Source organism: Theobroma cacao, chromosome 7, assembly GCF_053813885.1.
Source record: "Theobroma cacao isolate CCN51 chromosome 7, ASM5381388v1, whole genome shotgun sequence".
In the NCBI taxonomy this organism is placed as follows: Eukaryota; Viridiplantae; Streptophyta; class Magnoliopsida; order Malvales; family Malvaceae; genus Theobroma; species Theobroma cacao.
The window spans coordinates 25,988-297,116 of record NC_142645.1 but is presented as its reverse complement, the minus strand read 5'-3'; the positions used below and the strand labels follow the sequence as shown (position 1 = coordinate 297,116).

The 271,129-nt window shown below is 36.4% G+C and overlaps 41 protein-coding genes, 1 non-coding gene and 3 pseudogenes across 77 annotated transcripts in view; 31 read left to right on the top strand and 14 right to left on the bottom strand.

The window, feature by feature from the left end:
* Positions 1-1,292: 1,292 nt before the first annotated feature.
* On the top strand, positions 1,293-5,052 carry LOC18593200 (putative galactinol--sucrose galactosyltransferase 1). Its single transcript, XM_088808064.1, has 12 exons — positions 1,293-1,492; positions 1,603-1,862; positions 1,951-2,041; positions 2,163-2,211; positions 2,306-2,397; positions 2,478-2,585; positions 2,662-3,207; positions 3,290-3,431; positions 3,510-3,577; positions 3,677-3,811; positions 3,902-4,119; positions 4,253-5,052. Exons 1-12 carry the CDS (start codon positions 1,293-1,295, stop codon positions 4,627-4,629), a joined length of 2,286 nt encoding a protein of 761 aa, XP_088664190.1. The 3' UTR covers positions 4,630-5,052.
* A 244-nt stretch (positions 5,053-5,296) lies between these two features.
* Positions 5,297-12,490, top strand: LOC18593199 (receptor like protein 27-like). 3 transcript variants are annotated; one of them, XR_016027431.1, is made up of 10 exons: positions 5,297-6,009; positions 6,091-6,234; positions 6,699-6,842; positions 7,535-7,606; positions 7,975-8,064; positions 8,646-8,789; positions 9,739-9,810; positions 10,284-11,563; positions 11,652-11,744; positions 12,263-12,490. XR_016027431.1 is itself a non-coding variant. In XM_088808063.1 (9 exons), exons 1-8 carry the CDS (start codon positions 5,382-5,384, stop codon positions 11,543-11,545), a joined length of 2,556 nt encoding a protein of 851 aa, XP_088664189.1. In that variant the 5' UTR covers positions 5,297-5,381; the 3' UTR covers positions 11,546-11,563; positions 11,652-11,945. The 3 variants fall into 3 exon arrangements, 1 of the variants encoding a protein (XP_088664189.1); XR_016027430.1 differs by lacking the exon at positions 12,263-12,490 and adding an exon at positions 11,842-11,945; XM_088808063.1 differs by lacking the exon at positions 12,263-12,490 and having other exon boundaries at positions 11,652-11,945.
* A 1,673-nt stretch (positions 12,491-14,163) lies between these two features.
* Positions 14,164-19,303, top strand: LOC148761359 (uncharacterized; annotated as a pseudogene). The gene is made up of 5 exons (XR_016027368.1): positions 14,164-14,831; positions 14,913-15,056; positions 15,520-15,626; positions 17,241-17,349; positions 18,057-19,303. The product of XR_016027368.1 is annotated as an uncharacterized LOC148761359 (transcript).
* A 2,236-nt stretch (positions 19,304-21,539) lies between these two features.
* Positions 21,540-23,188, top strand: LOC148761358 (receptor-like protein 33; annotated as a pseudogene).
* A 9,175-nt stretch (positions 23,189-32,363) lies between these two features.
* On the top strand, positions 32,364-35,966 carry LOC148761357 (receptor-like protein 33). Its single transcript, XM_088807836.1, has 5 exons — positions 32,364-33,028; positions 33,114-33,332; positions 33,704-33,775; positions 34,327-35,606; positions 35,696-35,966. The coding sequence occupies exons 1-4, from the start codon at positions 32,401-32,403 to the stop codon at positions 35,586-35,588; spliced, it is 2,181 nt and encodes a 726-aa protein (XP_088663962.1). The 5' UTR covers positions 32,364-32,400; the 3' UTR covers positions 35,589-35,606; positions 35,696-35,966.
* Positions 35,967-38,232: 2,266 nt separating this feature from the next.
* LOC18593195 (uncharacterized) lies at positions 38,233-38,812 on the top strand. The gene is made up of 2 exons (XM_018124952.2): positions 38,233-38,452; positions 38,545-38,812. Exons 1-2 carry the CDS (start codon positions 38,326-38,328, stop codon positions 38,712-38,714), a joined length of 297 nt encoding a protein of 98 aa, XP_017980441.2. The 5' UTR covers positions 38,233-38,325; the 3' UTR covers positions 38,715-38,812.
* Positions 38,813-41,575: 2,763 nt separating this feature from the next.
* On the top strand, positions 41,576-43,295 carry LOC108662685 (receptor-like protein 9DC3 pseudogene; annotated as a pseudogene). The gene is made up of 2 exons (XR_016027332.1): positions 41,576-43,025; positions 43,120-43,295. The product of XR_016027332.1 is annotated as a receptor-like protein 9DC3 pseudogene (transcript).
* A 5,505-nt stretch (positions 43,296-48,800) lies between these two features.
* Positions 48,801-60,721, top strand: LOC108662684 (uncharacterized). Its single transcript, XM_088808353.1, has 7 exons — positions 48,801-49,286; positions 49,368-49,586; positions 51,886-52,029; positions 57,662-57,805; positions 58,483-58,554; positions 59,435-60,375; positions 60,466-60,721. The coding sequence occupies exons 1-6, from the start codon at positions 48,920-48,922 to the stop codon at positions 60,355-60,357; spliced, it is 1,869 nt and encodes a 622-aa protein (XP_088664479.1). The 5' UTR covers positions 48,801-48,919; the 3' UTR covers positions 60,358-60,375; positions 60,466-60,721.
* A 3,174-nt stretch (positions 60,722-63,895) lies between these two features.
* Positions 63,896-68,421, top strand: LOC18593193 (putative galactinol--sucrose galactosyltransferase 1). The gene is made up of 12 exons (XM_007020296.3): positions 63,896-64,462; positions 64,753-65,003; positions 65,093-65,183; positions 65,371-65,419; positions 65,531-65,622; positions 65,706-65,813; positions 65,910-66,455; positions 66,553-66,694; positions 66,783-66,850; positions 66,931-67,065; positions 67,174-67,391; positions 67,520-68,421. Exons 1-12 carry the CDS (start codon positions 64,269-64,271, stop codon positions 67,894-67,896), a joined length of 2,271 nt encoding a protein of 756 aa, XP_007020358.3. The 5' UTR covers positions 63,896-64,268; the 3' UTR covers positions 67,897-68,421.
* A 150-nt stretch (positions 68,422-68,571) lies between these two features.
* On the top strand, positions 68,572-72,993 carry COX15 (cytochrome c oxidase 15). Its single transcript, XM_018124769.2, has 7 exons — positions 68,572-69,119; positions 69,831-70,126; positions 70,304-70,529; positions 70,619-70,864; positions 70,972-71,082; positions 71,455-71,586; positions 71,716-72,993. The coding sequence occupies exons 1-7, from the start codon at positions 68,931-68,933 to the stop codon at positions 71,887-71,889; spliced, it is 1,374 nt and encodes a 457-aa protein (XP_017980258.2). The 5' UTR covers positions 68,572-68,930; the 3' UTR covers positions 71,890-72,993.
* LOC18593192 (glycine-rich protein / oleosin) lies at positions 72,364-72,783 on the top strand. The gene has a single exon (XM_007020295.3). The coding sequence runs from the start codon at positions 72,364-72,366 to the stop codon at positions 72,781-72,783; it is 420 nt and encodes a 139-aa protein (XP_007020357.1).
* A 1,554-nt stretch (positions 72,994-74,547) lies between the features above and the next one.
* LOC108662980 (vacuolar cation/proton exchanger 5-like) lies at positions 74,548-77,602 on the top strand. Its single transcript, XM_088808290.1, has 12 exons — positions 74,548-74,698; positions 74,795-75,031; positions 75,123-75,190; positions 75,296-75,324; positions 75,457-75,647; positions 75,737-75,931; positions 76,025-76,162; positions 76,253-76,369; positions 76,444-76,497; positions 76,766-76,882; positions 77,085-77,179; positions 77,322-77,602. Coding segments are annotated over exons 1-12 (1,287 nt in total). The 5' UTR covers positions 74,548-74,653; the 3' UTR covers positions 77,323-77,602.
* Positions 77,603-85,476: 7,874 nt separating this feature from the next.
* LOC18593190 (vacuolar cation/proton exchanger 5-like) lies at positions 85,477-89,385 on the top strand. 4 transcript variants are annotated; one of them, XM_018125246.2, is made up of 13 exons: positions 85,477-85,635; positions 86,441-86,530; positions 86,627-86,863; positions 86,955-87,022; positions 87,128-87,156; positions 87,289-87,479; positions 87,569-87,763; positions 87,857-87,994; positions 88,085-88,201; positions 88,276-88,329; positions 88,601-88,717; positions 88,920-89,014; positions 89,134-89,385. In XM_018125246.2, coding segments are annotated over exons 2-13 (1,287 nt in total). In that variant the 5' UTR covers positions 85,477-85,635; positions 86,441-86,485; the 3' UTR covers positions 89,135-89,385. The 4 variants fall into 4 exon arrangements, with proteins under 4 accessions (XP_017980735.2, XP_088663945.1, XP_088663946.1 ...); XM_088807819.1 differs by having other exon boundaries at positions 86,624-86,863; XM_088807820.1 differs by having other exon boundaries at positions 86,624-86,863; positions 89,125-89,385.
* A 1,174-nt stretch (positions 89,386-90,559) lies between these two features.
* LOC18593189 (vacuolar cation/proton exchanger 5-like) lies at positions 90,560-95,713 on the top strand. 4 transcript variants are annotated; one of them, XR_001928880.2, is made up of 14 exons: positions 90,560-90,949; positions 91,381-91,533; positions 91,699-91,962; positions 92,041-92,108; positions 92,204-92,232; positions 92,718-92,914; positions 92,997-93,209; positions 93,324-93,464; positions 93,937-94,053; positions 94,124-94,177; positions 94,810-94,926; positions 95,109-95,205; positions 95,330-95,447; positions 95,572-95,713. XR_001928880.2 is itself a non-coding variant. In XM_088808323.1 (14 exons), the coding sequence occupies exons 3-14, from the start codon at positions 91,492-91,494 to the stop codon at positions 95,353-95,355; spliced, it is 1,365 nt and encodes a 454-aa protein (XP_088664449.1). In that variant the 5' UTR covers positions 90,560-90,949; positions 91,156-91,202; positions 91,381-91,491; the 3' UTR covers positions 95,356-95,713. The 4 variants fall into 4 exon arrangements, 3 of the variants coding, with proteins under 3 accessions (XP_088664449.1, XP_017980644.2, XP_017980645.2); XM_088808323.1 differs by adding an exon at positions 91,156-91,202 and having other exon boundaries at positions 95,330-95,713; XM_018125155.2 differs by having other exon boundaries at positions 95,330-95,713.
* An 828-nt stretch (positions 95,714-96,541) lies between these two features.
* AAP7 (amino acid permease 7) lies at positions 96,542-103,701 on the top strand. Of its 6 annotated transcripts, none has more exons than XM_007020286.3 (9): positions 99,982-100,514; positions 100,642-100,751; positions 100,847-101,138; positions 101,249-101,473; positions 101,622-101,715; positions 101,953-102,167; positions 102,441-102,574; positions 102,680-102,907; positions 103,021-103,701. In XM_007020286.3, the coding sequence occupies exons 3-9, from the start codon at positions 101,069-101,071 to the stop codon at positions 103,420-103,422; spliced, it is 1,368 nt and encodes a 455-aa protein (XP_007020348.3). In that variant the 5' UTR covers positions 99,982-100,514; positions 100,642-100,751; positions 100,847-101,068; the 3' UTR covers positions 103,423-103,701. The 6 variants fall into 6 exon arrangements, with proteins under 6 accessions (XP_007020349.2, XP_017980224.1, XP_007020348.3 ...); XM_007020285.3 differs by having other exon boundaries at positions 100,835-101,138; XM_088808322.1 differs by lacking the exon at positions 99,982-100,514 and having other exon boundaries at positions 100,521-100,751.
* A 138-nt stretch (positions 103,702-103,839) lies between these two features.
* LOC18593187 (cell division control protein 48 homolog C-like) lies at positions 103,840-108,757 on the bottom strand. Its single transcript, XM_018124731.2, has 10 exons — positions 107,569-108,757; positions 106,768-107,384; positions 106,374-106,526; positions 105,919-106,035; positions 105,658-105,762; positions 105,481-105,546; positions 105,299-105,363; positions 105,010-105,211; positions 104,382-104,513; positions 103,840-104,267 (listed from the first exon to the last, which is right to left on the bottom strand). Exons 1-10 carry the CDS (start codon positions 108,569-108,571, stop codon positions 104,220-104,222), a joined length of 2,508 nt encoding a protein of 835 aa, XP_017980220.2. The 5' UTR covers positions 108,572-108,757; the 3' UTR covers positions 103,840-104,219.
* Positions 108,758-109,814: 1,057 nt separating this feature from the next.
* On the top strand, positions 109,815-112,871 carry LOC18593186 (putative amino acid permease 7). The gene is made up of 7 exons (XM_018124701.2): positions 109,815-109,975; positions 110,099-110,335; positions 111,113-111,206; positions 111,376-111,590; positions 111,698-111,831; positions 111,945-112,172; positions 112,293-112,871. The coding sequence occupies exons 1-7, from the start codon at positions 109,897-109,899 to the stop codon at positions 112,698-112,700; spliced, it is 1,395 nt and encodes a 464-aa protein (XP_017980190.2). The 5' UTR covers positions 109,815-109,896; the 3' UTR covers positions 112,701-112,871.
* Positions 112,872-113,666: 795 nt separating this feature from the next.
* Positions 113,667-115,199, top strand: MYB80 (myb domain protein 103). Its single transcript, XM_088808047.1, has 3 exons — positions 113,667-114,010; positions 114,101-114,230; positions 114,345-115,199. Exons 1-3 carry the CDS (start codon positions 113,878-113,880, stop codon positions 115,075-115,077), a joined length of 996 nt encoding a protein of 331 aa, XP_088664173.1. The 5' UTR covers positions 113,667-113,877; the 3' UTR covers positions 115,078-115,199.
* PA200 (proteasome activating protein 200) lies at positions 114,934-128,970 on the bottom strand. Its single transcript, XM_018124700.2, is given in 36 exon segments — positions 114,934-115,303; positions 115,390-115,543; positions 116,420-116,512; positions 117,104-117,228; positions 117,516-117,597; positions 117,734-117,912; positions 118,342-118,437; positions 118,543-118,824; positions 118,997-119,898; positions 120,015-120,109; positions 120,330-120,475; positions 120,555-120,597; positions 120,696-120,739; positions 120,810-120,978; positions 121,335-121,410; positions 121,413-121,504; positions 121,599-121,716; positions 121,828-121,907; positions 122,001-122,217; positions 122,534-122,742; positions 122,834-122,910; positions 123,068-123,223; positions 123,321-123,539; positions 123,628-123,745; positions 123,818-123,945; positions 124,059-124,295; positions 124,443-124,659; positions 124,739-124,840; positions 124,962-125,029; positions 125,136-125,252; positions 125,633-125,798; positions 125,887-125,988; positions 126,384-126,506; positions 126,977-127,089; positions 127,179-127,281; positions 128,522-128,970. Coding segments are annotated over 36 exon segments (5,451 nt in total). The 5' UTR covers positions 128,683-128,970; the 3' UTR covers positions 114,934-115,261.
* Positions 128,971-129,810: 840 nt separating this feature from the next.
* On the top strand, positions 129,811-131,935 carry LOC18593183 (RNA polymerase II elongation factor). Of its 2 annotated transcripts, none has more exons than XM_007020269.3 (3): positions 129,811-131,175; positions 131,271-131,338; positions 131,436-131,935. In XM_007020269.3, exon 1 carries the CDS (start codon positions 130,494-130,496, stop codon positions 131,160-131,162), a length of 669 nt encoding a protein of 222 aa, XP_007020331.1. In that variant the 5' UTR covers positions 129,811-130,493; the 3' UTR covers positions 131,163-131,175; positions 131,271-131,338; positions 131,436-131,935. The 2 variants fall into 2 exon arrangements, with proteins under 2 accessions (XP_007020331.1, XP_007020330.1); XM_007020268.3 differs by having other exon boundaries at positions 129,812-131,175; positions 131,426-131,935.
* A 101-nt stretch (positions 131,936-132,036) lies between these two features.
* On the bottom strand, positions 132,037-134,737 carry TEX1 (Transducin/WD40 repeat-like superfamily protein). The gene is made up of 11 exons (XM_007020267.3): positions 134,592-134,737; positions 134,383-134,478; positions 134,048-134,177; positions 133,721-133,812; positions 133,501-133,569; positions 133,308-133,365; positions 133,083-133,182; positions 132,755-132,841; positions 132,544-132,622; positions 132,285-132,417; positions 132,037-132,201 (listed from the first exon to the last, which is right to left on the bottom strand). Exons 1-11 carry the CDS (start codon positions 134,652-134,654, stop codon positions 132,167-132,169), a joined length of 942 nt encoding a protein of 313 aa, XP_007020329.1. The 5' UTR covers positions 134,655-134,737; the 3' UTR covers positions 132,037-132,166.
* A 3,042-nt stretch (positions 134,738-137,779) lies between these two features.
* On the top strand, positions 137,780-142,569 carry LOC18593181 (RNA-binding KH domain-containing protein). The gene is made up of 7 exons (XM_018124683.2): positions 137,780-138,168; positions 138,766-138,851; positions 140,118-140,263; positions 141,139-141,258; positions 141,334-141,450; positions 141,649-141,792; positions 141,879-142,569. The coding sequence occupies exons 1-7, from the start codon at positions 138,032-138,034 to the stop codon at positions 142,026-142,028; spliced, it is 900 nt and encodes a 299-aa protein (XP_017980172.2). The 5' UTR covers positions 137,780-138,031; the 3' UTR covers positions 142,029-142,569.
* A 471-nt stretch (positions 142,570-143,040) lies between these two features.
* Positions 143,041-145,779, bottom strand: LOC18593180 (Calcium-binding EF-hand family protein). Its single transcript, XM_007020265.3, has 5 exons — positions 145,435-145,779; positions 144,789-145,004; positions 144,252-144,454; positions 143,722-143,890; positions 143,041-143,422 (listed from the first exon to the last, which is right to left on the bottom strand). Exons 2-5 carry the CDS (start codon positions 144,985-144,987, stop codon positions 143,301-143,303), a joined length of 693 nt encoding a protein of 230 aa, XP_007020327.3. The 5' UTR covers positions 144,988-145,004; positions 145,435-145,779; the 3' UTR covers positions 143,041-143,300.
* Positions 145,780-146,718: 939 nt separating this feature from the next.
* UBC30 (ubiquitin-conjugating enzyme 30) lies at positions 146,719-149,477 on the top strand. The gene is made up of 5 exons (XM_007020262.3): positions 146,719-146,860; positions 147,507-147,613; positions 148,053-148,180; positions 148,885-148,989; positions 149,143-149,477. The coding sequence occupies exons 2-5, from the start codon at positions 147,544-147,546 to the stop codon at positions 149,284-149,286; spliced, it is 447 nt and encodes a 148-aa protein (XP_007020324.1). The 5' UTR covers positions 146,719-146,860; positions 147,507-147,543; the 3' UTR covers positions 149,287-149,477.
* Positions 149,478-153,510: 4,033 nt separating this feature from the next.
* Positions 153,511-158,870, top strand: LOC18593174 (Sec14p-like phosphatidylinositol transfer family protein). 5 transcript variants are annotated; one of them, XM_007020260.3, is made up of 15 exons: positions 153,513-153,927; positions 154,438-154,528; positions 154,636-154,939; positions 155,079-155,178; positions 155,431-155,697; positions 156,110-156,187; positions 156,265-156,369; positions 156,457-156,506; positions 156,595-156,694; positions 156,833-156,931; positions 157,025-157,138; positions 157,228-157,396; positions 157,619-158,013; positions 158,117-158,191; positions 158,583-158,870. In XM_007020260.3, exons 2-15 carry the CDS (start codon positions 154,522-154,524, stop codon positions 158,601-158,603), a joined length of 1,884 nt encoding a protein of 627 aa, XP_007020322.3. In that variant the 5' UTR covers positions 153,513-153,927; positions 154,438-154,521; the 3' UTR covers positions 158,604-158,870. The 5 variants fall into 5 exon arrangements, with proteins under 5 accessions (XP_017980158.2, XP_088664153.1, XP_088664155.1 ...); XM_018124669.2 differs by lacking the exon at positions 158,583-158,870 and having other exon boundaries at positions 153,511-153,927; positions 154,443-154,528; positions 158,117-158,522; XM_088808027.1 differs by lacking the exon at positions 158,583-158,870 and having other exon boundaries at positions 153,511-153,927; positions 158,117-158,522.
* Positions 158,871-160,328: 1,458 nt separating this feature from the next.
* LLG1 (LORELEI-LIKE-GPI-ANCHORED PROTEIN 1) lies at positions 160,329-162,501 on the top strand. Of its 2 annotated transcripts, XM_018124674.2 has the most exons (4): positions 160,329-160,690; positions 160,784-160,993; positions 161,079-161,135; positions 161,894-162,501. In XM_018124674.2, exons 2-4 carry the CDS (start codon positions 160,912-160,914, stop codon positions 162,253-162,255), a joined length of 501 nt encoding a protein of 166 aa, XP_017980163.2. In that variant the 5' UTR covers positions 160,329-160,690; positions 160,784-160,911; the 3' UTR covers positions 162,256-162,501. The 2 variants fall into 2 exon arrangements, with proteins under 2 accessions (XP_017980163.2, XP_088664156.1); XM_088808030.1 differs by lacking the exon at positions 160,329-160,690 and having other exon boundaries at positions 160,701-160,993.
* Positions 162,502-163,178: 677 nt separating this feature from the next.
* Positions 163,179-164,724, top strand: LOC18593171 (small ribosomal subunit protein eS17w-like). The gene is made up of 2 exons (XM_007020257.3): positions 163,179-163,339; positions 164,126-164,724. The coding sequence occupies exon 2, from the start codon at positions 164,137-164,139 to the stop codon at positions 164,560-164,562; it is 426 nt and encodes a 141-aa protein (XP_007020319.3). The 5' UTR covers positions 163,179-163,339; positions 164,126-164,136; the 3' UTR covers positions 164,563-164,724.
* A 228-nt stretch (positions 164,725-164,952) lies between these two features.
* On the bottom strand, positions 164,953-168,989 carry ARP8 (actin-related protein 8). 4 transcript variants are annotated; one of them, XM_018124671.2, is made up of 12 exons: positions 168,540-168,989; positions 168,265-168,350; positions 168,070-168,140; positions 167,879-167,946; positions 167,653-167,724; positions 167,322-167,419; positions 166,916-166,997; positions 166,479-166,621; positions 166,190-166,338; positions 165,776-165,909; positions 165,488-165,606; positions 164,953-165,260 (listed from the first exon to the last, which is right to left on the bottom strand). In XM_018124671.2, exons 1-12 carry the CDS (start codon positions 168,877-168,879, stop codon positions 165,183-165,185), a joined length of 1,440 nt encoding a protein of 479 aa, XP_017980160.1. In that variant the 5' UTR covers positions 168,880-168,989; the 3' UTR covers positions 164,953-165,182. The 4 variants fall into 4 exon arrangements, with proteins under 4 accessions (XP_017980160.1, XP_007020318.1, XP_017980162.1 ...); XM_007020256.3 differs by having other exon boundaries at positions 167,653-167,714; positions 168,527-168,987; XM_018124673.2 differs by having other exon boundaries at positions 168,527-168,982.
* Positions 168,990-170,096: 1,107 nt separating this feature from the next.
* Positions 170,097-174,535, top strand: LOC18593169 (putative WD repeat-containing protein C2A9.03). Of its 2 annotated transcripts, none has more exons than XM_088808141.1 (11): positions 170,097-170,170; positions 170,410-170,459; positions 171,493-171,636; positions 171,809-171,976; positions 172,079-172,165; positions 172,364-172,498; positions 172,627-172,737; positions 173,068-173,159; positions 173,241-173,346; positions 173,552-173,638; positions 173,732-174,535. In XM_088808141.1, the coding sequence occupies exons 3-11, from the start codon at positions 171,496-171,498 to the stop codon at positions 174,143-174,145; spliced, it is 1,341 nt and encodes a 446-aa protein (XP_088664267.1). In that variant the 5' UTR covers positions 170,097-170,170; positions 170,410-170,459; positions 171,493-171,495; the 3' UTR covers positions 174,146-174,535. The 2 variants fall into 2 exon arrangements, with proteins under 2 accessions (XP_088664267.1, XP_017980264.2); XM_018124775.2 differs by having other exon boundaries at positions 170,135-170,223.
* Positions 174,536-175,007: 472 nt separating this feature from the next.
* On the top strand, positions 175,008-175,753 carry PSAG (photosystem I subunit G). The gene has a single exon (XM_018124776.2). It carries the CDS (start codon positions 175,097-175,099, stop codon positions 175,571-175,573), a length of 477 nt encoding a protein of 158 aa, XP_017980265.2. The 5' UTR covers positions 175,008-175,096; the 3' UTR covers positions 175,574-175,753.
* A 388-nt stretch (positions 175,754-176,141) lies between these two features.
* LOC18593167 (high mobility group B protein 10) lies at positions 176,142-179,826 on the top strand. Of its 2 annotated transcripts, XM_018125274.2 has the most exons (7): positions 176,668-176,808; positions 176,908-177,200; positions 177,649-177,727; positions 178,058-178,220; positions 178,327-178,404; positions 179,045-179,406; positions 179,515-179,826. In XM_018125274.2, coding segments are annotated over exons 2-7 (774 nt in total). In that variant the 5' UTR covers positions 176,668-176,808; positions 176,908-177,198; the 3' UTR covers positions 179,605-179,826. The 2 variants fall into 2 exon arrangements, with proteins under 2 accessions (XP_007020315.3, XP_017980763.2); XM_007020253.3 differs by lacking the exon at positions 176,908-177,200 and having other exon boundaries at positions 176,142-176,808.
* Positions 179,827-180,332: 506 nt separating this feature from the next.
* WIP2 (WPP domain interacting protein 2) lies at positions 180,333-183,721 on the bottom strand. The gene is made up of 3 exons (XM_007020252.3): positions 183,495-183,721; positions 181,938-183,198; positions 180,333-181,183 (listed from the first exon to the last, which is right to left on the bottom strand). The coding sequence occupies exons 2-3, from the start codon at positions 183,100-183,102 to the stop codon at positions 180,435-180,437; spliced, it is 1,914 nt and encodes a 637-aa protein (XP_007020314.3). The 5' UTR covers positions 183,103-183,198; positions 183,495-183,721; the 3' UTR covers positions 180,333-180,434.
* Positions 183,722-186,366: 2,645 nt separating this feature from the next.
* Positions 186,367-190,305, top strand: LOC18593165 (P-loop containing nucleoside triphosphate hydrolases superfamily protein). Its single transcript, XM_088808486.1, has 2 exons — positions 186,367-186,513; positions 186,678-190,305. The coding sequence occupies exon 2, from the start codon at positions 187,197-187,199 to the stop codon at positions 190,188-190,190; it is 2,994 nt and encodes a 997-aa protein (XP_088664612.1). The 5' UTR covers positions 186,367-186,513; positions 186,678-187,196; the 3' UTR covers positions 190,191-190,305.
* A 230-nt stretch (positions 190,306-190,535) lies between these two features.
* PRA1.G2 (prenylated RAB acceptor 1.G2) lies at positions 190,536-191,288 on the bottom strand. Its single transcript, XM_007020250.3, has one exon. It carries the CDS (start codon positions 191,286-191,288, stop codon positions 190,713-190,715), a length of 576 nt encoding a protein of 191 aa, XP_007020312.3. The 3' UTR covers positions 190,536-190,712.
* A 1,934-nt stretch (positions 191,289-193,222) lies between these two features.
* LOC18593163 (hapless protein) lies at positions 193,223-200,563 on the bottom strand. 5 transcript variants are annotated; one of them, XM_018124648.2, is made up of 4 exons: positions 200,419-200,563; positions 199,013-199,424; positions 197,080-198,256; positions 193,223-196,615 (listed from the first exon to the last, which is right to left on the bottom strand). In XM_018124648.2, exons 2-4 carry the CDS (start codon positions 199,204-199,206, stop codon positions 193,616-193,618), a joined length of 4,371 nt encoding a protein of 1,456 aa, XP_017980137.2. In that variant the 5' UTR covers positions 199,207-199,424; positions 200,419-200,563; the 3' UTR covers positions 193,223-193,615. The 5 variants fall into 5 exon arrangements, with proteins under 5 accessions (XP_017980137.2, XP_007020310.3, XP_017980136.2 ...); XM_007020248.3 differs by lacking the exon at positions 200,419-200,563 and adding an exon at positions 200,277-200,412; XM_018124647.2 differs by lacking the exon at positions 200,419-200,563 and adding an exon at positions 200,178-200,197.
* A 2,559-nt stretch (positions 200,564-203,122) lies between these two features.
* On the bottom strand, positions 203,123-208,260 carry LOC18593162 (uncharacterized protein At4g26450). Of its 4 annotated transcripts, none has more exons than XM_088808087.1 (5): positions 206,371-208,258; positions 205,436-206,298; positions 205,025-205,235; positions 204,716-204,770; positions 203,123-203,772 (listed from the first exon to the last, which is right to left on the bottom strand). In XM_088808087.1, exons 1-5 carry the CDS (start codon positions 207,364-207,366, stop codon positions 203,717-203,719), a joined length of 2,181 nt encoding a protein of 726 aa, XP_088664213.1. In that variant the 5' UTR covers positions 207,367-208,258; the 3' UTR covers positions 203,123-203,716. The 4 variants fall into 4 exon arrangements, 3 of the variants coding, with proteins under 3 accessions (XP_088664213.1, XP_007020308.3, XP_088664214.1); XM_007020246.3 differs by having other exon boundaries at positions 205,436-207,386; positions 207,886-208,258; XM_088808088.1 differs by having other exon boundaries at positions 205,436-207,137; positions 207,886-208,258.
* Positions 208,261-208,726: 466 nt separating this feature from the next.
* On the top strand, positions 208,727-213,823 carry CLC-F (chloride channel F). Its single transcript, XM_007020244.3, has 9 exons — positions 208,727-209,453; positions 210,178-210,580; positions 210,777-210,971; positions 211,472-211,926; positions 212,034-212,138; positions 212,228-212,413; positions 212,557-212,769; positions 212,855-213,084; positions 213,270-213,823. Exons 1-9 carry the CDS (start codon positions 209,073-209,075, stop codon positions 213,346-213,348), a joined length of 2,247 nt encoding a protein of 748 aa, XP_007020306.3. The 5' UTR covers positions 208,727-209,072; the 3' UTR covers positions 213,349-213,823.
* A 367-nt stretch (positions 213,824-214,190) lies between these two features.
* On the bottom strand, positions 214,191-218,938 carry WRKY2 (WRKY DNA-binding protein 2). 2 transcript variants are annotated; one of them, XM_018124737.2, is made up of 7 exons: positions 218,791-218,938; positions 218,413-218,586; positions 216,982-217,488; positions 216,455-216,637; positions 215,322-216,184; positions 215,088-215,246; positions 214,191-214,956 (listed from the first exon to the last, which is right to left on the bottom strand). In XM_018124737.2, exons 3-7 carry the CDS (start codon positions 217,429-217,431, stop codon positions 214,407-214,409), a joined length of 2,205 nt encoding a protein of 734 aa, XP_017980226.2. In that variant the 5' UTR covers positions 217,432-217,488; positions 218,413-218,586; positions 218,791-218,938; the 3' UTR covers positions 214,191-214,406. The 2 variants fall into 2 exon arrangements, with proteins under 2 accessions (XP_017980226.2, XP_007020303.3); XM_007020241.3 differs by lacking the exon at positions 218,791-218,938 and adding an exon at positions 217,661-217,703 and having other exon boundaries at positions 218,413-218,777.
* A 4,046-nt stretch (positions 218,939-222,984) lies between these two features.
* Positions 222,985-228,456, bottom strand: BRL1 (BRI1 like). Its single transcript, XM_018124736.2, has 2 exons — positions 227,954-228,456; positions 222,985-227,718 (listed from the first exon to the last, which is right to left on the bottom strand). Exon 2 carries the CDS (start codon positions 227,372-227,374, stop codon positions 223,712-223,714), a length of 3,663 nt encoding a protein of 1,220 aa, XP_017980225.2. The 5' UTR covers positions 227,375-227,718; positions 227,954-228,456; the 3' UTR covers positions 222,985-223,711.
* A 3,731-nt stretch (positions 228,457-232,187) lies between these two features.
* LOC18593158 (Ribonuclease E inhibitor RraA/Dimethylmenaquinone methyltransferase) lies at positions 232,188-234,906 on the top strand. The gene is made up of 2 exons (XM_007020237.3): positions 232,188-232,564; positions 234,217-234,906. The coding sequence occupies exon 2, from the start codon at positions 234,224-234,226 to the stop codon at positions 234,722-234,724; it is 501 nt and encodes a 166-aa protein (XP_007020299.1). The 5' UTR covers positions 232,188-232,564; positions 234,217-234,223; the 3' UTR covers positions 234,725-234,906.
* A 501-nt stretch (positions 234,907-235,407) lies between these two features.
* Positions 235,408-239,395, top strand: CSN6A (COP9 signalosome subunit 6A). Its single transcript, XM_007020236.3, has 9 exons — positions 235,408-235,793; positions 235,875-235,963; positions 236,430-236,523; positions 237,071-237,132; positions 237,230-237,308; positions 237,453-237,545; positions 238,008-238,108; positions 238,739-238,794; positions 238,960-239,395. Exons 1-9 carry the CDS (start codon positions 235,484-235,486, stop codon positions 239,039-239,041), a joined length of 966 nt encoding a protein of 321 aa, XP_007020298.1. The 5' UTR covers positions 235,408-235,483; the 3' UTR covers positions 239,042-239,395.
* A 413-nt stretch (positions 239,396-239,808) lies between these two features.
* Positions 239,809-247,064, top strand: PEX5 (peroxin 5). Of its 2 annotated transcripts, XM_007020229.3 has the most exons (15): positions 239,809-240,094; positions 240,176-240,298; positions 240,409-240,547; positions 240,661-240,854; positions 241,004-241,255; positions 241,696-241,818; positions 241,976-242,131; positions 242,915-243,105; positions 243,259-243,505; positions 244,507-244,591; positions 244,680-244,789; positions 245,224-245,448; positions 246,110-246,175; positions 246,389-246,483; positions 246,564-247,064. In XM_007020229.3, the coding sequence occupies exons 1-15, from the start codon at positions 239,972-239,974 to the stop codon at positions 246,640-246,642; spliced, it is 2,208 nt and encodes a 735-aa protein (XP_007020291.3). In that variant the 5' UTR covers positions 239,809-239,971; the 3' UTR covers positions 246,643-247,064. The 2 variants fall into 2 exon arrangements, with proteins under 2 accessions (XP_007020291.3, XP_007020294.3); XM_007020232.3 differs by lacking the exon at positions 241,696-241,818.
* A 2,915-nt stretch (positions 247,065-249,979) lies between these two features.
* On the bottom strand, positions 249,980-251,296 carry LAS (GRAS family transcription factor). Its single transcript, XM_007020228.3, has one exon. The coding sequence runs from the start codon at positions 251,294-251,296 to the stop codon at positions 249,980-249,982; it is 1,317 nt and encodes a 438-aa protein (XP_007020290.3).
* A 15,225-nt stretch (positions 251,297-266,521) lies between these two features.
* Positions 266,522-266,628, bottom strand: LOC148761356 (small nucleolar RNA R71). The gene has a single exon (XR_016027774.1). It is a non-coding gene; the product is annotated as a small nucleolar RNA R71 (small nucleolar RNA).
* Positions 266,629-269,795: 3,167 nt separating this feature from the next.
* The window catches only part of LOC148761355 (uncharacterized), a 5,688-nt gene continuing 4,354 nt past the window's right edge, over positions 269,796-271,129 (bottom strand). The window contains exon 2 of the mRNA XM_088808183.1: positions 269,796-271,129. This exon is cut by the window's right edge and continues 2,524 nt beyond it. Within this exon, the coding sequence (XP_088664309.1) occupies positions 269,796-271,129 (1,334 nt within the window).

Sequence of the window (271,129 nt, the reverse complement as noted above, 5' to 3'; positions counted from 1 at the left end):
CTTAACGGGTCCAGTTTTGGAGCTTTGAATCCTCCTACAGTCAGATTCACTGATAACTGTTGGGCTTCACGGAGAAAATATATAGCAGTTGGGCCTTATAGGAAGATCAACTAGATCCAACCCCGGGCCTTTCCTCTAAGCCTGATGCATCCGCATGCATAGTGAGAAGTACGTTGTAACTTCTTCTAATCACGTCTGCCACTTCGTCGGCCACATAAAAGCAACCTGGAAATTAAGCCTTGAGGTATTTGTGTGGAGTATGGACCGCGAGTTGTCATGGTGCTAATTAAGCAAACAGCTAATGTTTGTGACAATACATTCAATGGTTTGTTGCCACAGAGAAAAGGTCTGAACTCCCTAGGTATAGACTTCACAAAACGGAGTAAAAGGATCTATTTCGGTTGACTCCTACTTTGACAAGCCTATCTACTAGAAAGTTGTCTTTTCTGGAGGAGTGCTTCATTCTGCAAGGAGACTACATTTTTTGAGTCATATTATGATAGTATGGGTGGCGGCCATGGAGTGGAGAAGTAGTACCGCCACCTGTCTTGCAAATTACAATTTCAGCTCCTCTTATTTGGTGTTTTAGTTGGCTGCTGTGCTATCTATATATTATATACATAAAGTGCTATCTATATATTATATACATAAAGTGCTATCTATATATTATATACATAAAGTGACTATTTGAGGCCCACATTTGTCTATGGCTTTATTATTTACCAACATTTTATGTTTGTTTCTTGCTTCTATTTTTTTCTTTTTTTAAAGGCTTCAATTACCCTTCCACATCAAAAGTAACCAAGGAAGTAGCTAGAACCAGAAGAAATGACGACAGCAATGGCAATCATTGATGCTGCTTGTATCTTTGTAAATGACAAGTCTAGTCCAGTGGTATGTTTCTTTTTTCCCTTCAACATTCGTATTCTGATTACAGAATCAAGAGGAGTTTGGATGGTTTTATGCTTTGTTTTCTAATATGCTGCTTCCGATTGATTAATTGTTTTGTCTATGAGCATTTCTACAGAATATGCTTGCTTTGCTTGTAGGCCATTAGATTCGAGCACTGAAAGATTGCTTTTATTATTCTGACACCCCCACCCCCAAAAAAATGTGCTTTCATTTGTAATAGGACAGCTGCATACAACAAATTGTTGGATATGATATTGATTCTGCTGTTTCTGTTATAGTAGTATTTGTTTTTCATTTCCTTTGTGTTGATTTGAGGTTCTTGCTCCTGGGGCAGTGGCAGTTTCTGTTCTTGATTCTACTTTCTAGCTACAAGACTCAAAATGACAGTTGGGGCTGGGATATCTGTGAGTGATGGGAAGTTGACGGTGTATGGGAACTGCATCTTGCGTGATGTTCATGACTATGTAGTGATAACACCAGCCTCATCAGGCTTAGGGGATGCACTGATCAATGGGGCTTTCATTGGAGTCAGATCAGATCAGAAGGGAAGCAGAAGAGTCTTTCCTGTTGGAAAGCTTGAGTATGTTCATCTTCAGGGCTCTTCGAATTCATTACGATTTTTCTCTCATGTTTTTGTCATTATGCTTTCCTATGTTTTTCTTGGCATTAAGTTTCTGTTCTGACCAGCAGGGAGTTGCGTTTCATGTGTCTCTTCCGGCACAAATTCTGGTGGATGACTCAATGGATGGGTGCATCTGGCAAAGATATCCCCTTTGAGACCCAATTCCTAGTTGTTGAAGTATGTGATGACACTCATCTTGATGAGGGAAGTAAAGATGAAGCCGAACAATCAATAACGTATGCAGTTTTCTTGCCAATTCTTGAAGGTGATTTCAGGGCTGTTCTTCAAGGGAATGAACAAAATGAGATGGAAATCTGCTTGGAAAGTGGTAAGAAAAAGCATTAATTTAGATTTTGACATGATCTGAATATCTTGGTTCTCGTTATGAAATTTGTAGGATTGCTGGTTATTTGCAGGAGATCCTGCTGTTGATAAATTTGAGGGCAGTCATTTGGTTTTCGTTGCAGCTGGATCAGACCCTTATGATGTTATCACCAACTCAGTGAAGTAAGTTTCTCCCCTCTCTTCCATAAGAAGAATTTCGATTCCTTCACCAGTAGCCTCAATAGTGTCAGTCTTTATCTTAACACGAATGGTTGATCAAGCTGCATTACAAATTGAAACGCAGGACAGTTGAGAAACATTTGCAAACCTTTTCTCACAGAGAGAAAAAGAAGGTAGTTTCTCTTTCTCCAATGAAACACTTCATTTGCAAACCTTTTCAGGCCCTTTTATTTATAATGTTTATTGTCTTCATGCATCATGGTTCAGATGCCAGACATTCTCAACTGGTTTGGCTGGTGTACATGGGATGCTTTTTATACTAATGTCACTGCTGAGGGTCTGAAGCAAGGATTAGACAGGTTTTTCTCTTCTCTTTATGGCTGTACAAAATCATATGGTTCCAGCATCAGAGAAGGGTAGTGACTTACTTGTTTTGCAGCTTGGAGAAAGGTGGAACTCCTCCCAAGTTTGTTATAATTGACGATGGATGGCAATCAGTTGGTATGGATCCCACTGGCATCGAATTCAGATCTGATTACACAGCAAAGTAAGCACTTGAACCACAATTAGTTTTCCTTAATCAGTCGATAAATTTTAACCATTTGGGCTTCATTTTGTTCCAGCTTTGCAGACAGATTAATACACATCAAAGAGAACCATAAATTTCAGAAGAATGGCAAAGAAGGTCACAGGGTAGATGATCCAGCATTGGGACTTCGCTATGTTGTCAGTGAAATGAAAGAAAGACACCCTTTGAAGTATGTTTATGTATGGCATGCAATAACCGGGTACTGGGGAGGAGTTAAACCTGGTATTACCGAAATGGAACGCTATGAACCCAAATTAGTACATCCTATTTCATCTCCCGGGGTTCAGTCCAATGATTATTGTGAAGTTTTGCAGTCCATCACAATGAATGGTGTTGGCCTAGTGAATCCAGAGAAAATTTTTGACTTCTATAATGACCTCCATTCGTATCTGGCATCTGCTGGTATTGATGGTGTCAAAGTTGACGCTCAAAGCATTGTTGAAACTCTTGGGGCAGGCCATGGTGGAAGAGTAAAACTCACTAGAAAATTCTATCAGGCATTAGAGGCTTCGATATCTAGCAACTTCCATGACAATGGAATTATTGCTTGTATGAGTCACAACACTGACAGCTTATATAGGTAGCTGTTCTAGTCGGATTACAATTTTTATTATGGGGAATCATAATTCTAGATTTTCATGAGTTACAATTTGTTTTTGCAGTGCAAAGAGCGCGGCTGTTATGAGGGCTTCAGATGATTTCTTCCCAAGAGATCCCGCCTCTCATACAATTCATATTGCATCAGTTGCTTATAATACCATCTTCAATGGGGAGTTTATGCAGCCAGACTGGGACATGTTTCATGTAAGCTGACAAATTTTGACTATGTATTGGTTCCTTCTGAGTTCTGAGTTAAATTTGAATAATTCATTCTCATGTCAGAGCCTACATCCAATGGCTGAATACCATGGAGCTGCTCGTGCTGTGGGAGGATGTGCTATTTATGTCAGGTGCAACTTTTTGGTCACCAACTCTGCTGGCTTTGGTTTGACAATAATCAGTTAAACATGTGGTTTCTTATATTGGATATTTTATTTTAATTATTACAGTGACAAACCTGGACAGCATGACTTCAATCTGTTGAAGAAGCTTGTACTTCCTGATGGTTCTGTGTTGAGGGCTAAACTTCCTGGAAGACCAACAAGAGACTGCTTATTTTCTGATCCTGTCAGAGATGGGAAAAGGTAACACAGAAAATACACCTATTGTGATTATGTCTTTTGGAATGTCACCTTCCCTTTTGTTTTTGCTTATAGACACTTTTTATGTTGCAGTCTTCTGAAAATATGGAATCTGAATGATTTTACTGGAGTCATCGGGGTATTCAACTGCCAGGGAGCTGGTTGGTGTGGGGTTAGAAAAAAGATGGTTAGCCTTGACGAACAACCTGGTATAATCACAGGCTTTGTGAGGGCTAGAGATGTTAACTATCTTCCTCAAGTAGCTGAAAATGGGTGGACTGGGGATAGCATCTTATATTCACATCGTGGTGGTATGTTATGCAGCTTTGTTGTACTCCCTATATGTGGTTTTGAGGCTATGCAGAAGAAACCATCATGTTGAAAATTGCACAGAAAACAATTCCTCTTCGATTTCTGATGAACTTTCTGTGATGCCAATTGCAGGAGAGGTGCGTTATCTTCCAAAGAATGCATCCATGTCAGTTACACTAAGGCCTCGAGAATACGAGGTTTTTACTGTTGTTCCTGTTAAGGCCCTGTCCAATGGGGCTAAGTTCGCTCCCATAGGTCTAATGAAGATGGTCAATTCAGGAGGGGCCATCAAGGAGTTGATATATGAATATGAGAAAACTACAACTATTAGCTTGAAAGTTCGAGGCTGTGGCCTGTTTGGAGCCTTCTCATCCACTCAACCCCAGAGAATAATGGTTGATTCTCAGGAAGTGGAATTTGAATATGAAGGAGGATGCGGTTTGGTTACTATTGCTTTAAGAGTCCACGAGGAAGGGCAGTACCTTTGGAACATTGTCATTGAGCTATGAAGACTGAAAATTTTGTGCAGCTGTAGGGAGACTGATAATGCTAATGCTGCTAAACTATTAGCTATTACGTAGAGAACCCTCTTGTTGAACAAGTTAAAGGAAATGCATAACAAGGGTGACTAGATAAGATTCAAGGGAAAATTATAAAGTGCTCTGCTACTTAGCTACTACCTGAACCTTTCACAGAAAACTCTTTTAATGGAGTACTAGTCATATTTTATGTTAATTATCTACGAATATGTGTCAAAAAAGAATATAACTCTACGTGAAGACTGTTACCCATAGGTCATATTCAATGCTAGCTGGAGCCTTGAGAGTTGGGACCAATATGATACCAGGAAAACACTCGGTACCTTCATGCTTTTCGTCTCTGATACTGTAATCACATAGTTTTAGTCAATGAAAGATAGCTCAACCGTGTCATGGACGACAAAAGGAAAGTTCAACCGTATCATGGACAAAAAAAGGAAAATTCAAATGTGAACTGGAGGGCATGCTTCACCCTTTTCCTCTTGGTAGGGCCATATGTCCATTTTACTGTTTACTTTTCTTGATTTCTAGGGACTTTCTACAATGCTTCGCCGTGCACTCAACGCATAATTTCGTAAAAAATGCTTCAATGTATAGATATGCATACCTTTCGAAACATGCATGTATTAGTATTTAAAGAACCAGCATCTACCAGCACAATCATTCAACCAATTAATTGACTTGTTTCTTTCTTAATTTCCCTCAACCACAGATACAACCATATGGGAAATATTGGCTTCCTCCTCCCTCTTAAGGTATTTGTGGTGGTGTTGTGCAACTTTGTGACTACTTTGTCAGAGGAATCACCCAGCACCACCACTGACCAATTGGCTCTTCTTGCACTTAAAGCCCATGTCACCCATGACCCTCAAAACCTGTTAGCAACCAACTGGACTAGTGCTACCTCTGTTTGCAACTGGATTGGTGTCACTTGCGGATCCCATCATCAAAGAGTCACCGCTCTTAATCTTTCTCACATGGGTCTTATAGGCACCATCCCACCTCCCTTGGGAAATCTATCTTTTCTTTCTGAGCTTGACATCAGATTTAATCATTTTCATGGCTCATTGTCCATGGAGTTGGCTAATTTGTCTTCACTGAAATATATAAACTTTGGTCACAACAACTTTCGTGGAGAAATCCCATCATGGTTTGATTCCTCCACTCATCTTCATAGCTTGCTTCTGTACAGTAACAACTTCTCTGGTGTTATCCCATCTTCATTGGGCTCTTTGTCAAACCTTGAGAAGTTGATCTTGTATGACAATGATTTGAAGGGGCAGATTCCTATAGCAATTGGAAATCTTTCCAAGTTGAAAAGGTTATATTTGGACAATAATCAGCTTTCAGGTTGCATAGTAATCAGCTTTCTTGATCATTAATATATTTTTATTGCATATATTGATTTGAACACTAATAATCTCATTATAGGTCAAATTCCATCAGCTGTATTCAAGTGCAAAGCGTTAGAATTCTTATCTTTAACTGACAATGTCTTGGAGGGAAGTGTGCCTCAAGAAATTGGGAATTTGACTAGATTAAGATATTTATATCTCGATAACAACAACTTAATAGGTACGCTTAATGTGGATCTTCTTTTAGATAAATTAAAATGATTCGTTGATAATTTGTTTTTATTTGTGAGTTCAGACTTATGATTTTAGTTTTCATTTAAGTTGAACTTAAAAATTTGAATTAAAAAAAAAAAGAGATTTAATTTCATATATAGTATAATTGTGGGTGACAAGACCATTTGTCCATTTTGCTAACGTATTCATAATTTGAGTCACTAAAGGATATATAGTTCAACCTTGTCATGGATGACAAAAGGATAGTTTAAACGTGAAGTAGGTGGCATGCATGCTTCACCTTTTTCCTCTTCGTAAGGCTATTTGTCCATTTTCTCAATGTATTCATAATCTTATCTTTTGAAACATGCATAACTCTTTCAATATATAAATTCGTATATACCTTCAATCCTTAAGATCAATATATCTTTATTGCAAATATTGATTTCAATCTTAATAATCTCATTATAGGTCAACTTCCATCAGCTCTATTTAAGTGCCAAGAGTTAGAAGAGCTAGATTTATCTCAAAATGCCTTGGAGGGAAGTGTGCCTCAAGAAATCGGGAATTTGACCAAAGTAATCTGGTTGCACCTCTATCGTAACAACTTAACAGGTATGCTTAATGTGAGCCTTCCTTTAGATAATTGTTTTTTTTTGAGAAGCAGTAATTATAGATTATATTTCAAAAAGAGAAGGGATGAAAAATCCCATACAAACCTTTTTTACTTTAGACAATTTAAATGATTAGTTGGTAATTTAATTTTAATCATGAGTTCAGATTTATGATTTTAATTTTCATTTAATTTTAACTTGAAAATTTTAATTTGAAAAAAGATATTTAAATTTCAAATATTGCAAAAGTGTGGGTGATAAAAACTCATCATAACATGACTTTCCTCTAAAACTACATAGGAATTAACGTATGAATTGGATTGAGTTACACAAATTAAAATAAATTGTGAATTCAATAAAAAAATGAAATATAAAGTTAATTTCATTTCTTAAATTTTAAAGTGGAGATTGTGGGACAAGAATTGGATTCATTATGTGTTGAAGAAAGTTATTTTCTTGTTCATTATTACTTGTAATAAAAAAAGTAGAAGAATGAAATTTTTCAAAAGGAGGAAGACTTGTATATATGTGCTTCACGCTGCTCCTCTTTCATACGCTAATTTCATGTAATTTTAGTCAATGAAGAATACTTCAATCGTGTCATTAGTGCTCAACAAAGAAAAATGGTCTTTTTATTGACTTAAATTTTAGTAGGAAAATTCTAACTTCTAAAGGGTGAACTCAATTTTTCAGGTGAAATTCCAGCAACAATTGGAAGCTTGTCTGTTCTTCGTTATCTTTATTCGGAGAATAACAGCTTGACAGGTAATCTTTTCTCTTTTTATCTAGTTTGTACATATCAAAGATTTTTTTAAGAGTTTGAATAATATTCTTGTTCATCAATATAAAAATACAAAGTTAAACAAGCAAAAGGTTAAGTATTGTAATTAATTATACATTCACAATTGAAAAAAAAAAAAAAAAATTCAGACAAGAGACAGTAGAAAGAAAAAATGAAGTGTCAAGTTAGTATGATAACCATCAACTTGCTAGTTACTAAAGGGTTTCCATTTGTTAGATTAGAATCAAATGGAAAAATCATGTGTTAATTACACAAAAAGGAAAAACTATTTTTTCATAGTTTATATAGAAAAATTATTTAGTTCGATTAAAATTTAATTTTTGAATATCAGTTGTGCTATTGATACTCCCTGGTGCAATGAAGCAGTCGAAAATGGGTAGATGGTGTGTAAGGAGAAGTAAAAGTTTCATTTTCGCTAATGGTATACTTGTTGCTGTTGTTCCTTTAGTTGCTTGTTCTCTTCATTTCTCCTTTTTCATCATCCAAAGGTTTCTTGATAAAAGAAAAAAGTATTAATGGAGAAATAAAAAGATCATAAGAAAAAGCATTAAGTTATATTAAAAGGTGCAACACTCGTCTACCAAACACTGGTTCCATGCAGTCCACTATAGAAACAAAATTAATCTTTCTATGGAGAATTAATTCATGCTTTTGAAGTTCTCTTTTATTTATATTTTTGCTTTTTTCAATCTGTCTTTGATTTTTTATTTTTTCTTTTTCTTTTCTATTTATATTTTGTGAGAAAAAGTTAAAAAAAAAGAATTTGATAAAAGTGCTGTCAATCCATCTCAAAACAATGACATGTGAAAAAAAGAATTTGATAAAAGAAATAAATAAATCAAAAGAAAATGCATTAAAGTATATATGAAACTTTATTAAAAGGTGGAAAAGATATTTTAACTCTATAAAAAGCTCTCTGTCTAAAAATTCCTACCTTCAATCCTTAAGATCCATGTATCTTTGTTGAAAGTATTGATTTCTATTCTAATAATCTCATTGTAGGTCAACTTCCATTGACTCTATTCAAGTGCCAAGAGTTAGAAGATTTATGGTTATTTGACAATGCCTTGGAGGGAAGTGTGCCTCAAGAAATTGGGAATTTGACTAAATTAAGATGGTTGGGTCTCAATCGAAACAACCTAACAGGTATGCTTAATGTGAGCGTTCCTTTAGAGAAATTAAATTTATTTGTCAGTTTAGATTTATGATTCTAGTTTTTATTTAGGTTGACCCTGAAAACTTGAATTTTAAAAAAAAGATTTAAATTTCAAATTTAATATAAATGTGGGTGATAAAACTCATGAAATCATGACTTTCTTAATTAGTTTAAAATTCACCGGATTTATTAGATCTCCATTACGAAAAGATTCATGAAAAAAATAACTTGGATTGGAGATTTATACTTTTATGTTAATTACTTATGCATTAAAGAAAAAAATAAGATTTCGTTAAGAGTTGCCTATAAGCACTTGTTAAGGTTTGTTAAATTTTTATTTGGAAAATGCTTTTATATATTTAATATACTATTCTTACCAAATTCAAGAAAAGTCATTATATTAATTACCAAATTTCAAAACGTGGGTGATAAAACTCATGAAATCGTAACTTTCTTAAGTAGTTTATAATCCACTGGTCTTGTTACTTGTCCATTTAGAAAAAATTCATGAAAAAATAATTTGGATAGGAAATTTATACTTTTATGTTAGTTAATTAGTTATGCATTATAGAAAAAAAAAAGATTTCGTTGAGACATGCATATAAGTACTTGTTAAAGTTTGTTAAATTTTTATTTGAAAAATGTTTTTATATATTAATATACTATTCTTAACAAATTCAACAAAAGTCATATATATTAATTACAAAAATCTTCCTAAAAATATCACCTTAACAAGTATTTAAAAAATACTCTTTAACATTTTCCTCCTTTGCATTGAAAAAACACACACCTCATTCATCATAAGTTAATTCTATTAAGAAAAGAAAGTTGAATAAAGTAGCCCTGTAATTAGTGCTCAACAAAGAAAAGTGGTCTTTTTATTGACTTTAATCTTAGTAGGAAAATTCTAACTCCTAAAGGGTGAACTCAATTTTTTAGGAAAAATTCCAGCAACAATTGGAAGCTTGCCTGTTCTTGATTTTCTTTATTTGGATTGTAACAGCTTGACAGGTAATCTTTTTTCTTTTTATTCAATTTGTGCATATCAGAAATCATTTTAAGCATTTAAATAAAATTTTCATTCATCAATATAAAAAATACAAAACCAAACAATCAAAAGGTTAAGTATTGTAATTCATTACACATTCACAGTTGAAAAAAAAAAAAATGGGACAAGGGAGAGTAGAAAGAAGAAATTATGTGCAAAGTAAGTATTTTAATCACAATGGAGTATCCATATCACAACTTATTGTTTTTCATAGTTTATACACAAAAATTATTAAGTTCCACTAAAATTTTCTTAATAAATTGTAATATGGATACTCCATCATGCAATCAAGCACTAGCAAGTGGCCAGATGCTGTGCAAGGGAAAGTAAAAGTATCATTTTTTGAGCTAAATTCTTTTTTTATTTTACATTTTTATCGGGCAATTTTTTCTAAACAATATTCAAACTCCTTATCTCTGCTCAAATTTGCTCCAAGGTCGACTTCCAACTCTACAACCTTCGTTGCGTGGCTTTAGCGTTTCAAACAACAATTTAATTGGAGAAATCCCATCATCAGTTTGCAATATGAGTTCACTACGGTATTCACTTGATTTGTCGAGGAATAACTTTCATGGAATTATTCCAGAATGTCTTGGAAACTTAAGCAATTCTATTGCAATGGTGGATCTAAGCATGAATAGTTTTCATGGTAAAATACCTGAAAATTTTCATAAGGATTGTTTGTTGAGACTTTTTGGCATCAATGACAACAAGATAGAAGGGTCACTACCACGCTCTTTGGTTAATTGCTCGAAATTAGAAATTTTAGATATAGGGAACAACAACTTGATTGACACTTTTCCGATTTGGTTAGGAAAGTTAGATCTACAAGTTCTTATCTTGCGACGTAATAGATTCTATGATCGCATTGATAACTTTGAAGGTAAATTTTCCTTCACTCATTTGCGAATCATCGATCTCTCTCACAATGACTTCAATGGCTACTTACCAACAAAATTTTTTGAAAATCTTCAAGATATAAGAAGTGAGAGTGAAAACAAAGATGACCCAAAGTACATGAAATATTCTGGGACTAATCGAGGTTATTATATTTATGAATCTTTATTTATTACAATAAAAGGGTCGGAGATGGAGCTCTTGAAAATCTTAAACGCTTGGACAATTATTGACCTTTCTAATAATCGATTTAAAGGACAGATACCTGAGGTAGTTGGAGAACTTCATTCACTTATCGTCCTCAACCTCTCTCACAATAGTTTAAGTGGTCCTATCCCATCAATATTAGGAAACTTGTCAGCACTTGAATCATTAGATCTTTCATCAAACAAGCTCAAAGGAAAAATTCCAGCACAATTAGTAAATCTTAAATTCTTAGAGGTATTAAACCTTTCTTGGAATAATCTCATGGGACTCATTCCTCGAGGCAAACAATTTGATACTTTCACAAATGATTCCTACATTGGAAACTTGGGTTTATGTGGACTTCCTTTATCAAAGGAATGTAGTAATGAGCAGAATTTGGAACCAAAACCAACAAAGTCTGGTGAAGATGGTGATGCTGTGAATTGGAAATATTCTATATTGATGGGGTATGGATGTGGGCTGGTTTGTGGATTGAGCATGGGATACATTGTGTTTACAACTGGAAAACCATGGTGGTTGGTTAGGATCATTGAGAGAGTTCAACAAAAATATGTTATTAGAGGGAAAATCCGAAGAAGTGGAGGAAGAAAATAATACAGCTAATGCTCTTAGGTGAGTTTTAATAACTCTAACAAGATAACTGTTGTTTTTTATTTAAATTCAAGATCTCTGTTTGACAAGTTTTAACAAATATTGCCAGGTCGGGTATGTGCCAACTTCCACGGTTAATTTCTTCCACATACAGTTGGCAAAAGAGGATCTTGACAAGGAAGGAGATTTTTCAATCCTGGTGGTATGGATTCTATGATCATTATATATATTGTTGTGGACTTTTTCAAGTTGTTTGTGTCCTCTGTATTAGACTTATTCTCCGTTGCTTTTCGGTTGAGGTGATTTCTTTTCGGTTTGTTGGATTGGTAAATTACAAATATCGTTTGTAGTAGTCGTATTCTAAATCTGAATTTCGATTATAGTGTGTAATTTTCGACTTGCAGATATCTTGATCTATATATCCTTCTCCATTGCTTGCTTAAAACCATCTGCAACTTTCCATTGTGTGGTAAAGATTGATAAAACTTATAAGCATTTTGCATAGCCTTTTTCCTGAATAAGAAAATATGAAAGTTGCATAATGCCTCTGCTGAATCTCAGCAGTTTGTTGGCTACACCAAGCCAAGGTCTTTTTAGTCATAACAAAGTTAATGGGCTCTACCATGTACAATGTTGCAATTAACTTGAACCACCTTTGATCTGTGGTATTCCTTCATTATCCTTTTGCATTGTCTAATGTTGTCTACATCTTACAAGCAGTAAGAAGGAGAAAAAGCAGAGAGAGAGAAAGAGAGAAATTACAGATTTCCTCGCAATAGGTGCATTAGTAGCAACAAGTCATTCCAAAATTTTTGAGAAACTGCAGCAGAAATGCTTATTTTCGCTTCTTTATGTTGATGGCAGAACACAGTAACTGGGTGCTAATCCTTCTTTTTTGTGCCCGAATTTGATGACTGTAAATTCTTTATCACAATAATTTTGGTGATAGCATTGGCAAAGCACTTTGAAATATCAAAGTGAGATACTATTCGATACTTTATCTATGTATGTATTTGCTGCAAGTTAGAAAGCACGTATTACAGAAGTTGAAAGCTTGATAGATTTTCCACATGGAAACATCCAGAAAAGGGATTATGTGAAGTGCTTTCCCCTGAAAATTGTCGAAGGATATCAACCAAGAAAATCTTTTTATGCTTGCAACAAATAAAGAAATTGTTCAGTGATTGGTCTAACTATACAGAAAACAGCTTAGTGAATTCTGCACAATAAAAATTAAAAGTATCATAATCAAACCACAATCGTAATGGCAATGGAGCTGAGAATATCAACTAAACTCTGCTCTACTAAGCTTTAGCCCTGTTGCTGTACAAAGTTTATATGTATGAATAGATGAATAATATAGCTGTTGCTTTGCTGGCTCATCTCTCTGTGTCTTGTCTCTATAACACTCAACTCTAATAAGCTCAACGGATGATAGTTACATTTTCCTTCTTCATCTCTCTGTGAATGATTTCAGTATATCATATACGTCATTCACGTACATCAGCTACATGAGTCTTACAAATCTTACAAAATACATAATATAAGGCTGACTGGATATGATTCAAGGGAAAGAGATAGTGTGCTCTGCCACTGCTGCTTAGCTACTTATCTCTGAATACTTGTCATGTTTTATGCTACCCATCGATGCCTGGGGCTTAATCTCCTTTGCTAAGATACCTGATGAAGAACTGCCTAAGCTTTGCTGAAGAGATTGTTTCTTTGTGTTGGTTATAATTAATATAATTAAAATGCAGATTACGTTGGGAGTTGGGACTGATATAATACGAATTAAATGGATGGGAAGAAAGTAATTTTAGTAGCATCTGGACTGATATTATTGGATTCATTATTACTTGTATATATGTGCTTCACGCTTCTCCTCTATCATACGCTAATTTCTGCATTTTACATTTTCCTTTTCTTGATTTTCACAAAGCCCAAATTATCAATATTATCTTATATACAAAAATAGCTATAAACCATCTTAACACGTAATTTTAATTAAGGAAGAATAGTTTAAACGTGTTATGGACAACAAAACATGGGATTACACAAATTCATCCTTTACATTATAACTTTTTGCTGCCTAATGCTTCCAAGTCTTAGTGGCATTAGCCACGAATGAATGTGGAGATTGGCAAGTGGGATGTTGATAAGAATTGAAGAAAGTGGAGATTGTGGGAGGTTGGGTTCATTATGTGTTGAAGAAAGTTTTTTTTTTTTCATTATTACTTGTAATAAAATAAGTAGAAGAAATAAATTTTTCAAAAGGAGGAAGACTTGTATAAATGTGCTTCACGCTTCTCCTCTATGATACACTAATTTGATGTAATTTTAGTCAATGAAGAATAGTCCAACCGTGTCATGGATGACAAAACATAATATAATGGAGAAATAAATAAATCAAAAGAAAAAGTATTAAGTATATATAAAACTTTATTGAAAGGTGGAACACTCATCATATCTCACTTCCTCTAAAATGCTCACTTGCATTGACTGTATTTTAAGCTGCTAGAACCAAACACTGGTAATAATCCACTTTGGATGCTTCACCATGGATAGTATTTAAGGAATGAGCATCAACCAACACAATAATTCAACAAATTAATTGAATTTGTTTCTTTTCTAATTACTTGCCTCAACCACAAATATAGCCTCATGGGAAACAATGGCTTCCTCCTCCCTCTTATGGTATTTGTGGTGGTGTTGAGCAACTCTGTGGCTAATTTGTCAGCGGAATCACCCAACGCCACCATTGACCAATTGGCTCTTCTTGCACTGAAAGCCCATGTCACCCATGACCCTCTAAACTTGTTGGCAACCAACTGGACTAGTGGTACGTCTGTTTGCAACTGGATTGGTGTCACTTGCGGATCCCATCATGAAAGGGTTACCACTCTTGATCTTTCTAAGATGAGTCTTATAGGCACCATCCCACCTCACTTGGGAAATCTATCTTTTCTTTCTCGGCTTAACATCGGATTTAATCATTTTCATGGCTCATTGCCCATGGAGTTGGCTAATTTGTCTTCACTGAAATATATAAACTTTCGTCACAACAACTTTCGTGGAGAAATCCCAGCATGGTTTGATTCCTTCACTCAACTTCATAGCTTGCTTCTGTACAGTAACAACTTCTCTGGTGTTATCCCATCTTCATTGGGCTCTTTGTCAAACCTTGAGAAGTTGATCTTGTATGACAATGATTTGAAGGGGCAGATTCCTATAGCAATTGGAAATCTTTCCAAGTTGAAAAGGTTATATTTGGACAATAATCAGCTTTCAGGTTGCATAGTAATCAGCTTTCTTGATCATTAATATATTTTTATTGCATATATTGATTTGAACACTAATAATCTCATTATAGGTCAAATTCCATCAGCTGTATTCAAGTGCAAAGCGTTAGAATTCTTATCTTTAACTGACAATGTCTTGGAGGGAAGTGTGCCTCAAGAAATTGGGAATTTGACTAGATTAAGATATTTATATCTCGATAACAACAACTTAACAGGTACGCTTAATGTGGATCTTCTTTTAGATAAATTAAAATGATTCGTTGATAATTTGTTTTTATTTGTGAGTTCAGACTTATGATTTTAGTTTTCATTTAAGTTGAACTTAAAAATTTGAATTAAAAAAAAAGAGATTTAATTTCATATATAGTATAAGTGTGGGTGACAAGACCATTTGTCCATTTTGCTAACGTATTCATAATTTGAGTCACTAAAGGATATATAGTTCAACCTTGTCACGGATGACAAAAGGATAGTTTAAACGTGAAGTAGGTGGCATGCATGCTTCACCTTTTTCCTCTTGATAAGGCTATTTGTCCATTTTCCTCAACGTATTCATAATCTTATCTTTCGAAACATGCATCACTCTTTCAGCATATAAATTCGTATATACGTTCAATCCTTAAGATCAATATATCTTTATTGCAAATATTGATTTCAATCTTAATAATCTCATTATAGGTCAACTTCCATCAGCTTTATTTAAGTGCCAAGAGTTAGAAGAGCTAAATTTATCTCAAAATGCCTTGAAGGGAAGTGTGCCTCAAGAAATCGGGAATTTGACCAAAGTAATCTCATTGCACCTCTATCGTAACAACTTAACAGGTATGCTTAATGTGAGCCTTCCTTTAGATAATTTTTTTTTGAGAAGCAGTAATTATAGATTATATTTCAAAAAGAGAAGGGATGAAAAATCCCATTCAAACCTTTTTTACTTTAGACAATTTAAATGATTAGTTGGTAATTTAATTTTAGTCATGAGTTCAGATTTATGATTTTAATTTTCATTCAATTTTAACTTGAAAATTTTAATTTGAAAAAAGATATTTAAATTTCAAATATTATAGAAGTGTGGGTGATAAAACTCATCATAACATGACTTTCTTCTAAAACTACATAGGAATTAACGTATGAATTGGATTGTGTTACACAAATTAAAATAAATTGGGAATTCAATATAAAAATTAAATATAAAGTTAATTTCATTTCTTAAATTTTAAAGTGGAGATTGTGGGACAAGAATTGGATTCATTATGTGTTGAAGAAAGTTATTTTCTTGTTCATTATTACTTGTAATAAAACAAGTAGAAGAATGAATTCTTTCAAAAGCGTGAAATCTTTCACGCGTCTCCTCTTTCATATGCTAATCTCATGTAATTTTAGTCAATGAAGAAAAGTGGTCTTTTTGATTTTCCTAAAAAAGTTGAATAAAGTAGTCCTTTAATTAGTGCTCAACAAAGAAAAGTGGTCTTTTAATTGACTTAAATCTTAGTAGGAAAATTCTAACTTCTAAAGGGTGAACTCCATTTTTTAGGAAAAATTCCAACAACAATCGGAAGCTTGTCTGTTCTTCGTTATCTTTACTTGGGTTATAACAGCTTGACAGGCACTCTTTCTTCTTTTTATCCAATTTGTATATATAAGAGATCTTTTCAAAGAGTTTAAATAATATTCTGTTCATCAATATAAAAAACAATATTAAACAAATAAAATTAAAAGTGGGTAGATGGTGTGTAAGGAGAAATAAAAGTTTCATTTTTGTTAATGGTATACTTGTTGCTGTTGTTCCTTTAGTTGCTTGTCCTCTTCATTTCTCCTTTTTCATCATCAAAAGGTTTCTTGATAAAAGAAAAAAGAATTAATGGAGAAATAAAAATATCAAAAGAAAAAGCATTAAGTTATATTAAAAGGTGCAACACTCGTCTACCAAACACTGGTTCCATGTAGTCCACTGTAGAAACAAAATTAATCTTTCTGTGGAGAATTAATTCATGCTTTTGAAGTTCTCTTTTATTTATATTTTTGCTTTTTTCAATCTGTCTTTGATTTTTTATTTTTTCTTTTTCTTTTCTATTTATATTTTGTGAAAAAAAGTTAAAAAAAAACAGAATTTGATAAAAGTGCTGTCAATCCATCTCTAACAATGAGATGTGAAACAAAGAATTTGATAAAAGAAAAAATGTTAATAAAGAAATAAATAAATCAAAAGAAAATGCATTTAAAGTATATATGAAAGTTTATTAAAAGGTGGAAAAGATATTTTAACTCTATAAAAAGCTCTCTGCATAAAAATTCCTACCTTCAATCCTTAAGATCAATATATCTTTATTGAAAGTATTGATTTCCATTCTAATAATCTCATTGTAGGTCAACTTCCATTGACTCTATTCAAGTGCCAAGAGTTAGAAGATTTATTATTATCTAACAATTCCTTGGAGGGAAGTGTGCCTCAAGAAATTGGGAATTTGACTAAATTAAGATGGTTGAATCTCTCTAAAAACAACCTAACAGGTATGCTTAATGTGAGCCTTCCTTTAAAGAAATTAAATTTATTCGTGGGTTCAGATTTATGATTCTAGCTTTCATTTAGATTGACCTTAAAAACTTGAATTTGAAAAAAGAGACTTAAATTTCAAATGTAATATAAATGTGGGGGATAAAACTTATGAAATTGTGATTTTCTTAATTAGTTTATAATCCATTGGATTTGTTAGATCTCCATTTACAAAAAAAAAAAAAAAAAAATCATGAAAAAATAACTTGGATTCGAAATTTATACCTTTGTGTTAATTAGTTATGCATCAAAGAAAAAAAAAAGGATTTCATTCAGAGTTGGCTATAAGCACTCGTTAAGGTTTGTTAAATTTTTATTTGAAAAATGTTTTTACATATTAATATACTATTCTTACCAAATTCAAGAAAAGTTAATATATTAATTGCAAAAATTTTCCTATAAATATCACCTTAACAAGTATTTAAAAGATACTCTTTACCATTTTCCTTCTTTGCATTGAAAAAAAAGACACCTCTTTCATCATAAGTTAATTCTATTAAGAAAAAAAAAGTTCAACAAAGTAGTCCCTTAATTAGTGCTCAACAAAGAAAAGTGGCCTTTTTTATATAATTTTCTGAGCTAGAATCATATGTTTACATTTTTATAGAGCAACTTTTTTCAAAGAAAATTCAAGTTCCTGATCTCTGTTCAAATTTACTCCAAGGTCGACTTCCAGCTCTACCATCTTCATTGCTAGGCTTAAGCGTTTCACAAAACAATTTAATTGGAGAATTCCCTTCATCAGTTTGCAATATGAGTTCATGCTATTATCTCATCTTGTCAAAGAATAATTTGTTTGGAATTATTCCAGAATGTCTTGGAAATTTAAGCAACTCTATTGAATTAGTGGATCTAAGCATGAACAGCTTTCATGGTAAAATACCCAGAAATTTTCATAGAAGTTGTTTGCTGAGAAGTTTTTCCATCAATCACAACCAGCTAGAAGGATCATTACCACGCTCTTTGGTTAATTGCTTGGAATTGGAAGTTTTAGATGTAGGGAACAACAACTTAAAAGATACCTTTCCGAATTGGTTAGGAAATTTGGATCTACAAGTTCTTGTCTTACGAGGTAATAGATTCTGTGGTCACCTTGATGACTTTGAAGGTAGATTTTCCTTCTCTCATTTGCGAATCATTGATCTCTCTCACAATGACTTCAATGGCCATTTGCCATCGAAATTTTTTGAAAATTTGCATGCTATAAGCAGTGGGAGTGAAAACAAAGGAGATGCAAAGTACATGCGTTATGATTATTATGAATCTTTTATTATTACCACAAAAGGGTTGGAAATGCACTTGAGGAGAATTTTAATCGCTTTGATGGTTATTGACTTCTCGAATAATCGATTTAACGGAAAGATTCCTGAAACACTTGGAGAACTTCATTCGCTTATAGTCCTCAATCTTTCTCACAATAGTTTAACGGGTCCTATCCCATCATTGTTAGGAAATTTGTCAGCACTTGAATCATTAGATCTCTCATCGAACAAACTCGAAGGAGAAATTCCAACAGAATTAGTAAATCTTATATTCTTAGAGGTATTAAACCTTTCTTGGAATAATGTCATGGGACTCATTCCTCGAGGCAAACAATTTGATACGTTCACAAATGATTCCTACATTGGAAACTTGGGTTTATGTGGACTTCCTTTATCAAAGGAGTGTAGTAATGAGCAGAATTTGGAACCAAAACCAACAAAGTCTGGTGAAGATGGTGATGCTGTGAATTGGAAATTTTCTATACTGATGGGGTACGGATGTGGGCTGGTTTGTGGATTGAGCATGGGATACATTGTGTTTACAACTGGAAAACCATGGTGGTTGGTTAGGATCATTGAGAGAGGTCAACAAAAATATGTTGTTAGAGGGAAAATCAGAAGAAGTGGAGGAAGAAAATAATACAGCTAATGCTCTTAGGTGAGTGTTAATAATTCTAACAAGATAACCATTGTTTTCCATTTAAATTCAAGATCTCTGTTTGACAACTTTTAACAAATATTGCCAGGTCGGGTATGTGCCAACTTCCACGGTTAATTTCTTCCACAAACAGTTGGCAAAAGAGGATCTTGACAAGAAAGGAGATTTTTCAATCCTGGTGGTATAGATTCTTTTTGGGCCTAAACCACGTGACCCTCAAAATTTTAAGCTCAAGTTGCTAGTAGTGGTGAACTTGGATTGTTATATAGGTCTTAACAATCACATTCACATCAGATGTGGGATGTTGGATATCACACTTCTAAAATCAAATAATTTATTTATTTGTTTGAACATATATATATACACACATAAAAAAAAGAAGCATTATCTCGTGCATGAATTTTTTTTCCTCATATTTCAATTAAAAAAAATTTTTCATGCAAGGGGCAACAAGTAAGAGAAATTCAATTTGTTTAAAATAATAATAATAATTATTATAATAAATCAAACATGAAATTACAAGAAGAAAAAAAACTTACTTGCTTGAAAAGATTCTCAAAAGAACCGACTTTGCTCTGAATTTGAATTTGAATGAAGAAAATTGTTCATAGTAACTTCATATTTATAAAGCACAAGAATCAAGGTTTTTATGAAGAAGATTAACTTTCCTTTTACCATTTGTATCTTGAAAATCTTATTTTATATGAAAAAAATATTATTGCATAATCAATCAAATATTATCTGCCCAAGGTAATTTATGTATAATCCATTGGTAGTGGGAGCAAAAGAAAAGTCAGTGTTTACCCACGGCAGATTTTTCTAAGGATTCTGCCTTTATTTGCTAGCAAAGCAAGCACCCAAAGAACAACAAAAGAGGAACAAGCCATTAATATGTATTAACAAAGCAATTAAGGGTTTAATTAATTAGATATATAGCATTTGAACATTTGACTTTTAATCGATAAGCGAAAAGTCTTTAGTTTAATTTTGATATTATTTTATCATAATCATGGTATATGTATGATTAGTTATATATGTGAATATTACTTAAAATGAAAGGAATAGGATTTAAATGTGATAATTGGAAGTCACACCTTATGATACTTTTATATGTCTAATACTAAATTAAAATTAAGACTTGGGAGATGTTGCTATGGTATCAGTTTTTTTGTCATCTTCATCATGAGTTAACTAGCAATCATAAAGTTGAATGTCATTATTTTACTATGTAAATAACAATGGGCTCTACCATCTATAATGTTTACAATTAACTTGAATCACCTTTGATCTGTACAATTCCTTCATTATCCTTTTACATTGTCTAATGTTGTCTACATCTTACAAGCAGTAAGAAGAAGAAAAAGCACAGAGAGAGAGACAGAGAAAGAGAGAAATTACAGATTTTCTCGCACTAGGTGCAGTAATAGCAACAAGTCATTCCAAAAATTCCAAAAACTTTGATTGTCTACATCTTACCATTTATAATGTTTGCAATTAAATTTTTATTTGAAAAAAATGTTTTTACATATTAATGTACTACCCTCACTCACAAAATCAAGAATCGGAAGCTTGCCTTTTCTTGAGGTTCTTGTTTTGGACTTTCATAACTTTACAGGTAATCTTTCTTCTCCCTTTTATCCAATTTGTGCACATCAAAAATCATAATTTTTAAGCATTTAAATAATATTCTAATCACCATTATAAAAATACAAAACCAAACAATCAAAACGTTAAGTATTATATATAACAATTATATGTCAATTTAGTGTTTTAACCATCAACTTCTTATGAGAGGTCTCCATTTGTTAGTTATGAATCAATTGGAAAAATCATCTACAACAACTTGTTTTTCATAGTTTATACAGAAAAATTGTTAAGTTCCATAAAATTTTTTCAATATAAGTTGTGATATGGATACCTCCAAATGCAATCAAGCACTAGCAATTAGCCAGATGCTGTGCAAGGGAAGTTAAAGTCCCATTTGTTTACATTTTCATGGAGCAACTTTTTCCAAAGAATATTCAAAGTCCTGATTGCAGTTCAAATTTGCTTCATAGGTCGACTTCCAGCTCTACAACCTTCATTGCACAGCTTAAGTGTTTCAGATAACAATTTAATTGGAGAAATCCCTTCATCAGTCTGCAATATGAGTTCATCACTACATTATCTCATTTTCTCAAACAACAATTTTCGTGGAATTATTCCAGAATGTCTTGGAAATTTCAGCAACTCTGTTCAACACATGGATCTCAGTATGAATAGTTTTCATGGTAAAATACCTGGAAATTTTCATAAAGATTATTTGTTGAGAAGTTTTTCCGTCAATGACATCTAGCTAGAAAGGTCACTACCACGCTGACGCAGGAGCGTCTAGGATTGTATTTAGTTTTTGCTAATTTAGTTGATTTAGGATTTATTTTCTTTATTTCATTTAGATTAGGATTCTTTTCTTATTTTTATTTTAATACTTTTAAGAATTAGTATTTAATTAGAATAGTCATGTTCTATTTAGGAATAGAACACCTATTTTATTTAAATCTCTTATTAATTATTCTAATTGTATTAGATAACTAGAAGTAGAGTTTTATTAGGATTTGAGCCTATAATACTATATATAGGACCCTTAGGCTTAGTTATGAGACATTCAGAATTGAGAGTTAATAAATAATATTTTCTTAAGAGTGAGTGCTTATTTCTCTAGACTCTTTTAAAAAGTAAGAGGTTTTAATATCTTTGGCCTAGCCAATCAAAGTAGGATTTTGTCTATTTTTTACCTTAGTGGGATTTTCAACCTTGCCAAGATTGGTGATTCACCTTAGTAGAATTTTCAACCTCGCCACGATTTGTGTCTTTCATAACGCCCAGGTACCTTTACAACGCCTCATAACGCCCATGTGCCTTTACAATGCCCCGGCGTCACATGCTCTTTGGTTAACTACTTGAATTGGAACTTTTAAATGTAGGGAACAACAACTTAAACAACACCTTTCCGAATTGGTTAGGAAATTTGGATTTAAAAGTTCTTATATTGCAATGTACTAGACTCTGGTCACAATGATAACTTTGAAGGTAGATTTTCCTTCTCTAATTTGATAATCATTGATCTCTCTCGTAATGACTTCAATGGTCCCTTGCCAACAAAATTTTTGAAAATCTACATGCTATAAGAAGAGGGAGTGAAAAAAGGTGACTTAATGTCCATGATGAGTGGTTCTTATTGGGATCATATATCTGTTACAACAAAATGGTTGGATATGGAGTTCTCAAGTATCTTATAGATTTTGACGGTTATTGACTTTTCAAATAATCAATTTCATGGACAAATTCCTGAAATACTTGGAGAACTTCATTCAGTTATTGTCCTCAACCTCTCTCACAATAGTTTAACGATCCAATCCCATCATTGTTAGGAAACTTGTCAGTACTTGAATCATTAGATCTCTCATTGAACAAGCTCGAAGGAAAAATTCCACCACAATTAGTAAATCTTATATTCTTAGAGGTATTAAAACTTTCTTGGAATAACCTTGTGGGACTTGTTCCTCAAGGCAATCAATTTGATACTTTCACAAATAGTTCCTACACTGGAAACTTGGGCTTATGTGGACTTCCTTTATCAAAAGAATGTAATAATGAGCAGAATTTGGTACCACAAGTAACAAAGTTTGATGAAGATGGTGATGCTGTGAATTGGAAATTTTCTATATTGATGGGGTATGGATGTGGGCTGGTTTTTGGATTGAGCATGGGATACATTGTGTTCACAACTGGAAAACCATGGCCGTTGGTTAAGATCACTGAGAGAGGTCAACAAAAATATGTTATCAAAGGGAAAATCCGCAGAAGTGGAGGAAGAAAATAATACAGCTAATGCTCTTAGGTAAGTATTAATAGTTCTAACAAAATTATTGTTGTTTTTTTATTCAAATTCAAGATCTTTATTTGACTGTTTTAACAAATATTACCAGAGAGGGTATGTGCCAACTTCCAAGATTAATTTCTTCCACAGAAAGTTTGGGAAATTAGGATCTTGACAAGAAAGCAGATTTTTCAAGCCTGGTGATATGGATTCTATGATCATTATATATATATTGGTGTGGACTTTCTTAATTTGTTGGTCTTCTCTATATTAGACGTATTCTCTGTTGCTTTGAGGTTGCGGTGATTTCTTTGCAGTTTGTTGGATTGGTATATTACTAATATCAGTTGTATTAGTCGTGATCTAATTCTGGATTTCGATTATGGTATGTATTTTCAACTTGCAGATATCTTGAACTATATATATATCCTTCTCCATTGCTTGCTTATAACCATCCGTAACTTTCGATTATGTGATAAAGATAATTGGTAACTAAGAAGCATTTTTAGTAACCATTTTCCTAAATTAGAATATTCATTTCTAAGATCAAACAGTAATGACCACTTGCACAAGTGCATCACTGTCTCAAACTTGGAACCTTCCACTTCAATGCTAAATATGAAAATAGAAGCAGAATATGCAAGTTGCACCAAGCCAAGGTTCTTTTAGTCATAACAAAGTCAATGGGCTCTACCATCTATAATATCGAAACTCATGGCGATCCTCACAACTAATGTAGCATTGCATTTGCATGTGTGTAATTACCGTAGTTTGGTGTGTCCTCAATAAGATTGTGCTTAATTATCTGAAATTCCTATTGCTTTGTTGCCATGTTCTTTACATCATTTACTACAATACAATTTGAATATTTTGTTGTTAACTTGACAAATCACTTGTGTAGCTGCTAATCATCTGCCTCTTCTTTGTGCCCCTCAACACTTTTCGCACATAAAAAAATTATCAGCTTTAAAAGCAAATTTTTTTGTTAAACTTTCGCATCATATATCTCTCATTGCGTAATTTATTTAATAAAAAATAGAAAAAGAAAACATACGATAAAATGCTTGAATCAAATATTAAAAAAATAGATTGTTGAAATTTATCAAGAAGGTAAATGAAAAAAATAATATTAAGATAATGTTGCTAATTTATTGACGAGGAGGATTAAGGAAGACTTGTTTTGTTGATGCAAAAAGCTTGAATTATTGTCCTCCAAGACATGGTAATTTGTCCATATTAATTACATTTGAATGCTCAAACCTATAGGTAGGGACACTGATAATGCTACTGATAAGACTCAGTAACACTGCTTTTGAATGACTGATAATGCTGTTGTTGCTCTGTGAGGAGGTTGGGGCTTAATCTTAAGTATTTAGACGGCAAAGTTGCTTTGCATTATTACTAATAATCAGAAATAAAATAAGTAGTAGTAATGAAATGATTGAGTTAATTCTATAATTATTCAAAAGGAGGAAGACTTGTTTTGTTGACGCAAAAGCTTAAATTCACACCATGGAAATGCTTCAAGCTATTCCTCTATGACACAGTAATTTGTCTATTTTACATTCTCTTTTCTTGATTTTCTAAGCACTTGCCACAAAGCCTGTATTATATATATATTATCTTCCATAGAAAAATAGCTTTAAACCATCTAAACACAAAATTTTAGTCAATCAAGTGAAGAGTAGCTCAACCGTATCATGGACGAAAACCATGAGATTACTTAATAGTCAGATATTTCAATCTGTCTGGTGCAAAAAAAAAAAAAAAAGATATTTCAATCTGTCAAATTCATCCTATACGTTATAACTATTTGTTATCCCTAATGCTTAAGTTTCTCGGAATTGTTTTTACCTTCTAAGCTACGCTACAATCTTTTCAAATATGACAATTACTCTCTCTTCAGTCCATTGGCCAAAAGGAAGAAAAAAATGTAAAACTTTTAAAGAATTCCTTCTTTGATCACTATGTCAAAAGTTATGTCACATCACTTTCACCTTTATTATTTTTTCCTCGACAATTTCAAAAGTTACATAGGAATTACATATGGATTGGATTGCGTTAAACATTATCATTAATTTTAAAAAATATAAAATAAAGTAAAATAAATTGTAAATTCAATTTGAGAATTTAAATTAATTATTAATATTATTTCTTAAAATGCAAAATAATCGTTACATGAAAAAGATAGTAAATTTAATAAAACATTGTTCTCTTGGATACTCCTTGGTCCAATCAAGCACCGGCAAGTGGCTAGACTCTGTGCAAGGGGAAGTACAAAGTATACTTGTCCGAGCTAGGATCATATGTATACATTTTTATAGAGCAACTTTTTCAAAGACTATTCAAATTCCTGATCTCTGCTCAAATTTGCTCCACGGTCGATTTCCAACTCAATCACTTTCATTGCGCACTTTAACCGTTTTAGAAAACAATTTAATTGGAGAAATCTCTTCATCCGTTTGCAATATGAGTTCATCACAATATTATCTCATGTTGCCAAAGAACAATTTCTATGGAATTATTCCAGAATGTGTTGGAAACTTAAGCAACTCTATGATATTCGTGGATCTATATGTGCATGAATAGTTTTCATGCTAAAATACCCGAAAATTTTCATAAAAGTTGTTTGTTGATAAGTTTTTGCATCAATCACAACTAGCTAGAAGGGTCATTACCATGCTCTTTGGTTAATTGCTCGAAATTGGAAGTTTTAGATGTAGGGAACAACAACTTAAAAGATACCTTTTCGAATTCGTTAGAAAATTTAGATCTACAAGTTCTTGCCTTGTGAGATTGTCACGCTCCAAACCCAAAGTTTAGAACATAACAGACGTCACAAACTCATGAGATGAATCTCATAAGCATGTAAGGTAACAAATATCATGCTAAACAAATGTACTATCTTCAAACTCTCTTCAAAATTTACACTTTACAAAACCTCAAGTCCCCAAATATATAATATAATTAATTCTCCAAAATATACAAATTACTCCTCTAGCCAACATCTCTTTACAATAACTCTAAACTGAATACTTACATTAGAACTTATAAATATCCAAGGGTAGTTGTTAATCTTTCTAACTAAAGCTCTCGCCAAGAAAATATAATCCCCAAACATGCAAAGATGTTGAAATCTGTAAAATGATGAGAATTAACGGAATGAGTACAATCACTTAACAAGTAACTAACATCACCTCGGGCCAAACTTACTAATACATATATAGGTATCAAAACAGAATTTTGGATAATCTCATTCAGAAACATATATTTCAAAATTTCATTCCCAAATTACAAAAGTTAATATAATTTTGCTTCAAAAAACATAGCTAACAAAAATTTGAAACTTTCAAAAAACAGAATAAAACATAATTTTACAGTAATTTTAGTTTTTTATTGGTCTCCTGCAACATATTACAATCACACTTAAGCCTTGTGGTATAGTACAGAATCAAAACCACAATTAACTCTAGTGGAATAGATCAAAATCAGAACCACAATTAACTTTAGTGGCATGGGTCAAAAATATATCAAAAGCAATCATTAGCTACACTGAATAGATATCACAAATATCAGTATTTTGTAACTAATGGTGTGGTTAGGAGATTGATCTTTAATCACAAAATGCATGTCGACATGGCCAACATTTAACCCCTATTGATAGGGTTAGAGCATAGCAATATTAGGAGACAAAACAGAAACATATATTTTTAAATTACCCAAATTTCACAAAATAGTGTAACTACTTTCTCAAAACTTAACTTATGCATATTAGAAACACAATCGTTTCAAACTAAATATTCACAAAGATAGTCATATATGCATACATTGATAAAAATCACGTTCCAGAATAAAATCGAAATTATATTCTAAAAATCAACATAGAGATCATATTTATTTACATATATTAGTATGCTCACCCGATTTAACAAACCATAGGACAAAATATCACATACCAAGTACAAAATTCACATTGAGGCTAATTTTTTAAGGGAGTGAAAACATCGAATGAATATTAGTCACTTACTTGCTCCGCTAAACCAAAACTAAAAGACAAAGAATCAAGATCCTCTTGAAGCCTATTAATTCAAAGTACTTGAAATTAGAAACCAACATTGCTAAATTATCAAAACAAACCATGATTCTCTGTTGGTCATTCTAAGGCATTGTAACACCCCATATCCTTGTATAAGTCAAGGTAACCATCTCAATAGGACAAAGGGTCACTGATGTAAATTTAAGTGTCAAAGAGCGGTTACAAGCGAAGAAAATATCTTAGAATAAAATATTATTTTATGAATAAAATAATGTTAAAATATTAATACTTTATTAATCACGAAAATTAGTCTTGAAGAAAGGAGAAAGATGGAGAAGAAGAAATGGCAGCTGAAGAGCTAGAAAGAAAGAGGTGAGTGGCGGTTGGAGAAAGAAAGAAAGAACAAGAAAGAGAGAAAAAGAGAGAAAGGGAAAGAAAAAAAATGGAAAGTTTGTCGTGGAGGAGTGCCAGACGAAGTACGTGATCGGCAAATAAGAATAATTATATACACATACGAACCAATAGCGACGTAGTAATCCTGCTATTGTGAGGTGAGTAGGGGGTGCCTATTTTAAAAATTTTCGTAATTATATCTATATATTTATTTATGTATAATTTATTTTACATGCAAAAATTGTGAAAAAGCATGAGCTGGTAGAAATTTAGGAAATTTATGGTTGCTATGATTTTTAAATATGTTTTGAATATATATATAGATTATATGTAAAGTGTTTTAAACCGGGAAACAAGCTTTTCAATATGATTTACATCAAAGAAAAGTGTGTCTTATATTTGTGCAGTGTGCATTCATAATTATAATGTTTACTTGCCATGCGAACTTTCGTTTCGAAATTCATGCACAAATTTTATTTTAAGGAAATGATAATAAATTTCACCATACCTTATATTGAATGCTTTGGAAGAATTTTGAAATGAGATTTCAAGGACATAACACAATTTTTGGAATAGTTTTATTTAATCAAGAGATTCGAGAGTAGGTCGGATGTCACATCAGATAAGTGTGACCCTCGTGCACTAGTGAGCTCTAGCTAGAGATTTTTCAGATCGTTGACAAGCTGTTAGACATGGTTGGGGCCATGGTTTGTGATATACGTGGCAAGGCTATAGGTGATATACGCAATTGTGACTGCTTGATTCTCCAATGTCGGCCAACATCGTTGAGATTGCCATGATATTATGTGGGAATTCGGTGGAAGCGATGCTCCCGGATGTTATTACTTGGTAGCGGGACCACGGGTTTCTATTTTATTTCCTACTCGAGAGTAAAGTCTCTTGCATTTTTGAACTTATATTTTTCCATGCATGGTGAGAGTTATAAAGTTTTCAACAGCTCCCCTATTTACAAAATGACATGAATTTAACGCTCAGGCACAAGGTGATTTGTGGATTTGATTATAAATTTTCAAGGGTTTGATTTTACAAGAGATTGCCTGATTTTATGGATTTGGTTTGAGTAAAATATTTAAATGAATTTGATGATAAAAAATCTTCCACGTATATCGATTTTAATGTGATGCATCAAAATGATTTGATTTGAATAATTTATTTTAAAAGGTTCCTATGTGGAATTTTTATGCACATCGAATTTAATAGATATATATATACTATTGGTTCGAGATAACTATCTTAAACTGAATTCTTGATTTTTTTTCATATAAGGCACAAACTTCTGTTTGAAATAAATGGTTTTTATAATCCTGCATTTTAATATTTAAAATTATTTGCGTGATGCTTGTTTCCCATTTACGGAGCTGATGATCACTGAGTCTGTGAGACTCAAGCCCCTCTTATTTTCCTTTTTGCAGACAGGGATCGGCCTAATGTGTAATCATCGGTGTGTACGATCCACCGCATATAGGAAAAGGCATCTCTTAGCCTTCCATTCCGAGTCGCTCTGCTGTTAGAGGTCGAGTCTTAACACTTTATTTATTAAGTTGTAAACAGATATTGAGGTTGATATAAGTCAATAATTGGAGATTGTGGATTTCAATGTATAAACTTGTGATTAAATGGTTTAAAGCTTGAATCGATTAGTATGTTTATGGTTCAAGTCATGATATGAAAGTATATTGTTTTAAGTATCAATATGGAATGGCGATTGTATGTAGTGAACTAACAGACATTTTGAGTAAGGCTTGTTCGGGGCTTGACGAGTCTTTTTCGGAGGTCTCGGAAGCCGATAGCGACCGGGAAGGGGTCGTTGTAGGCATTTAGGGTGTAGCACCTCTTTTGCTGACCGAAAATCAATTCTAATTTCTTTAATAATTTATAAATACATAAAACATTCAAAACTTAGAAACTCATAGATTATAGTACAAAATCAGTAAGAATATGAGGTTGGGTGAAAATCCTTTAAGTACAAATCAAAATTTAGATCTCAAGATTTCTAATAAATATTTCTAAAATATATCAATTCAAAAATAATTTATCAGATAAATATTTATTTATAAAAAAAGTTCATGATCTTTGTCTGACAGGTTTTAACAATATTATCAGGTCGGGTATGTGCCACAGACAGTTTCGCAAAATGCAAGTTGAAGCTACCAAGTTAATCAGATGAAAGAGTTGTAGGCTATGTAAAGCAAGATGCACAGTTGCATTTATGGCACAATTGTCCATGCTTGTCATTATCAAAAACTTGTTGGTGTTCAATAAAATTTAACATTGATCTTTGAGCACTCCAATAAAATTGTAAGATTGGTATGTAGGTATTGTTATGAAAATCATAAGTGTTTGGAGTGTTAATGTGTATTAAAGTTTATATGTATGGATAGATGAATAATATAGCTGTTGCTTTGCTGCCCCATCTCTCTGTTCGTCCCTCTTTCTTATCTCTATAACACTCAACTCTAACAACCTCAACAGATGATGGTTACATTTTCCTTGTTGATCTCTTCGACAATGATTTCAATGTATCATATACGTTATTCATGTGCAAAATCAAACATATAAGATAATCAATAAAACCATCTCATCAAAACAATAAAAAAAATCATTAAAGAATCATTGACACGTTGAACGGATGATTTTATAATGCACTGTCCAGTGGGGCCAAGTTCGCTCCCATAGATCTAATCAAGATGTTCAATTCAGGAGGGGCCATCAAGGAATTGAAATATGAATATGAAATATGAAAGTTCTAGGCTGTGGCCTGTTTCTTTCACTCAAAAGAATAATAACAATACTTATGATCAATATGTCAAAGTTAGGTATGAATTGGGTTGAGTTAAACATCATTATCAATTTCAAAAAATCTACGTAAGTTAAAATAGATTGTGAATTGAACCCAACATTCTAATTTAAATTTAACTTATTAATATTTTTTATTTCCTAAACTGTAAAAAAGATGTTACATGAAAAAGACAGTCAATTAATTAAAATATCTTCCGCCTTTTTTTCCCTTTTTCATCATCAATTTGGCGAAATGGACATCAATTGGCCTCAAAATATATCTTTCAAGTTGTATTAATATAGAATTTGATCAAAGAAAAAATATTAACAAAGAAATAAAAAAAATATAAAAGAAAATGGATTAAGTATATATAAAACTTTCTTAAAAGCTTGAACACTCCCCATCACTCGTACGAGTTTTGTTGAATTTGTTGACACCAAAAGCTTAAATTCTCGCCAAAATGGCCCACTTGCATCAATTCATCAAATTCATGAGATTACTTGCCAAAACCATGAGATTACTTAATAGTCAGGTATTTCAATCTGTCAAATTCATCCTAGACGTTATAACTACTTGTTATCCCCAATGCTTACGTTTCTTGGAATTGTTTTTAGCTCCTACGCTACGCTACAATCTTTTCAAATATGTCAATTACTCTCTCTTCAGTCCATTGGCCCAAAGGAGGAAAACAATGTAAATTTGTAAAACTTTTGAAGTGTTCCTTCTTTGATCAATATGTCAAAAGTTATATCACATTGCTTTCACCTTTATTATTTCTTCCTCCACGATCTCAAAAGTTACATAGAAATTACGTATGAATTGGGTTGAATTAAACATTATCATTATTTTCAGAAAATATATACAAATTCAAATAAATCGTGAATTCAATTTAAAAGTTTAATATAAATTTAACTTAATTATTAATACAAAATAATGGTTACATGAAAAAGATAGTAAATTTATTAAAATATTATCCTCTTGTTTTCCTCCGGTTTCATCATCAAGTTGATGAAAGGGGCAAAGGGATCCTCAAAGGTTTCCTTCAGGTTGCATTAATTAATATAACCAAAAGCTTAAATGCTTGCCTAAAAAGCTCACTTGCATTGACTATATTAAAAGGTACTATAATTAGTCTACAAAACACTAGCTTAACCTTTTCTCTCTTGATAGGGCCATTTGTCCATTTTCCTTTTTGCTTTTCTTGATTTGTCGGCAGTTTCTACAAAGCCAAAATCTATTATTTGACTATATTAAAAGGTAGTAGAATTAGTCACATTACTTTTGCCTTTATTATTTCTTCCTCGACAATTTCATATTACTTTTTCCTTTACTTGATTTTCTAGGCACTTTCCACAATGCCTAAATTAAATTAATTTCATTTTTAAAATGACAAAGGCAGTCAATTAATTGAATATTGTTCCTCTCCTTTTGCCCATTTTCATCATCAAGTTGAAAGATTAAATTCTTGCCTAAAAAGCTTACTCGCATTGACAACATTTAAAGGTGCTAGAACGAGGCTACCAAACACCGGTACTATAGAAACAAAATTAATCTTTGTATTGAGAATTAATTCATGCTTTTAAAGTTCCCTTTGATTATATTTTTGCTTTTGGTTATCTGTCTTTGATTTTTTTTTGCCTTTTTTTCCATTAATTTTTTGTGAAAAAAAGTAAAAAGGAAAAAAATAACTAAATGAAATTTAATTAAAATCTCAAATGTGAAGGTGGAGGGCATGCTTCACCCTTTTCCGATTGATAAGACCATTTGTCCATTTTGCTTTTTGCTTTTCTTGATTGGTAGGGACTTTCTACAATGCCAAAATCTATGAAAATATTGCCTTACATTGACTTGACGCATAAGTTTGTAAAGAATGCTTAATCATAGCTTTCCAAACATGCACGTACTAGTATTTAAAGAATGAGCATCAACGATACAATGATGAACAAATTAATTGTGCTGTTTCTTTCTTAATTTGCCTTGACCCTAAATATTATAACCTTATGGGAAACAATGGCTTCCTCCTCCCTCTTATGGTATTTGTGGTGATGTTGAGCAACTCCGTGACTACTTTGTTTGCGGAATCACCCAACATCGCTACTGACCAATTGGCTCTTCTTGCACTAAAAGCCCAAGTCACCTATGACCCTCAAAACCTGTTGGCAACCAATTGGACGAGTGCTACCTCTGTTTGTAATTGGACTGGTGTCACATGCGGATCCGATCATCAAAGAGTCACCACTCTTGATCTTTCTAATATGAGTCTTCTAGGCACCATCCCACCTCACTTGGGAAATCTATCTTTTCTTTCTCAGCTTATCATCCGATTTAATCATTTTCATGGCCCATTGCCCATGGAGTTGGCTAATCTGTCTTCATTGAAATATATAAACTTTGGTCACAACAACTTTCATGGGGAAATCCCATCATGGTTTGATTCCTTCACTCAACTTCAGAGCTTGTTTCTGTACCATAACAACTTCTCTGGTGTTATCCCATCTTCTTTGGGCTCTTTATCAAATCTTGAGAAGTTGATGTTGTATGACAATTATCTGGAGGGGCATATTCCTATAGCAATAAAAAATCTTTCCAACTTGAAATGGTTGCATTTGGACAATAATCAGCTTTCAGGTTGCATAAATAATCAGCTTGTTCGATCATAAATATATCTTTACTGCAAATTTTGATTTCAGCACTAATAATTTCATTATTGTAGGTCAACTTCCATCGACTTTATTTGATCACCTTCCTAAGTTACAAGATCTGGTTTTGGAATACAACTTTTTTTCCGGTAGAATTCCAACTAGTTTATTCAAGTGCCAAGAATTAGAAGTTCTAAGTCTATCTACCAATGCCTTGGAGGGAAGCGTACCTCAAGAAATTGGGAATTTGACTAAATTAAGCGAGGTGTATCTCTATAGTAACAACCTAACAGGTATGCTTAATGTGACTTTCTCATAAACAAATAAAAATGATTAGTTGGTAATTTGTTTTTATTTGTGAGTTCAGATTTATGATTTTATTTTTTATTTAGATTGAACTTCAAAACATAAATTTAAAAGAAGATATTAAAATTTCAACTTTAGTGTATGTGTAGGTGATAAAATTCATTAAAACATGACTTTCTTAATTAATTTTGAATTGAATTTGTTATATCTCCATTAAAAAAATTGATGAAAAAATAATTTGGATTGAATATTCATACTTTTATGTTAATTAGTTATGCATAAAAGAAAAGTGGCCTATTTATTACAACAAATCGTTTTAGGAAAATTTTGACTTCCAAGGGCTGAAACTACTTTTCAGGTGAAATTCCATCAATAATCGGAAGCTTGCCTTTTCTTGAGTATCTTGATTTGAGTGATAACAACTTGACAGGTAATCTTTCTTCTTCTTTTTATTTGATTTGTGCATATTAGAGATCTTTTTAAGCTTTAAATAATATTCATAATTATCAAGACAAAAAAAAAAAAAACAAAATTAAACAATCAAAAGGTTAAGTATTGTAAACAATTACACATTCACAATTGAAAATTAAAAGAATGAGACAAGAGAGAGTATAAAGAAAAAATTATGTGTTAATGTTTTAACCATCAAATTCTTAATTACTAGAGGGTTTGCATCTGTTAGATTAGAATCAAATGGAAAAATCATTCGTTAATTACACACAAAATAACCCTAAGGGGAACAACTTGTTTTTCATAATCTATACATAAAAATTATTAAGTTCTATTAAAATTTTTTCAATATAAGTTGTGATATGGATATTCCATCATGCAATCAAGCACTATCAAGTGGCTAGATGCTATGCAATGGAAGTAAAAGTATCATTTTTTGAGCAAGAATTCAATTTTTTTTTTACATTTTTATATTGCAACTTTTTCTAAAAATTATTCAAACTCCTTATCTCTGTTCAAATTTGCTCCAAGGTCGACTTCCAGCTCTACAATCTTCATTACGCGGCCTAGGCGTTTCACACAACAATTTAATTGGAGAAATCCCTTCATCAATTTGCAATATGAGTTCATTGCTAGATTATTTCCTTTTGTCAACGAATAATTTTCATGGAATTATTCCAGAATGTCTTGGAAACTTAAGCAACTCTATTACAAATGTGGATCTAAGCATGAATAATTTTCACGGTAAAATACCTGGAAATTTTCATAAAGGTTGTCTGTTGAGAAGTTTTAGCATCCGCCACAACCAACTAGAAGGGTCATTGCCATGCTCTTTGGTTAATTGTTCAGAATTGGAAATATTAGATGTAAGGAACAACAACTTAAACGACACATTTCCAAATTGGTTAGGAACTTTGAATCTACAAGTTCTTATCTTGCGACGTAACAGATTCCATGGTCTCATTGATAACTTTGAGGGTAAATTTTCCTTCTCTCATTTGCGAATCATTGATCTCTCACACAATGATTTCAATGGCCCTTTGCCAATGAACTTTTTTGGAAATCTGCATGCTATAAGAAGTGGGAGTGAAAACAAAGGTGACTCAAATTACATGATGTATATTGGGTCTGATCAAGTTAAATATTTTTATGATTCTTTATATATTACAACAAAAGGGTTAGATATGGAGTTCCCAAATATCTTAAAGATTTTGATGGTTATTGACTTTTCAAATAATCAATTTCATGGACAAATTCCTGAAATACTTGGAGAACTTCATTCACTTATTGTCCTCAACCTCTCTCACAATGGTTTAACGGGTCCAATCCCATCATTGTTAGGAAACTTGTCAGCACTTGAATCCTTAGATCTCTCATCGAACAAGCTCGAAGGAAAAATTCCAACACAGTTAGTAAATCTTATATTCTTAGAGGTATTAAATCTTTCTTGGAATAATCTCATGGGACTCATTCCTCGAGGCAATCAATTTGATACTTTCACAAAGGATTCCTACATGGGAAACTTGGGTTTATGTGGACTTCCTTTATCAAAGGAATGTAGTAATGAGCAGAATTTGGAACCACGGCCAATAAAGTCTGATGAAGATGGTGATGCTGTGAATTGGAAATTTTCTATATTGATGGGGTATGGATGTGGGCTAGTGTTGGGGTTGAGCATGGGATACATAGTGTTCATAACTGGAAAACCACGATGGCTGGTTAGGATCATTGAGAGACGTCAACGGAAATATGATATTAGAGGAAAAATCCACAAAGGTGGAGGAAGGAAGTGATACAGCTAATGCTCTTAGGTGAGAATTAATAGTTCTAACAAAATTATTGTTGTTTTTTTATTCAAATTCCAGAGCCTTATTTGACATGTTTTAACAAATATTACCAGGCAGAGTATGTGCCAACTTCCAAGATTAATTTCGTCCACAGAAAGTTTGGGAAATTAGGATCTTGACAAGAAAGCAAAATTTTCAAGCCTGGTGATATGGATTCTATGATCATTATATGAATGTTGTTGTGGACTTTCTTAATTTGTTGGTCTCCTCTATATTAGACCTATTCTCCGTTGCTTTGAGGTTGAGGTGATTTCTTTGCAGTTTGTTGTATTGGTATATTACTAATATCAGTTGTATTAGTCGTATTCTAATTCTGAATTTCGATTATGGTTAGTATTTTCAACTTGCAGATATCTTGAACTATATATATATATATATATATATATATATCCGTCTCCATTGCTTGCTTATAACCATCCGTAACTTTTGATTATGTGATAAAGATAATTGGTAACTAAGAAGCATTTTGTGTAACCTTTTTCCTGAATTAGAATATTCATTTCTAAGATCAAACAGTAATGACCACTTGAGCACGTGCATCACTGTCTCAAACTTGGAACCTTCCACTTGAATGCTAAATATGAAAATACAAGAAGAATATGTAACTGGCATAATGCCTCTACTGAAAATCTCAGCAGTTTCTTGGCTGCACCAAGCCAAGGTTTTTTTCAGTCATAACAAAGTCAATGGGCTCTACCATGCATCTAAACTCACGGCGATCCTCACAACTAATGTAGCATTGCATTTGCATGTGTGTAATTACCGTAGTTTAATTTGGTGTGTCCTGAATAAAATTGTGCTCAATTATCTCAAATTCCTATTGCTTTGTTGCCATGTTCTTTACGTCATTTACTACAACAAAATTTGAAATATTTGGTTGTTAACTTGACAAATCACTTGTGTAGCTGCTAATCACCTGCCTCTTCTTTGTTGGCCTCAACACTTTTCGCACATAAAAAAACTTATCAGTTTTAAAAGCAATTTTTTTTTGTTAAACTTACGCATCATATATCTCTCATTGCATAATTTATTTAATAAAAAGTCAAAAATGAAAAACATGCGATAAAATGCTTGAATCAAATATTAAAAAATTAGATTGTTGAAATTTATCAAGAAGGTAAACGAACAAAAAAAAGTAAAATATTAAGATAATGTTGCTAATTAATTGAAAAGGAGGATTGAGGAAGACTTGTTTTGTTGGTGCAAAAGGCTTGAATTATTGTGCTCTAAGACATGGTAATTTGTCCATATTAATTACTTTTGAATGCTCAAACCTATAGGTAGGGACACTGATAATGCTACTGATAAGACTCAGTAACACTGCTTTTGAATGACTGATAATGCTGTTGTTGCTTTGTGAGGAGGTTGGGGCTTAATCTTAAGTATTTAGACGGCAAAGTTGCTTTGCATTATTACTAATAATCAGAAATAAAATAAGTAGTAGTAATGAAATGATTGAGTTAATTCTATAATTATTCAAAAGGAGGAAGACTTGTTTTGTTGACGCAAAAGCTTAAATTCACACCATGGAAATGCTTCAAGCTATTCCTCTATGACACAGTAATTTGTCTATTTTACATTCTCTTTTCTTGATTTTCTAAGCACTTGCCACAAAGGCTGTATTATATATATTATCTTCCATAGAAAAATAGCTTTAAACCATCTAAACACAAAATTTTAGTCAATCAAGTGAAGAGTAGCTCAACCGTGTCATGGACGAAAACCATGAGATTACTTAATAGTCAGATATTTCAATCTGTCAAATTCATCCTAGACGTTATAACTACTTGTTATCCCTAATGCTTACGTTTTTTGGAATTGTTTTTAGCTTCTAAGCTACGCTACAATCTTTTCAAATATGTCAATTATTCTGTCTTCAGTCCATTGGCCCAAAGGAGGAAAACAATGTAAATTTGTAAAACTTTTAAAGTGTTCCTTCTTTGATCAATATGGCAAAAGTTATATCACATTGCTTTCACCTTTATTATTTCTTCCTCGACAATTTCAAAAATTACATAGGAATTACGTATGAATTGGGTTAAGTTAAACATTATCATTATTTTCAGAAAATATATACAAATTCAAATAAATCGTGAATTCAATTTAAAAGTTTAATATAAATTTAACTTAATTATTAATATAAAATAATGGTTACATGAAAAAGATAATAAATTTATTAAAATATTATCCTCTTGTTTTCCTCTAATTTCATCATCAAGTTGATGAAAGGGGCAAAGGGAGCCTCAAAGGGTTTCCTTCAGGTTGCATTAATTAATATAACCAAAAGCTTAAATGCTTGCCTAAAAAGCTTACTTGCATTGACTATATTAAAAGGCAGTAGAATTAGTCTACAAAACACTAGCCTAACCTTTTTCCTCTTGATAGGGCCATTTGTCCATTTTCCTTTTTGTTTTTCTTGATTTGTCGGCAGTTTCTACAATGCCAAAATCTATTATAATATTGCCTTACATGGACTCAACGCATAATTTCATAAATAATGCTTAATCATACGGTTCGGAACACGCATTTACTAGTATTTAAAGAATGAAAATCAACCAACACATTGATTTAACAAATTAATTGAGTTGTTTCTTTCTTAGTTTCGTCAACCACAAATATAAATGAATAAAAGATATCCCGCTCCGAATGTACTTTGGTGAAACATTGTTTTACTTTGATAAGAATGATGAGTTCCAAGACTTTCCTCCTCCAAATACTTGCTCTTTTAGCTGCTGTAACTGTTGTTCTTCTCATCTCTTCGGAGGTGGCAGCTGGACGCCTTGCTGCAACTACAACAGATATCAATAACGGTCAGCTGCTCTAAATATTCTTTGCATTAGTTGAAATATGTGACAACCAACTTTAATAATCTAACATGTTGAACATGAGTTTACAAGTACAGCTGAGCTGGCTACTCGAACAACTGAGGCTGAGGTAGACGATGCCATCCTCTACGGCAGAAGCTGCAAATTTGAGTGCTGTGATTTACCTGGACGAGCTTGCTATAGGAGTTGCTGCAATTACACTGGTGAGGCGGTGGATGTTGAAACTAGTGGCGATCCTCACAACTAATGTAGCATTGCATTTGCATGTGTCTAATTACATGGGACCAAACCGTAGTTAGCTGAATGCTAAGGGGAAATGAATAAAATTGTGCTTAATTATCTCAATTCCTATTGCTAAATTTGTTGGCATGTTCTTTACATCATTTAGTACAATTTAAAATATTTTGCTCACTAATCTGGACAAACAAATCACTCGTGGAGCTGGTAATCATCTGCCTCGTCTTTACATAAAAACTTATTAGTTTTAAAAACAAATTTTTGTTAAACTGTCACATTATATATTTCTCATTGCGGACTTGGACTCTTCCTAGACGATCAAAGGGTATCAAGGGATCTTGAGTCCTTTGCTTTGGCTTGTAACTTATCCGCTCGGACGCTTTGGATTTGGTTTTGGTTGTTTTGCAATATCATCCTTAGGAGTATAGTTTTAGGCTGATAGGTGTTTTTGACTTCTATTGCCAGTTCTTGTGTTTAGGCAAGTTTGAGTTTTTTGGTTTCTGGTTAATGAAAATTAAAGTCTCAGTTGCAGAGAGTGGCATCAGTACTTCAAAGATAAAGATGTGCACATGTCAACCACATGACTTAGAATTGTATTCTTAAGCAGTTTTTATGTTGGAATAAAGGCCACATGATGTGAGCCGTTCAAGACAGCAGTTATTTGAATAAGTTGTGCTCTCTTTGATCCCTTATTTTTAGATTAACTATTTTCTTGTTCTTATCCTCTCAGTATTTGTGTATAAATACACTTAATGCAGTAGTGAAAAAACATCAATCAGATCCTTGTTTTCAATTTATCTCTTTTCTGGAAATTTTCTCTTACATTTTTTATAAGTATTCTAATTTCTGTTATAAATATTCTCAAAAGATCAACATGGTATTAGAGCATTTTGAGTGATCTTAAGGAACCTTGGCAAAATCGTTTCAAAACATTTATCCTTTACAAACTTTTTTTCTTTATCTGTTCTTTCTGTGAGGCTTTAAAAATAAATGGCTTCCTCTATTTACAACATTGCTGCTCCTCCAGTTTTTAATGGCAACAATTATCCCATGTGGGCTATGAAAATGAAGGCAAATCTAAAGGCCTTTGACCTGTGGGAAGTTGTGGAAGTAAGAGATGGCCCTCCAACTCGACAAGCCAACCCAACAATTGCTCAAATGAAGCAGCACAATGAAGAAGTAGCAAAATGGTTTAAAGCTTTGTCTTGCATTCACTCTGCTGTCACAGATGCAATTTTTGAAAGAATCATGGCTTGTGAATCTGTAAAGAAAGCTTGGGACAAGATAAAGGAAGAATTTCATGGCATTGATTGTACAAGGCAAATACAAATTCTAAACTTGTTAAGAGAATTTATTTGAAGTGCTAAAAATGAAAGATGAAGAAATGATGAAGGATTATTCTGATAAAGTTTTAAGAGTTGTTAATCAGTTAAGATTGCTTGGTGAAAATATAACAGAAAGGAGAGTTGTCAATAAATTTTTGGTAAGTTTGCCTGAAAAATTTGAATCAAAACTTTCCTCTTTAGAGAACTCTAAGGACCTGACAACTATGTTAGTATCAGAATTAATAAATGCTTTGCAAGCTCAAGAGCAACGCAGAGCATTAAGGCAAGAAGACCATGTCGAAACAGCCTTGGCTGCAAGAAGTGTTGACAAACGAACCAGCAGTGAAAGTCACAAGAAGACCGAACGTGAGAAGAAAGATAAAGACAAAAGGTATGAAGAAAAGAAACAAGGAAAGAAAGGGCAATTTCCACCATGTTTCTATTGCAAAAAGAAGAATCACATTGAGAAATATTGTTGTTACAAGCCTTATGTAAAATGTAGAGCCTGCAATCAAAAGGCCTTATTGTTGTTACATTCTCCTTGTTTCACTCAATCAATTTGACTAGATTAAGTCAGTTGTATCTTGATCTTAACAACTTGACAGGTATGTTTAATATGGGCCTTTCTTTAGCCAAATTGAAATGATTAGTTGGCAATTTATTTTTAGTCAGAGTTAGATTTATAATTCTAACTTTCATTGAGGTTGAACTTGAAAACTTAGATTTTTTTTTTAAATTAAAAAAGAGATTCAAAGTTCAAATTTAGTGTAAATGTGGGTGATAAAACTCATGAAAACATGACTTTCTTAATTATTTTTTAATTTATTGGATTTGTTAGATCTCCATCAAGAAAAAATTCATGAAAAATATAAATTGGATTGGAACTTTCTACTTTTGTGTTAATTAGTTACGCATTAAAGAAAGAAAAATGTTTAGTTAAGGTTAGTTAAATTTTATTTGAAAAAATGCTATTACATATTAATTTACTATTCTTATAAAATTCAAGAAAAGACAATATATTAATTATAAAAATCTTTCTATAAATATCACCTGAACAAGTATTTAAAGGTACTCTAACATTTCCCTTCTTTAAATAGGGAAAAAACAAAAATCTTTCGTCATAAATTAGGAAGATTTTGACTTACGAGAGGTGAACTCAATTTCTCAGGTGAAATTCCATCAATAATCAAAAGCTTGCTTTTTCTTAAGGTTCTTTCATTAGATGATAACAACTTCACAGGTAATCTTTCTTCTCCTTTTTATTCAATTTGCATATTAGAAATCTTTTTAAGCATTTAAATAAATTTTCATTCATCAATATAAAAATACAAAGCCGAACAATCAAAAGGTTAAGTATTGTAATTCATTACACATTCACAGTTGAAAATTAAAAAAGAAAAATGGGACAAGGGAGAGTAGAAAGAAGAAATCAGGTGTGAAGTAAGTATTTTAATCACAATGGAGCATCCATATCACAACTTATTGTTTTTCATAGTTTATACACAAAAATTATTAAGTTCCACTAAAATTTTCTTAATATAAATTGTAATATGGATACTCCATCATGCAATCAAGCACTAGCAATTGGCTAGATGCTGTGCAAGGGAAAGTAAAAGTATCATTTTTTGAGCTAAATTTTCTTTTTTTACATTTTTATTGAGCAATTTTTTGTAAACAATATTCAAACTCCTTATCTCTATTCAAATTTGCTCCAAGGTCGACTTCCAACTCTACAACCTTCGTTGCGTGGCTTAAGCGTTTTACACAACAATTTAATTGGAGAAATCCCTTCATCAGTTTGCAATATGAGTTCACTACAGTATTTTCTTGATTTGTCGAGGAATAACTTTCATGGAATTATTCCAGAATGTCTTGGAAACTTAAGCAATTCTATTGAAATGGTGGATCTAAGCATGAATAGTTTTCATGGTAAAATACCCGGAAATTTTCATAAAGATTGTTTGTTGAGATCTTTTCGCATCAATGACAACAAGATAGAAGGGTCACTACCACGCTCTTTGGTTAATTGCTCGAAATTAGAAATTTTAGATATAGGGAACAACAACTTGATTGACACTTTTCCAATTTGGTTAGGAAATTTAGATCTACAAGTTCTTATCTTGCGATGTAATAGACTCTATGATCGCATTGATAACTTTGAAGGTAAATTTTCCTTCACTCATTTGCGAATCATCGATCTCTCTCACAATGACTTCAATGGCTACTTACCAACAAAATTTTTTGAAAATCTTCAAGCTATAAGAAGTGAGAGTGAAAACAAAGGTGACCCAAAGTACATGATATATTCTGGGACTAATCAAGGTTTTTATTTTTATGAATCTTTATTTATTACAACAAAAGGGTCGGAGATGGAGCTCATGAAAATCTTAACCACTTGGACAATTATTGACTTTTCTAATAATCGATTTAAAGGACAAATACCTGAAGTAGTTGGAGAACTTCATTCACTTATTGTCCTCAACCTCTCTCACAATAGTTTAACGGGTCCTATCCCATCAATATTAGGAAACTTGACAGCACTTGAATCATTAGATCTCTCATCAAACAAGCTCAAAGGAAAAATTCCTGCACAATTAATAAATCTTATATTCTTAGAGGTATTAAACCTTTCTTGGAATAATCTCATGGGACTCATTCCTCGAGGCAAACAATTTGATACTTTCACAAATGATTCCTACATTGGAAACTTGGGTTTATGTGGACTTCCTTTATCCAAAAATTGTAGTAACGAAAAGAATTTGGTACCACAACCAACAAAGTTTGACGAAGATGGTGATGTTGTGAATTGGAAATTTTCTATATTGATGGGGTATGGATGTGGGCTTGTTTGTGGATTGAGCATGGGATACACTGTGTTCACAACTGGAAAACCATGGTGGCTGGTTAGGATCATTGAGAGAGGTCAACAAAAATATGTTATGAGAGGGAAAATCCGCAGAAGTGGGGGAAGAAAGTAATACAGCTAATGTTCTTAGGTGAGTTTTAATTATCCTATGTAAAACAATTATTGTTTTTTATTCAAATTTAAGATCTTTGTCTAACAAGTTTTAACAAATGTTACGAGGTTAGGTATGTGCCAACTTCCAAGGTTAATTTCTTCCACCAGATAGTTTGGCAAAATAAGATCTTGACATGAAAGGAGATTTTTCAAGCTTGGTGGTATGGATTCTGTAATCATTATATATATTGTGGTGGACTTTGTTAATTTGTTCGTGTCCTCTACATTAGACCTATTCTCCATTGCTTTACGGTTGAGGTGATTTCTTTTCAGTTAGTTGGAATGTTATCACTAATTTCAGTTGTATTGGTCAAATTCTAATTCTGACTATTGATTATCGTATGTAATTTTCAACCTGTAGATATCTTGAACTATACTATTTGATTCCTTGCATATGTATTTGCTGGAAATCAGAAGTACACAAGTTCAAAAATCTTAGTAGATTTTTGATATGGAAAGAGATTACATGAAGTGATGACCTCTGTACTATATTACATAACTAGGAACGTAGGTACAGGCACTATAATACCGACAACAATTTCTTTTAAAGTGATGACCTCTGTGCTTTGAGTACAAAGTTATTATAAGGTGATCCTCAATTTAATTCCAACAGCCATTAACAAAGACTCCCAAGAAGTGAATTTTTCTGCCAAAAGAAAAAAAGACTAACCACTGTTGCTCTCAGAGTCCCAGAGGACGAGCTGTAGCTTTGGAACATTGTGATTGAGCTATGAAGACTGAAAATAATATTGTGCAGCGGTAGGGAGACTGAAAATGCGAATGGTAAGCTTAAGCAACATTGCTTTTGAATGACTGATAACGCTAATGTTGCTAAATTATTAGCTGTTACTTAGAGAACCTTGTTGTTTCAAAAAGTAGAAGAAAATGAATAACAAGGCTGATTAGATATGGATTCAATGGAAAGAGATAATGTGCTTTGCTACTTAGCTAGCTACTACCCGAACCTTTGACAGAAAACACTTTTAATGGAGGACTAGTCATATTTTATGCTGATTATCTCTGAATATTAGGAATATATATCCATGTGAATACTGCTACCCAAGGATCATATTTTAATTGTCTTAGGTGTGAACTCTTGAATGGTATTAGCCGCACATGAATCATGAAATTGAAGAAAGTAAAGATTGTGGGACAAGAATTGGATTCATTATGTGTTGAAGAAAGTATTTTTTTTTTTTTCATTATTACTTGTAATAAAATAAGTAGAAGAATGAAATTTTTCAAAAGGATGAAGACTTTTATGTATGTAATTTTAGTCAATGAAGAATAGTTCAACCCTGTCATGGACGACAAAATGCTGATCATAACTCACGTGTCCTAAAATGCTCACCTGCATTGACTATATTTAAATGGGGTGGAATTAGTCTACAAAACACTAGCTTCACCGTGAAATAGAGGGCATGCTTCACCCTTTTCCTTTTGATACGGTCATTTCTCCATGTTGCTTTTTGCTTTTCTTTATTTGTAGGGACTTTCTACGATGCTTCACCATGTATAGTATTTAAAAAATGAACCTCAACCAACACAATGACTCAACAAATAAACTGAGTGTTTCTTTCCTAATTTGCCTCAACCACAAATATAACCTTATGGGAAACATTGGCTAACTCCTCCCTCTTATGCTATTTGTGGTGGTGTTGTAAAACTTTCTTGCTACTTTGTCAGCAGAATCACCCACCACCACCACCACTGACCAATTGGCTCTTCTTGCACTGAAAGCTCATGTCACCCATGACCCCCAAAACCTCTTGGCAACTAACTGGACTAGTGCTACCTCTGTTTGCAACTGGATTGGTGTCACTTGCTTATCCCATCATCAAAGAGTCATCGCTCTTGATCTTTCTTACATGGGTCTTATAGGCACCATCGCACCTCACTTGGGAAATTTATCTTTTCTTTATGAGCTTGACATCCGATATAATCAGTTTCACAGCTCATTGCCAGGGACGAATCCAGAAATTTTTTTAAGTAGTGTCATAACAAAATAATAGTAATAACTTATGATCAGGAGGTTAATATGGTCCTTTTCTTCAAATATGCTCTTCTAATTTTACCCTGATCAATAGGATGATACTCCAAAAAAATTTTCCTCAATCCAAAATCTGCAAAGAGAGTACTTAGATTAAATTCAACATGACTTTACTTAGAAGATTGTTGAGTACCATCATTAGTATAATTTTGTTGTTGTTATCCGAGATTTGAGTCTTATAAGATAATTTTTTTAAAATATCTTTCCATTGCTTATTTATCTAAAATCATAAAAACTTATTAAAAATTACTACTCATTAGCATAAACTAAGATATTAAAATTAAATAAAATATGATTTTACCTAGCAAATTATCAGCTTCAACAACTAACAGTATGACAATTTTCTATTCATTAATCAAAACTAAATATCAGCATCCACAAACTAGATAAAGTTAAATACAAAAATCAAATAATCAAACAATATATCTACAAAATAAATAAATAAAAAACTATAGTTTCAAGATATTGTTTAACGTACAATACTATTTTCTATTAGCTAGATTATAATTATGAACCCAAACAATCAAATAAATCAAAAAAATATTTAGAGATGAAGTATTTAAAAACTTAATGTAGATTGAAAATTACCTACAATTAAAGCCTAGATGAGTTGTTTTGAGAGAGTGAAAAACACAGCCAAGGATCGAGAAAAGGAAATGTCACTACAGGTCTTATACTTGAATTTTTGGAAAGGGAGAGTAGTTTAGGTTTTGACCTTTTTAATAAAACCTTAAATTATAGAAGGAAATTTTTTATCTTTCCATTTAATATTTAAATCTTAATATATAAATTACTTTTTAATAATTTTATATTTTGATAATATTTAAATATTACTAATATATAGATTTTTTAATAAAATCTACTTTTTAAGCCCATTTCCTACAAAATTGTGAGAAAAATTAATGGGTTCATTAATATCATTAAGTATATAAAATTCTATATAAATTATATAATAAATAAATATTTTTTCTAATTGAGTGGTGTCATGTGACACCAATCCCATGTACATGGGTCCGCCCTCGCTCATTGCCCATGGAGTTGGCTAATTTGTCTCGGCTGATTTTGGTAACAACTTCACTAGGGAAATCCCATCATGGTTTGATTCCTTCACTCAACTTCAAAACTTGTTTCTGCACCATAACCACTTTTTGGTGTTATTCCATTGATTCTATTCAACTATTCAAGTGCCAAGGGTTAGATATTTTAGATTTACCTGAAAATGCCTTGTATGGAAGTGTGCCTTGAGAAATTTCTATGCTTAATGTGAATCTTCCGTTAGACAAAGTAAAGTGGTTAGTCGGAAATTTGTTTTTATTTGTGAGTTTAGATTTATGATTTTAATTTTCATTTAAATTGAACTTGAAAATTTGAATTTAAAAGAAAAGATTTAAATTTCAAATATAGTATAAGTGTGGGAGATAAGGTCGTTTGTCCATTTTGCACAACGTATTCATAATTTTTGTCACTGAAGGATAGTTCAACCTTGTCATGAACAACAAGAGGATAGTTTACCTGTGAGCTAGAGGGCATGCTTCACCTTTTTCCTCATGATAAAGATATATTGCATTGAATATTAGTAGGAAAATTCTGACTTCTAAGGGGTGAACTCAATTTCTCAGGTGAAATTCCGGCAACAATCAGAAGCCTGTCTGTTTTTCGTTATCTTTATTTGGATTATAACAGCTTGATATATAATCTTTCTTCTTGGTATCCAATTTGTACATAACAAAGATCTTTTTAATTAAGAGTTTAAATAATATTCTCATTCATCAATATAAAAATACAAAATTAAACAAGCAAAAGGTTAAGTATTGTAATTTAATTATACATTCACAATTGAAAATAAAACAAAAATGACACAAGAGACAATAGAAAGAAAAAATTAAGTGTCAAGTTAGTATTGTAACCATAAACTTGTTATACTTGAAGCAGAAGAAAGTGGGTAGATGGTGTGTAAGGGAATTAAGTAGAAGTATCATTTTCGTTGATGTTATACTTGTTGCTGTTGTTCTTTTAGTTGCTTTCAACATCTTTCTGTTTGTCTTCAAATCCACAGAAAATAAAACAGCTAATACTGTTTGGTGAGTTCTAACACGCTTAGCTAATACTCGATATGAAGATCTGAATTTCTTAATTTCACAAGTTTTAACAAAGTGATTTTTTGTTACCAAATTTGGTATGTTCCAATAAGGATACTCCAATTTTTGATAGATGGGTAAATGGGATTTTGGGACAAGAATTGACGAAAGGAGATTTTGGGACTTGTGGTTTCTTCTTTTTTTATTTTCTTTTCACAGTATATTTACCTTTTCCTTTCCCTTTTTTCTTTGTCACAAAAGAAAAGTGTTACAGCCTTAGTCTAATATCTCTCCTTATTTGAATAGGTTGTTAATCGCTTTGTAGGTCAAATTTCTTATGAAATTTGTTATTTGAATAGACATCAAAAAGTGTTGCAACTTATGAAAACATGATTTTCTTAATTATTTTTAAATTCACCGAATTTGTTAGATCCCCATGAAGAAAAATTCATGAAAAATATAACCTGGATTTGAAATTTATACTTTTATATTAATTAGTTATGCTTATAGGAAACAATAAGTTGAGCCTTTAAGCGCTTGTTAAGTTTGATTAAATTTTTATTTGAAAAATTGTTTTTACATATTGATGTACTATTCTTACCAAATTCAAGAAAAGACAATATATTAATTATAAAAATCTTTCTATAAATATCACCTTACAAGTATTTAAAGGTACTCTTTTTAACATTGGAGAAAAAGCACACCTCTTTCACCATAAGTTAATTCTGTAGAGAAAGAAAAAACAGTCGAATAAAGTAGTCCCTTAATTAGTGCTCAACAAAGAAAAGTTGCCTATTTATTACAACAAATGTTAGCATGAAAATTTTGACTTCTAAGGGGTGAATAGATGTTCCTTTCTTAATTTGCCTCAACCCTAAACATAACCTTAACAATGGAAAAAAATTAATTATACATAAAAAGAGATATAGCTCTCTTAGCATATATATATAAATTCCTATATACCTTTAATCCTTAAGATCAATATATTTTTAATGCAAATATTGATTTCCATACTAATAATCTCATTGTAGGTCAGCTTTCATCAGCTCTATTAAAGTGTCGAGGGTTAGAATTTTTATCTTTATCTCACAATGTCTTGCAGGGAAGTGTGCCTCAAGAAATCTAGAATTTAAATAGATTAATAGGTAGTGTTGTCAAATTAAATCATAGGTGATTGGTGTGTTAATGTGTGCAAGTTTATATGTATGAATAGATAAGAAATATAGGCGTTGCTTTGCTGCTTCATCTCCCTGTTTCTTGTCTCTATAACACTCAACTCTAACATATAACCTCAACAGATCACAGTTACATTTTCCTTCTTGATCTCTCTGACAATGATTTCAATGTATCATATACGTCATTCACTACATCAGCTTCATGATTCTTACAAAATACAATATAAAAGATGATTAAAGAATCATTGACATATCAAACGGATGATATTGTCGGGCACTGTCCGGTGGGGCTAAGTTCGCTCCCATTGGTCCAATCAAGATGTTCAATTCATCAAGGAGTTGAAATATGAATCTAAGAAAACAACAACTATTGGCTTGAAAGTTCGAAGCTGTGGCCTGATAATTGGATTGAAATTCATCCACTCAACCCCAAACAATAGCCTATGTCACCCATGACCCTCTAAACTTGTTGGCAACCAACTGGACTAGTGCTACCTCTGTTTGCAACTGGATCGGTGTCACTTGCGGATCCCATCATCAAAGGGTTACCACTCTTGATCTTTCTAACATGAGTCTTATAGGCACCATCCCACCCCACTTGGGAAATCTATCTTTTCTTTCTCAGCTTAACATCAGATTTAATCATTTCCATGGCTCATTGCCCATGGAATTGGCTAATTTGTCTTCAATGGAATATATAAATTTTGGTCACAACAACTTTCGTGGGGAAATCCCATCATGGTTTGGTTCCTTCGCTCAACTTCAGAGCTTGTTTCTATATGATAACAATTTCTCTGGTGTTATCCCCTCCTCTTTGGGCTCTTTGTCAAACCTTGAGAAGTTGATCTTGTATGACAATGATCTGAAGGGGCCTATAGCAATCGGAAATCTTTCCAACTTGAAGTGGTTGTATTTACACAATAATCGGCTTTCAGGTTGCATAATAATCAACTTGCTCGACAATCAATATATGTTTATTGCAAATATTGATTTTAGCACTAATAATCTCATTGCAGGTCAACTTTCACCAGCTCTATTTGATCAAATTCCTATGTTACAAGTACTGGATTTGGCAAACAACCATCTTTCCGGTAGAATTCCAACTAGTTTATCCAAGTGCCAAGAGTTGGAACTTTTAGTTTTATCTAACAATTCCTTGGAGGGAAGTGTGCCTCAAGACGTTGGGAATTTGACAAGATTAAGCTACTTGGATCTTGATAATAACACCCTCACAGGTATGCTTAATGTGGGCTTTCCTTTAACCAAATTAAAATGATTAGTTGGCAGTTTTTATTTATTAGTGAGTTCAGATTTATGATTCTAGTTTTCATTTAAGTTGAACTTGAAAACTTGAATTTAAATGAAGAGATTTAAATTTCAAATTTAATATAAATGTGAGTGATTCAATTCATGAAATCATGACTTTCTGAATTATTTTCGAATTCACCAAATTTGTTAGATCTTGTTAAGAAAAAATTAATGAAAAAAATAACTTGGATTGGAAATTTATGCTTTTACGTAAATTAGTTATGCATTAAAGAAAAAAAAGATTTGGCTAAGATGTGCCTATAAGCACTTGTTAAGGTTAGTTAAATTTTTATTTGAAAAAAAACGTTTTTACATATTAATGTTCTATTCTTACCAAATTCAAGGAAAGACAAAATATTAATTACAAAAATATTTCTATAAATATCACCTTCACTAGTATTTAAAGATACTCTTCCACATTTTCCTCCTTTCCATCATAAGTTAATTCAGTAAAGAGAGAAAGAAGTTGAATAAAGTAGTCCCTTAATTAGTGCTCAACCAAGAAAAGTAGCCTATTTATTGCAAAAAAGTTTAGAAGGAAAATTTTGACTTCTAAGAGGTGAACTTAATTTCTCATGAGAAATTCCATCATCAATCGGAAGCTTACTTCTTCTTAAGGAACTTAATTTGTGCTATAAAAAATTGATAGGTAATCTTTCTTCTCATTTTTATCGAATTTGTGCATATCAGAGATCTTTTTAAATATTTAAATAATTTTCTCATTCATCAATATAAATATACAAAATCAACCAATCAAAAGGTTAAGTGCTGTAATTAATTTCGCATTCATAATTGAAAATAATAAAAGTGTTAAGATGGAATGCATACTGAAGTTTGAGATAAAAAAAAAAATCATTCTTCCGTTGAAGATATTTTTGTATAAAGCTAGCCATTAATCATTAATATTAAAAGTAAAATTCAATGATTGGTTGGAGGGACACAAGAGAACGAGGAAATTTTGATAGAGCCGAAGAATTTGTGATACAAATAGTAGTAATAATTTGCTGTGTGTTTCGTGATAAAACTCATGAAATTAAAATTAATGTGGGCCTTTCTCTAGACAAATTAAAATAATTAATTGACAATTTATTTTTATCCGTTAGTTTAGATTCATGATTTTAGTTTTCATTTAAGTCACAGTTGAAAACTTGAATTTAGAATAAGATATTTAAATTTCAAATTTAGTATAAGTGTGAGTGATAAAACTCATGAAAATATGACTTTCTTAATTATTTTCAAATTCACCAAATTTGTTAGATCTACATTAAGAAAAAATTCATGAAAAAAATAACTTGGATTGGAAATTTATACTTTTATGTTAATTAGCTATGCAAGAAAAAAAAAGATTTAGCTAATAGATGTCTATAAACACTTGTTAGGGTTAGTTAAACTTTTATATGAAAAATGGTTTTACATATTAATGTACTATTCTTTCCAAATTTAAGAAAAGACAATGTATTAATTACAAAAGTCTTTCTATAAATATCACCTTAACAAGTATTTAAAGGTACTTTTTAACATTTCCCTTCTTTACATTGGAAAAAACACACCTTCTCTAAAGAAAAAAGAAGTTGAATAAAGTAGTTTCTTAGTTAGTGCTCAACAAAGAAAATTGGCCTATTTATGCCAACAATCTTTGTAGGAAACTTTTAACTTCTAAGGGCAAAACTCAATTTCTTAGATGAAATTCCATAAATTGTGAGACTTGTTGTTTCTTATTTCCTTCTGCTCCTTTTACAAAATATTTACTTTTTCATTTTTCACAAAAAGGAAGTATTACAGCTCGAATCTAATATCTCTCCTTAATTAAATATTGTAGCTTGGAATCATTATGTTTGTTGGGGGCCAAAAGAAACTAAAATATTCGGATATTAGTGTTGTTTAATTTTCATTATTACTCAATAAGTAAAAGAAATCAAATCATTGAGTTAATTGTAAAAAGAGTAAATTCTTGCGTAGAAAGCTCACAGCATGAACCTGATTATAACCAATAAGCATCAACCAACACAATTAATGACTCAACAAATTAATTACGTTGTTTTTTTTTTCTCAACAATTACGTAGTTTCTTCTTAATTTGCCTCAACTCCAAATATAACCTTAACAATGGAAAAGATATTTTAACATTATGAATAGCTCTCTGCATAGAAATTCCATACTAATAATCCTTAAGATCAAAATATCTTTATTGCAAATATTGATTTCCATACTAATAATTTCACTGCAGGTCAAATTCCATCAGCTCTATTCAAGTGCCAAGAGTTAGAATATTTATATTTATCTCACAATGGCTTAGAAGGAAGTGTGCCTCAAGAGATCGGGAATTTGACTAGATTAATGGGGTTGCACCTCAATGATAACAACCTAAAAGGTATGCTTAATATGTACCCTCTTTTAGATAGATTAAAACAATTAGTTGGCAATTTGTTTTTATTCGTGAGTTCAGATTTATGGTTCTAGTTCTCATTAAGGTTGAACTTGAAATCTCGAATTTAAAAGAAGAGATATAAATTTCAAGAGTAATGTAAATGTGGGTGATAAAACTCATGAAATAATGACTTTCTTAATTCATCGGATTTGCTAGATCTCCATTAAGAAAAATTAATAAGAAAATAACTTGGATTGGAAATTTATACTTTTACGTGAATTAGTTATGCATTAAAGGAAAGAAAAGATTTAGTTAAGAGATGCCTATAAGCACTTGTTAAGGTTAGTTAAGTTTTTATTTGGAAAAAATGTTTTTACATATTATGTACTATTCTTAACAAATTCAAGAAAAGACAATATATTAATTACAAAAATATTTCTGTAAATATTACATTGACAAGTATTTAAACATTTTCCTTCTTTTCATCATAATTTAATTCTGTAAAGACAGAAAGAAGTTAAATAAAGTAGTCCCTTAATTAGTGCTCAACAAAGAAAAGTAGCCTATTTATTGCAACAAATTTTAGAAGGAAAATTTTAACTTCTAAGAGGTGAACTCAATTTCTCATAAGAAATTCCATCAACAATGGGAAGCTTACCTTTTTGAGGAACTTAATTTGTGCTATAACAAATTGACAGGCAATCTTTCTTCTCCTTTTATCGAATTTGTGCATATAAAAGATCTTTTTAAATGCTTAAATAATTTTTTCCATTCATCAATATAAAAATATAAAACCAACCAATCAAAAGGTTAAGTGTTGTAATTAATTTCACATTCACAATTGAAAATAATAAAAGTGGAACGAGAGACAGTAGAAAGAAGAAAGTATGTGTCAAGTTAGCATTTTAACCATCAACTTTTTAATTACTAGAGGGTTTACATCTGTTAGATTGGAATCAAATGGAAAAAATCATGTGTTAATTACACAAAAATAAAAAACTAAGGGAAACAGTTTTTTTTTTTTTTTTTTTTGCTCAGCAGATAGCAGCTTGTTTTTAACAATTTATCTAGAAAAATTACTAAGTTCCATTAAAATTTTCTCAATATAAGTTGTTATATGGATTCTCCCTGATGCAATCAAGCACTTGCAAGTGGCTAGATGCTGTGCAAGGGGAATTAAGTAAAAGTATCGTGTTTCGTGATGTTATACTTGTTGCTGCTATTCTTTTAGTTGCTTCTGTTGTGGGGTCTTTGTTCAAGATCTTTATATTATGCTGTTGTTTGTCTTAAATCCATAGAAGTGGAGCGTACCCCTTTTTTTTAGTTTTAGTTATCCAATCCTGAATCTGTTTAATATAAAAGGTATCCAAACTCGATTAAAACTTAGATAAAATCGTAAAATACTATCCAAAATCAAATCCTAATAATATAGTACTTGTAGACACTAAAAAAATAATAATAAATAAATAATAAAATAAAAAATAAATATATAAATATAATATATAAATAATTTTTAAAAAAAAAGGAAAGGAAAGGAAAGGTACGACTGGCAGGGTGCGGACGCACCCTGTCGGGCGCCACCTTCACCCTGGCAAACGCGAAAAATTGACGTCTGGCAGGATAGTGGGAGCATGCCCCCTTTAACCAAGTATAAAGGGGGCACTGTAGCACCCATCGGGAGGGATCGGAAGCCAAAAAACCTGCAAAAACCAAGCAATCAAAAAACAAAAAAATCCCTAGTCTCTAACAGCCAACGATCCTTAGCCACAATAACCAAAAAACAACCTATAAAAATCTAGCAGCCAGTAACCACAAAGAAAAAAGGATCCCGCCCGTTTTAAGGGAAAGATTTGGGGTTTTCGGATTGCCAGTGAAAGGAAAGAGAGGGAGAAGAGAAGCTCCCAGGCCTCCGGTCGGTAAGGTTGGGGAGAAAGAGTGAAGTGGCAGAGGGAGATTCGGCGTCAGGTTGGCTGACGTCGGTGAAGGGAGAGTCCAATTTAGGCAAAAAAAGAATAGATCTAGGCGGGCGGCCGGTGAAGGGTTTTTGAAAGAGAGAAGCCGGCGCCGGTGGTGGGGTTCTTTTTAGAGTTAGGTTTGATTTTTAGAGAGAGAAAAGAGAGAGATCCTGCAAGTAGAGAGAGAAAGTGAGAGGGGAAAATGAAAAGGGAGAAAAGAAAAGAAGTTTAAACAGTTAGGGCTGAAGCACTAAACGGTGTCGTTTTGGGCAACAAAAGGCTGCTGGGCAAGAGACTAACACGGTGCGTTTTGGGGAGCAGGATCCGCAGGCTTCTAGTAGTGGGTTGGCCATTTGGGCCGCTTTTAGCCCACCAAGGTAAATCCCTAACCCTTTTGTGGATTTGCTTTTTTTTGGCCCATTTTGTATGATTTCCATTTTAAAAAATATTAGGTACAATTAATCCTAAATAATTATAGTATAAAATTTTAATTTTTTTTTATGATATTTTAAGACTTAGGAGATTAATGCAAATGGAAGAATATAGAAACAATGAAGCATAAAAAAAATAAAAATAATAATAAAATATATATATATATATTTAGAGAATGTTTAGTTATACAAATAATTGAAGCTTAGGAAAATATTTACTACAAATAAATAAAATAATAATAATAATAAATACAAAAATACCATGATATTAACCACAAGCATAATATACCGATGATGGGATGATCGGTCGAGACTCGAGAAGTCGCAATCCCGGGCTCATGTTCCCTAGGTTCAGAATCCGAATCAAGGCTCCACCAGTACCATGGGAGGGTCTCGATTTCAAGATCTCGAAATTTTTAATAAATAAAGAATTTGATTATACAAAGTTATTCAATAAAAATAACAAATAAATAACAATAGATAAAAAAAGAGGATAAAAATAATAAATAAAAATAATTCAAATATATAATAAAATAATAAATTTATAAAAATGCAATATAAATAACAATTAAATAATAATAAATGATAAAAAAATAGATAATAATAAAAAAATCTAAAACAACAACTAATTTAAAACTAAGCATTAAATATCAAGTGGCACAAGCTATGAATTAATAAATATTATAAAAAATATGAAGACAAAGATAAGAAAGTAAAAAAAAGAATTAAATGTAGTGTATAGAATAAGATCTTAGGCATTAGGTTTGAATAAAAGATTGCTTACGAAAAAATATAATAATAATAAAAATATAAAAATATAGAAAATAAAAAATATAGTATAATAAAAATAAATAAAATTTTTGTTCACTAAAATAACATAGAATTATAAACAATTTATCTAATTATAAAAGAAAAACATAAGAACTTAGAACAAAAATATAAAGTATAAAAAAACAAAATAATATAAAATAAATAATAATAATAATAATAATAAATAAGAATAGAAAATATGATAATAAAAAATATAATAAAACAAAAATAATAATTAAATAATAACAAATGAAAAATAGATAATTACATTAGCGTAGCATATATATATTGCATCATACATATCATTGCATATAAATATTTCTGTTTTCGAGTTTAAGCCCCGATGATGGGATCTTTCGAGGATCTTGTGAAGGCGGATATCCCTCGAAAAATTTTCTAGGTGAAGAGGTGTCCTCGGGTCCCACCAGTGTGATGGGAGGGCTCGAAAAATATCTTTAATAAAAAGTTTTTGACTCGTATTAGGTTCATTATGCACGAAAACATTATTTTTAAAGAAAAATATACGATAACTCCGATGATGGGAATTATTCGTCGAATTTACGAAGGTGAATTTCTCAGATAATTCCCTAAGTGAGAGAATACCCCGAGTCCCACCAGTATGATGGGCGGATTTGGGAAAATATCTTGAATAAAAAGTTATTCGTCCGGTATTTTTTTATCTCACGCCATGCATATCATCTTGCCTCACATTTGCATTCCATTTTAGGTTGAATAGAAGATAAAAATAAGTGAATAATAACTAAGGAAGTATAGCTAATTTAAAAATTAAAGCCTAATAGGATAATCTAAGAATGATACCATTCATGGAACGAGCGTCCCAGGGGTGCTAATCCTTCCCCGGGCGTAACAATCCTCTCAAACTTAGATCTAGAAAAACATAGACCAGTTTAAGGTTCTTTTCGATAGGCTTAAAATTAATTTAAGGCTTCATCGATTAGAACCGAGTCAATAGGTGGCCAATCGCACTTAGTAAAAAAGATTGGTGGCGACTCCTAGTTAGTTTTTTTCTTAGAGTTTTCACATCGCGTCTGGCGGTTGGGTTCCCGGACTCGCACGTTACGACAGTACTGTCTATTAATTACCCGGATCTGTTAAATACCTAATTAAATAACTCAAACAATTACTTAAATAATTAAAAGTCACATAAAATTTTTAATTTTTTATTTATTAGTTTACAAAAAAGAGAAGTTGATTAAGATGACAAAGGCTGTGTTGAAAGTAAAGAGAACCCACAAATTACAAATTTTTGAAACATTATATATAATATTAATGTGTGTGTGTGTGTGTGTATTCAAGTTCAAATTTAAGATATCTTAAGGGTGACACCTTGAAACCTGCCCAAACCCGAATCAGGTATTAAAAGTCGTATCCAAACCAGCCCTATAACCAAATATAGGGTACTCGAAACCTATGTTATCGTGTCGGGTATCTATGGATAGCCGTATAACAATTACTCATTTACATGATGTAAACAGGTAAGATAACCGCTTTTTTTAGGTAACCAATCTTGAATCTATTTAATTATAACAATAGCCAAACCTTATTAAAATTTGGATAAAATTGCAAAACATTATAGAAAATCAAACCCTAATAATATAATACTATCTATTAATTATCCGAATTCGTTAAATATAAATTAAATTTCAAACAACAATTTAAATAACTAAAAACCATATAAAAAATTAATTTTATTTTTATTAATTTGCAAAAAAAGAAGTTAGTTAAGATGAAAAAGACTGTGTTGAAGCTAAAGAGGATTAAAGTTTCGAATTCTACAAATTACAAATTTTTGAAAAGTTATATATAATATTAACATATACATGTATAATCGGGTTTGGGTTTAGGATATCTTAAAGGTGATACCCAAAACCTACCTGAACCAGAGTCGAGTATTAAAAACCTTACCGAACCCACTCTATAACTAAATATAGAGTACCTAACTTCTATGTTATCGGGTCGGTACACGCAAATATCCATATAACAGAAATCCCTATTTACATTCAAGATGGAAGGATTAAAACTCAATACAAATATTTGAATTGCTTAATTTGATAAGTTTTAACAAAATGATTTTGTTACCGGATTTGGTATGTTCCAACAAGGATACTCCAAGAGAGCCCGATTTCTCACATATTGATAAATGGGATCTTGACAAGAATTGAAGAAAGGAGATTGTGGGACTTGTGGTTTCTTAAACTTAGTGCAAAATGATTAATTGCATTGTTTCTTTCTGAATTTGTTTCCACCTTAAATATAACCTTAATCATGGAAAATAAATTTTAACTATATATAAAAAGGACTATAGCTCTCCTAGCATATAAATTTCTACCTTCAATCCTTAAGATCAATATATTTTTATTGCAAGTGAAAAAAAATTTATTGCAAATATTGATTTCTCCACTAATAATTTCATTGTAGGTCAACTTCCATCGACCTTATTCGAGTGTCAAGAATTAGAAATTTTAGATGTATTCAACAATTCCTTGGAGGGAGGTGTGCTTTTGGAAATCAAGAATTTGACTAGATTAAGAGAGTTGCGTCTCTTTGGTAACAACCTAACAAGTATGCTTAATATGTGTCTTCCTTTTGACAAATTAAAATGATTAGTTGGCAATTTAATTTTATTAATGAGTTCAAATTTATGATTTTATTTTTTGTTTAAGCTGAACTTGAAAACTTGAACTCAGAAGAAGAGATTTAAATTTCAAATTTAGTATAAGTGTGATAAAACTCATGAAAAAATTACTTTATTAATTATTTTTGAATTTACCGGATTTATTAGATCTCCATTAAGGAAAAAATTATGAAAAAAATTTGTCCAAATTTATTTTTGAAAATTTATACTTCTATGTTAATTAGTTATGCATTAAAGAGAAAAAAAAGATATAGTTAATAGGTGGCTATAAGCACTTGTTAAGGTTAGTAAAATTTTTATTTAAAAAAATGTTTTTACATATTAATGTACTATTCATACCAAATTCAAGAAAAGATAATATATTAATTACAAAAATCTTTTTATATATATCACCTTAAAAAGTGTTTAAAGTATCCTTTAACATTTTTCATTTTTACATTGGAAAAAAAACACACTTGTTTCATCTTAAGTTAATTTTGTAAAGAAAAAAATGCTGAATAAAGTACTCCCTTAATTAGTGCTCAACAAAGAAAAGTGGCCTATTTATTGTAATGAATCATAGTAGGAAAATTTTGATTTATAAGAGGTGAACTCAATTTCTCAGGTGAAATTCCATCAATAATCGGAAGCTTGCCTTCTCTGGAGATTCTCCGCTTGGGTGATAACAACTTGATAGGTAATCTTTATTTTCCTTTTTATCCAATTTGTGCATGTTTGAGGTCATTTTAATCATTTAAATAATATTCTCATTCATCATTATAATTAAAAATAAAAAATTAAACAATCAAAAGGTTACGTATTGTAATTAATTACGCATTCACAATTGAAAATAAAAATGGGACAAGAGACCGTAGAAAGAAGAAATCATGTGTCAAGTTAATATTTTAACCATCAACTTCTTAATTACTAGAGGGTTTTTATCTGTTAGCTTAGAATCAATAGGAAAAATCATATGTTAAATAAAAAAAAAATCTAGGGGAAGAAATTGTTTTAGCATGGTTTATTCAACAAAATTACTTAGTTCCATTAAAACTTTCTCAATATAAGTTGTGATATGAATACCTCCTCGTGCGACCAAGCACTAGCAAGTGGATAGATGCTGTGTAAGGGTTAGTAAAAGTATCATTTTTTGAGCTAGAAATCATTTGCTTACATTTTTATAGAGCAACTTTTTCCTAAGAATATTCAAGTTCTTGATCTTTATTCAAATTTGCTCCAAGGTCGAATTCCAGCTCTACAACCTTCATTACGCTGCTTAGGCGTTTCACTCAATCATTTAATTGGAGAAATCCCTTCATCAGTTTGCAATATGAGTTCACTAAATTCTCTCCTTTTGTTCGAGAATAATTTTCATGGAGTTATTCCACAATGTCTGGGTAACTTAAGCAACTCTATGGAATTCATGGATCTAAGCATGAATAGTTTTCATGGTAAAATACCTGGAAATTTTCATAAAGGTTGTTCATTGAGAAGTTTTTCCGTCAATCACAATCAGCTAGAAGGGTCACTACCACGCTCTTTGATTAATTGCTCGGAATTGGAAATTTTAAATGTAGGGGACAACAACTTAAACGACACCTTTCCAAATTGGTTAAGAAATTTGAAGCTACAAGTTCTTATCTTGCGGAATAACCGATTCTATGGTCACATTGGCAGCTCTGAAGGTAGATTTTCCTTCTCTTGTTTGCGAATCATTGATCTCTCTCACAATGACTTCAATGGTCACTTGCCAATGAAATTTTTTGAAAATCTGCATGCTATGAGAAGTGGAAGTGAAAGCAAAAGTGACTCCAAGTACATGACATATGCTCTGTCTAATCAAGATGGTTTATTTTATCAACCTTTATATATTACAACAAAAGGGTTGGAGATACACCTTGAGAGAGTCTTAACCATTTTGACCATTATTGATTTTTCAAATAATCAATTTAATGGACAGATACCTATAATACTTGGAGAACTTCATTCACTTATAGTCCTCAATCTTTCTTACAATAGTTTAACGGGTCCTATCCCTTCAGTGTTAGGGAACTTGTCAATACTTGAATCATTAGATCTCTCATCGAACAAGCTTGAAGGAAAAATTCCAGCACAATTAGTAAACCTTAAATTCTTAGCGGTCTTAAATCTTTCTTGGAATAATCTCATGGGACTCATTCCTCAAGGCAAACAATTTGATACTTTCACAAATGATTCCTACATTGGAAACTCGGGTTTATGTGGACTTCCTTTATCCAAAAACTGTAATGATGAGCAGAATTTGGAACCACAACCAACAAAATTTGATGAAGATGGTGATGCTGTGAATTGGAAATTTTCTATATTGATGGGGTACGGATGTGGGCTGGTTTTTGGAATAAGCATGGGATACATAGTGTTCACAACTGGAAAACCATGGTGGTTGGTTAAGATCATTGAGAGAGGTCAACAAAAATATGTTATCAAAGGGAAAATCCGCAGAAGTGGAGGAAGAAAATAATACAGCTAATGCTCTTGGGTGAGTTTTAATAGTTCTAACAAAATAATTGTTGTTTTTATTATTCAAATTCAAGATCTTTGTCTAACAATTTGAAACAAATGTTAATAGGTTGCGTATGTGCCAAGTTCCAAGGTTAATTTCTTCCACGGACAGTTTGGCAAAAGAGGATCTTGACAAGAAAGGAGATTTTTCAATCCCGGTGGTATGGATTCTATGATCGTTATATATATTTGTTGTGGACTTCTTTAAGTTGTTTGAGTCCTCTATATTAGACCTATTCTCCGTTGCTTTTCGGTTGAGGTGATTTCTTTTCAGTTTGTTGGATTGGTATATTACTAATATCAGTTGTATTAGTCGTATTCTACTTCTGAATTTGGATTATGGTATGTAGGTTTCAACTTGCAGATATCTTGAACTATTATATATATATCCTTCTCCATTGCTTGCTTATAACCATCTGCAACTTTCCATTATGTGGTAACTGATAAGCATTTTACATAACCTTTTCCCTGAACAAGAAAATACATTAATTCTAAGATCAAATAGTAAAGACAACTTGTACAAGTGCATCATATCAATCATGGAATCAAACTTGGAATCTTCCACTTGTATGCAAAATATTAAAACAAAAGCAGAAAGACAAACTATTATGTAAGTTGCATAATGCCTCTGCCGAAAATTTCAGCAGATTCTTGGCTCCGCCAAGATAAGGTCTTTTTAGTCATAAGAAAGACAATGGGCTCTACAATCTATAATTTTGCAATTAACTTGAACCACCTTTGATCTGTACAACACCTTCATATCCTTTTGCGTTGTCTAATGTTGTCTATAGATCTCACTAGCAGCAAGAAGGAGAAAAAGCAGAGAGACACAGAGAGAGAAAAAAGAGAAATTACAGATTTCCTTGCTATAGGTGCATTAATAGCAACAAGTCATTCCAAAAACATATGCTGATTATCTCTGAATATGTGTCCAAAAAGGAATATAAACATATGCTGAGTAGGTTGGGATCACTTGTTTCTTTCTGTTTATTATAAAATAACCGGTGACTGCACGCAGAATGCAGATTGCCTTGGGAGTTGGGACAGATATAATACCAATTAAATGGATCGGACAAAGTGATTTTGCTAGCATCTTGCTGTAGGTGGCTGAACCAAGTAATTTAATTTGTCGCTTAGGTTCGAAGCCTTGAGTGGTATCAGCCACACATGAATGCATTTTTCAAATGGGGGAAGACATTTAGATGCAGGCCGATTTAATTACTAATTAAGCATATGCATATGTGGATCAGGTTAGAGACAAAATCTTTATTAGTTTAATCTGTTGAAAGAAAACCTGCTCCATGTGCGTTTTCTTTGTCATCTTTGAAAAGATTTGGACTGATCGACTAGGTTCACTGATAGATTTAGCATGTAAAATTACATAATTGTGTCTCCTATATGAATTCTTTAGGCTTTCCTTTTCTCTTTCCAACTTCCATTCGGAATCATTAGATGGAACAAATTAAAACTAAAGAACTTTTATAATAATCAGGGAAGGAAGATTTGGAACTTGAGACTTCCATTTATTGAATTAGTATCATTTTCTTTGTGTAGCTAGTCCCAGGCTCAATCAACAGCAACAGGGTTGCGAAAAGATCAACAGATTACATAATAATAGATAATGGTCATTCTCATCTGCAAAATATATGTTAAATGAATCCTGGAGGGTTGCCAAAAGACTGTAAATGGGGCTAATTTCAAGTGGTTCCACAATGTTTGTCCTGCTGCAATGCTCCTCAATGACATGGTATATTTCTGATACAGAAACCTTTGCCATGCCTGTCAACAGAAAAGTTAATCTACATTACAACGACTCCGTTCTCATATTACTTTATTACCCCATTTCCTCAATTCCACTTTGGCTGTATTCCCTGAAAAAATCTGCTCCAATAATTTGTACAACGTAGCTTTTAGGCAGGCTTTTTACATGTGCAACAAAGAAATCTTATCTCAGCATGCATCCCGCACATGGCAATTGGCATGAACCCACTTGAACATATGATGATATAATTATATGAACTCAATCATACCAACCCTATGCTATAAATTTGCAGAATAGGTTTTCAAGAAAAGCTGCAGCCTGCAGTGGCAGTCACAGTCATGAAAATAATACATCACCCTTTATATTGGACGGCTAACAACCTTCACGTGCAGTTTTTTGTTGGCAGCCACTCCACATTTTCTATCTGTCCACGTTCCTTGAATCATTTTTCTTTTCTGGGAATGAATTTATCATAAAAAAAAAAAAAAAACTTTCCCCTTTTCTTCCATTCTTTAGTTCTTGAACTTTGGATATTAGATATGGTCGGTGCAGTCTCTGACTGAATAGCATGATGGAGTGCATACTGAAGTTTGAAGATTAAAAAAAAAATTCATTCTCCTGTTGAAGATGTTTTTGTATAAAGTATAGCAATTAATCATTAATATTAACAGTAAAATTCAATGATTGGTCGGACAGAGACAAGAGAAAAAAGGCAAATCTTGATTGACCTTAAGAATTTCGGTTGGACCTGGCAGTCATAGCAGCCTGTGTTTAGAAAACTAAACTAAGCCCTGCTCATAAATATTCAATATCTAACAAGTCCTTGATTATTCAATTTCTAGGCTTCAAACCCTTTTGAGGCAACTTGATGTATTTTATTATTAAAAGAGTTTATATAATCCTATATACGTATTATAGAAACGCAATTAATCATTGAATTTGTGAAACAAATAATAGTAATAACTTGCTGTCTGTTTCATGACAAAACTCATGAAATTAAAGACATGGTGTATGATCCTGAAATGGAAATCCCAGCAAGCATTTAATATCGTTAAGCTACTAATTGATTTATATCATTCAATATCCAAATGGTGTGGTCATCGAGTTGGAGTTGGGTGGCCACAAATTGCAATTGCATGTACAGATAGGAATGCCAAGTCGAAACTGAGCTGTGTTTTGCATGTAACCTACGTGGCCACACGTATATCCCTTTCTTCTTACTTTTTCAAAACCCTAGTTCATTTCTTTTGAAGAAATTCCACGTTGGATACACGTCAATCCTTGCAAGCATTTTATATAGTAGCTGGCAACCTCAAACAACCTCTCACCAACCTGTCCATATCTCGCAAAGCTATTGGTTTTTTGGGGCAAAGAATTAGGTCTCTAGACACAAGGATTCTGCCACGTGGAATGGTGCACGTGGTTTCATTGCCTGCATATCCATCAGGTTTCCCCACGTTGAATGTAGCGGTCAACCGTTACAACCTCGGGAAGCCACAAAGTACTGCTATGAGGTGTTTCCCAGGATTAATCAGATGCTTCATGGAACAAATTATTCTTTAGTAGTAACCAATGATGGCTCGGTGCACATGGAATCAAACGGAGATGATTTGATGAAGGGATGGGCTTGGTGGGACAGAGGAGTCACATGCAATATTTGGTATGGTCCAAACTCCAAAGTGAAACCTTTATATAAGGTACCGTACATATGAGACATGACAACATGGAAAAGTTGGTCCAAATCCTAATCTGATTCCCGCGGGAACAATAACTCAAAAAAAGGAGTTTGCCCTTGTTTTACGGAGTCACTAGATTGCAATTTTAAAATTTTGCAACTCCTTCCATGACATACTAAAACATTTATTTGATTCTTCAGTTGAGTTCAGCACCATTAATCATCATCCTTACTGGGACTATAAATAGCCCCCCCGATTCATAAAGGCCCCATATCTGTCTTTTGATGTTGTGGTACTTGTATATTGTCTTTGGGGATACTTTCTGAAGCATAGTTGCATCTGGGGTCGGTGTTGCTCTGTTCTTGGAGAGGAAAGTTTGTTCTTTTGATTGAGTTGTTCTTGTTTTTTGCTGGTTAAAAAAGGAAGAAGAAGATGACTGTGGGGGCTGGGATTTCTGTGAGTGATGATGGGAAATTAATGGTGTTGGGCGACTGCATTCTGCATGATGTTCCTGACAACATCGTGGTGACTCCTGCCTCTGGTGGTGCATTGGCTAATGGAGCTTTCATTGGAGTTGTTTCAGATCAGATGGGGAGCCGCAGGGTCTTTCCCATCGGCAAGCTTGAGTAAGTCTTCATCACATCTTCTTTTTTCTTCTCAATCTTCTGTTTGATTTTCTGTGAGCAATCGACCTATGGCAGTACAGAAGAATTATTGGTTTTCGCTGTCAGACAGGATTATGATTTAATGATACGATGCGTGTTCAAGCTGTTTTTGTCCCTATGCAGAATCTTTAGTTCGTTCTCTTAGTTATTTTCTGTGAAATCGGTGTCTTTGATAATCTGGTAGTTGGCAATTGTTAAGACTTTGGTTTGTTTTGCTTTCAATATGCTAATATATATTGGTTCTTCTGCAGGGGATTGCGTTTTATGTGTGTTTTCCGATTCAAAATGTGGTGGATGACACAGAGGATGGGAACTTGTGGTCAAGACATCCCCTTTGAAACCCAGTTTTTAATCGTCGAGGCACGTGATGGCTCTCATTTTGACATAGAAAATGAAGACGAATCTGCTGCTTATGTCGTGTTTTTACCAATTCTTGAAGGGGATTTCAGGGCTGTTCTTCAAGGCAATGAAAGAAATGAGTTGGAGATTTGCTTGGAAAGTGGTAGGATGAGAAACAAGACATCAATCCAAATTTTGTTAAAACATTTTGGTTTTCCTTATTGTACTCACGGGATTATTTCTGCATTGCAGGAGATCCTGCTGTTGATGAGTTTGAGGGGGGTCATTTGGTTTTTGTGGCAGCTGGATCAGATCCATTTGATGTTATCACCAATGCAGTGAAGTAAGTCTCTTGCTGATCATAACATCCTTTAAACATAATTCTTCATGAATTGGTTGCTCCTCCATGACTGCAGATTTACTCTTTAGCAGATCTTTCTTCAAGTTCACCATATGACATTTCTTGGACCACATTGTCCCATGTCTAACAATGAAATTATTAGCTAAGTTGTATTGGAAATTGTATGCAGGTCTGTGGAAAAACATTTACAGACCTTTTCTCATCGTGAGAGAAAGAAGGTAAGTCTTCCGCGGAACTAATATCCTGTTGCTGGAGTTAGAGTTGTGTGATCTCCATTCGAGCATTCCTGTTATATAAAATTATAAATGTGTTCGTTCTTCACTGTTCAGATGCCAGACATGTTAAATTGGTTTGGCTGGTGTACATGGGATGCTTTCTACACCAATGTCACTTCTGAGAGTTTAAAGGAAGGATTGGAGAGGTAGTTTCTTCTTGCTAGGGTGCTGTTTATCCAGTATATTGTTTAGGCATCATAGATAGGCCATTAACTAGTAACTCTTGCAGCTTGGAGAAAGGTGGGATTCCTCCAAAGTTTGTTATTATTGATGATGGGTGGCAATCTGTTGGCATGGATCCAAATGGAACTGAATTCAGAGCTGATAATGCAGCCAAGTAAGCAGTTAAACCAGAATTCTCTTATTATGCTTTGATATTCTTCCTTCCGTAGCCTAAAAAAGGTCTTGCTGTTTCGGCTTTCTTGTCTTCCAGCTTCGCGAACAGATTGACACATATTAAAGAGAACCATAAGTTTCAGAAAGATGGCAAAGAGGGTCACAGGGTAGAGGATCCCGCCTTGGGGCTTCGCCACATTGTCACTGAAATTAAAGAGAAACATGCTTTGAAGTATGCTTATGTTTGGCATGCAATAACAGGGTACTGGGGAGGTGTTAGACCAGATGTTACCGAAATGGAACACTATGAATCCAAATTGGCTTACCCTATTTCATCTCCTGGAGTTCAGGCAAATGAGCCTGATCAAGCTTTGGACATGATAATTAAGAATGGCCTTGGCCTTGTTAACCCTGAAAAAGTTTTTAACTTCTATGATGAACTTCACTCATACCTTGCATCAGCTGGTATCGATGGAGTCAAAGTTGATGTTCAGAACATCCTTGAAACTCTTGGGGCAGGCCATGGTGGAAGAGTGAAACTTGCTAGAAAATACCATCAGGCTTTAGAGGCATCAATCGCTAGGAACTTCTGTAACAATGACATAATCTCTTGTATGAGTCATAACACAGATGGTTTGTACAGGTAAAATTCATCTCTCATGTCTGGAAGAATTAAGCATGTCTACTAGTAAAGCTATCAGAGATTCTGAACTGGACTAACCTATGATATATTTGTGCAGTGCAAAACGAACAGCTGTTATTAGGGCATCAGATGATTTCTGGCCAAGAGACCCGGCATCCCACACAATTCACATTGCCTCAGTTGCATACAATACTGTTTTTCTTGGGGAATTTATGCAACCAGATTGGGATATGTTTCATGTAAGTTAGCAGATTTTGTCTATTTCTACTATTTGGTAGATACTTTGTTGAATTGTCAATGTTAACACAGGAATTATTTTGGTGACAGAGCCTGCACCCAATGGCAGAATACCACGGAGCAGCTCGTGCTGTTGGAGGATGTGCTATTTATGTCAGGTACAATTTAGTGTTACTTATGGCTTGACAGCAGCAAATTTAACATATGATTTCTCATATTGAGTGGTATATAATTACAGTGACAAACCTGGGCAACACGACTTTAAACTACTCAGGAAGCTTGTACTTCCTGATGGTTCAATATTGAGAGCAAAACTTCCAGGAAGACCTACAAGGGATTGCTTGTTCAGCGATCCAGCCAGAGATGGCAAAAGGTGAGAAAAGGAATGAAAATTGTATATTTGATTTGATTCTTGATCCTGGATGGAATGCATCAAACAGAAAAAATTTTATGCTCATGGTGCTCTTGGTATCTGCTGCAGCCTTCTAAAGATTTGGAATCTGAATGAGTTCACTGGAGTCATTGGGATCTTCAACTGCCAGGGAGCAGGGTGGTGTAAAGTTGGGAAGACCAATATTATCCATGACCTACAACCTGGCACGATTACAGGATATATCAAGGCCACAGATGTTGATTATTTGCCTAAAGTAACTGATGATGGATGGAATGGAGATTCTGTCATATATTCCCATCTTGGTGGTATGTCAAGCATGTTAATTCTATTTTCTTTAACAGCTAGTCACAAAATTATGTATGACTTAGATATAGACATAGTCAATCGAAATGCTTCAGCTTCCTGAAGAAAAACTCTCTGATTCCAAATGCAGGAGAACTGATCTACCTTCCAAATAATGCAACCATGCCATTAACTTTGAAGGCACGAGAATATGAAGTCTTCACAGTGATACCTGTAAAGATATTGTCCAATGGGTCTAAATTTGCTCCCATTGGTCTAATCGAGATGTTCAATTCCGGAGGAGCCATCAAGGAATTAAGGTACCAATCCGGGATAAGTGTAAACATTGATATGAAGGTTCGAGGGTGTGGCCTGTTTGGAGCCTATTCATCTACTCAACCAAAGAGAATAACAGTTGACTCAGAAGAAGTAGGTTTTGAATATGAAGATGGATCTGGTTTAGTGACCCTGTCCTTGAGAGTTCCTGAGGAAGAGTTGTATCTTTGGAGCATTACCATTGAGTTGTGATGACCTGATTCTTTGCTCTGCACTAGTAGGAGGTTGGAAAGTCATTTGCACTTGGAGGGGCCCACGTCTTAGAAGGAAACAAGGCAGGTTGCCATTGAGTTGGTCATGGTGTAAAAGGTTCAGATTCATAGCATGGAATAAGGAGGCAATGCATGTGGCTATTCTCTGCATGTGTTCTCTTGCATCATGCCGGTTTCACCAAGATAATTTTGTACTAATCAGATCTATATAAGCTACTTCTCTCTTTGTTCATTCAATCACACTTGCTGATCAACAACTGGTTCCCTGAAACAAGAGAGGAAAAGGAGTTTCTGAATATTACAGAAGACTCTGCATCAGCATTTCCTAGGAGAACGTGAGGCAAGGGGTTTGAACACTGTAGCTGCAAAAATAGGGCCTTGGCTGCTCCAGCCAGATATCAATGGATCGTAAAATAAAAAAATGATATCAATATGAATTGCAAGTCCAATAAAAGTAAGGCTGGTTGGTGCATTCCAGCGGCAGCTGTGCATCTATTGCAATTGACAGTCTAACTTCTGATCTCTAACACCTCAACAATCTAAAAAGACCAAAACTTTTTTAGGCTGATTCCAGACGTGAAGCGCTGATCTTTGGATTGATATAAAGGAAAAGAAATAAAAATGAAGCTTTTGTTGCTATCCCAGATGTTCAAATATTCAGCATTTTCATCATATGATTAAAATTAAAAAGAAAAAAATTCGAGGACGAGGTGGAAATCTTAAACATGATGGAAATCCCAATATGGTATGATATGAATTCGTCAAAGATTATACTGTAACAAATCAAGTTTTCACCTTTTGGAAATGTATATTAGAAATATCAATGGATACAAAGAGGACCCACCAACCCAAATTACCCGCCAACCCGACAACCCGTTGTTAAACCAACAAAACAGATACGGATCCTCCAAACCCTGTACTAAAAGGACAAGCTTTACCAGTTTTGTTGAAAAACCTCCCTAAACCCACAGGCTTTAAGAATTAAGAGTCAGCGAGAGAGAAAGGTCGCAGGAAATGTTTCAGAGCAGAGCGGTTGCTTCGATTCTGAAGAGGAACAAATCTGTACTCAATAGCTTAGCGTCCAATCTCAAGGGAACGTCTTCCTCTCGTGTTTTTACATCGTCGTCTTCTTCTTCTGCTTCTGCTTGGACTGCCAATGCAGTCGCAAGGAGCTGCTTTCATGGCTTTCGATCTCTGCCTAAGGTTCTTTTCTTTCTCAATTTGGATTCTTTATTCGATTTGTTGAAATGGGTATCTTTTTGTCTTGATTTCTCTTTTATTTAGATTTTGGACGGAGCAATTGCAGGTAGCTTTTTCTTTCTGAAAAAGGGATGGGATTGGATTGATAACTGTCTTTCTTGTATTTCTTTCGTTGTTTATAGTAAAAGAGTTAACTTTTATTGTTGAGCAAATGAAAGTTAGTTCTTTTGTCGACTTTGATACTGATATATTATGGTCTTGGTGGAAACCAAGTGATTTGGACCATTTGTTTGAATAAAGCTGTTGAAGTGTGGCATGAATGATGGGAATTCATTTAAATTGGGAGCAGTCATCCTAGAACCAAAATATGAATTAGATGACAGCATATTCGTTGACTCATTCTATCATTTGAAGATGCATTCTCTGGTTCTGATTTAAAGAATTACAACTGAGAACAGCTAGGGATTTTAAGCATTCTTGTCACTCGCGGAGTGTTTAGCTTTGCTGTGGACATGGAGAGGCTACATTTGTCATTTTATTATCCACCATAAGTATTTGAAGGTGAAAATGGTGTTTCAGAGTGCAGTTTTAATATTCAATTGAAGAAAGTTGTTTCTTCTGTGGATTTTCTCTTAAATTATCTAAAAGGACAATGGTGATGTGCTCCAAGGGTTATGTGAATGTGATTAAAAGGAACTTCTTTTACTGTTTCAGGGACATCAAGTGCCATCTTTCAGGAATATGTCCACTTTGGCCTCTGTTGCCACAGAAAAGGAGGGATTCAAACTACTAGTAACTGCAGGCCCGCGTGCTCAGAAGATGGTGAGCATATGGCTCTTTGGTTCTGCTGCCTGGGTCTTTAGTATGGTGGTACTAGGTGGTGTCACACGGCTGACTCGATCTGGTCTTTCAATGACTGACTGGAAATTCACTGGGAGACTTCCTCCTCTATCAGATGAGGAGTGGCAACGAGAGTTTGAGAAATACAAGCAGTCACCAGAATATAAGCGGTATGACCAAAAATATGACCTATATTTGCTGCAATAATCGTAGCTTCACTTCGTAATATTTGTACTTTGCAGCCTTAGCTAAACTTGTACTCATAACTTAGATTTTACCATCATTGCTTGCTAGAATTAATTGTTGTTATAACTGCTATTATATGTTTAATAAACATTTCTATGCAGAGTAAACAAAGGGATGAGTATTGAGGATTTTAAATTTATATACTGGATGGAATATGCACATCGAATGTGGGGGAGAGCTCTAGGTGTCATGTTTGCTTTGCCATTCTCATATTTTCTTCGTAAGGGATATATTACCCTGCGCCTTGGACTAAGACTCTCTGCTCTTTTTGCTCTTGGTGCTGGTCAGGGTCTAATTGGTTGGTGGATGGTCAAAAGTGGTTTAGAGGTGAAAAGCAATTAGCTTCTTCCTATTTTGATCTTCTCCTTCTCTAGCTTCTTCCTATTGTTCACTGCATAGATGATTCCTTCCTACAGGAGCCACCTTCTGAATATGTTGAGCCCCGAGTGAGCCCTTACCGTCTTGCTGCTCATCTTACTTCAGCATTTGTCATTTACAGTGGCCTGTTCTGGACCGCCCTTTCTGTTGTAATGCCTGAACCTCCTGCTGAATCATTAGCCTGGGTTCAAGGGGCTGCCAAAGTCAAGAGGCTCGCAATTCCAGTGAGCCTCATTGTAGGCATTACAGCGGTCTCGGGAGCATTTGTTGCAGGAAATGATGCTGTATGTAGCTATTTTCAATTCATTTCTTGTACCCCTTCTTTCACAATAACCTCGTAAATCTTTGTGATCCTTGCTGAGGTGCAGTCTGTGTATGCCTTAATTTTCAGGGCCATGCATACAATACTTTTCCAAAGATGGGAGATGTATGGATTCCCGATGATGTATTCCAGTTGAAACCACTTATCCGCAACTTCTTTGAGAATACATCGACAGTGCAGGTAATTTGTCTTCTCTAATAGTACCTCTTAGAGTATATAAGCAAGTGAGCTTCATCATCTTCCAGGTGATTTCATTAGGTGCTCTTATGATTTCTTAGAAAAAGGAATAGAATTTACACGCAGGCATCAGTTAATTTATACAGGATAAACTGTTGAAACATATATAATTGTAAAGCTGGAATGAATTGTCACATAAGATTTGGTATTGTTCCTCTTGTTCATTTTTACATCAATTGTTTCATGCTCAGCTAAAACTTAATGATTATGCATAAAAATTTCAGTTTTAAAAGGCTATTGTCCCTCCTGATAACTGATAACAATAATGAGAAAAACTACTTCAATAACAGATCATATATGTTTTCGTTTTGGCAGCTTGACCACCGTATCCTTGCAACTACCACTTTAATCTCTATCAGTGCTTTGTGGTGGTCATCCAGAAAGTTGGACATCCATCCGGCCATTCGATCTTTGGTTGGAAGCACACTAGGCATGGCTGCTTTGCAGGTGATTGTTTGCCCCATGGTTTTTAACTCTCTTTCGTTTAAACAAAACTGGTTAGTCCCAATTCCAGTATTTCTTTTCATGAATAGTTCACAATATTAACTCTTTATATTTTATTTTTCATTCTTGTAGGTAACCTTAGGTGTATCAACACTTCTATCATATGTGCCTGTTTCACTTGGCACTGCACATCAGGCAGGGGCTTTGACCCTTTTGACACTCATGCTCCTGCTCAATCACACCGTGAGGAGGCCATCAATGTCCCTTCTGAAAACGCTGCCTCAGGTTGCAAAGACATCCTGCTAGCTATAGAGTCATCTAAGGATATTCGGAAGATTAGTTGAACAAATCGATTTGTTATTCGGTTCTCATGTTTTGTTCTGCATCGATCTCCAATCTTTGAGTTCATGCCTTAAAGGGCAAGTCCATTTATTATTTTGTCACTCTGAGAAGCAAAATATGATTTCTTGCAAGGCATCTATTTGAAGCGACCTCAACAACTTATTTGTAATTAGGAAGCACTGATACATTAATTGAAAATGGTGGGAGTTGTTGTCTCTGTGTCTCATTGGCAACCTCATGCAAACTGAACCTGAATCCAGCACTACGTGTCCTTTTTATGGACTCGTACCCGCCAAATGGAAGAGTAAAGGCGTCCCCCACAGATTCCAAGAAACACCTAAGCAGCATGTCTCTCTCACCTCTTTCTGTTATAAAACCACCCAATCTCCATGAGCACCGCAAAACAAAACCGAAGGAAACGAAAACAAAGCATAGATTATGGCAGAATACCATCAACAGCAAGGTGAAACCCACAATGTAAGTGGCAGATCAATGGTCTGCACATCACTGGCCGGTGTGGCAGTGACTGCACCGCTTCTGGGTATGATGGGGTTCAGCTTCATGGCAACACTGGTATTGCTAGTTATCAGCTCGCCTCTGCTATTCATATTCAGCCCTCTGCTGCTTTGTGTTGGCTTGGTCTTTGCGGGTGCCTTGGCTGGGTTCGCCGTTGCAGCGACCATGGCTCTTGCGGGTGTCTCCACTCTAGCATGGATGTACAGAGAGATCGGAGGCTCTGCGGGAGTTGGTTGTGGCATGACAGGAAGATTGGCGGAGTTTGGTGATAGAGTAAAGGAGCAAGGGAAGGACTGGGCTGGGTATTTGCAGCAGAATTCACCTGATGCTTATAGCCAGTAGAGGTTGACAAGTGTAATCAAATCATGTTCTCTGCTCTCTCCCCTTCCCCACATGGGTTGTGTCCTGTGTGTTCTTTTTATCTGTCTGTAACATGGAAATGAGCTGGTATATGTTGTAAACTCATAGTTTCTTACTTTTATCTGTACGAATGTGCTTTGGATTAAAAGTACAGCTACAAATTTGTTTAGTAAACAACTTTGTTGAAGTTCATTGTTCTCGTCGATCTATGGTCAATACCCAAGATACCGCTTGGATTAAAATCCCCCTTGATTTTTACTTGCTCTAACTAATGGAAGCCGGGAACTTTAGGTCCTTCTCCAACCAGTGGTTTGATTTCCATATGGGACAATCTTCACCGACCAAAAAGGTTACCCAAACCCTTTCTTCCTCAATGGCCCACTGACTTGCATAAATCAACTGGAAATCTACCAATGAAAAGTAATGTCAGAGAGTTCCATTCTTGTGATAAATATCTAACTTTTTCTTTTGGTCAATAACTCAATGCAAAAAAATTGAATTTCTTGAACACCAAACGCATGAATTATGAAGTAATTGATTTGACGCCCTGACTTGAACAAACCGATTTGCACCTGCAAATTACAACATTTAATTTCCCTTTAAAAAAAGTCGTGTCAGTACTGCAATACAATGCAAATTGCTTTCTGATAAAAGCTTCCACAGTTAGCTTTTTGTCAGCTTTTTTTTGTTTTTGGTCCACCATACGGACTATGAAAAGTGCAAGGAAATTAATCTTGCTGTGCCTCCAAGTCAAGCAACATGACTTCGAGCAATACATTGCAAACTTTAAAACCATGTTTCTGCTGTTTAGCTCGGAGTTTGATTTAAGACATCCCATTCTCATATCTGAAGGAAAAAGCAAACCACCTTGAACCTTGGTGCATGCAGCAAGAAAGCTATTCTCGGTGGGACAGGGCAGTTTTACATGTGTTTAGTCCAATATCGTCAAGGTGTTCTTGTTCCAGCAGAAGGGTCTACGTGGAATCCTTTAGGAAGGTAAAAACATAAATCTGACAAGCAGGTTTGGTTTCATGTTTCATGTGGCAAAGTTGATTGACGTGTTCCACGCAAATGCTACGTTCTGCATGGCCATTGGCAAATGCGGCTGCTGGTTTTGCTTTGCTACGGTGGTCTGTTCTTTCATAATTGTACATACTACATGACTAAGACTGCTATTTTAGATCTGCCTTTCCAAAAAAAAAAAAAAGACTGCTGTTTTTCCACTTTGGCTTTTGCATATGGGTTGAATAAGTCAGCAAGGTAAGGGTAATGGGTGGATCTTTTTAGGGTGTGATTTGAGTTTGAGTTTGAGTAGGAGTAGGAGTGATGATAGGAAACGTGTGGCTTGCAATTTGTGCACTTGAAAAGGAAGTTGTCAAAAATGATGCAAAAAAAGAAGAAAAACAATTGTTCTTCGTGCTTTGATTGTGTTAATCTTATACTGTTTGCTTTTACATGCATGCTTTTTGATTGCTTGGAGTTAATTTATACCTTTAAGATTGCATTTCGAGAGGATTGATTTGATGTTGTTGAATACCTTTCCATTGAAGAATTAGTAACTACAGTTGCGAAGCTTGGTTTTAATTCCTTTTACTAGATTTGAAATATCATTGGATTATCTTCAGCATATTTGCTATGTTTTTGGTTATGTTCGATGAGTTTCTTTTGAAAGTTAATCGTGATGATCTGCGTTAGATCGTGAGTGATGATTCTTATATATTCAAAAATGAAAAAGTTAGACATTGATGAGAACTGAAAAACCATGAAACTGAAGCGAATGAATAGGGGTTGCTCCTTTAATCAATGGGGATAGGGAACTAATCCTGGTATTATTAAATTTAAACACAAGAAGATGGATTACAAGCTGCAAATATTTGGGATCAAATCCCACCTTGAAGTAAGTTTTTTAGTGCAGAAATCAATACATAGTCTGCAGTTTGAGTTGCTGAGGTGGCGTTGGTTTCTAATCTCTGGTTGATGCTTGATGTAGCAGATGCAATCACTAGATGACAGGTCCACGCATGAGGTTGATGACAACCTGGGAAGGGATGCTCGACATTCTGTTAATGCTGTGGATCGACAACAAGCATTTTCTGTTAGTTTGCCAGATGGTGGTAGAGGGATAGGCGTGTACAAAAGTATAAAAACTGTAGTTCTGTCAAAGAAATTCAACTTGCTGATCCCCTTTGGGCCTCTAGCAATCGTCGTCCAGAAAACGACTGGTCAGAATGTAAGTTTTTATTTGTATCATACACTTTTCTTTGTTGATAGAGTAGTACAGCAATGTGCATGCCATTGATATTTGCTGAATTGGATCACAGGGTTGGGTCTTTATTCTTGGCTTATTGGGTATAATGCCTTTGGCTGAGCGTTTAGGTTATACTACAGAGTAAGGATTCTGATGTTCTTTCCCTGTAAATTACTCTTTTCCAATTTCAGAAAAGGTTGTTTGGTTTAGCAGCTAACATTGAATTTTTGTTTGCTCTCATTGAAGGCAGTTGGCTTTTTACAGTGGACCTACAGGTATTGTTTATTTGTTCTACAGGATCTCACATCAATATCTGTGCTTGCTGCAGAAACATCCACATCTAGTTTCTGGCCAACTTCAGTTTGTTCCTTAAGTAGTAGTTGATATTTTGAGATGAACATTTGCAGTCGGTGGTCTTCTAAATGCTACATTCGGGAATGCAACAGAGCTGATTATATCAATCTATGCACTGAGAACTGGAAAGATACGTGTTGTTCAGCTGTCATTGCTTGGCTCACTTCTGTCAAACCTGTTGTTTGTTCTGGGATGTGCATTCTTCTTTGGTGGGATTGTTAGAAAGGAGCAGGTTTTCAGCAAGGTTAATACATTGCCATTTCCTTCTGCTTTTCTTTCAGTTCCTTTGTTTACTTTTTGTTCATCCCAAAGCTGAGCTAAACTTCCATGCAGCCAACGGCTGTTGTCAATTCAGGACTGCTGTTGATGGCGGTCATGGGCCTACTGTTCCCAGCATTCCTCCACAGCACACACACTGAAGTGCATTTGGGGATCTCAGAGTTGGCTCTCTCAAGATTTAGTAGTTGTGTCATGCTTCCAGCCTATATTGCCTATATCGTTTTCCAGTTAAAGAATCTAAATGATCTGGTGATCCTTCATCCCTAGTGTTGATTTTCTCTTTTCTCTTCCATTCTTTTGATATAGTATTAGTTAGAGGTTTGACAAATGGTATGAAATCAGGAAGAAGGTCAAAACGGAGACAACTTAGATGATGATGAAGAAGCCCCAGAGATCTCTAAATGGGAATCAGCGATCTGGCTTGCAATTATGGCAGCTGCGATCTCTATCCTTTCAGAGTATCTGGTTGATGCCATAGAGGTAATATATGCTGGTCACCTTTTTTTAAAATATTTTGTTGATCTATCTTCCAAGACAGATGACCTTTTTCTTGTTTGCTGGTTTTTGCAGGGAGCATCCCTTGCTTGGGGTGTACCAGTCGCTTTTATTACTGTTATCTTGCTTCCTATAGGTGGGAACACAGCAGCAGTTACAACCTCAGTCATGTTTGCCATGAAAAACAAACTTGTGAGGGATTTTTCTTTCCATTTCTGAAAATTTTTGCGGCTTATCGTTTCCTGTTTAATTGAATTTCTCTGCAGGATGTGTCTTTGGGAGTAGCAATAGGGTCATCAACGCAGATTTCCATGTTTTTGGTAGGTGATTTTCATTTCACAAAGTTCCTTTGTGAACATGTAGTGCATTCAGAAGTCAAACAACAGTATTGTTTCTTTCTGATGTATCAGGAAATGATCAAAGATGCCCCTCTACCATAGGCTTTAGTAGCTCATACAGGGAACTTGGGTTGTTCCCATGTTGCATCATTTGAATGCTTGATCATTTATCTTGTTTTTACTGCAAATCTGCTGTTGTTGTTCTTTTTGCCTAGCATGTATCTGAAATTTGTATTATTGTTTACCACAGATTCCCTTTTTAGTGGTTATCGGATGGATATTTGAGCGCCCGGTGGACTTAAACTTTCAACTTTTCGAGACAGCAACTCTGGTCATGACTGTTCTATTTGTAGCCTTCTTGATGCAGGTATGTATATCAAGAACCCAACTGGAAAAAGTAATAAGAATAAATAAAAAGATATACTAACTCTGAGGAGAGAAGACTGGAGTTCTAGTCTAGAATATGGTAAAATCAAAGGGATAGTCAGAGAAAAGGTCTATCAATGTTTCTCCATCATTCTTTCTTCTGTTAAATATGTAATTCAACCTACACCATGTGTTGTTTCCAGGAAGGAACTGCCAATTACTTCAAGGGACTAATGCTTCTTTTCAGCTATCTGATAGTGTCTGCAAGTTACTTTGTACATGAAGACCCTTCCTCCTGGTTAGTTACCGTTGAGATTTGAGAGCCTTCACTTTGCCTGCCTGATATGAATCTCTCCTTTGCTGGTCTTGCTTTCATAGCTGCTGCCTGTCATTGTTTAAGCTATGCTTCATACTAATCGAACCAGTCATAGATTTTGCAGATAATGAGCAATGTGGTATTACTTAGGAGTAGAATTCTAAATCGACAAGAAGAAAGAAGTGATGAATTATTATGCAACTATCATTCATCGCACATGTTAGCTAGCCTAACGAGTAGTACTACTCTCTACGGGAGCTGAGGTCTATTCTCTCTTCTCTTAGATTTCTCCTGATGTATATGGAAAATCTTATCTATATACAGGAATGTAAGAAAAATCTTCCATCTTTAATGTATGTAATTTAAGATAGGTCGATCAGAATTCACAATGAAGTAATAATGAAATTAAAGCAATATTATCTGAATATTTTAGATATCTTTTTGACCCCCAACACATAATGAATCCAATTCTTGTCCCGCAATCTCCTTTCTTCAATTCTTGTCAACATCCCACTCGCTAATATGTTGAAATTGGGCTCCCCTGGAGAGTACATTCATGCGTGATAATACTTTCAAGACAATAGTTGTAAGCTTTTCACATTCACATCTTGACTAGACCTATGGGAGCGAACTTAGCCCCATCGGACAATGCCTTATAAACTCATCCGTTTGGTATGTCAATGATTCTTTAATGATTTTTTCTATTGTTCTGATGAGATGATCTTATTGATTATCGTATGTTTTGTATTTTGTACATGAATATCGTATATGATACATTGGAATCATTGTCAGAGAGATCAAGAAGGAAAACGTAGCTATCATCTATTGAGGTTATTAGAGTTGGGTGTTATAAAGATAAGAAAGAGGGACGAACAGAGAGATGAAGCAGCAAAGCAACAGCTATTTTATTCATTGATTCGTACATATAAACTTGAATGCACATTGACACAGCAAACACTTACGATTATGATAACAGTACCTACACATCAATCGTACAATTTTATTGGAGTGCTCAAAGATCAATGTTACATTTTATAGAACACCACCAAGTTTTTGATAATGAAAACTATTGGCAATTGTGCTGTAACTGCATTTTTGCATCCTGCTTTACATACCCTACAGCTCTTTTATCTTATAAACTTGGTAGCTCCAGCTCTTTTATCAGTGGGGAAACATTCAGAGCCAATCAAGCTAAAGCTTAGTAGAGCAAAGTCTGGTTGATATTCTCAGCTCCACTTCCATTGACATTGCGGTTTGATTATGATACCTTAATTTTTAATTTGCAGATTTCACTAATCTATTTTTAATATAACTTAATGCTTTTTCTTTTGATTTCTTTATTTCTCCATTAATGCTGTTTCTTAATTTTATCAAATTCTATATTAATACAACTTGAAAGAAACCTTTTGATGATGAAAAAGGACAAATGAAGCAGACAATATTTCAGTTATTGGCTGTCTTTTTCATGCAACATTTACTTTAAAATTTAAGAAATGATAAATACTAATAGTGAAATTAAATTTATATTGAATTCACAATTTATTTTTATTTATGTAAATCATAATAATATCTAACTCAACCCAATTCATACGCTAATTCCTATGTATCTTTAGAAGAAAGTCATATTATCATGAGTTTTATCCCCCATACTTATACAATATTTGAAATTTAAACATCTTCTTTCAAATTAAAATTCTCAAGTTAAACTTAAATGAAAATTACAATCATAAATCTGAACTCATGACTAAAATTAAATTACCAACTAATCATTTAATTTGTCTAAAGGAAAAAAAGTTTGTATGGGATTTTTCATCCCTTCTCTTTTTTAAATATAATCTATAGTTACTGCTTCTCACAAAATATTTTGTCTAAAAGAAGGCTCACGTTAAGCATACCTGTTAGATTGTTATGATCAAGGTACAACAAGCTTAATCTAGTCAAATTTTTAATTTCTTACGGCACACTTCCCTCCAAGGCATTATTAGAAAATAATAAATATTCTAACTTTAGGCACTTGAATAGAGTTGATGGAAGTTGGCTTACAATGAGATTATTGGTATTAAAATCAATATTTTCAATAAGGATATATTGATCTTAAGGATTGAAAGTAGGAATTTCTATAAAGAGAGCTTTCGATAAAGTTAAACTATTTTTTTCAGCTTTTAATAAAGTTTCATATATACTTTAATGCATTTTCTTTTGATTTATTTATTTCTTTATTAATATTTTTCTTTATCAAATTCTTTTTTCACATCTCATTGTCAGAGATGGATTGACAACACTTTTATTAAATTCCTTTTTTTTTTAATTTTTTTCACAAAATATAAATAGAAAAGAAAACGAAAAAAATAAAAAATCAAAGACAAATTGAAAAAAACAAAAATATAAATAATAGGGAACTTTCAAAGCATGAATTAATTCTCAATAGAAAGATTAATTTTGTTTCTATAGTGGACTACATAGTACCAGTGTTTCGTAGACGAGTGTTGCACCTTTTAATGGTATAAACTTAATGTTTTTTTCTTTTGATTTCTTTATTTCTCCATTAATACTTTTTCTTTTATCAATTTCTATATTAATACAACTTGGAAGAAACCTTTTGATGATGAAAAAGGACAATATTTCAATTATTGACTGCCTTTTTTAAGTTGCTTAAAACACAAAATTTGAATTCCTAGAAGATTTATTCGATCGAATTATATAAATTTTTATATGGATTAAAACAATCCGGATGCATGTTGTATAATTATCTTAGTGAATATTTATCGAAAGAAGGCTATAAAAATTACCCTATATGCCCATGTGTTTTTATAAAAATATTCTGATTTGAATTTGTGATAATTGCTGTTTATGTTGATGATCTAAATATTATTGAAACTCCTGAAGAGTTATAAAAAAACCGTGGATTATTTAAAGAAAGAATTTGAGATGACAAATTTTAGAAAAATAAAGTTTTGTGTGGGTCTTCATATTGAACACTTGACAAATGAAATTTTTATCCATCAATCTAATTATATAACGAAAGTGCTAAAACGATTTTATATGAGCAAAGCACATCCATTGAGTTCACTAATGGTTGTAAGATCTTTAGATATGAAAAAAAACCATTTCCAACCTCATGAGGATAATGAAAAACTTCTTGATCCTGAAGTATCATATCTTAATGTAATTTGAGTATTAATGTATCTTGCTACCAATACACGACCTGATATATCATTTGCTATGAATTTATTAGCAAAATATGGTTCTTCTCTAACTCGAAGACATTAAAATAGAATTAAACATATACTTCGATATCTCTAAAGAACAATGGATATGAGCTTATATTATTCAAATGCAATAAAATCATATTTAATTGGTTATGCAAATGCAAAATATTTATCAGATTCACACAAAGCTCGATCCTAGATAGGTTACTTATTCACATATGCAGATACGACTATTTCATGACATTCTGTAAAACAAACTTTAGTTGCTATGTCACGACCCGAAACTCCCATCGAGCCCGTGACAACCGCCGCGAAGCCTCGATAGACATTCTTCCCCCGAACGCCTTTCGAGACCTCGCAAGGCTTTTGTACCAGTTTTTCCATTCCTCTCTCTTTTTTTCATTTTCTTTTTTTTTTTTTGAATAATAAAATAAACTAAAAATATTAATTAAAATAATCTATTTTAATGTAAAACAATATATATATATGTATATTTTTGAAACATCAAAAAATTAATTTTCTGCACATAAAAACAAAATAAATTTATACATACTATAATATAGAAAACTAGAGTATGCAATTTAAATTACAATGACACGTGAGCCTCCAAATAACTGATAAGGTTTAAGTCTATAACCTTGCTTTCTAGGATGCAACTCCGAAATTTACTTCTCGATGCAATTGACAGTCTACCGCCTATTATGAGCCTGAAAAATGTATAGGAAGAAGGGGTGAGATTATAAAATCCCAGTGAGTAGACAAACATCATCAAAATAATCTAAAGCCGAGTAATAGGAGACAATTAAAATAATTTATCCCAACCTATATAAATAATTGGATTTCATCTAATTACTCAACATGGCTTATGCACTTTTCAAAAACTTGGCCCTTGCCAAAAATCCATTCTCGGGGATACCTCGCGAAAGCATCTTACCGAGATCGCCAAGGCTGTTTATTGTCACACACACAAACACATTTCACCTCTGACAACACAGCCGTTCCTTGGCGTTGGCTGAGTCCCAACTTCACGAGGTGGCCAGCGTGAAGTGTACTCAAATCCTACCTCGGGAGTTATCCTACGCGCCTCTCCAATCGAGGTAAGCTCAATAATTGGGAACCGTGCCCCTCTAATTAGGCTGGCCCACAGAACCCCCGTCACTGCAGTGCCCACTTTATAATCCACCAACCAATAAAATCACAATAGTATGACATGGCTCACTTAACACATTCAAGGCAAATAAAGCAGTTCACATATTCTTAAAATCATAAAAATAACCAGTCATACCTACATTTATCATAAGCCATTAATGTAAAATCATGGATAAACAACACAATCATAGTATAGGTCTCCAATTACTCTATTTTTGAAATCATTATTAAATTTTCAAAAATATTATAAAATTATTTTATAAAATCTCATTTTACCATAAAACACAATAATTTTCCAATTAAACCATTTTTCCATAAAATCACACAATTAAATAAATCTACTCTAGATAATTAAGACGATAGTAAGTTTACTCACTGTACTAGGAGTAGATATACTCCTATTCTCGATCCTCGGGTGTAGTCTTTTACCCGTATCAAATAGCTCACCACCTATCCACAATACATGACACAAAAATTCAATAATTTGTGTCAAATCAATATATATTATTTCAGGCTCTTATCCATGCGTATGCACTAGATAGGGTGTGAAATGTTTGGACAATCGCTTAATCATGTGTCCGACCTAACTCGCCTATACACTGTGTAAATTTCTAAAATCTCCAATTCAACTCCAATTCCATCCATTTCAATTTCAATTATCCAATTATATCCACAATACCTCAATGACTATGAATGTGGTCCAATTTATCAGTTCGGATCACAAGTTACGCTTTTACCCATAGTGGATAAAAATTTCAATTTTTTTACACCAAAAATTCCCATTTAATTTCCAACCTCATAATTCATCATTTTTCCATCTAATTCTCTTAAAATAAAGTCAACCTCATCCTCACACACCATTGGCTAGATTCGGCCTAGAGAAATTCATGGAGAAAATGAATATTTTTCTTGTTGTTTTACTCATAAACATGCTAAACTAACACTAAACACTAACATAGTTCAAAATCAAATTAATCTAACAACTTTCTCTCTCTAAACCCATATGATCATATTTGAATCCATCACCAAAACACATAATTTAACCATAGAAAATAAGGAGAAATGCATGAAAATGATAAATCTTAAGCTAAGCTTGAAAAATCATACCTTTAAACACTTGATTCCTTGAAAAATCACACTTTTTCTTTGAATTTTCTCACTCTAGGGTTTGTTCTTATTTCTCTCTCTCTCCTGCTGGTTTTGGCTGACCCTCCCAATGAATAATTCTGGAATTTTCAAGCCTTTTAATAGGCTTAATAAAATATTATTATTTTATTTACCTTTTGAATATTTTATTATTTTATTTTTTTCTAGTCATCTTTTTGACTTTATTTTTCTACCACTCAATCCTCTTCACTTATCCATGTCTTCCATGAAATTTCTAGACTTTTTCAAAGTTTTGGTGGGGTAAATTTTTAAAAATTACACTTTTACCCCCGTAAAGTGAAAAATTACATTTTTGCCCCAAAAACTAAAAAATTGCCCATAGATATATTTTTCATCCCTTATACTCATACCATTCTCCAATTTGTCAAATGTGATCTAAATTCTCTCAAAATCTCAAAATTTATCCGTGAGTGGAAAAATTACGATTTTGCCCCTAGATAGTGAAAATTTCGGTTTGACTCCAAATTGATCCTCAAACTCCGAATTACCATTTTGAGTCATCCCTGAACTGTGAAACTCTTAATTTCACCTTAAAATTCCTATTTGAACTAGTTCGAGGCTTAATCGACTCAATGGTACCATTAGGGGCAATATCGTCTTTTAACAATTTTTCGAACTTCCTAAATATACAAACATTCTATCGAGCATGTAAATGACGTAATAATTATTTTACAAAGCAGGGTTTGACATGCTACTTCTTCTAACCATGCAAAAATTTTAACAATTCATGAGGCAAGTCATGAATGTGTATAGTTAAGATCTCTAACTCAACATATCCGAGAAGTGTGCAGCTTGTCAACTAAAAAAGAAATTCCAACAATATTATACAAAGATAATACTGCTTGTATAGCACAGTAAAAAGAAAGATATATTAAAGGCAATCGAACAAAACATATTTTACCAAAATTCTTCTTCATTCATGATCTCTAAGAAAATGGTGATATTAGTGTTCAACAAATTCGTTCAAATGACAATCTAGCATATTTATTTACTAAAGCCCTTCCTACTGCAACATTCAAAAAATTGGTACAAAAAATTGGAATGCGTTGTTTTAAAGATTTTAAATAATGCAGTGGAAGTAAAATATGCATTATACTCTTTTCCTTCATCAAGGTTTTCTCACTTAGTTTTTCTTGATAAAGTTTTTAATGAGGTAATATTTCAAAAGCGTATTCTTGAAAAGAATTATGTACTCTCTTTCCTTTGCTCTGATTTTTTCCCATGAGGTTTTTTCCTTATAAGGTTTTATGAGACATATTTTTAATATAATGGATATTTAAAGGAGAGTGTTATGAATATTTTGTAAATATCCATTTATGTTATCTATATCTAGATTTGATGTAAATTAAGTTGGATTAAGATTTAATCTATCTTATCCCTAAGTGTTATCTTCATCTTGTAAACTCTATCAAGATAAGGGGGTTAATTGCCTATAAATAGGTCCCTCGGTTCATTTGTAATCACATACTTCAATAAAATCTCTTTTAAATATTTTCTTTCTTTTCTTTAATTATTCTTTCAAGTTATCTTTATTTGTTCTTTTAAGTTATTTTTTCATAACACTTCATTATAATTTTAACTATTTTTAATCAATTTTTTACATAACTTGACAACAATACCTTTTAACCAATTTCAGACAAATTAAAATGGTTTCAGTTTTCTCTATCCCGCCATCTAGACAAAAATTTTAAAATTAAATCCTGATTTCTCTCTTGCCAAATACGATTTAGCTCGCCATCCGACTCTTTGTTGTCATCCCAAAGAGTAGAGATGACATCAAGGTATATGTTTTACGTTCTTAGGTTTATTGGTTTATTCATAAAACCTCAAAGTTGAGGGGTTGAAATTGATTAAACATATATGTAAATTAAAATATTGTATGGCTTTGACAATTTAGTTACTAGGTATTGTATTATTAGTTTTTAAACATTATGTCATTGGTTTTTAGATATTGCAAGACTGATTTTTAGACATTGCATAACTTAATTATTGCGTATCTAATTTTTAGGCATTGCGTAACTGATTTTAGACATTGCGTGACTAATTTTTAGGTAATGCCTTAAGTCACGTAATGCCTTACTAACTATTTACGTAATGTTTTACTAACCAGTTACGTAATGCATATCAACCAGTCACGTAATACCATATCAACCAATCATGCAATATATAAAAATCAGTCACGCATTATCTACAAATTAGTAACGCAATACCTAAAAACTAAGCACGTGATGTCCAAAAATCAGTTATGTAATGCCTAAAAACCACCAAAACTACTAAATTTCATTTAATAAAATCAACAACTTCAAATATTACACCATATTTCATTTAACAGCATAATCAACAAATACGTCTACTGCACGAAGAATGCTCAAAGGTTTTTCTTCATATATAAAAACTTACTCGAAAATGTATAAAAATACTCAAAATGCTCAAAGATTTTTCTTCGTGTAGCAAAAGTTGTTTCAAAATGCTTAAAGGTTTTTCTTTATAGTAAAAAATACTTCAAATATGAAGGGTCTGGCAAGAAAAGCTCAAAGAATATGAATCGATTGGAAGCACAGACCTAAACATATAGATCGGTTTCACTAAATGTAATTTTGTCTATAATTAATTTCTTTTGATTAAAAATAGTTAAAATTACAAAATAAGGTTATTATCAAAAATACCTCATATATGAGGGGTATTTGTGAAAAGAATCCAACTTTAAAACCATGTTTCTGCTGTTTAACTCGGAGTTTGATTTAAGACATCCCATTCTCATATCTGAAGGAAAAAGCAAACCACCTTGAACCTTGGTGCATGCAGCAAGCAAGCTATTCTCGGTGGGACAGGGCAGTTTTACATGTGTTTAGTCCAATATCGTCAAGGTGTTCTTGTTCCAGCAGAAGGGTCTACGTTGATTCCTTTAGGAAGGTAAAAACATAAATCTGACAAGCAGGTTTGGTTTCATGTTTCATGTGGCAAAGTTGATCTACGCGTTCCATGCAAATGCTACGTTCTGCGCGGCCATTGGCCAATGCGGCTGCTGGTTTTGCTTTGCTACGGTAGTCTGTTCTTTCATAATTGTATATACTACATGACCAAGACTGCTACTTTAGATCTGCCTTTCCAAAAAAAAAGACTGCTGTTTTACCACTTTGGCTTTTGCATATGGGTTGACTAAGTCAGCAAGGTAAGGGTAATGGGTGGATCATTTTAGGGAGTGATTTGAGTTTGAGTTTGAGCAGGAGTAGGAGTGATGGTAGGAAACGTGTGGCTTGCAATTTGTGCACTTGAAAAGGAAGTTGTCAAAAATGACAAAAAAAAAAAAAGAAAAACAATTGTTCTTCGTGCTTTGATTGTGTTAATCTTATACTGTTTGCTTTTACATGCATGCTTTTTGATTGCTTGGAGTTAATTTATTCCTTTAAGATTGCATTTCGAGAGGATTGATTTGATGTTGTCGAATACCTTTCCATTGAAGAATTAGTAACTACAGTTCCGAAGCTTGGTTTTAATTCCTTTACTAGATTTGAAATATCATTGGATTATCTTCGGCATATTTGCTATGTTTTTGGTTATGTTCGATGAGTTTCTTTTGAAAGTTAGTCGTGATGATCTGCGTTAGATCGTGAGTGATGATTTTATATATTCAAAAATGAAAAAGTTAGACATTGATGAGAACTGAAAAACCATGAAACTGAAGCGAATGAATGAGGGGTGCTCCTTTAATCAACAGGGATAGGGAACTAATCCTGGTATTATTAAATTTAAACACAAGAAGATGGATTACAAGCTGCAAATATTTGGGGTCAAATCCCACCTTGAAGTAAGTATTTTAGTGCAGAAAACAATACACAGTCTGCAGTTTGAGTTGCTGAGGTGGTGTTGGTTTCTAATTTCTGGTTCATGCGTGATGTAGCAGATGCAATCACTAGATGACAGGTCCACGCATGAGGTTGATGACAACCTGGGAAGGGATGCTCGACATTCTGTTAATGCTGTAGATCAACAAGAATCATTTTCTGTTAGTTTGCCAGATGGTGGTAGAGGTAGAGGCGTGTACAAGAGTATAAAAACTGTAGTTCTGTCAAAGAAATTCAACTTGCTGATTCCCTTTGGGCCTCTAGCAATCGTCGTCCAGAAAACGACTGGTCAGAATGTAAGTTTTTATATGTATCATACACTTTTCTTTGTTGATAGAGTGGTACGGTAATGTGCATGCCATTGATATTTGCTGAATTGGATCACAGGGTTGGGTCTTTATTTTTGGCTTATTGGGTATAATGCCTTTGGCTGAGCGTTTAGGTTATACTACAGAGTAAGGATTCTGATGTTCTTTCCCTGTAAATTACTCTTTTCCGATTTCAGAAAAGGTTGTTTGGTTTAGAAGCTAACATTGAATTTTTGTTTGCTCTCATTGAAGGCAGTTGGCTTTTTACAGTGGACCTACAGGTATTGTTTATTTGTTCTACAGGATCTCACATCAATATCAGTGCTTGTTGCAGAAACATCCACATCTAGTTTCTGGCCAACTTCAGTTTGTTCCTTAAGTATTAGTTGATATTTTGAGATGAAAATTTGCAGTCGGGGGTCTTCTAAATGCTGCATTCGGGAATGCAACAGAGCTGATTATATCAATCTATGCACTGAGAACTGGAAAGATACATGTTGTTCAGCTTGCATTGCGTGGCTCACTTCTGTCAAACCTGTTGTTTGTTCTGGAATGTGCATTCTTCTTTGGTGGGATTGTTAGAAAGGAGCAGGTTTTCAGCAAGGTTAATATATTGCCATTTCTTTCTGATTTTCTTTCAGTTCCTTTGTTTACTTTTTATTCATCCAAACGCTAAGCTAAACTTGCATGCAGCCGACAGCTGTTGTCAATTCAGGACTGCTGTTGATGGCGGTCATGGACCTACTGCTCCCAGCATTCCTCCATAGCACACACAAGGAAGTGCATTTGGGGATATCAGAGTTGGCTCTCTCAAGATTTAGTGGTTGTATCATGCTTCCAGCCTATATTGCCTATATCGTTTTCCAGTTAAAGAATCTAAATGATCTGGTGATCCATCATCCCTAGTGTTAATTTTCTCTTTTCTCTTCCATTCTTTTGACATAGTATTAGTTAGAGGTTTGACAAATGGTATGAAATCAGGAAGAAAGTCAGAATGGAGACAACTTAGATGATGATGAAGAAGCCCCAGAGATCTCTAAATGGGAATCAGTGATCTGGCTTGCATTTATGGCAGCTGCGATCTCTATCCTTTCGGAGTATCTGGTTGATGCCATAGAGGTAATATATGCTGATCACCTTTTCTTAAAATATTTTGTAGATCTTTCTTCCAAGACAGATGACCTTTGTCTTGATTGCTGGTTTTTGCAGGAAGCATCTCTGGCTTGGGGTGTACCGGTCGCTTTTATTACTGTTATCTTGCTTCCCATAGGTGGGAACACCGCAGCAGTTACAACCGCAGTCATGTTTGCCATGAAAAACAAACTTGTGAGGGATTTTTCTTTCCATTTCTGAAAATTTTTGCAGCTTATCGTTTCCAGTTTAATTGAATTTCTCTGCAGGATGTGTCTTTGGGAGTAGCAATAGGGTCATCAACGCAGATTTCCATGCTTTGGGTAGGTGATTTTCATCTCACAAAAGTTCCTTTGTGAACGTGTAGTTTGCGTTCAGAAGTCAAACAACAGTGTTGTTTCTTTCTGATGTATCAGGAAATGATCAAAGATGCCCCTCTACCATAGCCTTTAGTAGCTCATACAGGGAACTTGGGTTGTTCCCATGTTGCATCGTTTGAATGCTTGATCATTTATCTTGTTTTAACTGCAAATCTGCTGTTGTTGTTCTTTTTGCCTAGCATGTATCTGAAATTTGCATTATTGTTTACCACAGATTCCCTTGTTAGTTGTTATCGGATGGATATTTGAGCGCCCGGTGGACTTAAACTTTCAACTTTTCAAGACAGCAACTCTGGTCATGACTGTTCTATTTGTAGCCTTCTTGATGCAGGTATGTATGTCAAGAGCCCAACTGGAAAAAGTAATAAGAATAAATAAAAAGATGTACTAACTCTGAAGAGAGAAGACTGCAGCTCTAGTCTAGAATATGGTAAAATCAAAGGGATAGTCAGAGAAGAGGTCTATCAATGTTTCTCCATCACTCTTTCTTCTGTTAAATATGTAATTCAACCTACACCATGTGTTGTTTCCAGGAAGGAACTGCCAATTACTTCAAGGGACTAATGCTTCTTTTCAGCTATCTGATAGTGTCTGCAAGTTACTTTGTACATGAAGACCCTTCCTCCTGGTTAGCCACTTTGTCCGCCTGATATGATTCTCTCCTTTTCTGGGTTTGCCTTCATAGCTGCTGCCTGCCATTGTTTAAGCCATGCTTCATACTAATCGAACCGCTCATAGATTTTGCAGATGATAAGCAACCAACAACAGGATCGATTGAAGCTGTGGTATTACTTAGGAGTAGAATTCTAAACCTACAAGAAGAAAGAGGTGATGGATTATTATGCTACTATCATTCATCACACATGTTAGCTAGCATAACGAGTAGTGCTCCTCTTTACGGGAGCCGAGGTCTATTCTCTGTTCTCTTAAGACTTCTCCAGATGTATATGGAAAATCTTATCTGTATATAGGAATGTAAGAAAAATCTTCTGTCTTTAATGTATGTAGTATAAGATAAGTCGATCAGAAAAATCTTCTGTCTTTAATGTATGTAGTATAAGATAAGTCGATCAGAATTCACAAAAATCTGTTAAAACTTGAAGTAATTTGAGAATCAAAGTGTAGCAGATCAGTGAAGACCTGTCCAGGAAAGTAGTCGCAAGAACAACAAACCAGAGGGCTGTTAGATGACTTGGGATGGGAAGCTGGTGGCTGCCCTGCTAATCTCTTTCCATGGACAGACAAAAATCCCTGTTGCATTATTTCTGTCTGCTTTTCTTTAGCAACTAGGGAAGGTTTGCTACTTAGGGAAAACATTGATTCTAGACTTGATGTTTCGGCAAAGAACCAATTTAACTGCATCGTAATAGTAATCGTAATGGTAATCTAATAGAATCTCACTGATTTTATCTTGTACGATTGCTATTATTGTGTTGACAGCAAATAACTTACTATGCCCTGCAGTCCGGTGACTGTTTCAGATCAACAGAAATAAAACTTGGTGCATTCATTGCATGGAACTTTTCATAAAGCTTTACAAACGTAGCAAGAACATGACCTTTGTTTACATATTTTTTCTTCAAATTCATAAAGGTTCAATCAAATGAAAACAGCAGATTGTGAAAGAAAATGACAACAATGAATTGACATGTAGGTGTACGTGCTTGTTTTTTCCAAGTGCCCGCCTGCATCAGCCAGCAAGCCTGGCTTATTTTCTCCCACTATCTGTACATGTACCGTGCAATGGGTTTAATCCAATAGTGTTACAGATACGATGAAGAAGCCTGTTTGACCGTTCAAAAACCAAAATATTCTAACCAAAAAGGGGTGGGCAGCAGGAATAATGAATGAATGAAGGACAAGGAAAGTCGTAAGAAGCAAAAGACAAAACAATGAATGAATAATGGTGTGATTGATTAATGATTAATGAATTGAAAATGGCGTCCACGAAGCTTAGCACAAATCAAAGCAGGCCGAGCGAAAGTTCCTGGAAGGGGAGCAGAAAGTGGGAACAGCTACACCACTCCCTCCAAACCCAAACCCAAACCCGAAGATATTTTAAAAACAGGCTAAAAAGGGCAAATGGATCTCCTTTTCAGACATTTTCTATTTTGTTTTACATTTTTTTATTAGTGAAAAAAGATTAAATATTACTTACTAATATTAAAAATAGGAATAGGGTCAGGAACGACACATGGATTTTTACCTTTCTTGTCCAATCTAAATCTATTGTTAGTGAAGGTTCAACTCAATTCTGTCTTTGCCCCATCTCCCCTTTATCACATTATTATTTTTTTTCTTTGTTTTTTCAATCTTAAATCTACGGAGAAAAGGGGTACCAAAAGTTACTAAACTACAAATACCGACCAAACTGTGCTTAAAATCTAGAATCTGGTCTAATTCGTACGGTCGCCTTGGCCCTTGGGTTTCTGTTTTTTTCTTACCAAAAGAAAAAAAAAGACCATTTTTTTTCTTTTCGGTCAAGAAAAGTATTGAATTTTTTTGGTTTCTGGGGGTTTCTGATTGATACCCTTGTGAGGGCTTGCAAAGATTTGCAATAAAGGTTAGTTCTTTCTCAGATCCGTTGACGTTAGAGGTCTTCTGTTGGTTTACCCTGTTGGTGTTTCTGTTTCTGGGATTGTTTCTTAGGTGTTGGCATTGATATTTGATGCAATTCCTGCACTTGAAGAAAAAGAAGATAGAAAGTTTCTTTCTTTATTTCGTTTTATGCGTTTGATTGTCTGGAATTGAATCCTTTAATATTTTCAGGGATTGATTTGATGCTGTATGTTTCTGTTAGATGCATATAAGGCTTGGTAATCGAAATCTCAAGTTTGATTTTATTATAGTATGAATTGATATACAAGTATAGTAGGGGAATGAAAGATGAGATCTTGATTTGGAATTGTATTACTTTATTGCGATTTCTGGTTATGTTAAGCATACTTGCTAATATTATACTTTTTTTTTGGGTTATTTTTGCACAAATTTCAGTTGTGCTTATGATATTTAGACCTTGAGGAATTTAGAAACCAAGCGCATGATTTTGTGATGCTTTTTATGTTAATGGCTGTGGAGAACTCATTGCTCTTTTGATACGTGAAGATGGATTACAAGCTGCAAATGGGGGTCGTATCCCACCTTGAAGTACGCAATTCTTCGTTTTTAATACTTTACCCTTGTCCATTCTCTTGTAGCACTCTTTTTGTTTTTCTTCACCCTTCTTTTGGTTGGGGGAATATGCATTTTGAGTTGCTAATTCTTTTGAGTGTATTGTAGTCTGCATTTCTAATGAAAAGATGCTTACTCTAGCAGATGGGATCACTAGATCATAGTTCAATGGATGATCTCGATGATGAGTGCCTCTATAACCCGGAAATGGATGCTCGGAAGGCACATTCTACTGATTCAATTGAACAAGTATCACTTTCTAGTAGTTTGCCTGTTGGTGGTAGGAAAACGATAAGGAATGGTGTCTATAAGAGCATAAAGACTGTAGTTTTCTCAAATAAACTCAACTTGCTCATGCCTTTTGGGCCTCTAGCTATCCTGGTTCATAAAACGACTGCTCATAATGTGAGTTCTATTTTTGAGCTCTTTCCTTGCTTGTGTACTTTTTTATATAAGTTGTTGAATTGCTGAGGTGGATTGCAGGGGTGGGTCTTCTTTCTAAGCTTACTAGGTATAACACCTTTGGCAGAGCGTTTGGGTTATGCTACTGAGTAAGGATTCATGTTCTTTCATTGAATTTGCTCTTTTGATGCTACCGGTTGTTCTGTTGGCACCTAACATTACTTTTTCATTTGATTGAATTCAGGCAGTTAGCTTTCTTCACTGGACCTACAGGTATTTTTTTTTTAAAAAAAAAATTATTCTTATGGATTTTTTGTTATTATCTGGATTTGGCAACTAGTTTTGTTGATTTTAAATTGCTTGCCGAAGTGCCTTCAGAGTCTGTCTTGTTAGCACCATTTGGCAATGCTCATTTTGACCTCCTACTCCTCCCTTTTATTTCATGGGAGATGGTGGTGGTATGCCAACTTGATCAGAGGACGGTTTTGGTCAGTGATCCAAAGCTCAGATCTTCCAAACACCCTCCCTCCATTTCCTGAGATTTTTGTTATTTTCCTCATTAGCCATTGGGTGCTTCTTTCATTTTAAGCTTTTACTATTGACCTAACCGACACTAGCACGTCTTACATTATCTCTAGGCTTGCCTCTGAAATATATGTATTTAGTCTCTGGCATAAATCAGCTTCAATATCTTCTGTCTATTAGCTATTTACAAATTTTATGTCAGTAATGGTCTTTAATATTGAAATGAATTGCAGTTGGTGGTCTTCTAAATGCTACATTTGGGAATGCAACAGAACTGATTATTTCAATTTATGCACTGAAAATTGGAATGATACGTGTTGTTCAGCTGTCATTGTTGGGCTCAATTTTGTCAAACATGCTGCTTGTTCTTGGATGTGCATTCTTTTGTGGTGGGCTTGTACATCATAGAAAGGAACAGGTTTTTAGCAAGGTAATGATATTAGCATATTGGCAGATTTTATTTCTGCTATTTTTTCTTATTTGATTGCTCTAATCTGAACTAGTGCCTTCAGGCCACAGCTGTTGTCAATTCAGGACTGCTGTTAATGGCAGTCATGGGCCTACTCTTCCCAGCAGTCCTCCACTCCACACACACAGAACGGCATGATGGGAAGTCAGAGTTGGCTCTTTCAAGATTTAGCAGTTGTATTATGCTTCTAGCCTATGCTGCCTACCTAGTTTTCCAGTTAAAGAGTCAAAAAGATCTCTACGTCCCTATTGATGAGGTTGGTTATATTGTTATTGTTATCTTTTGAATATAACAAGTGTTTGTCTTGTTTTTCCGTCTCCAATCATTTTTTGTAGAATAATCAGTGGTCTGGCAAATGGTGTGATATCAGGAAGGAAGTCAGAATGAGGAGCAGTCAGATGATGATGATGATGAAGCTCCTGAGATCTCGAAATGGGAATCAATTATTTGGCTTGCAATCATGACTGCTTGGATCTCTATCCTATCAGATTATTTGGTTGACACCATACAGGTAACATTTGGTTCTTAATCTTTCCTCTTCTTAGGGATAGCTTAAAATATTTGAGATCATCAGTCACTCAAAGAAACAACTTTTTAAATTCGGAGCCACTACCAAATTAATCAGTGCATGTTACATTGTCCACTGGTGTTAAAATACTGGTGTCATGATATGCATCCACTGGTGTCATTTTTAGGAGCAAATGGTTGGTAGGGTGGGTCTGAATCTGCACAAGGAATGGATTTCCCTTAGATTTGATGCATACTTTAGGGATATAGTTAAACCAATCTGAACATGGATCCCTGATTTAAATAGCATGTAAAATTGGTGAAGGTCTGCATCTGCTGTTGTTAGTAGCAGATGTTATTAGTTAGCAAGTTTTCAAGATTTGCTTCTTTTTTTTTTAAATTATATTCTTAAGGGTATATGCCAATTGATTTTGTATGATACATGATCATTCTCTTGTCTGATTGTTCTTTCTCAGGGGGCATCTGAGGCATGGGATGTGCCAATTGCCTTTATTAGTGTTATCTTGCTCCCCATTATTGGGAATGCTGCAGAGCATGCAAGTGCTATTATGTTTGCCATGAAAGACAAGCTTGTAAGTGATTCTCTGAACTTTCATTGTATAAAATCTATATATCTTGCTAATTAATTAAATTTCTTTGCAGGACATATCCTTGGGAGTGGCAATAGGGTCATCAACTCAGATTTCCATGTTTGGGGTAGGTGCTGTACATTGGATGTGCCCATTTTGTATTGCTGATATTACACTATGTCATACACTTCCTAATGTCAGGATTTGTTGGAATTACTTTTTGACTTTATTCTTCAATTGCCTTAGTAGTCAGCACCAAGTACTGAAGCACATATTCCGTTCATATAATATGTGGTCTCTTAGTTAGGGGTGACTCATTATTGTCAATTATTTAGCAATTTCCACTCATTATATATGACCAGTGCAAAGTTTAATTTGTTTATAATTATCAAGATCTTACCAGAGATGCCCCTGGCTGTTGCTCATGTAACGGATTTGATCATGTCTTTGTTTAATACCAAAACCTACCAAGTTATGTTGGCCGATACTTTTGAAGATTTCCATGTTTCTTCTTTGCCATGAATAGTTGCAACTTGTTGGCTTTGGTAGCAAATAGGCAGATTCTTTGATTGAAATTGCAAAAAGCTGGTGATGATGCTTGGCTGCAATGTGTCATTCTATTTCTGTTTGCTTGATTGGAGCTTCTGACATTTTATTCTTTCTTTTTTCTTTTTTTTTATGGTTAATGTGTTAGTATTGTTAATGTGTTAGTATTGTTAATTTGTTTGTTTTGCCTTGGTTATCTTGTTGAATCTGCAGATTCCCTTTTGTGTGGTTATTGGGTGGATGATGGGGTGTAAAATGGACTTGAACTTCCAGCTTTTTGAGACAGCAACCCTGTTCATAACTGTTATAGTTGTAGCCTTCTTTCTGCAGGTTGGTATATCAAGAACTTAGGAAAAGAATGCTTTCTACTCTAGTAATGGGTATTGTAATCAAGAATGAAAGCAATCTTGAAAAATGCAAAAGAAAAAGAAAATGCAACTCGGAAGACTAGTTTAGCTGGAAGGCAGTGGGAAGTAAATGAAGTTTAACTCTTTTTTTGTCTTTGTCTGCAGGAGGGAACATCTAACTACTTCAAAGGATTAATGCTTATTCTTTGCTATCTGATAGTAGCTGCAAGTTTCTTTGTACACGAAGATCCTTTATCAACTGGTCAGTTCTTCCATTTAACTGCTCCAAATCTCTCTTTTGGTTTCTCTTTCATGGCTGTTATTGTTTTGGTATATAGTACGGACTTTCTTGTAGTTACTGTACTGTAATTGATTCAATGTTACAGGCGAAAGCAAGCGACCAAAAACGTAATCAATGAAACAATCGAGAAATTAAGGGGTGGAATTTTGAACCTAGAGAGAGAAAGGCGGTGGATTCCAAAGAAGTTCGTCCCACATGCTGCTGTAAATACCTTTGTTCACAGAATATTCCATTTTTTTCCAGTTGCTTATGCTTGTTCACTTAATATTATTGAACGAGTGTCTTGCTCATTATGTTCTTCTGCATTTGATGCCAACATCTGCGCAGATGGCGAATTAGAGACTACGTATACCGTAGGAAGAAGGATTCTTTGAATTTTGATCTTATGTAATTCGAATTCTTTTGAACAGCCTTCCCTTTGCTTCACTGCGGAATTGCTTGTAATGAAATCCTTGGTTTTAATTTTCTAGCACTTTTGTATACTGCAGAAGGATTCATAGCCAGGAATTGAACCCTCCATTGATCTTAACTAGAATGGCATTGAGATATGAATCTACTGCCTATAATATGGATGAAAATTGTTAAAACTTTTTCAATTTGTGCAGAAACCAACAGGTGACTTAAAACACTGCCTCTCCTGTCAAAAATGTATAACTTTCATGTCAAACACCAGTGGCTTTCTTTCTGCTGAGGATATTCATGAGAATTTGAGGTTAATGTAAAACCAAAATGCAAACTAAGCTCTTATAATGAAGGAAAAAAAAAGGTAAACTAACTTGATGAATGAACCAAATATCTCATGGACCAAGCCCAATTTTAACCCAAACTTGATTCAACCGCAGGGCAAGGGCTCAAAAAGTTAAGGTTTGGACCCAAAGTCGCCTTTGCCTGCCCAACACCCACAGAGCCAATCACACAACTTTAACACTTATGTATTTCTTATGTATTTAAGGCAAATTTTGTCATATAAATTGATGCAACAAAAAGGGAAAAACAAAAAAAGGAAAAAGCAAATGACAAATCAGTCTGACTTTCTTTCTCAATCTGTATAAGACTAGTAGACATGTGAAGGGACTATCATACAGGAGCTGGACTGACTGCTTGAGTAGTTGAGTTAATTGACATTTTACTTGACAATGACAGAAATATATATATATAATATATATATGTGATGTTCATAGTGTTCAAACATCTAAGGTGGCTTGGATTGCTGATCTTGTCAAACTAAAAAATCTGGTCTCACTAACCTTACCAAACCTTCAACATGTCTGACATTTCTTCACTTAATTGATATAGTTTGAGGTTCAATGAGATAAAAGGAACTTTTGAGCAATCATCATATCCGGATGATTCGATGTACATCGTATTACTTATATCAACTGCCTATAACCACCTTGCTTTAGCCTGTCAGTCTGCCTTTTCTCTCGTTAACTTCTCTTTCCTTTCATTCTCGAGCATTTCTGTTCGAAAAGACAGTTCTTGGTTGAATAAGAAACATGGGGGAAGAAGGAGAAGACAACCAGTCTCCATTGCTGGCAAGTTCTTCCTCAAGCACTGAGGTATCAGCATGGCCTGTCGAAAGAACAGGTATTCTTTAACTGATGACCCTTTTCTTTCTTCCTTCCTTTCTTTTCCTGGTGACTCTTAAGGATATACAGTCCATTGCTTTCATGTCTCCAATTTGTATTGGAAAACATTGCAAGGAGATAGAAAACATGAGACCCTTTTGATTTGTTTTCTGATCAATCATATCATCTTTTGTTCTGCCACTTTAACTGCTGTCGTCTTTCAAGGAGAAAGGGTTTTTTCTTTATTCAAGTTACTGTGATTTCAGCCAAAAAAGGGAAAAATGCTTAATGTACGAAACCGTTAGTTGATTCTGCAAATGTGTTTTTAGTTAGTTGCTTGAATGGTAGTTGCAGTTTGAAAGAGAGATATTTGAGTTTTCCAAACACGCAAGTATCAAGTTAGATAGTAACCTTTGATAATGACATAAGCTGCCCTACCATATTTCAAACATTACAGCATTACAAGTTTAGTACAAGTCATCATCGTTGTCATGAATTTTCACTCACTGCTTCCAGTATTGGGATGTTGTCTTATAGCATATGGTTCGTCATTCATGAACAAGTAAGTCTACATAATAGTAATTAGAGAACTGAACCTTTTCCATCTGTCTTGTACATGCATGTCTTTTTTTGTACATCTGGTAATAGACTTCTAGAGGGGCAGGCATGTACAATGCCCATATACATGATGATTACTGCAGCTTGAACCTGTGAGAATTGAATATGATAATAAAGAAAAAAAAAAGGCTTAAGAATTGACTGCTAACTTTGTGGCAATTACAAAGAACCAGATTTTGGTACAATCTGCCTAATCTTCTTTTTATTACTATTAGTTTGTGGTGGAAAAACTGCCCAAATTTGCCTAGTTAAGAGTAGGCAGATTTTCAACTACTTCATTTGGATCTTTCATAAAGCAATCAATGATTCCAGTTCCCATAGTTCTAGCTCTTGCCCATGCCTAATCTACTTTGGGTTTTGGCTAACCATTTGAATTATACATAATAAATACACTTTGTTTATCTTTTTCCATATTCTGGGGCTAAATTTTTTTAATTTACTTTTGACATCTTCTGAAGGGACTCTTTGGACTGCAACAGCACACGTCATAACAGGAGTGATAGGGGCAGGAGTTCTATCTCTTGCGTGGAGCACTGCTCAGCTAGGATGGATTGCAGGCCCCATGTCCATGCTTGTCTTTGCAGGCATAACCCTTGTTTCTACCAACCTCCTATGTGACTGCTACATGTATCCTGACCCTGAACATGGTCCCATCAGAATCAAATCTTACATGGATGCTGTCAAATTGTATTTGGGTAAGCAAAAAAAGCAGTGGTTTCACGTTTTCCCCCTACTTTTTTTTACCTTTACCTTGTTTCACCATCAGTTTTGACGCACACCTTGCACTTTAACTCTACTCTATTTGGCCCAGTTTGTTATTATTTAAAGAAATATAAAGTGTGACAGACGATTAGTGTAAGGAATCTGCACGTAGAGAGCCCTATGATTTGTATTTTTTGCTCAATAGCCGCTTGATTTGTGACCTGTAAACATTGCTCAAATCATGCTAGATACTACTATTACACTAGTCTATATATAAGACAAGATTGCTTCTTGCGCTAAACTTCATTACTTTGACTACTCTTGCAAGTTTGTGGGGGTCTGATGCAAGAAATATTTCTTTTTATGCTCTTTTTATACTGTTCACTTGTTCCGTCTGCATTCTTTTTCTGTGGTATTTGTCTGTTTGATACAAGCCAATATTCTCTGATTCGTTTGTTTAGAATAAGATGAATATATATATATATATATCGACATGTTTTAGATTAATATATATCGGTAATGGAGTAGATAGAATATATGTTAAATAGTGAAGCAAAATAACAAATGCTTTACTCCACATCTCGACCAGTGCCATTTGTGATTTATAGTGGTTAAGCATTCATGGTTTCTGTCTTCTTCTACATTGAAAGGTTGATGGGTTTTTTTTCCAACTTCGAGTACTTTTGGTGAATATATACATGTATGAAGGAAAAAGTAATGGAAAAGAAACATTATGCATGCAGGAGAGAAGAGCCACAAAGTGTGTGGAGTAATTGCACAAGAGAGCTTGTATGGGAATGCACTCGCCTATATCATCACCTCTGCTTCTAGCATCAAGTATGATCTAAATTTCTTACTCTTTTTCTCTCTTTAATTACTTTGATTGAATCAGAAGAGTATACAGATCCATCATTCATGTAGGTGTGGATATATGGCTTCTTCTTCTTAATCTTGGTTTTTGTTTTTTCTCTTTAAAAGAAAAGAGAAAAAAAAAAGAGTTTCTGTCAATATCTAGATCAGGCTGAAATCAAGCACCAAACCATGAAAACTTTGTACAATGGTCCATTCTTTCATTTCTAGTGGGCTCAAATCAGCAGCTCAAGTGGAGCCATGATAAATTTTTCATTTTTGGAGTTTTCTTCTTGGACCAAAACCATCAAGCAATTTGTATTCAAGGACCCTTTTGAAAACTTTGGCCCTTTTGATTGAATTATTAGTTATTACGATGCATAGGACAGGACAGACAGCAGAAATTGCAACTAGTGTGGGAATTGGGCAATCATGGGGCCTTTTCTAACTTCTATATCAACTTTTGTTTACCTCACCCACCTGCTCAGCAAATTCGGCAGAATTTGTCCGTTGACACCTTTAGCAATTCTAGCATGAGCATGACCAGACTTTTCTTTCTTTCTTCCTCTCTTTTCATATGAAACATCTTAGTATTACTTTGATAAGTAGTTCCCCATTCATCATAGGGGATTCAGGGATATCCCATCAAAAGGAAATGTAACAAATGCAAAAGCAGTGAATATATCTGTTCTTGTTTCACAGTCAATAAGGCCTCCGGAGCCCCATCTGCACAAGAATGGGAGAGGATGTTTTAGATAAGGACCTGCTGTTGTTAATTAATGCAAAGCAAGGGGAACATTAATCTGTGGGGTATTTTTAGAAAGATCATTAAATGCTTTTTCGCATATCTGTTTCTGGTTTCTGTGAAGCAGAATGTGAGTACAACCATGAGGAAGAGATTCCCTTCTCACATGATTGCATGTTGTCGGATTACGTGGTCTCCTTTCATTGTCTCTCATTTTCAGCTTAAATACGACAGCCACAGGCAACAACTAGGATGACTAATCTCGTCTAGGCTTTCGACATAGCTTTTTACCCCTCCAACAAACCTTTGCCATGAATTCTAAGCTTGTTGCCTGCTGGAATCAAAGTTCTCAATGTTTCAACTGAAACGAAAGGTAGTAAGGGAACAAGTGAAAGTTACCAGTACTAAGAACGAAAGATCCCGAAGAAAGGTAGGTGGTGATGGAGCGATTATCGATTAAGAGTGGCACCTAAAGTTTCATGGAAACTAAGCTGATCTTGATTTAGATCCTTGTTTTTCACTTTAACTAACCGCCCACCTACCTCTGCTTCCCAATCCTAAGATTCTAAAGCTATGTTGTGGCTCATATACGATCAATAAATTGTAATAGGAACAGTGAGAGGAACTGCAACAAGAATGACAACCCATTACTTAATTACGTATGTGGGAGGGCAAGAACTAATCAGTTAGGCAAACTAGCTTAAGACCACACAAAATATTTTCTGCTAGTGAAGCAGTTACTACACATAGGTTCAAGGTCAAGGCTCATCTCTTCCAGCCTCTAGCTGGTAAGATTATTGTGTTTTTGGGTGTCGATTAACTTACACTCTCTTGCATCTCATTTTTTAATTTCTTACCACAATTTCTGAGAATTCACCGTCTACATATGAGGTCCTTTCACTTTGTGGTTTGCAGAGTGAGGAGTGAGCCCAGGGAGTAAGAGAGAGGACCCAGAGTGAAAGCAAAGAAACGTTTATCTTGAATTGTCCAAGTAGCCCATGTCATCATATGATCAAGAACGATAGGTGAGTAGGAAAAACTTTTAAGATTTGAAAGTTCCCCTTCCACTTTTCTTACAATTGCTTCAAGCAGTTGCTAAATTGGGCAGTGTTTATATAAGCTGGATCTTGTCGTCTATATTGAAGAAACCGCCTCATGAGTGACGCTCATTGAAGTGTTTTTCCGTGATCAAATAACTTACTCAAATCAAGGAGTCAAACAAAAGACGGAGGGGTTGTGAATCCATTTGAGAGAGACAAGTAACAGATAGTACTCCATAGACAGCTTTTTTAAGGGCTTGTGCTTCATTAATATTCCACCGCCTACTTTGAACTGGAATACAATGGCAGTTCAGCATTTCCTCGAGCTTAGTAATGGCGGCTGTGACGAAGATGGTCATCCAGCAAGAACTGGTAATGGCGCTCTCACGACTACTGCGTTTCATTTAGTACTATTGATGCTTTTCTTTTCGTCCAACCTTTGAAATTAATCTTTCGGTGTGTGTGGGAACTCGATTCATCAGGAACCTTGTGGAGTTGCGTTGCTCACATAATCACTGCTGTCATCGGCTCTGGAGTTCTGTCCCTGGCATGGAGTACTTCACAGCTAGGATGGATAGCAGGGCCTACTGCCCTGCTCATTTTTGCTACTATGACCTATGTTTCCGCCTTCCTTCTTTCTGATTGTTATCGGTCCAACGATGGAACACGAAACAAGTCTTACATGGATGCTGTTAGACTGTATCTCGGTAGTTAAAAGCAAAACTTTCACTCTTCTTTCTTCTTGTTAAAATCCCTCTCTAGTTTCCATGATAGGAACTCTGATCGAGTGAAGTGCTTTTATCCTTTTAGTAGGTATCATCCTGTGAAGTCTGATATGGTTAACTGATAGTTCAGGTAGAAAACGGACATGGTTGTGTGCTTTGCTTCAAAACTTGAGCCTGTACGGGACTGATATTGCTTATGTAATTACAACTTCAACCTGTATGAGGTACTTGGTGAATCCCTTATACCCCATCATATATCATCGTATTATCAGCTCTTTGCAGTGAAAAGTGTAGATTTTGTATTTAGTATTTAAGAAATCCTGAGGTCGACACAACTCTATCTTTTCTCCTTTTTCCCTACTTTTCTTTACTGTTAATTTGTAATGGCTTCAGATTGATAAGGAATAAGGATCCTGAAGATTAATGGTTTTATGTTTATTTTTCATTTTGGCCTAATACAGAGCAATTCAGAAATCAAACTGTTACCACAGAGAAGGGCATAATGCTCCATGTTCATATGGAGATACTCCCTATATGCTGCTGTTTGGAGCTGTTCAGGTTGTAATGTCACAGATACCAGATTTCCACAACATGGAATGGCTTTCAGTGGTTGCTGCAATCATGTCTTTTACTTACTCTTTCATAGGATTTGGACTTGGGTTTGCACAAGTGATAGGTACAGCTGTGAATTTGCACTCAAATTTCCTCATTTCTGTTACTTATTCAAACCTACTGATGCCCCATCAGACATTCCAATCTCATATTTCTATTACTGATTGAGACCTGAGAAGAAATTGGTAAATTATCTATCTGTATGGCACTAATATAACTATCTGACTTAGTCAAAACAACAAACAAAAATCTATAACTCAAAAGTTATATTTTATTTTTGATATCCTGAGTTTATCAGACAATAGAACTCATTTAAGACTTATGTTTCCAATGGCAGAAAATGGAGAGATTAAGGGGAGTATAACTGGAGTGCCTGCTGCTAGTATTGCTGATAAACTATGGTTATCATTCCAGGCACTTGGAGACATTGCTTTTGCCTACCCATATTCAATCATTCTTCTAGAAATACAGGTATGGCTTCATTTCTTTCAAAAAACAAGAAATTTTCACCATTCAAGCAGAAACCACTCTCGTACCTGGGATGTTAAACTGAATCATAGAATTGTTTGAATGAAGGATACTTTGAGGTCACCTCCACCAGAGAACAAGACCATGAAAAAGGCCTCAATGATTTCAATCTTTGTAACAACCTTCTTCTACCTCTGTTGTGGATGCTTCGGATATGCTGCCTTTGGCAACAACACACCTGGAAATCTCTTGACAGGATTTGGATTTTACGAGCCTTACTGGCTCATTGATTTTGCTAATGCTTGCATTGTTCTTCACCTGGTGGGAGGATATCAGGTACTTGTGCATGCTAGATTGCAATTCCTTAAATCTTGGAACATATCTCGCAGTGTTAATGGGATTGATACTGTTGCTTACAATCATTTTTCACCTCCTGTTTTTCCTGTCAGATTTACAGTCAGCCAGTGTTTGCATTTGTGGAGAGATGGTTTACTGAGAAGTTCCCAGGCAGTGGATTTGTGAATAAGTTCTATACATTCAAACTCCCATTGTTGCCTACGTTTCAGATTAATCTTTTCAAGATATGCTTTCGAACAGCCTATGTTGCATCCACGACTATTCTTGCAATGATCTTCCCATACTTCAACCAGGTTTTAGGAGTGCTCGGGGCATTGAACTTTTGGCCCTTGGCTATATATTTTCCAGTGGAAATGTACTTTGTGCAGAAGAAAATTCAACCCTGGACCAGAAAATGGATCGTTCTTAGGAGTTTCAGCTCTGTTTGCTTGCTTGTGACAATAGTAGGCTTGATAGGGTCGATTCAAGGGCTTATTAGTGCAAAATTAGGATAGCAGTTCACTGCAATCACTTCATGACCATAGAGGAAAACTATACATATTATGTCTGCTGGAAAATTTAGGTTTATTGCTTGGTTTTTATAGAGCAAATGAATTTCATGAACTCCAAGCTTGATATTGGATTATACAGACATATCGAGCTTTTCAAAATAGAGCTAAATCTACAGATGTATCAAGTTCATCATACAGCAGAAAAGAATGCCACATTCAGCAGTCAATTTGCCTTTAAACTTCTTGATTGATTCAAAGGAAAAAGGGAAGTTGAAAGATAAAGTTTATCAAGTATTTGACTTATTGGTTGATGCATGAACCCCTTACTTAAAGAGCAAAGGTCGAATCCCCTTCTCTCAATTATTAAAAATAAAAACACAAAAGCTAAAGTTTATATCCCCTTCTCTCAATTATTAAAAATAAAAACACAAAAGCTAAAGTTTATATCTTGGTACGTATAATTCGTCATGGTTTTACATTCAAAAGGGTGAACTAATACAATAAGTCCCTTCGCATTTCTTAAAAGGGGTAAATACATGTTTCTCCGCTGTATTTTCTGCAAACTACTTCCACCACTAACAAAATCATAATGTGCCGGCACAAAATTCCTTTCCCTCATGAAGAGTTCCCATCAAAACTCGTATATTAGGCCAAAAAAAAAACATATAAACAGAGTACAGTTGAACAATTCACATCCATCCATCTTAATGTTGAGAATAACTTCTTTGCTATCCGATTCTCAGTATCAGACATCAATAACAGCTCCTGCTAATGGTATAACAAAGGGTATTTGTCTCTTCTCAAGCTGCTTTAAAGCTCTCTGACAATACCTGGTAGAACTGTTTTTGCTGTTCCCAGATGATCAAGATATTAAAATAGGTTAATTACAGAATTACCAAGTGAATGCTATCAAGAATCTTTTCATCAGAAGCCATAATTGCGTGAGTGAAGATAAAATATACCTTATCGGAGACTGAGGGTGAGATTTTACTCAATGCTCGTTCAAAATGGAACGTCTTGATTGTCAATGAAGTCTCTGAGATCCCAGTTGATGTGAGTTTCTCTTCCAAAGCAGCCATTGCAGCTTCATTCATCTGAATGTTTTCAAGCCCAATTTGATTAAAGTTTTACAATTTTGTTTCAGGATTATGGTTTAAGTTCTTATAGAAGTACAATGTGCATAAGACACTTAGTTCAAGTCTAGAATTGTGAAACAGGTCAGGGGTTTTTTTTGCAGAGTGTTTTACATTCTGGGCTAGCCTTAACATGTCTTGTGTTTAATGAGGAAGCATCAAAAGGGTAAATTAGTCTTTCAGGAAAAACCAGTCCCTACATAGTACATAATTTCTAGGACTTTAATGTAGAACAAGGCTTCTATGTATACATGGCTAATTGACTACTGCTGAAGGGGAAAAAAAACAAGAACGAAAGAAGGAAATTCTGTTAGTTGTTTCCTAATGGCAGTTAATGGAAATTGATCTCCAAGAATAGTGATGAAGCAATGCAGCAAAACCAGCCCCCACAAAAGGTTTCAGAAGATGTTTTCAATTGTTAACTTCACTCAAGCAAAAAAATAAAATGCTGGCATACCAGTGCAGAAAGATCAGCCCCACTTAAATTTTCACAAGCCTCCATACGTCCAAGGGCACTCAAATCGACACTGGCATCTATTGGCTTCTTCCTAGCAAGAGCTTTCAAGATCAACCCACGTTCATCTGGATTGGGGAGAGGGACATAGAGAAGTTTGCCAAACCTACCAGGCCGTAAGACAGCACGATCCATAACCTCAGGTCTGCCAAAACAAATGCCAAAGCCAAACTGAGTAAAGAAAAGATAAGGGGTGATCCCTGTTCAAAAAATGGAAAACAACAGATTCTACCTATTAGTGGCACCAATAACATATACACCACGCCGCTGATCTGCACCATCTAACTCTATGAGTAACTGCAATTATGATCGATGCTTCCATGTCATTCTTTGCAATTTGAAAATTTGTAATACGGAAAAGATAAAAAGGTGATCATGAGTTCATTTAGAGATTGCCATTACAGATTATCTAACCTGGTTCAGAAGTCGCTCAACAACCCATCCCCCCTCTTTTCCACGCTTTGTGGTCAAAGCATCCACCTACACATTATCAGAAAGGCCTTAAAAATATCAAATCTCAAGATATTAGGAGTAGTAATAGTTTCTCCAGAATTCTTTCATTTAGAAATGGAAAAATAGAGGACCATAGACCTCATCAAAAAAAAGTATGCATGGTGAACACGTCCTAGCACGGCTGAATAACGTCCGAACTGCCAGCTCACTTTCTCCAACATATTTATTCAAAAGTTCAGGGCCCTGATCAGCAAATGCACTCATGATCATTAGATTTCAATGTAACACAAACATAGGAAAATTAGCTTACAGAATTAAAGTACCAGTTAACATCATCTTTAACAAACAAAATGTGAACAAGAAATCGAAAACAAGTGGAAATATATGCTGTAGACTGACCTTGATGTGAATGAAATTGGCTCCAGCCTCATTAGCGACAGCCTTTGCAATCAAAGTTTTACCACAGCCTGGTGGTCCATAAAGCAAAAATCCTGTCTCCAAGTCCACTCCAAATTCCTGACATTGTGAATAATTCAAAGATTTGAGAAGCGAATTTACTATAGCAATCTGACTGACAAAGTAGATATGGGCCTAGATTATAGTTGCGCTGAGACTGCAAGTCAACCAAAATGGAGACCATGTAAGACATGTTCCAGACATTCTATCCAATTTTTCCATGGTTGCCTTCCTTTCATTTACCATGTTAAGAAGGCTAATCCTACTCCTTTTAAATCATTTCAATGTTCAATGTCTATTAGTACCTCTTTTTTGAACAGGATATATATATATATATATGTGTGTGTGTGTGTGAGAGAGAGAGAGAGAATAAAGAGGTAGTAACTATCTATAATTACCGCATAATCCTCTGGAAATTTTATGCGCCTAACTATGTAACGGTCGAACTCCTGCCTTAGGAATTCAAGACCACCAACATCTTCCCACTTAACATTAGGAATTGTAGAGAATCCCTCTCTTCTTGATGAGGGTTGAACCATTTTAGCTGCTTCCTGCAGGTAAAACATTTTTCCATTTCTTTATTAAAAAGAGGAAAAACAAAAGGGCATGACCAAATTAAGCAAATACATTAACAAAAGGGCATAAGTTTCATATAAAACCTTCCAATGTAAAAGAATTACTTCTGCATAACAGATACAGAAATACACCACCTTAGTTTCAAACTATTATAAAAGCATCAAGTGTAACTCTATAGTTCATTAGAACTCTATAAAGAGGTTTAGCTTTAATTACCTCAAAATCAGCCATAGTGATGGTGAGCTTTTCCATCTCCTCGGGCAACCAAGGCTGCCTCCACCACTCATCAGCTTGTTCCTCATCTATAGATTCTCTAGAAAACTCATGCTTTCTTTGGTCTATAATCCTCTTCATGGCAAGATTACCAGCCTTGTTAGCCAAGGCAGCCAAATCTGCTCCAACAAACCCTGGTGTTGCCCTAGCTATTTTCAAAAGATCGAAAGAGCCTTCAAGTCTAAGATTACGTGTAAGCACAGAAAGGATCTCATGCCTGGCAATTTCATCCGGAACACCAAGAACAATCTCACGATCAAATCGTCCAGGCCGCCGTAGTGCAGGGTCAACAGCATCAGGTCTATTGGTAGCTCCAATTACAAGGACATAACCTGGTTTGGAATCAGAGCTCTCCAAATTTGACTCTTTATCGTTTGGTTGCACAAGTCTATGAGACTCATCCATACAGGTCATTAACTGAGTGACAATCCGGCGCTCCATCTCCCTCTGCAGATTTTCTCTTTTAGATGCAATAGCATCAATCTCATCAATAAATACAATTGATGGGGCAGTCCTGTATGCTTTTGAGAAGAGTTCCCTGATATTTTCTTCCGATGCACCTGAGAAATTAAAAATGAAGCTATATACTATTAGCAAATACATTGCCTTGGCAAAAGCTTCCCGTCATGATTAACGAAGTAATATCATTTATCCAAACTCTATGCAACAACTCCAAGAATCGTGCTCAGCCTAATTATCATATTCAACAAGGAAAGGTATAGAAAGAAATCAGAAGATGAATACCTGAGACACCAGAAACCACCTCGGGAGCCGAAATTTTATAGAAAGGAACACCAGTCTCATTGGCAATGGCATGGGCCAATTTGGTCTTGCCGCAGCCAGGCGGCCCATGGAGCAAAATGCCAGCCATTGGCCTGACTCCCAACCACCGTGGCAAATGTGGGTGGTAAAGAGGCACAATGACTTCCATCTTCAACTCCTCCAACACTCCTCCCATCCCACCCAAATCCCTGAACCTTGGCCCCTCTTTCCCTTTCACCTCCACACCATCAGCAGCAGCAGCGCCTACAGAAGCTGAAACCTTTGTTTCCTCTTTCAATTCAGCACTCACTTTGTTCGCATTGGTCATATCAATCTTATTCCTAAGCTTATTAGATGCAACCTCCATTTCGATATTCTTTTCTTCAAGCTTCCATTTTGAGCTGTTGCATTGAGTGTAACCTTGTCGCAGCATTGATTTCATTAAATCAAATTTGGGCTCCTCTTTTTGGCCATAAATGGCATCTTCCGAAGTTGAAACTGCCCCATCTTCTTCTTCTTCAGATGAAGAGGATGACTCCGAGTCTGACTCGGAGTCGGACTGGTGCTGACTCTGTCTCCTTTGAAGGTGCAAATCCTCCATACGCTGTAACCTTCCTTCAGTCTCATCGGTTCTCCTGGGTTTCTTCCAAGAACGCGAGGGAGGAGGAGGAGAAGAAGAAGAAGAAGGTGCAACGGCATGTTCATCACGTCCATCATCATCAAACTTGAAATCAGAAACGGAAAGAGAGGACTTTTGGGTGTTTTTGGAACAAGGGTGCAGAGCTTGCAAGGCCTGTCGGACATTCCTGGTTAAAGGTTGTCGCTTGATGCGTCTGTAATCAGGGTAGTTAGTTTGAAGGTGCTCCACCATTTCATCGACGGTGGAGCGAGCGTTGTGCTGGCACGACTGGATTCGACGGAGGAGAATCCTTTGGTTAAGCACAGAGTAGGAGGGGGACCTTCCGCCTCCTAATCTTCTTCCCATCCTTTATCTTTCTCTTCAAAAAAAGAACGAAAAGCGCCGCCGATAACTCCTCCTCCCAAACGAAGCCTACCGCCTTCTTATTCTTCTTCTTCACAGGAGAAGGGAGGAGGCGAGGGAAAGAGGGAGTTAGAAAGATAAACGAGAGCAGGGCCAGGCGGCTGGCGAGGGTTTTCCCGGGAAAAAAAAAAAAAGAAAAACAGAACAACCACCGGGAACAGCCCAGTGACATTTATACAAGCCCAAGCCCAACTCTGCCTAAAAAACAAACCGAGATCAAGGCCCAACGGATAAAAGGTTAGGGCAAAAGAGCCCAAAGCAGCCTTAAACTCTCCCATCTAGCAGGACAGTTGCCCACTTACCATGTCTGGATTTTGCCAGAGCTTTTCTATATTATTTTTTTTAGAAAAAAATAATTAATTATATTTAAATAAGAAACCAAAAATTGATGGTCCTGTTCAGAAATAAAAAAAAATAATAATTAATCATATTTAGATAAGAAACAAAAGAAACGTTTGGACTGATGCAATGTCGGTAAGAAAGCGAAAGAAATGCTCGGAATGCTCCAAATGAATCAAACAAATCAAATTACACGTGTTCATTTTAATAATTCTTGCAAACGACAAAGAAACACTTAACGATTGATTTACACGTGTTCATTTTAAAAGCATTGACTTTGACCGCAAAAGATTTCCGTTTTAAAAGAATTTGTCAATTGTTAAATTTATATTTTGATCAAACCTGAACAAAAAAAGTAATACAGCTAGACATTCAATATTTTTATTTTATTTTTATTTAAATTTAAAATATTAAATATAAAATTATCATTACATACTATATACAAGATTTAATATAATGATTAAATATATAAATAAAAAATAGAAGATGAAAAAAAAAAGCTTTATCTCCTTTAATTTCACAATGAGTGGTTTTGTTTTTCTGGGTCGAAACTCGCAAACTCCTGTTCGTAAATCTTGTCAAAAAATGAATCGTGTTTTAGTTGTGAGTTAAAGAGAAAGTGTAAAGTAAAAAATAAAAAGAAGAAAAAGAAAGAAAAGGATGAGGAGAAATTTAAAAATTAAGAAAATATTGAGTAAAATTTATGGGATTATTTTATTATATTAATTATTAAATTAAAAAATTATTTTAAAAAGATCATTAAAAATAATAATATATAATAATAAACAAAAAAATTTGAAAATTCTGTGACACAAGTTAGAAGCCACACGTAAGGGAGGTTTAAATTCAATTTCGAACTTGCTTCTAACACCTAGAAGTTTGTGTCACACACAACACAGGACTCAGAGAGCATTGCCTTATTAGACGCCATGGGAGAAGAGCATGTTGATCATCAGACACCACTGTTGCATAAGCAACAGCCACAGGATACCGTCATTAACAGAACTGGTATGTCTATCGTCAACTCTTTTAGCCATGTAGCATTTCCGAGTTTTTTTATCTGTCATGCCATGCCATGATTCGTCTATGACTATATTCTTCACATGGAAACCATATGGATTGATGGTGAAGGGACTCTATGGACCGCGGTGGCACATATAATAACTGGGGTCATAGGGGCAGGGGTGCTGTCTCTGGCATGGAGCATGGCTCAACTGGGTTGGATTGCAGGACCCTTGGCTACGCTGCTCTTTGCATCTATCATTTTCATTTCCTCTTCACTTCTCTGGAACTGCTACAGAACTCCTGATCCTGAACTTGGACCCATCAGAAATCGCTCCTACATAGAGGCTGTGGACATGAATTTAGGTGAGAAAAACACTACTTCCTCTACTCCCATGGTTTCTGCAAAAAGTAGATTGAATTGCTCGTCTCTAACGATGAAAAACTGTTGGTTGCATTTGTACTGCTGCTCCACCACGGTTTCTGCAGTCCTGCAAGATATTTCTATTCACTCTATGAAACTAGACAATGTCTTATATCAGAAGGAAATTTAGATACAAGAGTTTCAAAGAAGTGCAGCCATAAACCTGCATAAAGTGAATACGCATTGCTTAAAGAGATAAAATCATGGATGAACATGAAAACTTGATCCTGCTGATGATGTGTGGGCCATCTGACCGGTGCAATTTATTGACTCTGTAATCATACTGCATAGGTGTCCACAAGTAGAACACAGAATATCATTATCTCACGCAAGCCTGTACCTGAGTCTCCACTTGTCACCCTCTTCTGGTGTTTGCCAATTTCTATGTTTCCTATTGCTGATTGCCTACCTCTATGTAATCTCCCTGATAGTCATAACAGTTTGAACTTTCAAATTAATCAGGCTATAAAAGTCAACATTAGCATAGAGATGAAAACTTACGGTTTAACAAAATTTCTGGATTTGATAAAGCAGTTTCATCTTCACGAGCCAGTATAAAGTAATTTTCAGATAAATCATGCACCAGAGGGCCAGTCTAATCAAACTATCGAAATCATATCTTTACCTATATTGATCTCTTGTCACCCCTTTCTGCTTTGCCCTTTGCTGTTAATTAACATTTTGTAATAGATATTTGCTTGCTTAATATGGATTTTCAGGCAAAAAGAATGCACGGGTGTGCAGCCTTTTCGTGCAAGTAGGCTTGTATGGTGTGGGAATAGCATATACAATTACAACTGCTACTAGCATGAGGTGTGTTGTTAAGTGGCTCTTACTCCCACTGCATCATAGTTTACTAGAGGTAGTTCAGCCAAAAGGTGCTGCTGCTGCTGCTACTACTACTAGTTTTCCTCTTTAAGAGGTATGGCTTGGGTTGTCATTGCCACTTTATAAGACCCTAACGTTCTACTTGTGAATGCAGAGCAATTCAAAAATCAAACTGTTACCACACACAAGGGCATAAGGCTGCATGTTATTATGACGATACTTACTATATGCTAGCTTTCGGAGTTGTTCAATTAATACTGTCTCAGATACCTAATTTTCACAGCATTCACTGGCTGTCGGTAGTTGCTGCAATCATGTCCTTCGCTTATGCTTTCATTGGACTTGGACTTGGCATTGCTAAAGTTATTGGTATGACAGTGAACCTGTATTGTTGGATATTTAAATTGCTCATTGTAGTATATATTTGAAGTAACTTGACAAAGATTTTATTGATGTTGATGTTGCTAAAATTGCAGGAAATGGTCATCTTAAGGGTACCATTGGAGGAATCTCAACATCGACTACTGCTGAGAAAATCTGGCTGGTATCTCAAGCACTCGGAGACATAGCATTTTCCTATCCATACTCCCTAATTCTTATTGAGATTCAGGTGTGACAGTGTTTGATAAGATAATGAGTTCATATTGTTGTCTGGTGTTTGATGATAGTTGAAGACTTTATGATTGCTGAACTAAACTATGATTACAATTTCAAAACTTGAAGGATACTTTAAAGTCACCTCCTCATGAAAATGAGACCATGAAGAAAGCCTCAATAATATCAATTTCTGCTACAACTTTTTTCTACCTCTGCTGTGGAGGACTTGGATATGCAGCCTTCGGAGATGATACACCAGGGAACCTCTTGACAGGTTTTGGATTCTACGAGCCATATTGGCTCATCGACGTTGCTAATGCATGCATTGTGCTTCATCTAATTGGAGGTTATCAGGTACCAAAACGATATCTGTACCAGAAAGTGTCAACATATGATTTCAGCCTTATTTGTCAGGAAAATGCTTCTTTTAGCAGAAAGAGAGTTAACTTTTGTCTCTATGCCTTCTGTTGACAGGTTTACAGTCAGCCACTATTTGCAAATGTTGAAAAATGGATCTCTGGGAAATTCCCTGACAGTGGATTCATACACAAGGATTTCAACTTGAAACTCCCACTTTTACCGGCTTTTCGGTTAAATTTTCTCAGACTATGTTTCCGGACTGTTTATGTTGCTTCTACAACAACAATTGGTATGTTATTTCCATATTTCAACCAAGTTTTGGGAGTGATAGGAGGCATCTACTTTTGGCCTCTATCAATATATTTTCCAGTGCAGATGTACGTTAAGCAGAGAAACATCGAAGCCTGGTCAAGAAAGTGGGTGCTGCTTCAAAGTTTTAGCACTTTTTGCTTGCCCCTCACATTGATTGCCATGGTCGGGTCGATTGAAGGGCTTATAAGTGCCAAAGCCGAATTAAGTTAAGGAACTTGATTGTCTCTGTTCATGAGAAAGACAAGACACATATACATGGAAATGTTGTTGATTTTACTTGTATCAGAAATTTATGCGACAGGCCTTGTACTTTTCAGGAGCTTAGAAAACCTGGTATTGGAATTATAGTGTTGGAGTGAAATAAACTTCTGATTATTGTCATCTTTCAGAATTCAATAGTGTATGCCACCACTGTAAGACAACAGGCATTTGCTATGTGATTCCGTAGTCTCTGGAAATGATGGGATTTCCTTGTCAACATGACAGAGACTGTGTGGATCCGCAGGCTGTCTCTCTTCATCAATCTCTCCTTTGAATCTTAGCAACTCCGAAAGGGTTAGTTCCTTGTGTTTCAACATTGAAAACAGCACGAGTATAGGACACATATGGTTTCAAAGTTCATCCTATGTTTCGATGGGGATACAAAGACATGTGTTGTACTGAAATTAACAGCTATACCAAGTACTTTAAAAGTTCTGACAGTTGTATAGGTGGTTAGGCAGCAGCAACAAGAAAATCCGAACAGGAATATCGATCCTTACAAACTCACTCATAACCATCAACTCGTGGGGGTAATTTAAGATAAAGATGATGATTGTGTGCAAGAAAAGTGCTGATGAGTCACACGTGCAAGAAAACAACCTTACCTTTCTGCAGCTTTAAGGTGGTTTTGTGTGAGCAAAGCAGAAAGCCAACGAACACATGCATAACCCCAAAGGCAGTCAACATGGGAGAGAGAGAGAGAGTTGACCGGGTGTCTTGTGGGTGAGCTACCGGCCAATCCCTCACACGCCCAATAGCGTTGAATTCTTTAATGAAATCATGCAGCTTTGATGTCGTTTTCCTCTTTTTTTTCCCTAGTAGAGAATTTGCCATGCAATATGCAACAACGTTTGCTTGTATATATAAACAATAAACCACTCACCATTTCTTTTCTCATTAAAACCATCAAATTAGAAAAGTACCCCAAAACTAATCTCACCTCCCCTTTTTTTCCTTAATTTCGAGTTAATCAAAGATTAGGTAGCCCAAGCCTTTTCACTTCCATTGCTTATTCTACTCCTTTCTTCTTTGTTTTTCCCCTCTTGTTGCCAGGTCTTTAGCCTTATTCTTAGCATTTTCTTATGGAGCATGAGTGAAGAAAACGAATAAAGAAAGAAGCAAAAAGATGGGTCGGATTCCATGTTGTGAGAAGGACAATGTGAAAAGAGGACAATGGACACCTGAGGAAGACAACAAGCTCTCCTCTTACATCGCCCAACATGGCACCCGTAATTGGCGACTCATCCCCAAGAATGCTGGTCTGTTGCTTTGTTCGGATGTAATTCTTAAGAGGCAATTGTAAAATCTATTGTTTTGTTAAGAAAATCTTTACATTTCGGAATTGCCAGGTCTTCAAAGATGTGGGAAAAGCTGTAGGTTGCGATGGACCAATTACCTCCGGCCAGACCTTAAGCATGGCCAATTCTCAGAGGCGGAGGAGCAAACTATTGTCAAACTTCATTCTGTTGTTGGCAATCGGTAAACTAGAATGAGTCATACCAGATATAAAGCCTATCCACTATCTGTTTTAATCTATATAAATATATGTTCGGGTCTAGCCATTAACTCTCTGTAAATGGCATCTCATTGCAGATGGTCATTGATTGCAGCTCAGTTACCTGGCCGCACCGACAATGATGTCAAAAATCATTGGAACACCAAGCTGAAGAAGAGGCTTTCAGGCATGGGAATTGATCCCGTCACCCACAAGCCTTTCTCTCACCTCATGGCTGAGATCGCCACCACGCTGGCTCCGCCGCAGGTGGCTCACCTAGCAGAAGCAGCACTTGGCTGTTTCAAAGATGAAATGCTCCACCTCCTCACTAAGAAACGCATTGATTTCCAGCTTCAACAATCAAACGCCGCACCAGGAACAAACACAGTTCCTTATGTTACCAGCAAACAAGAGGAGAAAGATGATGCAGTTGAGAAGATCAAACTGAATTTATCGAGAGCTATGCAAGAACCTGACATGCTACCCCTGAATAAGCCATGGGAGTCTTCTGGTGCAACATCGGCTAATTTTGCAGGGGCCTGTGGTGTTTTCCCTGTCTCTGTTACTGGATTTCAGTATGGTCCATCTTTTGGTAATGAAGGGGGTGGCTCACCATGGAGCCAGAGTATGTGTACCGGAAGCACATGCACAGCAGGGGAACAAGGCAGGTCTCATGACAAATTAAAGGATGAAAACGGAGATGAATCTGAAGGTGGAAAAGAAATTAAGAATGCATCAAGCATATTCAATACAGATTGTGTTTTATGGGATATACCATCTGATGATCTTATCAATCCTATATATAGAGAAGCTTTTAACAACAAAGAATAGTATAGGCAAGAACTTCTTAAGGAAGAATAAACTTCTTAGGGAAAAGGCTATATGAGGCAATGTAAATAAAACTCATTTTACAAATTTCAATGAAACTTATAAGGAAATCATAAAATTTGTCACTGTTATTCTCAATCATTGTGTTTCCGATAAATCTTCTCTCTCTCAAGGAAAGCAATGTAGATCAAGCAAAATATGACGATGAGGACGATGTATCTGCCAGGACCTGCAAGCATCAAACAGGAAAATGTAAAACAAAAACTAATCATCATAATATTCAGCCCATGATAATTCATAGTTTTTTGCAGAGACCTCAAGTTGCTCTTCATTAAACGAATCCTTTTGAACGTTCCATGTATCTGCATGCGTACGCCGGAACTCAGCAACTGCTTTTGTCACAGTCAATTTTACAGGTGATGGCTCCCCACTGAAGCGAGCCAGTAATGTAACGTGATCAGGTAACCATCTGCAAAATAACACTGTACATAAATAACATAGCAAAAAGAAACTGACTGAAGAGGTGACAAAGCAGAATAAAGAGCGCCTTTCAAAAGGAGAAGAAAAAGGAGTTCCAATGGCTTTTAGCATCTCATTTAATCCTGCAAATTTGATGGCTACAAGTAAAAGAATTCAAATGTGTAGGAAAACTTTGAAGATAGAAGCATGATCCTGGGCTTGGCTACTAAAGCAGATAAGATTATAAATGAGAGGACTTTAGCCCAGCCTAAACAAAAATTATCTTTCCAAACCAACAAGCCTGAACAATCTAAATTTCCTCGAATGACCAAGTTTCCTAGGGTCACCTTTTGATCCATATCACAGACTCAACTATGCAGGTGAAATGCATGTCAAGGTGTCTACCTACCTATCTCAATATATTAACCCATTCAGCCTCATACTAATTTAACTTCAGGATGTTTATGCAGTGTTTTAAGTACCCAGGAAAGTATCAGCCATGGAAAAGTTTTGGAATTCTGAGACCATGTTTCTCCACTATTTTCTTCTGTAAATATTTTTCATTTCTTCTAAAGTAACCACACTTTTCACCCACATTTCTTACAATGTGTTTGTCAGGTTATAATACAAGGATGGCAAGTATGCATTTTTTGTGCATCAGACTCATGCTCCATTGGCAATACAATTTGTGAAATTCCAATTAGTTAGGCAATGGACCTCATGCTTCAAAAAAAAAAAAAAAAGCAACTTTAGGAGGTAGAGTTGGTACATGGATGTTTCAGAGATATTGTTTACTTCCTTCTCAATCACATAAACATTATGAATCTTGCATAACCTAGCTTATTACTAACATTTTAACTGTTTATTATATTTAACATAGACCAACCTGGGCATATCATATGGGACTGATAACACCGAAGCTGCCAGAGCAAGTACTGCACCATGTACAGATGCCACAGAGTGTCCAGAATTTGCATTCCTGCATGCATAAGTTAAATGATTTTTAGACCAGCATAGATGTTAACAACAGCAATAATTTTGAATACCAGGACCTAGTACACAAGTGAATGTGAACACCATGTATTTTACGCATAAATAAGCTATTTATTTATGAATTATGATTAAGATGCTTATTTGTATGCCTTCATCATTCTCACTCAGCCACAAAGAATGTTTAAAAAATTCATTAAAAATCTGATGCAGATGGAAGCATGTAGAGTTAGTATCTGATAATCTATATTGCTGATGGTTTTTCTCATGTAGAGAAAGTGTCTGATAATCTATATTGTGATAGTTTTTCCTTCGTAGAGATGCCCAATTGAGATTCATCACAGAAACTAAATTTATCATCACAACATTAGCAACACTAGCATTAATTATCTCATGCATAACAGCATAAGGATATAACTTAGCAATCATCTCTAACCCCACCAAAAAGAAAAATGTGGTCTTTTCTTACTGCTTTTTCAGCTTTTGATTTCCATTATCTGAAACTTATTAGCATCAAAAGGATATTAGTTTTCATTAAATCAAGTACATAACGTTTAACGGGACGAAAACATAGAAATACCTTGTCTTTCTCCTTCTTTGAATGGAATTTGCCTCTATGTATGCCCTATCACGGAAATCTCCAGCTAAATCTTCATCCCCACCCTTCATTAGGCCAGCTAGCACCCCTGCAGCATGCTCTCTTACCTGAGCAAATTTAGCTATTTTAGTTGAAAGTAATAATATCCTATTTCCTGCCCAAGGACCTTGATCCTCAAACAGAGGCAAAAAAAAAAATCACGTATAAAACAATTATTTTAAAAGCACATTGACTTCAATTTTGTCATTTTGTACTTCATCTCAGAGTCCAGAACAATACCGATACCTTCAGTAAGTTCCTACTCTTTATCACTAAAAATCCCACCTAATAAAGTCTACTATTAATATAGCCCACACATGCCACTCTTTGATTGAAGATTTAGCCAAAAATCTACCTCCACTTGGTTGTCTTGAAGTAGCTTCTCCACTGTTTTCCAGATCTTTTGTTTGTCCCCTTTCAAGAGAATGAAGGTGTGCCTGTAATAAAGCACACAACTGCATTAGAATCCATACCAAAATTTTCCAAAGCTATATGCTGGAGGTGACTCCTCCAACTAGCTTGCCAAAATAGGAAATTACCAATGTCCTTATATAAATCCTTAAAGTAACACACCTGAACATAAAAGTTCGTAGATATGTTAGAGTTGCTGATCTAGTTCGCCAGTTAGGATCCTTTGCAGAAGAAAGAATAACAGAAACAGCCTTCTGGAGATGGGGTTCCAAAATGATTCTCCATTTTAGTAATTCAAATGCTGCCTTTGCTAACGTTGACAAATCTTTGTTTGACGTTTCCTTCCAAAGGCCAAAATATCTCAGTTATAAAAGTCAGGATGGCCAAACATGATTAAATCTTAAGGAAATCAGTTACCAGAAAGCCAAAATTTAAAGATAGAGAGAGAGAGTTCCAATAAGGCAGCTCTATGTCAAATTCAAAAGAAGCAAGAAAGAAAAAGAGCAACTAAAGTAAACCATATTGTCAATGCTATGAAAATCTTTTTCATCATCTGCGATTACTTCCATATTCCAATCTCTAAAATAATGAGAACTTTTTCAGTATCTGGTAATGATTTTTTTTCCTTTCTCCTTTTTCTCAAACATGATTGTCAAAACCACAATTAGCTACCTGAGACTAGAGTGCTCAAGTGAGTACAAGGCAATAAAAAATAATAGCACCTAAGTAGAATCTAAGAGAAATAGAAGCAAAATATTAGCTTCACATACCTGCAAGGAAATTACAGGATATAGAAGCCCCACAATCACGTCAAGCAAATATGAAGATCTTCCAGACTTCAAAGTTGATATGATAAAATGAAATAACTGCACGTTACAAAATGTGATAAGTCATCAAAGGAGATTTAAAAAAGTTAAAGAAGAACACATTCAGAGTAATCAAGAATAACAAAGAGACTAAAAGTTCAATACAGTTTCCATCCATTTGACATCATCCTGTGAATCACCATTCTGATAACCATTTTTGGTACTTATATCTGTCGAGGTATCTATAACATCAGACAGGCTAGAATTCTGAATGTTCACAACAAGTTCGGATGCTCTTTCCGTTAGTAGTTGAACCCAATTTTCCTCCTTAAGTTGGTTATTGATATTAGTCTTTCCCCTGTCATTCGAATGATCTTGCGAAGATGACGCATGGAGCCGAATGTTAGAGCACAACACAGAAAGGGTAACCCCAATAGCTTCCCTTACCTGTCCAATACAGAATTATATGAGAGATTCATTATAAGAAAAACATCATGATATCAATATTCATATCAAAATTTGTAAGGCTATCCATCCAACAAATGGAAAACGGAAGTGAGGACTATTTAGATTTTCCCATGCATAGAAATTTACATATGTAGATGAGAGGCAAGCTTACTTGGGCCGATGAATGGCACATATTACCCAGCAATTCATCCAGAAGTTTATTGTGCATCTGTATCTCAGGCACAGGCATTTTTTGCGGGGATAGCTCTATAAGTGCAGCAGAAATAAAAGCATACCGCTTCGCAACTACAGTTGTAGTTACAGTTGGAGGTAAAGGTGTCAACAAGCAGTTCAAAATCTGTTGCCTCAGAAGGGGAACTCTTGTTCCATGCTTTCCTTTTCCTGTAACTGCATAACGTATACAAGCCGCCCACTCAGGAATGGATTCCACCGATTGAGCAAGAATAATGTTCTGCAACTGGACCATCATCCAGCTGTCCCATTCCTCTAAAAGGCCATTGACATCAGAATGTAACACTCCAGCAAATGCTTCAGCAGCGACACACTGCTTAGACCTCTCCTTGGCATTGACAAACTCCTCCAATGTACTTTTCAGTGCAAGTAAAACCGGCATTCCACATTCTTGGATTAACCGCTTAAATATACGAGCAAAGTTTGAGTAAAAAGTATCGCTTCCTAATAAAGAGATCCAGCTAGGAGTACGTGGCCATGTAGCTGAAAAGTCGAAATAAAAACGGGTGATCGATTTGTCAGCCAAGCTCTGAAAGGAAGAATTTCCATGATTTCCTCTAGAAGATGCACTCTCAGTATCAGTTATTATATGGACATGGGACAAACTATTTAAGGTCTCATTAAAAAATCCCTCTTCCTGAAATATCTCCCTTAATGCTCCTTCAAGGGATGATTCGGCATTTTCTTGTGAATTCCCAGAGAATAGTGGTCGATCATCAGCTGACATCTTATAAGGTGAATCTTTTAATAGCGTATTTAGAGCCGAGATTGCAAGTATTCTTGTCTGAGGAAGTTGACTTTTCAAGTTCTTTAGGAAGTGTCCTAGGCAGGCAAAAAATAAATAAATAAAAACTGGATTCCAAAAATTCCTTCTAAAGTAATGGGAAAAGTACCAGGAGAAGTTAAGACACAATCCATTGGCCAAGAAAAACACTCACCAGCAGTTTCACCAAGGATTTTTGGTGAAAAGTTTGGGTCATGCCTACATGACACGGCCAACAAGAGCAAAACTCTGTTAGCCATCAGATTATACCTGGAACAGAAGAATTAAACCCAAGAAAAAAAAGAAGAGCCTCAGTCTGATATCATATTATTTCAAAGTCTGGTAGAAAAATAATTCTTTAATGTGTACATCATCAAGCTGAAAGTAATGCACATCTGCAAATATATAATAAAAGTAGAATGCATGACTGCTCATATAAATGTCCATAATTAATAATCAGTATATTAAGTGGGAATATAGTTACTCTTACCGCCAATGCAAACCCGTAGAATCAAAACTCATTGAACCAATCTGAGACACCAGATCTGCAAAGTCTGGGGTATCTATGTGATTATCCACTGTCTTAAAGATGTTTTTAGACACACCCGCAAAGTAGATGTTGTATTTGACAAAAAGCTGGAAGCATAAAGAAATTATAAGCAAAGAGATTTTGACAGGTGACCTCCAGAATATTACTGCAAGAGAAGACTTATACCTCATTGATTGCTTTCTGGGCTTTCAGTGATTCATGATGGGAGCTGAAAATGGGGGGAAAAAAAGCATAAAGCCAATGCCATTTCATGTAACTTTAAGAGCAGCACTTTTAAAGTAAATCCAGCCAAGAAACTGAGGTAACCTTAAAAGAATTGCAAGGAGAAATGAACCAAATGCTTGTGGATCCTGAAAGAATAGAGTATATATAAGAAAACATTTTAGAATAAACTATGACAACTTTATGCTGAATGATTACCGTTGTCAAATGCTTCAGAACTGTCTGTGTAGAAAGCACAGCACAAGAACCTAGAACCGCATGGTCCGGTGAATTAGGTTTCCTCAAATTCTCACACAGAGAGAGCACACACTTTGAAATCAAAGATGGCCACCTCTTCATTATCTTCAACAGAGATTTTCCAGCAAGCCTAACAAACAAGCAAAAGAGATCATCAGATACAATCAAAAAACATGTTTTCACCTCGATCTTGTAACCCACATAAACCAGCATACTCTACTAACAGCTTGAAATAAGCAGATGTGTAAAATTGTCATTAGAAGTATAATTTCAATAAACAAATAAACTGATAACAGTTCTCACTCATAAAGTTCCAATGTACTAGACTATTCTTCCTGGAACATGTTCACACGGATTTTCAAGATTGAATGTTTAATGTGGTTGTCTGCTGCTGTTCATAATACTGGCTCATTTAAACATATTCAAATTTAATGCAAGGTGAGCGGTAGAATGACCTGACAGAATGATTAAAATCAGAGGACTTACATGCGAACGCTTTCATAGTTATGCAAAGAAAGATTTAAAAGATCATCCATCAACAAAATTACATGGTCTGGTGCAAGAAATTTCCATTGGTACGAAACAGATGATAAGATGATTGAGAAGATCTCCATGTGCTGTGCATGTATGCCTTGTCAATGAGAGCCCACCTAGGCCTAAATACAAGAATAGATTCAGAATTAGATGCCATGATCCTCTAACACTGTACCAGTAATTGTCAAAAGGGACATCAGGAATAGAACTCTGTACCTTCTCTTTCCTTTAGAATGTGAAGATGCTATAAAATTTATTGGAGGCTCTACAATGGCAGCAGATTCCAACTTCCAAGCCTGCCTATGATTTGACCACTCGTCATATTCCAAACTTCCTATATGAAACAGGTCGGAAAATAAATTGATGTGAGGAAGGAGACACAGGTCAGAAGGGCATCTCCCATGAGTTTAAGAAATTTATTCCATCTGTACATAGTGTCTATTACCGTAGTTTCCAAGAGCATCCATGATACGTATAATGAGAATCAATAAAATGCTGTCATCTGATTTTTCCTCTAGTAAGTATCTGTGCACATAGCAAAAGCAGAAGAAATTCAGCAACTATTGCTGCTTAGACTGACAGAATAATACCCAGATGCAAAGAAATTAGAAATATTACTTGCAGGCAGTGTGTATAACCTCAGCAGCCTTTTCCCGCAGTTGAGTGCTGCCAACTCTTGAACCTGTAGCTCCAGCTATTAGAAAAGAAGGATAACTAGAGTCTTCAATCGTGCCGTTCCTGGAAGATGGCCTGAAATCAGGCAAGCAAGATAATACACCTTGCAATGAAGAATCAATACGTAAAAGAGTCACTTTCAAGTGCTCTTTCTCGTTGCCTGCATCATAAATTGAACATGAATGTCAAAAAATATTATTTTATATCATAATATGAAATTAACAAGTGACAGTAAGAAACAGTTACTTGTTAACTATTAAACAAAACAATATTAGATTGGCATTTCTCAACAAATAATACTTCATGAACATTCCCGAAAATGAGATAAGAAACAAATAAGCACTCATTCCCATAGGGATTTTCCAGAAAATTTTATATCTATCAGTCTTCAACACGATTCAAAAAAATCCCTTCAAACTAAAATCCCCCACCAATAAATATTTGCATGAAAAAAAAAACTGACAATTGTGTTTTACCTGGATCAGAGTGGATCTTAGTTTGGCATATTCTTAAAAGATCATCTAAAGCCGATTGAAAATGGAGAATTAAAAGTTCATTAGCAAATTGAACTTCTTCATCACTTGGAATATGCCATTTAGGGGCCTTCAGTGCTCCATCATTAGAATAATCTTTTGTACTGATCCATTCCTCTAATGCAGCAGCAGCAGGGTGATTCAAGATGCACCTAAAAGCCAGATTTTCCTTTATTTTGTTCCAAGGCAAGTTGCAAAACAACAATGATAATTATTTGAACAAATGAAATGAAAATAAAATACTTGTATTGATCCATAGGATAATATAGGACCAGGCTTCCAAGCAGTGACCGAAGAAGATGATCACCAGCTCCATTAACCTGAAATCTAAAACAAGTCAGTCACAAAGAGAGAGAGAAAGAGAGAGAGAGAGAGAGAGAGGGAAGGAACAAAAACTCAACAAAACTTTTTCAAAGAGCATCTCATTTAGATTAAGGTATACATTATTTATATGCATGGGCAAAAAAAAAAAATAACCTTCCAAGAAGGGGAGTCAAATGCAGAAACAATCGCTTCCTTAAATTGATCCTTGTAATGGAGAAGTGCAGACCCTCCATAGCTGATGGCAACTGATAATATTTTTAATTGATAATCAATTGCAGTTTCAAGAGCTGGAGAAAGGGTGGGTTTAGCCTAAAACGAAAATAACAAGAAGAAAATATATTAACTTCCACTACGAAAATCTGGAAGAGAAATAAAGCTACCAAGAAGACCATTGACAAGCAAAAACCTTGGTTGAAACTGAGGGATCCAGAATTCCTCTTCCTCCAAATCCTGTAACAGGTGTTCCATTCAAAGAGGATAGAACAGATGATAAAATTGGTTCTACAAGGTGAACAACCGCCTCTTCTGGATTTGAATGAACACATGCGCAACAAAGCAGTCCTACCTCTGCAATTGCCCCAGGAAGAATATTTGTCCAAACGAATTTGGAGATTTTCTTCAAAGCCTGTTCTGATTGAAAGGGAAAGTTAACAAGAACAGATTCCCAAAAAACAAAATCCATGAACTTATCATTTGAATCCAAAAACAGAAACCTGATTATATAGTTGTTTTGAAAGTCTCCCAAGCAAGATTTCAAGCATGCAAAAGTAGTATGGTCCATCTTCAACCAGAAAAGTTCCTGATGTTGCTGATGAATGAAGGCCTTCATTCCTGCAAAAACAGCAATAAATGATTCCAAATATAATGTAACAAAGACTACGACCGGTAGCACCCATTACTTACAGAACACTGCTGGGTTCCAAATGTAGAAGTAATGAAAATAGGCGGCAAAAGAATTCATCTAGCCATTCAGAAAAGCGAATCATGGGCATGAACGAGAGCTCATCTATATTATCATCCAGCATAGCCATCTGTAATTATTAAGTGAATAAGAGGGAAAGGAATGAAAAGAAGAAAAAAAATGTAGTTGAAAAAGATTAAATTTGAGCCAACTTGCTCTGAGGATTAGAGACTTGGAGCTTACATTGGAAAAGATGGAACCTATTAGTTGCATTGTTGCCAAGGTTTTAGGAGGATCATTGGCATCCATACCAAGGAGTGCATTTGATAATGAAATCATGAGAAGATCAATGAATGTATCATCACCACCTCCAAGATCAACCGGGTTAACTGAACCATTTGATAGGGATGTGAAAAAAAGAGACCGCCCGGCAAATGCTACTGACATCACAGCAGTTTTCAACTGGTGGGTGGCAGTCATCTGACTAGACACAAAAGTGGCAAAATGAAGCTAAGACGATGGAAGACACATAATTTTACAAGCAATGATAATTAAGTCACATCAATCAGACCAGTGTACTACTATGATTAAAATGTTGTAAACGCTAAATGCAACAACATTACTAACCGTCTCCAAGGCCATATGGAATCGAGAAGCCAAAAATGGAAGTACCAGAGAGGGCTCCACATAGGATAAGATCGATGTTGCTGCAGCAACGGTCTCAGAAAGATGTTCATTTTTGCTATATTGACCACGATCAATAAGCCTCAGCAGCACATTGACAAATGCACTCCTTTCTAATTTTCCTAAGTAAAGCTCAGCCTGACTATCATTATCTGTGTTCCTGCAATCACAGCACATAAGTAGAATACATGTCAGATCAAATGCAGAACACATACACAATGTTGTCAGAAGATACATACTGCTGCTCATGCTGTAAGCGTTTTTGGAATGTAATCACCAAATACAGCAGAAATCGCTCCAACGAATAAGTCCACCGACCACCATTTGAGGGATGGTAATATCTACGAAGAAAACACAAAAAATAAAAACAACAACAATCTAAGAACCAATAAATAGAATCACTTGAATAGAACATATAACTTGAAAACAGAACTAGAGCATTAAAGATGTCGATAAACTAACTGTTCTAAGAGGTTGACCAATTTCTCGAAATGTTCTTGTGCCATACTACCAGGCTTTAATAAATACACCTGTAATATGTTTTCCAAATAGAGCATCAAAAAACAATACTAGGAACCATACATGAGTATCAATTCAAAAACCCTGCAACATAAGTGCCATGGTTTTTTATCTTACAACTGATTTTGCAATGGCCTTTGCTGGAGTGACTGTCTTATTGGAGAACAAGAACCTTGTATTTCTGGGTACGTCCACAGAAAAAGGATAAGATCCACTTCCACTTGCCACAGGAACCTGGAATGGAGAAATTTAACATAGAAAAAATCAGAACAATAACAAAGCTGATTGAAAATTAAAACTACAATAAGATCCCAGATAGAACCAAAGAGCAAGCATGGAAAGAAGAATTGAGAAAAAGAAAGGCATGAAAGAGTAACAACAAAAGCATGAAAAGCACACAGAAGCCTTCATTATAGAAGGCTCAGATCAGCTTATGTTTTAAATGTAGTCTCTGATAAACAGTTGTCAAAGAATAAATTTAAATCTTGCTCATCAGCAAATGTGTGTGTGTGTGTGTATGAGCTTTAAGCAACTTCAACTATTTGGATATGAAGGATCACTTCTTCCAAACCAACAAAATATACGGTTTAAGGACACTTGAATAATACACTCACCTCAAACATGTTTAAAAATCTAGTAAACAATGTAGGTAAAAAACACTCCCAGTTGATAAACTTGTAATTCTTCACTACACGAGCCATAACAGCAGTCCATTGACCGTTCCAGAATTGACAATTTGGAATTGAGTCCCAGAGTTCCATACACTCTCTAATCCAATTACTGCCATTCCAAAGATTGGAAATTAATTTTCTCAAGGTACTGAGGTTAAAACCACAAGGTCATAGTCCCCAAATATATGTTTTCTTACTCTGAGAAGAAGTCTTGATTGTCTGAATTTGTAGGAAGGAAGAGTCTCACAAATCCAGCTCCTTCAAAGGTTGCATTGTGCCAAGGATTTTCCAAAAGAGATCTGAGAATATGTTAAAAATCTTTTAGATATTTAATGGTGCACTTAAAATGTTAGCCATTATTACCAGAAGATAATTCTATTTCACAAGGTACTCAAAAACCCTGACCTAGAGTTCTTGTAAGAACCATGAATACTAAAGGAGGAGGTCAATAAGGTCCCAATACAAAAGACCATAGTGACTGCTTTGATTTCTTATTTTGTAGCCTCTTATTAGCATCAACTGTATAAATGCCCAAATATATTGAATCAGATGGAACAAAAACTAAATTTTTCTCAAGACAGTTTGAGAGTTTGACGTCCATTTAAAATACAAAAAGATCACACTAGTTTATGGAGAAACAATACATATCTCAGAGCTGATTATGAAAATTAAAAAGGAACCTCAGAGCACTTACCTAAACTCGAACCAAATCTCCGAGGCAGAACCAGCTGGAAAGAACCGTCGGCATGATCTAACAAGGGAAGTAACAGTCTCAAAATGCCGCTGTCTCAATCTCCATCCCTCTGGACCTGTATTCCTGAAAAACATACATAATCAAAGGACAAGCAGCATATAAAGTTCTAAAATAAACTAAACTCAACACATAAGGGACTTTTAAGAGGTCAAGAATGGGTAAACTATTGAGCTGAAATTAAAGAGAGATGACTTATGGGAAAATGTTTATGAAATCCCTTCCTTTAAGACAAGGATTAAGTTTAAGACTTAACATCATAAAGGTTCAAAATTGAGAACCCTAATGGCATGCCATCGGTGGTAGTTATGACCTTAAATATTACCACGACACTGTAGGGAGTAAGGGCAAAAAGGGAGTGTGGGGAGGAAAGAGATAACAAAGCTTTCTGTTAACTTGTCAATGTCATCTACCAATAATATGGATTCAAAAAATACAAAATGAAACATGAACATTCATACTATATAAGATTCATAGCAATTTTATCACCCTTTTTATCACATTGCAATCATTGGTAGCAGATGTCTATAACTAACCTTGTGAAATGCGTATGAATAAGAGTATCATACAAAGGCCGCCACTGAACTTTCAAGGACAATTTCTTTCGATACTTATTAAGCAATCTGACTAAGATATTTCCCCATCTAACCTAATATGTATCAAAGGAACCATCAATTAGAAAAAGAATGACAGAAGCACAAATAAAAAGATTATTCTTTCAAGGATTCAATGTACCACCTGAGCATAAAGCTTGCTCTGTGATTTATGGAATAATTCTAAGCCAATCTCAACAACTGAATCTACGTCTTCCAAAGATATATCACTTTTTGCCTTTATGAAACTGCAAAGCAACAAATAATAAGTTAGATTTGACACCCTGTAATCCACCATAATTGTCAAGGTGTCATATAACAACAAATAGCCTACTTACATCCACTTTGCTGAAAGCGTTTCTAATACTGAAACCACGAAAGTGACATTAACAAATAGACAGTTCATATCACCAAGTACTCACAGCAATTCAACTTAAACAACTGTTGACATAGATAGTCAAGGGACATGTATGCATTATAACTAAATATCCGTATAAACTTGAATCTTGCCAAATGTAATAGTTACTGTTTGTAAGAAATTTTTATTCAGAGGGGAAGCACTTTGTGAATCATGTAAAACAAAAGGAGATTAGTCCAACATAAAGTATAAATGAAAGATTCCACCCTGAAACAGCTATAAAACTCTCCTTATGATGCAATGCAGGTATTCTTATGGCATTAAGATGTCCTACAAGTTATAATTAAACAGTTCTAAAAATAACTACCAGTATGAAGATGCTCAAGCCTTGGTGTCAATACTATTTGATGTCATCTTATGTAAAGAACACGAAAATGCTACTCATAGAATGACACACATGGTCCACCACCCATCTCTCACCTCTATTTTGCTCAGTGGCACCAAACTTGCTAGTAAACAGTTAAGGATAGACTTCAAGAAAATTGACTTAGTCGGTGTAGAGCTCAGTCTATGTTATATTTTCAGGTTTTCCATGTGCAGTGCCTGCCACGCCGACTGCATTCAACATGGCTCAAACTGCAAAGGGATTATAAGGTTCTTTAATCATGCCACCAAACATTACAATAGAGGTCATGATTTGTTCAGGACGCACAGCTATAGTAACACCTTCTCCCACCAACTCCCAAAACCAAAAGTTCCATATTGAAGGTCTCAACTAAAACTAGTAAGTCCCAATCATTAATAGCTCCTTCAAGATTGAGTGCCTGCGTACTGCAAGCGTCCTCCTTCAACCTACCTGTTTTAGGTTCCTTCCCCTCCACCTTAATAAAAACTCCATGAGCAGTCAAAAACTCTTAAGCAATAACTTAATTATCTATACTGGGTAGCTTAAATTTCAAGGAAAAAGATGTCCCTTTGAGTCATTCTTGAACCGAAATCCAACCCAATTCAAAACTAAAACTGAAAAGAAAAGCACCCAACTGACTTTCTACACCAAGAATTTAATGTAAAAGAAAAGAAAAAGAAAGGAAAGGAAAGGCAGAAGATTGGAGAAAGAAATTAGAGCTTACAGGTCGATAACAGAGATCCATTTCAGAGTGGAGTAAACGGAATCCGGGTCATCGGGTCGATAAAGGTTCTTGACAGAAGAGACGACCCGAGAGAAGGATTCTTTCTCCTTCTTGGTCTCTTCTGCAACCGGTGGGGGCAGCCATGCATTGTAGAGATGCATATCTCAAGCCAAGGCCGAAGCTTGCAGCTTCTTTCTTGTCTTTTGATTTTGAATCAACTCTTAATTCTGATCGAAAACAATGAAGAAGAAGAGAAATGGGAGAAAGAAATGAAATAGGATTGGGTTTAAAACTTTGGGCAGACTACTTATAGTTGCTATGATTTAATGGGTTCTTGTTGATTTTTCTTTGTCTTCTTAAACAAGAAAAATAAATAGGAAAAGATTTCCTTTTTTCAGTTGTTTCGTGGGGAAGGGGCTGAGTGCTGATGATGATGTGCCCTGTTTCTGACTTTAGGCTTTTTTATGTACACAAATTCTAAAGAGCCGTCAAATTAAGTTATACACGAGTTCATTAAAGGAATTAATTACTAGCTGTATTGCTATTTTCAGTAGGATTGAATTCTAACCACTCAACCAAATGCATAGAGAGTATATGTATAAGCAATTTGTCCACCACTCAACATGTAATTTTCCTTTCCCTTTTTGTAATTATCATCATTGCTAGTGAAATTTACTCTCCAAAACATGAGAAATGAAGGGGAAATAAGAACAAACAGAACCGTGGAACACTTGGAACAAAACAGGGGGTTGTTGTGCTAAGCGTGGCATGCATTAGTCCATTGAATAATCTAAGAACCTTTTTGGTTTCAGGGTTGGTCGCGGCCCATGACTTGACATCATGTCTTTTCACACAGGACAGTTTGGAAAAAAGTATCCTCCCGCTTACTCAGCTCTGACGGCGACTCCACTCTCTACTTTTTGCGTCTTCGAGCTCAAAACTGAAGTGAAAAGGTTTACCTTTTTCACCCAGAAAACAAAAACAAAGCCTCAGCTTCCGCTTCATGCACACACAGACTGTACTTTTCGTTTACCACTAGGAGTCTAGGATAGCTGGATTCAATTTCAAAGCTGAGGCTGATATTTCTCTGATCTTTCTTCACAATGGGCCGTTCTTTAAGGCTATGGGGTACCTAATGCTTATTCAAAGGACTGAAAGTTTTAGTTTTCCTTGGTATGTAGACTTGGTTTTTTTATTCCTATTGCTTTATTGCTTTTGACTTTGTCTACTACTCACTCTGCTTCAGTGATTTCATGAAGAATCTAATCCGCAAAGTTGTTTTGCATATCCAGCCTTACTTTTAAGCCCTGTAATACCAAAGGCACACAACACAGCCTAGCTAGTAACAGTGTTAGGAATAGGAAGGAATGATTCTGCATATCTGCAATGCTTTGGCTGCCACTTTTTCACGGCAAAATGAACATGTCATTAGACCGAACCTTTTTCCCTATTTCATTTCATGGATTTCCCTTTCCCTTTCCTTTTTATTTTTCTTTTTCGTTGGAAGTGGATGGAGGAATTATGCTACTATACGTGATTCCATTTCCATAGGCTCAAAGTAGAACGTACTCTCTCTCTCTCTCTCTCTCTCTCCGAGCAGAGAATTTTGGGCTTGCAGTCTTGTAAGTTTGGGCTTACCATTTGGGTGACAAGCTAAAAGGGTTTTGCTTTTCAAGCAGAGCCCAATAAGAGAAGTGACCGTTTCAGTATGAACTGAAGCATAATATAAAATGGAAAGAAAATCTGACCGTTGGCTGTGAAATGTTACCGTTTGCAATCTCAGGCGTTCCTGGCAAACAATTTAAGTATCTGAAACTCTCCCTCATTTGGCACAAACAAGGCAATCTGATCCTCAAACTCTCAAGCTCTCCATTTACTTCTGTTTTCAAGATCTTACAGGATCATCAGCATTCATTTTCTTGTTTCCTGTCAACCTGCATATACATATTCTAGTTTATATTAGCAACCAGTAATGGCTGAAATGAAAGATGCCCATGTTGTAGAAATCCCAGTAGATGAAGAGCATCAACAGAAGCTCTCATGTGCTTTGAACACAATCACAGCAATCCAAAACCATCCACTGACGGAGATCTCTCAGAGTCCAGGCCATCTTTTGCTTCTCAAGTTGTGGCAAAGAGAGGAAGATCTTTTTGGCCGCAGGATTGCTCACAAAGAATCCAGGCTGGACTCTATCAAGAGAGAGATCTTTCAGCTGTGTTGTTTCTTTTTGATCTTCCATGGGTTTTTCTTCAACATTTTGTTTACATCTTCCGTTAGTGCCCAGGAGCACCACACCTGCAAGAAATGGTGGATACCATCCCTTGTTTCAATGTCAACTTCACTTGTGTTTGTGTTTTTGGCTCAGGTTAAGCTCTGCAGGCACTGGAAAGTTTGGGGGCAGTTGCAGAGAGAGAGAAACGATAACCGGGCACTTACAAGATGCATTCAAGAACTGAGGATGAAAGGGGCAAGCTTTGATTTGTCCAGGGAGCCTCACATTGGCAAAAGGATGAAGAGTTCCAGCGTCGAAATCAAATGGAAGCCTCTAACATGGTGCTCTCAGTACCTGATTACTCTTTGTCTTGTTTGCTTCTCAGGTTTAGTTTTTCCAGCCTGCAAGTTTGTTCTCTGTGGAATTTAAACGAAAGTTGAAGGTAATGTCAGCAGCTATTAGATTCAAATCAAATAGAAGAGAAAATGACAATAAGTTCTTCTCCGAGATCATTTATAACGGAAACGATCTTTGCAGGTTGTTTAGTTGAAGAGTGCAGCAGAAAACAATTATCAATGATATATGATTGATCAACATGAGTAAAGGTAAACTGCACTGCCAATCCTTGGAGAAAATTTCAATATCCAAATAGAGGTTCTGCTCGTATCTGATTCCAATTCATTTCTTCATAGAGGTCTGCAGATCTCTCCTGTGTTTTCATTGGAGAACTGTGATATGGCTGAATCCCACTTGAGGTCTTCATTGGGGATGAAGCATCTTGGTCCGATTATGATTAGATAACCTTCTGGAGCTATGAACTGTGACTCGGGAACTCCATGACTAGCAGATAAATCAAGAACAGGTTCACTGAATGCTACAGTGTTGCAGAGGCGCTTGGGTGACCTTATGGAGTCTGAGATGATAACTTCGATTCCTTAGTTTCAGAGCTCAAACACTTCATCCTAGGCCAGACTTACATTTAAACTTTTGTGCCCGAAGCTCTATCCCCTGAGTGTGGAATTGTTGATGAAAGGAACCATTAGAAGATTTTGCAACATTCTGTACAGCCCATCAGAGATTCTAGTATCATATTTCTTGGGATGGTTTTGAGGTCTCATTAGCAACACTACTTGTGTGCTCAGTTTAAGCTGTACAAGAAGTTCTATTCAAGTCAAATAAAAAATCAGTCTTCATTCTCCTTCTTTCTATTTTGTTCTTTATTCATTTCTCGTCTGAATTTCCACTTGAATGAATGCATTAGACCATGGTGCCAATAGACAGTACAATAAGAAAAGAAACAATATGGAAATTCAAATCCATTTATTGGATAAAACAATAATCAAGTTTTACAACATTAATTCACAAATACATAAGTTACTAATACTTGGTTTGTGGAGAAAATGGTAAATATTCCAACTAGAACTACTGCTTCATTAACTGCTCTCGAAGCCAAATATCCGAAATACACCTGCAAAAGAAGAAACAAGACAGTAAGGAATCATTTCCATCTATGACAAAATATTATCTCCATAATAATGGATATCATTGCACCTTCATCGGCTGAATATTTGTTCTTGTCATCTCCAGCATAAGCAAGTAAATTGTATTTTGGATTCCATTCCACGCTATTCATGGCAGCTCGGCAAGGAATTTGGTGCACAGTTCGTCCAGTGTGAACATTAGACTGTTTCATCAGACAATAGCATAAACATGAAGAATTTAACTAAATGCTTTATAGACCTATCCTACAGATGAAACCTATTTTCAAAAGAAAGAAGAGCCAATGTAAGGAAGTCCAATCAAGACATACTATATCAATAAATAGATCTTCACTGGCAGAAGCAATATAGTCCCCCGTGGAATTGAAGCTTATTGTCCGGACAGGCCATCTGCAGGAACTCAAATGGTCATTTCATGCCCATGGCAAACATGATTAAAGCCCCAACCTCAAATACATAATAGTCCAGATATATCAGATCAGGGAATTAAAATATAAAGGTGTAAATTTAAGTGAAACTTACTCGAGCTTTGTAAATGTTCGCACGCAAAGCATCTCTGATATATCCCAGAGGCTGACTAAGGAATCAGCACTTCCAACAGCAAAATATCTACCACAAAAGTGTAATGGATTTATTGGAAACAAATTACCTTAAATTAAAATATAAAGAACAAAAATATGATCTAATGTGTACGAAAGTAGTGACAAATATATAAATCCTAAAGGGATAGATTCTAGTATATAGATCCAGAGTGGCTCCTACATGATGTATGCATATATATATGAGGGCGGGCAACCAACAATGACATGGTGCAACAAAGCTTAAAAACTGAGACAGATTTAAACCAAACCTTCCTGTTGGATCAATTGCAATGCAGTAGCAACCAGCCGTGTGAGCCATGAGGGTGTCAACTGGTCTAAGCGACGGGTATGCGAGTACTTCAACAGTACCTGAGAAGAACAATCAACACATACTACAAAATCAAGAACAAAAACACCATACAATTTATGGAGTAATAATAAACAATTTAGGATCAAAGAAGAAGCATAATTGCTAACTTAGAAATTGTTCTAACCATTTCCAGTCGTCAAAAAGAACATATCTCCTGTCATGTTCCAAGCAATTTCATTTACCTGGAAAAAGAAGTGTATGACTCAATCACTCGATTTGCATATCAGAAAATTTATTCATCTGTTTAATTATACAGCTTAGATATCAAATTTCAACCTTCATACGATAAGCCATTAGGTCCAACAATATAACAATACCTCATAACTGAACTTGCGCCTGTGCATTGGCTTAAATTTTCGAACATCCAATATTGTTAATTCATCATCCTACAGTAAAATAAAACAGAGTAAGATCAATGACTGATGAAATAATGCAACAGAAACTGCCCTACTGCTACTCAGAGTTGAGTACATGTAAAAAGTTCCAAGTTGCAGATGAGCTGAAGTGCTCCAAGTGACATAAGACAGTAGGACATACCCTATTACCAACAGCAATATGTGTCCCATCAGGTTTATAAGTGATGTTTATATTCTCCCCACTAAGTTCTGCTTGCTGTGAGCACTTTCCACCTGCAAAAGCCGAAGCAAGCAAAAGTAAACACCCATCTAATGGTTAAGCAACTAGGTGTCTTCATAACTGTTAATTTAGTCAGCCTCCAACAGGGAGCTTTCATTCAGATTCAATGAAGTGTCCATAATATTAAACATAAGAATTAAGACTGAACTGTACAAACTTTAGTTGTCTTTCCCTTCCCTCTTCAGCCCTCTAGGCTCTAAACAATAATGCAAAAGAGCATTCACTTACTGCGAGCATCCCACAAGCGAACAGTCTTGTCACCAGATGCAGTTGCTATGAGATCAGCATGCTTAGGGTCCCAACATAATTGATCCACACTATCGGTGTGACCCTTCAATTCAATATCTTTAGCCTTACCCTGCACCAGAAAATAGCAAATCACCATTAGCAACAGAGCGTTATTAAATTCTAACATCGAAGGTATCAAAACCAGCAAAGAAAACTGCTCTACATTAGTGTTCTGATAAATAGCCACCCAGAAGAGGGAAAAAAAGAGAAAAACACGTTGACCAATGCAAAAGTAAGAGCTTTCACTCAGAAGATTAGAAAAAGAAGGTCTTTACATGACCGTGAGGCTCAATATGCCAAACCCGAGCTGTTTGATCGACAGAACCGGAAGCAAGCTTGGTGCCCGTGCAATTCCAGGCCACCGAATGCACCTTTCAATGGACAAAACGAAAACAAATCAACTCACTATAATCAAACAACAAGAGAAACAACGCAATCAAAGATTCAAACAGGAGAGGTAAAAGAAATAAAAAGGAAAAGTTACCTTCTTTTTATGACCTTGATACTCTCTGCTACTGAGATTCTTGAAGGGAATCTTCTCCTCCATCTCTCTTCCTCCCTGCAATTCTGGCTCTGGGGTTTTAGCAGGGGAGTATATGCTTTAAAATTTCCCATTTCCTATTGTTTTTAACTATTATTATAATAATATTTTAAATAAAACACTATTCCTTTAATTTTGTATCACAAATGCCCTCGTAACTATTAGTTTTAAAAAAAAAACATTATGAATATGTTTGGTTCACGAAATATATAAAAATAAAATAAAATAACTATTATATTGAAATAAAAAAATGTGAAAATAGAATAAGTATTATATAATTTGGTATGACGAATAGAATAGAATAGGAATAATTATTATGACTTATTACAGTATTTAACTGATAATAATAACTTTGAAATAAGAAAAAAATAAAAAATAAAAAGATAAAAATATCTTTTATTATATATATATGATTATTTATCTTTATTTTATTTTTTAAATATTAATAATTTATAATTTAGTATTATTATGATTAAAATATTAATAATTTTTTATTTTTTATTTATATTCATTACAAATTTAATATATTATTAATTTTAATATATTTTAAAATATTAATATTAATAATGTTTAAATTATATATAAAATATTAATATTTTAAATTTTACAAATAATTTTTTACTTTTTTATTCTATTTTTTTCCTTTTTCCTTTTTTCTTCTTCATGGGCAGATTGCCAAAAAGGCGACCGATGTAATAAAATGTCAATCTGGAGCACCATGTGGCCGGATCTAACCACTATATCGCCAGATCAACGCTTCTTCATGGCTGGATTTGACTTTTAAGTGTCAGATCCAACCATGAGATTTGATCGGAAGCACCAGAACTAGCCGTTGAGTGTCAGATCTGGTTGGATCTCGGTTGAATCTTATTAAAAAGGACTAGATCTACACTTTTCGACCATATTCGGTAGTGAAATCGCTGTCACGGCTGCTGCCGCCTCTAACGTCATCTCCGGTGTTGAGTGCCAGTTAGAGAGAAAATGAGAGAGGAAATAACATGAGAAAAGAGATAAAGAATAAGGGAAAATGAGAAGAGAAAAAATATTTATAGGTCTAAGGTTGTAATATTTTTAAGTTATAAGGGGTATTTTAGTTTTATCACATTTTAGAGTTATTCCCTCAGTCATGAAATAACAAAACCCATGAGAAAGATCGGGTGTAATTATGCTTGAGTTTTATCCCATTTTAAATAATAGTTATTACTAGATAATAGCTATTCTTTGTGCCATTGGTGTACCAAACGAAGGTAGAGTAAAAACATGAGAATAGATAGGGAATAACTTACCAAACGTGCACTTTGTTTTTCATATGTAAAAGGTGATAATGTCTAAATATAAAGTATTTAAAATATCTTCTTTTTTTTGATGCTAGCCAACAATATCTCTTACACTGGTCCATCACCTTGTCATTGAATCTGACCATAGAATGTCAGATTTGACTAAATTTCCCTAAACCCCTTAAAAATAATTTTAAATAAAAAATTATAATTTATATAATAATAAAATTTAAAATTAATAATTAATAAAATTATCTTAAAAATATTACCATGTCATCAAATTAATAAAAATACTAATCGTTAATTAACGAGATTTATGTGTCAAGCGAAAATATTCTTTAAAAACAAAATATTTATTTTGAAAACTAATGGACTCACGTGTAATTATGATCAGAAGTAAAAAATTTAGTATATGTTATCTTTTTTTTAAAATATAAGATAAAATATACATTTAAGTTTCATAATTTCATGAGAATCTATTAGCATTCAAAAATAACAATTCATCTCAAACATATAAACGACATTAACATGCAAACATTTCATAATTTTTAACTATATTCCTTTCTCTCAAGTCGGCTGATAGTGTTCCTTTACACCAACCAATCACTTTACAACCGGAATTGGTTATGGAATGTCAGATTCGACTAAATCTTTTTAAAAGAGCACGATCTGATTAAATCTAGTACTCTCCGATTGAATTGGACGGCGGAGTGGTCGATCGATAAGAGGTAGGTAAAAAAGTTTTTTTTTTTGAATAAGAGAAAAAAAATTTAAAAAATGAAAATATATTGTAGTACTTTTTAGAATTAATGAAATGTTGTTTAAGAAATATTATCATGTCATCAAATTAATGAAAACATTAATGATCGATTAACAGTTGGACTTATATGTCCAGCAAAAAATATTCTTTCGAAGCAGATTATCCATTTCAAATATCAATAAACCTTTATGAAATTATAGCTAAATTTAAGGAATTAAGGTATTTTATCCGATTATATATTTATATAATTTATACTTAAATAAATATATATACTCTTTTGGTAAAATTTTGATTTTGATATCATTTATCTTAAAATTTTTTTGAAAAAATTTAATATAAGTGTTTAGTGCTTTTTAATATGAAAAGTAAATTTATAGTATAGGAAAAATATGAAAATTTGGTATTTAAAAGGGAAAATAATTTTATTTCAAAACATTTTGAGAAAAAAATGAAAGAAGGAATATATGTGTATGTAATCATTCAAGCATTAGGTATCTAAAAATGTAGAAAGAACTTCTTTGCTGGGATATTGTTAAAAGGAAAAAGGGACAAAAAAAAACGAAAGGAATATTTATATATTTAGATATAATTGTTCAAGCGTATTTAAAAAAATGGAGAAAGAACTTCATTTCGGACATTTTGAAACAGAAAAAAAGACAAAAAAAGAAGAAGAAAGAAACGGAAGCAACATATGTATATATATACAATTATTCAAGCATAACTTATTTTACAATTTATTATCCTATAGTCTGTCTATCATTTTATGTACCAAACACACTTTAATATTCATGATTATCTTCATAATTTGTAGCATTTTTTTTGTAAGCAAACGACCTTGTTGTCATTAATTATAAAGTTTGACTTAAACAATCTAACATTAATGCTTAATTAATATTATTCGTAAAGTAAATAAAGAAAAACAGAAAAGGCCATTTTGTTTTCTTAAGGAAAAAAAAATTACGGTCAACTTTGCCAGCAGTAAAAGCAAGTAAAAGATCATTACACCCACCTGCCTCTAATAAATAAAAAATAAAATAAAAATATGAAGAAGAGAGGTATAAAAGGAAAAAACATTTGCACCGACGCATCGGATAAAGAAACGAGAGAGCACGCACCACACACTGATGCACAGCGCTCCCCTCTTCTCTTCCTCTCCATTCCTTTTTTTGTAATTATTATTTTTTATTTTATTTACACTTCACACGTATAAGTATTACCTGGCACTACTTTTTTCTTTACTTATATTTTACATACAATAAACAAAAACCAAAAAAGGAAACTATATAACAACAACTACCACCACCACCACCACCACCACCACCGTGTTGCACCTTTCTCTTTCAGTCATGACTTCATCGGGAGGTGGCGGAGGCAGGTACATGGCCTACTCTCCCTCGCCTTCCGCCCCTCACTCTCCTCATCTCTCTGGCCTTCGTTCTGCTGCCGCCGCAGCTTCCTCCGCCGCCTTCCTCGACCAAGAGAAGTATGTTCTTTTTTTTATTTTATTTTTTCTTGTTTTTCTCGTCTCCCGCGTTAATTTTTTATTCAAACGCCTTGCGATCTTTGGTTTTATACTTGTCTTTTGGTTTCGATCGTACTGGATGTTTGGTTATCTCTTTGTTTTTTGCTGTTTCTGTGTTACTGTACTGATCTTGACTGCGATCTTTTTATTTTGGTTAGAGATGCTTTGCTCACTGTGGAACTTGTTTTCTTAGTTGTATTCTGCTGGAATTTTCAAGATCTAGTGATCGATCGATTCGTTTTTTAGCCGATTATGCTTTTCGTTCTAAGTTTCTGACGATGTTATGATTGTTCTAACAGATCAGTTCAGATTTTATGCGTCGGTGAATTTATAGTGCGTTGATGCTTTCATTGTGTTGTATCTAAGGTTTTTTGAGGTTTAAGATGCGATCTGGAAGTAGGTGTATTGAATCCAAGCTAAATAACTGGGAATTGTATGTGACACTCTTATATGACTCTGTAATTTTGATATCACCATTGACCGGTAGTTGGAGATGATTCTTTTGTTTAGATGTGTTAATCCAAAGTTGGCTGATGGTTTCCATTTTCTTTTTTGCAGATACCTCTCGGAGTTACTGGCAGAGCGTCACAAGCTTAGTCCATTCATGCCAGTGCTTCCACATACCTATCGATTGTTGAACCAGGGTGAGTTTTGCAAAACAGCAATCATCTTTCTCGTGAAAGGATCATTCGTCCAGAACATTATCTGCCCCCCTTCCCTTGATTTGTTTCCATTAAAAGAAAAATAACAACTTAAAGGTAAAAGTTAACCCTCAAATACTGACTCGACAAGTAACTGACTAGAAATGCTAATTAGGGATCTAATGGCTAACACTAACTTCATTACTAAATCTCCTGTCAAAAGCTGAAGCTAGAGCTAATTCATTGACTAAATTACTTTCAAAAACCAATAGGATTTCAATCCTCAATGAAAGGCTTGCTTACATTTTCAATTTTTTTCTGGTAGAGCTACAAAAATATAGCAGAAAACAATGGTTCTAAATTAGTTTCATAAACCAATAGGATGAATCTTACATGAACCTTGATAGCTCATCTATGTTGCACTGGAGAGTTAGGCATATCTTAGCGATGGAAGGAAAGGCTAAAGAAGAAAAAAGAGGTTGCTAGTGCAGTCCTAAGAGAAAATAAGAGAATGGGAGAAAAAGGAAGTTTCTGAACCTCACTAACAGTGATGAAGGAAAGAGTTACAGAGAGATAGCTAATGGTTCTACTGGTATACATCTTGGGGAGCAGCCTATGGTAGGTTTAAACAAAATTGGTAATACTTCAAGGGTTTATGTTTCCAAACTGCCAACTATAAGAGCATAAAATATATTTTAAATTTACTGAAATCATCATATCGTGGATCCCAAGGTCTCTCAAGGAATTGAGAAATCTTGGAGGACTTGCTCGAAAGATTTAGTTCTTTCAGATTTCATTGAGAGAGATCTTAGTTGCCTTGTTTGTTTTCTCTTTCTTCTGTTTATTGTACAAAATTGTCATGCAACAATGTGCTAAATTTTTAGTGGTGATGCAATTAAATAGTGTTTTTTTAAGTGCTTGATGTGATTTTTTTCTCTTCACTTGTATGATTTCAGATTCTAACTGATGATTTGATTCATTTATGGTTGTGTGAGCTAGTCAGTCAAATTATTCTTTTTTAAGATATGTAGACATCTTATTATTGATGTATAAATAAACCAAAATACAGTTTAACCACATCTTTCTTTTCATTTCATTCCAGTTTGCATTCAACTGGAAGAGTAGCTTATTTTATGAAGGAAGAGTTGATATTTAACTGACTATATTAACATTCCGTGTAGTCTCTCCATTTTGTGGTGACTGCTAACTGATTTCTTAACAAATGCTAACTGGTACATCTTATTCTTGAAAATGACATTTTTGGAGCAGAAATTTTGCGTGTAACCACACTGTTGGGGAATGCATCAGTTTTAGGTCAAAGTGGGCTTGAACAAGCTAGCCCCCTGGCTTCTGGAGGAATATTGTCAAATGGAGGAGCCGATATGAACGGATGGACATCACGGTTTCAATCAGAAGTATGGATACTAACCATTAACATAACTCTTTACCATCTAATTTTACTGCTTTTGGAGGTATTGCTGACTTAATATTTTACATTTCATGCTAACCTAACCTTTATTTGACTTGTAGCTTGCATTGTCCTTTCCCTTATGACAGGCAGTCTGAGGCTAACATCAAGAAGTCCGGAAAACTAGATTTAGCTTAAAAAATGTTTCAGACCGTTGCTTCTAATTATATGACTCATTGTTTTCTCTGGCCTTTATCATTGTCAAGATAAAATCAAATGTGCAGGGGATGACAGTTTGTCACAATCTTATATGTTAAACTACAGTTTCTGTTAAAAAAAAAAAACTACAATTTCTGTTAGGATGGAAGCCTGAAATGCGGATCATTGAGTGTGATACAGCGCATATTAGGAGTTCTGAGAAGAGGGCTATTCTCTGAACTGTGTACTTTAGTGCTGACTTCAATAACTGAACAGCCTTTTTTTGTATCCCCCCAAAGTGGTTTCCATGATTCCAGTCACCTGTTTTGGAAATACTAGCTTACCCGGTGTCCTAGAAACTGCTTAGATAGTCTCATCTGATCCCAATTTCTTGATGGTTGAGTGTGTTCGTAGTGGCCAGATTTGTCAGGACAATCATATATTACTGTTTTTAGGCTTGGTAGTCCTCAAATTTCAGTTTACTTCTATGGATGTTCTCTGTCAGAATGAAATCTTTTGATCTGTTCAAGGCACTTGTTATGAAATGTCTTTGGGGAATGCCTGGTGCTTGTCTAAGGAATGAGTCCTCTTTTTCCTAATCTTATCTGTGCCATACGATGGAAGACATTTGCATTAATCTGTTGCTATGGTTTATTTAACAAAACCTGGAATACTATGGTGCAGATGTCAGGATTAGTACAGCCCTCTTCGGCACAGAACTGGCTGAGTTCTCAAGGTAGCTCTTCTGGTCTTATTGTTAAGAGAACGATCAGAGTGGATATTCCTGTCGAGAAATACCCTAATGTATGAATGAACTCCTGTCCTAACAGTGATTTTAGAAATTTTCTTTTTTAGCATCTAACTAAGTTAATGTTGCAGTACAATTTTGTTGGCCGCCTCCTTGGTCCTAGGGGCAACTCTCTTAAGCGTGTGGAAGCAAATACAGAGTGTCGTGTCCTGATAAGAGGGCGGGGCAGTATTAAGGATCCAGCTAGGGTAATGATCCCTTTCTTCGCATGGTTCTCAATAGTTATTGCTCATTAAACCAGTTTGGAAAATCTCTGATCAAAGTAAAAAGATTTTGATGAAAGTGTACCTGATCTTGAATTATCTGTTCTTTCCGGTGAATGCTAAATTCTCTGTCTCTCTTATGTGGATATAAATGTAGTAATGTTATCTTTTAAAATTGTTAAGGAAGAAATGATGAGAGGAAAGCCTGGGTATGAACATCTTAATGAACCTCTTCATATCCTAGTTGAGGGAGAACTACCTGTTGAAATAGTTGATGCTCGCCTGATGCAAGCACGGGAGATACTTGAAGATTTGCTTAAACCTGTGGTGAGTAAAGCGTCCTTCTCTCTGGAAAATATTAATTTATGTGTTTATTGGGTATCATGATTTTTTTTTTTTTTTTTGAAAAATAGGATGAATCCCAGGATTTCTACAAGAAACAACAGCTGCGAGAGCTAGCAATGCTGAATGGTACACTTCGTGAGGAAGGTTCTCCCATGTCTGGTTCTGTATCCCCCTTCCACAACAGCCTTGGTATGAAGAGAGCAAAGACTAGGGGGTAAAGGATCCCTCCATGTGGGCTTTTGGAGCTTGTGTCTTAGTGTCTGCCGTAAGCAGCAGTTTCCCGGACATTGCAGGTGTTGCTGTGTCAGGCAATGCCTCCAACTACCGTCGGGGCACTGGCACTGTTGCGTGCCAGTTCTAACTTGTTTCTATATGAAAGTGTGTTTATCTTGTGTTTGGGAGAAGGTTAAAAGCTAGTATTTACACAGTCAGGGGCAGGTGTCTGAGTTGTCAGGGTTTGCGCTTTTGCATTTGTATGTCTGTGGGTTGAGGCAGTTTGGTTGGGGCAGTCGCAACCCCCCTAAATTGTGCTTGTATTATTAGGTCATAGTCTTAAAGCTTGCAATGACAGTTTTGATATGAGGGAGTTAAAGGTATGGTTTGGTTACAGAAGAAGTGAGGGTGATTTTATGTTAGTGAATGTTGTTTTTGGGGCTGGAGTGTTTGGTATTATCAAAATCCAATTGTAGATCGCACTCTTAGATGTTATTATTATTATTATTATTATTACGTTATTAAAAGGAATTCTTTGTTCGTAAATGTGCTGTGTACTACTTTATTGGGTAGTTTCCCCTTTTTCTCTTCTTCCTTGCTGGTTTGTTGAAACTGTAAATAAATTGACTTCAGGTAATTCTTATAAAATATAAAAAGTCAGTAATTTAATGAGATTGAGTATTTAGTAGGTAGTGTTTAGAGCATTAGAGTGCAGGGTAATATTTTTATTTTTTATTTTTGAAATTAGAGAAGGGAGATTTGAATTTTACTTTTTAAACAAAGAAATCATGCATCAACAACTTAAAACAAATATTTGGACATTAATAGTTTTAAATTTTAATCTAATATTTATAAGATTCAAATATCTTTTCAATTAATAAAGTTCATAAATGGTCGATTCGAAATCTAAAAACCAAACCATTTCTGTGACTGTGGTTTTTTGTTGTTGATGGTTTAATTTATTACCAATGCTGGCTTGGCCGACGAATTTCACATGCAGTGAATCAGGAGGGCGGATTGTTTTGAAATAAGGATACATAAAAACCAAAGTAATGGAAAATCCTAGCCTCAGACAATAGTTGCATAATTGTCAAGCAAAGCACGATACAAGCTCCTTCATCATCTTTATTTGAGACTATTAACATTGAAGATTCTAAGGAATGAAGCCAACTTACTATGATCCTGCATGTTTCTGTTGTCAACTTGGATATACTTATTATTACTGGGCGAAAACCAAGACAGGAGCAAGTACCAGCCATGGCTCATCATATCTTGACTCAGACCCTCCCTTCCTCTTCTTCTTCCTCATCTTCCATGTCATCGATCCCAACCCAGCGTGTAAATGCAAAAAGAAATTCCTTGAAATTCACTGATCCATTTTTATCCCAGTCCATCTCTTCTGCAATGTCACAATAAGCATATGTTATGCAATGAATTTAGTTTAATTAGAGTAAAACATGAACTCAACAGATGGACAGTACTCCTGACATGAATCTGTGTCAGCTAAAGTTAATTAAGGGATTTTGGATGCTGTCTAATCTTCTTCTGTCTTGTCTATGCACAATCTAAGATGACACAAGTGCCTCTTCCCCTTTAAACAAAATGCACATAGCAATCTAAGCATCAAAATGCACATGTGAATTTGAGTTCGGATCTGCATTTTCTGTCATATTGGAGAGAGAGAGAGAGAGAGCTGACCAAATCTTTTCATGGCTATTCGTCCAGAGGAACGCTCCCCTGATTCATTTATGGCTTGAACCATCTCATTCTTGCTAACATAACCATCCTTGTTCTTGTCCAAGAACACAAATGCATCAACCAAAGTTTCAAACGTGGCCTCCAAATTTTGCATTCCCATCCTTGATTTCTAACCAATGTCATGGAAAGACCAAGATGACAGAACAGAAAAACACAATCATAGTTTGTATTATAGGAATCTACACCTGTTTATATGCTTTCTGAAAGGTTCTAAGTCTGGAAGTTAGGTGCAATGGCTTGAAATCACCAGTGCAAGGGCATCCTCCTGGTGACAGAAGGATGAATGCCATTGATTGTGCTCTAAAAACATGGGAATTGTCACATCAAAAGAACAGCCAAACAACCTCAAAGAAACCAAAAAGTTTGATACCGTAATATAACTTAAAGAGTGACTTTTACCTATCAGAAAAAAGCAACAGACACTAGCTTGAACAGAAGCACAGAAAATCGAGTTTTGTGTTTAAGGATACAGCTTCAAGTGATGTAGCATTGTCCTTGAAAAGATGGACAAGGCAAAGAAGTACAATGAACTCATTGAATTTCATTCCCATATCCTCATTGATATCACATGCATTAAAGAGATCATTTATCTCCTCCTCTGTGAAAGAAACTTCAAGCTTGTTGAGACATTTTTTCAGCTCTTCATGATCAATTGCACCATTTGAATCCTCATCTACAAAGAAAAGCAATGGAAACGAGTTATGCAAAAAAAAAAAAAAAAAACATGTGTGTGAGATTGAATGCTATGGCTTAAATGAACAAAAATTTGCTGAAGATTTCAACATAAAACTTATTGATTCACTGGAAGGCCAGACAAATAGAAAATGCAATGAGTATTTCTCCAGGGAGTACCAGAAAATTGCCAGGAATACCAATCTCTCTCAGAACATAGTTTTGGCCAGACATTGAAGCTTAAAATTTTCATTCATGTGGCTATAGTGTCACAAATTTCATGTTTCGGTTAATCATCAGCTAATTGAAGAACATTACAAGAAAGCCATACATACCAAACTGCTCAAAAATAGCTTTGCACTTCCTTAAGTTCTCATCAATTTTTGGGAACTTTAAGATTATGCTGTTAAAGGATTTCATTGCAGTTCCTTTAGATGCCCTTCGCTGCATAGCTTCAACCATTTTAGCTTCTAGTTTTGTTTCTGGTACCCATACCATTTCTGGCGATTCAAGCTTTCCCGCGACACCTCCCATTTCCAACTTGTAGTTGCCTGGCCATACAAGTAAACAATATTAAAAAACACTCAAGCCATCTCATTGTAGCAAATATGAAGTTTCTGATCCCTGACAAATCAATAATTCAGTTTATGCAGTAACTACCATTACCTTATGAGCATAAACAGAATACCAGGAAAACATTGACTCCAAGCAGAGATCAGTAATCAGATGGTATAGCCTTATCTATTAACAGCTTTACTATCATGAATAAGGGTCATGAGTCACGGCTGAGAGCAATAAATGGAGTAAAAAAGCAGTAACAGATATGAGTGGTTCACAAGAAAATGAGTAGTCAATGATCCCCATGATTAATTACACACAGGACAGGAAGCAGTAGGCATGATCTCAAAAAGACAAAAACCAAAATGATTATATTCCGAAAAGATAAGGAAAGGTAAAAAATTGAAAAGCAGAAGCACTCACCAGGAAGAAGCACAACCTTCAAAGCCCAAACCAGGATCCTTTCAAGCCTTGTGCTACCCAAATTAACCCCGTAAAAGCCAAAACGCCAAATCGAAGAGGATGGAATTCAAGCAACTGGAAACGAAAACAGACTGCAGCTACCAACACCAAGCTCCAGGTAGGACAATAAGAGATCCAAACTGGCTTCAAACTAACAATCTGAACTGTGAAGGGAGACAAAAAGGAAGAAAACGAGAGAGAGAGAGAGGAGCAAGATAAGAAGATGGAAGATATGGAACAAGGAGGAAACGCTGGAAATCAGAGAGAAAGTGGGGTTGGTTGGTGTAGTTTGATGTTAGAATGAGGCGTTTAAAAACCAAGTTTTGTGGTGAACCCACCACGTATTTTTGTCCTTGTTGAGGATGCGTTCTATTTCCAGCCGCTTGTTGTGGTTGCACACTAACTAAATTATCTGCGCTGACTTTTCCCACAAAAACAGCGAACACCTCAACGAACTAATATAGTATACGGATCAGCAGTCCCTCCCTATCTTGTATTATAAAATAAAATACCAGCACTACCATCATCACCAATTCAACATTCATCCATCAAAGTGTGTTAAGATCACTTAGATAAAGACCAAACATATCTTCTTCCCCAACACAGTTTCCATCTTCATCAGCCCCATACATGTTAGAATGCATCAGATCGTGTTAGAAGAAGTTTGTTATTATATATGTCAAGGTTGGCCTGGTTGCAAAAACATGCATGCATGCATATGAAAGAACAAGAATTGGATTGACGATCCATGGCTACAAAAGAAAACCTAGTAGAAAACATCTTCCCTCATGTCTTAGAAAACATTATTGGATGTCGCTAGGAAGAGAAGAAGAAAGGAAAACACAGTGAGCAAGCATTGCATTGGTGCATGCCACATATATATATATATATATGGTCACTTCATTGTGTTCAATATTGATTGTGTATTATCAACTGATATCAAAAACTAAATGCATATATTTATGATTTATTCACATAAATTATTAAACTTTTGATTCATTAAGGGTAAGATATTAATTACTTTACTTGTTTGGAATTATTACCAAATCAATGAATGATTTCAGTTCACACATTTTTGTTTCCATTTTTAAATCTTAAATTCTATAAATTTAATAGAATTAAGGGGGAAAAAAAGGTTTTTTTGTAATTGCAAAATATAATTTAATACATTAATAAAAATAAAAAATTTAAAAAATGGAGAGAAAATAAGGGAGCGAATAATAAGGCGGCAAGTAAAGAAAAGAGAGGGCCGCGTGGCACAGAATCACCGCCACCAAGGCCCCTTTCTCTTTGTATAACATCAAATCCTAAATCCCCCCAAGTCTTTCTTCGTTCATTTCTTTCGCTCTATTAACCCTAGTCGACCCTTCGCAATTCCTCGGCCAAGGTAATTCCTTTATCCTTTCCCTTCGCTTCTCCTTTTCTCTTTGATTGAATTTTCATTTCCCCGTGCAGTTTTCGCAACAAATTTGGTTTTTTTTTTTGTTTTTCCCCTTTCTAGTGGCGGCTGTTTTTATTGATTTTTTTTATATTTTGTACGTTTTGATTCACTATGTGCTTCGTTTGGGATTCCCGAGAATATGTTTTTTATTCTTTTTTTTTATCTGATTATGTTATTGGTGATGGATCGGCTTTTTAATTTCTATTTTATTTTTTATTTTTAATTTAATTTCTGTTTACATCATATTTTTTTTTATATGTGTGGGTGATATATGTGCCCTAGCCCCTGCCCTTTGTTTGTTTGCTTGCCTAGAAAATCTGGAAAAAATCCATTAATTTCTTTTGATAGAGTGACTTAGCACCGCTCCACATTAATAACTTGAACCAGTATACTGTTTTGAATCGGGAAAATTATGGGCCCTGTGAGTTTTCTTTTGTATAAAATTAAAAATTTTATAACAGTTCTTGTTGACACGGGTGACTATTATATTAAAATAATTTCTTAATAGCAAAGGAGACTCTGTCGGATACTGTTGGTTTAGATTTTGATTATTACAGTTCTTTTCATTACTTTCAATTTGTTTTTGCTGCAGTTACCATCCCATTCTTGCTTGAGAGAGGGTTTTTCCAATGGCTTCAAAGCGGATTAACAAGGAGTTAAAGGATCTGCAGAAGGACCCTCCTGCTTCATGCAGTGCTGGTTTGTTTCCTTGTTTTCTCAACTCATTCAATTCGGTTACTTTTCAGTCAATGATGAAGTTAATGGAATTGATGAAGCCTTGTGATTTATGTTCCGACCACTTGTATTTATTGCTTCAGCCGTGATATATTAACTTTGATTTTTATAGAATCCACCAATAATTATGGTAATATAATAAAGATTGCATCAAGGTCAAGCGGCAATTATACAAGATGGTGTATGTAAGTCTAAAGTGGCAAGTAAATGCCACAAGTTGTCAGTTGTAATCTGTTTTTGACATGAAGGGGACAACTGGTTATTGTGTTTGGATACAGAGGTTTGATTAGTATATTCAAAAACCCTAAAGTGGTCGCTATGTAGAATAGAGAATATGGTTAGATTGTACTTTTTTATGAAAAATAATCTAATATATGTTTTAAATGATGCTGCATGTATACAGGCCCTGTTGCTGATGATATGTTCCATTGGCAAGCAACAATCATGGGCCCAGCGGACAGTCCTTTTGCTGGAGGAGTCTTTCTTGTTGCCATTCACTTCCCCCCAGACTACCCTTTCAAGCCACCCAAGGTAAAAATACCTGAACTTGTTATTTCATCCAACTATGTATTTGTCTGCTTGACTGCCTATAAAGAAGTTCATTGTGCACATGTGAACATGTGCAGGAATGCTTGGAGACGTTTCTATTTTTCTTTTGTTATTAATCAGATTTATTTTATTGTATGTTTAATTGAAACATCACTATCATATTGGTGTGGAGGGTTGGTGGCTGGGCTAGAGCTAGATATTGTGTTATTATTACATTAGGAAGATTTAAATCTTTTCTGAGTTAGCAGCTTCAACAAACAGAGAATATAGAGAAAAAAGAGTAAAGCTTGAGAGTATAAGGAGAGTGACTTCCTTTTAAGTGTGCTAAAAAGATGGAGCCACTTCTGGTTTTTGTTTCTGGAAGATTGGTCACTCAAGGGTTTAAGCAAATGTCTTGAACGTGTATTAGCAAGCATTTTGTTTGTGTCAGTGAATTTGTTGCTGTCCTCTACATGCCTGTGCTTTTGTTACCTAAATTGTAGGAGTGGTTTATTACCTGCTATGTATGCTGACTTTGGTTTCTGAAGTTGGCATAAGCTGTATTTTTGCTATCTTAAACTGAATTCATTGCATTACCTTGCAAGACATCTACTATGTTTTTCAAAGTTTTTAAAGTTGGCTATAGTAGGTGGTTCTTGGGGATTCTCTTCTCTTTTACCTGATTGTATTAATTATCCTCTGTAAAGGTTTCTTTCCGAACAAAGGTTTTCCATCCTAACATCAACAGCAATGGTAGCATCTGTCTTGACATTCTGAAGGAGCAGTGGAGCCCCGCCCTGACCATATCCAAGGTAATAGACTTGATATAATTCCTTTTGTCTGCATTAAATCATAAACGGACACCATTTTCATCATCAACATTATCCCAATCCTAACGAAGCTGTATAAAATTTTTAATATTGGTCATCAACATTTTTAATTGGCTATAACTGTCTGTTTTGTAGGTTCTTCTGTCAATTTGCTCACTTCTGACAGATCCAAATCCCGATGACCCTCTGGTGCCTGAGATTGCTCACATGTACAAGACTGATAGAGCCAAATATGAGAGCACCGCCCGCTCGTGGACCCAGAAATATGCAATGAATTAAAGGGTCCGCCAGGATGTCATGTTGGATCCCTATTAGTAAATAATAGAAATAACTGTCTGGATACTATATAAAACATCTTTGATAAGTTTCGATGTTTCTGTGGATTTAAAAGGGTTATTGCTCTTAATTTAAAACCGAAACAGGTCTTGTAATAGCTGTTTAATATAGCTTTATGAAGCATTTATGCTAAATTCAGGTGTTTGCTCTCGCAATTGAATTTGTGGTCTAGATTTCAAGTGACCCTAAACCCCAGTAAAGTAAGTCCTCCAGGGCTAACCTACTATTCTTTGAGGTTCTTCAGAACTTGAATAGTTTGGGCTGGATCATGGACTGTACGTGCAAATTTTAGTCCCTCCCAGCCTGGATCAGAAGCACATTACTTCCTACATCTGAGTTTGAGATTTGGGATTGATTGTCCGATAAAGGCCCAACTGTTGGGCTGAATGGGGACTAGAGAAATCTGTTCGACCCAACTAAGACGGAGCAAGTCAAACGTGGGAGTGACAGAAGCGTGAAATATTTATTATTATGTGGGCATAACAAAGATAGAAAAGTAAGAAAAAATAAAAAATAAAAACAACACACCCTGCATTAAACAACTTGGCGGAACCGGGGGGGACCCTTGGCAATTAATAGGCCAATATCATTCACACCGCACCAACCCTCCCATGGTGTCTGCATGTTTCCCCCTTTTGCTTGATTTCTGTTCCTCCTCAGCTCTGGCCCTTTCCCTTGTCCAATTTCATCCCCATCTGCATCCATGCTTTTTCTATCAAACTAGTAACAATTCAAATAAAAAATGCTCACAATCACATGCAATGCAACAACAACCAAGGCAGCTTATGACTTGTGAGAGAGAGCAAAAAGGAGAGGCAGAATGAACTTTCATGATACGTCCTTGTAGATGTAGGCCTGTTCCCTTTGCCTCTGCCTTGATAAATTATCTCTTTCCCATCCATCCAAGCAGAAGGAGCCGTGATATTTTTGGCCCTTTGTGTTTTTTGTTTTGGACACTACCCAATGTTTGGTGGTTTCTGCTTTTGTTAATTGTTACTGTCAGTCCTCTCTAGCTAAATAGCATGTAATCAAGGTTGTGATTAAGGATTAATTAAGAGCAAAACCCCATGGAGAGAAAAATGTCAAAATCATAGTAAAAAAAAATGGGTGATTGATAGTATGTGTTTCCCAAGGCCATGGAAAACATTTTACCAATTGTTAAAGAAAGAGAGAGGAAAGGTGGATTTTGACTTGAGGTATCTTGTCATGGCAACAAAAAGCTGTCGGTTGGAATTGGATACGGTGTCGGTTCACATTGTTGTTTAATTCAACCCAAAGATCAATAGCTTATTTATTATGGGCAAGTAGGCTTAATTTTTAACTCCAAGGTAACATGTATAGCAGTCAGTAATAGAGAAGTGATGGCACTAGTAGTGATACCCGAGAGAGAAAGTAGAGGCCAAGTTTGTTGCATGGAAACCAATATGGCAGTTTTTGTCAGAGACAAAAGCATCACGGGCTTTGAATCCAATTCTTTGACAGAAATTTAATACTTATAGTAAACGCGGGAGGAAGGAAAAGTCACGCACACACTCTTCAAGGATGAAAAAGGGTTTGTTTAGAGTGAAAAAACTTAAAAAAGTAGTTTTTGGAATCAGAATCTGCCAATATAAACTGACAGAAAAGCCACCAACAAAGAGAGAAAACACTGCTAGGCATTAGGTAATTCTAGGGATGTTTGCATTTGTCGCTTTCTCGGACATAGGAATGTCTTCAGCCTAGGCCAACACCCCTTAAGACAACATGTTGTGTTTTGATGTACAGAACCAGATTGCACGCAATGCAATCCCTTGGACGATGATGATCGAGAAGACTACTGTTCCTTCTTTTTCAGTAGGTTTCAGGTTATGTAATTAATGAAAGAAAGATGGTATATATGTGGCAGCAGGATAAAGGGGAGGGAAGGGAAGGGAAAGGTCTTCTGATATACGCAGAAAGGGGGAGAGGTATGCCTTGACAGGGACTATTAACTGCTGAGCTTATCTTGGTTTTGGCGATGGAGGTTTGGGGCTGAGCAGGGGCGTTATGTCTTTGTCTTCTTGAGAGTGACTTCTCCACCGACGCTCCCTCTCCAGCCTCCAGCTCTTCCCTGTTTTTTCCTCTCCTGCACCTCGATATCAGAATCAAATCTGGCTGAGTCCCCCACTAGCAACCAAAATATTAACTCTCCCCCTGTCTCTTTCCACCATTTTCCATCTTCATTTCTACTTCCTACAGCTCATATTCATTTACCTCGACCAACAAAACTATAGTCTAATTTGACATTCCTTTTGAGTGCCATTAAAAATTACCCCAAAAAAGAAAAGAAAGCATGTAAAGTTTAGGTCCACGCTCCATAGTGTTCCAAGCACTATCTCCATTGCAATGTGCTCGAAGACGTAGAAAGCATACGAAGTTTTCTGACCACTCAAATGCAATCTTACCCGAAAAAGTTGACCATTTTGAGCTTCCTTTTAATTAATTTTTGTGTTTGATTTTGCAATAAGAATGGGCCAAAATCATCGAGCAAAGACGTCATCTTTAAGCTAACTTCATTATATATTCGAAGCTAATGCCTATGGTGCGAATGCAATGAAGTACAAGAAAAACCAAACATTGGCAATGAAGAATGTGTATTACTCCCGTTGCTTTGTTTCTTTTTATTATTTTCATTAACTATATAAGCATAAAAGGGAAAAAATTGCATCAGTTTGATGGCGGCATTTGTTTTGTTGCAGTTTAAGCATTGAAGAGTGTAGCAATGATGACGCTATCATTCTTCCCTCCATCTGAGAAGCTTTCGTGTTTGAATTTAACCATTCCCAAGAACTGTAAAAACCCTCTCCCCCATAAAAGCCCACAATAATTAGATAATGAAAGAATTTTACTTTAACTAACCAACCGTTGGTTTTTCTCTGTTTTTTAGTACTGATGGGATGGGACCATCCATGTAGTTTTGTACTTTTTAACATTCATAAATACACCAAAAAAACAGAACAGCAAAATCCGATATTGGATGCGGCATTAATGTCTCTTGAACCTGTTTCAAGTTCATTGTCAACTAGTAAGTACTGCAGTAGCAACTGATTGAGAAGCAAGATGAAAATTTGTATGTTTCGGATTCAGTTTGATTCCATGCATGGGAGTGTGATTTTGTGATGATGGTGGGGTTTGGGATTGAAATTCCGAAATCTGAGTCCCTGACTGAGACAGCATGGGCTAGTAATTTGGGTACAGGGTCAGGGTGTTAGTTGGCTCGGGCTGCAAGGATTTCCTTATGTTCTTGCATTTGTAATTTTTGTATTGCTACCGAGCCAAGCTTTAAATACCACTGTCTACTAGTAACAGAAGCATTTAACAGTTACAGAGCTTACCATGGATGTGGATTTCTGGCATGTTGCAAATGATGTATCCACCTCCTAGGATTAATAAATAATAATCAATAATCAAAAGACACCTAACATTAATTGCGGCCTGGTAGGAGTTGTGTGTTTTGTAGTCATGGATGATCAACCACGTATGCAGAATAGAGCCAAGTCAGAGGGGATTGTGGGGGATCTTCTCTCAGCCTCTGGTTTGCCACCAAACCCACCCACCTCCCCATTTTAGCCAAAAGAAGGGATGGTGACCTAATACTGGCAAAACTTTGCCTCAACTCTTTTCCTCTCTTCCTAGCAGTCACCTACATCCCCTCTCTACCCTTTTCGAGGTTCTTTGTGTCATCAAAATGATAACATGGCGATGAACAGAGAGAGAAGAACCATGCTAGCTCATGGATATTGAGTTTTGGTGTAGAGACACTTCGAGAGAGTACTGTTGAGTTTCGGATTAAAACTAGAATTATAGTGTCCTATAAATCATTAGCTACTTCTTACTCCATATTTAATCCTATTCGGGTTAGAATGTAACGCTTTGAGAGTTAGAATGAGTATAATAAGAGATCGAAATACGTAAATTTTTTTATTTATTTGATATCTCTACTATTTATGTTACTGTATAAGAATCTGAGCGAAAGAGGTAGAAAAAGGTCAAAAGCAGGAAGCATGCTTTAGCTCCTCAAAAGTCACAGTCACTCCATTCCATGTTTGCTGCTGCAGTTACTAATTAATTTCCGTTTAATTTATAGATAAATTAACCAAGAAAAGGCCACGTATGCAAAGCCGAGCTGACAAATAAGAGGAAGCGAAGCAAAGTAAAACAAAGCAAAGTGAGACGCTCATTTTCTTTCTCTTTCTGTCTCTCGCTGGAACCTTCACCGCCTGCTCTGCCCACCTCCATCCTTTTTCTTCTTCATCTTTTTAGAGAGAGAGGGAGAGAGTGAGAGAGAGAGAAGGAAAGAAGAAAAGGGTTTGCGTTTTGTGATTTGTTAAGTGAGAGAAACTGGTGGAAAAGTTAAAAACGATCAATAAAAACCAGATCTTTCGGAAAACATTTTGTTGTTGTTTTTTTTATTCTCCCAGAAAATCCTCTACATTTTCCTGGAAAGTTTCTGCTTTTCGTTTTTGCTGTTGTTTTTTTGGTGTTTTTTCCTTCTCTCTCTCTCTCGTTTCTCGAGAGATTTGGTGCGGTTGGGTTGATTCCACGTTCGGTCCCTGGAGTCAGTGGGTGCGTTCTCCTTTCCTTTTTGAATTGAAACTATTGATATAGGAAAAATGAAAAACAGAGGAGGGGGAGATCCGTACGATTGGTGTTGTAATAATTAGCAAGCATTGTAAGAGATTGAATGCGTTGCAGCTTCATCTTGTAAGAGCTTGAGTCACTGTTTTTCCACTGTTTCTAATCACCGACTCGTCTCTCCGTTTAAAGCTCACTCTTTTATTCATTTCCTTATTTGTTTTGCTCTACTTTCAGTGAAATTTGATGTATTTTTTTAATAGTTCAACAGACACGAAGAGAATTACTAGTCCAGTATATTAGTTTTATTGGATAACGAAGAGAAAAGCTTATTCATTTTTGTCCAGATCTGATCATTCTCTTTATCATTTTTGTCCTGTTTCCACTCTAGTTATATTTTAGGTTTGCTCTTTCATAAATTTTGCTGCTTTAGTTACTGCTTCTTAATGCCAAATGATGAGTTTCTGCTTCTGTTCTCTAATTGTTTGCCACAATGTGCAGAACAGAACATGATGGTTTTATTTCTTTTCTATTAAGCACTGCTAGCTTCAAAGATCAAAGCTTTTACTTTTGCAAATTGCTGAGATGTCAGGTATATTAATAATATATGTGTGCTACTTCATGAAATGCTTTTCTTCTTTTTGACTTGTTAGTGTCAGCCCTGTTTAATTTTACTTTGGTTTTATCAATATTGCCTAGGGGCGGAAGAAATTGGGGTGAATGATGAAAGCAGAGACAGAAGGTCTGATTTTGACAACTCTGAAGATGAGAGGAGAAGATCCAAGATTGGGAATCTGAAAAAGAAGGCCATAAATGCGTCCAACAAGTTTACTCATTCCCTTAAGAAAAGAGGGAAGAGGAAAATCGATTACAGGGTCCCTTCTGTATCCATTGAGGATGTCAGAGATGCAAAAGAGGAGAGTGCTGTTCATGAATTGCGTCAGAAACTTCATCATAAGGGTTTGTTGCCTCCTAGGCATGACGATTATCATACTTTGTTGAGGTCAGTTGGTGGTTTCAAACGCCTAGTTGTAAGCCTTTACCATATTAAACCAGCAAATTTGGCCGCTCGATTTGTTAAAGGTTTCACATTATACCTGGCCAACTTAAGTGTGCTGAGAAGTACTACTTTTAACTTGTAGATTCTTGAAAGCTAGAGAGTTTAACATTGAAAAAACAATCCAGATGTGGGAAGACATGCTTAATTGGAGGAAAGAGTTCGGAACGGACACCATTTTGGGGGTGAGAAATGTAAACTTTGTTCTATCTATTTCATTGCATGTTCGCTAAAGCTGGAAAAGAGTTAACAAGCCAAACCGCAAATCAATGGCTTGCATAATATTTGATGAGGCCAAATAGTTTTCTGGCATCTTAGAATTTTATGTTACTCTCATGATTATTATGCACAGTTTATAATAGCTAGGATTATGTTTTCGTGCAGTATCCTTTTATTGTATAAGTTTAACCTTTTTTTTTGAGTCAATCAATACTTAGGATTTCGAGTTTGAAGAGCTGGAAGAAGTATTGCAATATTATCCCCAAGGATACCATGGAGTTGACAAGGAAGGAAGACCTGTTTACATTGAGCGGCTTGGGAAAGCCCATCCCAGTAGGCTTATGCGTATCACCACCATAGATCGGTATTTGAAGTACCATGTCCAAGAGTTTGAGAGAGCTCTGTTAGAGAAATTCCCTGCTTGTTCAATTGCAGCAAAGCGACAAATCTGTTCAACAACTACTATATTGGATGTACAAGGACTGGTATTTGACTCTTATCTTTGACAGCCTTTAACAAGTTGAAGATTTGACAACATTACATATAGCATTATGGCAGAACTTTGCTAGCTTTTTTTTTTTTTTGTTTGAAAAGCAACTTTGCCTGCTTTGTAGCTTTTAGAAATCTTTGCATTGCCAATGTACACAGTATTTTTCTTTTTTATATAGGTCTAGCACTAGAACTGAATACAAGTGCTGCATTTCACTTTAATTTTTGCTATGCCCCCACTTCACCGATGACTTAAACCGTGCCACTAATGGACTGTGCAATAGGGCCAGTCCTACTTACTGTGGAATGTTGAAATATTTTCTTCCTCTAGTGGTGGCTGTTTTGAGTCATTTACAGCAACCCAATGGTGGACTTATAATTGGTAATTAAATGTTGTTTCTAATGTAGGGCATGAAGAATTTTAGCAGGACTGCTGCAAATCTTTTGGCTGCCATGACTAAAATAGACAACAGCTATTACCCTGAGGTATGCAATACAATCCAATCATATTTTTACTTTCTGTTGCTAATTGGTATTTAATTCTTTTTTGTATGGCTTTACAGACATTGCACAGAATGTACATAGTCAATGCTGGTCCTGGATTCAAAAAGATGCTTTGGCCTGCTGCTCAAAAATTTCTTGATGCAAAGACAATCGGAAAGATAAATGTAAAGGATATGGCTTTAGGCATTCTTTTTTTTTATTTCCCTTTTCTTGCCCTCTAGATGACTCAATTTTTCATTTACAAATTTCAGGTTTTGGAGCCCAAGTCTCTGGGTAGGCTACAGGAGATCATTGACTCTAGGTCTGTTTATTATCTGTTTATTCTTACCTGCAAGAGAATTCAACCTATGATTACTCCTAAGTCCTTTCCTTTTCTTCACCTCTTTCAGTCAGTTGCCGGACTTCTTAGGAGGGTCATGCACTTGCTCTACAGATGGAGGGTGCCTTAGATCCAATAAAGGTCCATGGAATGATCCAGAGATAATGAAGGTAGCCATCCCTTCAATCAAAGTAGTTTTGTTTATATAATATGCTGCTTCTTCCTCTTAAACATGAAGTGTTTGTTAGACATGATTTTAGGTTTTACTCAACTTTTATCTGGAGATTAACATGTGGTTGTGTCGATAGCTTGTACATAATGCGGAAGCAACATTTGTGAGGCAAATCACCAGAGTATCTAATGACCAGCATAAATATGACTCTTATGTTCAGACACGGTCATTAAAGGTAAGTGTTAAAGTCTATTGATCATTGAGCTCAATAATGTTCTGTGATTATATCTTCTATGCAGGTCAATTGACACATAATCTGTTATGTCAGGGAAGGGCTAGCAACACATCAACAGCAGAGTCTGGTTCAGATATTGACAATCAGTGTTCTCCAATTGGACAAAGAAGCTCTGCATTTCCTTGTTTGGCACCAGTTCATGAAGAAGTGAGTTGCAAAAGCAGTATTCTGTTTCATTGTGGTTACTAATGTGTGTTTTTGTGCCTTTTGAATAAAATTGATTGTGATTTATGCAGATGAGGGTATCCGATCCAAATGCTTACTATAGTTGTGATGATAGTTTCCCTCTGGTTGAGAAAACTATAGAAAGTGACCAAGGACCACTGTATTCCCTAGATCAGTTGCGTAATTCCAGTAACGTGGATAGCCAATCTCACAAACAGGCATCTTCTTCGTATTCAGAAGGTATTTAAAATGCTATTTTATTACAGTAATCAGTTGTCTTCTTCCTGGAGGATACTTTAAGTGTTTCATTGTTTATGGTTTATTTGATGGTATATGGACAGTGTTTCTTGTTCACTATCTGGTTTCACAGATAGGATATAGATATTCACCATATAGTTTACGGATGTTTTGTTATAGTCCCTACGCATGGGATTTATTTTCTAAGTTGATGTTAAACTTCAGGAACATCAGTCAGCCATTGGTTTGACACTGTCAAGGAAAGGGTTGGGAGAAGGAATATTCATTCTGTGGCAAAAATGTTAATAGCTTTATTGGTCAGACTGGCTGCTTTCATTCGTACTGTTCGATTTGAATCTTGGAGAAAGCCAAACAACATTCATCCTTCGAGTGCAATGGAATCCAGCAACACAAATAGCCATTCAAATTCACCAGCAGCTGAAGCTGTTAATGAAGAAGAGCGTGTCCTTCCATGTATAGAGCGTCTTCAGAAACTAGAGAAAGCATTTGAGGAGCTTAGCAACAAGCCTGCTGGAATTCCCGTAGAAAAGGAGAAAATGCTTATGGATTCTCTGGACCGGATCAAATCTGTCGAGTTTGACCTTGAGAAAACAAAGAGAGTATGGCTCATCTTACTTGCTTTATAACAGTCAGAGGTTTGAGGACTGGACTTTGATTTCAATGATCACAATTTTTTGTTTTGACGATGGTGTCATTTTACAGGTTCTACATGCTGCGGTGATGAAGCAACTTGAGATTGCAGAGTTGCTGGAAAATATACGTGAGTCTAAAAGTCAAGTAAGTTCCATTCTCCATAGAGTAGTATATTCCACAGTATTGCAATCTTGAACTTGATCCTGTATTCTGGTGTTTAGAAGGCTTGAATTTCTAGGAGATTGCAAATGTGTTTTAGAACCCTTTCCTGTGATAGGGTTGCTTGTTGCCTTCACACCAAATGAAAAACAATTCAAGACCCTACTTTGCTTTAACTTTCTATCAATTGTTTGGATAGGCAAACCACCCCCTTGTCTGCTTATTGAAAAGAAAAATGATAGATGTGTATGAAAGATGAGCTCGAGCTATGATTTAGAGTTCCAAATTCCGATTTATTATCTTGGTGTTCATGCATTCTTTTCAAGTCATCGTTTTCTTCCACTAATACTGATGGTTGTCGGCATACTTGTTGCAGCAACGAAGATTATTCTGTTGAATGTATGGAGATTGGCCATGCAGACAGAGTGGAGCTATAGGAGGGTTGATGCCAGACAAAGTACGCCATCGGGGGCCATCTTTGTTCGTGGCACGTGGATGAAACATGGGGTGGACGCTTTCTTTTTTAGCTTCTTCATCTCCTTTTAACCCCTACCACATGACTGAAGTTACTGTTGAGCTGTACGGATTTTTTTCCAAAGAACAGCTTTGAAACAGTGGAGAGAGTAAAGAGAAATATAAATGAAATATCTTCTTACATGCGGCATGCTTTTCTTTTCCTTTTTCTTTCTGTTCAAATGAATATAGCCATGTCCTACTTAATGTAAACACTGAGCATTGTGAATGAAATTTTGAATCCTAACTTGGGTGATATACCAGTTCTCATCTTTCCATGGAGAACGCCACCAACCATCATTCCAAGGGTACATAGAGTAGATACTGTTTCCTCTTTAACCCGAGTTCCCTGCAAGTTCAAGGCACAAATTTCCCTTGCATTTGTGGGCTACAAGTGATGAGGCCTGCTCACATGGTCCAAGTTCAATTTCAGCATCTCTCCCCATCATTCAACTTGGGTTTCCTTCAAGCGCTAAAGGTACAGGTCAGGCCATCTGGTGGAGCTGAAAGGATCCACCTGGAACCCTCGAAGCGATCCGAGACATTGATCTGATAAGACTTTGGATCTTTAGTGATTAGCCGACCGTGCAAATGGAAGAACGTATGCAGGCTAAGGATGATGCGAGCATTGATGCTTTCATGATGAGAAAGTGCAAGACCAGCACAAAGACCTTGCCGTGTACGTGCTGCACTTTCTTTCCGCCAAAATGAAGATTCTTGACGACATCCAAGCCTTCCCGGATTCATATCGTTAGGGAGGTCTTGCCACAGCCTTGCTGTGTTTGGTGGGTTAGCAGAGGCTCTCTTGACCATTGTTTTTCTGTTTTGCCTTCTCGTCGCCTTGCTTTGTCATGCTTATACCCCAACTCAATGAATCACTACTATTTAGAAGAAAAATTAAACAGTTTCAAATTCAGGACTTGGTGGGGAGGCAGGTTGGCAGAGACAGAGTTGACAGATATGAAACCAGAAGACGTGGCCTCTAAGAACAAGACAGCTGACTTTTGTTCATGCGTCTAACTATCTAAAGTCTAACCCAAACCCAAAAGAATCATCGAAGTATTGATTTGTTGCTCGTGATGTCATTCACTCATTAATTGTAAAGATAGTCGTAAATAATGAATTTGGTAATCCTTTGTAGATGTTCGAATTAAAATAAAAAAAAATGAAATAAAAGAAAGGTGGAATGATATTCCTTCTTTGTTTTCTTCCTTTGCATGGCTGGTTCTAGCTGGAAAGCTGACCAAGCATGTAGGTTATATATAGCCACTTCACCTAGTCCATCAAATGGAGTAAATAAGCAGGTTAAGGTCTTGCATTTATTGTGCCAAAACTGTTATGAATCCAATCCAACTGTATTAAATTTAAGGTTGGCGCACAAGAATTATGCCCTCCATGTGATTTTTGGACCCAAAGCATGGCAAATTTATGAGTTGAATGAAGGTAAAATTAACGAGCTGAACAAACTAATCAAAAGAGACAACATCTACTTCTTATCCTGTGGATGAAACTGAAGTCTTAGAATTGGTCCTCACATTTTGAGGGAAGGGGGGAATTCAACTCATTTGATTAGTATTCTAAATATTATATAGTTCAGTGCCGAGAATTACAATTGACGACAAATTCCCGCTGTCCATAGTTTCCACAGTGAGTTGCTTTTCTTTTTCCAGGAAAGAGAGGAGAAGGCGGATAGTGAGTGAATTACCCTCTTGACCCTTTCTTTTCTAATAGTACCACTAACTTTTACCATGACCATCTTTGAATCAGATGATCTCATTCTCATCAGTTAGTCGTCGAATCGGTCAACAAACAGGACAGTCCTGAGGTGAGAGACAGTGTCTTAAAACGGTGAGTAAATCTTAATCTTATGTTATGGAAGTGTTAGCCTTGGGACAGTAGGAGTTGAAGCAAATAAGGCAGACCCCACTTCACCCCAGTTTTCGCGTTTTTGGCTGTAATCCATTTTCAATCGTAAGCAAAACACGGCCTTCTCTGTCTCTCTTTATTTTATTCATTCCAACTTCAATCGTCAAAGTTCTGAGCTTTCTGTTGTTTGAATTCCAGAAGAGAAGAGCAACAGAAGCTTGCTTCGCTATTGCTCTGCCACAGAAGAGAATCAGATCTGTTTGCTCTCTTTGTGTTAACCCAACAGCAAAAACCCTTAAAGAAACAAACCAAAAGAAACAAAAAGGATGATGGGGAGAGAAAAGTGTGTCTCTTTGTTTGCAGTTTTCTTCCTTATGTTGGGGGTCTCTGCTTCCACTTCAATTTCAGGTATTCATCAAAAAGAAAATTTCTTTAAATTCTACAGCTTCTGAATCTATCAGTCACCATCTAATATGTGATGATCTGGATGCAGATGGTGTCTTTGACTCTTTCACTACTACAGGAAGGAACCTCCTTCAGGCCAAGAAAGGTTTTTTTATTTTCTTTTCCTCTATAATACCACCCTTTAAATTTTACTCTTTTTTCTGGGATTAATTTTGTTTAGAATTTGATAAAGCATTTGCTGCCAGATCTAATGGCTTGAAAGTTTTTTTTTTTTCTTGGTGTGAGCCTGTTTGAGATCTTCTTTCTTTAATACTCGAGTTTGATGGATGTGCCACACAAATGATTAAGCTGTAAATCTTCGGATGATGGGATTCTGCTTATTTAGAATCTTCACCAGGGAGAGAAAGGGATGGAAGGGGACTTTCCATCTCTTATTTTCTTTTCTAGAAGCTCTGGCACTGAAATTATTTTCTTTCTTTTTCCATTCTGCTTTTATTTAAAGCCATCACCATCACAAAACTTTCATTTGACAATATACCAAAATGATTTCCATGATATCCAAAGCGAGAAAGCTGCAGATCAAGGCCTTTACCTTCATAGATGCTTTATGCTGCAATGACTTAAAATGCTATCAGACACTGTTTTTCTTGGTTCATCTTATATTTTAAGAGCACCTTTATCAATGGAGCAAGTTGCAGAGCTTATCAAGCCATTAATTTCCCTGCTTGTTTTCTGTTTTCTGCTTATTCATCGGAGACCACTGTTTAAAAATGTTGATTCCATCTTAAGATCTCTTGGAACTTATTGATGATAGCTTGAGAGCAAACTTTTTGTTGAGTTCTGTTGTTTAACTATGGAAGGATATTAAACATGATATATACTGTTTTGCTGCTTTATCTACAGCTTGCCCGGTTAACTTTGAGTTTCTGAACTACACAATTATCACAAGCCGATGCAAAGGACCTCAGTATCCACCTGATCAATGTTGTTCAGCATTCAAGGACTTTGCTTGCCCGTATGCAGAACAGATCAATGACTTGACAACCGATTGTGCTTCAACTATGTTCAGCTACATTAATCTTTACGGGAAATATCCTCCAGGCCTTTTCGCTAGCGAGTGTCGTGAAGGGAAAGAAGGGCTTGCATGCCCTGCATTAGCGCCATCATCATCAGAAAATGCCAGTGGTAGTCAGCTAATATCTAATCCATCGCTGCTGCCAATGGCCACAGCTGGCATCTTAGTGTTTCTATTCATGTTGTTATGAAAGCCTGCAAGTGAATTTCATTTATTATAATTGTTTACTTATATTATTTTTACCCCCACTTTTAACCTTGTGAAGAGTACAGTAGTTCCATACCTCACGTTCTTCAGCCATGCTTTTTCTTTGTACTCGGAAATTTAATTGATGTACATCATTGGAATGCTACTCCCAAGTCCCAATAGTTGTGGGGAAACAGGCTTTCAGTTGTAATTTGCAGCCATCAAATGAGTTTATGCTTTTCCTGTGTGATATGAGATGCAAGCATTCTCTATGTTGGTATGGATTGGGTGTCCTTTGGCTATGAATGGTATCTCCTTCCATCTCCTTCCCGAGCTTTGGAGCCTCTATCTAATGGATTCATCTTACTTCATGGAGGAATCTATCCTGAAAACATCTCAGGATCTGACACAAAAATCCATCTCCCCCAAAAGAGAAAATTAGATTTGTCATCTCTACAGTGCTTAGAAGTAAGATATCCAAAGTTATCTTCTCAGTAATTACGGTCCAACAAACAATTACATCAGAACCTATAGGTGGACATGGTTTGTGGCAAAGCAATGATCATGGAATGCATGCTGCCATTACCAATTCTTTTCTTATCAATTGCCATTGCCCTTTTTCCATCAATTTGCTCATAACTACAATCTAACACAAATGCGTTGGACATTGGAGGAAATTTTAAAATATTTATTTAATCTAAAAAAGTATTAACATACACAAAGCCATAAAAGCCCCATGGCTTAACAATAGGCAATTCACATTTCTATGCCACATCCACGTAATTTTTTTTTTCTAATTCAAAGTCAAGGACTTGATTGCAAATTTTGCAAAAGAAAGACTTTAATTGTGTAAAAGGATAAAAATAAAAGGATTCAATTGCATGGTCAGATAGAGATCACGGGCCAACAAAAAATTATTGAAAAGTCGAAAAACCCTAACGAGATTAACGGCGTCCAATGTCCGGAGCTTTATAATCCAAGCTGTTGGCGGTGGGTTTGCTTTCTCTCGTGTGGCAGCCGCAGCCTCAGTCTCTTAGTTGATCTCAGGCGTCCCTGCTTCCTCACCTTCCCCTGTTGCCTTTACCAAGGTACGTTCACGTTCTTCTCTTCGTTGTTTGATTGGTTACTCAGAAAATGTTGCAAACTAGAAAAAGAGAAGGAAAAGAAAAGAAAAGAAACGAAAGCACAACTTTTGTTTTTATATGCTGTTGCTACTTCGTCTTGTGTAAAGCGAAAAGTTACTCCTTTGTATCCAAAATACACAGTGTTGAAAAGGCCACAACACAATGCATTGATCAATTTGATTGCTGGGGGAAATATGAAAAATGTGTTTCCCTTCTTTGGGTGGTTTTGAAAATTCTGTGTCTTTGTTCTGAGATGTGATGGGAAAGGAATTTGGCTTAACTTGATGTATCATAGGCTTGTAGTTTCATTCACTTTAGCAAATGGCTTAGGGTGTTGTTCTTATTGTTTGTACTGATTGTAGCCTTATTCTTGGTCCTCTGCCGAAATTGTTTGCTTCTGTTTTGCATTCTTCATGGTACTGATAACAAAGATCATAACCCGCTAATTAAATTGTTTCCTATCTGGACTTTGATGGTCTTTGAAGAACCTTCATGCTTGGTTTGTATGTTTTTTTTTTTCAGAGGAATTTGATCTATTTTCATGTTGAACATGCTTCAATGTTCTCAAAATATCAACTAATACCATAGTCTAGCCCTTATTCATTTTGCAAACTTGTTGGCCTGATTGCATTATCTTTTCCCCCCTCAATTTGAGGTTTTTTGTTTCTACTTTATCTATATCTCTTTCATTTCTAAAGGTGAAACCCAGAATCATAATAGATTCGTTCTTTGTTTGTCTTCTCTTTGCAGGAACAGCTAAGATGGGTCGTGTTCGCACCAAGACAGTGAAAAAGTCCTCACGTCAGGTCATTGAGAATTACTACTCTCGCATGACCTTGGACTTCCACACCAACAAGAAGATTGTTGCGGAGGTTGCTCTCATTCCTACAAAGCGCCTTCGTAACAAGATTGCTGGCTTCTCTACACACTTGATAAAGCGCATTCAGAAGGGTCCAGTTCGTGGCATTTCACTCAAGCTACAAGAAGAAGAGCGTGAGCGTCGCATGGACTTTGTTCCTGACGAGTCAGCTATTAACACTGATGAAATCAAGGTTGACAAGGAGACTCTTGACATGCTTTCTGCTCTTGGCATGGCTGATATTCCTGGCCTTGTTGAAGTTGAACCACAGGCTATGATTGCACCCCCAGTTTTTGGTGGCCCGGGTGGTGCTGGTAGGAGATACTGAGATTATTGAGCTGTGCAGGTCGATTTGAGACTAAACAAGTTTTGATGGTGTTACTTAATATTGTTGCTACTAGTGAATTTTTTTTTTTTTTGGATAATATGGCACATTGGGCTTTTTTTAATGTTGAATTTGGATACAAATGTTACTTAAAAGTTCATTGAATTGATGATGGCAATCTCTCATATGATTTTTGGTTTTCAATCAAGTAATTGGTTTAATATCTTGACGTGGTTTGGTGGACATCTTAAGGAAGTTTGCTATGGAAGGATTATTGTGTTGCTTTTGAACAGATGAATGACTTCACAACTCATTGTTCTTCAACCTTGTTCAGCCATACTAATCTTTATGTAAATGACGAGCAATGAACAACAGAATTTTGGCTATGGATGCTTACACTATAATAAATTGTATTAATAATAAAGTTTCCATAAAATAATAATTAAAGAAAGAAGAAAAACAGTTCAGTTGCGTTTCCCCGCTCTCAATCCAAGGGCAATTTGTCAGTGGAACAAAAAAAAATGACAGTAGCTTATTCATGCCACGCTCAGTCTGGACTCCTGCCAAGACTGCTTCATGCTTATACAACGAGGAAGATGCCCGACTTCTAGGGAGCCTGATATTCACCAAATTAGGGTTACTCTGGACTTACGTCGGAACTGCTTCTTTGTTATGCACCAGGACCCTGGGAAGGTGCTTAACTGCAAAATCATAGACACATGTTTAAGAGATGGAAACAAGTTGCAAGTTTCAATGTATGCAACATCAAGGCTAATACCTGTGAAACATTGAATTAATCTCATGTTGATTGAATGGAAATCATATTTCAATGCAAGGGAACTCCAATAATAACTATTTCACGTGGACTTACGGTTCTTACATATTTTTGTACACTAAACATGTTCACTGATGGAGTTAAGTAGCTTACATTGCTGATAAACTTTGCTCCAAACCATGCGGTATCTGCACCATGAGGAGGAGGGATGACTTTTATTCCATTCGACAGGGAAGGGGGAAGAAACTCATGTAGTTCCTTTTCTAACCTTCCTGGGAACAGTTAAACATACACAAATGTCAGAGATCATTCTAGTCAATTAACTTCAGCTACCTTTCTTTTCACTGGCAGAGGGTTTGGAAGATTATAATTTATCTTACATCCAACAATTCTCAAAATTAAAACAATAGGAATGAAAACGACTGAAAATGCAGATTCTACCTGCAAGTCCTGGTAAACATGCAGTTCCCCCTGACAGAACTATAGTCTTAAACCAAGCATCATCACCTGTCAATTCTGCAGTATGACAATGCTCCATGCAAAGTGCTACTGCATGATGCAATCCCATAGCATGCCTGTACCAACATATTTATAAACATTCAATATTTTCTTTCCTTTATTGTATTTTTCCTTAAGAGTATTTCGTACCAACATCATTTGCAAGATGTCAATTAGATCTCAAGAAATCTTAGATAGTTCATACACATTAAATCTTTTCTTGATTTGTATTTTCCTTTAGGGTATTTCATTTTGAATTATTTGCAAGGCATCAATAAGGTCTCAAGATTAGCACTTGTGGTCTTCCTTATGAACCCAAGATGAATTGTTTTATTAATGCTATTATTACAGACTTACACTCCTGCAATACGTGGCTGAAATAAGATCTCTCCAGTTTGAAAGCGTTCCTTTGAAAGAGTAAACCACCCCTCTGCTGGAACCTCCAATGATGCTTGGATATCTTTTGATAGTTCTGTTTTATAATCAGCAGCAACATAGCATAGGTTCTGCATTTTAATGAAACTTAAAGAGCATCAAAAGCCTTGAACGAGCAAGTAACTAATTACAGCAGAAAGGAAAAAGAAAAGGTCTTGCGTGAACTTCAAGTGGTAAGCACCATCCAAAATTGTAGAAGATTACAGCATACCTCTTTTAGTGTCCGCACGGTGTACAATGATTCAAAGTTAATATTGTTCTGCTGCATGAGTTCCCTGAGGAATCCTGTGAGTTTCAATGCTCCCAGCCCAATGACTTCAACACCCACCTTACGCATAACTTTACCATGTAAAACTATAAAACAAAAATACAGAAACCATATAAAATCGAATTCAATTATTTCTGTGCTGAAAACAGAAAGTAGAGAAATAATCAACTTGGCAGAAAAGAAATCACATTGATTAGTTTTTTTAATCCCCTTTATAACGGGACAAAAAAGAAAATGAAGGATATAAGAGATTGTCATGCAAAAAAAGAAATCAGAAAAAATTATAATAAACGCATTGATAAATCACCATTAATGCTTAAGGATTATTCACATATCAAACAGAAAATGATGAAAACACTTGAGACAAGTCATGCGCTTACTTGGAACAACAGATGTGACTTGGAAACCAACGTTAACAACAATTCCAGATGTTCGTCTTGCTGCATACAGAGCTAAAGTAGCCTGCACAAACCTCATGCATGTGTCATTGAGTTAAGATCAAAGGAATAACAAAAGACTCTGTTTCTGAGGGGCTAAGTTGGAAAGAAATCAGCATTTCCACAGATGATTAAGAAAAAGAAACATAAATCATCAGCATTTCAAGTATGGAAATAGATGAAAGATACATTCAACTTGCATTGTTCATAAGCTTTAAGAGAGGGAATAAGCATTGTCACCAATCAAGTTCCTTGTGCATTTTTTTCCCTTTATGCCTCTTTCTGGTTTGGTTGTTTCTTTAAAGAACAATAATAATCAGTAGACAAATCTAGAGATACAATGATGTACCTGATTGACAGCACAAACAGCAGGAACATTCATGTTAAATAAGACTGTGTGGATGGCTTCTTTAAGCTGCCTTCTTGATGCTTTGGCAGATTCAGTATCTGCAGTAATCAAAATACATCCACAAGGAAGGTTATTAACAGAAATTAAATAGCAACAAAGCCACAATTTAAAAAGCATGCAACAAAATGGAAGTGGCGAGGAGCAAAGGTCTAAAAGTCCGTATAGCTCTCAAGAGAGTATTCCTTATACAGTATTCCAACAAAATCATGACATGGGTTTCCATAATTAAGCATTCAAAATTATGATAAAGCAGACAAACATAGCAGCTAACCATCATAATGGCATATTGGAAGGGAGAGGAGAATTGGCTGAGTGTGTGGTTTAACCTGCATCCTGTACAAGACTACATCATCAAATTCACATATCAAAGAGTGAGTTGACTTGAGTGATGCGACATGCACATGCCCCACGTGAAAGAGAGGTTTAAAAATTAGAGGAAAGCAAACTAAAGGGATGAGCAATTGCAGATTAGACTGAAAAATAACAACACAACAAACCTGCTATAAATAGTTGCAAAAAAATGTCGAAGTCTAGAATACATGGGAGATTCGATGTTACCAAACTCCTGACACATCGAGGTCAAAGACAAATTTTAAGTAACATTATGTCTATACATATACAAGGAAGCTGAAGACGTATCTAACAACAGAATGGGATTTCCCCACATTCTCTGAAATTACAGGCTCACCAGAAATGTTGCAGACCGCCCGGATGGACAAGCATATTTGCTCCAACCGAACTTGCAATAGCCAGAACCACCTTTTTCAGGTTATGAAAGGAGAAAAGAAAACAAAAAAGAAGATAAACATCAAGAATAGTGAGGAAAAAGAGACCAGCTATGTCTGTTTCAGATTCCACAGTATAAAGGATGATAAGTAGTTACCATCGATAATAACAGAACCAGGGACTTGTGAACGCTGACCATAAATGCGCATGAAAGATAACTCCCCTGTCTGACTTGGGAATGTTCTGAAAAAAAAAATCACAATACACTTGGTTCAATTATTCCCACACTGAAGAAGAAATTCCAAGAGGAAGTCCTGACAAAGTTAAAATGAATGATTCTGTTTCATTCAAAGCATAATTCGAGCAGAAAAAAGGGGTGTGCTTGGTGGGAAAGAATAGGAAAGCAAAGGGCGACGAACTGGAGAGGATAACCGGATCTCAAGTTCAACTCGGCAAAGAAAACAGAGTCCCAAGGGTCGTGGTGGTGATTCTGGAGAAAGTACATCCATAGTCGATTATCAGACACAAGCAATCTCCAGGCTCTGTTGACGCAGCTCAGCTTAACGGCGTCCTTGGGTCCCACCAACCTGACTATCTGCACCAGAATATCCAGCGGAATCTCATCGAACAGCGCTCCCAACGATGAAGACTTCGTCGTAATAGTTGACGAAGAAGCATCAGCTATTCGAGTGGCTCGGTGGGTGGCTGAGTCGGAGTTTGAACAGGAACGATTGGACACTGATTCCCAGACCTTCCTGAGCAACGTAGCCATAGCCTTAGTGCTGTCTGAATTTTGAGAAAAGAGAAGATTTTTCTTATGTCGGAATCAGACAATGATCTGAATTCAGATGAGATGGGAAGTCACCAAGTTAGGCGAGGGTGAACGCTCCTTTCTGCTTCTGCCCGCTGGTTGACGATGACGTGGAAAGAAACGGTAATGACACGTGGGGACTGGATAGGTTTGCAGACTAACGCCTCCTGCAACGTGGACCATGGTTCCTCCACTGTCTCTTGGCTTACTATTAACTCAAATTTTGTAGTAAAATTATGTAGTCAAATTTTACATTTTTTTTTCATATATATTTTTTTAATATTTATTTGAGTATTTGTTTTATATATTTAGTTTTAATAAAAAGAGAATCTATGATTTAATTCAATTTAGAAAAAATTATGACGAGTAAAATTTACAATGAGATAACAAAGATGAAAGTGAAATGACTCTTTACGATTTTATATATTTTAAAGGGATTTAGACAATTAATTTTTAAGTAAACAAAATCTTTTTTACCGTATATGCTTCAATATAATTTTTTATTTAATAAGTATATTTTTTAAATTAAAAACATAAACTCATAATACAAAAACGTTATTAAATTGACCTACGTGAGTAAGGCTTAAAGATTGTCGATCTCCAATAATTACCTATGAATTTACTTTATGAAGAGTTTGGACAATTAGCATCCAAGAACATCCCGACAAAACCCTCTTTGTCATATTTGTTTAAGTAGATTAGTGACGATGTAAAAAAATGATAATTTTATTGAAATATAAATATATTTTAAGTTTATAAATAAAAAATTTTCTCTATATAAAAGACTTGTTTTTTAAAAAAATATATGAATACGTGACATAAAATTATTAAATTAATCCACACGAACAGAGTTAAAAGTAATCGACTTCCGATAATTACCTATGGATTTATTTTCTTGGCAATCATCTTATATTTGATCAAAATAATCTAAAATTAGAACTGATTTTGACACGAATGGTAACTTCAACTCCAATTAAAAAATTTAGTTCATTCAAAATGGTATATTATATCATATGCAAAAGGAGTCGAAATTCCTAAAATCGAAAAAATTAAACAATTGGAAATGAAAATAACTGGATCTCAAATAATATATATATAATAATATTTAATTCGAAATTATCCGACTCCAAATGAGCCGACATGGAAAGTAATTAAGCAGTGGATTTGCCACATATGTACACCTTGTGCCAATATATAATTGATAAAACAATCACCTTGTCAGTGGATAAACGATAAAATAAAAAAAATACTAGTAATTCCTTCGTCTCTCGAGTTCTCGCGATCCCCCGTCTAATTATCATCATAGTATATTTTATTATTTTTATTATTTATTTATTGTAATATTACCATATTAATCGAAGGACAATTGGGATTTTGTATATGAAAGCCCCTTTTTTTTTTTTTATGTCGACTAAAATAATTACGAAATATTTATATATGTATTTATTTCTTAAAAAGATGCAATTCTGATGCTGATATTTTCATCTCCAGATCGGAGGAGAGGACCAGCTTCCCCACAATCTCTTGTTTTTTAAAAAGAGGTTAATTTGCTCATTTTTGTTTTGCGTTTTCTTTTTACTGGTTCGCGATTCATGTTTTTGATGTTGATCATCTTCGATCATTAGTTTTCTTTTACTTTTGTCATCATTTCTGTTAATCGGTGCATAGTTGCGGGTACGAATTCATTCGTTATTTTTAACACTTTTTTGCTGGGTTTTTTTTTTTATATCTTTGAAAAAAGAGTTATTATTCGCAATTGAATGTTGTTGCTGTTGTTGTTGCATGATTGCTCTGATTTGGGAGTTTAATTTTCGTTGGGGGATTTTCCATTAGGGTTGTATCAATCAGGCAATTTCTTATTTTTGTGGCTTTTTATCCTTTTGCAGCAGTGTTTGCAATTCAAATATAGAAATGGTAAATTCGCAAGGGATATGAATTTGATGAGACTTTACTTCTTTGCTGGGCGCCAAAAATCCAGAAGGATGCTTAAGCCTGCAAAGGGGAAACTAAGAAAGAAGATACTCACCTTTGTAGGAGGCAAAAGTTTACAAATTTAGGGACCCTGGAAATGTTTTTTTGGATTGCATGCTTGAATGACAAAAAGCTAATTTCTTTATCTATCCCAACATGATTTTAGCAGAGTTGAATTGACAGTAGTACGAATATTTACTTCAAAATGCATAACATATGTTTCCCATAAATAATTTATGCTGGGGATTGACTCATATGCTATCAATCTTTCATTAGTTTATCTCCTTGCCGCTATAAGTGTTTCATACACACTGAAAAAAAAACTTATATTATGGATTGGTGATAGTCACGCATTTGTTATTTTGGATATTTGTTTCCATTTCCCTTTCCTTTTTCTGGGGGTCCAATGTCTGATGAGGGATTTGATATTTCCTTTAATTGTGACTTGGACGTGGTTCTAGTCTCTTTTGGTGTCATATTATCATGTTCAATATCCGTAATGTTGTCTGAGTTTTCGTTTATAGGTATCGTTATTATCATTTAGTTGTTAATTTATTATGGATGCTTGAATTTATATTGATTTAGTGTAGTTTTGTCTGGTAGAATATGTCCCACTACCAAGAAGATTATGCTGAATACATGGCAGATGAGTATGACATGGAAGACATAGATGATGACATGGATGAAGAGTTTCGTGGCAGATATATGTCTGGCTCGGACTCTGATCTTGATGAATATGACTACATGGTTCGTTTTATATTTTACAAGATTCACATAGGCATTTCTTATACAACTCAGTTCATATGTCATTAGCTTAATCAAATATACAATATAGCTTTGCTGTTTTTAAAATTTTTGAAGTTTTTGTTCTAGTATTTGTGGATTTCAGCCACCCTAATGTAATTTGACTGTATTGCAGAATAATAAAATATCTGATACTTCTGCTGCTCAAGCTAGAAGAGGAAAAGACATCCAGGGAATTCCTTGGGATCGGCTTAGCATCACTAGGGAAAAATACAGGCAAACTAGGCTAGAACAGTACAAGAACTATGAGAATATCCCTCACTCTGGAGAAGGGTCAGGGAAGGTAAAACTTGTTATAGTTGCCCACTTTCCTTTCATACCAATTTCTTGGATCTAATATTTTCGATAGTAATTGAACTAAGTTGAAATGTCAATTTGTATACAGGATTGCAAAATTACCCAGAAGGGTGCGTCATATTATGACTTCAGACTTAATTCAAGATCTGTAAAATCAACAATACTTCATTTTCAGGTTAGTAGAATGGAAGTTTTTATTTAATTAATATAAGCTATCTTTACCCCCTCGTATTTTGTGGCATCACAGAAGGATTTTTTTTTTCTTTTTAAAGGTTATGCTTTAATGTTCTGGCCAGTCCTTTCCTTTTAGTCTGTTAACTGTGCTATGATCATCATTGTTGACTGATAAACATATCCATTTGTGGTGATGCAGTTGAGGAACTTGGTATGGGCTACATCAAAACATGATGTTTATCTTATGTCACATTTTTCTGTCATGCATTGGTCTTCATTGGCACACCGCAAGCATGAAATTCTTAATGTTTCTGGGCATGTGGCACCATCTGAGGTCTGTGTCTGGAATGATTTGGTTTCTTCTCTGACATATTATTGTTGTTTTCTGTTCCCCTTGTTCTTTTCCTTTCTTTCCCCCTATCTTATGTCTGCTGAGACTGATCAACGTGTTTTCCCTTTTAGAAACATCCTGGAAGTCTGATGGAAGGTTTTACACAAACTCAAGTCAGTACTCTTGCGGTAAAAGATAACCTCCTAGTTGCTGGAGGGTTCCAGGGTGAGCTAATATGCAAGGTAAGTGGTGTAACTTTTTTTCCCCCAAAATCGTTTACTGACATAACAGAGATCAGAAAAATGAATAAGCCTTTGTACAGCAATTGCGGAGCTCCTTTTCTGTGCAATGTAGCTCTTTCTCAGTTTTTGCTAGTTACTTGAAGTGGAAAGTTTAGATATAACTTCAAGATTATTTTAGTTCAATCTATTGTTTCTGTCATGTTATAAGATGGATCTGACTAAATTTATATTTGAAGAGAGCTGATTGTTTTTTTGCTAAGGTCTTGCTTACTGTTGTCCTGTTGTTAGTGATCTTAAGAATTAATTACTTGACTTTGATTTGGAATGTAGAATTTAGATCAGCCTGGAATAAGCTTTTGTTCCAGGACAACTTATGATGACAATGCCATTACAAATGCTGTTGAGATTTATGTCACTCCAAGGTATTTCTTGTTGACTGAGCTGCTGCTGGCATTGGTTGCATTCAACCTGAACCTAATTTTGCTTTGTTTTTGAAACACTAGTGGTGCAGTTCACTTTACGGCCTCCAATAATGACTGTGGAGTCAGAGATTTTGATATGGAGAAATATCAGCTGTCTAAGTATTTTCATTTTCTTTGGCCAGTTAATGTAAGTTCCCTATATTGGATTCCTTTTATTTTAGATTGGTAAACATACATGTAAAATTATTCTCTGTAAAATTTGATTTGCAGTATGCTTTTTTTTTTTTGAAAATTAATGATTTGCAGTATGCTAATTATGGGTTCTATTAATATTGATACAACATGCGGCAAGGATGAATACTATAACCTCTGCTAATGCATTGCTTTTGCAGCATACTTCTCTGAGTCCTGATGGGAAACTTCTAATAATAGTTGGGGACAACCCTGATGGTATGTTAGTGGACTCTAGCACGGGGAAGGTAATTGTCTACTTGCTTTTCCATGATTAGTTTACATGTTGGATATTGCAAAGGCTAGCATCTGGCATCGGCTGATTGGAAATTGCATTGCAGACTGTTATGCCCTTGCATGGACACTTGGACTTCTCATTTGCATCAGCATGGCACCCTAATGGTGTCACTTTTGCCACTGGGAACCAAGACAAAACTTGCCGAATTTGGGATGTTCGGAACTTGACAAGGTCAGTTGCTGTTCTTAAGGGAAACCTTGGAGCAATACGGTCCATTCGCTACACGTCTGATGGTAAGTACATGGCAATGGCTGAGCCTGCTGACTTTGTGCATGTGTATGATGTGAAAAGTGGGTATGAGAATGAGCAAGAAATCGATTTCTTTGGGGAGATATCTGGCCTATCCTTTAGTCCCGACACAGAGTCTCTGTTTATCGGTGTATGGGATCGTACATATGGTAGCCTTCTTGAGTATGGTCGTCGGAGGAACTACTCATACCTTGATTCCCTAATTTGAGTTGATTATGCTGTCTGCAAAATAAGCATGGTGTTGTGGCTGTTGTTGATGGTATTGGACGAACCTAATAACATTCTAAGCTGTAGAAGTTGTAGATGTAAATGTAAGATGTATTCTGTAATTGTAGGTTATTGCTGTTCAATTAGATTTTTATTTTCTGCAAAACTTGTGGGGGTCAATCAGCATAAGATGCTAATGGGAGGGGGATGTACAGATGGCTGGAAAAGCCCGTTCATGTGAAGAGGAGAATGAAAGAGTAGTATGGTTTCCTTGGGAGCTAGACAATTTTATGAGTGGTTTGCTGTGTGTCTTTTCTCCCCGCACTTCTTTCCTCTTACTCTCTTTTTAAATATGATTAAGGATTCAAATGAGGATGATTGCGGTTATCAATCGATTTCTTTGAGTTTGCATTATGTTTGACTTAATCCCATTACCTAGATACAAATAATGAGTTTTTTTTTTTTTTTTTTTGTATTTAGGAGAAGGGTTTTGAATTTTACTCTTTAGGCAAAGGATTATGTATAACCAATGAGCTTGAGCTTGAATGAAATTTCAAAACTTGATTTTGAGCTCGATTAATGGTAAACCAACCAGGTGTTAGGTAATAGAGCCAAGACTATGAAACAGATCGAACTTGTGATGAGAAACCATTGCCCAGGGTCCCTTGGTCCTGGAACATAACCGCAACTTTCAATCTTGTTTGAGCTTGTTGGCTGTTGCCATTTGGAACCAAAAATCTCTGATCCAAAAGGAACCAATGAAACAAAGCCCAGTCCTCATCCAAAATCTTTCCTCCACCATTCCCATCCTCACAATCCGTCTCTCCTCCTTCCTACCACCACTTGTTTACTATATCATCTTTTCTATACCACTTCCCTAAAATCATCTCCTCCCAAATCTATTCTTCTTCTTTGACTATTCCTCAACCTCAATACATATTGTGCAGGCACCATGGCAGCAGCCTCCTCAGCTCTGTTCACCCCCACCTTCTCCTCCATCCAGAAGAACCATCTCACCCCTTCCAGCATCTCATTCCAAGGCCTCAGACCCCTCAGCAAGGGCAAAACCTCACTACCCAAGGTCGCCCTCACCGCAAGGAACTCATCTGCTAGTCTTGCTGTCAAGGCAGAGCTCAGCGCCCCGCTTGTGATAAGCCTCAGCACGGGTCTCTCCCTCTTCTTGGGTAGGTTTGTGTTCTTCAACTTCCAAAGAGAGAACGTGGCGAAGCAAGTGCCTGAGCAAAACGGCTTGACCCACTTTGAGGCTGGGGACACAAGAGCCAAGGAGTATGTTAGCCTGCTCAAGTCCAATGACCCTGTGGGATTCAACATCGTCGATGTTCTTGCTTGGGGGTCCATCGGCCATATTGTTGCTTACTACATCCTGGCCACCTCCAGCAATGGCTATGACCCCAAGTTCTTTGGCTGAAACCTCATCTTCACTTCTTCTGCCGTATTTTGCAACCATTGTATAGTTTCTCTATTAGTTGGGGGAGGTTGGATTTCTTGCGTCTCTCCTGTTTGATTTCTGGGTTTTCTTGGATGAATATGTTTACTTGGTTGGTCAAAGAAAATGGCAATGGGACTGTATCGTTTAAGTTTGTGTTGAGATTGTTGTGAACTTGTCCCTCTTCATTCTGAACTAATACCATTAATCATGTCTGCAACTGTGATTCCATCAAACAGCCACTACTAGCCTAGCTACTAGTACTATGCACTATTACAACCGAGCCGGCAAAAAGCAGCTCTGATCCATTCAAAGGGTTAAATTAATTTCATATACATGTTTACTGGATTTCTTTTCGTGGAGATTACAGTGACAGGCACTCACAGGGCAGACTTTTCTGTCCATTCAATCCCTAAAGACAGAACAACTAATAACCCGGGACACATGAAGACTTAAAACCATGGTTTAGAACTTGTTTACTTTAAACAGATAAAAAAAAAAAAAAAAAATATATATATATATATATATATATATATATCTCACAAGCATTGCAGCATCCCCACCGTTGGATTTGATTTTTTTATTTATCACTCTTCCCAACCTGTAGCAGGCAGGCAAGTTGCATAAAAATGTATAAAATACTAAAAAAAAAAGGTTCACCATCATCTAACTTTACCATTATAACCTAATCTCCTAATCCACAGTCCCACTGTTTCCATCTAAAATTTCAGATCTTACCTAAGTATTACTATAATATTTCAAATTTCAAGCTACCCAGAGTTTGTCTTCAACAGGTCTTTCTAGGATTTGGGTCTCTGTAGGTTAATTCTTATTAGGGTAGTAGAAACTTTGTGGTTTCTTCATGAAGATAATTATTATTCTATTGTTGTTGTAAACCAAATAAGACTTTGTTAGTACTACTAGTATATTATTAAAAAATATATATACATAAATAGGGAAGGTAGCAGAACAACAATCAATATCTACTAGTACTAGTTAATTTAAATTCTTAATCAAACCAAAAATCTTTTACCTCTGTTGAGTTTGGGTCTAAAAATGTCTCAACAACAGCAGCAGAGTGAGAGTACAAATGGGCAGTACACCAACATGCCTCGCTATCCCTCACCAGCTGCCAAGTACGAGGATGTTGCTCAAAGCTCTGACCTTTTCTGGGAAAAGCTTAAAGCTTTTCACAAATCTCTCGGCAAAAAATTCAAGTAACTTTCTTTCCTTACAATCGCTAACAATTTCTTTCTTCCTTTTCTGAAGATGGTGTCTTTCTGAGTTCAACAAGTTTTTCCCATTTCTCTGTGTAGCGAAAGAGTGTGTCTTCCGCTTCAACAGTTTGATTTCAAGATTCATTGTTGGGATTTCGCCCCCTTTTTCGTTTCTGCTTTTTATCAGCCTGTTGGTATTCGTTTTCTCAGATTCCTAATGGGATTTCACTGACTCAGACAATTATAGTTTCTATGTATAAAGTTTTCGATGAATATAGCAGTGATTGGGTGTTTTGTGTGTAACTGGTGATTGCAAGGTTTAAAGCAAGACAATTTCTTTATTGAAAAAAGAAATAACAAAGCAATGGCAATCCTGCTTGTTTATTCCAAATGTAAACCATCTCTCTTTCTATCAATAGATCCTAATACTTAAACTATCGCATCAATTCTCTCCCTATAGTGGATGATGATACTTGCTTGTCACTTGTTGCTTAATATATCTATCCTCTTCTCATACTTTACTAGCCTGCAAACCTCATAATCTGTCACCTTTTCTTTGTTTACCTTACTATACTTGAAATATGATGTAGAATGCTCATGCATGAACACATATGCACACACCTGAGAAAGGGAGGAACTGGGGTTTCTTTTGCATGTTCATTAAGGCTTTTAAAGTATGTGGCTCTTGACTTTGTTACTCGTTGAAATTCTGTATTAAAAAGATCACCTTTTGGAGAAAGAGAAAATGGGGTTGGGGTGTGGGTGAAAAAGAAGACAAAGAAATAGGAAAAGAAAAGCACAGCTTAGGATATATGGTCTTCTGATGTTTTGGTTGGACAGGGTTCCAGTTGTTGGAGGAAAGGCTCTGGATCTGCATCAACTCTTCACGGAGGTCACATCTCGCGGAGGTCTTGAGAAGGTATTGTACTTACAATGAGGATACTGCCTGTGATATAAAACTTGTTGGTCTGAGGCATAATCCAGTGTTAGGAAACATGTTGATGACCTCATTTTCATTGGTTTATTTTCTCCTGATTGACCTGGAATCCCCTGTAGCTTTTGCAGCTCACTTTACAGGGGAGCATAATCTTGGGTTGTGACGCTAGGATGACTAAAACTTTTTCTCTCAAGTTTCTGTGGCCATAAGTTGTAAACAGATTGAGTTGGTCCAATAAATTAGTATGTTACACCCCTTCTGAGGGATGTTTATTATCCTTTTCATTTTAAATTCCCTTGAAATGGTTCACAGGTAATAAAAGATCGCAGATGGAAGGAAGTGATTGTGGTCTTCAGATTTCCAACAACTATTACAAGTGCCTCATTTGTTTTGAGGAAGTATTACTTATCATTGCTATATCACTTTGAGCAAGTCTATTACTTCCGCAAACAAGTTTCTTCAGTCTCAACCCCTGGTATTTGAAAACTGAATTTGATTTTTTTTCCAGATAGAAGCATTCTTTGTTTTATGAAGAAATTATTCGCAGTTTGTAATATATATTTTCTATTCTATTTTTGCAGGGACTGCCAGTGGGAGCCTTGTGAATGCATCTGCAAACACAAAGGGAGGTGCTTCTGCAAACCAATTAGCAGCTCAGGGTATGTGTAACTACATATTGATATGAAGGAGCTTTTCATTCTGATATAGGAGTATATTATTAGATTATTATTATCTAGGTCCCACATTCCCATATATCAATATCTCTAATCAGACATGCATTTACTTGATATCTTTAGGATTATTAGACTTGCATAGTAATGTCTTTAACTATATTATCATATTATAATAGCCTAATAGTAACAAAAAAGTTAACGTTCTATAAGTTATGAAAAACCACTGCATTATGGTTGGTTTTCCATGAATCTAAATCTCCAATAACTGATGTTCCCTCATACCTAGATAGTTGTTCGAGCCACTTTGCTGAGTTATTTCTGAAGTAGTTATAAAATCTGCAATTTAAATTTCCTTAAGATCTTGAAAGCAATATTACAAATTTAACAAGCTGAGCTTAGCTATGAAATTCTCGGTTTTCAGTCAAGAAAGAAAAACAAGCTGAGTTTTAGTCTGGCTGGCCTTTTGAAAAACATCGGTTTGCTTTGAAAGGATTTAGGGGGTAGTTAATTAATTTTTATACAAAATTTTGCCCTATCCCAGATGTCTACTTCATATACCTCTTTGCAAGGGTGTGGATGTAGCTTTCTTGTTAAGTGAAGGCTCTTACCAATCTTATACAAGCAGGAACTCCAGAGTTGCAGATTGGCAGTTCTGTGACAGGGACCATTGATGGCAAATTTGATAATGGCTATCTGGTTACAGTTAGGTTGGGCTCTGATCAATTTAAAGGTGTCCTGTATCATATCCCCCAAATGCTTCAATTGTCTCAGAGTTCAAATACTTCAGATGTACCTCCTCACCGCAGCCGGAAGAGATCCCGGTTAGCTTTACGGGACCCTTCCAAGCCAAAGTCAAACAGGAGTGGTTATAATTTTTTCTTTGCTGAGCATTATACCCAGCTCAAACCTATGTACTACGGGCAGGAGAAAGCCATCAGTAAGAGGATTGGGCACCTATGGAGCAATCTGACGGAGGCTGAGAAACAGGTAGGAAGTAGATATATGCATGTGTATATATGTCTGTGCAGTTTAATTCTGTGTGTTTCATTTAACATTTGGAGCTGCTGATATTGACTTTAATTGACTGTGATGTAGGTTTATCAGGAGAAAGGGATGAAGGACAAGGAGAGATACAGAACTGAAATGTTGGAATACAAATCTTCCTATGACTCTACACCTCAATAGCCTCCGATGAGTTGGTTGTTAGGAACTCAACCACAGGGTGTCAACCCTCCCTTGATATTTGTTGTTGTTTTTAACGTTTCCTTTTCTTCCATTTGCTTTATGAAGATTATCTGAACCCTGCCCATTGCAGAAACTTTGGGTGATCGGATGGCAGAGTTTTGTAACATGTCCTTATATATTCAATCAAAAATGCTAGCAGCTTAGAACGGTATTGAATCCAAAGCATGATAGCAGGTAGCACATTTCTATTGATCTGGATGAAACGACACTAGTATAATTATAAGAAAGACCTTTATCATTTCAGTACCTTAAAAGAAGATGACTGAATACTTTGGAATCAACATGTAAGCTGTCACCTTATTCATCATGTCTACATTTTGAGAAAATATGCGATAGCCAAATGATATATGTAGTTAATAACACTTTTCTGAGCCAAATGATCAGAGTTGATGGTAGAAGCAATCTTACTCAAGCGGAACATAATCTCAGACATTAATGTACATACTGGTTGCTGCTAGACACCAAGCCAGCAGCACACAATGGCCATGAATTCTCAAGCTAAGAAACACAAACAAATCTAAGTGATAAAATATATAGTTTAGATTTGCATCATACTTGACTGAAAACCAACCTTGTAGGTAAGAACTAGTATTGAAAGGAGCTCAAATCAAGCCTGAAAACGTTTCCACTTTTGACCAAATTGTGGTGTTATCAAAAGAGGGGAAAAAGGAAAAGAAACGGCTCTTAATTATAATAACAATGAAATCTTACATTTGGAACATTGCCTACAAACATTAGAATACACAAAAGAGGACCTATTCTCTTTTAACTCAGGTGGGAACAACCACCCCTGAATGGGGTGACAACTGCAAGACAATGAACAAGAACACTAAAGCCAGTAACACCAACTGTGTGAAAAAACATGAAGTAACCTTACAAACCCTCCTCTGCATCTTCAAAACTTCTTCAGGACCTATGACATCTCCACAATACTTTTCCAACTCCTCTGGTTCTTTCTTTAGCATTGCAGCCTTGTTTTCTGCCTCTCCGAGCTTATTCAGCATCTGTGCCTGCTTCCCTGCAAATGATGTTTGTTCTTCTAGTAATGTGACTTGATTGCCCAAAGAAATTCTCAATTTCTGTATTGCCATGGTTAGAGCTAGGAACTCAATTTCAGCCTCTATTTTTTGTTGAAAGAGGCCCTCAAGGTCGAATTCTATTTCTCTATATTTATCTTGCTGCAACTCTGCATTGCTTCCTGAATCTTCCTTCAGTGACCTGCTACTGTTTGCATTGGTTTCCAGTTCTAAAATCCTTGATTCCTTCACCTGAAGCACAGCTCTTGCTTCTTCCAGTTTGCCCTCCAAATATTTTACTTTCTGTGTTAAGGTGAAAACCTGAGTTTCCATGGAACCTGAAGTACTTTCTCTAATCTTGTCAGAAGCTAACTGGTCAGATGAGCTAGTTTCAGGGATTTCATGATCAGAAAAAGTAGAATCCACAGGAACACTGTTAATATTAACTGAATCATCATGCAGTGATGTAGGTTCCTTTCCTATCTCCCCTAGTTTCTGTACTTCTGCAAGGAAAAATTCCTCTGTTAAACTTAATAAAAAACAGGGCACAGTCAGCATTTAGGCTTGCATGAAACAAACAATATTTAGTAAAATAGATGATCAACAATAACTTCACCAAGAACGAACAAGCACTAAACATGTATGTCATACGCCTAGACTATTCCATATGATTAAACGTCAACCATCATATATGCATTACACATTGAAGACCACCCAAACAAATGTGACAATGTCATTGTAACTCCATTCCTCTCTCACTTCCCACAACTCATTTTCAGTGTGCCTTCCCTTCTAACAACTCTCAATTAACATTGACCAAATACCAGAAAAAATCATTGGTGTGATTCTCCCATGAACTAAATTTATTTACTGTTATGATGATCGTTCATTGCCAGATCTCTCTTTTTAGGTTCTTAGTCAGTTCAACCTGGAATATGCACAGAGACTGGTATGGAAATTTTCAAAGTCTGGCCTCAACAAGGCTTTATGAAAAATCAATTTTTCATTCTTTGTCCAAACTCTGAAGAAAAGCAGGACATGGTTATCAACTGCTCCAAATAAATAATTACAGAAATATTTCAGGGGGATTGTCAAATAAATAAGCAAACAAGAATATTCACAAATTAAGAAGTGCAGTATGATCACCAAGATGGATTCACAGGGCATATGATGCACTAGTTGTGAGTAGTGAGAATATATTATCAAACAAATCATGAGAAAGGCTTATCAAAATTATCAGAATGATATCCCACCCACCTTTTTCAAGGGCTTCCTGGACAGATTGGAGGGCAAAAATAGACTCAACCAATGGATCTTGATCTGGTGAAGGCTGATTATTGTCACTTTTTTCTTCCTTAGCTTCCCAAGATAAATCTGCAGGTAAATCATCCAGTGAAAGTTCTTCAATTTCACCTGAATTTTCCTTCCTATAAGCAGTTTGAACTTCCTCACCAACCATTTGTTCGCCTTCATGAGCTTCATCACTATTTTCCCCATCAAAATTCATGGGCTTTCCACTTTGCTTTCCGTTACTTGTCACTGAAAATGGACCCTGCATAAAGACAAAGTTGGAGCTTCTTGAGTCAGATTCCATGCTCGAATGAGAGTTTTCCTTCTCGATTTTGACCCTTTCTCCTCTGGGCTTCTTGCTGCTTTCAACACGACCCTTTCCCTGTTGAAATCTTTGACTTGAATTACCCAGACTCTTCCCACTTAAATTCTTCATCTGGTTTTTCTCGTTCATGTACCCCAAAACTGCAGGCAGGTCATACTTCACCTTTGGCACACTGCCTGCTGTAGATGACTTACTACTCCGATCCGCGCTATTGTCAGAGTCTGTTGCAGCAGCAATAGCAGCCCCAACTGCAAACCTGGAATCTGAGCTGGGGCTATGCATCATCAGCCCATGAGCAACACTTGTGTTTTTCAACATATTAACAGATCCAACAGGACCCTCACTATTCTGCTTGATCTCAGGTGATGCCATATGTCGAGGTTTAGTTGGATTTGCTGAACTGGACAAACCCCGCTTCAATATTTTACTGCTGTCTGCAGTGGCCGTGGCATCCTTAACAAAGTCTCTCTTGATACGCCTCCATTTCTTCAATCCATACCCTTTGGTTGAAGGAGGAGACGGCCTATCAGGAGATTTAGCTGTTAAAGGAGGTGAATGCATTGGCTGCACAACCTCAACAGCACCCTTCACATGATTATCAGCTGTCAAAGCATCGGAATGCATACTTTGATCAGTTGCCAACCTCTGAGTCTCATCATCATTTGCACACAACCCATTATCCTTAACCTTGTAAATATCAATATGATTATCCTTGATCTTATTATCATCAACATGAGGTACAGTGTGTTGAGTTACTTCATTATCCTCCACAAATTCAAGCGCAGAGCATTCACTCTCCAAATCCATAAATACCAATACGTGTTTCGCTCAAGATTTACTCAGATCAAGATCAAGAACAACAACTATCATTCCAGCAAACATCATGTCCAAATCAACCAAAATCTGGAAAGAAACATATCAGGCCAACCGTTCTCTTCAATAATCATATCAAAATTCAATTAAATGAATAAAATTTAACTACACGCATCATTGGATTCTCTATTACCATTAACTTTGAATACAAATCAAGGAATTCAAAGTGGAAAATTGAACTTGACTTTCTCCGTTTTTTTAACATCATAAAAGCTTAGCAAAGATTGAATCCAAAATAATAAAAATGAATGAATTAAAGGAACTGGGAAATAGGAAAAAGTGAAATTTAGGATGTGTTGTACATGTTATGAGATTAAAAAACGTACCTTTTATATAGTCACAGGAATATCTTCTCATAAATGGAGAAAAGAGATTGGAATTATAGATGAATATGTTGATAATGGTGATGATGATGATGATGATGATGTTGACGATAAATTGAAGGAAATGGGAAACCCTAAACTCTGGTTAGATTTGCAGTTATATAGGCCATGAAATTATTGGGAGAGAAATTATGGTAATTCTTTTGGTAATTTAAAGAATTTTTAAGTGTGGTGACATAAGAAAATAACGTAGTAAGTAAAGGATACGAAGATGAACGTGGGGGAGGCTTGGGGATGGGGTGGGTAGGCCCACACCGAAACCGACCCAAGTGGGCATTGCTGGCCATCTGATCTGGATCTTGGAAATGACAGGGGGACGGGGAGAAAGGTTTGGCTTTGACTACATTGCCCCTTTCACGGGGAATGGGGGAAGCAGGACAGGATTCCATCAACTTACAGTTTTGGTCTTTGGGTTTGTGCCTGTCTTTCTGGGTTTTGAGTGGGATGGGATGGGCCTCCCTCTTCTTCTCCTCTTTACAGAGAGGATCACTGGATCAGGATGGGCCTTCTTCTGATCTGGAGTAACCAGTTATGGAATTGGTTCATGACCTTTACAAACTCTTTCTTTTCAGTTTGCAGTGGATATTGCAAATCAATTGATAGCACTCACGGGCTCTGAAAAATTTTTGAAGAAATCAAAGTTCAAAGGTAGATATACCTTGAGCAAAGAATCTATGAATGGGATCATCCAAATGCCAAACCAACTCTACCAATTCATTCATAACCATACCAACAAACTGCACCTTTTGTCACCTCTGATCTCACTGACTGTGTATCTCATTCAGTCAAAAGCCAACCATAGATGGAACGGAGGATTAGCACAATTTCAGCTGCTTCTATGGTCTACCAACTTTAAAACCAACCAAATCAGGCACATCCTATTTGCTGTTATCTTTCTTTCATATTGTTTTCCAAACAACACTTGCAAAATACCAGAAATGATAGTTAAAAGTCTCTCTAATGCATATGTATATATCCATCCTCCTTTGAACGTCTATTCTGTCAAAAATTATAATCTCACAAACTCAATGGAGAGCAAGTAGTAGTACCCGAAGATAAGTAAATAGAAAAAATGTTTCTGATAGAAGTGGACAGGAGCTTGTTTTCACGACCAACTGTTGTTATTTTGTCTCATTTTTACGATAATGAACACATGACAAGCAGACTAGTACCATTGGGAAAAATCCAGATTCACAGTGCTTGTCAGCATATCACTAATCTATGTATAGCTTTCAAATGTACAGTGACAATTAAGGAACCAAACTCATCTCCTATTCTTAATGGCTTGAAAAGGTGAGTGCAACTTTAAGGATGAAAATTCCGTCTAAATTTTTCTACCTTCATAAGAAAATGGCGGCTAAGAGGGAGTTGGATACTTTTTTTCCAGCCAATGATGATTCATTAAGATGGAGATTCCACATTTATGCAATGAATTGATCTAAAGCTCCACCAATGAGTTTAAATGAAAAAGATGGTCATAATGTAGGCAGTCAGCTTGCATTCATCTCAGAATGAAAGCATTAGAAAAAGAGAGACTATGGGTTAGCTAGCTAGGATAAAGATTTAAGAGAGCTCAAACACATGTGGGTTTTATTAAAACAGCTAGCTTTTGCGGATTGTAGACTCATCAACTTCAAATAATATTTCTATAACTCAATGATTACAGGCAGAGGAGCTGATTAGTGTTTCATTGCCGAAAGAAAGTCTTAGCAAAACTTCTTTAAAGAAGAAAGAGATGAAGCTTTAGGGTTAGATAGCTAGGGAAAGGGCCGGCAAGGACCATGGTTTCCAATGGCCTTAGTTTGACAGAGCATCTGTGTCAGCGCAGCCTTCCACTTTGGCCCAGTCATAATAAAATTATACAGGCACATGGGGAACTTGATTTCTTTCCTTCATTGTTTGGCCTAGATTAATGCTTGTGTGCAAATAATGCCTGTCATTATGTATTGTTTGATTGAATCACATTCTTTTGGCCTTTGCCAAAAGATAAAAACGTGTTTAGCAGATAAACTCCCTAACCACAGATAACTGCATGCATATATATATCATAATCTCCTTTAAAGAAATTGAAAATTCAAGATGGGAAAGTTAGTTTTTGTAACAAATCTTTTGAGTTAATTATCTTATCTATTAGCTATTTTCTTGCTCTCTTCTTACTTTCGTTACACAAAAGGAAAAAGGATACTACAAAGCGCTCTTTACCCTTTGAATGGCACCTTTTTCCCCTACATCTGTAAATTTTTTGCCACTTATCGAAACTTAGATGGGCAGTAAGCACTGTGATTTCAGCTGCCAAATAGGAAAGTAAATAATAATAATATAGTAGTTGTTGAGGTCTGAGTTGGGCTGGTCTTTGGTCCAATTTCCGGAGCAAATGGATTCAAATTGTGTCAGATGGGGGGTACACATTCATATGAAGACCTGGATTGCATAAACATAAAGTTAATACTATATCCATTATTGTAATCTACATTAATAGGCAATACTAACATAGATTGCTTTATTCTAATGCTGTTTAAAGTTTGAACCCTTACTACAACGCACTACCAGCAAGCTCTGAATAATGGTTCCCCTCCCAAAGCCCTTTTTCTGAGTGTTTTTTCTCTGACCAATCTTTGGCTTCTGTGACAAGTGAGAAGTGAGAACTCCATGTTATAGAATCAGAATTCGATAGATTAATGTGTACAACACATAAAACAAAAAGAAATGGCCTAAGCCCAAGACAATCTATTAAATTAATCACATAAATAACTACACCATTAACCCTCTGCAGCTTTTGTTTTTTAGAAGAGTTTGTCAAATATTATATGTTCAAAACCTCACAGATCCAGCCCAACATCAGATTCCCCCTCCTCTCTACAGCTGGTTTATTGAGAGAGAAGATAGAGATTACCATTCAGGATTTGCAGCAGAGGGTTTTGCTCTTCTTTTTCTTCGCCTCAAAAGTAAAAACAAAGCTAAGGTAAGTAAACATCTATTGCATCAGTATTATGGTATTTTGATGATGGCTTCTTCTGGGATATGAGATGAAACTAAGCTCTGCTCACAAGCTTGTTATATTAGGTGCTAAGGAAAGAGTTTTGTTTAGATTAAACATTAATCGATATCATTCATTTATTGTTTCAGTCTATGAGAGCAAAGCCTGAATGATTCCCGTCGTATGAAAACTAAAAGCTGATAGCAGATTATGGGGTTTAATGGACTGCTCCACATGTTGTTAATACCTCCGGTCAAATCTATTCCATCATGGGCACAAGAAAACAGGTGAAGCTCTGACGGAAGCGAGGCCCACAAAATGAAGTGAGATAAATCACATGCAGATTTCTCCTGTGTGAAGACATCACTGTTGCATTCATCTTCTGCCACAGACCTTGGTCAGAGCTATTCACTCAATTATATCTGTCAGCGAAAATTGATGCAAAAGAATCCAGGACGGGGTCAGGATCCTTGGTGACACACATAATGCAAGGGGCTTTTATCTGCTTCCGCACTGTGACGATAACTTGCAAAGTACAAGCAGAGAAAAGCACCATTGTGGTGTAGACTCTAGAGAAGAACATTGTACAGCACTACAGCTTAGCTTTCTTAGAAGTTGGAAGAAGTGAGATCTACTGCACCGCTACAGACATCAAATCCTTCACGGCTATGGGTGAAGAAGAAGCATCAGTATCGCGTAGTGGCAAACTTTCTCAAGAAAACCATCCCAGCGGCCTCACCATCAAGACTTCCTCTTGTTGCAGCAAAATTGGTAAAGATGCTTTAACCTTAATCCCTACGGATTTGCATTCTCCAAGCTTAAAAACCTCAATTGAGTCATCTCCACACAACTCTCCATCCTTGGTGTCCCCACCCTCGTCAGCATTTGTTTCAGCTTTACAGTCGCCATATATCTCACCAAGAGCCACAAACCCGAAACCCCAAGAGAACTCAACTCCGCAAGATAACCCTCCTCTTGTTACTCATCCATCACCGCCAGTCTCATTCAGAGGGGGTTCGCAATCTGATGATACACCAAGTAGTTCCTACACTCCCCCATCAGACCAGTATGAGTACTCTGATGACCCTGCAGATCCGAAGCTCAAGTTTGTAACTTGTGTTCCAGTCCCAGATCCTGCTCCACGCATCTCATTCTCATTCCCAGTGCCTCGAATTTCCTTCGCAAAAGCTCCTGTTTCTCCGGCTTCTAATGCCAAACTCAGGAGCTGTGATGTTTTCATTGGCTTCCACGGTCAAAACCCAAATTTGGCTCGCTTCTGTAAGTGGCTTAAGTCAGAGCTGGAGCTTCAGGGGATTGCTTGCTTTGTTGCAGATAGAGTCAAGTATTCAGATAGTCAGAGTCATGAGATTGCTGACCGAGTCATCTGCTCAGTCACATATGGAGTTGTGGTGGTCACTAATTCTAGCTTTCTCAACCATCTCAGCTTGGAGGAAATTAGATTCTTTGCTCAAAAGAAGAACTTGATTCCACTCTTCTTTGACACGGGATCTGCTGAGATCATGGGACTTCTCAACTGCAATTCAATTAATAAAGAATGCAAAGAGGCACTTGACGGACTAATCAAGAGTCATGAGTTCAAGCTGGAAGCCAGTGAGGGTAATTGGAGAAGCTGTGTGGCTAAAGCTGCAGGAATATTGCGAGCAAAGCTTGGAAGGAAGAGCGTGGTAGAGACAGATTTTGTTGGTGAAGGATTTGAGGAGCTGCCCTTTCCAAGAAACAGGTTTTTTGTGGGAAGAGAGAAGGAGATAATGGAGATTGAAACTGCCTTATTTGGACACGCTGATTCTCTTGAGCAAGATTGTTGCTCTAGGCCTATTATAAAAGGTGAAGCAAGCGGGCAATCTGAAGGGCTTGCTGATGAAGAAAGTGATCATAATGTTTCCAGTAGGGGGAGGTACATTAATTTGGAATTGGGTAAGTGCAAAGAGCCGACGCTAGAGGCATGGGTTGAGCCTGTTATGGGAAGAAATCCAACCCAAAGGTCCAAATACAAGAAATCAAAAAGTGGGAACTACAAGAGCTTAGGCAGCAGTGTGATTTGCATAAATGGGATTCCTGGCATTGGAAAGACAGAGCTTGCTCTTGAATTTGCCTATAGGTATTCTCAGAGATATAAGATGGTTCTTTGGGTTGGTGGAGAAGCCCGATATTTCCGGCAGAATATACTGAATTTATCACTCAATTTGGGATTGGATGTGAGTGCTGATGATGAGAAGGAAAGGGGCGGTATTCGATGCTTTGAGGAGCAGGAATTTGAAGCATTCAAGAGAGTGAAGAGAGAGCTCTTTCGAGACATGCCTTATCTGCTGATCATCGACAATCTTGAGACAGAGCGAGAGTGGTGGGAAGGAAAAGACCTGCATGACTTGATTCCTAGGAACACCGGAGGGTCTCATGTGATTATCACAACTAGGCTATCAAAGGTGATGAATTTTGACACAACGCAGCTTCCTCCATTGCCTTCATCTGATGCAATGATTTTAGTAAGAGGAAGAAGGAAGAAAGACTATCCAGCTGAGGAGTTGGAGTTTTTGAGAAAATTTGATGAGAAATTGGGAAGATTGAGCTTTGGTTTATGGATCATTGGTTCACTGCTTTCCGAACTTGCCATTTCTCCATCCGCACTCTTTGAAGCTGTAAACGACGTCTCACTTGAAGATAATTCTACTTCATTATATATGATCACTAGTGGTGAGCAATACTGCAAGAACAACCCTTTCTTGATGAAAATTCTATGTTTTTGCTCCGCTGTCTTACAGCAAATTAATGGGAGAAGGAACATTCTTGCCTCACGAATGCTTCTTGTTGGTGCTTGGTTTGCACCAGCACCCATTTCAGCAAACTTGCTTGCTATTGCAGCTAAGTATATGCCTGTTGCTGGGAACCGATTAAGAAGGTGGACTAAGTGCCTAAGTCTCACGTTCGTTTGTTGTGGTGGATGCGGTTTAGCTACTCAAAGTGAAGAAGATTCTGCTATTCTCCTAGTAAAGCTAGGATTGGCAAGAAGAGTTAATCGACAGACTGGATGTTGGATTCAGTTCCATCCTATAACTCAAGCATTTGCAAAGAGGAAAGAGTGCTTATCTGCTGCAAAAGCCACAGTCCAAGGCATAAGAAAAGCCGGTAACCCATTTCTGAATTCTGATCATCTATGGGCTTCTGCATTTCTTGTATTTGGATTTAAGTCCGAACCCCCTATTGTGCAACTTAAAGCCATTGATATGGTTTTATATATCAAGAAGACGGCACTACCATTAGCAATCAGAGCCTTCACAACATTCTCAAGATGCAACTCGGCATTGGAGTTATTGAAGGTGTGCACAAATGTGTTGGAGGAAGTAGAAAAGTCATTTGTATCTCAGATACAAGACTGGTGTCATGGGTCGCTTTGCTGGAAAAATAAGTTACAAGGTAATCAAAGGGTGGATGAGTACGTGTGGCAAGATGTGACATTGTTGAAGGCTACCCTATTGGAAACGAGGGCAAAGCTGCTGTTAAGAGGTGGGCATTTTGACAGCGGTGAAGAAGTCTGCAGAACTTGTATCAGTATTCGGACAGTGATGCTTGGGCACAATCATACCCAAACCTTGGCTGCTCAAGAAACACTTGCAAAGTTAGTGAGAATGAGGAGCAAGATATGATAAGCTCACTCTCAAGATAAGTTCAGTTTTGTTCACGATGTAAAACACAGACGAATTTGTATCTTTCCATTGACTTGGATTAGATAGGAATTGGCACTGCTTTTGTTGATTTTCTCTTATGTGAGTAAACAGCGTGTTCGGAAAACAATCTGCCACTCCCACAGCAAGGAAGAGAAGTCCCATGTTAGATGGAGTGTGCCTGAATTCCGAGATGAGTAAAGTGAGTCATCTACGTATGGTTTAGAAGCAGATACCGAGATCAATTCTCTAATGCCATTGGTAAGTGATAAACCATTGTATATTTGTTAAACTATTAGTAGATTGAATTGAACAAAACCCAACCCAGAAAGAACCACCTTTTTGCAAATTCAAATCCAATGCAAAGTCTGAGAATCTATGACCAAACTAACTACCAAGTACAACATACACAAACCAAACCAAACCAAAAACTGTCAATCAAAATTCAAAACTCTCTCACACCCTTGCTAGTACACTTTTAAAGAAGAAAAAGCAAAATTCCTGCTAATTCGGAGAGGGGGAAGCAGATGTAGAGCGGACCAACCCGGTAGAAACGGCGTCGTTCTCATCGAGAAAGAGGCCATCGGAGTTCCTAAGAAGGGCGTGGACCCCGCAGACAAGTACCCCGATCGCTAAACCTAAGGCCAAATTTTGGAGGACGCCGCACACCCAGACGGTCAACACGGAAAGGAAAGCCAAAGAGAAGAGCACAAGGCGATCGCTGACGCAATGGCCCCAGAGCACGAGTGGGTCCTCTCTGAAGAAGAAGAGGAGGAGCCAAAGAGCGCAGACGACGCAGCAGAGGAGGAGCGAGAGCGGGGAACCAATGAGGGAGAGGGCGCAGGTGGCGGCAACGACGAGGGAGTAGTTGGCGGAGAAATAGTGGAAGTTGGCGGGGGCACGGGAGAGGAAGGAGTTGGGTGGGGAGAAGGATCGGGAACCGGAGCCGAGGAGTTGAGGCCAGGGGCGAAGGTGGCGGGAGAGGGAGGCAGTTAGATTGTGAAGGGAGCGAGAGGGGACGTGAGAAGGAGAGATGGGGATGGTGGTGTACGTGGCGGGCGCTGATTGGTGGTTCTGCATCTCTTTAAATTTTGGTCCCGAGGAGAGGACGAGACAAGAAGGACCGTTGAAAGTGGGTTGGACGGTTTGTTTGGGTTCTGTTTTGTTGCTTCTTTTCAAACCCCTGTTTGGAACTAGACGCAAATAGAGGGATAGGGATAGGGCGTCTGTCTCTCAATCTGTTTTTTTTTTTAGCCTTTTATCCCCATTACTTACTTGATAAAAAAAAACAGCAATGAAATTGAAAAGGTTGGGGTTTATGAAACACTGCCGCGCCATGTCAGGTCCCATCCCCATACAAAATTTTGTAGCCAAACAACAAAAAAAGTCAAAATTAAGCTCCAAATCAGAGCTATTATTATTATTATTATTATTATTATAAAGTATTAATTAATTGTTGGGCCAACTACAACTACCCCGATGATGTATAGATTACCAAAAATTTTCAACACTTGGTATTAGGGGCAGTTAAACCTTATGCTAGTACAATAATATATAGTAAAATAATCCCTTAAGGTTTACATTGTTATTTGTTTCGCAAGGAAAGGAACAGCAAGTGTTTTTGATGTGAATAGGGTGCGTGTGTTAGAAGTATTCATAGATTTGTGTTTTGGTCAACCTTATGATTATGAAATGTATACTATGCTTACATCCTGGCTGGCATTGGCTTTGGCTTTGGCTTTGCTTGAGGATAAAAATGACAACTTAAGACAGACATTGAGCATTGTTAGGGGGAGAGAGAGAGAGAGAGAGAGACAAGGAATGGCCCACAGAGCATTCTTGTTTGTGAAGAGGTGAGCTTTTCACCATGCAAAAACGCATTATCCCACCACACGTTGCATCGCTCCCTTCACCCCATACCCAAATTTACAACCTCAAAGTGGGTTGGGAGTGCCATTTCAAAATGATTACACTCTCTATCTATCTTCTTTCTATCTATCTATCTATCCATCCATCCATCCATCCATCTTTCACTCTCCCCTCTCCAAAAGTAAAACATATTGCTAACACAACGGCCATCTCCTCTCCTCTCTTCTCTTCTCTTCTCTTCTCTTCTCTTCTCTTACCACAACCAACCCCATCATGACTCCACTTCCTACTCTTATTCTATAACGGCTATGTATGTTTCATGCTATTGCCAAAACCAAATTTCCATGTTTTACTCTCGGGATTACTCACTCCTCGCTTCTCTTTAAGTAAAAAACAGGAGCTTCACTCAATCTGCTTTGGGCCTCCTGCATTACTATTAATTCCCTATGTGCAGCTTAACTTCACTTGTCTCCTGCCCCACATCATAACCTTATTATCTTTTTTTACTCAAAAATTCTTCTACTTCTACTAATTTGTATCCTCCTGGGATGTCAAAGACCGGTAACTGTTATCCTTGCACAGAAGATATATTATATTTTATGTAACACTCATGTATATATATGTCTGTATGTATATTGAAATTAGCATCAGAAGCGTAACCTTGGTGTTCTTACATTTTCCTCGTTCAGTTTCAGACATGCATGTTGCCATGCCATGCAAGATTCTCACCCTGAGTTGTCAATGGTTCCAGCTGTGAAATTAAGATGAAATGAAAGCTCCTCTATCTAGTACATCTTTTAAATTGTCCTCAGGATACCAGTCACCAACACAACTATTGACATCTTATGTTGTCACAAAGTCAAGCAACAATAAAGCTTAAATTGCCGCATATATCGACTTTAATGATCCTGAATTCATCAGCTGATGAACGATATGAGTAACTCATCTCATCACATCACAGATTACCCCAGTTTTGAATAACTAGAGCGGCACAGGTTACCACAACAGCAGAGATTGAAACCGATCCGAGATCGTAATATTAATGCCTACACCTAGACCATTCATTAGTGAGATTCGACAATATCATTGCCTTGAGTCCCAGCAACTGGTTTGAAAACGTGAAAAACAGCTCCGACAAAAAATACTGAGAAAAGCAACATAAATACTTTTATAGGAACACTTTTTAACTCCATTGGCTTTAAGCCAAGGTCCCTTTGTCAGTTTTTATTCAAGGTTTGCTTATACATTATCTAGTCTCTGGGATAACTTTAAAATTGCCTAAGCAGAAGCCTCAAAAACTGCATGAAGTTTACCCAACAGTAAGTGAATAAAAAATAAATACAAACTCTGAGATCTCATTTGCTGAACTTGCACCGAATCTATTAATCAAACTGCCATTATTTTAGCTGTTGAGAATCATTTTCGAACCCCAAAAGTTTCTGTCAGTTGTCATGGAGAAGCTCAAGATTCAGTACAAGTTTGATATGAAACCTGCTGATGCATAGACCATCTAAGGATTCCCATCCCAAGCAAAGCTGCTAAGACAAACTTGGAGAATAATAGAGTGCAGATCTGAGATGGCTTGTTGAGGGCGATGCAGCCATAAAAGGACCCCGCTGCAGCACACCAGAACCTTCTGAAGTGCAGTCCCACCTAACAGGACTAGTATTGGCTCTCCTGGAAGGGATTGTGTGAAAGTTGTTATTGTGCACCACTGTTGGGTCACCTATTAAAGGAGAGTCCTCTGACTGATAACGAGAAAAAGGATTCTTGTGCCTTACAATATGATTAGGAACTAATGGCATTGAAATGCCATATGATATTAGTTGGCTTTCCCTCAATCCTTCAGAGTGTTTGGCAATGTCAGCTGTCTTGTTGGTTTCAGTTTCAGGAGCATCATCAATGACAATGACTTCTTTACTGGAAACAGCAGAATCCCCATAACGTTGTCGGCAGTCTAAAGTTGTAACTTTCTCCATATCATATGTTGCTGCTGGACCTAGTTTGTTTTTAGGTCTATTTGGTCGAGTTGGCAAATTACAGTTACCTTCATACTTGTACAGCTCCATAGAGGCCGTGAAACCACAATCCATATGCTCATCAAGAACCATGCCAGCTGGAAACTGCAAAGGTGTTTGTGGTGTTGCAAGACTTGCACGGTTTCTATAGCCATTAGTCAACCGAACATCAAAAGATTGCCCCACCAAATCATTTGGATTCTGATCAAAGATTAAAGAACCCTGAGGCATTGTGTGATGGAAGGACAGGCCACCTTGATTCCGGATATTGCTAGAGGAGATTCCAGAAGAAGTTGGAAAGTTAGGAGTTAGACAATTACTCTGGGCACATGACTGGGCCTGACCAAGTGGCACAGATGCATCTTCCTCTTTATTAACCACCATTAAGTTCTTTCCCATCAGCCTGAGAATGGGATTGGAAGAAGATGGACTAGCAGAATCACAGTCACTGCGACTGGAAAGCTTGACACCAGCATCAGGGCATCCTTTAAAAGGAATGGGACCTGCAGGGGTTTTCACGGTAGGGAGAACCATTTGTTCAGATCCTAAATTTGCACCGCTGCTCAGAGAAAATGTTTCTGGTCTTGCATCCAAATTATTATGTCTGATATTTGGATTGGTACCAATTTGCATTCCTGTGGCAGGCACCATCATTGAAGCCATTGTTCGTCGCCTTAGTAGTTGTGACTCCTGATAATTTAGGGAAAAACTCTGAGAGGATCTCTCTTTTCTTTGGCAACAGCATGGCTGATCGTCATTTTTAAAAATCAAAGGTCGCTTTTCCATAGATATTCTATGGACTCTAAATTTCTCTCCTTCAAAAGTTCTTTCAGGTCCCATGCTTGTCTGCGGAACTGCAGCACCATTCTCAACTAAGGGCTCAGGCTTGGCAGTAGAGTAGCCAGATCTATCCCTTTCTAGAGTTGCAGGAGGACCAATGAATGCTGATGGTTCTGCATACTTCAAATCTGACCTAGCTTCCGCAGAATTAGAGATTGTTGACACTGCAGATATGGGTGAATCTGATGAGTCTCCATCTACCAAATCAAGCTGATCTTGAGAGGATTGAATCCGGCTGGTTGTCAATGATGAATTCCCTTGAAAATCATCAGAGCCCATATCCCTAGGACTAGGCAAAAATGAACCTGGTGGACCGGGAATAGGTATTGGATCAACCTCAGGAAAAGAGTTCCCTTGTGCTGCATCAGAATCTAGTTCTCCTCCCATATTAGAAGTTTGTCCAATTATACCATGGTCAACTTCAGCACAAAACATGTTAGGTTTATCAACAAGACTTGGTCTCGTAGGGTCCGGCAGTCCTTGACCCCCACATAAAGGTCCACTGTAATCTTCAATAGATTGTAAAGAATTGGATCTATTCTTTGAAGGATTACTCAGTTTGTTAAACTTGGTTTCTACTGACTGACTCAAACTAGTAACCGTCTCCTCAACAGATTCCAAACCATCAACTTTATCCAGAATATCTTCATTGCCTCGAGCAGAAGAATCTGTGTTCTCCCTCTCATCATGATCATAACAGTAAGGTGCCGATTGTATGCTCTTCAAAGGCATAGTTATCTCCCTCCCGGAAATACTTACTCTTCCTCGTTGTTCTCCAGTTCCCTGGACACTGCTTCCACCAAATGACAGTTCTTCAGTAATCTCTTTCCCCCCACATTGATCATTAGCACCATCATGCACCAAATCACATTCTTGATCTACCTCAGGGCACCAGGCCATTGCCCCCTCATCTATTTCTGCCATAAAATGCAGTTGACTCTCCCTCGTTGAATATTTCTCAACCAAGTTTGACCTAGACTCAACCATGGATGACCTGTTGCTAGCAGCCAGTACATTTTTCTTGGGTGAGGATCTGAAGCATTTGAATGCAAAAGAATGTTGACTAATAGTTGTAGTAGCAGTGACAGGTGTCTCAGGATTACTATTTGCATCAATATCAACCATCTTTTTGCTCAATGAAGATATGCAATTTCCACCAGAGTTCAGAGATCTCACCATATGATCCTCATGTACAAAGGGATGGTCTTTGCTCAACTGATTTCCATTTTGCTTAAGTGGGAGAAGAGACCTCTCCACATTGTTACAGATTCTAGCTCCAAACAAGGGACTCCTTACTCTCTTTCTTCCAAAAGAACGCTCCCTCTTATCAATAACTGGGGCTTCATAAACAGGCTTTTCTATCGTCTCACACTTCTCAGGAGAAGAAATTGGGTTTTCAGATGAAATTTTAAACTTGCGAACACAATTTCTCTCCACCACATGATCCCCTTGATGTGATTGGTCACTCTGACCCCGCAAGTCTCGAGTAACATGCCATTTACAAATCAAAGGTTGCTGTCTAGCTTGAGCATTAGGCTTCCTTGAAAGACCTGCTCGTTTAGAGCACACCCGTTGCCTTAAGTTTCTAGAATCACTAGATTTGATTTGCTTTGTCACCTGTGGGCCCTCACTCCTGCAACTTTCTTCTACTCCACAATATCCTTCTTCACCTCCAACTATCTGTTTAAGATTAGTATATCAACTATATCGATCAACAAAACCAAATTCTTCAATTACAAAAATTGCATCAAAGATGAAAGTAAAATTTCTTTAGACCAAGAAAACATAATATATATATATATATATATATATATATATATATATATATATATCTTTTATTCCCTATTATTCTAGCTGCTAAATGGATACCACGGTCACCGCCAAAGTTATCATCACCAACTACAACTACAAAAAGCATGAAGAGTATTCTGCAACTTATGGCACATAAGGTTGTTTAATTTTCATCTCACATATAGTTAAAGTATTCTAGCCATATAGAGAGAAAAGCCACTCAGCTAGTTAAACAACTATAGGCCCCAAATCTCTTCCTTCTGAAGATTTCATCAAAAGCACCTAAGAAAGAAATATAAAATAATTTGGTAGAAGGCAGAAGACCCATAAAGAGAGAAGAAAGAGAGGCGTACCGTTGAAGAGCGGGTCTTATGGGAGAAAATTTTTCTGCTTTGAGGAGCAAGTTTAAGGTACTTGTGATGTTTTGGGGCATGGCGCCTTTTCTTTTTGGTTGAAAAGAATTTGCTTCCTTTACCTCCTTTCAAAGATTTGTGCGGTCCAAGATCCTCTCCAACTTTTGACACTGGTGGCACATCATTAAACTTTGATAAAATCCGCAGTTTGGTACCATTGGCATCAATATAAACAGCACCTACATCACCAGTATCCTCAGGATGAATTGGGGAAACTCTTTGCTTTTTCCCTTCATCAGATATTTCAAGTCTCTCAGAATCCTGTCTAGGTATGTTTGACGCAGTAGCCCAGCTTGTACCATTCCTCCTGTCAAGTTCTTCTAATGTGCATGGTTTGGCCGTAGCATATACATCAACCATCAGTCTTGTCTTCCTTGGCTTAATTCTATTCCTGGTAAGCTTAGAATCCGCTGTCCACTTGGGAGTTGACTCAACAGAAAGGCACTGATCGATGTGAGCATTCAAGGTGGTATTGGAAGAGGACGAGAAAGTTTTACAAACAGGGCAAACTTTTGAAGCCATTGATTCTGATACAGTGGTACAATTCGAAGCAATATCTTCAGTGGAGCTACGATCAGAATGGGGACCAAATTTCACTATTAATCTGCACTTCTTGCCCGAGGGCCGGGTTGTGTTTTCAGTCTTCTGGGACTTAAAAGGACCAGTAGCTTGAACTTCAGCTGATGCTTCCACTGACGTATCAGTTTCTAATGGTAAGTTGGACTGCTTGTTAACGAGAACTGAGTCTATTTCAGATTGACAAGCACTTGTTGTTGTGGAGGGTAAATCATTTTCATGTTCTCCTCCGGATCTGCATGAGCTATTGTCTATGCAAGTACCTGCTATGTCATGGTTCGAGTGAGCATCATTGGATAACTCTAGTACCACATCATCGTTTGACCCAGATGGCTCTTCATCGAATTCCCTTGTATTTTGCTTCTCAAATGGATTGGTTTCAACCGTACATCTCTTTAAGGATTGGTTTCTTACAGTATCAAGAGGCTGAAATGGTGGCAATGGATCCTTCAAACCATGCTTCAAACAAAGTTGCAAATTTTTTGGAGAAAAGGGCCAATTCGTCTTGATATCCTTGCTCCGGGCAGTGAACACATAATTTCTACAGTACAAAATGCTCTCTGTTGTTAGTAATTGGGATAAATTCATAAAGTTTTCATATGCACAAAGGGGTAACAATACAAAGAGCAATAACTCATCCAAGAGCCTTCTTAGGGGAAACAAAGGTTGAAAATTTAGAAGACTCTGATATTGTATGTTTACTCAGCAGGAAGGAGGGGGAACACAAGGAGCATAAAAATACTCAAAAAGAGAAGAACACATCAACAGTACAGAAGCAGCCAAGCAAAACAAAACCCCAAGATTCAGTGACCTATTAAACTCAACCCTCCCAAGAAAAAAAGGGTACTGCCAGCCTGCTGCGTGATATGGTAAGGAGTAGGACAAGTACACAGGTAGCAAAGAGAAAGCAAGAACTTCCGAGCAGTTTGCTCTAACATAAAATTCATGTACAAAGTGACGTGAAATCAAAAAGACAGACACAAGAAATGAGAGCCAGGTAAATGTTGACTAAACATCATCTTATGGCTGGAGGTATTAAGAGCCGTGAAGGAGTTCATAAGCAAAAGCCCCCCAAAGACCAAAATAGGGACAAGATTGGGGGTGTGTCAAGAGTTAGGCCCCATGTTGAACTGAGTCACCAGGCAACATCAAACTCTGGATCTGACCCAACAAAAGTCTTAAGATGAGATCAAAGAGAAGCTGTTAGAACGCCATGACAAAAACACATCAAGGTTACTATTCATTCTCAACCTGAAGAGAAAGCAAGATGGAGAAAAGTTAAATCAAATTAAATTACCTTATAGAAAATTTGGGGAGTGGGGTATGATGATGATTATGATGATGATGATCAAGAGATGGCTGCTTTAACAGATCTACCTCAGGCAAGGGAAGCTTATGAGGAGGTCTCTCAATCTCATCACTACCACTTTTCAGCTGTAGAAATTGGCAAGGACATGGGGGATCTGGTGGAGGGTTTTCAATGGATAACATCTGATGAAAAGCTTCTCTCTTCTTGTGCTGTTTTTACAACAGTCACAAGCACACTGCTACTGCTTCTATCTCCAGCACTGCCCCTTATCTTCAGCATAACACGTATTCTCTCTAGTCGTAGTTTCTAATAACCACAAACCTCCACGAAAAGCAGCAGCAGCGACAACAAGCAGTATCACAAGATCAAACAATCCCACTCGAATCTTCATCCATTTAGCCTGCAAGAAAGGAGAAAGAAGATGAGATCGAGAGTTATAAAGAAAGACCCAGAAGAAGAAGGCAGACTCGGAGATTCTAGAGCAGTCTAGAACGTTATTTTATGTGAAGGGAAGGAGTGAATTTGAAGCATCTGAGTTTAGATTGATCAAGCAAAGCACAAAACAAGCAAAGAACATAACCAGCAAGGAAAGATGTTGCTCAACAAAGTCTAAAGTTCATGGGGAGCGTTATTTTATGTGGGCGAACCCAAAAAACAAAAATAAAGTTGTGAAATTTGAGGCTTTGTGGCAACACCATCCACTACCAAAGTCTCAAGAAATGATCAAATCCCATAAAGGGCAAACCATATGATAATAGAGAATAAAGGCAAGAGTATTACATAAATGGGAAATTTTGAACCTGAGCAAGAAATTGAGCAAGCCAGCAAGCGAAGAAAGCTTTAGGAAAGGGACCAAAGAGAGATTTACAGGGTGAAAAAGAAGACTGTATAATGGATATATAGTTGAGAGTTGAGACAAACCAAGAAACCCAAATCTCAAATAGTTGAACTTTAACAGACCATAGAGGAAATCTAGTATAACCCCATGGACCAGATTCTCCTTCTCCTTGGGGCTAAGAAACAGCAAGTGTTTGGGTTTGTCAAACTATTGAAGGAACTAGAAGCTCAGAAGACACAGAGATGGAGAAATCATAGTAAATAAGTAAGTTTCAACGTTCAACACAAGTGAAAAAGAACAAGTCCAACAAGAGACCCAGGAAACAAGATGGATGCTTTGAACAGCAGCTGCTGCAGTAGGTCTAGAAGAGATCCACAATCAAGGAGATAGAAGAGAAGATCGGGGCATACAAACCTTGGGAATTTGAGGCAGTTTTCGAAGAGAGTTTTTTGAGGAGAAAATAAGAGAGAAAGGAGGTGTTTTTGAGTACTGTTTAGACTCGAGAAGAGAGAGAGAGAGAGATGAGAACGAGAGAAAAACAGCACCACCCACTCACACATCAAAAGGGCATCAGGTTCTCTCCACAAAAAAGCAAGTTTGTACCATTAATCACCACGATTCACCCCCCATCTGTGAATATGCGTTTAAGACTCAACAAAAGAGAGAGAGAAAGAAAAAGAAGAGAAAGCAAGAGAGAGAGAGAGTGTGTTTGTGTGTTGTTTTTTTTTTTTCTTATTGCAAAATACACAAAGCTGTCCTATCCTATACCTACCCTACAACCCTTCATTTTCTTCCTTTCTTTATTCTTGATTTTTATCACTGCATTGCTGAAATGTCGGTTTTAGTCCCCATCTTTCTGCAAATTCCAAACACTAGGCTCCCATGTTGCCCGCTACACGACAAGCTCTTCCTGTTTTCACAATTATATACATCACCATCCAATATCCATGCTGGAAAAATCAAACATTTACCCTCCAATCAAATAGTCACCATCCTTTCGTCCTTTTCCTTTCTCTGCTTTTTTTTGTTCTTCAGAAAAAAAAATGATTTCTTGGCAATTTGCAAGCCAATAATTAAGACAGTCTCCCCTGCACTAGGATTGTGAAAACCAAGTGTACTGCTGAAAATTTCACGGCTTTGATAAACTCTTCCCCATGCCTCCTCACCTCCAATATCCTTCTATCTTCCCTAACAGGGCATGTAACAAGGCCCTGCCTTTGATGTCTTGTGTCCAAATTTGAATCTTTTTCTTCTCCTTCAATTATTAAAAGTTATAAAGATAATAAATATCCTAAAAGCTGGCTTTTGGGCAAAAGCAAGAAGCAATTACTGAGAAGAGAAGCTTGTTTCCGGAAATATTCATGCATCCATCCGATACCAAACAAAGCTAGATATGGATGTGATGTGAAGACGATGATGGTGATGATGATGATGACCCCATTCCCGCTACCATTTTCCCATGCATGCATTTGCACAGGAAATGATATTTTCTTGTATCCTTCTCAAACTTTGATAATCCCTGTTCTCGAAGCAATCTGAAACTGTAAAACGCAATCTAATTAGTAGCATTTTATTAATGGAGTATTTCTCAAGGTCGGGCTACGTGATGTAAATACGAGCCTGCTTGTACTTTGTATAACTTTCTTCAACTTCAATGCTTTCATACTGAGTGCGTACTTTACCACATATTAAAATGCCTTCAACGGTAAGACTATTATATGCTTTGAAGGTTGAAGGGAGATCAACACGGTTTTCTTTTTGGGTTTTGACAAATTAAATCAATACATATTCATTAAAGCAATCCCTATCCGATTATTACTGCATGGAAAACCTGTGTTCTTTGACTTACTAAGTCGTTTAATCTAATTTTATGTTCCATAATTACATTTTATGGGGAAGACAAAGATTCACCCCTACCCTGCACTTCCGTTGCCACTGCTCTCGCTCTCTCTCTCTCTCTCTCTCTGTGATTTAGGTTATTTGGCAGCCAAATAAAATTAATATATAGTATTTTAATGGGGAACAATAAAAGGGTGGGATGACAAATTGATAAAAGTAAAAAAGCTAAAAATGTGGTTGGACTTGGCAGAACAATAACTAAAATAAATGGTGATTGTTTGTTTGTTGAGTTGAGTTGAGTTGAGCACATTGGGTTGTGTACGTTAGCTAATAGCTATAATAGACAGACACTATGCGTCTCATTAATTAATTAATTAACACTTAGCATTCATTGGCCTAACAATTTTACCATAAACTGAATCCTGCGTAATTTGTTCCGACCTACCATACCACATATGGAGGCGTTTGGTCATATAATGGAATGAAAAGGCAGGACAGGCTACGTAGGCAGTAATAACGAGTGTTAGACATGCAACTTAACATAAAAGAATATCTATGAGTCTAATCTAAATCTAAATCTTATCTAAGGATGATTTGCTATTAGTATTGGTTTTGTTTGTTGCGCAACTTACGACTCACCTCGACGATGGGATCGGGCACAGCACCGGGATCAAGATGGGCGTTGAAAGGAATGTGACAGTTTGATGTCTACGTCTACCTCAATTGGGTCCCTTCCAACTCATTTATTACGTATTTTTGCCAATTCCAGTCATACGTGTACGTACACAACCCTCCCTCCCCCTCCCCCTTGCGCTGCTTGTGCAGTTATTTTCCCCATGTAAGAAACTCCAAATATGTGCAAATTAGCATTGCATTTGCGCGTACGACAAGGACATGTAACCTCTCTGTGTTCCCAGTTTCAACGCCCCACCCCCTACTTATCCAACCCCATCATCATCATCACTCACCCTTTACATTGTTCTTAGTTATCTCAGAAAGCAAAACCATGGTTTCCTGAAGCATCAAGCGTAGCATACTGGTTAGTGAGTAGTGACAGCTCCTCTCGCCTTAAAGAGTGCTTGGTTCACGGTCATGGAAGAGTAACAAGTTTGCTGCATTACACATTCTCTCCAACTTTATTCATTCTCTCGAGGGCTACTATACTAATAAAAGTGAGGGAGAGTGACAATGGATATCATTTCCTAAATGTTATGAAGCAATTATTTACTTCCACTCACGCACACGTGACAAGTGAACATGGTGCGAATGGAGAATGAGCCCACCTCCAACTCCAAGGAGCCCTTTTTGTCAAAAAGAACATCAACTCAGACTGTCAGTGGACTGAGGATCCTCCAGTCTCTGCCTCTTGCATTTGGTATCTCAAGCTTAACATGCTTCTCCAAATTGAAAAACATAGTCAATGAACGTTCTGGATTCTCTTAAATCCAGCTTCTGATAACATTATTTATCTTTTATGTACTGTTACACATATTGCATCAAATAACCTCTCAAGCGCTAGAGTCCAAAACCTTAAAATTTTCCTGTCTAAACAGCCCAGAATATATTGAATCAACATTTAATTATCACTGCCCATCAAAGCTTTGTAGCACTTGCCATGAATCCATCATTTAGAGCGCCCTGACAAGTGAGATGTCATACTACTGCCCTCTCAAAATTATTTCAATCTGCAGCATCCTCAACTAAATAGAACTTTAGTTGCTTACTTGATATCACTCTAGAGCTCAGGCCAGTTCAAGCAAAGGAGCACAAGTAAGATGCTTTAGAAACCAACATGATGAATTTTCTTTCATGTGATGATGGGGTGCAGCAGCCAAATGAAAGAAAAGCATTCATCATCTCTCAAATTCCTATCAGCAGCAGAGATATACAAGCATAATTCATTGGCAAACCTAAACTACATCAAAAGATGGAACTAACGATAATAAAAAGAACCTCAGTGACTAATGTTAACATTCTGAGCAGTATTTTGTCACAAATTTTGAGCAATTGTAGAATCAGAAGGGCTTTTCGTACTCCTGTGCTGGTGGTTGCTCCCAGGCTGGCAAAAAGCCTGTAAGAAATCATCAAAGGATTCTTAGGGTAGAAAAATAAATGGGTTGGAAAGGATGGAAAAAGAATTCATAGCAGAACATTATTTAATTAGATGAGCAAAAGCATTATGCAACCAAATATTTTAACTTATTTTCACCAGTAATAAGTAAGATCCTAGCAGTAGGTGTTACATTAAAATACAATACAGAATTAACAAAGGTAAATTGAAGCATAAATTTTTGGACTATCATAAGGGGTAAAAAAGTCCCAAGGGAAAGAAAATCAATGAAAAGTCTTTTGGCGCAATGGCGTTGAACCTGAACTAGATAATACCTAGTCGTACAAGTGTTAAGCTTATTCTTTCTAATCTTTTCTATCAAGAACTGCCAAATAAACTATCTAGGCCACTTGCTTACACATGCAAGAAGTTTCATAATCCTTATTGTTGCAGGATAATAATTCTTTAAATTCATAAACACAAAAAGTTATGTTCCGAATGCATTCTTTAGCTCCCACCGGGCAGTTCTGCAAGCAATTTATTTGTAATTGCAGGAGCTAAGTATATTTAGTACTATATATTTAGCAAACACCATTTGATTACTTTCAACATGTGTTCTCTTCCAGGATGATGTAAACTTGGGCTAACATGGTGGCAAAATACCAATTTTTTCCCTTGTACCAAATGCAGTATATAAAATTGCGGCAGTCAAAAGAAGAAAACTTAAATTAAAGTATATCCTCTGAATTCTCTTAAAATGCTTAAAAAAGAAGGCAGTTTCCTCGCACTTCCATTTCTTTCCTCTACAGCAGCTGTTAAACATAAACCATGTTTCCACAGTATTCATTTGATGCATGAATCTGCAATGTATTCATTACCAGTCCAGCCAAATACCATACCAGACAGATCAACTACAGACTAGAACTACAAGAAAGCAAACCATGAAATTAAACAGGAGGCATACTTAATGGTATTTCTCCCAGTGACATATATATGGAGTCGTCAAACCCAAGAGTTCCCTGAAATAAATAAAAAAAATACAAAAAATTACTCATCAAGAAAAACCTTATAATATTCAACTAAAATGCATTAGTATAGCTTTATAAAAAATAATAATAACCACTACAATATCATGTTTTAAGAAACTTAACTTCTAGGAAAACCCAAAATTTTCATTAACATTAAGACTAGTAAGTATCAAGATCCCAGGTGTATATAACATATAGATTTGTATACAGAATGGACATCCTACTCACAGCAATTAGTGTTGTACCTCTCCATTATGAAGGCCCATCTCATTCTGCAAAGGATTGATGTTCTCAGTCTGCAGAGGGTTAATGTTTTCATTTTGCAAAGGATGAGGATTGATATCATCTGAAGGGCAACTGGAAATATTTCCGAGGAACTCTGTGATCATAAGCCCATCATAATGATCCGAAACATCAGTCATATCACCATTCATGCTCACAAAAATTGGTTCACTCCTGCATGATAAACAAGTCAAATTCAAGATGAAGACAGGGGCCTACAGGAATTAGCTGCTGCATGAGGCACTTTGCACTTTATACAAAGGGGGAAACAAACAGAAAACCAAGTTTTGAAGATTATTTCATCACTATTTGTATACAGGAGAAGCTGAGATGAGGAGAATGATGAAAATATCATACTAATAAAAGAAACTTACTTCCTCTCCAAATTATCAACAGCCTTGTCTTCATGGATAGAATCATTCTCTAGATCAATTACTTCAATCTCCTTACAGTTACTTGTATGCCTATTTCCTCCACCAGAACTGTTGGAATTACTCATTGACAAATCTATATCAATGGTTGCTGCTTCATTCTTAATTTCCGAAGGAGTAGAGTACATAATAATTGGATCATTATGATGATTTTCATTTATATCAGAAGCTTCCATCAGATTAAGGTCACAGATCTTGAATGCATTTGGAAAAAGCTGCTTTTCTTGTGCATAATTGACACTTGATTCACCATCTCCATCTGGAAATTGAGTATTACTAACCAAGCTGTCTTGGATCTCTTGATTATCAGTCACACCAACTTTCTCAGAAGATGAAGCTGTCCCTTCCAGTGAACCTCCTTTCTTATCACTAAAATCAGAAAAGGACAAGAACTCAGCCTTGGTAGTCACGGGCTGAAGCCATTCTCTTGGTTTTTTGGCTCCCTCCATCAAGCCCCTTTGCTCCAAACCTCGTTTTTCACCTTTCTCTTTAACCACAACCATAGAGCTAGATCTTTGGAGACCAAGCATTCCCTCAACCAATTCCTGCTCACTGTCATGCAAAAGGGCTCTATCAGGGAAAGATTGAGACCTTGTACACTTACCCTGCTCAACACCATAGATGTGATCCAAGTCCCCTCCATCCCCAAAGGAATGAACAGACAAGTCTTTAGAAAGTTCAGAATTAGGGCATTTTGAGTCCTGACTTTTATTTATTAGCATATCACCAGAGGAACCTCCCAAAGAATTTTCTTTAATCAGGGCATTTTGAGTACCACTGGGAGCTCCAATATCAGAAACGGTTTCCTGTTCATTATATGAAACTGAGTCAGTCTTTAAGTTCTTCAATGTCAAGGAAGAACGCGTTTTGGTAGGCACCTTGGCAAATTTGCAGAGTGCCAGTAAATCAGCACTAGTCTTGCCTGAGGGATCATCTTCTGTAGAAGAATGCTGGTAGGGTAAATCCTTCATGGTACCCTCCTTCTCAGTTTCGTCATTATTGCTGCCATCCTTCAGCTCTCCAGCCTCTGTGCTAAAATTTGTAGAATCACCAGAACTCTTCAAGGGTTCGCCATCAGTCTCCAACTTTAGATCTTTCCCGGCACTAGAGGAACTTGCCTTTGAGCCCACTTCATCCTGTAGGTTGTACTTATCATCAAATTCTGGGTAATCTAATTCCTCACTTTTTGGTGCAAACTCGCTTGAAACAGGCTTCTGCAATCCATTACCAACTTGTGGCTCTTCATGATGTCCAGAAACATTATCATCATCAATTTCCATATCAGGAGAACCCCTAATTCTATCTGACCATGACCCACTTCTCCCATATTCTCGACCCCAATCGGAGCTATGACTTCGATAAGATCCCTCCTTCCTTCTTCCTTTAGAAAGATTTCTTGACCCTGTTGGGTTATAATCATCAAGGTACCTCCTCCTGCCTAATCCCAAATCAGGGGTAGAATTTCCCAGACGAGCAAGGGCTGATGTGCGGCCATCTGGTGGAAGGTGCAAGTTATCACCCTCTTGTGACCTATAATCCTGATAATCACCCATCTGCTTCTTCAAACTACCATTCTGCCATTTGGCAGGTAGCACACTAGGGGGCAACAATCCCTGCGAGACCAAGTATTCTGCAGCAAGCCGGCCTGCTTCCATAAATATGTCAGTGCCTTTGCGTGGTGTTGGCGGATGTGATTGAAAGGATTTTGGGTGGCTCTGGCCACGCCCAAAGCCACGCTTGAAGTTGCGGTACTCTGAATTGTAAAAGCCATGGCCTCTACCCGAAGTTTCAGGGGATATCCGGGAAGCGGCAAGCCCCATCCCCAAAGAACTAGACCTATAGCCATTCCCAGGACTTCTATGCCTAGCATGCATGTTTGCAGGCGAGAAAATATCTACACAAACAGAGTGCACTCCCGGAAATCAAGTAAAAGCCAATATAGTAAGAGCTTTAAGCTTAAAGAGGGGTTTTATATAAGGGGAAAAGGCAAAGAAGAACCGACACAGGAATTTAGAAGAATTCCTGGGTTTGTTATTGGCTTGTTGCTCGGAAGTCAGAACAAAACGAGTTAAATATTACCAACCACCAAGAAAATTGTAATATCGATCTAGGTGCCTACAAAATTAAATCTTCCCCGTATCTCCTTGTATCTTTTTTCAATTTTTAGCTAGAGATATAAAACAAAAGAGAATCCCTCGAAAGAGGAAAACAAAACAGTGTCGGGCTGAGCTGAAAGGGTAGCGGGTAGTGAGAAATGACGAGCAAGACTTATCTAAATAATCAGCTTGTCAAGTGGAAAAGGAGAACAATTTTGTATTGTAGGGAATCGCAGAACTGGAGAGATGATAGTCAAAGGTGCAATCTTGGTTGCAGGAAGCAGCAAAAGATCTAACCTTTTTATTGGATGACGTCTGTGTTTGGGTGAAGAAGAAGATCGCCCACCTGTTTCTGCTCTAGTTTCAGGGTTTCAGATCCAACAAGTATTAGAACCTCATCCGATCGCCATCAACAAAAAAAAAATCCATGCATCAAACGGGTCCCTTTCATTTGGAAATCAACTCAAATTCCGACGATGTTGTTGTTTTCTCTGTTTCGTAGTTGTTTCTCTAGGCCAAAAATTTCCTCCTATTTTCTTCTTTGATCTTTGATTTTGGTGTGTCAAAGTTGAGGTTTTCCTTTTGTTTGTCTACGAATTTTGCTCTGTCATTCTGCGGATGAATTGAGACTCGGAAGAGAACCACACGTCAATGCTTGTGTTGCGTAAGCACGCGCCTGGGTAGGTTTTTTATTCTTCCCCTTTTTATCAAATGAGGGATCTTTATTTTCGTAACAAATATGGTAGGCAGTATTTCCATATCAATTCAAGCACGCACGGATTCCATTTCCCAATCAATTCAGAGAAATGAATCCCTTCTCCTTTTCACTGAGGAAGGTTAGGAAAGAAAGACATGGAGCAATCAACCATGCTTTGCCCAATGACCACGTTACTACTTACTATTGCTAGTAGTTTCCTTGTCTAGGCTTCATGGCATGGGTAAATAGAAAGCTTGCATTTTTTTCACCTACGGACAGGACAAAGGGTAAGGTTGCTTTGTGGATCAGTAGACGGTAAAAGTAACAAGAAAGAAATTGAGCAAGGTGAAGGTGAAGGCGAAGGTGTGAGTCTGTGAGGTGAGTGGTGACTCAGTGCCTCTTGTTTGACCAAGCATTCTATTCCAATTTCTAAGCACGTCGACATGCAACGTTTTGCAAGTTGGGTCGGGGATATAAATGTTTTGTCTTTATAGAGGAGCGAGGACGAGGAGCGAGTGGGGAGCCAAACGGCGCGTATTGATTGTTGGACTTGGAAGAATTCCATGGAAGGGAAGAGGGAGAAGGCAAGGCAAGGCAAGGCAAGGCTCGGCTCGGCTCGGCTCGCAATAAAATGTTAAAAAACTCTGGTTTTCAGCATTGCTTGTGATCTCAGCGAAACAAAACATATATGTTGGGGGAAATTAAAAATACTAATACTAATTCGAAATTTATTTAAAGGGTTTGGATTTGGAATGGATAGGAAAAACTGATTGAAAGAATTGAGGAAATGACGGGGGCAGGAGAATACAGCGATCAGAGGCATCTGCTGAGATCCAACAGCCGTAAGGATGAAGATGACGATGACGATAACGACTACGACGACGACTTGGAATCTCAGATGAGCAACAACCACAACAACGCCTTTACAGATCTGTTCAAGCATTTGGACAGGGGCTTCTCCGCCAGGCGCATCAGCTTCAAACGACTCGATAGAGACAGAGACCGCTCCTCACCGTCCTCCATAGATCATCACCACAACCACCATGCTTACGTTATGGATGCCGCTGATGCGCTGGGAGATAGCGCCCCTCCCGAATGGGCCTTGCTGCTTATCAGTTGCTTGCTTGGAGTCGCCTCCGGTCTCTTTGTGGCTGCCTTCAACAAAGGAGTAGGCTTTTCTTTTACGTTTCAACGTTGCTATTTCTTTTGCATTTTCACTTTTATGATTCTGAGATCTCTCAACTCTTCAATCAATGGCTTTAATTTGCTCTCAGAAGGGCTTAATTCATTACTGTTCAAGTTTGCATTTTTGTTTTACCATCATCCTACAAACACCTATTCCTTTTTCTGTAAGATTCTCCTCTGCCCTCTCCTACGTTTTCTTTTCTACATTACTAAATTATTAATTAATAAAAATCTCAACTTTTTTAACATTAATTGATGTTTCGTTTCTCAAACACCCAATCAAGACACAAATTTTCAACTTTTGCTAAAAATTACTATGTCCTCCCTTACAACTTTGATATAGGCTTCTGTACAATTATTCAATTCATATATGGCCCATCTTCCCAGTGCTGTATTTCTTCAATTATCTCGCATATTTTCTTTTACAAATGATCCATCATAGCAGCATATTGATAACACAGTTTCCACCATGCATCTTCATTTGTTGAATCAAAACTTTGTTCACCTTTTCTCAACGGATGTTGACTCCCTTGTTCCTTTTCTCCTTGTCTGTGCTAGTGTAAACTGCTTCCTCTTCAGGTTATTATTGTAGCTTAATAGTATAGTATTTGGCAAAGTAGCCTAGTCCATACATGATAAATGTTTCTCTTGTTCAACATTGCTTCACTTTTTGTGCTCATCTATGATGTTTGCTATTACTCATTCAGGTTCACGTCATACATGAATGGGCATGGGCTGGGACTCCAGTTGAGGGTGCTGCATGGCTTCGTTTACAGAGACTGGCTGACACTTGGCATCGAATTCTTTTGATACCAGTCACCGGTGGGGTCATTGTTGGAATGATGCATGGTTTACTTGATATATTGAACCAAATAAGGCAATCCAGTTCTTCTCAACAACAAGGTGTCGATTTGGTTGCTGGGGTCTTCCCCACAATAAAGGCTATCCAGGCTGCCGTAACTTTAGGTACTGGTTGTTCTTTGGGTACTGAAGGCCCCAGTGTAGATATTGGAAAATCACTTGCCAATGGATTCTCACTAATGATGGAAAACAACAGAGAAAGGAAGATTGCTCTTGTGGCAGCTGGAGCAGCGACTGGGATTGCTTCAGGTACACTGATTGAGCATGTTAATCCAAACACTTGTAGACTTACTTTCATTTGTAGCTGTGGCTTTAATTGGCATAAGCTTTTAAAGTTACCTTCTTGATCTATTGATTTCATCTAGGGGCTACGTATTGTATCATTTTCAAATTGATTGATGAATTGGTTGGCTTTTATCTTTCAACTTCTCTCTCATCTTTTCAGGTTTTAATGCTGCTGTTGCCGGTTGCTTCTTTGCTATTGAAACTGTGGTAAGACCTCTCCGTGCTGAAAACTCACCTCCATTTACAACTGCGATGATAATTTTGGCCTCCGTTATCTCGTCTACCGTATCAAATGCTTTACTTGGGACAGAATCAGCTTTCACTGTGCCATCATATGATTTGAAATCTGCTTCTGGTATTTACCTTCTTGTAATGAATTTCTTTCCATTTTCAGATTGCAGTTTTGATGCTTGTATGTATTTGTGTAAGTTTCTTGGTGTGATTACAGCTTCTGATATTCGTTCCAAAAGTAATTCGTTGTTTAATGAGGAGATTGATGAATTTGCTGCTCTATTGATCTTTGGAATTAAACTGTGCTTCTTGTATGCATGATTAGCAATTTCAGCAATTTTATGTTTTGATAGCATGTCCTCCCCATTTCTATTTTGAAAATTAAAACATATGGAGGGCATATTTGCCTTTCAAATATTTGACAGTGAGCAGCCAGCATAGAGTGTGATTTCTGAACGTATTATCATTTCCAATGGCATACACTCCTGGGGGTTTGGCTTTTCTACCTGAATAGGTCAAACAAGCTTCATGTATCGCACTTCATGCTAAGATACGATTAGGAATGATTGCATATAAGGGAAAAAGTGGCGATACTTACAATATTTATTTGATTTTGTCTTGCAGAGCTACCTTTGTACCTGATTTTGGGAATGCTATGTGGTGTTGTAAGTGTAGTCTTCACTCGATTGGTTTCTTGGTTCACAAAGGCATTTGAGTTTATCAAGGAGAAATTTGGACTTCCTGCTGTAATCTGTCCTGCTTTAGGTGGTTTAGGAGCAGGAATAATAGCTCTTAAGTATCCTGGAATACTATATTGGGGCTTTACAAATGTCAATGAAATCCTACATACTGGGAAGACAGCATCAGCTCCTGGAATCTGGTTGCTAGCCCAGTTAGCAGCAGCCAAAGTTGTAGCCACTGCTTTGTGTAAGGGGTCTGGGCTTGTAGGTGGCCTTTATGCACCAAGTTTGATGATTGGTGCTGCTGTTGGTGCTGTATTTGGAGGTTCAGCTGCCGAACTTATTAATTCAGCTATTCCAGGAAATGCTGCCGTTGCACAGCCACAAGCATATGCACTGGTAAATTTTTCATGGGGAGTTACTGCCCATACATCTCTTGAACTTGGTAAATACCGTTCAATTTTATGTAATTAGCTGATTTTAATACATTCAAGCTTCTACTTTAGGTTGGAATGGCTGCCACATTAGCTTCAGTTTGTTCAGTACCCCTAACTTCAGTTCTGCTTCTCTTTGAGCTGACAAAAGATTACAGGATATTACTTCCTCTCATGGTAATTCTTTATGTGATGGGACATTGTCTAAACATCTCCATTTTCTTAACTTTGATAATTTTTTTCTTCTTTGTCATTTTGGCAAATAGGGTGCTGTTGGATTAGCCATATGGGTTCCTTCTGTGACTAACCAGAACAAGGAGCCTGAAGTATCTGATACAAGGAATATAGCAAGAGGATATTCTTCCGTTACTGCTGCTGAGGAACTCTCTGTCATAGAAAAGGTTGCTGACAATGAAGTCGTAGATGAAGATACGCTTCTTGAAGATCTTAGGGTATAATTTCCTCCTTTTGTTTCAGAAAAGATTTTCAAAATGGTCTAGTTTTTTTTGAGCTTCTCATCAGTTAGCATGTAGCGTATTTCCCTTATTCATACCCGTTTTTCCTTGATGAAATCTGCATCTTTGCTTGTTGTTAGGTGTCTAGGGCCATGTCAAAGAAGTATGTAAAGGTGTCAATGGCTGTTACTTTAAAAGAAGCAATGAAATGCATGCATGACAGCCATCAGAATTGTGTGCTTGTTGTTGATGAAGATGACTTTCTGGAGGGGATTCTCACGTATGGTGATGTTAGACGGTGCCTGTCTAAGAAGCCTAAAGATGTCTCCAATGGTGATTCAACAGCTCTGGATGTATGTAACTCCAGCTCTCTCTCTCTCTCTCTCTCTCTCTCTCTCTCTCTCATGTTTTAAATAAGGCATTGTGAAATCCTTACAGGTGAAATGTCTCGTTTCCTCTGTCTGCACTCGAGGGATAAGTTACTGTGGGCAAGAGCGTGGACTTTTAACCTGTTATCCGGACACGGACTTGGCAATCGCCAGGAAGTTGATGGAGGCCAAGGGGATAAAGCAATTGCCAGTGGTGAAACGTAGGGGAGAACCCCACAAGGGAAGGAAGCGAAGAATTGTTGCTGTTCTTCATTACGAATCAATTTCGAACTGTCTCAGGTTCCTTATTTATGTTTCATTTTGTTGTTCTATGATGGTATATCCCTCTTTCTTTTCCAGCAGATGGTATCCTTATTAGGGCTGCTATTCTAGATTCTACTGGGGGTTTGTGGTTTTGGTGTCTGATTGATTTTTATACCATCTACTTATTAGTTATGATTTGATGCTTTTTGTTGTCCATGCAGAGAGGAGATAAATCATAGGAAATCAGTCCATCAGCATAGGAAAGAGAACAATCTGGAGGAGATGGCAAATGGCCTTTAATGTAGCGAAGCAGCTGATTGTCAAATTTTTAGCTTCTCGGCCTGCTGCTACATACTGCAACTTAGAAGAGAGACCAAGGAAGTTGGTTACGCCTACTTTAGAATTGGGACTCCAAGTCAGGCTTTGAGTCGGGATTACTCCATATAGGATTACCACAGCTTCTGCTGAGCTGATATACCTGAGGATTGTTGATGTAATTTAGAGAAAAATGCCTTGTACATGTACTTTTACAGTTATATAGTTCAATATTAGAGGAAAAAGATAGTGCAAATCAGTAGGCAAATCTTTTTTTTTTTGTTTCTCTTTTTCCAATATCAGAGAAGCAAATGGTGTGGTCATTGAGGTGGAATCAGATGGATAGAGCTTGGCTCAATTATATTCATCATGTGATGAACTTAATTGTAAGAAATTTTGTGATACCATTGATTTGTAAGATGTTTACATGAAATGCTCATAAATGTTGGTCTTGGGTATATATTTGTTTTCATTAATGCACTGTTGGCTGGTTACAACTTACAACGTGGTTTCCGTCTCGTCTCCTCTTCTCTGTTAAATGGGAACCAAGGGATCCAAAATACACTCCGACTTTGCAACGAAAGGGTATCATTTGTCAGTTGTTGCTCCAATCAGAACAGCTACTAAATGAAACATACTTACAACAGCATCCTTTTCCTGGCATGGTTTTTCACCGTGTTCAACTCAAGTACCAACAATCTAGCGTTGCAGTTCCTCTTTTGGTATTTATACTGTTCCATCTTGTCGGTGCAAGTAGAAATCAAAGGTGTAGTCTCTCTCATAACAACATCAACTTATGTTCAAGCCAATAAAAATTAAAAGAATAATTAAGGAGACCGAGCACTGATGAGATGCTCTTTTATATATTCGAAACATAATCTCTCGTAACAATTTCAACTTATGTTCATGTCACCAAAAATCAATAGAATAACAAGGAAGATCGAGCACTGATGAAACGCTCATTTATATATTTGAAACATAAATGCTTCTATTTTTCTCAGAACAACTGAAAGAGAAATTTTTAAGGGAGTAAAAGACAGAATTTATATCTGAGGCAGCCTACTCATAATTTGCTGGTATACTGTTGAGTTGTTTGAAAGATTCAAACCAGGTTCAGACATTGGCTCCATCTTTGGTTCTCCTTTTGGCAGCATGAAACCCATTTCATTCATCTGGCGTTGCTGAGGCATGAATGGATGAACAGGCAGAACTGGCAGCTTAGCTTGGCCAGGACCCAACCCAGCCATTGCCAAATTGGCCAGGCCTGGTTGATTCATTCCAAAGGAGAAGCCAGGAGAAGGCCCCAGCTGCTGCCTTCCAGGCAGGGTATATGGACCAAATGATGCAGGTCTAACCATGCTGTTGTGAAGTTGTGATGGCTCCGGCCTGTGGACATGTGTTTGGACAGAGGAAGCACCTTGGGCAGTTACTGTGCTACAGGTAGCAGAATTGACATGACTGCTACTACGAGCAGCAGGAACATCATGGTTGTGCTTTCCTTCATAGGTAGTAATTACTGACTTGAGGTCATGTGATGCCCTCTCCACATGCTTCCTCACTGTGCAGCCCGCACTAGTGCATTTGTAATAACTCCTGCATTAAAGCAGTAGCAAATGATGTTCTGGTTTATTTTGGCAGCCAATAGTAGTAAACAGCTCTATGCATGAAAGAGTAAAAGCGAGAGAACACAGAAGATAAAACATTGATTGATTTAAGGCAAAAACCTTGGATTTGGATTTCCTTTCACTACTTTCTGGCCATACTTGCGCCACCGATATCCATCGTCTAGGATATCCACCTCACTGGTTGTCTGGACCACAACCCTAGGCTCACGAATAGCTCGCGTGGCTCCACTCATTTCTGGTGCATAAGCTTCAATTTTCCTGGTATAAAAAATGAGAACATTCACATGGTGATCTAAATAGCAACACTATTCAAACATTTTGTCAGATATAAACCTTCTCTTTGACTCAGATTCATCTCCTTCACCATCATAACCTAATGAGACACTGCCATGTGTCCCCCGATCATCTTCATCTTCATCATTAGAGAAGGTAGATGAGGCATCGACTGCATCACCTGATTCAAAATGAGTGCCATTTGGGGCCTGCACATTGCCATACTCAGGACCTACAGGTGCAGATGATGTCACCTCAATGCTGTCATGCCTCCAATCATGAGTAGCAGCAACTGTTCCCTTCTGTGCAGTTGCCCAAACAGGATCACCATCAGTTCCATGCTGAAGGCCAGGTTGTTCAGGGACTTCTGGTTGCATGTCAGTTAGTGGGTTGGATGATCCAATGGCTGATCGGCGATTGGGTGGAGGCTTGGGATGGTTGTGAGCTCCCTTGTATATGATCTCTGTTATGTGACCTTCATGAGAACGTTCCACCTTCTTCTTAACCTGACAATTTGGATGTGTGCACTTGTAATAACTACGAGGATACTCACTGCCTTTTACTTGTTTTTGTCCATATTTTCTCCAATTATATCCATCATCAGATGGTGCACTGCCAACACCACCAGCCATGCAATCCCCACTACCTCTTTGATCTCCTTCTTCATCCTGTGGCTCATCAAGAGGCGGTGAATTTTCAGCAGTCCCACCAACAGGATCAAAGACCCTTTGATCTGCAGAGTTGTTACTCCCAGTGTCTTTTTCAGTTGATGATCTAGAGAAATCTGCCTGAAGGGAGGGCCTGTTGCTGTTCTGAGAGTGGACTTTCCCTGGGTCTACATTTTGAGATGGAAGGGGATTTTCAGACTGAACCGAAACCTCAATATTTGGAAATGACTGCTGAGGAACACTGGCTGGAGTAATCTGCAATTAGGAGGAAAGTTTAATGGTTATAAATCTGGTCTACCCATTTGCATTTGATAGAGATGGTAAACTAATATTAATACTCACTCCATTTCAAGTTCTAATTTAGTTTAGTAATTTTGAGTATTTAGAATTTGACTAATAACAAAAGTGGGAACAAACGTGAATAACATTATGGGTTCTGAAGGAAGACATTTTGATTCATTTAAATCTTTTTCCCTTTTTTTCTTAGTCCAGTTGTCCAAAAACAAATTCCCACAGCATACTTACTTTGCTCATTGCACCAAGGAGAAAAGAGGAATTTGATTCTGCAAAAGGCTTGAATGCAAATGATGATGCATTGATGTCCTCAAAATAGTTATCTTTACTTTTATCAGAGGACTCCGAGAAAGAACTCCGACCATTACCATTAGGAATAAAAGGGAATTTTCCAGTAGTCGGAGATGGCTGTGCCTGCAGTGATACACATTGAGATATTCGTATGCAACAGAACTCAATAAACAAAAGGAAGGTATTAATTAAAGACAGTAACTTATAACTATTAGATCAATGTTCCGAGTATAAATGCTTTCAATGGTTATTAAATTCCAAAAGAATTTGTTTTGGCAAGTAACTTGTAGTGCAGGACGTTAGTTCTCAATCTTATTTTAATTATAATTCCTTCAACTCCTGATTGGAGTATGGACTTCCTTGACCCTCATGACCTCAACATTTGATAGTTGACACCATCTATACTTGTTCCAAAAGGAAAGAACTACAACTAGATGGTACCAAACCTTTCAAGTTAGTAAACTTACCAACGAATTTGAGACGAAAACTGGAGATTCTAGCAGTGTTGTTGGGCTGAGACCAGGAGGTATTGTCAAGTAAGGAGAACAAATTTCAGGGTTAAGTGAAAGGTCAGCAGACCTGATGCTTTCAGTATTCAATCTTGGAGCATTAAATCCAGCTCTGGCTGCCATCCTTTCCACCAGACCTCCCCGTGAACTGGATTTTTGCTCAGAAATCGACCGAAATTCTTTCAATTGTTCATGACCTTGGTGAGCATCCTTATTGTCACTATTCTCTGCTGTCATTATCCCTCGAGATCCCAGAAAGAGTCCCTCAGTTTTATTTTCCCCATGAGTTTCTGAGACTGGTTTTGAGCCAATATCATCACCTAACAGAGCTGCAAAAAATGTTCTTGGGCTGGGAGTAGGAGGTATCCAGTCTCCAATAATAGCAACATTATCATCAATACCAGCCATGACAATTCTAAAACCTGGGCAGATTTCAGTTCATTTTGAAAGAAGATGGTCGAATTCCTGACAGATCAACAACAAAGACAACACATGATGGCATCAAAGAGAGGCCCCCAATAACTCTAGAATGACACAGCAAGAAATCTCTTTAGAAAGCAAAATTGCAGTTTGCTCAAAATTAGTTTCAAAGATGTAATCTTTGAACTGAAGAGTCAAATTATGTAAAGATTAGAACCTTAGTTCAACAGAGGGCAATTCCGAATTGTTGAGCCTCATTGCTAAAACAAAAAAGACATAAGATTCAAACATTACATATTGGGTTTCTTTCTTTTGGCTGCAACAGCAAAAAGAAGATGTAGGTAGAAAGCGATAGTTTTGCATTCACTCCTCAGCTACACCAAAATGACTCCAGAAATGAATAAGGAATATAAATATTGGACCTATGTGATTACTATGCGTCTTACCCTTGCTCAACCAAGCCAAAAGGAGGGCAGAAATACCAGCTGGATTTAGTAATATTATAAAAGGAATTGATACACAAAAAGAACAGTTGACAACAAAAACTAGAGAAGGTTCCATTTTTGTACTTTTTCTAGAAAACATAAGAACTCATCATCGTATAAAGTTGAGATAAATAAAAACATAATCCGAATTTGATGGAGGCAATTAATCAAACAAAAACAGTTAATTTGATAAATTTGGTACTCATTTCTTAAGCCATGTCGCCCTCCAAGATCTAATGATAAGAAGTTTGGATCATAGCAGGTTGAGGCAATTAAACCAAAAACAGTATCAAAGTTATAAGATTGAAGCTAAAGAATTGCAAATACAGAGGTTGGTATTTTAAATTTGCAGTGAAGCTATGACATTATTTTATTATTATTATTATTATTACGAAGAATGAGATGAAGAAGAGAAAATTTTAATTGAGAAACAGAAAACAAAAAAAGTAAAGCTCATATGGAAGAAAAAGAACAAAATGATTACCTGATTGATTAAACCAACATGACCACACCATCAGTACCAGAAGATATCCCGAACCTCTGATTAGATTTTCTCTCTTCAATGGAAATGGAAATGAAAGCATTCAACTTTCATCATCAAAGTACCAGAGATTTTATCTCTGTGTTTTGTGTTTCTCTCTTTTCCTTTGATTTGAGCCTATATTGATATGATAGATGATTAGTTTTTTTTTTCTATGGAGAAGAGAAAACTACAAGAAAAACAAATATGATTACAGTATAAAATATAATACTGTGAATTCTAATGGAAATAGTGTGTATATGTCTATATATTTATGTAAAGAAACGAAGAAGAAGAAAGAAAGAAGAGAAAAAAGGAGATAGTTCTGCAATGGTGGTGGACCTGAAATGGATGGAATCTTTGAAGAAGGAAAAATAAAGTGAATTTATTAAAGAGAGGAAGAGCAACCAGCTGAACAAAGAAAGTTCACACATTTATCTCTCCTCTCATTGATTGGATTCAATTCCATTCCATTCCATTTAATTTGTTATTTAGTTGCTAATCATTCCTGTTTCTGTTGTTTTGACCTTTGGAACAGGAAAATGACCCCTCTCTGATTATCCAATCTTTTCATGCCACATGGCAGTCATGGAGCACCTGCTACTCATCTGATTGGTGATGATGGGAAATCACCGAGGACCCCAAAGCAGGAGATGCGGTGTTCCCTAAATTTATTAGTATTGCTTTAATTGTCAAAAGATGCAAAATAAGTATGTGTAACGCTGGGGTGGCAAGTAAATTATGTGCCAAACACCTGTACCCTAACAAAGTGAAGATGTTATAACCGCCTGCTGGCAGGCCTTGACCTCACCTGCTTGCCCTGTTCCTTCCACTACACCTTGTCATGCTCTTCCTACTAATCCATCTATCTCTTGTATTCATTCCTTACGAGGATAACCAAAAAAGCAATCTCTACTATTTATCTTTAGTAAACAATCCGTCACAAGTCCATGCAATGTTCTTGAATCACATCTAAAATATCATTTACTATATATGTAGTTTTTTTCTCTTCTATTTTTAGATTTGTTACTTAACTATGTGAATATATATATATATATATATGTATATTTAATAAGCTGCAGGAAACCATAACTTCAAAATTTAAGAAAGTAATTAAAGAATTAGAGACAATACAGTATTCCAATATATACTGTATAATATGCCTATGCCTAATTGATGATTTTCAGGTAAGAATATATATAATACTAGCTAAGTTCTTTAGGGCAACTAATTAATTAATAAAGTTCATAGAGCAAAAGACAGGGGACAGACACGGTATCGGAGCTCCCAAAGATTAAAAATTAATGGCTGTGAGTGAATAAATGAATATAATAATAATGATGAAGAGACAACCAAGTGCCAGCACCATTGTTAAGAAATAAGTGAGAGAATCATAGAATTATGGAAGACCGTCTAACTTACACGTAAAATGTTAAAATGAAAAAGGACAAGTAAAGAGCCTAAATCATTCATCGGAACCGCGTTTAATGGGAGAAGATTAGTTTATTATATTAAATTTAAAATAATGACTGGTTGATAACGAATTGTTATCTCTTAATTTATTCTTGTGCTGTCGCCTGTGACTATGATCGGATCCAATTCTAGATTCCAGTCTAATCTGCTACACCTTCGCCTTCTTTTTGTTTCCTTTGCTCTTTCTTAATCTCTAAAGTTATTCCTATCAACACATATGACCTGCGTCTACCCTAGTAACTCTTTTTACTCTCCAAATTTATTATTAAAAGGATCTGCTTCTTTAATGCTATTCTATTCACTGCCATAGAAAGAAAGAACGATATTTTAGCGTTACATCTTAATTAATATGCTATTGCTCCATCTCCATGTATGTAAATTCATCACTGCATGTGTCAATAACCCAAGACATGAAATTTTAGTGGGAGTGAGACAACTTTAGGTAGGTGTCCTGCAAAATATGTATGCTTTTAGTTTTCCAGTTTGCTTGAACATAATGAAGGATGAAATGAAATATTAGTATATAATTTTGTCAAAATAAACAAGGACCAGAGGGAGAAGAACCAAAAACTGGCAGCATGAAAAATTTTGTTGGTATATGATAAGAATGTGCCAATTGGATGGATTATGCATCTACTTATAATATATATCCTATATCTTACAAGATTATTATGATATGATTATTGTTTATTGTGCTTACACAAAAATTTTGATTAACAAGGGTAGCAATAGCAACTAACAAACAGCATATGAGTCTTTCCTTCCTTCATGTCATGTGACACCTACAATAGTATATAAATATACTTAATTATATGTAGTAATATTTTAGTAGGAAGGTGCAGGCAGTTATACTATTATTATTATTATATATATGTTTATTTCCACACCCCATACTAAAAATAAATAAATAAAAGTCCCAAACCCGGTCAAAAAGATTGCTTGACCCAGTCTTTATCTCTTTTCCGACTTTTCCCTCACATTGCTGTTACCAAGGTTTCCTAACAACCCAAGCCCATGTTTTCTGTCAGGATAAAAAGCCTTAAAAAGAGTACTCTTGTATCACTGACACTGACTCTGCCGTAGTAGTATCATTCATCACATGAAACAATACACAATGATTGATGTAGCAAAAGATTTCACCAAGATTGGGCAACTTAATTTGCCAATTCATCTTTGTACAGAGAAAGAAATTGGGAATTCACAGTTAGCCCTTGGACTCTGGGAGATGGTTGTGTTCCTGGAATCCAATGAACCAAAATATAGTCTGCTGCAGATTCTTTACAGTTTGAACCGAGTACTTCGCAATATTTCTGCAATAGCTTTCTGCCAAAGAAATAGTATGGCTTATCATGCTTGATGTTGAAACTTGTACCACTACAACTTTGTATTCATTAACGGATTGGTTGTGTTTTTATGTATTGGATTGGTGGGACACTCCGGTGAGAAAAATGGGGAGCAAGGTTGGAGTTTTCCAAGCAACAACTTCAGTTTGAGTCAGTAGCCTAGTCTGTGAACCAAGTAAGACATCCTGTCAATGTCGAAGGGGCCTCTCCTTGGACTGAATTCCATTTCCATAGCTACTGCCTGGCACTAGGCTGCTCGGATATTCAAGGCCTATGTATCTTTGGCCCGAGGCCCATGTTCTATATCGCACGAAGACCATGCAGTGCACTCTTTGGCCTGATGCTGCTGCTACGTATGGCAGTGAGTCAATGGTTGTCGTACCAAACCAAGACAACACCAGAGCATATAAAACTAAATACTGCGACTAATGAGGCCTTTGCAAGTTGCATGATCGTCGGCGCGTAAGCCACAAAAGTTGATATTGTTTTGCATAAAGTGATCCAAAACCGAGGCTTCAACCTCTACTCAAAACAGTACGTTCTATGTATAAGATGCAGAATGTCTAATCTAAGATGAAAAGAACAACATACATAACATAAGAAGTCCTGTGCTTCAGGACCAAGCACAAATTAAGGATTTGCTTAATTAGATTTCAAAGTTCAAAGCATGAAGCAAGCACTTGGGATGTTATTAGATAATCAGTGATTCCTGCAAGCTACACATCACAAGGGGGCTTTGGAACCATAAACCAGCATAAACGGCAATGCCATAAACATTGCAGATTGTTTTAAGGAGGGAATGAAAGGCTTATATGCAATTTGGTGCATTGGTTATCCAACTTATCCTGTCAGAGGGAGAGAAAGAAGCTCTGCCAGCAGGACACCAAAGCAAGCAGAATTACATTTTGGTTCCGCTGGACCTGGAACATCAACAGAAACTATCAAGTGGAAGGAATTATGCAAGCCTAAAATCCACCTGGGCATTTTGGTCATAAATTCATAATCATCAACTCTTGAAACTTTGTCCTAGACATCATTAGTGTTTGATGCTGGATGTCAAATGAATCAAACTTTAAATTTGCTTTAGTACCAAAAAGGTTATATTCTGCAACAGGAATCCTATCCAGTACAAAATTTCCACGGAGAGAGAAATAAACAGACAAAAGAAAACTTCAAAATCGTTGAACACTATGTGGAAACGTGCAAATGATGACATAAATTGCGATTAAGGATTTTGACCATAGCTAAAGCCTAGATATCAGGACATAAATAAGAGAGAAATTTGACATGGAAAAGCATATCAGACATATTATGGGTTCACGTTTGACACTTTATCGCCTAAAGAAACATATCACTCCAAGGCCTTATTTTCAACATCCAATAGCACTGCAGATGTTGCTTTAATTATGGTTTAACAATGATTATAAGCAGCACATGGATTTTCAAAGAGGATAAATCAATTAGAACTAATCCAAATGCTTTTCGAGGCAACTGTAGCTATAAATTAAATTAAAGGCAACACATATCTGAACCGTAACAAGGAAATCTTCTAGGCACAAAAGAGCCAGTTCCAGCAATCCAAAGCAGGGTTAGACACCTCTAGTTAATTATTAAACTCATATGAGTCTCAAATCCCAGCATGCTGTGATTCGTTTAGACAGACACAAAATGTTGTAGATTCAATCAGATTTCTGAGCCAACAGAAGCATAGTCCAGCATATGAAGAAACTCGTAGTAACGATATTATTCAGTATAATGCTTGAGTTGTCGTGTAATCATGCAAGTTCATGACCAGCCACAAAGAGAAAAGAACAAGAAGTACTCAGGTTGGAGGTTGCATAGTCTAACTGAAAGAGAGCTATGGTTCAAAATCATGTTTGTGAATCAATTTGGAGACCTCTTTGCCGTTAAATTCAACTGCCAACATAATTCTGCGATTGCTCACTAAACTAAATGCAAATGATACAATTGTGATTCCAGTACTATACTGTTAATGCTCCTATTAAACTTTACAGGATGGTCTTGTCTTCTCAATTCTTACATCGAACTTCCTACAAAGAACAACTGACCAATTATAACATATAAAGAGTAAATATCAGTTAGCAAAATTGTGGCAGGAAAACCAAGCTAATGGAAAAGGAGCAAAGTTTTGAAGTCTTTGGTGACAGAGAGGATGTTCAAAGGAAAGAAAATCTATGTTACCCAGGTTTCAGCAACTGAAGACCCCATTACTTTGTTTCCCCCCATGTTTTCTTTGAACTTCTCTGTCTCATTCAGTGTTTTCTATTATTTACACTAAGCAAAAACTTATCAATGAAGCCTATCTCCAATATCAGAAATCCAACTTGTAGGACTGCATCTGCAAACTCAGCCTCACTACATGTGATGGCAGGAACAAGACCTTTTCACTCCAGTCAAAGTTGGATGTACTTCCAAGGTTCTTTCCCTCATGATTCTTCTATAACGTTGTCTTTGAGTGAGAAACCATCGAGGATATCACTCTCTGAATCAACTTGAAGCTCTTTGAACATTGCCATCACCTGTATCATGGTTGGACGGCGGAAGGGCCTATCATCAAGGCACTCAAAGGCAATCCTCAAATACTGGTGTAACTCTGCCTCACCAGATTTCTGTGTCATCAACTCAGGATCCAATATCTCATCAATTCTCTTCTCTCTGTGAAGCTGCTTTGCCCATCCTACAAGGTTGTAGTCATCGCCAAACTCAGATGTGTCTATAGGTCTCTTGCCAGAGAGAAGCTCTAGCAGTATGACACCATAACTATAGACGTCACCTTTTGTAGTACACCGGAAACTCTGATAGTACTCTGGGGGAACATATCCTGGCGTTCCTGCAAGTGTGCTCACACTAAGATGAGTATCAAGGGCATTTACTAATCTCGCCATGCCAAAATCAGAAACTCTAGCCTCAAAGTTTTCATCAAGCAGTACATTGCTAGACTTCATGTCCCGGTGAATAATGTGAGGAATACAGCTATGATGAAGGAATGCAAGACCTCTTGCTGACCCTATCGCAATCTTCTTTCTAGCTGCCCAGTCAAGCCTTGACCCTCTTCCTTTGGCCTTGTCATGAAGAACAGACTCCAGACTTCCCCATTTCATGTACTCATACACAAGAAGCCTCTCTTCCCCAACCTTGCAGTAACCCAGCAAAGGAACCAGGTTCCGATGCTTGATCTTCCCAATAGTTTCCATTTCTGCCATAAACTCTCTATCTCCCTGCCCTGTGATATGAATTAGCTTCTTAATTGCAACTACAGTGCCATCTCTCAGTTGAGCCTTGTAGACCTCACCAAACCCTCCAGACCCTATCAAACTATCTGCACTGAAACCATTAGTAGCTTCAAGCAGATGGGCAAAGGTCAACTTCCGTAGCGGTTTCTCAAAAGTAGCAATGTTGATGCTCAAAGGCTCAGGGACACTGGAGAGTTTCCAGATACTGCTACCTGAAGTTGGTAGGCTTTCAATGTATTTCTCTCTCTGTTCCTCCTTAAGCTGGTGCTTCTTCACTTGATAAAGAGCTAATGTAAGTCCAAAGATGCACAAAAGAAAGAATGCGATGCCAACCACCATCCCAACTGCCACAGACGGCTTCTTATTCCGAGAGTGAAGGTTTGTTGGATGACCTCCAGGACCACAAGGAGGCAAGGGAACCCCGCAAAGTCCAGAATTGTTCTCATATCTGGATGCTGGGAAAGTGGTCAGCTGACCTCCAGTAGGGATGAGACCAGTGAGGTTGTTGTTGGATACATCAAGATCACTAAGAAAAGTAAGAGTCCCTAATGAACCTGGCAGATATCCTTGGAGATTATTATGAGAGAGATCCAAGACACCAATAGCTTTCAAACCGCCAAAACTTTCTGGAATATTTCCCATTAGCTTATTATGTCCCAAATTCAAGACCTGGAGATAGCTCACTGTACCAAAATTCTCAGGAATACTACCTGACAAATTATTATAGGAGACATCAAGGTAGATCATGCTGCCATTGTTAGTAAAGGTATATACTGTCATGCCAGAGTAAATTCTTGTTGATGAGCAAGAGTGAACCATGGGAAAACTTTCAAGCCTTTCTGCTCGTATTCCTTCAAACTCAACTAAACCTCCAGCACCCCTGCAAGCTGTTCCACCCTCATTTCTTACAAATGCAAATTGCTTCCCAGAAACACTTCCAGGCATGACTAGGCCAGCTTGGTTTGCAAGCTCAGGTGGGAGAGGCCCCCAGATGTCATTGCTATTTAAATCAAGCCAAATGAGGCTCTGGCATTTTCCAAGCTCTGGTGGAATCTGTCCAGTCAGAGAGTTGTTACCTAGTTGCAGGATAGCAAGCTTAACAAGATTTCCGATACCAGAAGGGATTTCTCCTGTAAGGTGGTTGCTAGAAAGTGACACCCATATCATATTGGTACACTTGGCAATAGTCTTTGGAATGCTTCCGGTGATAAGATTATTGTTGAGAATCAGGGTCTCCAGGTTTCCTCCATCGACACAAATGCCTTCTGGGATCTCACCAGTGAGGTTATTTGCCCACATAACCAGGTCAGAAAGATTCGGTAACTTCCAAATATTTGAGGGAATAGGACCACTCAAGCTGTTGAAACTAAGATCTAGTGTCCTTAAGTTCCTGCAATTTCCAAGCTCCACGGGCACACTTCCTGAGAGATAATTGTTGGCTAAAAGGATCTTCTCCAAAGCTGAGGTTGAAGAGCAAAATCCTGGAGGGATATTCCCTGTAAAGGCATTAGAGCTGAGGTCGAGCACTTGAAGCTGAGTACAATTGGTGAGTGACAAGGGCACAGAACCAGAAATATTGTTGAATGGTACATAGAGATTTCTCAAACTCGAGAGAGTGCTCACAACTGCACTGAGGAAATCTCCTGAAAGTAGATTATTCCCTAGGTTCAGAATTTGTAAAGAAGAGCATGAAACAAAAGCCTGAGGCAATCCATCCGTGAGTTTGTTAGATGACAGATCAAGCTCCTGGAGAGTTCCACAAGCCTGTCCCAACTCTGGAGGGATTTCACCAGTAAACTGATTATGAGCTAAAGATAGACGCTTCAAATTCTTGAAACTTCCCAACAAGCCCCCTGGAATCTTGTCCTGCAGCCCAATATGGGACAAGTCAAGTGACTCTAGAAGGTGACAGTTTCTGAGGCTAACTGGGAACGCAGAGTCAGAAAGGCTGTTCTGAGACAAGCTGAGCTGGGTGAGGTTGCTGCACTGCCCAAAATTTAGGCTGGAGAACTTGCCAGAGAAGTTGTTGTGGGAGAGATCGAGATGCTTGAGAGAAACCAGAGAGTCTGGCATGAAACTCGGTGGTATCGGTCCAGAAAAAAGATTGTATGAGAGATCAAGAACAATTAAATTTTTGCAAGACAAGGGAGCGAAACTAAGTTTTCCCGTAAGCTTATTATCTGAAAAATTGAGCAGATTCAAATTCTGGCAGCTAGAGAGGGAGTAAGTCAACAGGGCAGAATCTGAAATCTGATTACGAGAGAGGTCAAGCTGCAGCAAAGAAGGACCAAAAATAAGACGACCCCCAGAAATTGAATTGCGAGACAGGTTAACATAAGCTAGACTATTACACGCGGCCAAAAATGATTGTGCCGGAAGAGGGTTTGAGATGGTGTTGGAGGACAAGTCAAGCCTTTCAAGCTTGCATGAGACAGCAGTGGAGGCAGAAAGATCAGCAGCAGAAAATGAATTTCCTTGCAAATATAGATCACGGAGAGCAGACAAGGCCATTAGGTTAGGGAGGTGCAGGCCACCAACGAGGCCTGCATAACTGAGGTTCAGAGCAGTAACACGGCCATCAGGAGAGCAGGAGACGCCACGCCATGAGCAGGGGCTGGGAGAATCATCAGTCCAGTTGGCTAAGGCACCGTGAGGATCAGAGGTAACGGAGAAGCGCTTGAAAGCCATCAACTTGATCACATCATCATTGCTTTGCTTTTGCCCTGAAACCAGTTGGCTGGCTTCTGCCCACATGACGAGATGGTGGAATAGAAGCAACAACAATAAACCAAAGATTCCAGTCAAGCCTTGTTCTTGTGATGATAAGCATACCATTACCCTCCATAATTTCTTCATTTTCTTTTTCTCCGGAATATTACTTTCCCTTCCTGTGCTGAGATTTACATCAAGGGAATGGTGCTGAGGCTGTCATAAATATTAACAGGCGCCTTCTACTGAGTATCTCAGATTGGTTTTACTTCTCAAGAAAATCTTTTTGGATGGGCTTCTAGCTACTTCTCTCTCAATCTTTCTGTGCTTTTGCAAACAAGCAGAAAGTAATCATAGAATGCGTCGTGGATAATTTCTCGGCGATTCTCTTCTATGCAGACTCTTTTTCACTTCACTTTTAGATCTCTTGCCAATCCAATTTTCTCCGACATTTCTTAACAGCAGATAGCAGTTTGCTTGGAGAGCTGGAACTTGAGGGAGAAAACAAAATAAAATAAGAAATAATAAGCATTAAAAAATTGTTAGTGGAAATCGCCATCAGAGACAAACTAAACATGCAATACTGAAAATTTAAAAATCAAAACATAGAACGGCAAACAATCATCAATTTACCGTCAGTATTAAAGATGGAGGAGGAGGAGGAGAGAAGAAAAAATGGGTGAAAATTGAGCAGTAGTGAGAACGATGAAAAGAGGATACAAGTACCTGGAGCCAGGAAGGTGGGAGTGGTGATGTAACGAGGACAGGCAGGTCCAAAATCATAGTCCGTTAAGGAAACAGACGGCGGGTACGATGTTCAGAGATGTCGGCCCCAGAACTTAGAACAACTAATGAGTACTTAGTTGTAACATTTTTTAGATTCCACGAGGGGATATGGTCTTAGACTATGGACGTGTAGACAGAGAGAGATACCATAAAAGGGAAAAGAAACAGCTCTTTGAGCAAAAGAAAACAACTAAGAAAGAAGAATTTGCAGGAAACTGTAGAAGCTGAACACTGCTGTCAGCATTCAGCAGCTGGCGTAGTTGCACCAACTTCGTTGAAACAGAGAACACTGACGGAGAAATTTGGCAGGCATAACCTAGGAACACCGAGCTAAAGTAAAGTGGGATTGGCAAAGTAGTAGAGAGAAGAGAATAGAATAGAGTAGAGAGAGAACAAGTTGAGGGGCTGAGGTGCAACAGAGAAAGAGTGTTTTGTGGGGATTGAATGAGTGATGCCTCCCCATTTGGCATTATTCTTTTCCTTGTGTTCTGTTTTCTTTGGGTCCAGTCAAACTTTTGATTTATTTTTGATTCTCCCAAACTCTGCCTTTTTCTGGGCCTCCTCTCTGAATTGCCCCGCACGTACGTCTCTCTTTGTCACTTTCTTTCTTTCTTTCTTCTCCTTCACTTTCATTTAAGACTTACATCTTCTTCGTACAGTACTATATAAGGGTAAATTATTATACCAAAATTTTATGTGAAGAAATAATATAGAAAAAAGACCCAAAAAATAAAAACAAAATGTCCCATGAGAGGGGGAGTAGTCATGGTTCTAAATTACCATCTCTTAGTTATGTAGTATAATATTCCAAAAATCAAAAAACACTCCAAATTCTTTTCTTTCTTCAATACAAAACTGTTAACTCTTTAGCCCAACAGGGCACAAGACACTAGCTGAGCAGCAGGCCATTTGGGACACACTCTTAATTTGCCCTAGGCTAAACTTAGTTCTTTTTATTATTATTATTATTTTTATTTTTATTTTTGTTAAAGAAAAAAAAGAAGGCATTTGCCTCTCCAACAATTAATTACACCCAAGTGTAAGAGGGCTATAAATGAGCTTAAGTTGGTAGAAACGAAATATACTGCATTAATTACAGTCAGCAAGAAATGGACAGTGCGTATTCATATCCCATAAATAATACAAGTAAAACAGTAAATCATGGCATCAAGAATTGGAGTCCAACCATTTTTATTTTTACTTGTGCAGTTAAATATTGTCATTTGTTTGTTCTTCTAGGATTTAAGCAGTGTGAAAATGTAAAATACCTAGTTAATTATTCTTTGATAGCTGTCTGTCTGTCTGTCATGATACGTGGATAATACCTTCTTCTTCTACTTGTTGTTAAAAAAATAAAAAAAGTAGCTGATTAGTTAATTTGTTTCCTGAAAAGGTGAGAGCTGTATATGCTTGTGATTAAAGGGATCAAGTTACTAGCTCGTTGTAAATAATACAACCACTTTTTCACTATTCTGAGTGCAAGTGCAACCTCTTTGAGGTGCACTCTTCTCTATAATAGTAAATAACTATTGCTTTTGAATTGTGTTATCAATAGAGAGAAAGAGACAGAGAGAGAGAGAGAGAGAGGGTAAACTGGCTAGATTTGAGGGACTATGAATTCCAGATATATACTATATAAGTGGTAGCTGTTGAAAGGTTGAATAATGAATTAGTATGGGAAATGAAAAACCTATCTAGCTATTTATCCGTCCAGGCAGGCAGCAGCTAGGGTTTGGTAAGATAAATCCAAAATTTAAAACAAAAGAAGAAGAAGAAGAAGAAGAAAAAGACATGGGTGTTTAGGTGAAAGGTACTAGTAGTATTAAGATGAGCCTGCATGCACTTCATTGTTACATCATTGATATTGAAAGAAACATTATAGGAATACAAAAGTAAGAGGAATAACAGGAAACGTCGAGAGAATCCATGAATTGGATGTAAATATGTAATGGGAAGAGACAATATTATAATTTGATGGGAAAGTTGTGGGCATCATTCATTCATTCATTCATGTTATTTATATTTTAACGCAGACAAAATTGTATAGTAATAGTATCCATTTATTAAAAGATGGTGTAAGGCGCGGGGCGCGGGGCCTAGGGTTTTGGATCTCTTAATTTGTTTATCTCATCAAGTTATTGCTATCTGCCAAATTGAAGTGAAATTATTGGTCAGTGCTGTGGTGCTGCATATATATATATATATATATATATATAGTTTAATTTATTTTTGTCAGTTTGCACTACTACACACGAGGGGAGCTCACCCTCTTCCTCTTGTCAAGGGCTCTTTTTTCTTTTGGCTTGTTTCTTTAATGGAAAACCAGAGGCAGAGGGACTCTTTCTCTAGTAACTGTTTACTCTACCAGTATACCATAATATTAGTATCCAATGGTTTTTCTGGGAATGACATGTACAGAGGACGGGTTTTAACTCAATTAGTAAAATTAATATTCAATATTAGAACTGGAGTAGGCAAATAGCATGTTGATGAGCATGTGATTAAAAAACCTAAAGGGTTTGAGTAGAAAACAGCGGAATCCTCGCCAAGAAACCAGGCTAATGTGTCCCTCCCTCCCTCCCTCCTGCCTTTTTTTGATTTTGGTTTTCTTGTTTTGTTATGAATAAAGTGTGTGTGTGTGTGTATAATGGGCCTACCCCACACCAAACCAAAGCCAGCCGAGAGTTGAATTTAATTGAACTAAAACATCAAATTTCAATTTCAATTTCAAATTTGAATGTTCATGTATGATAAGTAAATGTGAAGCAGAGCCCCAAATATTTGACTTTTGTGACAACAACCTTTTGCTCTCCTAAAACGTGTCCTGACCCTAACCCTATCCTTATCATCATATATACTAGTTGCTTGGAATGGTAATTAGCTTAAAAAAGACGTTTTAATTTCTTCCTCATGTGCACGCCACTCCATTTCCATTTCTATTTCTATTTATGAAAACCTGGGGTTTTTCTTTCATAACTCAAACATTAATTTATCTATCAACCTTTGCCTATTTCATTCTAACCTTTTTTTCTTTTTTAGGATTCAAATACAAGAGCAGAATCATATATTTACATACATATATAGATGCGGTAATTAAAGCCACCAGACAATGTTGTATTATACGCATATAATACACATTCACATTGCTCATTGCTTTGCTCAAAGCAAAGGCCATCAACTCCTAAGAAATATATGAAAAAAGCCGAATCTTGAGAAATCTAAGCAGTGGAGACTTTGCAGCTCCACTTGTAACAATGAGCTGATTGATTGATAAAGTAAAAAAGGAGAAACAAACAAAAAGGAAAAGAGGGTGTAATTAGCAGACACCAGCAGTACCACATCTGCTTTCCAGGCAATCTTTTTCGTCCGTAGACCTACCTACCAACGAACCCATATGAATGTGACTTAATTCAGGCATTTCCTCTCTTGTACATTTTGAAAGCAATACCTCCCATCAACAAATTATACCCTATTTTCTTCAGAGCAGTTGAGTTGCGTAGTCGTCTATTTTCTGAAGTCATAACATACTTTTACCAAATCATTTACAAATATATATATATATATATATTTCTTAGGTCATAACATACTTTTACCAAATCATTTACAAATATATATATATATATGTACTCTACCTAGCTATATCCTTAAACAACGCTACTCCGGACGGATGAAAATCAAATCACTTACTTTGTCCAAACCAAGGAAACATCAAGTCACGCTTTAGATTACATTACATTTTCCAATTACTTGAGCAATTAGCTTCCACCTTCCAGCAATGGATACTTCCTTTTTTCCTCATGCTTTGCTTCAGTCCTTACTTTGTCTTTCTCGTGCTATCTTGCTTACTTGGTGGATATGTACCACGACAAGCGACGGCAGAAGAAGCTCAAACTGGGGGGTTCTTTCACCATACTTTACTATACTATACATATAAGCGAGTCAAGGGTGTCAGAGGCTGCTGTGCTGGTTTAGATATACAGTCTTGCAAGAATCAAGGAAACAGACCAAGGTTTAAACTAATAATGAATGGACGAAAACAAAAGTACCAATTCAAAGCACGCGATATAAAGTCGCTTTCAACATCGAATCCATGTATTACAATCAAATTCAAGCTTGGAAAAATGCGTTAGACAAGAACAACAACAAAGAGAATAGGGGACGAGGCCTCTGGTGGTCTTAAGCTAAGTGAGGTCCATCTGGTATTTTGGCATATTGGCCCAAAAGAAATATTCTGGGCCTGACGCTAACCCAACCTGACGGTTCCCGGTGATGGTGCAGACATGTCGGCGAGGGGCACAGATAACTAGGAAGCTATCATCTGCCGCTTTTCTTCTTCCATCCTATTCCTCTGTGTCTGCTTGTTTCAGCTTCTCAGGCTTCTACCTATAGAGTAGAGTCAACAGATACATATGAAGCAGGTCAGCAGCAGCACATAAAAGAGAAGCCAAGACCCCAATTACCAACTGCCCCCTCAGCAGACCCGGGCGCAAATTCAGATAAGTCTGCTGTTGCCTTCTTTCCCAACACTCGCCCCCTGCCCTGCTGACACTGGTAATTAAGTTCATTTGATTCTCTACCTTTCTTCCATATCTGTTTCTGTTTTGTGATGCTTCGGCCCAATTTATTGTTGGATTTAGAGGTGTTAGCTCAGCTGGCTTGTCTTCTCCTTCTGATCGGTATACACTAGTACTAGTTGTTTACATCGCCTGCTAACTAAAACTGCTGGCTTACCTAGTATATTATTTATTACGTTGTCGTTGTTTATTTGCTAATGATTTTCTTTTCCTTTTAGTTCAAGTTTAAGATGTATCAAATAAAAAATAAATTTTAAAAATTAAAGTTGATAGATGGATAGAGTTCAACGAGAAGAACAATGATATGTATAAAGTTAATTAAAATAGTATTTATACACAAAAATTTGATCAATAGTTATTGAACGTGACAACTTACTCATAATTTTCAATAAAATTACTTCAAAATTGATATATCTGTGAATGAGGCCTTTCAGCATATTGATTTGGATTTTTCAATTTAATCTTGATCACGTATTTTGTTTTTCACGAAAGATTATATTTTTATTTTTTTTATCCAAATTTGCTTTAAAATAAAAAAGCAAATAATAAGAAAACAACAATCTGTACCTAAATGATCTATCTTTTCTTTTTGGCAAACAAAATGCTTATGTCTTTTTTGCGGCTCACTTATTTTTGAGATCGTTTTCGGATGAGGGCTAAGTACTTATCTTAGAATATTATGTTTACCAGATTCTTAATTTGGTAAAACTTTGTTCGAGGCTTGTTTCTGGAACCAGAGTTTATCTAGAAACTGAAACACATAAAATCTTGATGATATACTTGATCTCATTGATTTCAAGGTGTAATTGTATTGATTTGCTGGCATATTTGCACGGGCGCGTCTTTTCTTTGTGGCTTGTCTTCTGCTCTAATGTTTATGCTGGATGTTACAAATTGCCATATTTTTTTCTTCTGTATTGAATTTTGAGCTATTGTCACGTATTCCTTTGCACCTTTTCCATAACGTTAGATCGGCACCATTCATTGACCAGTGAAAATATTGCTTACAGCGTTAATGTTGTAAATGGTTGGGTGAACTGATACTGTTGGAGGCCCTTAGTTCTACAATTGCTTACTCAGTTCATCAAGCAGCAAGAGCTACAGTAGACATGCAACTATGTATTGTTGAAGCCACCATAAAGCATATGACTAATGCATTGATCATCACTACATACTGAACTTTGTGGCTGTCTGTTTTTATTGGTGCTTAAAAACCAAATGCTCTTACCACCTGGACTACAGAGTTTCTGCTAATTACTTCAGTAGGATGCCTTAGCTGCTAATTATAGATGAAAGGGAGGAAAGATTGGGGTTAATGGGGGAATTTGAAGAGGAGCAACAATTATGTTTTGACAGCTTTGCTTTTTAACTTTTTTGGTTGTGTGCTCAATGACAGCATGGGAAAGAGTTTAAAGGATATGCTCTATAATGTAGTTAATTTATGTATCATTTATGATTCTTCTTTGCCTGCATTTTTTATTCAATGATTGTTTTAGTTTGCAAACAAACTGAATAGGCCCTAAAATATGTATTTAATATTTCAAAGTGCAGAAAATCTAGATGAGCTTCCCTTGTGCAGTTGTTATTTATGTTGCATCTTTCTGACTTTTTCGATTCCTGTCCCTGCAGGGAACATATGGCTGCCTTTGCAACTGCTGAGGCTTGTGATTCAAACACAGCACTTTTGGCAAGTGGTGACCTGCGTGCTTTAGAACCAATCTTTAAGATCTATGGTCAGCGTCGTGCATTCTCAGGACCCATTGTAACACTTAAGGTGTTTGAGGACAACGTGTTGGTAAGGCAGCTTCTTGAAACCAGAGGTGAAGGAAGAGTTCTGGTTATAGATGGTGGGGGAAGCACAAGATGTGCTTTGGTTGGAGGGAATTTGGCACAGTCAGCTCAAAACATGGGGTGGGCTGGTATAGTTGTAAATGGCTGCATTAGAGATGTGGATGAGATCAATGCATGTGATATTGGGGTGCGAGCGCTGGGATCTAATCCCCTGAAATCAAATAAAAAGGCTGTTGGAGACAAGCATGTCCCAGTTTGCATTGCAGGAACCTTAATTCGTGATGGGGAATGGTTGTATGCTGATAGTGATGGCATTCTTATCTCAAAAATGGAACTGTCTATCTAAAGCAGTAGTCAGCAAGGCAATAAGGGGACTGAGTTGTTTGTCACTGGTATCATCCTGAATGTCAGTTGTCAGAAGGATGGGCTATTAAGTTGGACATGGGGATTTTTCTTGTTTAACATGTTTTAGCTATGGGTACAATTGCAGTTGTATTGTTGAATGTGCAATGTTCATTGAACTTCAAATTCTTGGTTAAGATTACAAATTCCCCTCATTGGGGACCAAAGTTACGCATAATAAATGGGAAGCAGGATAAATATAATGTATGTATGTACCAATAAAATACAATGTAACTGTGTTAAATTTTGACTGCATTGTACTTTCATTAGCACTTATCTTGTGCATTTATTTATGAAGAGCTTGCCAAATCTTAGGTTCCATCAAACAAGCTGCTAGGTATTTAGTATTGTAAGAGAGCAGATGAAGGAATGGCAGTGTGTTTTTTGGCAAGATAACAATGGCAGACTACCTTTCCAAAAAAAAAAAAAACAAAGGTGATAACCATGTGTTACTGAATGAGGATGGCTAGCAACCAAGCAGACAGGAGGTTAGCCCATTTATATTGAATGGGGTGGCTGAGCCTAATTGTAAAAGCGATATGAGAATCCGGACGTGGGCTCAATATCCAATTGGTTGGTAGCAGCAGCAGCCCGCAGGCCTACAAATACAATTACAAAGGCGATTCTCCAAACCAACCCTTTCCCTGGCAATTGCTAAAATCAAATTCAATAGCAGCAGAGCATCATAAAGTAAAAGCAAAGAATGGCGTCATCGTCGAGCAGCGGCCTAACCTTCAAGCTGCATCCCCTCGTAATCGTAAACATATCGGATCACTACACTCGTGTCAAGTCCCAGATGAACCCTCCCCTCACATCCACCTCTTCCTCCGCCACCGTCATTAATAACAACACCAACGGCGTTGAACATCATCAGCAAGCCCCTCGAGTCTACGGTTGCGTCATAGGGGTCCAGAGGGGGCGCACCGTCGAGATCTTTAACAGCTTCGAGCTTCTCTACGATCCCTCCACCCACTCCCTCGACCGTCCCTTCCTTGAGAAGAAGCAAGAGCTTTGTATGATTCCATTTCATTCTTTTTACTTTATTGGTTTATTTGTCCCTCGAATAATATTTCTCTTTTTATTCCTTTTCCCAGATAAGAAGGTTTTCCCTCACTTTTATATTCTTGGATGGTACTCCACTGGGAGCGATGCCCAAGAATCCGATATGCACATCCATAAAGCCGTATGTTTCTCGACCATTTCTCCCTTCTTCTTTCTTGGGGCTGTCACTTTTCTAATCCTCTACATTACGTATGTAATAGATTCTGAATCTGTCTTTGATCAGCATTGCTAGAAAGCCTCACTTTTCTGCTCATATTTCTTGGCTGTGACTGTTGTTGCAATGCTTCTATACAAGCATTGCTTCTCCATTATTATTACATCTAATATCAATAATTGATAATTTGATGCGTGGTGATATTTGATTGATCTAATATAGGATATTGTGATGATGATGATGAGGGTGAGGATGATGATAGAAAAGGGATAGCTCACATATAATGATAATATTTTAACAAGTTCACATGCTTTTCCATTTCTATTTATAACGTCTAACTACCAAAGGAACCATAATCCTACAATATTTGATTGAATCTTCTTCTTAATGTAATGCATTTGAATAAAAATAACCTCTTTTTCCTTTTTTACAGTTGATGGATATTAATGAAAGCCCTCTCTATGTGCTTCTCAATCCTTCAATCAATCATGCCCAAAAGGATCTTCCGGTCACTATTTATGAAAGTGGTATGTAGCGTTTTATCTTTATTGCATTCTCTTATATTAATCAATATGTATCCTCTCTTATTCTGACTCTGAATTTTTTGCAAGGAGATATGCTATGTGACATTATACAATATGTTAAGATTTAAAGATTAGTTGAGTTCAGTTGATCAGGTTTCCATGTGATTCATTCTTTCATTAAGCCAACAACATGAGATTTTTATACTCTTTTTTTTGCTAATTTGGTTCACTTGTGATAACTTTTTTTTTTTAACTAAAATCATCTTGGAATTATCAATTCATCCTCTTGGCCCATTAGTAATTTCTGACCAATTGTGGTGAATAGAAAATGATACCAATAATATTTATCCCTATTAATGGAAGTCAACATGCTTGTTGTGCATTCTAATAAGGACATGAACACACACGCACACGCACGTACATTCAAAATCTATTCTCATATTGTCTTTTCTGAAGTTTTAGGTAATTGTAATAACCTTTACAGTTCCTAATTATTCTTTGGCAATAACATTTTCAATTTCGCTTCTTGTTGATCATCACAACTTAAAAGAGCTGCACGTCATAGATGGGATTCCACAGCTTATTTTTGTCCGTTCAAGCTACACAATTGAGGTTCATACTTTTCATCCTTATCTACCAAGTTTTCTTTTAATTTTCACCAACTGTCATTGCTGAGATTGCTTTTTATTTTTCTTTCTGGGCTTTGCAGACAGTTGAAGCAGAAAGGATCTCTGTGGATCATGTTGCCCATCTAAAGCCATCTGATGGAGGTTCAGCAGCAACTCAGTGTAAGCCTGCTTGATTCTCTTCCTTTTACCTAGGATTTTCTGTAAAAGTGAAATTCCTATTTGATGGAAGCCTTTAATTTTCTGTATTTGATGATTACCAATGAATTGTTTTTGTCTGTCTTTGTGTGTTTTTTCTGCATGTAGTGGCTGCTCATCTTACTGGTATACATAGTGCCATCAAGATGTTGAATAGCAGAATCAGGGTGCTTCATCACTATCTCGTTGGAATGCAAAAAGGTATATGTCCATTCCTTCTGAATCTAATACAAATTTAATTCATTCAGAATGCTTGTGAACATTTGAAAGGTAGTTCGACTTCTCTTTAAGGAAAGAAACCTATATTTATAGTTTAGAGTGTAGATAAAAGCTCCAGACGTGGGAAATACTTCAAATTAAGCATCTTAAGTTATAACGTTCCATTCTGTCTATCAAATTAAGCATCTTAAGTTATAACTTTCCATTTTCTCTATAAGTTTTGGAGCCTAGATTAAATAAATTGTCCTGAATTTTTTATAGTTATAGATGTTACCTTTTTTTTATTGTCTTTATGACTTTTGATCAGTCATTTCTGATTTGCCATTGGATGTTGTATATATTACTTTTAAAGGATATGCGATGACAAAGTTTCACTATTGTTTGGGCTATTGTGGATCAGAAGGCCATGAATCAATATTAATAGAATTTGTTCCCCATATTCAGGTGATATTCCTTGTGAAAATTCACTATTAAGGCAAGTATCAAGCCTCCTCAGAAGGTTACCTGCCATTGAATCAGAAAAATTTCAAGATGACTTTCTGATGGTGAGTTTTTTTTTTTTTTTTGACTTTGTGTAGTCTAGAAGTGGGTAGCTGTGCAATTACCCATAATATTGATTAAGACAGTTAACTGTGGTAAGAAGGTAGTGCTGTTCTCTATCTCTTCTTGTGGGGATGATTTGGGTTTTCTAGCCTACTTCTTGTTGTGGTATTTCAAAATGTCAACCATCCCCTCAACTTGTCAATGCCAAAGTACCAGTTCTTGTGGCCACCAAATTCCATATGTGAAGATCATATTATGGTGCTGGGATCTGCTAAAACTGGTGTTTGATGACAGCTTGTTAGAAAGACTTGAAGAGGATGGTTGTTACTTTATGATGCCATAGTAAAAAAACAAAGATATTTGTCATGCTAGTTAGCGAATGTGTGTTGGAAATAGAAATGTAGATCTCTACACTTTAAAAATTTGCATAATCTGCATATAATATAGTGGTATAGGTTTAATGGGTTCCTACTTTAAATATTTGCATTCTTTTGGATTTGGTGTCTGTTTCTTGTTGAGGATTGGATTATTTATTTTTAATCTGGAGATGAATTAAATGACTAAGCTGAATTTTCACCCTTTGATTGATTTAAGCACTGACATACTCTTTTTTTTATTTTTAATATTCACAGGAATATAATGACACGTTATTGATTACTTATCTTGCAATGTTCACTAACTGCTCAAGGTAAGGGTTTTGGTATGCTTTTGGTGTAAGGAAGTGATGGGTTTATGTTGTTCTGTTTTGGGTACTTTATTAGATTAGATATGCATAACATTGCTAAAATGATATCCCTCTTCCTCCCCATTGTTGTTGTTGTTGTTCTTATATATATATATATTTCTTTTGCAGCACAATGAATGAGCTAGTCGACAAATTCAACACTGCATATGATAGGCATAGTCGAAGGGGTGGGCGGACTGCTTTCATCTGAATGTTGCTAATTTTGAAGGACCCTTGTGGGCGCAACTGTTTTGTTACTTTGTGTTGTGCATAGCACATAGGTGCTTATGATGGGAAGGGGGATAGGGGGGTTTGAAATGATTGAGAGAGAAATAGATGATATGACTTTTGTTGTTATTATTTATTAGTAATTTAGATTTATGGGTGAAGAGATCGGTGATGGTGTTTGTGTTTGCAGTGTTTGAAAGTGGAAGCTAATTTAAGTAGTAGTAGTAGTAGTAGTTAATTTATAGGGAGGGATGTTCCAAGTTCCAAGTGGTGCATATTTTGTATAATGCATTTATGGTGTTAAATTAATGAAGGGAGCTTTATTTCTTGCTGACTATGTATTGTGAAATATATGCAACTATTAACGTGGGAAGAGTGTGTGGAATGAGAAATATATGTTTCCTTGAGCATCGATTTATGTGATATGGATGGATGGTATTGTAAACTTAACCAAAATAAAAGAAATGATAATGGGCTTTTGTGGATGTCATAAAGTCTGGCAAAAGGAAGGACTAAGGAGGCTGTACAACGGGCTCGCCCGACCATGTCCATTAGCAAGAGAGGATGGAGACGTGATCACATTGACATGGTGTAACATTTTGCCTAATAGTGTGTGAAGAGAAAAAGAGGAAAACGACTCTAGTAGTATTAGCAGCAATTCATCGGAATGCTCGTATCACCAAACAAGCACCAGCCTAATTAAAATTGAAAATAAATAAGTTGTATTACGTAATTATTAAACTTTTACATAAAACAAAATAAATTAGAGGAGAGGAGAGGAGAAGCGAGCCAGTTGACACGGCAGCCACTGGTTCCCTGGACGGAGCTCGACTCTCACCTTAACCCTTCTATTTCTTTCTTTCTTTCTTTCTTTCTTCTTAAACAAATATTCCTTCTATCAGAGGAAAAAGGGATGTCGATGCGTGAGCTGGTAACAGGAGGAGCTGCTTGCGCCGTTTCTGGGTCTTCTTCCTCTTCCTCTAATCCTCTAGGTGCTCTCGCCAACGCTCTTATTGGCTCCTCTTCCAAGACCCAGGTCTTTTTTCTGTATTATTATTATTATTATTATTATTATTCCTTTCTTCTTTTATACTAATTTCAATATATGCATAAGCAGGAGAGACTCAAGGAGATTCCTAACGCCGCAGCCGCCACTTCCCACACCCAATTCTACGATGATCCTGTTGCTGCTCTTCCTGGCTCTGAGCTCGACCACCCCTTTCTCCAATCTAACGCTCAGGTTCCTGTGCACGTTTTAATATTTATAAAATTTTCTAATTTAAGTTACAAATTTTCACTGACTCTTTTCTTCCTTCCTTTATTTTTTTTTTCCTAAAAAAATACCTTCAGGGTTCTGACTTCATCAGGGGCTTCCGCACTGCCCATGACAATGGACTCGCAGATGCATGGGACGAGATACAGCGTCAACCTCACCTTGACCGCGTTTACAATGCTGCCCCGGCTCCCCCAATTCAGCCCACTCTCGATGGTATTCTTCCCTTCCATCTTCGTTACGGTTCTAATTTCTTTTCATTTTATTCGGGGGGAAAGAAAACAAAATCTAATAGTCTAGTAACACAAGTGCTATTGACTAATATCCAGGACCACCTCAAAGGGTGCTGTCAAGCTTTCTACACTCATTTGTTGACAGTAGCCGCAGTGGAATTCCTTTACATCCCACTCCACTGCCGCTGTTAGGATTATCTCAAGGTGATAAACAGTGCATACGTGATCGTAGCAGCATAATGGCCCGGCACTTTTTTGCTGATAAGAGTGAAGAATTTATTAATTCTCAGGTTGGCTGTTCTTCTTTGTTTGATGAGAGCTACGTGGTGTTATCTGTTATAAAATTACACTTTCGATTTGACACTTAATTTCTTGTATCTCATTGGTTGGTATTATGTCTTTTGCTCACTTCTGAATCTTCCAAAACTTCATTTTCCAGGTAAATGCGCTCTTGAGTTCCTTAGAAATAGACAGTGATAGCCATGCCAAGGGACCCATGCCTGGGAGATTTAGAGAGCTGGAGGACTACTGGAATGAATCCCAAGGTATCCTGAAGCCTGGTGCTCATGCTGCAGATGGATGGGTCACTGAATTCAGCCAACATAGAGCACAACATGGTGATCCTGATGCTTGGGCTCACTCATTTGAACAACAGCATGGTGCTGGTGGTTGGGCCTCTGAATTTGAGCAGGTAGGGAGCACCATCTCCTTTACATAAAATAGACAATGATTATTAATCTTTAGAGTACAGTGGATGATAAGCTACCAGTTATAGCTTGCTTGACTGCATGGATCCATTTTTCTAGCAAAATAAAACTTGTTTTTTTTCAAGTGAAGTTGACGCGTAGGTTCTTGTAATAACCAAATTGAAGTTTTTGTTCAATTCCTAAACTGGTATATTGCTGGCAATTACTATCAAACACTTGATGGTCTTCATCATAGCTATCCTATTTCTTATCTTTCTAACAATTTTTCTATTTTTTTGTGCTATTGAAGATGGATATAAGTTCCAATTTGATTTTGGCTTTCTTATCTATCTCTTCCTATCTTGTGCTTCTAGTATTCTCTATGTGTGCCTTGTCTTTAACCTGCTTTACTTTTATAATACGATTAATCAGCTACTAAATACAGGAACAAGCCCAGTTGACATTAGTAGATCAAATGAGAGGGGGGAATATTGTAAACTTGGCTGCAATTGAGCAGACTCGTATGCTTGCGCATACACTCTCTCAAAATGATGATCCTAAATTTCAGGTTATGTATAACTGGCTGACTAGATATATGCAAATTTTTCAAGATAGCTCTTAATAAAATCATCATTGCTGTGCATGATTTAGCGGTCAACTAGCTTTATTTAGGCGTGTGAGTTTATGCACTTATGTTATGTTATGTATGTTTTTGGGGCATGCAGAATTCAAAGTTTCTTCAATTTGTATCAAAGATGAGTCGTGGTGAACTTATTATTGATGATAATCAAGTCAAACCAGCATCAGGGAGCTGGGCAACAGAATATCAACAACAGTTCAATGGAGGTGCTTCTTGGGCTGATGAGTTTGTTCATGATGAGGCAAGTAGAGACTCTGTGAAAGCTCAGAAAGTTGAGCGTTTGTTTCTTCTTGTTTTGCATTTTGAAGTCAAGCTCACCTGTTTTGGTGGCGCTTGACATGTTTACTGCTTTTACATAAAGCACCGATTAAATATGTAGCTAAAGCTAGATTAATATGAACCTGTTAATCAGTTGATGAAATCCTTTTAACGCTTGCCTCTGTCTTTTCTTGCTCTTTGTCTTTCCTAGAGTGAAATGGGATTAATATCACCAGCCTTAGGCCGTTGACAAGGGTTTGATAATTTGAGAATCTCCACGATAATGGTGGTTTTGTTAGTACTATATCTATATTTTTAATTCTAGGGGAATGACTCTGACTGATGATAATTATCCATACTGAATTGTGCAGCAAGAGGCTGTTGATTATGTGTAAACAAACTGTGACCAGTGATTTTTGTAATACTATTTTTATCGAGATTTTTAAACCAACTTGAAATGTCTTAATATCATATGAAGCAATCAAATTTCCTCATTTAACAAAATCTGCTAATCTCTTTGGTGGTTCTTTGGTTTTCTTGGACCTGACCTAATGGCCGATTAGTTTGCTAATGTTTGAGAAGAACTAGAGTCTTTTGATTATGTATAGTAATTCAGGAAACAAACTATGACTGATGATTCTGCATGGTAATATATATATATATATATATCTTGAAGCTCTTAAACCATCTGAACCTCTTGTTTTTATATGCAATAATCAATTTTCTTCATTTTATGAAATGTTCCACTTGATTTGATGGTTCTTAGGTTTCCCATGGACCAGCCCAATGGGTCAATGAGTTTGCTACTGAACGTGAGCAAGAGCCAGTAGATGATCAATGGGTAAATGAATTCTCAAAGTTGCATGTTGATGACTGGGCAGAAGAATTTGGACGTCAAGTTGGCGAAGGGGCTTTGGGAGATAGTTCGTCTGATAACTGGGCAACTGCATATGATGAGTAAGTCTGCTTTTTTTTTTTGAAAGTTAGTAAGTCTGTTAACCTTGAGGAAAACTACTTTCTGAAGTTTGAACTTTCTTTTAATTTGTTTGTCCTGTCTGTAACTACATCACAAAATATCTTCATGAATGTGTTTGTGGTGAGAACTTGTAGGTTCCTTAATGAGCAAGTAGCTTCTAAGGAGCGGTCGGATGCTTCAACGGGTGTCTATGTATTTTCTGATATGAATCCATATGTTGGTCATCCAAATCCCTTAAAAGAAGGTCAAGAGCTATTCAGGAAAGGGCTTTTGAGTGAAGCAGTGCTTGCTTTAGAGGCTGAAGTTATGAAAAATCCTGAGAATGCTGAAGGTTGGAGGTTGCTTGGAATAACCCATGCAGAGAATGATGATGATCAACAGGTAATTCTCCTCTAGTTTGTTAAGAGTTGGATAGTGTTTTTTTTTTTTTTTGGTGGGTACATAGGGTTGGATAGTTTGTGCATATTGTTATGACAGAAGCAAATATTGTTGGTTTCTATTGCTTTAATACTACAAGGATTTCTGTTAAGAGATATGACTGCTTGTCTACTTCAGCCATCTGTTCCAGCATCTTCAGTTATATAATTCTTTGCCTGGCAAGGTCGTCTAAATACCTTTTTAATTTGACATGAATCGAACTCATTTTGAAGCTTGTCTTAGGCGTCATGAATGCCATCATATTTTAGGAAACAGAAAAATCACTGGTTTGACATAGGAAGCAAGATAATCATTTAACATGCAGCATCTATTTTGTTGTCTCACTGAATTTTTTTTTTATTTGATGGCTTAATTTAGCGTCATTGGTGTAACCTGTAATGTTCATTTCTTATTTATGGGAACTTTTAGTGGAAGAAGGGATATAGTTTGTTCAGACATCTACCTAAGTTTGCAATATGATGTCATCATGTATATCATGAGTGGTATGAGGTTTCAGTCTGAGTACCAAGATCGGGAGGCTGCACTCTGTGCCATGCTGCTGTCTGTTCTGGATCTACTCTATAACAATTTGTTGCATATCAACTGCTAGGCTATGACTATATGTTAATAATCACTTTTGTTTCTGAACCATGGGAGAATTTGGCAGGATTAAATTCTATACTCTCATATTTGAATGGCTGGGGTTCTATCTTAAACTATGTTTATGTCAAGCCCATGACCTGCAATGTTTTGCATCTCTCACTAATTGTTTTGAAGGATTAACGTGTGTGCTTGTCATAGTCTTGAAATTTTTATGGATTATATGAGACCCATTTAAATTTTTATTTTTCTTTATTGCTACGCTTGAAGTTTTTTTTTTTTCCTTTTTTGGGTCATCTTTTTTAGGGTCCAAAAAATGTGACTTTTAGTAAACAATGTAATGAACTGAATTGATGTCTGTTCAGGCTATTGCAGCAATGATGCGTGCCCAGGAGGCAGATCCTACCAATCTGGAAGTGCTTCTTGCTCTTGGTGTGAGTCATACAAATGGTTAGTGATTGCTTGTCCCTTTATTTGGAAGTGATGAAGTTAAATTTTTGAGGAGTGTCAAACAAATAATACTGTTTAAAATATTCAGAATTGGAGCAGGCAGCTGCTTTAAAGTATCTGTATGGATGGTTGCGTCATCACCCAAAGTATGGGACTCTTGCGCTGCCAGAGCTTGTGGATTCTTTGTATTATGCTGATGTAAGTGCACTATTGGTGTAAATCTTTCTTTGTTTCCTTTTTTTGTTTCTGTCTTTGCCCTTTGGAATGATGCCTTGAAATGGCAATCTAGTTTGAGTCTAAGCTTCTTCAGTTAATGTTTGTTTGGGTGACTATCATTACAATGTAAAACTTGGCTTGTGCTGTGGATTACAAGAGTGTCTTTGTGTAGATGAATTCCATGACTGCAGTGATAACATTTTGGATTTGAGTTACAAAATTCAGTTTAGGTGACAGGGGACAAGTTTCCTGAAGACTACAAGAATCATAGATGTATTTGCTTATGTTTAACATTATAGTCTCTCTCTCTCTCTCGCCCCCCCTCCCGCCTTTTTTTTCCTCCTCCATGATATAAGACATTTTCGAAAATTTTTTGTTCTATTCTGGTGTCCATTAAAGCCTTGTCCGTCATACAGGTTGCTAGATTATTCAATGAAGCTGCTCAGATGTCTCCTGAGGATGCTGATGTACATGTAGTCCTTGGTGTTCTATATAATTTGTCCAGAGAATATGATAAGGCTATTGCATCTTTCAAAACTGCTTTGAAACTTCAACCTAACGATTACTCTCTCTGGAACAAGCTGGGTGCAACACAAGCCAACAGTGTGCAGAGTGCTGATGCAATATTAGCTTATCAACAGGTAATCCCTTCATAATTACCCCTTTAAATGTCGGTGGGCCAATGATCAATTATAATTGTTAGGGTTGTTAATTTTAGTTTGATTTTTGGATTATAGTTGAAAATTCAGATGTTTCCCTATTCTGAATTTGTTAGGCTTTTGTTTTAAAATTAGGATCATCTTAATATGTATAAGATCAGGAGATACTAGTCTTAGGGTTTTACAAAAGAGCTAGTTTTATGTAGTGTAGCCCATTATCAGACACATGAAGGCCTGAAGAAAAATTAAATTCTGTTCGTTATTTGATTGATCCATCTCCATTACCTAAGGCTGCTAAAAATATTCTCCAAGTATCATGTTGCACTTAGGTACACTTCAATAACAAATTCTCTCTTCTATTCAGCTTTTCTTAGTGGAATTTTTTGTTTGATCTGTCGAAGCTATTAGTTAATAAATGGTTTGGTTATGTGTTTTCTGAATTTAAATTTATTCTTGATCATCATCTCTTTCAAAATGGGTTTTTGTGCTTTTAGATCTTCTATGCTGCTGAATCTGTTTACCCTCTGCTACTGAGCTTCTGTGTCTAAAATTCCTTGATGATCAACTTCCCTTTCTATTTGGAGCCCTTAGTCTTCTGCAGATCTATTGACTTTGTTATTTTGGTTTATCTTTGGATCTCCAGGCATTAGATTTGAAGCCTAACTATGTTCGAGCGTGGGCAAACATGGGTATCAGTTATGCCAACCAGGTTAGTTAAATGTCTCGTCATGGCATTCATGGGTATCTTTGATAGTTGAATACCATTGTCAATCACAAAATTTTACCTATAAGTTGAGTAATGACATGATAGTAATTTAGTAGAAAGACATGGATATCACCTGTCTTCTTTGTCCCTCTTTTCTCGGGTGAGGACAACACTGCAGTTTGATCTAATCAAATATGCAAACAAATTTGCATCCAGGGTATGTATGAGGACTCAATCCGTTATTATGTTCGAGCACTCGCAATGAACCCCAAGGCTGATAATGCATGGCAATATCTTAGAATATCTTTAAGGTAACCGTGAATTAGACAATTTATGGTCTAATAATCATGCCAACCACCACTTACATATCTCTTTTTCCTTCCTCTTGCAGCTGTGCTTCTCGAAATGACATGCTGGAAGCTTGTGATTCAAGGAATCTAGAGCTTTTACAGAAGGAGTTTCCTCTATAATTTGAGAATGTAGTTGCGATTTTTTAAGTGGTGGATGAATTATGGGCTCATAACTGGAAAAAGGGCCAATGTTACTGTCTAAAATCTATTAAAAGCAGATGCTGATCATGCTCATGTCCCCCTGGGTGCAGCCAGAGCCGTGCTGGTGCATCCTCTTGGACAAGTTGGGATAAATGTGCATGTGTTGGAAACTTGGGGGAGTTGTAACTTGGGAGTTGGTAAATAGAAAAGGGTTGATAGCATTTGGGGAATAAGTAGTTGTATTATGCGTCAGCAACATGCAATAAGGTATTAGTATAATTTGAGATATGGGATCATAGCAAGGCAGAAATATTCGTCATAGGTGAGAAAGACGGGAAAAGCAAAGAGTCGGCCCATGGTACAGATCATAAATGCAATTCTTTAGATATATTTGAATGGAACCTTTGTTTTGTTTTGTTTCGATAGATGAATGAAATTCTTTAGCGATATAGACAGAATGAACCTTGATTGCCGGGGCCCCTCCAGGTTCTGAATGAAGTCCTTTAGATATAGACGGATTGGTGTATGCTGATGTTTTTGTGCTCGAACATTTGGGTGAGACCGGCGATCAGATCAGTAGTGTTTTGGAAAGTGTATTTGTATTTAGTTTTGTTTGACGGTTGGTAACGCAATAGATCCCATTCCCGTTCCCATTCCCGTTCCCATTCGCATTCGGGAAAATATATTATTATGGTAAAGAAAATAAGCAGCCTGGTTTTGGGTTCGGGACCTTACGGAGCTGGCTGTTTCTCTCTCAAATAATTTGGGAAAGGAAAGCTTACGAGAATGATGGGATGATGGGAGAAAAGTGGTACGATGGCTGGGCCTGCCACCTCTTCTTCTTGTTTTACTTCTTGAGCACGCCCGCATCAACCTTATTTCTCTTGGCATGTACCCTATGGCTATGAGCCCCTCTCTTCCACCCATATGCTTCCTAAATCGTACTCTACCTATTTTGGTGAGAAATGCCATGTTACATAACATGCAAATGTACATGGCCTTATATATGCTACATAACATAGCCTTATACCAATCCAGTTTGTTATGGAAGATGAAATGTCTTCAACCCTCTATTTCCTCCTAAACTGGAACTCTTCCCCTAGGAATCAAAACCTGATTGACATGTAATTCCAAGTGTCTAAGTTAAAACTTCAAAAAACAAGTTTGGCAGGATTCAAGGAAAGGATCTCACTGATTCTCAAGCGAGTCAGTAAACATATGGATTGATCATTTTCAGCACTAAATTAAATATATAGGTGAGGAAGATAAGATACCCGCACTGTCCATTAATCAAAACTAATGTCCATTACATGGTACTTTGTAGCTACAAGAATATCCTCTTGGCAGCAAAATAAAATGAAACATTTCCTATGTATTCTGCTTCACTGTGGTCGGTTGCATGAAATGATTATTGACTGACTAAAGAAGCAAAAAAGAATGATCCAAACTTATTGCATCCTTCTAGTGCTATATATCTTTCATAATGATCCAAACTTATTGCATCCTTCTAGTGCTATGTATCTTTCATTGTCATTTTCATTTTTCTCGGTCATTAGTTATCAATCGATCCCCCACATATACCAATGAGTAGCTAAAAGAACTAAGTTGGGTCTGGTTCAACCAAACACAGTCCAGTCCAGGAGGCAAGAGGTTACGTCTGAATCGGATGGAAGGATTGATTCTGTCATATGCCATGCGTGCACCCACCCTCGATTAGCCTGTGCCACAACTCTCAACACGCAAGCTAAGCTTTGCGACGCGCTGTGATATATGGGGGCGTCACCTCTTGTGACCATCTTATCAGTGTCAGCTACCAAAAAGCCGCAGCCTAAAAGCTTGTTGTGCCATCCATATTATCTCTCCACTCACAGATTTTTATCCTTTACCATCAACCCTGTTTATTACAAGTATTTTGTTACTGTCTACTACTTTCCAATTCCAACCAAAGTAGGAGGGCCATTTCATCAATTTGGTCAAGGGAATCCATGTTAAACAAATTATTAGCAACACATGACGCTCAGCTATGACTTGAGCTACATTCTATGGATTTTACCGATCTGACTACTTTTTCTAGAAAGAACACTGTGCGTTTTTTAAGAAGCCATTAACAAGTTAAAAGAACCTGAGAGACGTGGTCCTTGAAACTCCACAGGACACGAGAGATCCCTAGCTAGCAGGAGGGTTTGCAAATGCATGGCCCTAGAGGAGGCAAGGTGGGCATGAAATGCTCTATTTTGACAACTTTGATAGTTTTGTTGAGGGGACAAAAGGCAGAAATTAAGGTAATAAATGGTGCAATATCAAAGACAGCACCAGGCATATACGGGTACTTAATGCAGAAAACAAGAACCCTCATGCATCCTCTTCTTGAAAAGCCACCATGAAGAGAGAGACAAAGGAATTTTGGGGAACAAGAGTGGTTCCTTTGCAAAAGACTAAAGTCTCACTATTTCCTCCCATTAATTTAATGAGAGAGAAGAGAAGAAGCAGAAGAAGAAGAAGAAGAAGAAGAAGAAAAGACAGCGTGATATAGAAAAATAATATTAAAATGAAGAACCATTAATTAGAATAAAATATAAAAATACTAGTAGTGAGAAAGAAAAGAAGCGCACAAATATAAAGAGACAAACAATCCAAAGATGGTGCTTGAAACTTTAAATGGAATAAAATTAAGGCAATGAAATATTCCACATACAGTTGTTGCCTACCGCAAAGGCTGAAGAAGACTTGGTTACACAATTGACAAAGCAATAGCTAAGTTATGCTATAAAGAAGAGAAATCAAAGTAGAAAAGAGGGAAACCAATATGTCAACGTACCCAACTACCAAAATTATACCCTCATTTAGTTTCGCTCCCCGAGAAAGAACCGACTGAAGATGCACGCCGAAGAATCGAAGATGATTGCAGGAACTTGGCTGGCCCTGTATATAGCTGTTTGTTCCTAAAATTTTCATGCAACGTGCAGATTCTCAGGATGCCTGACCCATGCATGCAGTCGCATCCATCTGTGACTAGGTCACAGGAAGCAGACAGGCAAGTTCAGATTGCATTCCAGTCCATCTTGTGATGAGGGCTATTTTTTTCCTTTTTTCTTCTTTTGCTCAGATTGTAACCGATGGCTTTACTTAATATTGACATCTTCTTTATCTTTGCTGAGGGTTGTCGGATTATTGGTTTTTAAGATTAGGATAGAGAAGGCTAGCTGAAGCAATAGAGAAAAAACTATATGCCTGATGTATAATTAAGTATCTTCTTTGTCTGAAAGGGGCTTAATAATTAGACAATAATTAGCAAAAGGGATATAGGATAAATAAATTAGTGCCAGGAGGATACAGAGAAAAGGGCACGATTCTGCCAACCTAGGAAAAAAGAGTTGTTGAGAATTTGAAGCCGGTAACCGTCAGACGGGTAATGGAGCCTAAGGAGAAGCTTGGCCTGTGAATGAGCGAATGGGCTCAACGGAACATTGGAAAATCCTGTGCTCCTAAGTATCACCTCCCACGTCTCCAGTCTCTCGTGTCGCTCTCTTCTATTCTCTCCCTCTGCGGCCACAATGTCAACAATTTCTCTACCAAACCATATCTGCTCCACGGCTAGTCTCTCCCGGCTGTTAGGAGGCAGGGTTGCCTCCAGGGAATCGAAGATGGCTGTGTAATAGTCTAAGGCCTCGATAAACCTCTGCAAGAAGAGCGGGTGGTTGTGGTTGGCTTCCCTTTCAGCGATCGTCACTACCGCGGGATTCATGGCCTTGATATTGTGAAGGAAGAGGCGCAGGTCACGAGAGTCGTCCTTGAGTAACCTGTGTAGATAAAACATGCAGTTAACAGCCAGTGCCTCATCCGGAAGGATTGTAAGCGTGGAGGGGAGGTTCAGAGCAACCGAAGTAGGGTCGTTGTTGAGGACAAGAAGAGGGTGGAACTGGAATCTGAGGCCAAGAGACTGTGCAAACTTGAAAAGGCGGTCGCCAGTCCTCTGGAGGATGTTCAAGTCGTGACCGGTTCCAGTGATTCGAAGCATGGGTGGAGGGTGGAGGGTATTTGCAGATCGTTCGGCTAATGCCTGCATCAAGGGAGGCCATTGCACGCCGTGCATGATGTCGAAGTCAAGAATATGAATGGATTGTTGCCCTACTTGTATGGCTTCCAGTATGGCCTGGTTGGCTGTGAGATGAGCGAATCTAATGAATGGGGTTATTTGGTTTAGGGAAAGATAGCATGACTGTAGAGACGGATCAATGTCGTAATTGGCAATGGCAGTAGCGGTTGCAGTTGCAGCAGCAATTGGATAGTTGATATTCATCATCATCAGCAGGCTTCCAGGACCGTGAAGACGATTGATGCGGAGGGAAAGGGCTTTGGTAAACTGATGGACCAACCTCTCGGTGGAGTCGCCATAAAGGCATGAGTTGGAGGACAGAATGGAGAGGAGGCGATTAGCAGCCGGGAAGTCGGATTGAGAGACGAGCTCTGCGCAACTGATGAGTAATTGACGCATGTGTGTTGCCTGCTGGGAGTGTGATTTTGAGGTGAATCCTGTTGAATGCGATGGCTGCTGCTGCTGTTGTTGTAGATCTGGGGCGGAGGGGTCCTCTTCTTCTTGATCGTGGGAAGTTGAATTCAATGAGCCCAACATATGTGTGTGTAATTAATAATGAACTTATAATAAATAAATATATATACATAAGCAAAACTAGCAGATGCTCGCAACTGACGATTGGAGGGGGCTGGTTTTAGACTAGATATATATATCTAGCTAGCTAGGGATATAATGATGAGATATATAAGACAAATTAAGGAGCTGGGCTTTCCACTCTTTTCTGGGCTACCTGCTGCTGCAAGGAGGTTTTGCTTTGGTATTCCTCCGTTTTAACTTAATTTACTAATGAAACCTGTCCTGATGGATGCTGATGATGCAGAGTTCCTATGACACAACATTATCTGCCAACAACAGGGAAGAACTGATACTGGTCGTAGTTACTAATAGTAATAGTAGCGGTGTTCCTCCTTCCTCTCCCTTGCCCACATGCCAAGCTATAGCATTTGTTTTTATTGTTATATTTGTAACCCTAATTTATGCGCCTAATAGCAAGCAACCCCATCTATGTGGTCGCAAACAAGTCAGTCAGCCGAATCCAACTCAGCCTACTCATGAGTCGAATAAAAAATTATGGGAAGAAAATGTTAAAAAAAAAAATCGAATTTTCAGATCACCTATATGCATGCCATTGATTATAGTTTCAATTTAAGCAACAATACTTTCGCTAAGATAAGAAATTGTTATGTTATCATCATGACCTAAAGGAACCTTAGGTTGGGTAAGGTAAGTCTCGCCTTTTTCGTTAACTAGAGTATAACCAGTGCGTTGCTTACGGGCCTCAATATTCCTCTCTTTTTGCTTTAACATTTTTTCTTTTTTTCTATGACAATGTGCTCTCTACGTGGCTAAATGAGGAAGCCCCACCAAAAGTTTTCCTAAATTTAGGGTTCGCCTGTACGTGTAGTTTGAAGAAACGAGTTAAAGCTTGGGTTGGTCTGTAACCGTTACTACTTATGCATGGAGAATGACTCCGGTGCCAGTATTAGATATATATATATTTATATGTAGAGGAAAGTAGGCACAGAGAGTGCAGGTAGGATTTGTTTTTAATGTCTTATCAATGTAATTAATGGTAAAAACCAGACGGTGCTGGTGGATGTGCATGGTGAACTTTTGTAAGCTCATGTATTGATAATGTTAATTTCTTTACATGCCCGCCCTAAACCCTATATTTAATAATAATGTCTAGTTGAATGGGGCGTTACGTAAATGAATTTATAAGACATTTGTGCTATACTACAAGTGTGAATGTGATAGAGGATACGAGAATGTTTTACCACCAAGAGATCAGTAGTAAACTAAATCTGACGTCTCAACGTGGGCTCAACTCTTAAGCATACTGGGTTGTTGGAGAGATTACATAGACGCAGATGCAAAAGCAAAAGAGAAAAGAGAAAAGACAAAGAAGAGGGTAAAAAGAAAGGATGTTTTGATCCCTGCAACAAATTAAGACACGCAAAGCCTTAAATGCGGAATTACATTATGCGGCACTGGCTTTAACGCTGACACCTGTTTTGGCCTTGCTTGTCCGCTTGTTGGATTCCATTACTAGCTGGGTCATGGCCTCATGGTCTCATGGGGGTTACTTTTGGCTATTCACAGGAGAAGTAGACAGGATGGATGGACAGATGAATCATCCAATGACTTGCTTACCACGTTGAGTGGGCTGTGGAACAACGGGAGTGCAACTGCTGCTTCAGTGCTTAGCCTGACTCAGGATGTATACGATTGCTCTGCTACTGCTATAGGTAGCTGCTAGCTAGAGAATTTACATGCTGTAATAAGTGAAAAAAGTATAATAAATATATGAAGGTTATTATTTGGCCACGCGGTGTACGTTATATGTATGTATAAGTCTTTCAAAAGAAATGTATAAGGTTGCCATAAGTTGATTAGAAATCACAATACAAGCTAGTATATAATCAAGCGGATTTGTCTTTTGGGAGTTGACGATAATAATAATGATAATAATTGACAACAGTATATATGATCAGTTGGCTTTAGTGATTCAATCACTTTTTGCCTAAACCACACTTACTTGCAGGAAACCACAACCCCCTTCGCTGTCAGCACTCTGCAGCAGTACTGGTTCTGGGAGGCGCAGAAAATGGCCATTAACACAAGCAACCCCTTCCGGGGTTCCACTCTTTTTGTCCCCATGCCATTGCGCCACGCGCACGTGCGCGTAAAATGGCTGCTTTCCTTTTCTATGCAGCACCTACCCACAGCTACAGTGAGCAACACTAGAATTTTGTGTAGCTTATAGCATCTTCACATGCAAAAGCCTTTAAAGGAAGTACGCCAGGGGTCTTAGCAATAAGTGAAGCGAAAAGAGTTGCTGCCAAAAAGGCAATTCCATAGCCACTTGAAACCATCCGTCTCCATGGAACATGAACATCACCATTCAGATTTAGCTGCTTTTCTATATATGAACGGCTTATAAATTCGACTTTTGGACTTGATGTCACTAAAACAATTACCACCATGCTGTACAAGATAGTCGACGCAACGCGTCGCGATTAATGGTCCGGGAAAGAGGGCGCTGCTCTTCCTCACTCAACCATGCGATTAATTGTTAAAAGCCCTTTACTAGGTGGCTCTGCTGTATCGAGTCTCTTTTATGAGACAATATTGAGATTCTTCTTAGTATTTTCTTTTTCTAACAACTTCAAATCTTCCGACCAAACCTTACAGTACTGAAAGCAAACACATCACATTTGGAATGCCACTGAATAAATAAGTTGCCATCCAAGGTTAATTATGACATGACTTAATTTAATGCTTATCCTCACCAATTTAAAATTAATTATTGACCCAAAAAAAAATCAAAATTCACGTTTAATACAAGTGTGTGGATTTATCTTCAAATAAAGGACACCATTTTTATATTTTAACCTACATACATACATACATACATATATCATATAGTTGTAAAGTCCTTTTTTTATTTCCCCTAATTCTCGTCCTAACCTTGGGCCCATGTTTCATGGGACCGTTTTGGGATGATTTGGACTCAATCCATTATTTGAAAAACGGAACTTTAAATAAGGGTACTGGTGTCCTTCGCTAGAATCTTAGAAATTATGTTTCTTTACCGCTTTCATACCGGCATAGGATTAACGTTGCTCTAAAACGAGTCAAAGTAGGTTTTTTCACAGTTTTTTGGGTGAAATTCATCCGTAAACTCATAATACTTCATGTATTTTTATTGTTCTAAAAAAAAGTAATATTTTATTGTAATAAATTAATAAATCATGCAGCTCTTGTTGTTGTATCAAAGAATTCTCCTCCCCAAATGCTTCTGAAACAAGTTTTAAGTTGTAGAAGCTGTTGTATAGAGGACTTAACTTCTTTTTGTTCAACAGTTGCTGCAACTCATGGTCCTGATAAGGCCAATGCTACAGGTTGGGTGGATACAGATACTGCAGCAGCTGCACCCACCTTCCTTAAAACTTGCATTGCATTGGCACCCTTCATTCAACACAGAACACCCATTCTCTTTTATATCAAGTACTAATAATCTGTACCTCGACAATCTTACCTTCCTTTTGATCGATTTGTTTTTCCCCAAATCTAGATCTGGGCTTTATGAGGAAGTTAATGGGCATTGTTTTTCAAGTAGGAGACTATATCATTAATAATTTTCGATCAGCATGCTACTTAATATTTTCTTCATGTAACAACTAACAAGTTGTTTTCTGACAGGGATGAATCTATGTAGCGTTGAAGAAATTAAAATGAAATTTAACGAAGTCAAAGTTCTTTTCGTCACTTGCTTGGGCATCACTTGTCCATTCTTCTCTGAAAAGAAATTTGTTGCATGCATTGTAGATGAAGCTGGATAGACAACTCTCCCGGTATGTATTGCTTCAAGTTTATGCATTTTGATAATTTAACATTCATGATTTCGGTATGAAGAAGTTTCAATTATCCGCTTACATTATGATCCATGTTCGCTGATACCATATCTAGATTGTAGACCTCTAGATGTTGAGAGAAAGAGACGAGAAAAATAAAGAATTGAGTTAGAAACAAAAGTTTTTAGCCGATATTTTTTGAAAAAGGAATCGCAGGTGAAAATGGAAAAATAAAAGAGCAAAAGAAAGGTTAAAATAATTGAAAACTAATCCTAAAGTTACATATTGAGGAATCTATTTTATTGAGCTTTACTGTCCAGAAATGTCTACCCAATGCATATTTTCATTCATGATTATACAAGGATGCTATCGTGTTATGTAGTATATTTTGTACATGCAGAAAGTCATATGTTTTGTTAACTTAATGTTTAGTTGATGAAATATTTATGGCGCTATCAGGTATCACTAGGATGGTTGATGTCTTCTTCTACATTTGTCCTAGTTGGAGATCACTACAATTTGCCTCCCTCAGGCATGTATGCATGCATCATTGGTTCTAGCTATCAGACAAGATAATTGTAAAATTTGCCCCTGCAATTTTTATGCAGAATGGGCATTTTCTTCATATTGTATATGTTTATTTATTTATATATTTGAAAGGTGTATATAAAATTATATAGAAAATTTGCCCCCTGTAATTTTTGTGCAGAATGGGCGTTTGTTCATATTATATACATACACACACATTTATCTATTTGAAATGTGTATAAAAATTATATTTTGAGCATTTCATTCGGGTGAAGAAGGTGTTTTTGTAAATTTAAAGGTATCTTTCTCGTAACAGATTGTTTCCATTGCTAGGTAACATCATTTATAATTTTTATCCTAATGATTTTGATTGTTATGTACTAGTTTAGTATTTAGGGTTAAAGAGAGTGTGAATCATTGAGACATTTAGGTGAAAATGTGAGTTTCATACATTTCTCTTTTTTCACAGTCTCACCTTTCTTTTATTCGGTTTGTTTTCCCTTAAAAACTTTCCGCAAAACTCACGAAAAAACTCTAAACTTGAGAACTCTAACTCCCAATCTCACTCTATTTTCCTATTATTTAAATGATTTTTGTTTTTTTGGGAGTTTTCAATCCTAGATCAAGTTGTTTTATTTACTTTTGTTTAGGGTTTGTTGTTACTGCATTAGTTTTGGTGAAGGCAAAGAGGGCAGTGATCGGAGACAGAGGGTGGCGGCGGCTAAAAGGCAGTAGCATCAAAATCTAGGGATTGCAGATGCGGAGCACCAAATCGGTGCTCCCCAAGAAACACCAGGAGCACCACACACAGATTTGCACTTTCCTGGGAGAGCATGATCTGGTTGGATCCAATGTTCTTCACGAGATCATTTTTAAAATTAATAAAAAATAAAATTATTTTTTTAATATTATCATGTCATCAAATTAAAAGAAATATTAACAGTTCATTAACAATTATGTGTTGAGCGGAAGATTTTTTTTAAAATGGAGTGTTTATTTTGAAAACTGATGAAGTCACTTTAATTATGATTAAAAGTTAAAGAGTTTTTCTTTTTCTATTGCTTGTTTTGCTTTTAAATTTCTAGATTTTTTGGTCAAAAATTTGTGTGTTTTTTTGTGACCCGAATTTTAGAATAGATTGGAATGAAGTTTTAATGTGATTAATTAAATATACTATTTTTGTGATGAAATGATTAAAATGCCTTCTAATCTCCATATATCGTGTGCATTTGAGGGAATTTTGATATGCATGTGTAAGTGTAACCCCACTTTGACCAGTTCCTCAGACATGAAAGTTACTATAAATTTCTATGGCTCCTCTTCAAGAAAAAAAAGAATTTATGTGACTCAGACTTCTTTATTTTTTCCTGGGTCCAAATGGCGGGTCAACACTTTAACAACGTTAGTTTCATGATGCCCAAGTTCTAGGTCATGTAGGGTGAATGGTGCACTTTACAAACTTAGTTTAGCTATAAAATTCGAGATCACTAATGATGATGTGATGAATTTAGCTCGGAATGAATCACCAGCTGTTATAAATTGAGAATCCAGAAATTTATTTGACTTGTTTAGGATTGTGATTTCAGAGGATTTTTATCGAGTTCTACTTATTGCATGATTGTTGTAATTTAAAATAGTTTGGTTTCAGGTTATGATGATGGTATGTACATGAAGTGCACATATCATTTGATTAGGTTTTGTGCCTAATGGGCCGTACCGACGACCTTTAGATGTACATGGATATTCTTTAATGGACTAGTTAAATCCTTTAGGCCCTTAATTAGGCTTTTCACAAACCTTGAAAACCTTTGTTAGTCCGGACTTGGACTCAATGTGCAAGGAAAATTTTTAATGGACTGGTTAAATCTTTTTGGCCCTAATAAGGCTTTTCCCAAACCTTGGAAGCTTATTTTTAGTTGGGACTTGGACTCAAATGGCCCTAATAATTCCACATTGGTTGGGTCATTCATGTTCATTTTATTTGGGCCTTAATATTTGATAGTGACTTAGTTATATACATTAGCATTGGACCTAGGCTGGGTCGTAATTGTTGTTCTCTGTACATATGCTTTTAATTCAACATGATTCTTGTTCTAAATGTTTTTTATACTCGGTACAAAATATAAAGGAAAATTTGAACACAATTGACCACGTCTTTAGTCATTTTAAGATAAATGCTTAATTTGGGGTCAAAATCTTTGAGTTTTGTTAATATGGTCAAATGTTTCAATTGTAACAATCAAGTGTCAAACATTTTCGATTTTTTACAATTAAGGGCTAAGATAAGAGGTGTTTGGCATGTGTAGGACATGCGCATAGCATGGATGCTAACCTAGATTTTTGTCTCTAATGTGACAAGTGAATTAGATTTTTGGCAAATGACGTTATTTTGTCTAGAGAAAAACGACTATATTGTCCTCTATTTGATTACTCCTGTCGGTTAAAATTTCCCCTTATTTCGTTTTTCTACTATTTTAGTTTTCCTACCATTAACCTAAATTACCCACACCTTGTCTCTTCTCCGATCCACCTTTCATCTTTGATCATTTTCCCTTTCCATCATCTCACCGTCCAATTGGGTGTTTGTTTAGTAAGCTTATTAGACATCGCTTGTTTGTGGGTTTTTGTTGCCGTTTGCCAAATTAGAATAGTTAGGTATGCCTGGTATTTTCATTTTCTATCTTTAATAGTTGTCACAAGTAAAGTTACCATTGAAAATTGATTTTACATGGCATGTAATTAATTTTGCAAATGGCGTGTACCTTCTCTATGATAACTGGTAATGGCGTGTAGCAAGTTGTTATACACCATGCTAAAAAAATGATGTTGTTATAGGCCATGTTCAAAAAAATTGTCTAATTGTGATATTTTTTATATTTTGAACAAAATGGCTGACCAATTATGCATCATAAGGTTTCATTATGGCAGTGCTTTAGTTGGGGGTGGGAAGAACCTCAAGTATGTCAATGGTTTAGTGGGGGACTTCACATTTGACCCAGACAAGGTTAGTTATTTTGAGTGAGGACGATGATTATCAAAACATCAAATAGATTTATTATTTGAAGCCTGGGTGCACACTTGCTAATGGTCTTAGAGTAGTTGTCGATGATGATAGTGCTTTGGCTATGATAGGATATGCGCTAGATCATGGTCTAATAGAGATTTATATCGAGCATGCTATTGATGAGTCTATATTCGTTGATAAGGAGGAGAAAAAAAAAGGCTAGAAAGGGTTATTTTGTAAATTTTGAGGAGTATTTGAGTAGTAGTGAGAATGAAGAGTTAGTTTCTACTAAGGAAAAATTTAAAATTATTACAAAAGAGATTTAGGGAGTAGATGAGGGATTTCATATTTCTATAAAGAGGAAATTATGGGAAATGACCTTCATAGAAAGGTGACTTAAAAAATGACCGTCTCTATAATTTTAACTATTTTTAGCCAGTTTTTGGTATGACTTGACAATAATACCCTTTAAACAATTTCAGACAAATTAAAATGATTTCAGTTTTCTCTCTCCCGCCATCTAAATAAAAATTTCAAAATTAAATCTCGATTTCTCTCTCTGCTCAAATATGTCTATTTCGTCATTTAATTCGCAAATATGACATCAAGCTCTTTCTTATTTTGTTTTATTTTTTTGGATGGTGGATCTTGGGGTTTTTAAGGGCGATGAACAACGATTTTGCTCTTTGCAAGCAGGGATTTTGCTCAGGGAGAAAAAATAGCTAAAGCATGTTTGATGGGTTTTATTGTGGTTCACGGTTTTATTATGTCTGGGATTGGGATGATTGTTAAGCATGTTTGCTAGAAATTTTGATATTTTTTATGAGATTTTGAGTTGAAATTGTTTAGGGAATATTTTGTAAAGAGGGTATATTTTGTTTTTGTATAAGGGGAGTGAGCAAGACCTCCCGATAGGGATATATTTTCTCTTGCTTTGGAGGGTTATGGAGTTTTGTAACTTATCTTTTATGAAATGCACAATTTCATGGCTTAGTAAAAAAAAAAAAAATATGTGTTTTAGGTTCTTGAGTTTGCTGGTTTATTCATAGAACCTTAAAATTGAGTTTACTGATTTTTAGGTATTGCGTGACTTAATCACCGTGTGACTAGTTTTTAGTCATTACGTGATTGATTTTAGGCATTACGTGACTAGTTTTTATACATTGCATGACTGATTTTTAAGCAATGCTTAAGTCACACAATGCCTTACGAACTAGTCAAGCAATGCCTTACTAACAAGTCACGCAATGCCTTACTAACAAGTCACGCAATGCCTATCAACTAGTCATACAATACCTTATCAGAAACTAGTCACGCAATGCCTTATCAGAAACTAGTCACGCAATGCCTTATCAGAAACTAGTCACGCAATGCCTTATAAAAAACTAATCACGCAATGCCCAAAGTCAGTCATGCAATGCCTATTAATTAGTCACGCAATGCTTGTTTCAAATGATTTTGGGTCTAGTCCATTTTGTTTAATTAAAATGTATTTTTGTTATAATTAAAGTCATGTTAGAAAAGTATTTATATATATAAAACATGAATGTCTATTTTAATTTTAGAAAATCAAAATAAACACAAAAAAATCAAAACAATTATAGTAATAGCAAAAAAAGGGAAAAATGTTTTTACATATCTTGTTAGTTATAAAATTGAGATTTAGAAGAACATGCATAAAAATAAGTGAATAAATAGTAAGAAAATCAATAATAGATTTAGTTTAGTTTTTTTATAATAAGTGAATGAGAAGAAAAAAAAAAGAAATATTTATATTATAAATATATTTAGATACTTGTAAATATATAATAAAAAATTAAAAAAATCATGATACAAATATAAAAATTATAAAAAAAAATAATAAAATGGTTATTTGAGTGTTTCCACCTAAAAAGGGCAAAGAGTTGCCTTTTTCCGGTGGGTTACTTAGACTTAGAGTTCAAGACAGATTTTCATCGAAGAGTTGGGATAAATTCGAACCCTATACTCCAATACCCATTAATACAAACAATTGTTATTAAAAGATAATAATAATATACATTATAAAAATAAATAATAATAATAATAATAATAATAATAATAATAAAATATGTAAATTGGGCAATAAACCACTCTAAACTATTAAACATATCATCACATAAATTATGAATCGACTAAATCGATAAACGCGGTCATGTAGAAATCATCATCTTATATTGTCATAGCATGCCACATTCTTCTTGTTAATGGGGTGGGAATTTCGAGGATGGGATTTCCTCGAAGAACTTGTAAAGAAGAGTTCTTCCCAGGATATCTCTAGATGAGGAAAACTTCGGGACTTCACCAAAGCGTTGGGATGGTCTATGAATGATTTTTCAATAAACGATTGTCGACCTCATTGATTAAAATTAAATAAATCATAACATCATTTTATGATTGCATCACGTGCATCCGTAAAACCAAATAAAAGATTCAATCAGATAACATAATAAAGGATTAATTAATAAAAAGGTTTAAGGAAACATAGTAATAAAATCAAAATAGGCCACAATAGGATAACTTAAGATTAAATGGTACCGTTCGTGGAACGGGTGTCACGGAGTGCTAACCCTTCTCCGTGGGTGACCACACTCCCGAACCCATATTTAAAAAACGTAGACTAGTCCTCATTCTTTTGACAGACCTAAAATTAATTTAAGATTTCATCGATTAGAATCAAATTAATAGGTGGCCAATCACACCTAGATAAAAAAGATTGGTGGTGACTCCTAGCTATTTTATTTTCGCCCACGTCCAGCGGTCGGGTTCCCGGACCTGCACGTTACGACAGTTTGGCGACTCCATTGGGGACATCAGAGAGTCAAGCCATAATTAATCATAAGTTATCCTAGGCCTTAAATAATTTAGTGTTTTCCTTAATCTCAGGCATTTGCTTTTACTATTATTTGTTGCATTTATTGTTTCGATTATTGTTATTGCCATTTAATAATTGCAGGGAATTTAGGATAGAGGGAGTGTGAGATTATTGGTTCGAGGTCTATATATTCCTTCTCACACACGACACGTCTTGCATTCATGCATAAGTTTTCTACCTGAGCTGTGTCCTTAATTAGGAAGGGGTTAAGTAGCTACGCTCTTGTGAGGTGATAACCTCCACATAGGCTAGTGAAGACTCCTACTCAGATCGAACCTAGTCCGTTTGAAGCCTGTAATGGGTGAGGATCGAAGTGCCTGACTAGTCTATGTGGACAACAGTGAGGAGCGATCTGGGAACCTTTAGCTCCATGTTCAACCTAAACTCAGCATGTAAAATACCAAGAGTCGCCTTGCCTAGGTAGAGCTTTACTTGTGAGAATATACCCTCTAACTAGGCACACATGAAGAAATTTTCATAGTCCCCTTATTTTGAATTCTTCTCCGTAAAGTAATGAAGGTATCATGCTACTAATTATTTTCATCTTTTTAATCAAAATTACTTTTGGGATTTCTAATTACTGTACTAACTTAAACTTGCTATCCTTTTCATTTTGCATATGTATGTTTGCATCATAATTTTGCATATAGGAAAAGTATTTGTCACCTGACAGCCATTGACGGAGTAGATGTAAAAGATGACTTCTGAATTGCAACAAGAAACAATATCTTATGCACTGAATTACTTTGGTGAGGGGTGTTATGTGATAGATACTTTTAGTACATGATCATAAATGCATAACTCCTCATTTCATGACAATAAGTATTTTCGCCTGTAAATAAAGATAAAGGGTTCATGTTTTCATTCATGTATGCATGTAATTCACGTTTATGATTACAGTAAAGTTTCCAAAAATTAATCGACCACCTAAACTAAGTGATCAGCGTGTCCATTATACTCGTCGACGAGTAAGGATCATGGAAGAAGAACAAAGGGAAGGAATGGATAGAATGGAAAGAGCTCAAGAAGAAATGAGGGAACAGTTAGCAAAGATAATGGAATTGATGATGAGCTTAAGTAAAGGAAAACAAGTCTATGGAGTATTTACACAACTGATACATGAGAAGTATTGCATAAACACTTGAGTGAAATACCAAATGCACTTCTCATGGTGAGTCATGTTTAGTGAACTTGTTCTCTTAGGCAAGCACTTACATTCTAGTTCCAAGTATCTCTATAATTCAACCTATGAGATCGGTTGCTTACTTCTTAAGTAAGAAACATAGAATGTACCAGTCTCTAAGTATCATCGATGTCTAATCTCAATAATACATCGACTAAGAACATTTAGAGATTACGGTTTGATGCATAAGGATCTCATAATTGTAACCCATTACAATTTCCTTGCAAGGCATATTTATCTCATGGACTTCATCCAATTAGACTTATAACCCATTATAATTAAAGTCTTATTGATGAAGAAAAACCTCTAATCATTCAACATAAATGATATTGTTGCATGATTGGAATCAAGCCTTAACTAATCTCAATTAGCTGCAAAGCTTATCCCAACAATAACTCCAAAATGAAATAGACAAGTCGACTTTGCTCTTCATGATTGAACCATTTCCAACAAGATTCAATTTCTCTTTATGAAATACCATTGAGTTCCTAGCCATTCTCTTTTGTATAGTCTATAAACTATTGGCTTAGATATTTGCTACTTCGATCTAATCTAATTGTGTGAATATTGTTGCTAGTTTTTTTCTCCACAAATGCAGGACGCTAGGAACGATCAGCCTTATCCTCTAGGGTTTACTCCACCCCATGCCCAAACTTTTCAAGGGGTCCACCCTCAAGAGACACCACCTGGTTATTACAATGTACAGCCCCTAATAGGCCATCAACAGACTCATGGGCAATTTGGGTTGACTTTTGGGATAAATCCTGCTGAACCAATACACGTTTCGGATTTAGATGATCTAAAAGAGTAAGAAAAATTAAGAAAGAGTTCATCACAAATAGGAGAAAATGACAAAGACTAGAAAAAGTACGATATGTTGGAAGAACGCCTTTGTGTCATCAAAAGAGTTGATAGGTTCAGTACTATGGACGCAGCTGAACTATACTTAGTGCTTGATGTACTGATCCCTGCCAAGTTCAAGGTTCCAAAATTTGAGAAATATGACAGAACGAAGTGTCCCATGGCACATATTACCATGTATTGTTGGAAGATGGCTGCACAGTCTCACGATGACAAGCTACTGATCCATTTCTTCCAGGACAGCTTGACTGGATCAACTACTCGGTGGTATATGCAACTTGATCGAAATCATATTAAGAGTTGGAAAGATCTAGCAAGAGCCTTCGTAGCCTAATACAAGCATGTGGCTGAATTAGCCCCTGATCGGTTGTCATTGCAGACTTTGGAAAAGAAGCAAAGTGAAAGCTTCAAGGAGTATGCCAAACGGTGAAGGGATACAACAGCGCCTCACTGATAAGGAAATGACTATATTGTTTATAAATATGCTCAAAGCTCCTTTCTATGAACGGTTGATTGGCAACCCCACAAAAAATTTTACAGATCTAGTCCTCTCAGGGGAGATAATTGAAGGGGCAATCAAGAATGGAAAAATCAAAGGAAACCACACCACTAGCTCCAAGAAAGGGACCACATTCAAGAAAAAGGAAGCGAATGAACAAGCAATTGCTTATACTAACCAACAAACCCATAATTTCAACTCTTACCTTCCATATCCTCCATATCCACCTTTCTATCCAAGTATAGGCAACGTTGCCTAGAATTCTTATATCTACCAGCCTACTCGACAACCAATATTTTTAACCAATGCCCTTCCACAAACACCAACACCAAAACCCACATCTGTGACCAACAACTCTGATTTTACTCCAATTTTGTTATTAATTATTAGCTAAGTCCTCAATTTTCAATTGTTATTTTATTTATTTTTAGTAGTTTTTATAATTAGGGTACTTTAAGTTAGTTATTTTAATTTTATGTTTTTCTTGTTAATTTGGTTATTATTTATTGGTTTTTATTTCTTTTGCAGGATTAAAGGTGATTAGGCTTAATTTTGAAAAGTAAGGTGTAGACAGACCCAAAATCTGCTTGCATATACTTTGGTATTTTGGCTATATCTTGAACTACAAAACTCCAAATAATGCGATTTTTAGACCAGTGGAAAGCTAAGAGACAGAGATGCAACTTTTATGAGATTACTTTGCCCAGTTTTGCTTTGAAGATAGAGAAAATCATTTCAGAAAATGGCCAGACATACTGTGTCGGGAATGAAAATTTTTAAAGACTGACAATTGAATTTTGGGCCTCTTATTATACTTTTAAGCCCAATTAAATCTTAGGTCAGCTTAAGGAACTTTAGGTTAAGTTTATTAGTATAAAAAGGATATGTTTAACAACATTAGCGAGAGAACCTTTTGGAGATTCAAGAAAGTAGAAGTTGAGGCTGAAACTTGGAGATCAAGACGGCAAATATTGTTTTGTTTTATTCCTTAGCTTTTATCGTTCTTGATACTTTCAATGGTTGAATTTTATACAATGTTGTTTTATTTTGCGAGTATGAGTAGCTAAATTTCTTTTTCAAGGATTGCAATTGAATTCACATGTAGTTTAAATTTTTAAATCTCTTTCTTACTTATTTTAATGGGATTTGAATTGTTTATTCCAATTTGTTATTACTGCTTTTAATTGCCTGATCACCAATTAAATTGATCTAGGAACCTAAATAAACTTGGGAAAGGGAGTTTAGACTAGACTAAAATTGGGATAGCATATGACCAAATTAATTAATTTGCATACAGGATATGGATATACCTATAAGCCGTATGTAGCCAGATTAGAGCCTGAACTTAATGAGTTTGTTTTAATTTCAAATCACATAGGGATATAGTGTTTTGATTAAAATAGATATTTTTATAGATTGAGTCGGGAGACCCTTATAAATAATTTAAGACTCTAGGTTAGCAATTTATCCAATTGAAATAAGTTAAGTAAGAGAGATAAGATTTAGTGAAGTGTGAGGGATATTGTAATCCTAGGCTTGTTTGATTTGATATTTCTAAAGTTATTATTATTTTGATTTTTCTTGTTGGTTTTAATGTTAGTTTTAATTAATTATTTAATTTTGATTATTTGAATAAGATTAAATTGTTCTAATTTTAGTACTTAGTAAAGTTTTAGATCAATTTCCTGTGGGATCGATACCCTGCTTGCTAATATACTATCTATTTGATACGTATACTTGCGTAGTAGGATTTTAACTGGTAAGTTTTTGGCGCCGTTGTCGGGGAATTGTTTCTAGAATTTTTACTAATAGTAATACCAAGCAATTTGGTCTTACTTCAAATTTTATTTTTCTTGTTTTAATTTTAGATTTTGTTTACTTACATATATCTTTGGTCATTGTATGCAAAGAAGAGACAACTTGAATCTTGTTCCTTTTGATCCTTAGATAGAAAGAACTTTTAGAAGGCATCGAAGGGAAGATTTACAAGTTGTAGCTTTAAATTAGATAATGGCTGAGGATAACAATAATAATGGCAACAATGCCATTAATCTAGTTCCCGATGCGAATAGAGCACTGCGAGATTATGCTGTACCTTTGTTGCAAGGTTTGCACCAAAGCATTAGGAGACCTTCCATCAATACAAATAATTTCGAAATTAAACTAGCTTACATTTAGATGATCTAGTCTTCGGTCCAGTTTGGTGGATTACCTAGTGATGATCCTAATCCTCATTTAGTTAATTTCTTGAAGATTTGTGATACCTTTAAATACAATGGAGTAACTGATGATGCTATTAGGTTGAGACTGTTTCCATTCTCTCTAAGGGATAAAGCAAAAAGTTGGCTTAATTCACTGCCCAATGGGTCTATCACTACATGGGAGGACTTGGCTCAAAAGTTTCTCGCAAAGTTCTTTCCACCTACAAAGACTGCAAAGTTGAGGAACAACATCACCTCATTCACACAATTTGATGGTGAATCCTTGTATGAAGCTTGGGAGAGGTTTAAAGAACTACTGCAAAGATGTCCACATCATGGGATTCCTGATTGGTTGCAAGTTCAGGCATTCTACAATGGGCTGGTTAGGTCAATTAAAACCACAATAGATGCTGCTGCTGGTGGGGCATTGATGAGTAAGAATGCTGCAGATGCTTATAATTTGTTGGAAGAGATGGCTTCAAATAATTATCAATGGCCTTCAAAAAGGTCGAGTTCGAGAAAAGCTGTTGAAGCCTATGAGATTGATGCAATTAGCAACTTAGCTGCGTAAGTGGCTGCACTGTCCAAGAAATTTGACACATTGGGAGTTCATGCAGTTCAAAATTCATGTGTAGTTTGTGAGATGTGTGGAGATGGCCATTCAAGTGATCAATGTTCATATAATTCTGCATTAGTCCAATTTATGGGGAACTTCAACAAGCAGCAAAATAACCCATACTCTAATACATACAATCCTGGTTGGAGAAACCACCCTAACTTTTCATGGAACAACAATGCAAACCTTCTAATTCAAACCCCAATGTGCCTCATGGTTTTCAACAATAATCTAGACCACCAATTCCTTAAAAAAAGTCTCCAGTGGAAGAACTTTTCTTGTAATATATGTCCAAGACTGATGCCATAATTCAGAGCTATGGAGCCTTCTTGAGAAATCTAGAGACCCAAATGGGATAGCTTGCAAACTCCATCAATAGTAGACCCCAAGGTGAGTTGCCAAGTGATACACAAGTCAATCCTAAAGGTAAGGAACATTGTAATGTAGTTACACTTCGGAGTGGAAAAGAAGTTGGAGGGGTGAATGAAAAATCAATTGAATTTTTAAAAGAGCATATAGATGATGACAATGCAATTGTTAAAAAAGAAGTTGAAGTGGAAAAGACAGATAATGGGCAAGTTAAAAATCAAGGCAATTTTGAAGCAAATTATCCTCCACCACCATTCCCACAAAGGTTGAAGAAGCAAAGGCTTGATAAACAGTTTGAGAAATTCCTCAATGTCTTCAAGAAGCTCCACATAAACATCCCTTTTGCTGAAGCTTTGGAAAACATGCCAAGTTATGTCAAATTCTTGAAAGACATCTTAACTAAGAAGAGGAAACTGAAAGATTTTGAAACAATGACACTTACTAAAGAGTGTAGCGTAATAATTCAGAACAAGCTTCCCCAAAAACTTAAAGATTTTGAAACAATACCTTGTATTATTGGTAGATTTAAATTTACTAAAGCTTTATGTGATTTAGGCGCAGGTGTTTCACTCATGCCTTTGTCAATTGCTGAGAAAATTGGACTTAACGAGATATAACCTACCACAGTTTCTTTGTAATTAGCAGATAGAACAATCAAGTATCATGTTGGGATTATTGAGGATGTATTGGTTAAAGTTGGGCATCTCTACATCCCAGTGGACTTCATTGTGCTTGAGATGGAAGAGGATTTGGAAGTTTCGTTAATCTTGGGGTGACCATTCTTGGCCACTGTAGGCACAATCATTGATGTGAGGGAAGGCAAGATAACTTTTAAAGTTGGAGAAGAGGTAGTTGAGTTTAATATTTTCAATGCAAATAAACATCCTAGCTCTACAAATTGTTGCTATAGAGTGGAGCTAATTGATGAAGGAAAAGTTGAACCTAATTCTCCACCTATAAGTGAGTAAGCACCAATCTTTGAGTTTAAGCCACCACCTTCGCCTGTGAGACCTGAGCAATCAGCAACGGAGCATCCTCCACGACCATTTAATTGTCCTTTTGAGATTGGACGACAAGTAATGCTACTTTTTAGATCATACTTCAAGCTTTTTCCATGGAAATGCAAAGAAAGATTGTGGGGTCCTTTCAAAGTAGTAAAGGCTTATCCTTGTGGAATAATTGAGATTTATAGTGAGGATACTCGAACAACCATGGTTAATGGGATGAGCCTTAGACCATATTCCAAGGATCAAGAACTGAAAAATGGGGCACTATAGTCAAGCTAGTGACTATAAACGAGCGCTTCTTGGGAGGCAACCCAAGTTTCTGAACTTTACTTATTTTAGTTTTTTTTAATTATTTTAAGTTTAGTTAGAATTTATTTTTTTAGGGTTTGGGGTTTGGGGTTTTGAGTTTTGGGGTTCGGGGTTTGAGGTTTGGGGTTTGGGATTTAGGGTTTGAGGTTGGGGGTTTAGGGTTTGGGGATTTGGGATTAGGGTTTAGGGGTTAGGGTTTAATGGTTAGGGGTTAGGTTTAGGGTTTAGGGTTTAAGGTTTAGGGGTTAGGGTTTAAGGGTTTAGGGTTAAGGGTTTTGGGGTTAGGGTTAGGGTTTAGCAGTTAGGGGTTAGGGTTTGGGGTTGGGGTTTGGGGTTTGGGGTTGGGGTTTGGGGGTTGGGGGTAGGGGTTTGAGGGTTAGGGGTTAAGGTTTGGGGTTAGGGGTTGGGGTTTGGGGTTGGGGGTTTGGGAATTGGGGCAGGGGTTGAGGGTGTGGGGTTTGGGGGTTGGGGATTGGGGGTTTGGGGTTGGGGGTGTAGGGGTGTAGGGATGTAGGGTTTAGGGTTTAGGGGTTAGGGGTTAGGGGTTAGGGGTTTGGGGTTTGGGGTTTTGGGTTTTGGGTTTCAGGTTTGGGGTTTGAGTTTAGGGGTTTGGGTTTGGGGTTTCGGGTTTGGGGTTTGGGGGTTGGGGTTTAGGGGTTGGGGTATGGGGTTTGGGGTTCGGGGGTTTAGGGTTTGGGGTTTGGGGTTTGGGGTTTGGGGTCAGGGTTCAGGGTTCAGGGTTCAGGGTTCAGGGTTCAGGGTTCAGGGTTCAGGGTTCAGGGTTCAGGGTTCAGGGTTTTTTTTTTTTTTTTTTTTAAGCTGGAAGTTCACGCAGGGCCCAGCTACCCTGTTAAATTTTATTAATAACGAAATAAAATAAAAAGTACAGAGGAGGGGGACATAAACCGTACCTCCAGTTTTCATGAACATAAGAAAAATTCATGGAAGTATCAAGAGTAAGGAATTCCGTTTTACGTGCATAACTTTTGATGCTACTGTAAAACAGAATTTCCCTACTACTACATTGCAAGGGATAACCTAAAATAAAAATAGAATCAAAAGTGCTTATAAGATAATTACCTAGAATGGAATGTTTCATTTTATGACCACATTGTTTATTATCGTCATAAAATTGAAACATATCCATGTTACAAAAGTCTATGTGTATAACATAAGAAACATAAACTAGGAGTACTACTCCTTTACATTCATTTAAAGCGGACATAAGGTAAATTCAATCTATCTAACTTAAGCATACCATGAAGTTCCCCCTGTGCTTCAGTGATAACACAAAGGTTTTGATGACTGTGACCTTCGTTTGCCAGATAATCTGCTGCTTGGTTGCCTTCTCGGAAGATGTGCGAAATTCGATAAGAAATGCAACTCAAACACTTCCTTATAGACTCCAACAGATACCTTATGTCATGAGAGCCTTTTTGTGAATGCTGAATTAATTGAATCACCGCCAGTGCATCCATTTCAATCCACAGGTTCTCTATATGACGTTCTTTGCATAAGAGAAGTCCTCTAAGTAATGCACGTAGCTCTGCCTGCAAGGAGTTACAAAGACCGATATTTTCTGAGAAACCAAAGATTAGTTTACCTGTATGGTCTCGAAGTATTCCTCCACTGGCTGCAAGGTGGCCATTCCGAGAGCTGCCATCCACGTTCAACTTGTATTCACCTGTGAACGGCTTCCTCCAATAAATAATTTGAGGAGGTGCTCGGTGCTTCGATTGGAAGGTGTGACCCCACATGGATGCTATATCTATATCACCTTTCCATTGCCATTGGTGTAATAGAGATCCATCAAGGAGTTGTCTCAATAGCTTCATTATTCTCCATACAACTCGGTCTGGGTTCGGTCTTGTGTGCCTGTGCTTTGCATCATTTCTTTCTAACCACAAGAACCAACAAATAAATATTGGGAGCAGACTACGAATGTGACCCTTCTTGACATAATCACCAGAAAAGAACCATGCCCATAAAATTTGTGAAACATGTTGGGGATTCAAAACATAGATTTGAAAGAATTTTCCAAAGAATGCCCAGACCTGTTTCGCTACCGAGTTTCCCCAAAAAACATGCATCAATGACTCCTCTGAGTTGCAGCATACACACTTAGAAGCTAACTGAATACCTTTTTCCTTCATGCGTAGCTCAACCGGAATCCAATTGTTTAAAGCTCTCCATAAGAAGAAGGAAATAGATAAGGGAATACTTCTATGCCAAATGAAAGAGCATAAGGCATTAGAAGATTTTCGTTGCCTTATTGTCTCCCAAGCACTCCATGTTGCAAATTCCCCATTGGAAGTTAGTGTCCAATATGCTACATCCTGCTCTGTTCTATTGAAAGGAATTAGCAGTATCTCATCAATTAAATTCATAGGCAGATATGCTTTCAGTTTATCAACATCCCAAGTGTTACCATTGTAGAAGTTATGAACAAGGGACATATCATTACGAAGGGAAGGGAAAGACATTACCAGGGGTTGGTTTCCCATCCAACAGTCATGCCAGAAAAAGAGATCCCCTTTACCTA

What these genes read in the sequence shown, in the direction of transcription:
- LOC18593200 (XM_088808064.1), top strand. Translation starts at nt 1,293, where the DNA reads ATGACAGTTGGGGCTGGGATATCTGTGAGTGATGGGAAGTTGACGGTG. An exon ending in GGAAATCTGCTTGGAAAGTG is followed by an intron (nt 1,863 to 1,950) that starts GTAAGAAAAAGC and finishes GGTTATTTGCAG; the next exon opens with GAGATCCTGCTGTTGATAAA. An exon ending in CTTATATTCACATCGTGGTG is followed by an intron (nt 4,120 to 4,252) that starts GTATGTTATGCA and finishes TGCCAATTGCAG; the next exon opens with GAGAGGTGCGTTATCTTCCA.
- LOC18593199 (XM_088808063.1), top strand. Translation starts at nt 5,382, where the DNA reads ATGGGAAATATTGGCTTCCTCCTCCCTCTTAAGGTATTTGTGGTGGTG. An exon ending in GGACAATAATCAGCTTTCAG is followed by an intron (nt 6,010 to 6,090) that starts GTTGCATAGTAA and finishes ATCTCATTATAG; the next exon opens with GTCAAATTCCATCAGCTGTA. An exon ending in GGATTGTAACAGCTTGACAG is followed by an intron (nt 9,811 to 10,283) that starts GTAATCTTTTTT and finishes ATTTGCTCCAAG; the next exon opens with GTCGACTTCCAACTCTACAA.
- LOC148761357 (XM_088807836.1), top strand. Translation starts at nt 32,401, where the DNA reads ATGGGAAACAATGGCTTCCTCCTCCCTCTTATGGTATTTGTGGTGATG. An exon ending in CTATAGTAACAACCTAACAG is followed by an intron (nt 33,333 to 33,703) that starts GTATGCTTAATG and finishes ACTACTTTTCAG; the next exon opens with GTGAAATTCCATCAATAATC. An exon ending in GAGTGATAACAACTTGACAG is followed by an intron (nt 33,776 to 34,326) that starts GTAATCTTTCTT and finishes ATTTGCTCCAAG; the next exon opens with GTCGACTTCCAGCTCTACAA.
- LOC18593195 (XM_018124952.2), top strand. Translation starts at nt 38,326, where the DNA reads ATGATGAGTTCCAAGACTTTCCTCCTCCAAATACTTGCTCTTTTAGCT. An exon ending in TACAACAGATATCAATAACG is followed by an intron (nt 38,453 to 38,544) that starts GTCAGCTGCTCT and finishes TTACAAGTACAG; the next exon opens with CTGAGCTGGCTACTCGAACA.
- LOC108662684 (XM_088808353.1), top strand. Translation starts at nt 48,920, where the DNA reads ATGAGTCTTATAGGCACCATCCCACCCCACTTGGGAAATCTATCTTTT. An exon ending in CAATGATAACAACCTAAAAG is followed by an intron (nt 52,030 to 57,661) that starts GTATGCTTAATA and finishes ATTTCATTGTAG; the next exon opens with GTCAACTTCCATCGACCTTA. An exon ending in CTTTGGTAACAACCTAACAA is followed by an intron (nt 57,806 to 58,482) that starts GTATGCTTAATA and finishes TCAATTTCTCAG; the next exon opens with GTGAAATTCCATCAATAATC.
- LOC18593193 (XM_007020296.3), top strand. Translation starts at nt 64,269, where the DNA reads ATGACTGTGGGGGCTGGGATTTCTGTGAGTGATGATGGGAAATTAATG. An exon ending in TTTCCCATCGGCAAGCTTGA is followed by an intron (nt 64,463 to 64,752) that starts GTAAGTCTTCAT and finishes GTTCTTCTGCAG; the next exon opens with GGGATTGCGTTTTATGTGTG. An exon ending in CATATATTCCCATCTTGGTG is followed by an intron (nt 67,392 to 67,519) that starts GTATGTCAAGCA and finishes TTCCAAATGCAG; the next exon opens with GAGAACTGATCTACCTTCCA.
- COX15 (XM_018124769.2), top strand. Translation starts at nt 68,931, where the DNA reads ATGTTTCAGAGCAGAGCGGTTGCTTCGATTCTGAAGAGGAACAAATCT. An exon ending in GCTTTCGATCTCTGCCTAAG is followed by an intron (nt 69,120 to 69,830) that starts GTTCTTTTCTTT and finishes TTACTGTTTCAG; the next exon opens with GGACATCAAGTGCCATCTTT. An exon ending in CAGTCACCAGAATATAAGCG is followed by an intron (nt 70,127 to 70,303) that starts GTATGACCAAAA and finishes ATTTCTATGCAG; the next exon opens with AGTAAACAAAGGGATGAGTA.
- LOC18593192 (XM_007020295.3), top strand. Translation starts at nt 72,364, where the DNA reads ATGGCAGAATACCATCAACAGCAAGGTGAAACCCACAATGTAAGTGGC.
- LOC108662980 (XM_088808290.1), top strand. Translation starts at nt 74,654, where the DNA reads ATGGATTACAAGCTGCAAATATTTGGGATCAAATCCCACCTTGAA. An exon ending in AGGAGCAGGTTTTCAGCAAG is followed by an intron (nt 75,648 to 75,736) that starts GTTAATACATTG and finishes ACTTCCATGCAG; the next exon opens with CCAACGGCTGTTGTCAATTC. An exon ending in ATCTGGTTGATGCCATAGAG is followed by an intron (nt 76,163 to 76,252) that starts GTAATATATGCT and finishes TGGTTTTTGCAG; the next exon opens with GGAGCATCCCTTGCTTGGGG.
- LOC18593190 (XM_088807819.1), top strand. Translation starts at nt 86,486, where the DNA reads ATGGATTACAAGCTGCAAATATTTGGGGTCAAATCCCACCTTGAA. An exon ending in AGAAAACGACTGGTCAGAAT is followed by an intron (nt 86,864 to 86,954) that starts GTAAGTTTTTAT and finishes ATTGGATCACAG; the next exon opens with GGTTGGGTCTTTATTTTTGG. An exon ending in TAAAGAATCTAAATGATCTG is followed by an intron (nt 87,764 to 87,856) that starts GTGATCCATCAT and finishes GTATGAAATCAG; the next exon opens with GAAGAAAGTCAGAATGGAGA.
- LOC18593189 (XM_018125155.2), top strand. Translation starts at nt 91,492, where the DNA reads ATGGATTACAAGCTGCAAATGGGGGTCGTATCCCACCTTGAA. An exon ending in CTCAGATTTCCATGTTTGGG is followed by an intron (nt 94,178 to 94,809) that starts GTAGGTGCTGTA and finishes TTGAATCTGCAG; the next exon opens with ATTCCCTTTTGTGTGGTTAT. An exon ending in TTGTAGCCTTCTTTCTGCAG is followed by an intron (nt 94,927 to 95,108) that starts GTTGGTATATCA and finishes CTTTGTCTGCAG; the next exon opens with GAGGGAACATCTAACTACTT.
- AAP7 (XM_007020287.3), top strand. Translation starts at nt 96,741, where the DNA reads ATGGGGGAAGAAGGAGAAGACAACCAGTCTCCATTGCTGGCAAGTTCT. An exon ending in TGCTGTCAAATTGTATTTGG is followed by an intron (nt 98,126 to 98,875) that starts GTAAGCAAAAAA and finishes TTATGCATGCAG; the next exon opens with GAGAGAAGAGCCACAAAGTG. An exon ending in TGGGTTTGCACAAGTGATAG is followed by an intron (nt 102,168 to 102,440) that starts GTACAGCTGTGA and finishes TTCCAATGGCAG; the next exon opens with AAAATGGAGAGATTAAGGGG.
- LOC18593187 (XM_018124731.2), bottom strand. Translation starts at nt 108,571, where the DNA reads ATGGGAAGAAGATTAGGAGGCGGAAGGTCCCCCTCCTACTCTGTGCTT. An exon ending in AATTTCCAGAGGATTATGCG is followed by an intron (nt 106,036 to 106,373) that starts GTAATTATAGAT and finishes TCACAATGTCAG; the next exon opens with GAATTTGGAGTGGACTTGGA. An exon ending in CACCCTCAGTCTCCGATAAG is followed by an intron (nt 104,268 to 104,381) that starts GTATATTTTATC and finishes ATCTGGGAACAG; the next exon opens with CAAAAACAGTTCTACCAGGT.
- LOC18593186 (XM_018124701.2), top strand. Translation starts at nt 109,897, where the DNA reads ATGGGAGAAGAGCATGTTGATCATCAGACACCACTGTTGCATAAGCAA. An exon ending in GGCTGTGGACATGAATTTAG is followed by an intron (nt 110,336 to 111,112) that starts GTGAGAAAAACA and finishes ATGGATTTTCAG; the next exon opens with GCAAAAAGAATGCACGGGTG. An exon ending in TAATTCTTATTGAGATTCAG is followed by an intron (nt 111,832 to 111,944) that starts GTGTGACAGTGT and finishes CAAAACTTGAAG; the next exon opens with GATACTTTAAAGTCACCTCC.
- MYB80 (XM_088808047.1), top strand. Translation starts at nt 113,878, where the DNA reads ATGGGTCGGATTCCATGTTGTGAGAAGGACAATGTGAAAAGAGGACAA. An exon ending in ACTCATCCCCAAGAATGCTG is followed by an intron (nt 114,011 to 114,100) that starts GTCTGTTGCTTT and finishes CGGAATTGCCAG; the next exon opens with GTCTTCAAAGATGTGGGAAA. An exon ending in CATTCTGTTGTTGGCAATCG is followed by an intron (nt 114,231 to 114,344) that starts GTAAACTAGAAT and finishes ATCTCATTGCAG; the next exon opens with ATGGTCATTGATTGCAGCTC.
- LOC18593183 (XM_007020269.3), top strand. Translation starts at nt 130,494, where the DNA reads ATGGCTGAAATGAAAGATGCCCATGTTGTAGAAATCCCAGTAGATGAA.
- TEX1 (XM_007020267.3), bottom strand. Translation starts at nt 134,654, where the DNA reads ATGGAGGAGAAGATTCCCTTCAAGAATCTCAGTAGCAGAGAGTATCAA. An exon ending in ATATTGAGCCTCACGGTCAT is followed by an intron (nt 134,178 to 134,382) that starts GTAAAGACCTTC and finishes TTTCTGGTGCAG; the next exon opens with GGTAAGGCTAAAGATATTGA. An exon ending in CAAATATTCAGCCGATGAAG is followed by an intron (nt 132,202 to 132,284) that starts GTGCAATGATAT and finishes CTTCTTTTGCAG; the next exon opens with GTGTATTTCGGATATTTGGC.
- LOC18593181 (XM_018124683.2), top strand. Translation starts at nt 138,032, where the DNA reads ATGACTTCATCGGGAGGTGGCGGAGGCAGGTACATGGCCTACTCTCCC. An exon ending in GTATTAAGGATCCAGCTAGG is followed by an intron (nt 141,451 to 141,648) that starts GTAATGATCCCT and finishes AAAATTGTTAAG; the next exon opens with GAAGAAATGATGAGAGGAAA. An exon ending in AAGATTTGCTTAAACCTGTG is followed by an intron (nt 141,793 to 141,878) that starts GTGAGTAAAGCG and finishes TTTGAAAAATAG; the next exon opens with GATGAATCCCAGGATTTCTA.
- LOC18593180 (XM_007020265.3), bottom strand. Translation starts at nt 144,987, where the DNA reads ATGGGAGGTGTCGCGGGAAAGCTTGAATCGCCAGAAATGGTATGGGTA. An exon ending in AGCTATTTTTGAGCAGTTTG is followed by an intron (nt 144,455 to 144,788) that starts GTATGTATGGCT and finishes TTTTCTTTGTAG; the next exon opens with ATGAGGATTCAAATGGTGCA. An exon ending in ATGCTACATCACTTGAAGCT is followed by an intron (nt 143,891 to 144,251) that starts GTATCCTTAAAC and finishes GACATTGGTTAG; the next exon opens with AAATCAAGGATGGGAATGCA.
- UBC30 (XM_007020262.3), top strand. Translation starts at nt 147,544, where the DNA reads ATGGCTTCAAAGCGGATTAACAAGGAGTTAAAGGATCTGCAGAAGGAC. An exon ending in TCCTGCTTCATGCAGTGCTG is followed by an intron (nt 147,614 to 148,052) that starts GTTTGTTTCCTT and finishes GCATGTATACAG; the next exon opens with GCCCTGTTGCTGATGATATG. An exon ending in CCGCCCTGACCATATCCAAG is followed by an intron (nt 148,990 to 149,142) that starts GTAATAGACTTG and finishes TCTGTTTTGTAG; the next exon opens with GTTCTTCTGTCAATTTGCTC.
- LOC18593174 (XM_018124669.2), top strand. An exon ending in ATGATCCAGAGATAATGAAG is followed by an intron (nt 156,695 to 156,832) that starts GTAGCCATCCCT and finishes TTGTGTCGATAG; the next exon opens with CTTGTACATAATGCGGAAGC. An exon ending in ACCTTGAGAAAACAAAGAGA is followed by an intron (nt 158,014 to 158,116) that starts GTATGGCTCATC and finishes GTCATTTTACAG; the next exon opens with GTTCTACATGCTGCGGTGAT.
- LLG1 (XM_018124674.2), top strand. Translation starts at nt 160,912, where the DNA reads ATGATGGGGAGAGAAAAGTGTGTCTCTTTGTTTGCAGTTTTCTTCCTT. An exon ending in TGCTTCCACTTCAATTTCAG is followed by an intron (nt 160,994 to 161,078) that starts GTATTCATCAAA and finishes ATCTGGATGCAG; the next exon opens with ATGGTGTCTTTGACTCTTTC. An exon ending in CCTCCTTCAGGCCAAGAAAG is followed by an intron (nt 161,136 to 161,893) that starts GTTTTTTTATTT and finishes CTTTATCTACAG; the next exon opens with CTTGCCCGGTTAACTTTGAG.
- LOC18593171 (XM_007020257.3), top strand. Translation starts at nt 164,137, where the DNA reads ATGGGTCGTGTTCGCACCAAGACAGTGAAAAAGTCCTCACGTCAGGTC.
- ARP8 (XM_007020256.3), bottom strand. Translation starts at nt 168,879, where the DNA reads ATGGCTACGTTGCTCAGGAAGGTCTGGGAATCAGTGTCCAATCGTTCC. An exon ending in GGCGGTCTGCAACATTTCTG is followed by an intron (nt 167,947 to 168,069) that starts GTGAGCCTGTAA and finishes TCGATGTGTCAG; the next exon opens with GAGTTTGGTAACATCGAATC. An exon ending in TCCAATATGCCATTATGATG is followed by an intron (nt 167,420 to 167,652) that starts GTTAGCTGCTAT and finishes TGATTACTGCAG; the next exon opens with ATACTGAATCTGCCAAAGCA.
- LOC18593169 (XM_088808141.1), top strand. Translation starts at nt 171,496, where the DNA reads ATGTCCCACTACCAAGAAGATTATGCTGAATACATGGCAGATGAGTAT. An exon ending in CTGGAGAAGGGTCAGGGAAG is followed by an intron (nt 171,977 to 172,078) that starts GTAAAACTTGTT and finishes ATTTGTATACAG; the next exon opens with GATTGCAAAATTACCCAGAA. An exon ending in GGCATGTGGCACCATCTGAG is followed by an intron (nt 172,499 to 172,626) that starts GTCTGTGTCTGG and finishes TTTCCCTTTTAG; the next exon opens with AAACATCCTGGAAGTCTGAT.
- PSAG (XM_018124776.2), top strand. Translation starts at nt 175,097, where the DNA reads ATGGCAGCAGCCTCCTCAGCTCTGTTCACCCCCACCTTCTCCTCCATC.
- LOC18593167 (XM_007020253.3), top strand. Translation starts at nt 176,648, where the DNA reads ATGTCTCAACAACAGCAGCAGAGTGAGAGTACAAATGGGCAGTACACC. An exon ending in TCTCTCGGCAAAAAATTCAA is followed by an intron (nt 176,809 to 177,648) that starts GTAACTTTCTTT and finishes TTGGTTGGACAG; the next exon opens with GGTTCCAGTTGTTGGAGGAA. An exon ending in TGACGGAGGCTGAGAAACAG is followed by an intron (nt 179,407 to 179,514) that starts GTAGGAAGTAGA and finishes ACTGTGATGTAG; the next exon opens with GTTTATCAGGAGAAAGGGAT.
- WIP2 (XM_007020252.3), bottom strand. Translation starts at nt 183,102, where the DNA reads ATGGATTTGGAGAGTGAATGCTCTGCGCTTGAATTTGTGGAGGATAAT. An exon ending in CCAGGAAGCCCTTGAAAAAG is followed by an intron (nt 181,184 to 181,937) that starts GTGGGTGGGATA and finishes TTTTCCTTGCAG; the next exon opens with AAGTACAGAAACTAGGGGAG.
- LOC18593165 (XM_088808486.1), top strand. Translation starts at nt 187,197, where the DNA reads ATGGGTGAAGAAGAAGCATCAGTATCGCGTAGTGGCAAACTTTCTCAA.
- PRA1.G2 (XM_007020250.3), bottom strand. Translation starts at nt 191,288, where the DNA reads ATGCAGAACCACCAATCAGCGCCCGCCACGTACACCACCATCCCCATC.
- LOC18593163 (XM_018124648.2), bottom strand. Translation starts at nt 199,206, where the DNA reads ATGTTATCCATTGAAAACCCTCCACCAGATCCCCCATGTCCTTGCCAA. An exon ending in CTCCCCAAATTTTCTATAAG is followed by an intron (nt 198,257 to 199,012) that starts GTAATTTAATTT and finishes TTTGTACTGTAG; the next exon opens with AAATTATGTGTTCACTGCCC. An exon ending in ATAAGACCCGCTCTTCAACG is followed by an intron (nt 196,616 to 197,079) that starts GTACGCCTCTCT and finishes AATCTTAAACAG; the next exon opens with ATAGTTGGAGGTGAAGAAGG.
- LOC18593162 (XM_007020246.3), bottom strand. Translation starts at nt 207,366, where the DNA reads ATGCATGCTAGGCATAGAAGTCCTGGGAATGGCTATAGGTCTAGTTCT. An exon ending in TGGGCCTTCATAATGGAGAG is followed by an intron (nt 204,771 to 205,024) that starts GTACAACACTAA and finishes TATTTATTTCAG; the next exon opens with GGAACTCTTGGGTTTGACGA. An exon ending in ACTGGGAGAAATACCATTAA is followed by an intron (nt 203,773 to 204,715) that starts GTATGCCTCCTG and finishes GATTTCTTACAG; the next exon opens with GCTTTTTGCCAGCCTGGGAG.
- CLC-F (XM_007020244.3), top strand. Translation starts at nt 209,073, where the DNA reads ATGACGGGGGCAGGAGAATACAGCGATCAGAGGCATCTGCTGAGATCC. An exon ending in AGCGACTGGGATTGCTTCAG is followed by an intron (nt 210,581 to 210,776) that starts GTACACTGATTG and finishes TCATCTTTTCAG; the next exon opens with GTTTTAATGCTGCTGTTGCC. An exon ending in GTGATTCAACAGCTCTGGAT is followed by an intron (nt 212,770 to 212,854) that starts GTATGTAACTCC and finishes AAATCCTTACAG; the next exon opens with GTGAAATGTCTCGTTTCCTC.
- WRKY2 (XM_018124737.2), bottom strand. Translation starts at nt 217,431, where the DNA reads ATGGCTGGTATTGATGATAATGTTGCTATTATTGGAGACTGGATACCT. An exon ending in TTTTCGTCTCAAATTCGTTG is followed by an intron (nt 216,638 to 216,981) that starts GTAAGTTTACTA and finishes GTATCACTGCAG; the next exon opens with GCACAGCCATCTCCGACTAC. An exon ending in TCCTTGGTGCAATGAGCAAA is followed by an intron (nt 216,185 to 216,454) that starts GTAAGTATGCTG and finishes TCCTAATTGCAG; the next exon opens with ATTACTCCAGCCAGTGTTCC.
- BRL1 (XM_018124736.2), bottom strand. Translation starts at nt 227,374, where the DNA reads ATGAAGAAATTATGGAGGGTAATGGTATGCTTATCATCACAAGAACAA.
- LOC18593158 (XM_007020237.3), top strand. Translation starts at nt 234,224, where the DNA reads ATGGCTGCCTTTGCAACTGCTGAGGCTTGTGATTCAAACACAGCACTT.
- CSN6A (XM_007020236.3), top strand. Translation starts at nt 235,484, where the DNA reads ATGGCGTCATCGTCGAGCAGCGGCCTAACCTTCAAGCTGCATCCCCTC. An exon ending in TGAGAAGAAGCAAGAGCTTT is followed by an intron (nt 235,794 to 235,874) that starts GTATGATTCCAT and finishes TCCTTTTCCCAG; the next exon opens with ATAAGAAGGTTTTCCCTCAC. An exon ending in AGGTTCAGCAGCAACTCAGT is followed by an intron (nt 237,309 to 237,452) that starts GTAAGCCTGCTT and finishes TTCTGCATGTAG; the next exon opens with TGGCTGCTCATCTTACTGGT.
- PEX5 (XM_007020229.3), top strand. Translation starts at nt 239,972, where the DNA reads ATGTCGATGCGTGAGCTGGTAACAGGAGGAGCTGCTTGCGCCGTTTCT. An exon ending in ATGAGTTTGTTCATGATGAG is followed by an intron (nt 242,132 to 242,914) that starts GCAAGTAGAGAC and finishes GATGGTTCTTAG; the next exon opens with GTTTCCCATGGACCAGCCCA. An exon ending in TGGGCAACTGCATATGATGA is followed by an intron (nt 243,106 to 243,258) that starts GTAAGTCTGCTT and finishes GAGAACTTGTAG; the next exon opens with GTTCCTTAATGAGCAAGTAG.
- LAS (XM_007020228.3), bottom strand. Translation starts at nt 251,296, where the DNA reads ATGTTGGGCTCATTGAATTCAACTTCCCACGATCAAGAAGAAGAGGAC.